This window comes from Amphiprion ocellaris, chromosome 15 (genome assembly GCF_022539595.1).
Source record: "Amphiprion ocellaris isolate individual 3 ecotype Okinawa chromosome 15, ASM2253959v1, whole genome shotgun sequence".
In the NCBI taxonomy this organism is placed as follows: domain Eukaryota; kingdom Metazoa; phylum Chordata; class Actinopteri; family Pomacentridae; genus Amphiprion; species Amphiprion ocellaris.
Genome location: NC_072780.1, coordinates 20,575,513 through 20,819,305, shown reverse-complemented (window position 1 = coordinate 20,819,305; position 243,793 = coordinate 20,575,513). Strand labels below are relative to the sequence as shown.

The 243,793-nt window shown below is 39.0% G+C and overlaps 7 protein-coding genes and 1 long non-coding RNA gene across 15 annotated transcripts; 5 read left to right on the top strand and 3 right to left on the bottom strand.

Moving 5' to 3' along the window:
- Positions 1-1,205: 1,205 nt before the first annotated feature.
- Positions 1,206-35,781, top strand: septin7a (septin 7a). Of its 2 annotated transcripts, XM_023289699.3 has the most exons (13): positions 1,206-1,344; positions 8,937-9,043; positions 17,091-17,191; positions 17,280-17,414; positions 22,293-22,410; positions 24,455-24,547; positions 25,992-26,088; positions 29,924-29,975; positions 30,792-30,917; positions 31,350-31,370; positions 33,668-33,803; positions 33,918-34,063; positions 34,955-35,781. In XM_023289699.3, the coding sequence occupies exons 1-13, from the start codon at positions 1,221-1,223 to the stop codon at positions 34,989-34,991; spliced, it is 1,293 nt and encodes a 430-aa protein (XP_023145467.2). In that variant the 5' UTR covers positions 1,206-1,220; the 3' UTR covers positions 34,992-35,781. The 2 variants fall into 2 exon arrangements, with proteins under 2 accessions (XP_023145467.2, XP_023145468.2); XM_023289700.3 differs by lacking the exon at positions 31,350-31,370.
- A 10,929-nt stretch (positions 35,782-46,710) lies between these two features.
- eepd1 (endonuclease/exonuclease/phosphatase family domain containing 1) lies at positions 46,711-84,693 on the top strand. The gene is given in 8 exon segments (XM_055018149.1): positions 46,711-47,781; positions 47,783-47,892; positions 68,754-68,805; positions 79,843-79,953; positions 81,423-81,557; positions 82,359-82,497; positions 82,651-82,845; positions 84,221-84,693. Coding segments are annotated over 8 exon segments (1,671 nt in total). The 5' UTR covers positions 46,711-47,043; the 3' UTR covers positions 84,412-84,693.
- A 23,687-nt stretch (positions 84,694-108,380) lies between these two features.
- Positions 108,381-124,055, bottom strand: matcap2 (microtubule associated tyrosine carboxypeptidase 2). The gene is made up of 7 exons (XM_023299062.3): positions 123,741-124,055; positions 121,855-122,528; positions 116,160-116,303; positions 113,840-113,972; positions 112,619-112,924; positions 112,330-112,427; positions 108,381-110,772 (listed from the first exon to the last, which is right to left on the bottom strand). The coding sequence occupies exons 1-7, from the start codon at positions 123,763-123,765 to the stop codon at positions 110,614-110,616; spliced, it is 1,539 nt and encodes a 512-aa protein (XP_023154830.2). The 5' UTR covers positions 123,766-124,055; the 3' UTR covers positions 108,381-110,613.
- An 11,466-nt stretch (positions 124,056-135,521) lies between these two features.
- On the bottom strand, positions 135,522-137,351 carry LOC111586926 (uncharacterized). Its single transcript, XM_023296765.3, has 4 exons — positions 137,266-137,351; positions 136,717-136,789; positions 136,232-136,527; positions 135,522-136,102 (listed from the first exon to the last, which is right to left on the bottom strand). The coding sequence occupies exons 2-4, from the start codon at positions 136,761-136,763 to the stop codon at positions 135,585-135,587; spliced, it is 861 nt and encodes a 286-aa protein (XP_023152533.2). The 5' UTR covers positions 136,764-136,789; positions 137,266-137,351; the 3' UTR covers positions 135,522-135,584.
- A 1,099-nt stretch (positions 137,352-138,450) lies between these two features.
- Positions 138,451-153,186, top strand: anln (anillin, actin binding protein). 6 transcript variants are annotated; one of them, XM_035942239.2, is made up of 24 exons: positions 138,451-138,616; positions 140,849-140,999; positions 141,096-141,533; positions 141,635-141,948; positions 142,308-142,665; positions 142,846-143,048; positions 143,130-143,237; positions 143,350-143,461; positions 145,042-145,355; positions 145,440-145,588; positions 145,666-145,807; positions 145,993-146,128; positions 146,461-146,643; positions 146,968-147,094; positions 147,318-147,366; positions 147,671-147,724; positions 148,852-148,884; positions 149,001-149,019; positions 149,582-149,694; positions 149,964-150,017; positions 150,337-150,423; positions 150,534-150,641; positions 151,476-151,648; positions 151,759-153,186. In XM_035942239.2, exons 1-24 carry the CDS (start codon positions 138,599-138,601, stop codon positions 151,871-151,873), a joined length of 3,558 nt encoding a protein of 1,185 aa, XP_035798132.2. In that variant the 5' UTR covers positions 138,451-138,598; the 3' UTR covers positions 151,874-153,186. The 6 variants fall into 6 exon arrangements, with proteins under 6 accessions (XP_035798132.2, XP_035798130.2, XP_054874188.1 ...); XM_035942237.2 differs by having other exon boundaries at positions 142,305-142,665; positions 145,045-145,355; XM_055018213.1 differs by having other exon boundaries at positions 142,305-142,665; positions 149,585-149,694.
- A 3,469-nt stretch (positions 153,187-156,655) lies between these two features.
- Positions 156,656-181,360, top strand: asns (asparagine synthetase). Its single transcript, XM_055017884.1, has 12 exons — positions 156,656-156,755; positions 161,670-161,925; positions 162,667-162,904; positions 163,635-163,814; positions 163,895-163,996; positions 165,345-165,472; positions 167,774-167,900; positions 169,486-169,592; positions 171,798-171,898; positions 172,639-172,720; positions 172,806-172,961; positions 177,684-181,360. The coding sequence occupies exons 2-12, from the start codon at positions 161,677-161,679 to the stop codon at positions 177,888-177,890; spliced, it is 1,677 nt and encodes a 558-aa protein (XP_054873859.1). The 5' UTR covers positions 156,656-156,755; positions 161,670-161,676; the 3' UTR covers positions 177,891-181,360.
- A 130-nt stretch (positions 181,361-181,490) lies between these two features.
- Positions 181,491-186,720, bottom strand: tac1 (tachykinin precursor 1). Of its 2 annotated transcripts, XM_023274334.3 has the most exons (5): positions 186,323-186,715; positions 184,772-184,874; positions 184,659-184,682; positions 182,192-182,248; positions 181,491-182,083 (listed from the first exon to the last, which is right to left on the bottom strand). In XM_023274334.3, exons 1-5 carry the CDS (start codon positions 186,437-186,439, stop codon positions 182,037-182,039), a joined length of 348 nt encoding a protein of 115 aa, XP_023130102.1. In that variant the 5' UTR covers positions 186,440-186,715; the 3' UTR covers positions 181,491-182,036. The 2 variants fall into 2 exon arrangements, with proteins under 2 accessions (XP_023130102.1, XP_054873860.1); XM_055017885.1 differs by having other exon boundaries at positions 181,491-182,248; positions 186,323-186,720.
- A 40,379-nt stretch (positions 186,721-227,099) lies between these two features.
- LOC129350711 (uncharacterized) lies at positions 227,100-229,347 on the top strand. The gene is made up of 2 exons (XR_008604194.1): positions 227,100-227,652; positions 228,843-229,347. It is a non-coding gene; the product is annotated as an uncharacterized LOC129350711 (long non-coding RNA).
- The last annotated feature ends 14,446 nt before the right edge of the window (positions 229,348-243,793 follow it).

Sequence of the window (243,793 nt, the reverse complement as noted above, 5' to 3'; positions counted from 1 at the left end):
TTTAGGGGAAATAAACATATCTTGAACTAGAATTCAGCTGTAGATACCTGAACTAATTCAGCTGCAGATATCTACAATGTGAATTGCGGCTATCTGCAGCTGAACTGCAGATTTTTGTAATGTGAAGCCCTAAACGCGTGAATCGTAAAATTGACTTAGAATGACGTTGTGTATGTCCAAAATGTTCTTTTTGACTCAGAATCAGAATTACAGATATTTGTTAAACATATCCTGCCGAGCTATTTCTTGTAAAAACAGCTGGCCATAGAGTCCATTATGACACAAACACGAATGACTGCAACTCTTGAAGAGTGAGTTTATGTAGCTCAAAGTAAAAACAATATTACATCATCACCTATGCCTGTTAATCTTATCTGATACAGTCTGTGTTTTGTAATGCTAGGTAATAACTAATATTTCTGCATTGAACATCTACTAAAAATTCAACTTCATTGGGTAAGATGGAGTTTAACATATTCCCTGTGGTCCCTGGTAATTTAACTCAAGGTTCTGGATTTTAACCTTGGTAAAATTACAAGAAGTGGTTTGTACTAGATCTGGATATCCAGTAGGACGAACCAAGACAGAAAGCAAATGAACACCCTAAGTTAGCTTAGAAAGCATTGAAACAATGAGGCTTTGGACTTTGCACGAGGACTATCACATTTTTAAGTTTTCTTTAGTATCACAGTCTTAACATCTATAGGTACATTATAAAGAGGAGCTGCTAATAGGTTATTTAGGTACCAACTTTACAAAATGTAAACAAACCTAGGTTAAGCAGGGCTGAATAGCAGAGGCTTCATGAGGCTTTAATTTCCTTCCATCATTGTATTGCCCCACAAATAGGTTGGTGTTAACATGTTTCTATCAGCAAAACTATTTTCCACTTTTTGCATTTTCTCATCTCATCACTGACCAAGCTGTCCTGGTCAGTGATGAGATGATGTATTAATTAATATTATTGAAAACATGACACCTCCCCTAAAGAAACAAATCTGCTCTGAATTGGGGTTTTATTCTGTCTGTCCATAATTATGCTCAAGTATGTATCAGTGATTCATGCAGCCACAGTGTACTTGCTTTGTTTTTATGGCACAACAAAGGATTTAGTGGCTTGAAAGTGTTTGCAGTGTTTCTGAAATCAGGGCGAGGATTGTGCTGCAATCTGTGCTCATTTTCCAGTGTGGTCTTGTTGCCTTTGGAGAAAAGTTTCAGCTATGTTTATTTTTGGTCTACAGCAACAGAAGAACCTGGAGGGCTATGTGGGTTTTGCAAATCTACCCAACCAAGTTTACAGAAAATCTGTGAAGAGAGGTTTCGAGTTCACGCTTATGGTTGTGGGTGAGTAATTCTCTTTTAGCACCTTTTCACATCCTCATGTCTCTTCAGCTGTGCACAATCAGGCTTTCATCTGAACAAACAAACTGAGATGGTTACAGTTTTTCATTCTTTGCCTATTCAAGTGTCGGAAAAAATGTTGGCACCTGCAGAGACTCTGTGTAAAAACTCGTATATCCTTCTGCACATGTTCATATGTTGAGCTGTATTGAATTTCACACAAATGTGATGGCTGAAAGCGCAAGCATATGGCTGCCCAAACACATTAGGGATGCTTGTATTTGAGGAGGATAAGTTACACGTAAAACAAGACTCCAGAAATCCGTATTCAAAACAAATGTTTGCCATTCAGCAGTACATTCAGCCCACTAGTGTTGCTTTGGTGTGTTTGTGCTTGTGTGTGTCTCTTGGATTGCGAAAAGGGAGGAGGTTTCCTGTCATTCCATTCATGCAGCCAAAGTCAAAGCCTGAGCAGCTGATTCGAAGGGAGGCGCACCCATGCAACCCTTCCTTTCTCTACTGCATGTTGTCGAGGGCTACCTGAGCAGGAAGTTGCCTTGAATGCCTGCATGATGTCACATCCCATCCCCAGGGTTCATGGCTCATAGGGCTTACCTGCCTCCACAGGGCTAAAGAGCCCGTTTCCATGGACATGAGAACACCCTCCTCCCTTCTGGCTTCATTCATGTAGTCACGCCCTGGAGTTTCCCCCTGCTGTGCGCTCTCAGGAAAGAGGCTGTTATGTGGCAATTTTATGTGCAGCATGTAATTAGAATAGCAGAGTTATTGGCAAAGTCACACATTTGTCATGCTGGAGTAGGTGAAGAATCAGATAGTGTGTACTTCTCTTTACTTTTTTAGCTGTTGATAGGAGTGTTTTAAAATACATTTACCCTTTTGGGACCCACCAGTTATGGAATTTATGGGATATCATGGAATTTATAGACATATATTCAAGAACGAGACGTATAAAACAGACTACAAACAGGTCACTTGTTTTTTTTATTGCATTTTAGTGCTTACTTTATTAGACATTACAGCATTAGAAAGGAAGTGTGAATGGAAGTAGTCCAGAAAACCAGTCTATTCACAGCCACAGGAAAGGATGAACACATTAGAAATCAATAGAGCTTTCTGGGTGTCTTTATTGTGGGAATATGCCACATATACAGCTCACACCCAGCGCCTACTCGTTACTGAACATTATCCACATTTTAAAACATCTAACTTAAACTGCAATGTTAAGAGACTGACAAAGGAAATGTGTAAATGGGCAAACACTGAAAGTTGCAAATTATACACATCCTTACAAATACAACAACATTGAACTGTACTCAGAACAGTCGTCCACTGAGGTCGGTACCCAGTTTTGCAAATTGGCTCAGCTCTGCACCAGTATTTAACGGGCTCTTCCTGTGCCTGTGCTCCACCTCATTATCAAGTTTTATGAAATTCAGGATGGTAGCTTTTGCTTACTCCTGCTGCGTGACAGACACCGAGACAAACACCGCTGGAAACATACAGTTGCCTCAGCTTGGCCTTGGAAGAGGACTAATAACTGGACTTACAATCAGGTATATAAATGGACAGTTGTCAAGGGAAGGCTCACTGATCCAGAGCAATTAGACAATAAGTAATATCACTGAATCAGGGTTAGACAGGTGGTTCAACATACATTTATTGTTCAACTACCGATAAGTACTCGACAATTGACTGAATCCACACCCTAGTCTGGTGTGAATTAACAGGACAATGATCAGATAGTGAGCAGTACACAGACACTCCTTTGACCAGTGACTATAAAAGGCCACCATAAAATGCAGCTTTATTCAAAGGGTTCACTACCACGAATGACAAGAGAAAGACGAGAACGGGATGTTGGCCTGCTGGATGCTGGCATGTCAGTTCGGACTGTAGCCAGGCACCACAACCCTAACATTTGTCGTTGAAGAAATTGTTTCGGACAGCATGGTATGACAGACAATCCGCCTTTTGTGATGCTCTGGATGTCCAACAATGTGATCCTGTCCCTGAAAATGTCTACCAATTTATTCCCATTAAACATGCTGCAGCCTTTAACTTAATATCACAATGTCTCCACTGCGCTTAAATATTAGCAACAAATACCTCAAACAAGGTCCGAAATGGATCTGAATTGATTCATTTATTAGTCAGTTGACAGAAAATTTAATTGTTTGGATAATCTCTCATTTCACCTCTCTTCAAGCATAAATTATAAATGTGAGGATTCAGTGTCTTTCTTTGTCATATATGATAAAAAGCTTTATAATTTGGTTTTTTTTTTGGCTGCTGGTCAAATTTAATAAGATATTTTAAGTCCTTGGTTGATGGTAAACTCTAAAGAGCAGCTGTTTCAATAGACAAGACAATGAATCAGTCAAGAAAATAGTTTGCGCAGTTATTGATTGTGTAAATATTTTGAAGCCTTTGTCAAAAAGAAATAAAACATGTCATTCCTTTGCTTCTTACAACACTAACATCACATTAACATTTACATAAAATTTTTTCCTCTGCTTTTTAGTCTAACGGTTTTCATATTTTCTGATGTATGTGGAATAAATGAGCTTGAAAGTGTTAATATAAACAGCACGAAGGGATAAATCAAGTGCCAGGGCCATGGTGGGAACCCTGTTTTTAACCTAGTGCTTTTCTGCATGGCTCAATATGAGTGAAAGTGCTAGTGCAGTGCTCGTGTGGATGTACAGGGACATAGCGATTGTTAGTGGACAAGTGAAAGTGGGCCAGAGTCATTTGCTGGTTAAAGTCAATATTTGGCAGTGATTTCCATGTTGGCAGGAACTGACCTTGATGTTTGCCACTGCAGTTAGAGCTCATTGTTTTGGGTCCTGGTTGACAGAGAGGTGAATGAGCTCTGGTGTAATATTTATGGACAGAATGGCCTCACATAAACAGGAGCTTGTAGATGGGGGAGAAGCAGTCTGACATGGGAAAGTGATGGCTTTGTCAACAGATATATGTCTAACATTTTTTGTGCCCTAGACTTGTTAAACTTTTACTGTCTCCTGCCTCTTTGAAGGGAAAGTCCCATTCATAAACACGGAGTGGTGGAGAGAAGATGACTGCTTTCAGGAGATAATGTTGAATGCGCAGAATTTCCCTGAAATTAATCAACAGACTACTTTCCACATCACCTGCACATGAGTAGCCTAGTGTCCAAGAAACCCTGGCAAATGAATGGACCTAATGCAATCTCCCTTTCACAAGTCAAACCTTTCCTGCTTCCCCTCCACCAGCCTCTTGCATGCAGTGGGAAGTGCTTTTGAATAAACCCCCATGGTTTACACAGCTGCTGGAAATTTCCTTTAAAGGAAGTGAGCTGGCTGCAGAGCGAGCCGATGGGCCTCAGCTTGGCAGGCCGGCCCGCTCAGAGTGGCCCTCCTCTGGTGCTGCAACCAGGATGCTCACTTCTAATGACATGAGATGGCATCACTATTTATGCTGGGTCAAGTGTAGCTGGCATTGGGGATGTTAATGCAACTCAGTAGCAAGGGGTAGCTTTTATTGATGTAGCCAGTTGGCCAAATGCATCCATCATCAAATATTAATAATTTAGTAATGACTATAGCAGTTTAATATGCCTTGGCCATACATTAGCATATTACTAAGTTCAGTTAATTTCTCCATGGTTAGGAAGGAGTGCAGCCACATGACACATGCCTTGTTTCTGCACCTCCTTTACCCACCTCTTCAAGCTCTCAGCTCTGTTGGTGAATGCTAGTGAAGTTGGCTAAGCTATTCCTGAACCACAGCAGACTCTGGAACCATGTCCACTATTGTCATCCAGCAGTGTGATCTAGACTTAGCTGACTGGCAAGCATGCAGGATTGGCACTCAACAGCTTGTTAGGATATTATTAATGAAGTATAATTCTAAGCACACTTCTTTTTTTCACTTAAATGTGAGCCATCATGATTGAGTATTGTGAATACCAGAGAAAACATTAAAGTAAAAGTAAACACTTAATATATCAGTGCTCATCAGAGGCACAAAACATAGGTGACCTATGCTCAGCACTGTATGTGAGGTCCTCGTGTGTAGACACACAGACGGTGCACTTGCTGCTGCTCCTACTCTGTCAGAAATGAAAAGGATTCATTCATGCTTTAACAGTATAGTGTTTCTGATTGAAAATTCAGCATAATGAAATCAATGCCAAAAACATTTTTAGCACTTTGTTATGTATAACAAATTTAACATTATAAAACATGCGAGTAGCCACAGTATGAGAAGTAATGTTGAAATAGAGTGAATACAGACAAGCACATATGACTGGAACAGCTTAGCTCACCATGTTTGCAAAAACCTCTGGTGCAAATCAAGTCTAAGCCTACCTTGAAACTTCAACATGTTGATGACAGTCACAAAAACAGAGTTGATGCTGATTCCGATCCTGCTTATAAATCCCAGTTTTTAATGGTTCTCAGTTCCACTCTAAGGCAGGTACGGATTCTTTTTATTGAAATTCCTTCTGCCATCGTAACTTTGATACACATCGATGAATTTTTAAGGCTTTATCCAATGACCAGAGATAGGCCTGAAATTTCTGACCACTGTATGTTTTTTGTTGGATAATGTTTTATTTGAATATTATAAACCAGTGTTATGGGTACAAAGTCAGATGTCATGTATTGTGTTATCCTGACTCTCAGAGCAGCCAGATTATGGAATAATTTTTAGTTAGTCAAAGCCAATTACTGTCTTATAAGATCTCCGTAGCTCATCTTGGCTGTGTTATACAATGGTTTGATCCTGTGGTAGATTTATGGCACACTCCATGCCCCCTCCCATCCAGACAGCCACATCTTTGACCAAACACGATCAGCATCTTCACTCAACGCATCGCCACCATCATAAGTTTGAGTTGAAGAATTTTGGTGTTTGTGTAACCAGAGCCTCTCATCTTCCCTCTACTTACAGTGGCCCTAAACTTGGAACAGAATCTCACCAGCTCTTTCCTGCTGTTCTTGTCATCTCTGAGCTTTCCTAAATCAAGCTGACATTTTTATCACATGCATTTCACCCACAGTTTGCTCAAAACCACAGCCTCCCCGATACCCATCAGCCCCTAGTACACAAGAGTTCTCCATTCCTTTTCAGCCTTGAAGAAATGTTTACAGTGGTCTTACATGTTTCATCACAGACCAGTTATAATCGCTGAAACCTTTCTGTTGAGATTGCGAGATAAATGTGGCTCTACCCTCTTAGGAAAATATTTTTGACTATGAGAGTGTGTTTAGTGAAGGATCCTTTTGTGTGATGTTTTTCATCTTGCCGTCCTCCTCCCTATTCATGGAGTGTTGAGTGGCTGAGTTGTTGGCAGCCTTAGCTCATGTTGGCCCTGGCCACTTGTAAAGGTCAGGAGCAGCTCTTTGGCTTCTGTGCCAACCCAGCGTATGACTGCCTCTTCGCACACACTGAAGCTTTTGTTCAGCAGCTCTTTCTTGCCCTCCACTCATCCCAGTCTTAACAGGCACACTGCTGATGGTTTACTACAGTCATGCCCTCCAGGTTCCTATTTTCTTGTTTGAGATGTTGGTTGTTTGTTGTAGCTCCAAAAGTGCTAAATTGATCTGCACTAAAACTGTTTGAAGACAATTAATTTTAAGGTTCTTGTTGAAAATGTATAAAGACCACTGAGACAAGCTATCTGAAGCTCAAGCTATCCTGGTCCAAGTATCATTCAGCTTCAGACCATACTGTCCAAACTGCATGTTGGATGGTTGGATAGTGTTGAAAATCTTCCTTCCTACACCTTACTGGTGTTAGATAGAGGGAGTCGCTATTATCTGTAACTTTATAAAATTAATGCCACCTCACATCACGCAGCAAAAGCCACATATTTAAGGAGTGACCTGGCTGTTTAGACCATTGTGTAGTAACTGAATCGACGAATAGAAGATTGATCAGATTTTGATTCTCAATCGTGATTGATTGACCACAGTGTATGTTTGCCTTCTATTTATTAATTGAGCAGAATGGGGGCATATGAATGAAGGACTATATTTCATATATGAACTACGCAATAACAGAATTGGTTGTGACACAATTACATTGGTTTTCACTGGACTCAATGCTCATTTTGGAGTTGTAATTTATTCATCGCAGCTTTCAGGACCAACATCCTGAAAAGAGCATCAAAGCCATCCAAACTTGTGCAATAAAGACAGATTGAAAACAGAACGCCAAGCTTTGTGAGATGCATCCTAGCTTTGAGTTAAAGTGACAAGGTTTGTATCCAGGCAGCTATATGCACAACTCATGATTTGATCACGTGGTCAACTAAATCTGTGGGAAGAATCGTGATTCAGATTGGGGACTATCTTTTGGTCACAACCCCCCCAGCTATCGCAGACAGAAAAAAACAACTTCTGAAGACAGTAAGTGTTCCATTACTATGCAATGTCAGAGATTTACATTTCAGCTCAAATGTACCTCCAACCGGCCAAGTATGTGTTAAAGAGTCCCTCTGGTAAAAATGTACTGACTCTCACATGTTGCCATGGTGTTTTTATATGCTAGAAGACACATCATGAGGGAAATAGGCAGTCAACACCATGGCTGAGTATTTCCACCTACAAAATGCAGTGTACTGTTGACAGTCTCAAAAACACGGATTTAGAGTTCCAGGTTTTAATATACCATGTGTATCTGATTCAGACATGCATAGCTTAATTACTCCAATGTTACAAGTTTCCATTGTGTAAAGTAAATTAGTTTTATGGGGTTTGAGCACACCCATAGGTGAGCTGATGTGCTTGAGCTGCTGTAAGCGGGAAGGGGTAGGTGGACGAAGAGGCAGCGACTTCATAGAGAAACCAACATTCTAGAGTAAGCACCAGTGTAGAGCTGTATCTAAGCCATTTAAAAACCGTAAGCAATTGCTTTCATGGAAAAAAAAAAACTTCTGCTTATGTAACTGTGAGACACAGATTAGTTTGTAGGAGTTAAATCACTAATAGGAGAGGGACTTTAAAATCAAGACTGGACTCACATGAGCTGATGAAGTATCCATGAAAATTCCGAAGCAAAATTTTATAATTCTTACAGTTAATCATACTGTCAGTTTATTGTTTTTTTCTTGTGCCTTGGATTTCTTGGAAAACAATTTAATGGAGTCTGTGATTTCATTTTTTTCTCCTTTTTTAGAGTGAAAAATTCACGATGACTGTAGTGGTTTGAAATCTTCCTTCCCCTCTCCTCCCTTCCCACGATTCTCTGATTAGATTCCTGACGTGCAGACGGGGAAAGAATTTGGGAGGACAAAACTTCCACCCTGTCCTTCTCTTCCTTCGTCTCACTGCTTGCCTGGTTAAAAAAAAGGAGGTTAAACTGAGCTATTTCCTGTGCTAAAAAAAGTTTAGAATCTGAAACATGTGAAGAATGTCAAACAGCAAAAGACTGCGTTGGAAATGCAGTTAATAAACATCTCGAGATTGTGTCATGTTGCGCCCCAGTCTGGCATGAAAAAGAGGATTAGAAAACAAGTATAGCATGAAATACATCTCTCAAGTTTTCTCTCACCCACTCACTGTGGCCATGTCTTTGTCTTGCAGGGGAATCTGGGCTGGGGAAGTCGACGCTGATCAACTCACTCTTTCTGACAGACCTGTATTCCCCTGAATATCCGGGTCCTTCTCATAGAATCAAAAAAACAGTACAGGTAAATGTCTTTCTATTCCCAAAAATGCACGCATTGCGGATTCATCCTTTCTGTTGGTATGACTCAGAAACTAATTGAATTTTAATGCCGAAAAGAGTTAAAGTTTTTTCTGTTGATTAAACCATGATAGTTTACTATTACTCAGTCACTGGGCAGTCCAGGTGTCAGAACTTGAGGCTGCTATAATTCAGGTGTGCCTCACCCTCTTCTCTCTGCATTACAGTCACCAACTAAATAGTTGGTGTGTGAGATCTTGTTTTGTGAGGCTACTCCACCTTGCTGTTGCCACATGTGTGTTTGTGTTAGACAGTGGAACCAGTTAATCTGCTTTCACAAATAAATATCTTGATGGCCAAAGGCAAAAATGTTTTACAATTTCAAATTGGACAATAAAATTTTATTTTTTTTAGGTTCTGTATTTTTTACATTGTGCTGCTTTTTTAAATGATTGCCCATTTAAAATAACGGCAACACACAGCAGATTTTTGTTGTTTTTTTTTTTTTTTTACTTTTTATGGTAAAAGTAAAAATGTATTTCTAGTCTGTTCCTGTATTTTATTAACATCATCTTGATCTTTTGAGTTCAGATTAAACTTTAAAGAAACAAAGCTCTTGATGGATTCGTCAAAATTTAATTCCAGGAGCTAATCCTTTTAATGTATAAATACACACACCCTAATGCCAAAGTCCACAGTATCAGTCGCACTTTTCAATAGATTTTAAAGGCCCAGTAAATTCTATTTCTTGACTTCTCAGCTTCTTACTTTCAGTGCTGTGTTCCTGATTGAACACATAGCATTGTGCCATAATTAAAACAAGATTCATGTTTTTTCCACAGAGGAGTTATTTTATTTTATACTTAAAGATGATGCATTGTGGTTTGTGAGGTGCATCTTTGCTGATGTTGTATTGCAGTGGGATAGATAGTAGAAGTCTCAGGTTTCTGTTCTGCTTTTGCATGTTCTAATGAAAGATGTGTATGACTGAGAAAGAATGTGTGTGGTGTTGACTGTATAGCTTGCAGTATTTTACTTCTCCAAACATGTTGAATTTGATGCATCACAGTAAGCAATCCTTCTCATTATTATTATTTATAAAGTGACTGTTCTTGCTAATAGATGTATAGACATGTTTCCTCGATATGTTCCATACTAGATAACCAGGAAAGTAAGTGAAGTGTTACTTGAAAACTGCTTTACATTTTTGTTAAAGTAATACATCAGGAAGATGCTACTATTGATGTTTTTCAATCACCCCAGTCTGTCAAGTATCTTAAATGTAAAGTATGTGAAATGGTATTGCTGTAGGATTGTTTGAATATAAATTCTTGCACATCTTCATCTTGTTTTTCTGCCATTTGTGTTTACTGCAGCTTCTAGTAACCATCTGCTACAGACCACTTTATCTTTGTAACATAGTAGCAATTGGATGTATTCTTTCATGTGTTTGGCAGACTGAGTGGGCCAGAGAGGAGGAAAATTTACTCCTTTCTACCACAATTTCTAACACTGTAGCTACTCATGCCTTCCCAGCGCCGCACCAGATCAACCAAATGATTATCATGCAGTGACATGAATGCTACCATGTGGAATTTGAGCTTGCACACTCTCATAAAATAGTTACATATGAACCATAAGTAAAAAGTTTTGAAATTAATGATTTGTAACAGTCCCTTAAATCTCTTCATCAAACTTCATGTCTGCACCTCGAGCACTCTAGCATCACCAATGGGACAAACTTAGAGGTGTTTTTATGCGCATAACTGTTTCCAATTTTCAAAAATGAGGTACCATTGGATTAGAGTTTAAAGTACCCAATGATGTCAATTTCTGTAATATAAATAAAGTATGGTTAGCGATGAGGATTAGGGTAATCACAGTTTTTTTTTTCCAGTTTTCAACTAAATTGGTACAGATTAAATTATATACCTCACAAAAGTAATATGGATTTTTGATTTTCAAACTTGTTCATCTGTCATAGTCAATCTTTTCCTTTTTTTAAGGAAAGGCGTGTCTGTGCCAGTCGGGACAGTAGAGATTTCGTCTAGCTAGGATGGCCAGTGGCTATGCTTGATTGGATATAAACATACATCTCTGTGGATGCATTATGTTTACCTCTTTCTGCTCTACAAGGCTAGAGTGTAAACACAACCCTTTTTGCTGTGTAAAAGAGAGATGCATGTACTTGACCTGATCTGAAAGACAAATTCTTGTGTATTCAAACTTTCCAAGCAATGTACAGCTTTGAACCATGCATGTAGTGTGGGGTGGGTATTCGAGGATTCAGCTGATACACCTACAGTGACCTAACAATTAGCCATGGCTGGTAACCAAATCTTCTAATTTGTTGGCATGCTGGGTGCAGTACCAACAGAAACTCTTAGTTGCAGTTTTGACATATCTGGCACTCGACTTTTTGGGGCTCATCTTGGCAAATTAGAAAACTTTGAAACTTTCCAAATGCACTGTAGAAAGAGGAAATCCCAGCATTTGAGAAGCAGGAACCAGAGAATGGGCGGTAATCTTTCCTAATAATCAATTGATCAGTTAGCCTCAGAGCTACAACTGCCTTAATTTAACAGATTAGACCTGACTGGCGCTGTATTTCCTGTGTCTCAATGATTGTAGATCTTATACACCTCATTAAAGTGTGTACTGTTTCAAACCTAAACAAGCAGACTACTTCCTGGTATGATGTACTGATAAAAGAAGGCACGTGCCACAGTGAATAGTACACTGCCCCTTCCCATTCCAAGACAAGAAGGTTTCGCCTAATGACATGACAACAGCATGACTCTCCAATTACTCACTATGTATTTATACAGGAATTGGTTATTGATATGGCCTTCATGAGGTGTGCATTACTGACACCAGACCAAAAATCTATCACTGTTTTTATTATACAATGAAACACTACCATCTTCGCTTATCAGTAACCCTAGGACAGAAAGCATTTTTTCATTGACCCTTTATAGTTATATACTAGTTTCAAGGTAGTAAATGTGCCACAACAATGCTAATTATGGAAGATAATTACCAGTGAGTTGTGAACATTTACACTGTTTTTTCTTGAACGTGTCGGTGAAGATTTGTCACGTCTGAAAAGTACGTTGCATCATGTAGTAAAAACTTGTATAGTCTTTAAGCTGCCAGTTTTAGGCGCTTTTATTCATGAAGTTCCTGTATGGCAGCCTGAGTTTAGACAGATTTTTTTTTTTTTTTTTTTTTTGACAACAGAAGAAAAAGCTGTGAACATGATGCAGATGCTTTCTGACATGTTGGCAGACAGTTGCTTTAGGTCTTCACCAGCTTCTGAGAAAATTACTGACTCTTCACTTAGAAATTAGGTGGCTGAGAGCAGGGACAATGCACCAATCCAATAAAGTTGGGAGCTGTAAAACCAGAACAAGGATCTAAATGAGTCTAAAACACTCCATAGAGTTGAAGGGAACTGCATATCTGGGGATAATTCTCTGAGAGTTTATCCCTGCAACACATCTAACATCATGATCATGACATGTCTTTCACATTACATGTTACCATGCAACCCATTTTTTTAATATACAAATGTAAATTACTGAAAAACACGTTTTGTTTGGTGTATGTTTCAAACTCTAGTACTGTTACTGGCATTTATAGTTTCAGTCTGTACCCATTCCTACTACCTACAAAATTCTTTTGTTGATTCCAGACTTATCACTGTCTGACGATTTTTTTCCCGACGAGACGTCTGTTTACAATACCAGATATTACAACTCTCATGAGCCCTCTGTAGGTTCAGTCATTATGTTAAATCAAGCCTTAACTGACATCAAAGCTACAGGTGTGTATGCCAAGACTGATGTTGCCACCAAGAGTGAAACTAAATGTGTGAGGCATCTGGTTTATGCCCCAGGTCTTTAAACTTTGATGCTGTTTGCAATGACAGAGCTGAGGATAAGGGTTTGGCAGTTTCCTCAAATAGAGCTCACAGCTGCATAGTTTTACTTGAGCTTCCTTTTGAAGACTGAAAGATGATACTGTTGGTGTGAAGGAGCTCCAACCGGCTCCTCTCTCCTCTTCATAGCCTATAGTGGGGAATTATAAGTGTTCCGTCTGGGTTGGTGTACAGTAAATCAGCTGCATGTTGAAGATCTTCCCTTCACCTGTTCCTTCTGATCTACTGCTTCGTTTTAAATCTCCTCTAATCCCCGGCAACACACTGAGGGGCTCTGTCTGCCCTCACCCCACTGCTGCTTCCAATTTGTTTATCTGCCCATTACACCTCCTCAGCTCTTATTAAAAGTTTAAAGAGCTTTAGACTGTGAGTCTGTGTGCTTCTGCCTGCTCCCAGACTGAAATTTTGAGGATTCATCAAGGTTTTCACTCCCAGGGCTGAAATGTATGCTTGTGCTGAAACCATGTATTGCTTGTTGTTTATCCTTGCAAAGACTGAGATGATTAATATGGAGAACAGAGAGCTCTTCTTTTTCTCTTTCCAAGAACCACATAATAATTACATTTCAAATAATTGTGGCCACTTTTATTCTGGGCCCTGCCAAAGAATGTGATGAAACCCAGAGGAATGCTGTCTGTAATAGACTCCAGTTCTTTATTTTAAAAAAAGGGAGGGACTTAGCTAGATGACCAGGTGGGCCAACAGAGAGGGTGTTATCTGAAGGTGATAAATGCTGGGATAGACTTTTCTGTTGTTCCTGCTTAATAAGAGCATACAAGGACACTGACTTGGTAATTAGCCAGCAAACTGACATATGCACTGAGCTCAGTCCTGCCGATGCACAGACATGTCTGTTTTTTATGTCGGGAACTCGCTCCAGCTTCAGTGGAATTTTAAGATTAAATAACAAGATAATCTGTTGAATTCATAGAAGGCACAGCCGAAACAGCTTTCAACAGTGTGTTTGAAAGGCATATCTTCGTGTAACTAAGTGTAGCAATACATTACATTTAAAATACATAATCGCATCATTTGCCATTTACTGACATTTTCAATTTGCACATAAAAAAAGCTGAGCTGAAATGTTGAGATAAATTTGTGTATCAGTAAAAGCAAACTGAATCTGTGACAAAACTAAAATCAGTCTGATACATCTGTCAGTGTGGAAAGGTTTCTCTGCCGTTTTGTTTTCAATCCTGTCATGGTGCTGCACTCTCTTCTTCAGTGTTAAATACTACCAGCTGGAGAACTGGCATTCTCAGCTGTTAATCTCAAGATAACAACTTGTAATATTACCATAACAGTACTGGAAGCAAATGGTGTTTGATTCACATTTGGTTTTGTTAATTTTCTCAAAATTCCAATAAAACGTGGCATATATTTGGAAGGAATCCCAGCAAATGTTGCAAATCAGTGAGCATTTTTACTTTACTGAATATTGAATTTTTATCAGATTTTTTGCATCATAGTGAAAAAGTACTTGGATTTGTAAGGTTCACTGTCTCTCTGTTCTTAACTAATCACAGGACAGGAGGTTGGCAAAACAATTTTGACTTGACACCTACTTAACATATTCCACCGGTAACACTGCATTTTACAGTCCCTGGATCTAGCTAGCTGACTTTTCTTGCTTCCATTTCACCATCTTCTTCCTTTTCTGTGTGTACTTGTTTATGCTTGTTTAGGTAAATGAAAGCCTATTCCTTTGATTAGCAGAACAAATAAGTATTGTTATACTTTACTGAGTGTCTCAGCTACAAGAGTTCACTTCCATCTGAATACAGTTGCATATAAAAATGATTTGTTTCATCTATGTATTTCATTTAATTTATTACCTTTCATGTGTATATAAAAAGTACAAAAATGTTTGTCTCTTTAGCTATGATTGCAAAATTTATGTTTTTTTTTTGTTTGTTTATTTCTGTGAGTATATATTACTGACTAAATGTTCCTGTACAGGATCAGATAACGGGAAAAGATTAGATTTAGTTAATAGATCAAACAGTGGCCTCCTCTCAGTACAACAGGAAGTGTTCACATCTAGCCTACATTCATATTAAGCAGATCAAAGGAGAACAGTGTAGTGTAGTGGTTCACCCTAAGTGTCTCATGAGTGGTTTGTTGTCCCACACAACAGTCACAGTATATTACATTAAATAAGCGTGTGGTCCTGTGATCCAGTCAAACAGTGACCGTTATACTTATATTGCTGTCCCAGAATGACATTGTGTATTCAGTGTTCATGTCCGTCTTCCCATGAACTCACTGTCTGTGAGCTGCCTGTCTGTTAGTTAGGCATGTCTGTGGCTTGACTCATCCTGCCATGCAGAAGAAAAAGAGAAACTCTGCTGTATTTTTCCATGCTGTTCATTCAGCATTCCTACACATTCAACTTAAAATTTGTTGTGTTCTACCGTCTCTGACTGTCTCCAGCGTGCAGTGATTTACCTACTTGGTTATTATGTAGATGTAACATACCTGTTGAGATCTGTGTAGACAATGTAGTCCCACAAACATCATTCTTTTACTGTTACACAATGAAAGAGATATTTGAAATATTGTAGATTCCTCTAGGTAGTGCCTTCTCCCTTCCTTTTTAACATTTAAAGTCCTCCTCCACCTAAATGTGCGTTGTGGAGATTGTTGCGTCTACCGACGTTAGGCCTTTACTGTGTGCAGAATTTGTGGCAGACTTCACAGTCCTGTTCCAAAAAGCAACTGGACAAAAGTCTGACAAAGAAACCTGAAGCCTGCGTTGTGCATACACAATGAATGGACTTTCACTTACATAGGAGACATCTTGTAACTAGTAGTTAAACTTTTGAAATGATAAATATTTGCAAATTTGTCAATTTTGGATTTGTCATTGACAGGAGGTGTCGATGTAATTTAACTTTAAAAAAAAAAAAAAAAAAAGAAAAAACAAACCCATCAAACACAAAATGTTTTTTCTAAGCACAGTACTTTCATATTTGATAGTCATTTGTACTATTGTCTGGTAATTTAGCCTCCCAGAAGCTAGATCTCGGAGGTCAAAGATCATTTTGACAAAAGCCAGACTGTACTCTGCAATCTCAAGCCATCATCCAATAAAAATGGATGTTCACATTGGGGCTGCAATCACAGGTTTTGCACGACATCTGTTTTCAAGGGAGTGTAATATCCGTGTGTCACTCACTCACAGTCTGGGAACTCTGAGTGCCTCTGATATAAAAGACTGACAGATGAGGTCTGGTTCAGTTCTGCTGATTAAATCAAAGTTCATCTGCTGATCACGAGTTCTGCCTCGACCCCTGCTGATCAAAGCTCAGCCCCCTTCTGATCTTTCTGATGTCTTCAGAAGCAGCTTTGTTTGCCACGTTCTTTCACTGCAGCCCCACCCCACCATCCTTCTGCTATCTGTCCAAGGCTCTGAACAGATCTTATGTTGTGTAGCTGCAAAACAGCTTTGACTGGCTGTGGTTAATTTGTTTGCGGAGCAGTTTTAGTTCTGGTCTGCTGTCTGTAAATTGATTAAGTATATAAAGAGGTAATCAGTGGTCATGCCTCCATTTGGAAAGTATCTTGTATTCCATGTCTTTTCAGTACGATAGCAAGTTTTCCTCCAAAATATGTTTGTATGACTTTTTTACCAAGATGCTCCTGGGCAGGGTCAGGGTCATCCTTTTGTGCTTGTACACAGAGAGGAGCAGTAAATGTGGCACATGCTAACTGTCAAATATGCTGAATAGCCAAATATGAACAACCTTTGTTTTGTTTGCGAACAGGCAACAAATTGGAAATGTACAGTCATCTATGGACTAGTATTTGGCATGAAACATAAAATGTTGAAGAAGTTGCTATCTGTAGTTCACATATGTGAAGAGATGGTAACCCCTGTTGTAGGTTTAGGCTGCCAACATGTAAAATTAACTTCACATAGTTTTTTTTCTACAAATGGCACCAAAAAATCAAGTATGGTTTTAAAAACAACTTATGAATAATTGAAACCATAATATACATTGCTCCAAAGGGGTAACAAGACCATGCCAAGTAAAAAAGTCAGTCTTCTGCACTGATCTCATAATTATTTGGATATAGCCTGACTGAATTTTGTTTTTGGTGGTTGCAGGTGGAACAGTCAAAGGTCCTGGTAAAGGAAGGAGGAGTGCATCTTCTGCTCACCATTGTTGACACCCCTGGCTTTGGTGATGCTGTTGACAACAGTAACTGGTGAGCTCTGCCATCTGTCATTGGTTAATACAAGTAACTGTCACTAAAACTTCACTTTACAATCGTGTGAATGATATGTTTTCCCCAGCTGGCAGCCAGTCATCGATTACATCGACAGTAAGTTTGAGGATTACCTCAACGCAGAGTCACGGGTCAACAGACGGCAGATGCCGGACAGCAGAGTGCAGTGCTGCCTGTATTTCATTGCTCCATCAGGACATGGGTATGTACTACAGGGATTCTACTCATTACTGAACTCCTGACAAGACATTACGCCACTAAATGTATTTCAAATAGGACAATTTTGTACACATACCTTCAATAGAACATACACCATCAACCACAACATCAAAATCATTGGCAAGAGAAGTGAATAATATTGATTATCTTGTTACAATGGCACACAGCAAGGGGTGGGATAAATTAGACAAGTCAACTGTCAGTTCTTAAAGTTGATGAACTGGAAGAAGAGAAAACTGGGCAGTGTAAAGATCTGACTGACTTTGACAATAAACTAAAGTTATGTAAAAAGTTAGTCTTCAGTCTGTGCAGAATGATCTTCAGTCTGCAATGTAATGAAGAATGTGGGCAGGGTAAGAAAAATAATGCTGCACGCAGGGCTGCGAAATGTGGGTGTAACCAATGGAAATGTTTAGTCACACTCGACAACTTTTTGGTCGCATGGCTCTGGAGCCCTACACTGGGAAGAAGGCAGGCTGGCACAGGCAATGTGATGCTGCATGCAATTTTCTCCTGAGAAACCTTGGATTCTGGTGGATGTTACGTTAAAGGTGTCTATACTCTGTTTGCGACTGTAAGTTAGCATCTTTGATTGACAACAATGAACCGTCTTTGCAGTACTTTCAGCTGAAAATTTAAAAGCACACTGTTGGGCATGTGAGACCTTGATTAATTTGCTGAGAAAGACCGGTTTTATAGATCTACAGCTAACACCTTGGTGCCTCATACTCCAGTCGAGGCCAAATTATCTCATACAGTGTATTGGATTGCAAACAACAGGTTCAGCATAGATGCCTGATACTTAACATTGCAACAAAATTGGTTTCTGTCGTGGAGGCATTCTCACAGTTTTTAAGATCATGGAGATGTGAAAATGAAGTTGCTGGCATGACACCTGTGAGTTAAACTGAAGATACCAGACAGAACTGGAATGCTTGTAATCACTCTGCAGCTGCACTTGAGCAAGTTTGCGTGTAACACATAGCATTTAGGACTGTAAGAGCTGGTAGAAAATGAGACTTATCCCACTGCAGTCTTACAAACACTGACTTATGTTGTCATAGTTAGGTCATGGTGCCAGGCCCCAAAGTATTTCTGAAGAACCAGGACCCTGGAGTTGGTGGGAATGGTGCTAAAATAAGATCATGTAATATAAAATATCTATAGCATGCTGCGGACTGAGAAGGGCACTTAAAACCTGGTTGAGTGATAATTTTTTTGACTCTGTTTCCTTCTCTCTCTGTGTTAGCCACTGTTTACACAAGGGCAAACACACACAGAGCAGAGTGAAAAGATTTAAGAGAAACAGCACCAGCATTTAATCAAACATTGGTTGAACGAGCTCAGCACAAACTTGGAGACATTGAGCCGCTTGGACTGCTGGACTCCCAACCAACACACTCATACAGTGCTTGTTAGAAGGATTTTAGAGAATTGTTGCAAATGAGCTGGAAATGGACCAGAAAACAGTTGGGTTATTCCACTAGAGAGGTTAGCACATATTGTAAAGGTATTTATAGTTGAGTGAAAATGCCTGTTTAGCAGCTTCCAAACCAGCAAAGAAAAATTCAATTGGTTTAGAAATTGATTGTGAGGATGAGTGAATGTTCACCTCATCTATTCATTCACTCGTGTCAGTATAAACGCTGTGTAAGCAGGTAACGTTACACCAAAGACTATTTCTGTATCTGTGGTGGATGTGGTCAGTTGAGGTCATGTGACCTTCTCATTAACATTGAAATGTGTGTAAAATCAGAGGAATTTATAGTGGGTTATTTGAACCACTTACAGCCAAGACTGTAGAGTTGTGTTTGCTATAGACAGAAATAGGGACCAAAAGAGAACATTTTCCTGTATTTGATCTTACGAGAACGTTTAAAAACAATTCAAGTTAGACAATGTGCTGTTTAGTTTCCAAGTCAATGTCAAAATCATAAGAAGAAGTAGGACATGCAGAACACACACAGGGTGACACACTGAATTATACAGATTCAAATTAAAGCGTTGAGAAGCAATTCTTGATTTTTGACATTCTTTGCTGGAAAGTCTAAAAGGAATATTTTGAATATTTTCTTGATTAATACATGAGTAGTTTGGCCTGTGATTGTCAAAAAGTGGTGAAAAATGGCGATACAGCTGGCAAATGTCTTGTTTGGTCCATATCCCGGAGATATTCACTTTAAAGTTTACTGATCAGAAATCCAGTCTAGACACTGTTAATGTGGTAAATGACTATTCTAGCTGGAAACAGCTGATTTTTAATGGAATATCTAAATAGGGGTACAGAGGTCCATATCCAGCAACCATCACTCCTGTGTTCTAATGCTACATTGTGTTAGCTAATTGTGGTGAAAGGCTCATTGATGATTAGAAAACCCTTGTGCAATTATGTTAGCACATTTATTAAAGTGTGAGTTTTCATGGAAAACATGAAATTGCCTGCGTGACACCAAACTTTTGAACAGTAGTGTATATGAAGGTGCAATCAAAGAATTTTAAGGTGTTTTATTTTTTTCAATCTTGATTGTTTAGTCATTTATGACAATAATTGACAGCTTGTTGATTAACTGACTGTTACAGTTCTGTTTGCAACTGGAGGAAACTAGAAACCGCTGAACTGTTGTGCTTCTCAAAACTCAGTTCACAATCAAAAGTGACACCAACATATTTCCATTGCGTTAACTTACTCAGGCAGACTGTTAAAGTTTTTAAATATTGCGATTTTTGGGAATTGAGAACCAAAAATAACTTTCTGGCTTCATTGAGGTGTAAAGAGTTACAGGTTAATATTTTTGATTATGACAGTCACCCTAGTTATTTGGTTTTAGAAGTGAATAGTCAACAATGAAAGGATAAGTTGTATTTGTGAAAGATTTCTCTAAGAGGATGCATGTACAGGAAAAATATACAAAACAGGGCCTTGAATACATCCCAGAGGAAGCCCACAGGAGATATCTGCTGTAGTGCTTGAGGAATGACCTAAAATGACCTAAAACATTTGTAAGAGTTGATTGATTTTTAAGTACTTTAAATAGTTTGGACTGTTAGACTCAGTCACAGGGGAAGAAACAAAGCAGCAAAGCAACAGATTTCAGCTGTGTGTGTGTCAGTGTTGTTCTCCTGCTGCCTGATTCTCTGGCCAGCAGTTAAGTTAGCTGAAGCAGAGCTAGTTCTGCCGGTGGCCTCCAACCAGGTTACCAGGCAGGAATAACATTGGTGTAATCTGCCCTGAGCTCACTGACCTGGAGACCTCATTCCTCCCATCTGTGTCTTGGTTGTGGCTTCTGCCAAACACACACACACACACACACACACACACACACACACACACACACACACACACACACACACACACACACACACACACACACACACACACACACAGCACACACACAGCACACACACAGCACACACAAGCCACACTGTCCTGCCTACCGATGGTGGTTCTGCAGTCCAGTGCTTGTTGAGCCTGTTTGCCCGCAGTGAGCCAGCATGGGATACTGACCGCAGCCTTATTGGTTCTCTTGGCAAATGAAAAGCATCATGTGGATCCATTCATTTTCAACATCTGCTCAAGAACATTGTGCATGTGTTTGTGTGTTTTGATGTGTCTGTTAACCCTTTGAGCCCTCCTAGTAGTTTCTAGTCTATGCTCCTGTCACATTATTACTCACTGTGTGCATATTTTTTGTAATGTACAGTCCTGCACTTTAGTGGAAAACACACAACCATGGCTAAACGTTAAGTATTGAATGTCTTTTGTGCTTTATCTTGACTTTATAATGCCAGAAATCATTTTAAAATGGCAAATTGAAAGTTGACGTTATTAGATTAATGATTAAGTATGTTTTAGTTTCCTTTTAATCTCTCTAATTAATTTCCTTATCAACACATAATACTCTGAGCTATGTTTCCTAATGTACTGCTGGTTCTCTTACACATGTTGAATATATATTTTGTATGAATCAAAATGTGGTCAAAAAGCCCTGAATAACTGAGAAAACTGAAATAGGTAGTGCTGTGTGGACCTCACCTTACTGAAACCCATCCAAGCCAAACACTTGTCCACAGCTCAGCTTCCATAGATGAAAACAATAGTAGCTGATCATACAGTAAGATTAAATAAACAGCCAAGAATAACTTTAAACTCTCTTTGAAATCAGGCAAATGAATATTTCTTAAGCAGGCCTGCAGATCAGTTTGGATAGACATTTTCAAATTAACCACTTGAACCTGAATACTTCACTGAAATAAGTGATATACAGTGTTGTACAAAAGGTTTAGTCTTTACAAGTACAATGAAAATGCTTTCAAAAATAATACTGTGGATAGTTTTTATTGGGTAAGGGAGGCAACGAGAAAAAACTACATTAATATTTGTTGCCTTTAAAACAATACCAGTTCTCCAGTTTTGGGCTTTATACATTTTTGAGGATTTTTTTTTTATACATTATTATTTTAGAGTTTATTTTGATAGCATTGCTTGCACTTTGCTGGGTTTTTTTTGGCAGAGATTCTGAGTCTGATGAATGCCCATAAAATATAGTGCTGGAGTCAGGACATGGTTGAGATATCCTTTCAAATAAAATGGTAGCGATGAACTACTGGCTTTCCAAAACCTTCTGTGTGGGTAACCAACCACAGTGCATACCACATAGAGGCTTATGTACTTGTAATGCCATGACAGCAGCAAACAGTCCAAACAGACAGATTTACAATGGTGTTTGCTCCATCCAGATGTGCAGTTTGAGGTCAACCAGCCCTCCAGCTTAGCTCAAACCAGAGCTATTCACTGTAACCTTTAAACCCTACTGTCTCGCTAACCTTTAAACTGTTGCTTCTGTTTGCTCTTTTTCTCCAGACTGAAGCCCCTTGATATTGAATTCATGAAACGGTTACATGAAAAAGTAAATATCATCCCTCTTATCGCAAAAGCTGACACGATGACTCCTGAGGAGTGCCAGCAGTTCAAGAAACAGGTGTGTGTGTGTCACTTCTGCATGTTTCAGTCCATATGTTTCTGTTTGGTTGCTGTCTTTTATGATTTGTTTAAATTGCATTGTTTGGTGTCAGTACTGTGGCTGAAGGATCCAATGACAGGTTTCCTTTTGGTGCTTATCCACTCTAGTGTTTCTGCTGCCCTATTTCTAGCTATATTGCTCTTCCTTCTTTTTTCTTTTTTTTTGTGCTTATTTTGGTGAATTTTTTTTATCATTAACAACCTAAAATTGAAAGTTGTGATTTGAGTGAGTATTATCAGCGGGGTTATTTAAGCTTGTCACTCTTCTTTCTGCCCTTTATGACTTCCTCTGTAGCATTTAGATATCTTGTACTATAAATGAATTAGATCATTCCTTAAACACCTGTTTTTTTGCCATGTAAATATGTCCATATGGTGTTTTGTATATGCTAAAAGAGAGCGTGAGCAACAGATTAAAAAACACATATTCAGACTTCCAAGGTTTTATTATGTAAGGAACCAGTCTTGAACCAAAGAAAAACATTTTGTTGCACATGACTGCAATGATGTTTCCATCCATTTGTGATGTATAAAAATGCATTTCCTTGCGTTGAACACTAAAGTCACAGACACTAAATAAAACTATGTGACAGTGAGGCGTTAAACTCTCTGACTTAGAAAATATTCAGACCAAAAACAGCACTGCATTTCAGGAATCGCACAAATTTTCATTGGGGCATGTTGTTTCAGGTACCAGTGAGACAACAAAGTACAATCCAGACATTTCAGCTTGAGAAGGAGATTTATGAGTTTGAAAACTTTCCAAACTCCAAACTGAACTGCACATTGGTTGGTCTGGAAGCTTTGGGAACCCGTACAACACTTTTTAGATGCTTGTGTCCTTCATTATCTGTAACTTTCTGAAACTGGCCATGCAGCATTCACACTCACTTCACAGCTGACTGTGTCGAGGTGCCAGGAGTTGTGTAGGTGTTCTAGCTGTATTTTTTATTAGAGCCGGACAATATAGCTAAAAAGATAACCTGTTTGTTTCAGTCAATGATCAGTCAATAATTATTGATCATTTTTGATGACTTATCTTTAATTGATAATTGTAAAGACAAGCAAAAAAAAAAAAGGTTTTTAATTCAACCACCTTAATTAGAATGGGACCACTTTATCAAGGTACACATTTCATATTTTTAACATAAACAAAACAATGAAAAACATGAATAAAGGAGGGGGGAGGCCAGGATAGGTCTGCAGCTACAGACTAGCATGCCTCTGGAAACCTGGGCAAGGACATTGATGGAGGGCAGAGGGGGCTCCATGATCTATTAAGAGCCAGAGAGGGACTTACGACCGGACTTTGTGTTTTCATTATGTATCTTCATGTGTGTGATGCATTTAGTGGATCTACTGAACATTCTATTGAACGATTCACTTATTGCTATTGATGATTTGTTCTTTCACTGGTACATGTCACTGTTGTTTTCACACCCAGGCCTGGTCTTTTATATTGGCATTGTTCATAGGCAGCTGCTTGTGTCAGAACACAACTAAAAGGTCGACTTGTTTTGTGTAGTCAAAATAAGCATTGTGTACAATATGTTTATATTTTTCAAAGTAAGACAAAAAAAATTGCATAAGTGCACTGATATTTTAAACATTACCCAGTTAGCATTTATAAAGCAAATTCAGATTTATTCTTACTGCAGATACCCTCAGCTTTATTATCATATAATGATAGACCGACTCAGTTAAGTCTCATAAACAGGCTAAAGAAATTTAAAATCTGATTTTCCACCAATGCGAAGATCTCCATTTCTTTTTGTGTTGTTGTGCTGTTTTGTTATTCACAAAATGTATTTCAGAAACCAGTGTAAGTTAAGCACATTGTACTGTTTGTGTGTGTTAGATAAACGGGTAAATTCTTCTTCGTATGTGTATTGACTCAACTGTGACCGCTGAGTTTTTGGACATGTTTGTCATACACCTCTCTACATCGCCTCTCACACTGATTTTCCATCCTGTGTCCTTCTGTCCCTCTCTGATCCCTGTAGATCATGAAAGAAATCCAGGAGCATAAAATCAAAATTTACGAGTTCCCAGAGACAGAGGATGAGGAGGAGATGAAGATGGTCAGGAAAATCAAGGTTAGTTCCTTCAAAACAGCTGTCCATGAAGGTACGGAAGTAACGACCCCTCTCTTATATCACTTCAGTGTCCATCCAACCATCCATCCATCCATCCATCCATCCATTCATTCATTATCTATACACCACTTAATCCTCATTAGGGTCATGGGGGGTTGGAGTCTATCCCAGCTGACTTAGGGTGAAGACAGGGGACACCCTGGACAGGTCACCAGTCTATCACAGGACTACATATAGAGACAAACAATCACACTCACATTCACACCTATGGACAATTTAGAGTTACCAAACTCCATGCAGAAAAATCCCAGGAAGGCCGGGATGTGAACCTGGGATCTTCTAGCTGCATGGCGACAGTGCTAACCACCAAGTCACTGTTTAATAGTAGGATATTTATTATGTGAAGTTAAAAACCAAGCATTTAGCATTGCCATATTAAACTCAGTGCAACAATAGTCAGTATACTTTTCATAACTGAGAATCAAATTCTTAGATTTTTCAACATTTGTATGTCCATCTTTATTTTTGACAGACTCAATCCTCCTCTGCATGAGGAATACCGGTGTTGCACAAAGTTCTAGAGAGATTTTTAACCATTCTTTAGAGACAGTCTTTTTTTCAGGAAAATACTTTGTGAGGTCATACATTTGACTTTTTCATTCTTTACAAGCTCTTGTGTGATTCTGACACTGTGCTTTGTATCATTATCATTAACCTTGCTGGAATATTCCTCTTCTGCCAAGCTTCTGCAGACAAATCTCATCTCCCCCAACACCTTTTTTTTACTCATGCAGCTTAATATTGTCACACCAAACATGCTGGACCTCATCGGCCTCACATTGTTTTAATCTCATGAGACCAAAGGATATGCTTTAAATATTTATCAGACTTTTTCAGTTCCTTAAGCAAAGTATGAAGTTGTAGTAGTGTGCCGAAGACCTAAACATAGTTATTGTTGTTTTCCTTGGACGCTGTCCATAGACGTTGATGTTATGTACATTTTTCAGTTTCTCTGACATGATGATACAGACATACAGATAGATCCAGCCCATAGGTCTAAAACTGGGAAAGTTCTGGTGTTCAAAAGCTATTTTATAACCATTTTCATGCATTTATGCTGATTTAGAAATCACAAATATTCTCAGTTTTGTTTCTACTTTGGGGCCTGTACGTTCAATATAATCTTTCTAAAGTATTTGTTTTTGGTTGTGTAGAAGAGGGAATACACTACGGTTCAACTTAGAAATAGTGGGATTAATAAGAGTTGACTCGGTTTAAATATATTAACATTTAAGTGATGTTGCATAGGTTTGTACCCACTTATGTTGTGTACTGTACATACAGTGCTTCTGTGCATGATAGTACACATCCACATCCTCCAGTTTATTTTTAGCCGTTGTGTGTGAGCTATGCAACAGTTGTGCCTCCTCCCTCCTCTCTACAGGATCGTTTACCCTTGGCTGTAGTCGGTAGTAACACCATTATCGAGGTCAACGGAAAGCGAGTTCGTGGGAGGCAGTACCCCTGGGGTGTGGCTGAAGGTAAGAGGTCGAAGATCACCTGATCCCACCCTATAAATTGATCAACTGCTTTGGAATGGCCCCTTCACAGACATGTGCAAACACACTAATATTTCCACAGTTTTATTGGATTATTGAGCAGGCATCATGTGTAGATGATTTGCAAACCAGTAACACAATCCATGTGCTCTCATGCCAAACACAAACACTGTATCACTACTGTATAAACCCAGTGCACATACAAGGAGTGGTTGATGAAACAGGGAATGCTTTGGCATGACCTGTGGCGGACATTACATGTAATAAACTGGCTTACTGCTTATATGCAGCATGAAGGGGGTTACATCAAATATATATTTCACATAGAAGAAATGATTTAAAAGTAGTGTGGTGTGTTTCAGCCCCATGCCATATCATTCCAAATGTTAGCTTACTGCAAAGGCACGATTATCCTGATCTTATATCTAGAGAATAGTAACAGCATTACTCTCTCTCAACCACAACATTTTTCAGCATTGATTAAAAATGATACGAGTCAATGCGACATAACATACAGTAAGTTTACAGGTCATCCAGGGAGTTTTTGACCTTGAGTGGTGCTATAAATACAGCGTTTCAATGAGCATTGTTCTTTGCATCTTGTATTAGCCCATATGTGCACAATTAATGGCAGCTCTGGAATTGTGTAGTTCATACAAGCCATAAAATACCAAGAAGTCTAACAGGGAAAAGAAACAAACAGTCCCACTGTAAAGTCTGGTTAATAACTTTTCTTGATCTTGTATCACATGTTTGTCAGCAGATGCAGTTGTCCATTTGTCATGACAGTGTAGTTGAATGATGTGTATGGAAATAGCTGAAAGAACAAACTTTAAATCTTAAACTTTTAAGTCAATGTAGATAAAGACCTTAAAGAATTATTAAATAGGGACGGTTTGAGAAACTACAAAAATATCTGTCAAGGAAGATGTTTAATACAGTTGAACAGTCCAAACCAGCTTCTGAATGGACTTTGCGCTTTTAAGCTCATGGATGAACTTTCAGTCTCATCAGTATTTACTTCAAAAATGAGCCTTTTTTTAATGCATCTATATGACACAGATTAGTGTGTCATTGTTTCCATGTCGTAACATACAATAGAAGGTGAAAATATAAGATGCAAGTTTTCAAATATTTAAAAAAAATCAACTTTGCAGTGTTTTCTGAGAGTCTGCTCGTAGTTAAATTCTATGAAGGTTATAAATAATCAGCAGAGTTGGGTAATTAGCTGTTTAGTTGATTGACAAGAAGTGTAATCATCAGTTATTCTGGTTGTCAGTTAATTGGTTAAAAAATGTTTCAGCAAAATAACCTTCTTAATTTCTTTGCCATATATGATAGCTCTGTTAATCCTAAACAACTGATCAACATAATGTAGACAGTTTATCTGATTCTGTCATATTGCATAAACTGAACTCAAGACAATAAGAATCGGTTTGTTCTTCTAACCACTCATATTTTAACCCCTGTAACAAAAACACAACTGCAAGCAAGACTGATAATATGAAGAAAAAACAGTGACATTCTGAGCCGCCACTGAGAGACTACACATTTTTCTCTTCAGCACAGGATATGAGAATCCTGTTTGACATGACACAGGAAGCTGCAGTCACATTGTGGCGAGATATATCAAACGTATGCAGCTTGAAGTGATGAGGACAGCATGAATGTGTTTCAGCTCACAGATACTAACTGTAACAGATGAATCTGAGGCAGTGAGGGGAACATTCCAGATCATAAACGTTATGTTGTCTCAGTAAAAAAAAAAAAAAAGAAAGCAACTGGGCACAGCACGTCCAATCAAGTGACTGGTAGGAGTGCTACTATGAAACTGGTTTGCCGCCAGGGTTTGCCGTCCATGGGGAGTGAGTTTTGGAATACCAAAAATGTTTTTGGCTCCATGTCAGCATAAATATGGAGAGAGGGCGGAGGAGAGAGAAAGAGGGCAAGGTCCCTGAGAAGCTATGCAAGTCACTCTACCACAGAAAAACCTCAGAGGACTTGTGGTGAGCTTCACTAAAGGAGGGATGGAAAAAGTAGCATTTGATGCCACACGCTGACAGCTTCTGGTATTGCAGCTGTCCACATTTTCAGCTTTTTACACCTACCAGTAAAGGATTCGGGAATAACAATATACTTTATATTCCTTCATTAGCATCGTTTTATTTATGTATAGACTTGGAATATTCATTCATTTCTTCATTGTAGTTGCCTCATCTGATAACAGTTCTCTGTCTTTTGTCAGTTCCTGGGCTCTGGTACAAGATGAAATTGCCCAAATAGCCAACAAAAGCCAAAGAAAGCTAAACTTCTGTTTCCCTTAGCTGCAAAACTAAAACTCACTGTGTTATTTTAATATGGATTATGCATCACCAAATAAATATACTGCTTTTCTGTAATGCTGTACAATTAGTAAATGTATCATTTAAAAACTGAAGAATCATCATGCATGCTGTTGAAATTTGCTGTGCTCATATAGTTCTCATTGCTATTATTTGATATTTTAGATCTGATGCATGTATTTATTTACCTTCATGGCATGTTTTTATATGTTAAACAATGTTTTTCACTATGAGACGCTCACTGTCTTCTGTCAATTCACTTGAAAGTATGGCTCCAACTAAGGATTGCTTTCAATGTTGATTAACCCAATGAGTACTTTCTTGCTGTTTCTTTGCTTTTGTCACATTTTTATTCACTTTGTGCTCATTTCACTGTTATATAAATGCTGCAGGTCTTTGCAAACAGCACATCCATGACCGGAAATAAAGAGTACTCAAATATGTTTTTTTCAAGCAGAATAACGGTTAAAATGCCACAAATCATTTTTAAGAAACTAAGTTGTTTTTTTTTTTTTTAGAAATTATTTTACAAATTTGTTATGACATACTTATTTCTGCTCTGCCTGCAGTTTAGCCAAAAACTCCCTGAATTTTTTTCAGATGACCGCTGTTCACAGTTGAGTCAGTCATGGCTTCTTGCTTGTGCCAAGGATTCCAATTTCTTTTTTTTTTTTTTTTTTTTTTAAGAATCTAGTGTCAACTGCTTATTTTTTGTGAAGTTTTACAAGTCATATAGAATATAGTGATTTTTCATGAAATGTCAGGTTTAAAGCTTAGATTTAGTCATTTTCCGATCAAAAAATGTGGGTGTCACAGGATTGTTTCAACGACTGCCAATCTGCCAGTCTCGTCAGTTTATACAGTTTCTGGCTAATAAATGGTGCCATTTTGGTGATTAATTTTTATTTTCTCTTTTTTTTTTTTTTTTTTTTTTTTTTACATGCTTTCAAGTCAGCCAGCAGGTTTTGGGGTTCAGATGGCTGATTTGTCTGTTACTTTATTGAGCAATTGTATTCGTCCATAAAATATCAAATAAATAAGTAAGTCTACTACCTAATGGCACCTGACTTGAATAAAGCAAAGAAATCAGTCAAACAGGTTTAAATTATTTATTTCCCAAACTTTACATTTCAGACATGCAACACTGTTTACAGACTGACTGCCTGTTTCAGCGCAGGTGTGAGCACACACAGTTTTTCCCTGAAATAAGCCACGTTATCCTGTGGCTGCTTGTGTTTGTAGCCCCATTCTGACATTTTTGCTATTACTCTGTAGAAAACACCTTTATTATAATTTGTCAAACATCCCCAATTTGGATGTTACGATGAAATTGTTGTCTGCATTGCTTAATAGGATTTGCTGTAATGTCTGTTTTCTGTGCTGTAGTCATAATCCCTGCAGGAATCCTATTATGTAAGTGTCTAGCAGTGTTTGGAGCACTATCTAATCTCTATTCTGTCTGTGTTTTCTTCCAGTGGAAAATGGAGAGCACTGTGATTTTACAATCCTCCGGAACATGCTCATCAGGTAAGTAGAAATGTACACTACCGTTCAAAAGTTTGGGGTCACTTAGAAATGTCCTTATTTTTGAAAGAAAAACATTTTTTCAATGAAGATAACACTAAATGAATCAGAAATACAGACTAGACATTGTTAATGTGGTAAATGACTATTCTAGCTGGAAACAGCTGATTTTTAATGGAATATCTCCATAGAGGTACAGAGGAACATTTCCAGCAACCATCACTCCTGTGCTCTAATGCTACATCGTGTTAGCTAATGGTGTTGAAAGGCTAATTGATGATTAGAAAACCCTTGTGGAATTCTGTTAGCACATGAATAAAAGTGTGAGTTTTCATGGAAAACATGAAATTACCTGGATGACCCCAAACTTTGGAACGGTAGTGTATAATTAGTAGTAACTTACAAAAATAAAAGCTCACGAGTTAGTCGTTTAATGTTCACAGTTACAATCTTTTTGTTTGCATTTAATGTTTCTTTATTTCTCTTGTAGACACCTTTATCCACAAAGAGCAGATTTGGTGTTATTGTAAATGTAAATTAAAACAATGACAGTAATGCTGTTTTGTAGATGTGTATGCGTAGTGATCTGTAGGTCACAGGGACAAATTGAAGCTGGAAACAACCTCACTAGTACACTATAATAAAGGAAAGATGAGCAAAATATTTGATTGGTTTTGTTTAAATTTAAAGCTAGATAGGTTTCTTTTGCAGTTAAAAGTTATCATAAAAAGACTGGAAAGATTCAGTCCTGGAGTGGATGTCATTGACAGCGATTGTTCCTATTTCTAACCACTCTTGTTTATTGATGATGCTTTCCAGGACCCACATGCAGGACCTAAAGGATGTGACTAACAATGTTCACTATGAAAACTACCGCAGCAGGAAACTGGCTGCCGTCACCTACAACGGTGTGGACAACAATAAGAACAAGGGACAGCTAACCAAGTGAGTTCATTATTGCAGTTTGCAAAGCTTCATGTTTTTGAAATGCACATTAATAGTGTGAGCTGATGGGACAGTGTTGCTGATCTGGCTGCTGGTTTTGTGAGGATACTCTGAGCAGCCTAATCACACTCTGAGCACTGGAGGAACCTGCAAGTCACAGGTCAAAGTCTGCATTGACTGACCAACAAAAATAAACTTGGCAAGCTGTCACTAAAGCAGTCCAAACCTATACACCCATTCTCAAGCCTGCTCTAACACCCCCAACTAACTGGCCACCAGAATCAGTGGTGTCTAATCTGACAGCACTAACTGCAGCACCGTCTGACACCTAATCCACTGGCTGCAGCCATAAGTAACCACCAGCACACTCTCACAAGCTAATGCATGGTTTATGGCAGCATGCTAAGTGTCTGTGCATTTGTTTGTTTTTAGACCTGACACGGCTGAAGGCATGTAAGTGTTACTTCACTTCTTCATAAGCTCTCTAAAGAATGCATTTTCACTCCTTTCTCTGACCGTTTTCATTTCCCCTGCCTCATAGGGTTCTTTTTTTTTTCTTATTCACCTGCAATGCTTTACTTTGTTTGAAAAATGGTGTTAATTTGTGATCCTGTTTGACCATAAATTATAATTTTAGAACAGAGACAGTAGTCCATCAAAAATCTCCTAGTGTTTAACTGTGATTCTTCCTTTTGGGAGTACATGGGGTAGTTTTATCCACATAAGGGTTACAAACCACTGATGTAAAAGCTTTTACATGAACTCTGTGTAATATATCCAATCATTGGCATTCTCTCGTCCCTATTTGCAGTCCGACTTAATTACTTGTGTTGTACTTTCATTACACATTTCTTGGCACCCACTGTTGTAGAATTCTCTGTGCAACGACTGCAACTAATGACTAAATACTATAAATCCACTGCTGATTACTCTTCCAGCAAGACTTAAAGGCCTGAAAGCTTAGGAACTGTTGGAAAAGGTGGTTGTGTGGCGAAAGAAACTACAACCTAAAGAAAGTGGGAGCAAAATGGCAACAAAGTCTCTATTACTCATAGCTACAGTGTACAATAATAGTGAATACACACATGTGCAATATTACTAGAATGTCAAATGATTGAAAAATTGTTCATCCTCTCAATAGCGGCATTACTTGTAAGTTGAATAGTAGGGTATTTTCTGTTGTGTAATTAAAACCAGCAGTGTAGATTTGCTATATTAACCCTTTGATGCACAATGTGGGTGAAGAGATATCAATTTTCCATTGAATTTGGGTCACTTTTGACCCATGTTGTGCATCAAAGGGATCATAATACAGGCTCCACAGTAGGAAGTCAGAGCAACAAAAGTCAGTACTTCATATGTCCTGCTTAATTTTAATGACCGATGCAATCTTTATTGGCATGGAGGATATCAGTGTTGCACACAGTTCTGAAGAGAGGTTCTTCCATTCCTCAGAGACATTTTTTTCAGTTGCTAGAGGGGTTGTGTTGCTCTGCCTTTCGCTTTCAGATACCCAACAGTGGTCTAGATGTTTCAGGTCAGGAAATACACTCGGCCAGGTCATAGTTTTTACTTTGTTCTTCTTTAGAAACTCTTGTGGAATGTTCCCCTTCTGCCAAGCTTCTGCAGACTGGGAATCATCTTATCAGTCGCTTTTTTGGATATCCACAGAGATTTATGGTTTCGTCTATGAACGTCATCTCCCCAACACTTTTTGCACTCATTCAGTCCAATATCATCACGCTCTGACCTATGTGCTTCACTGCCAGAACTACGCCTTCACTGTGGTTGTCGTAGCCTGACTCCTGTCTAACATGCTGGACCCCGGCTGAGTGAAACACATTTATCTTGGTCTCATCACACCAAAGAATCCCCTAGTATTTATTAGGCTTTGTCATGTGTCTTAGCAAAGTGTTATGATAACTTTAGTGCTGAAGAGCAATCAAGACTTTTATTCTTCACTGCCAGCTATAAAGACTGAAGATTTCACTCATGCGGTCAGTAACTTTGATTTCCACGAATGACCCCTTTGCCAAGTATGAAGCATCACAATCTGTTTTTCAGAGCTAGACCTCCAAATTAGCAAAAACTAGAAAGGTTCTGGTGTTCATGTTGCATTTTATAATAGTTGTCATGTAATTAGGCTAACTGGAAATCACAGGAGAGATAGGAGTTCATTGATCAGAGGTGTATTTGCTTTTGTTGCATTGAGTTTCTTCTTTGGGGCTAGCATTTTCACTATAGTCTTTCAGAAGTGTTAGTTTTTGAATGTTCATTAAAAGAATTATCCTACTGTCCAGCGTAGATGTAATGCAATTATTAAGAGATGCAGTTTGAAATCCCTTGACTTTTAAGTGACTTTGCATATGGGTGCACTTGCTGCTGTTAATTATGTATCTAAACAACATCTCCTAAAACAGTACTAATACTAACATAGTCAATTGAATCAAATGTAACTGAATTTTATACGAAGTCAATATATTTGTTATTATTGCAACTACCGTCCTCTGTGGGGATGATGCTCTTGGAGATCAGTTTATTCTCCTGTGTCTTTCTAGCTGCAGCCTTCTCTGGAAACCATCTATCCCTGACCCTGCCTCTTGCCCCTGTCAGCACTGTCTAGTCAGAAAAGCCTTTATAAGTGGGAGGAGGGCACATTTCTATGTAGTTCAAATGTCTACCTGGGAGGTTACAGATCCACGTAGCTGCTGCTGCTGTGCTGTCTGTATGACTTTCATTTGTGTCTCCAGGAGTCCTCTAGCCCAGATGGAGGAGGAGCGACGGGAGCATGTGACCAAGATGAAGAAGATGGAACAGGAAATGGAACAAGTGTTTGAGATGAAGGTCAAAGAGAAGCTCCAAAAGCTCAGAGACTCTGAGGTTGAGGTAAACACTATCAGTCTGGTTGGATTTTTGCATGTTGTGTTCCTTTTTTCTTTTTTTCTTTTTTTTTTTGCACATTATTTGCTCATCCCTGACTATACTTTCATGTCCTTACAGCTCCAGAGGCGTCACGAGCAAATGAAGAAGAATCTGGAGGCCCAGCACAAAGAGCTGGAGGAGAAGCGTCGCCAACATGAAGAGGAGAAGGCCAGCTGGGAGGCCCAGCAGAGGATTCTGGAACAGCAGAAACTAGACGCATCCAGGTAAACAACCACACATGTGATCAGTAGTAGACTGAAGATGTTCTATATAACTTTCAGCTTGCTGATGATGAGGAAACCCAACAGTATTTTTGGATTATCAGCAATTTAAAATTAAAAATAGAACCTAGGGGCTTTATTTCGCAGAGACTTGTCGATTAAGAGGTCATCTGTGAACTCGGAGCAAGTCAGAATTTAATGCTGTAAAACTGAAATCAAAGCTGGAGCAGCTCATAGTTAAATACACATATACAGTACATACACATCTTGTTCTTCCTGTTAACCCTCTGAACCCCACAAACCCAGCAGCAGGGTTTTAAAAGTATGTTGTCTTAAAAGAATCACCAAGATGGTGATTTTTATGGTGATACCATTTATCACTGTCAGAAACTGTAAAAACAGAAAGATTCGTAGGATTTTCTACTTTGCTATGATCCTTGAACTACTCATCTGTGATGTGAATTCTAAGCTTGAAACCATGGTATTTATTCAAAATTACAAAATTACTTAATTCAGTGTCTCATTTAAAAAAAAAAAAAAAAACACTAAAAATACACCATTTGGATCATATTCTGTTAAAACAACTGCGCAAATGAGGCCAAGCTTCTGTAACTTTCGGCTCATCTTAGAGTGTTACTTGTGTTTTATTTTAAAAGATGGACTTGTTACTTCAAATTTGTAATGCATATTTCTCTACACTGTGAAGTCGAAATTCAGTTCTCCCTTCCCTTGTCTGCCTGCTGTTGAAATATCACAGATGAAATGCTTTGGGAGCCAATAAATGATTTGCTGATTGTCCAAGTTGAGCCCTGTCACACCCACCACACTGTTTTGATTAAAAGCAGCAGGGTTTTGTTAAATACCTGATTTCTCATTTTTCTCTCATTTGTGCAGGACCTTGGAAAAGAACAAAAAGAAGAAGATATTTTAAGAGCTCTGGAGGATCTTCCCGATGTTGCAGTTGTATTATTATTATCTGCCAATCTGCCAGCTTCGATTGTCAGTACATCTGTCGATCAACTACATCTGCAGTTCGACCATATTACTGTGTAATAATCAAGTGAAAGCCAGGGGGCAGCACTGTCTGGACTCTGAATTTGACCTGCTTAAAGAACTGTTTTTATCTCTCTATTGATTCAGTGTACTTTTGGGTCACTGCTCACATAAGCAGAATTTTCACACAGAAAGCTGGTATTCTTCCTTCCTTTCTGGATAAAAACAAGGACACAGTTCAGAGTCCAGTTGTTCTTTCCTCTCTTCTTCTTCTACATTGGGAATGTTGGATGCTGCACTGTTCTGCATCCTTTTAATGCCAAAACAACCAAACAAAGAGGTCAGCCTTTCCCTCCTGCATATTTGCAGCCAGCGTCAGGCTGAAGCTCACCTCAGGCACTGTTTTTTTTATATATATATATATATAGAGAGAGAGAGAGAGAGATTAATATCTCTCGGTTGGCTTATTTAGGTATCACATTTAATTTCCTCCCAAGACATTACGCTCCTCCGATTCCTCAAATGTAAATCATATAACCATAAACTACAGTGTTTAATTTCAGTTGTGTGTGACATTTTCTTACTTTCTCTTTTGTATTGGTCCTGGTATAGGAATTGTGTTCCATTTTTTTTGTTTGAGTATTAAAGCCGATGTTTTCCAGCCCACCAAACATGTATTCCTGACTTCACTCATGCTGAGTGTAACAAATTAAAGAAACTGCTCATGAGGTGTGTCCACATGAATTTATTTGAACTTCTGTTGAGATTCTGTCTAAAAACAGAAATCTTTGGAGGGGCAGGAAGCAGAGAGTCCTGTTAGATGTTGGTGGATGGGAGAGCTGGAGCTGAGGTGCTTCAGTGAAGCAACAGTTCACTGGATCACTGTAGGAAATTGGTTTTCTTTACATCACATTTAGCACTGGCTGTACTGCAGCTCTATTTTGTAATGTCTTGTTTTTATGTACAAAGTCACATAATAAAATTGTGATGAGGAAAAAAAATCCTAATGATTCTGGCTGTACTTCACATGACAGGAATGCAGTTGCCTAACATGTGATTCCAAAACCGCTGGCGTTCATGGGCTCTTTTAACAGCCTCCACTCCTTTATAACCCACCAGACGCTGGAACCTGGCTGCAGGGATTTACTACAACATAATTAGGGAGTAATTAGTGAGTGTTGGGACCTCACTCGCCATCAGTGTCTGGGTTCATCCTGAATGTGCTGGATGGGGCTGAGGCCAGCTCAGTTCTTCTGCACCAAACTGGGAAAACCATTTAAGCTGAACAAAGGAAAGGTCATCCGCCAAACTACAACTGCATGTTTATGCCCTCACATTAACATTTGTAATTCTGATCAGGGATTGCTCATGTAGTGTGTTCACAGTGGAAAAATGATCAAAAAGTAACATCAGAACTGTCCATGCAGACATCCGCTGAGCGTGCACTATTCCCCCACAATACAAAGCTCAAAGGAATAGTAGGAGTTGCTCACAGCTGGAGAAAATTAAATGTGGAACGTGGTGAAATATATCCAGAAACGCATTCAGGGCAATAAAAAAACACAGTTGGATTGCTGGAATAACCTTTTGCACACCGTTTCCAAATGTACTAAGTGCAAAAATGTGCATTGTATAGAAGTATAGTATAGTATAGAAGAAAATATAGTACTTGTAGTTCAAGGGTAATATGTACAGTTCTGTGAGAAGTGTTTACCCCCTTCTCAGATTCTTATGTTTTTGCATTTTTTCCCCATTTTGATGTTTACAACCATCAAACAAATGTAAATATCAGACAAAGATAAGTAAACACAAAATGCAGTTTTTAAATTATGATTTCATTTAGGGGAAAAAAAATATTCAAAGCTACCAGACCCTGTGTGAAAAGTAATTGCCCACTAATCCTAATAACTGGTATAGCCACCCTCAACAGCAACAACTGAAATCAAGCGTTTTCTATAACTGGAAATGAGTCTTTCACATCTCTGTGGGGATACTTTGGCCCACTCTTCTTTGCAGAATTGTTTTAATTCAACACTGGAGAATTTTCCAGCATGAACGACCTTTTAAAGGTCATGCCACAGCATTTCAATCGGATTCAGGTCCGGACTTTGACTAGGCCACTCCAAAACCTTCATTTTGTGTGTGTGTGTTTTTTTTTATGTCATTCAGAAGTTGACTTGCTGGTGTGTTTTGGATCGTTGTCCTTCTGCAGAACCCAAGTGCGCTTCAGCTTGGGGTCACGAACTGATGGCTGGACATTCCCCTTGAGGATTTTCTGATAGAGAGCAGAATTCATGGTTCCATCAATCACAGCAAGTCGTCCAGGTCCTGAAGCAGCAAAGCAGCCCCAGACCATCACACTTCCACCACCATGTTTGACTGCTGGTATGATGTTCTTTTTCTGACATGCTATGTTACTTTTACACCAGATATAACACACCTTCCAAAAAGTTCAACTTTCGTCTTGTCAGTCCATAGAATATTCTCCCAAAAGTCTTGGGGATCATTCAGATGTTTTTTGCAAAAGTAAGACGAGCTTTTATGTTCTTTTTGGTAGTGGTTTTCACCTTGGAACTCTTTTATAGATCTTTTTCCTTATTGTTGAGTCATGAACACTGACCTTAACTGAGGTAAGGGAGGCCTGCAGTTCTTTAGATACTGTCCTGGGTTCCTTCATGACCTCCTGCATGAATTGTCGCTGTTCTCTTGGGGTAATTTTGGTAGGCCAGCCACTCCTGGGAAGGTTCACCACTGTGCTATGTTTTCTCCATTTGTGGATAATGGCTCTCACCGGGTTTCACCGAGTCCGAAAGCTTTAGAAATGGCTTTGTAACCCTTTCCAGACTGTTCTAGAACTTCGTTGGATCGCAGCATTTTGTTGCAGCTTTTTGAGGTGTTTTGGTTGACTTCATTTTGTCAGACATGTTCTATTTAAGTGATTTCTTGAGTGAACAGGTCTGGAGGTAATCAGAATAATATACTGACAAATAAGAAAGTAGCAATTAGCATCCGTATGAGGACTCTCAGCTGTTACATCCTACCAGTTCTGATGTACGGATGTGAACCTTGGAACATAAATAATAAAATGTCAAACAAAATCACTGCAGCAGAGATGTGGTTTTAAAGACACATGCTGCGTATATCTGACACGGACAGAATAACCAATGAAGATGTTTTAAAAACACTAAACACAAATTATATGCTACTGAACAATATTAGGAAACGGCAAGCAACACTTTTTGGACACATCTTAAGGAAGGATACCCTGGAATATATTGTCACAACTGGAAAAATGAGTGGGAAGAGAGGACGAGGCAGACAGAGAATGAAAATGATAGATGGACTGACATCATGGCCACACATGGAACGGGCAACAGTCCCAATTCAGAGAGCAAAAGATTGGAGGAGCTGAAGAGAAATGATCGCCTACGCTGAATGGCATGACGATTGATTGATTGATTGTGGTCAGTGAAATTGAACTCACTTTTCAAAAAATGTGATTAGCCACAGTTAATTCATGATTTAACACGGGGGGCAATTACTTTTTCACATAGGGTCAGCCAAGTTTGGATAGCTTTTTTCCCTTGAAACATTAAATCATTTAAAAACTACATTTTGTGTTTACTTTGGTTATCTTTGTCTAATATCTAAAGTTGTTTGATGGTCTTAAACATTCAAGTGGGGGGTGGAGGGGGGAAGAGTCCGAGAAGGGGGTAAATACTTCTTCGTGACACTGTAGAATGGATGTGAATACAACACAAATAACAACAGACTAAAAGCGTGGAACCTTTATGTCTTAGAATGTAGCATAGAAGCAATATGTAGCTAGAAGTGTTCTAGTTATCTAACAACATTAAATAGAACATGCATCTGCAGAAGAACACAGAAAATACAGACGAAAATGACAAAAAAGATACTTTGGAACCATGTCTGGGCTTTAAAGTGAGATGTAGAATTATGAAGTTTGTACTGTGACCTGAAGGTGGCAGCACAATACTGCACCAAACTGCCTTCTGTTGACATGGTTGGGGACTTTCTGTGCCCTTGATAAGTCTTATCAGTGTCTCTCTGAACTTTAACCATGACCATACTGTATTGTCATAATGTACTTAAAACCCTTATTGTGTTGAGCAAAGGACTCACCTTCTACTTGTGTTGTCATGCCCTTTGACCTAATGAAAAGACCTTCCTTTCTGACCTTTATCATACATTGATTCTGCGTTAACAGGCCAGATTAAATGCTCTATCAGGAGCACAGTGCACCTTGGTCTGCTAACTGTGAAGATAACTGTGTAAAGTAAGCAAATGGTTTATAACTGTTAGTTTTAAAATAATTTTGATTCCTTGATTATTAAAGGTGACTGTTTAGTCTTTCATGTTCTGAGACCATCGTAGGCTCTTGATAGGCTTCTAGCAGTCATTCAGGAGGTATTTTAGGGAGGAGTGCTAGGAGTAACAGGATGTTCTTCAGGAAACTCCTGGAGTTCTTCTGGGAGTCTGAAGAGCTCTTCAGGGAACACTAAAGGTTCCTGAATTATTACATAACCTCTTTACAGTTCTGGCTCTCCTGTGGTAGGTTCAGTAGTCTCTGAGGTGGTTAAGATGACATTAACAGGTTCTAAGGGTTCCCTTAGGGTCCTCGCTCCAGGGATGGAAGTAAAGAGTGCTCTGAGTGTTCATTAGAGGATTCTAGCTTTATAGCTTCATGTATAGGGATTATAGGGATTCTTTAAATGTTTGCAGGACATCTAATTCTTTATGAAGCTCCTTGAGTCTTTGAGGGAACTGCAGGAGCTCTTAAGTGCAATCTAGATGTTTTTGAAAATTTCATTTTCAAGCCTGTGAGGTGCTATTTTTAAATGGTTCTATGAGTTTCAGTGTTCATTAAGATGGTTTTGCACTTCTTCAGTTCACATTGGTGTACTTAAGAAGATTGCAGGGGTTCTTGAAGTGGTAACTATATTTGGCATGAGGGTCATAGGAGCAACAAAATTGGTGGGACTTGCAAGGGCTTTAGCGGTTTCTGAGAGTGTTAAGTTTGTGAGATACTCTAGAAAGGTAAACAAGATCTGGCAGAACACAACATGATTAAGGTGGCCCCTGTGTTCCTTGTGAGGGTAACAGGGTTGACAAATGATTCTTGAAGAACCTACTTGAGTTATTGGGGGAATCAAAATGTTCTTGACTATTAAGGTTCCAAGGACTCTTGAAAAAGTCAACAGTCAATAAAAATAGTCCCTAAAGGGGTCTGGAAGGCTTTTGGGGTGTTGGGGGGAGTCACGCTTCCTGGGGTTGTTGGAGTCCACAATTATTAAATGATCTGCATCGGTTCTTGACATAAATACTTGTGAACCTCCAGGGTTTCCACACATTCTTAAGTAGGTTTGGGCTTTCACTGAGGGGATTTCAGGGGTCTTGAATGGATTCCAAGAGTACTTACAGGGAGTTCAGGAGTCTTTAAATAGGTTCTGGAGTTGTTGCAATGGATCCTTATTAGGGTAACACATTGATAATAGGATATTGTTTACAGAACATTTTTAGTTCTTGTGGGACTCTAAATGTATTTAAGGTGGATTTTGAGTTCCTGAATGTTTGCAGTCATGAGGAATTTTTCAAGTGACTGTAAAAGATGGTACATTCTCTGGAAAAGATGCAGGGGTTCTTTTCCTGCCCTTAGTAGACTGATTTTTGTTAGTAACTCTATACACATTTGTGTCCTCATCCCATCTCATTCACAAAACCCTCAATGTCACGGCACATAAAGACCAGAGGTCTCAGGTCTCTCACCTCAGTATGTTGTTTGTGTCAAGATAGGGAAACTGGCATATATTTCTGGGACACTTCCTGCTGAAACCTGTATCACAGGAGTTGTGCTGCTAGGAACAGTTTGGATCCAGGTTTATTTCCTATGTACCACTGACATTAGCAAATACTGCATCAGGAAGTTAATGTGGTCACAGTGAGGAATCAGTGAGGAAAGTGCAAATAAATTGAATCAGTGAGAGGTCTTCCTCCAGACAACCAGTATGTTGATCAGGTCCACAATACAGTATCTAATCAATCAAATGAGTCATAATGGTAAGTCTGGTCATGACATTTTTAATTTTTAAAGAAAAACAGTGTTTGAAACGTTCATTGATGTAACCTTACATTCTTTTTTTTCTCTCTAGCTTGTTCAAACAAAACCTGGACCCTTTGGACTCAAAGCTGCTGTGTGCAGTAGAAACAAACACTGCTATAGTCCAGCGTCACATCACAACCCCACCAGTCTGACGGCCTCTCCTCTTTTTGATTGGCCAGCCCACCCCTCATGTCAAATAGGTAAGCACACTCTCAGCCAATTACAAAGATGTACACTTAAATCTGGTGTATCAGCCCACATGACAAGACATGAAGGGGTCACAAATGTTATCCTGCCTCGATCCCTAAGAGGACCAGGCCTTGACTGCATTACAAGGATCAGTCTTTACTGTGGGACATGATCTGTAGGAATCCACTATGCTCCCCTGATTCATCCACTGCACTGTGCATACACTACTGCTGCCAGATTCTCTGTCCTATCAGATGAAACAATGTTGGTTCATGTCTGGTTAATTTCTGTCCTGACATTGACCTGCGTTCACTGAAAGCTACAGTGTTTCTTGATTAACTCCAGCGCTGGGCAAAATGTTATGTATGTGGGTAATAAGTCACTGACACCAACAACACTCACTCTGTCTACCTGTGTTTTATATATTTCAAAAGCGCATGTTATTCTGGCAGTACAGAGCCACAAATACAATCAGGAGACTATTAAACTGTGAGTAGGATTTATAAGCCTAGCAGTGCTTTCAGGCTAAAAACAAAGGATTTTTACATTAAAATGAGTTGTAATTATGTAATTGATCCTTAGTGAAAGATTAACAAAACTAGAAGATGTCACTGTGCTAGTGAAGCATAGTGGTGATGTTTATCAAATTGTCAAGCAGGTGTGGCAACATGCTTGAAATGGCAGTGATCAGCAGGTACTGTTCACCATGTTCAGTCTGTTAGCTTAGCATGTTAACAGATTTGATCATTAGACCTCAACGCAAAGTTAAAATGAGGGAAATTTCTTTATAGATGATCTTAAGGTTAATTGCGAGACAGAGATCAGCTGTTGCCTGGGCTCATCCGCAGTCATGCTACTGGCATCCATATTTACCTGTTTTCAAAACACTAACACTAAACACTACTACTTCTCACTCGGTTGTTTAAAAGTGGTGGTTCTGTGTTTCCACTGTTGATCGTTCTTCACCGTAACCCGTGACGTACTCGGTTCTTAACTCTGGCCCAGCAAAGAGTTGGTGCCTGAAAAGCACCAGTTTTTGGAGCCTGGAGCCGGTACTTAGTTGGTGGAAACACAAAGAGCTGGTGCTAAGTCAGGCACTGGCTCCGAACTAGCAATGGAACCAGCTTGGTCAAAAAGGGGCCTAAGTGAGAGCCTAGGGGAGCATCCTCTGGGGCCCATGAATATCAACAGCAAATTTCACAGAGAGTCTGCCAATGGGTTTGATCTGCTCTATGCAATTTTAGCATTTTAGCACAAGAAGAAAGCTCATTAAATGGCCACACAGTGAAGGGTTCATCCTCTGAGGAACATGGAAATGTTTGGCAAATGTCACTGGGCATTACCATTTCTTTTCTACAACTTTAGTGCTACAGGGAAAGTTGGGGCAAGACTGGTGCTTTTGGACGATGACTATCAATAGTAAATTTGCTTTTCATTCAAATATTGACAGAATTCTTCTAGTGGGGGATAGTCAAGCTTTTTTGATCTTAACTGGGAGATTTTCAGAAATTATTCACTGGTCCATTATTGAACTTATTTTCACCATCTCTTTCTTTGTACTCCTACAAAACACCAGCATTAACAGAGGAAAAAACAAGTCCAAGGTAAACACAAGGTGGCTGACCAGTAGTTACATGTCTCCCTGATGGCCCGTAGCCACAAACTGACACAAGCGCTCTCTTAGCAGGTCAAGTGGAGCCAAGAAGAGCCACTGACAAGATCCACAGGATTAGTAACATTAGACAGCAGGCAGGAGAAGATGCTATCAGACCACACCAATCCATCCTGAGCGGCCATCATGTTCTTTGGATTCATATCACTGTGAAATCTAAATCCTCTTAACTGATTTGGATCATTTAGCTCCATTCGTCTTTTGCATTTGTCCTTTTAAGGGAAGTCGATGCCGTCAGCTTTGAATCCCTTCTTTGATTATTTAATTGGATCATGCCTGCACTGGAGATTTCTGCTAAATCTGTGTTGCATAAGCGGTGAGGTGGGGTCATGCTGACAATGTCCAGTATGTATGTCATGAGGCATCCTGCCTGTAAATAGAGCTGTGATGCGAACAGTGGCTTATCCTTTTAGTAGAGAATCCTGTTACACAGCTGACTGTCTGCACCAAATGTCTCTGTCAGTACTATAGCTCCATGTTAATGGATCCCAATCAAACATGATGCCCATCTGATAAACAGACTGCCATGTGACAGAATTTGCATTTGTCAGCTATGATTTGTTATATATTACATAACTGTCAGTGCAGTGTTGACCATGAAACCTTTAATTAAAATAATGATCCTGCATCCTTCAATCGTGAACATTAACTAAGACAGACAGACAGACAGACAGACAGACAGATAGACAGAGAGACAGACAGACAGACAGACAGAAGGAAACACTTCAACAACCCTTATAATCATCCAAAGAACCACAAATCCACGTGAACAATCCCCAAAGAAAGACCTATGGGAAAGGACCATTGAAAACCCCTCAAGTACTAGATCATGTTAAAAAAAAAAAAAAAAAAAAAAGTTGTCCTTATTTTTGTTGGACTCTATAACACACTTCTAGACCCCCCACAAGTATTTAATTAACCTCTCGAATATTTCTGGAGCTACGTCAACAGCTCAGAGTGCTTCCTTGGAGAAGGGATCTTCACAAGACCCTCGGAACGCCTTAAGAATCCTTGACATTCCCACAAGAGACCCTAGAACTAATTTTAATCTTTAGTTCAACCAATTTAAAGGGCTCCAAAAACTCCTCTTATATCACTGGAAGCCCTTGAGAGCCCTCAAGACTCTACTGAGAAGCCTGTTACCTCTGTCATCTCACACACAGCGCTTTAACCCTTTGATGTGCAACATGGGTCAAAACTGACCCAAGTCCAATGGAAAACGGGAATCTCCTTACCCACACTGTGCATCAAAGGGTTAAGAACCTTTCATTTGGAATCCACCCTTTGGCCCTGGAATATTCTCAAAAAGTTATACATCCTAAAACCAATGTTACAGAAGAATCTTTAAAAAAAAGGAATTAAAAAGATTTAAACTACTCCTCATATTGCTTGAGAATCCCTACAAAATGCTCAAGAATGCCTGTACAAAGATCAACAAGCTCCTGAAAGTTTCCACAAACCAAAACCCATGCCAGGAACATGGTAATCCTTATTTGAACTTGTATGTGCACCCAATGACTTGCAATCTTCATAAGCAACCCTGTAGGAACCCTAAGAACCTGTCTACAGATCTGCAGAATACTTTCAAGGATCTATTGATCTCTTAACATAGTTGGAAACTTCTCATGGACCCCATTTCAGAGCCTCCTCAAGAAGAACTGAAACCTCATCATGAACTGGTTTCTGAATCTCACTTATGCAATGTGCTGGTGTGACGCATTTACGAAACCTGTTACATTAGCACACAGTAGCATGAAATCAACAGCGGTGCACGTCTGTACCAGAATAAGTGCAAATGCAACAATCCCATCATGTTTCTTATTTCCAACTGGAAAGAACTATAGATGAGAGAATCATATGATCAATACATCATCATAGGCTTTGTTGATAGTGAATGAAACCACAGCACAAGTCTTATCTGAAATTATAATGCAATGCTAATTCACTCAGGTAGGATCAGATCAGAGGAAACCAGAGAGATGACGTCCTTCCACTGATCGAGGCCACAAGCAAACACTGAGACCAGCTGCAGTATCCTGGTCAGGTCTGAGGGAGGTTTTCATTTCAAATTTTCATTTTTAAATGTCAATATTTTCTCACTAAAACGTTTCCCACTAATAGCTGATAACAACAAACACATACAATGCATTGAAACTTCAGAAATAGCTGCAGAGCTCACAGCACACACAGGCCAAACCTCAAAGTCTTGACTTATAATTTGCATAAAAATAAATTGATAACTGAACAAGCTGCAGGTTACAACATGTCAGTTCTGCTTCACTTCTCCAGTAATTTTGACACCTTGACGTCATGTCTGAAGCCACGCCCCCTGTCATTCCTGGAGGAAGCATTAATTGACAGGGAGAGTCTCTACGTTCCAAAATAAAAGCTGGGATGACAAATTATAGTTATAGAGACATATTCCCAGGCGCAAAGCAACAACAGCAAAGAGCATAATGATTACATACATTTAAGGAGAGATCACATCTGATGCTTGCAATATTGTATTTGGGAAAGTTGATTATTATCTATATTGGTTATTAAGAACCAAAGGCATGGTAAACAGAGTAAATAAATGTACATGATTAATAGAGCAGCAAAGGGGATAAAATGTAGACATCATGAAAAAATTTAAATCAACTAAAAGATTACATAAGTAAATATGTAACAATGGTAATAAGTTTAATGGGCAGTGATTGCACATAGGTATAGCAGATCATTCCATCTCAAGAAAATATAACTTTTCACATATTTTTTTTTAAAAGAAAATGATGATAATGGAACCCCCTTTTCAATATTGTCATTTTCTTTTCTTTTGTTAAATCTCTGTAAAGTCAATATTTTCTTGTGATGGAATGATCTGCTATAACAATATTTTTCCAAAATTTTCCTGTGTGATAATATTTCCTGTATGCTATGTGTTCTGTACTATTATAAGTCTGGTGTAAACAGCCTGTTCTTTTGATAATACTTGTCTACGCTTTTGAGTACTTAATTTCAATTAAATTTCTTTTCTGTTTTATTGTATACTTTATTTTACACATTTATTTTTTTTTATTTTTTTCTACAGTTTGAATCAATCAGTTTGACATAATCTTAAAAAATGTGTGCACTTTATTGAACTTCTCTACACAGTTTTGATGTACGTATTTAAACAAATTTTATTTTTACTGGTTGCACTTTGTATTTTTCTCTTTGCAGGTTTTTTCACCCGTTATGCTTTAAAGCACTTTGAATAACCTCAGTGTATGACAAAGTGCTGCATAAATAAACTTGCTTTCTTCTTCTATATGTAAATTAAATATTGATATTGCACAGATTATTCAGTGTGTAGGCAAAATGAATGTAGGAGTAGTAATGAATCTTAAAATGAAAAGTGAAATGTGAAAAGAAATGTGTAAATTAGTAAAAAATTGAAATGAAAACTGAAAAAAAAATAATATAAGAATGTATTTTTTGGGCAAAATTGAAAAAAATAAGATTATATGCCGATTTATTTGGTTCCTTTGTTTCTTCCATATTTATGTAGTTGTGTTTTTTGTTGTTTTGTTTTGTTTTTCGTCTGACTGAACCACACTGCGAGATTTAGTCTGACGGTGCTTTTACTTTGAAGACGACCACTCGGCGTTCCGGTGTGAATGTATAACTTGACGCCGTGAGGATGGTTTGTATTGATGTGAGCGTCTCGCCGTCAGATGAGCGTGTCCAGGCCGACCTGTGGCCAGACGCACACGGAGAGTCTGAGGACAAAGTTTGCTGGATCCAGCTCTTATCTGCGCTCAGCTGCACGGAGCTCAGAGCGTTTAGGAGCCGCTGAGGGCAGCATGTATCCGGGCTGAGGACGGCCGCTGTGGTGCGTATGACTGATCCCCGTTAATGAAGCACCACCGGGATGTGTGCGTAACGATCTGACTGTCACCTCTCCGCTCCTCCGTAGTTTGCTTCGTGCCGGTTGTTTCTCTGCCGTGGCCCTCCGTCTGCTCCGAGCCCCGGTGACCCTCTGGAGCCATGGGTGGGAGTCTGGGCTGCCACCGCTCCATCCCCAAGGACCCCACAGACTTCAGCTGCGGAAAGCGCAAATTCAGCGCTGCGTGCAATTTCAGCCACATCCTGGTGAACCAGGAGCGGCTGAACATCAACACGGCCACCGAGGAGGAGCTCATGACTCTGCCGGGGGTCAACCGCACCGTGGCTCAGAACATCGTGGAGTACCGGGACTGTATCGGCGGCTTTAAGAAGGTGGAGGACCTGGCTCTGGTGAGCGGCATCGGAGCCACCAAACTGGAGGTGATCAAACTGGAAATCTGCGTCTCCAGCAGGACCAGCTCGTCCCAGCACTCCCCGTCCTCGCTGCGCAAAGACCTGGAGCACCAGTCCAGCACCGGGATGAACATTAACACCGCCACCCCGGCGCAGCTCATGAGCATCAGGGGCATCACGGAGAAGATCGCCAAGAACATCGTGGCCTACCGGGCAGAGCACGGCCCGTTCAAGAGCATCGAGGACCTGGTGAGGGTGAACCACATCAACAGCTCCCTGCTGGACAAAATCCGCTTCCAGGTGTTCGTGGAGCGCTCCAGGGCTCCATCCACCAACACCAACGGAGGGCTCACCTGCACCACCAAGTCTCACCCCAGCCCCACTTCATTCAGCCTCAGGAGCGACGACCTGGACCTCCCTCCCGGAGGACCGACCCAGATCATCTCTGTGCGGCCGAACGTGGAGCCCCCGCTCGGGCTGCGGGAGGGGCAAGCCCGTGGTGCGGATGGCCACGTGGAGCCTGCAGGGCTGCTCCTGCGACAAAGCCAACAACCCGGGAGTCAAGGAGGTGGTCTGCATGACCCTGCTGGAGAACGAGTGAGTACCTGTAGACCCAGTCAGTTCACACCTGAGGGGGGACGGACAGACAGACAGACGGACAGACAGACAGACAGACAGACAGGTCATTTAACACGATCAGATGATGTCAGATGCGTCATGATGATAATGGTGATGTCAAAAGTAAAACCAAACTTGATCTTGTTTGCAATGGAGAGCAAGATGTACAAAGCCACTGATGGTATAAAACACATTTGAATAGTCTGCTTTATTACTGAATAGAATAAATGTGTGAATAATTTAAACCAAACAACTGAAAAGAGACCAGTGATCAGTGCAGACCATTATCATCCAAATGTATACATCATTTAAGGACTAAGTTTGACTTGGGATTTTCGATTTTCAACAATTTTCTATTAATATTGTTGATCATAAATCTATATTTTTACCACACGCATTAAATAAATAGAGCTTTGGCCACAGATAAATCTGTAAAAATATAAAATAATGTTATTTATACTTCTGACCCATTTTCCCCCTTTGTTAACTTGTAAATTAATACTTTTTCCCCTGTGATTTTCCTTATTAAAATATGCAGTTTGACAAAACAGGAAAATTCTGTAAAAGGGTTAGTACATTACATTGTTTAAAAAATTCCACTTAAAAACTACATTTTTTTCACAGTGTTGACCAACAATAATACAGACACTTGGAGCTGTGTTGATTCAGGTCATAGATAAAACACATTTTACCCCAAAGAGTGGCTCCAAAGTGGCATAAAGCTCTAATTTGATGTTGCAGCTTCACCATCTTTAATATGGGGCCATCAGCTCCACACTAGCTGGCACAGATTCTCTACACCAGCGTGTGCCAACTGTGTCATCTAGAAACCAAAGTGGTCCAAAGCAGCTGATGCAAAGTGAACCTTTTTCTGGAACCATAAAGAAGATTCTTCACACTGTCCTCCACATTTGAAAGAAAGAATGAGACAATATGCTTGTAAAGAATATAAATCCTGACTGTTCTGTGTGGTATCCGTAGAAAAAGCTTCAATATAAAACAGTAAAGTTGCCCTTTGATTGTTTCTAGATTTCCATATGATTTCTGTCCTATTTAAATGGACCTTTATCTCACTAGTGGCTTTTTGATCATGGAACTATCATGACAGGAGTAAACCCTGCAGCAGCAGTCTATACCGCCTGTATATTATGGTCAGATCAGACATACAAAAAGTAATACAACGCTAAAAGCTCAACCACAATGCCAACAATATGGCAGCAGCAGGTATCTGGGTCAGACCTGCTGTGATGAGCTCTGAGTGACGCAACATCTCACATTCTTTGAGTATATTGCCGTCTGACAGGGTCTCACTTGTAAAAAAAACACGAGTGAAGGGCAGTGAGAGCACCACGATCTGGACCCGACCACTTCTAGAGTTCTTCCCCCCTGAGTGCAGCAGATAGCAGGAGAAAAGGTCTCTGTGGATTCATCTGCCACAGTTTCAGTGTCAGGTTCAGTGCTTGAATAATGAGATTAATTGGATGGGATTCTGTGTGTATTTCTGTGAGGACAAGCTGCTCGGGTCACTTTGTGTAAAAGCTCTAAACGGCTCGCCAGATTCTGACTTTATCTGGCCTCTTCTTACATCATGACACACTTTCTTGAGCAGGTTGCGACCTGAGTCTCAGTAACTGTTGCCACCAGGTTACACTGACTGGCTGGTGTGCAAGTTAAAGTGCCAGGAGCTGTTTGGTATCTGCTTGGGTGGTTGAGACCTGACCTGCTTGGGGGAGGAGGGGGTGGTCATGAGAAGGTATTCATGCTGTGCATGTCTACAGCTGCCAGTATAGTTGGTATATAGAGTTAGTTAGTATCTAGGGCTGGAAAGGTTAGGGATTTTCTGACAGATATAGTGATTTGATTTGCAATATATTTTTAAAGCCAAACTGTAGTCCAATAGTCACTGTGTAACAAATTTAAAGCATGAGATGGAACTTTGCTACCTGACTGTCACACAAGGAGGACGACATGCATTTGTAAAACCACTGACACAACTCTGGCTCAGACATGTGTTAAACATACACACTACTGTTCAAAAGTTTGGGGTCACTTAGAAATGTCCTTATTTTTGAAAGAAAAGCATTTTTTTCTTCAATGAAAATAACATTAAATGAATCAGGGATACAGTCTAGACATTGTTAATGTGGTAAATGACTAGCTGGAAATGGCAGATTTTTAACCCTTTGATGCACAACATGGGTCAAAAGTGATCCAAATCCAATGGAAAATGAGTATCTCCTGCCCCACATTGCGCATCAAAGGATTAATGGAATATCTACATCGGGGTACAGAGGAACATTTCCAGCAACCATCACTCCTGTGTTCTAATGCTACATTGTGTTAGCTAATGGTGTTGAAAGGCTAACTGATGAATGATGACTAAAAGTGTGAGTTTTCATGGAAAGCATGAAATTGCCTGAGTGACCCCAAACTTTTGAACAGTAGCTTATATCCTAAATCGCAGTCTTTGTGATTTGTAATTGTATCATTTCAAATTTGGAACCTGAATTTTATTAACCAAACTCCATTCAAGAGTCTGTCATTTTTATAGATGACTTCCCTTTATGGAAAAATGTAACTAAGCATATTTTAACTCCTCTCTGTTTGTTTTTTTCCCCCATACATCTGTGCTACGGAACTGCTCTGTCATGGCCTCTGCACAGCAGTGCTGGCCAAATATATTAAAAAAGGATTCTCTAGAAATCCCCCCAGAACAAACGGCTTTTCTTATCGTGCTTTGGAGATATTGCATGTTATTTCAATAAGTAATCCGTCCAAGATTAAAAATTCACCTTGTCTTTTTTGTTCCTCCTTGGCCCCAGTTCACTGTGGAGTCCTGTACAGCTACTTTTTCAGCCTCAGTTGGGTCTTTATCAGAGGAAACTTAATTTCATTCAGCAGGTGGAATCAGTAGAGGACAGATGTTTAAATCACTCAGCCTTGTAAAGCAGCAATTTTACCTATTTGCTACAATTTATCATTATTTGGGGGCTTCTTCTCTATTGACAAGAAAAATAGTGACAGCAGCAGCGCAAAGCAAAGCAGATCTTTAAATGTTTGCCTTTGACTATCATACATGATAAAGAGAAGGTTACTTGTATTTGAAAAGCTGGAGCCATTGACTTTTCCTTGAAAAACATGACAGAAATGACTGATTGCCTCCTGATAGTTGCCAATAAATCATTTTGCAGATCGATCAACCCTTTCAGTTTCACAGCAAAGTACGCCTCAATCTCGCAAGACTGAACCGTGCATTCCAAGCATTCATTTTTAAATCTGTCACTCTATGAATATATTTCAGGGAAAGACAGTTGTGGGTCAGTATCCATAGTCGTAAGATTTGTTGTGTCTCGCTTCCTCCTGTGACAACAGGCTTTCCATCCAGATTTATAGTGCATCCATGCAGAACAGCTTTGTTTTTACTTTCGGGCACTTGAGTGACAAATCAATTCTCCAAGTCTCGGGAAATCTACAGGGGGTTTGAACACCGTTCCTCCAAAACATATTCCATCAGGATAGAAATGTTTCTTCATAGGTTAAAAGTTGTCACTCAGAACAACTTAATATTGATTTGCAGCGACCCTTCCACAGGATGGCCTCACTGTACGGGTGAAGGGCTCAGGTTTACCCTTTAATTGTTGCCCGTCTGTAAGTGGTGAGATGACCCTCTGTAGGAACTCATTGTTTGGAAGCAGACTGGGACCTCAAGGTGGTGTAGCTGCAGGGTTTATATTGGTGTTAGTTCATCTCGCTGTCTGTCTGACAACACCGGTGTTTGGTGTGTCTTTGTGGTCTCAGTGCCATTAATCTCACAAAAGGTGGTAACACTTTCAGACAGCCTGTTTTTTTTAGGCTTACATGGTGTTATATTTGTGAAAAGCAACTCAAGTAGTTGCACACAAATTTCCATACCCTGACCTCCACATACGCTGCTGTTCAAAAGGTTGGGGTCACTTAGAAATGTCCTTATTTTTGAAAGAAAACTATTTTTTTACAATGAACATAACATTAAAGTAATCACAAATTAAGTCTAGACATTGTTATTGTGCTAAATGACTATTCTAGCTGGAAATGGCTGATTTTTAATGGAATATCTACATAGAGGTACAGAGGAACATTTCCAGCAACCATCACTCCTGTGTTCTAATGCTACATTGTGTTAGCTAATGGTGTTGAAAGGATAATTGATGATTAGAAAACCTTTGTGCAATTATGTTAGTGCATGAATAAAAGTGAGTTTTCATGGAAGACATGAAATTATGTGGGTGACCCCAAACTTTTGAATGGTAGTGTACCTGGTCAATCCCTGCGAGAAGAAAGTTTTTCACCAGATGTTGCTCCTGATATTATGTCATTATAAAGTTGTGGTGGATTCAGACAGTTTCTAATGATCTAACAAGCACTGTCATTGAAACATTTAATTTCATCGTGCTGCTGACCAAGGACAGACTTACTGATAATGATGGACACATAAAATGTTGAGTTTCAAGAGTTTAGTGCACCTCAGAGGAAGAAGGTTCTGTGTTTGAACCTCTTGGCTTCTTCCTTTTGTAGCTGATGGTTGATGACAGAGTTTGGGGTAGCATTTCTTTATGTAACATTAAAATTGTCCATGTTGATCAAGTAATCCATGAAAGTGCACCACACCCAGAGCAAACAGCTTCAGGTACATCACTTGACCGCTCCATTTGAACAAGGAGCGTGTGTGCTATAACAACAACCGTCTGATTACCTTTGGCGCCATCTTCCTCTCTATCTGCTTCCTCTTCATCCTCAGTCCAATCCACCCACCCACCCTCTCCAATGTTTCCTTCAGTAATGCCTCCCTTTTCCTGTGTTCCCAAGCCAAGCTAACAGTCCTAATGGTGACATTGTAAGGATCATTGTTATGGAGGAAAAGTCGGCAGTAGGTGGAGGACGCTGTGGACGAGATACACTGTGTTTGCACAGCGCTCGGCCCCGCTGCGCAAGCAATCACAAGATCCAGGCTGAGTTTACACACTTCCTGGCTTTCCTCCAGGCACAAGCAGAGAGCTACTAGAGTTCAATGAACTCCCACTAACTGAAGGTTACACTGCAAACTGCGCTCAGCCACCACAGCTTCCCAGGCCTGCTGATGTTAGTAATCAGCTGGCTGTTACTCATCCCCACATAGTGGCCTGAAGGGAAGTGAAAGAGCTGCCACTGGCCCTGAAGAGCGGGGTTAATATGGATCAAGGTGTAGATGCGAGCTGACAGGGACTCACTTGACTCAGAAAATGCGGCTCCAGCTGTGTTGCTGTCAGATCTTTCTGCACGACAGGTTGCAGGAGGATGTTTCCTCAGTGTTTGCAATTCTTTTAGGGCTTCATCTTCTTTCACCACACAGTGGAATTCGCCTGTCTGTGTTTTTGAAACATCCACACGGCATCTTCTGTCTTGCAAAACAGCTTGTACAAAATGTGTGACATTTATCCTCTCTGTCCAAACCTTTAAGGGAAAAACAACACTGTGTACAGTGTGACAGCTGGCATTCCTCCAGTTTACATCCCACCATACCTGATGCTTTACCACACACACAGTCTCGCTTGACCAGTCTATTGGCTGCACCTCAACATCATTCTAATATAGGAGGAAAATCGCTCTGACTTGTGTGTATTTCTTTAAACCAGCTGCACTCATCTCGGTTGGAGCTAAGCGAAGGATGCCGCTTTGATGTTCTTCAGAATAGTAAGAGAGGGACTGTCGTGGTGAAGCGTTTGCGTGCGAGGAGATGAGCACTGTGATAAAATGGATAATCCATGGAAAAGAAGTGGAAGGGCTGCCTTACTGCACAATCCAAGTTGCTGCTAGGACGTTGTTGTTTCCTGTAGCAAAGTGGATTTTGTAAGCAGTAATGTGCAAATCCTGGAAATGAGAGACCATTGGTAGGCTTATAGCGTCAGCCGACATCCGGGGAATCAGACTACCAAAGACTAGAGGTAGCCAGTAGAATGAGATGAGATGATCAGAACCACACTCATGGCATACGAGCATGGTTAGCTTAGCTTAGCATTAAGACTGGAGGCAGGGCACCACGGCTTGCCTTGTTTTGTTGAAACTTAAACAACACACTGGCCAAAATCTGTACATTCTGTTGTGTTTTCTGTGAAGAAATGCATGAACACAACTGATGTAACCAGTTCATCTGGAACTCTGAGAAGGTGCTCTGGACTAACTGTCATTTCTAAGCCTTAGCGACAGAAATAGTGGGAGTAAAGTTAACTTTTTATAAGAAGGATACCTGAACCTCCTTTAAAGTGTAAATTATCATCAACAAAATTAGCTCCTGGTGGGTTTTTGTCTGAGGTAAATGAGAATTTGGTTTTTGCATTTCGATCATGTAGCCGGAACATCTGCGTCACGCTTGTGACCAGAACAAGCTGAACCTTAAAGGTTACTCAAGGTTGTTATTACTTGTTTTTTTCACCACAATGAAAGTGGTGAGGGTTTGTTTTCAGTGCTGCTATGTCTGCGTCAACCCCTGACCTTGCCGGCAGGGCTGTTGATGATAGAGGACTGCAGGCTGACATCACACACACCTAGAGGAGAGTTCCTTCTACAAGCTAGCTGTAGATTCTCAGTAGAGCGCAGTGTGAAAAGGGAAGAGATGCCAGACAAAGGTCTACATCCTCCTCTAAGTCGTCAAAGCAGTCTCGCAGCAGACTGTGGTTTCTTTTGGTCTGTGGTGGAGTTTATTCCCTTACTGGAAACTCAGTTGTGTAGCTGACACATTGTCATTTTTCTCAAATCACCTTGTGTTAAAACTGGAAAAAACAGTGCCTACGTGTTTCTCAGTTAGGAAATCAAACCAACAGTATTTTAAAGTTAATATACAAAATCAAGAAATCTATTCAGTGACAGAATTCAAGTATCTTGAGGTTGTATTAGACCCTCAATTTAAATTTGATCTCCATGTATAGAAGATCTCAAAAACAGTGTAAAAAAATCTGAACTGCTTTAAGTTAATCAGAAATGTTCTGTGCTGTTTTTATTGATGTTGTTGGTCCTCTTTGTCTACTTTCTCCAGGAGTTGAAAATTAGCTTAATGCTCTAAATGCAATACTTCAGATCTTTTCTATGTTAATTCCATGGTCCCTGATCAAAATAAATAAATCATGTACACATGCAGAGAAACACATCTGCAGCTAGTATACTGACTAAAAGAAATCCACTGAGGGAAATCTTCAAAATGCCGTCACTGTCCAGCCTCTCCCATCTCATATCTCCACCATTCCTTCATGCTGTTAACAGGAGAGTAACAGATAATAAAACAGACTGCTGTGTTTACACTGCAGCAGTTAAAGCCAATTACATGATAATCAGGTGCTGATGATATTCTTGGTCTTTGAGCAGCTGCTGTCGTCGCTCAGTTGTTAAATTTTATTACCGTCTAATCTGATCTGCCTCTGCTACCTGTTTAGCTCCTCATTGCTCTACAGAGAACTGGAAGCTTCAAACCACCAGAGACAGTTTCTGAACAGCTGCCTTTACCATATTAAATAATCGTACTAATAATATTCATGATCACAACCCGTTTATCGTGTATACACAATTCTGTAGTTCTATGTTTGCTTTTTGTCTCTTCCACATTAGTCCAACTGAATTTGCATACCATGTTTTCCTGATACAGTTTATGTTTTAGTTAATTAAGTAGTTGAAATCAAACTGCCATGGCAGAATTAATATTCTGATTCACCCTGAAAAATGAGTTCTTGGGCCCCTTCCGACCTCCACTGTACATGTTAGTTTTATTATTTCCCCAGATGCACAAATAGCAACCTGTACTATAGAGCTGAAATGTTTAGTTGATTAATAACCTAGTTAATAGATTTGCTGGTTTGGGTCATACCATCCACTGGTGCCACCTTGTCAAATGTCAATTTTATTTTTTTTCTACTTCTTTTCTACCTTACACTATTGTTGGCCCAGTTTAAATATGTTAACAAGTTACACTACCGTTCAAACGTTTGGGGTCACTCAGGCAATTTCATGTTTTCCAAGAAAACTCACACTTTTATTCATGTGCTAACATAATTGCACAAGGATTTTCTAGCCATCAGTTCGCCTTTCAACACAATTAGCTAACAAAATGTACAATTAGAACACAGGAGTGATGGTTGCTGGTAATGTCCCTCTGTACCCCTATGTAGATATTCCATTAAAAATCAGGCGTTTCCAGCTAGAATAGTCATTTACCACATTACAATGTCTAGATTGTATTTCTGATTAATTTAATATTATCTTCATTGAAAAGTCATTTTTGTAGGAACATTTTAACGTAAAATCCATCAGACAGTTTTATGTGTTTTCTTAAAGAAACTACGTCACCACTGGGACGTTGTATCTGAGTGTTTAAAACTGGCGGTCAGTTAAACATGGACACAGAAATGGCCAAATTCCTGAAGAACCTTCATTCATTATTAAGTAACTCCAACTGAGGGAAGACTCAAATTGCAGGATTGGAAAGTGGCCTGATACATCATGGAGTTTCTGAGACACTCTCTTTTGATCAAAGTGTAAACAGTGATGCCTATCGGTGCTAGTCAGGTTTGCCTTCTCTCATCCATGAAAAGCATTTGGCTTGTGTAAACGCCATAAAGCCATTAAACACTGTAGTTCAGGCGTGGCTGCAAAAACAAAACATCACATGGCAATAATGTTTGTACAAGGTACAAGGCATAGTTGTTCTTCTCTGGTTCATTTGTACAGTTTGGTTTAATATTTTACATCCGTGCATATTTTGTCCTGTCGGCCTAATAATAGATGAACCTTTATTTCAATAAAATGTGCGGGGGACATTAATGGTAACTTTTCTGTTAAATAGTTTGTGTTATTGGTAGGTGTATTTTGAGCATTTGAAAGGAGCAGTGCTAAAGCTGTTTCCCCTTGTTTCCAGTCTTTATGCTAAGCGAGGCTAATAACGTCCTGTCTCCAGTTCTCTGTTAAACACATGTAAGATATTCATGAACAGTTCACAGTAATTACATTCAGGAAACAGTTAGTTAAAGAGCTGTGCATATAGTATCTTTGCCTGCAGGTATAAAGTTACAGATCCGCTACCACAGAGTACACAAGTCCAGTGTAGTTGTGCAGCTGAGATGATGCACATCTGCGTTGTTTACAGAAGGCTTGGATTATGGAAGAGACATCACAGAGTTTGGCAGACATGACACACACTCCTTTAATTCTTTCACAGACTGACAGGACTGTCAGAGACACACCGAGAAACACGATGCTCATCGACATTTTCTGTGATGTTACTGAGCTGAGATTCGCCAGCATCCAGAGAGGTTGTGGCTAGCGTGGCTGCAGAGGTCATGAGGACAGGGAGCTGCAAAGAAGCTCTGTGCTGAGCTGATGCAGGCTGTTAGGTGCTCATGTGGAAATTTCCATTGGCGTAGCATTTTATTGTGGGTGGACAGTGAGTTAGGGGCACAGCCCAAACCAACGCTGCCAGCCAGGAGTCACTCGGGCCAATAAAGTGCCCCGAGCCCCATTTCTTCTGCTAAACAAAGCTGATCTGGGCTTGTTTATCTCCTGCAGCAGCACTTTAACACTAAGCAGCAAATCCAACTGACTCACTGTGGTCAATAGTGCAGATCCCTTTTAATCAGCAGAATACAAAACAAAAGATACACTTAAGCTCAAAATGATTCATACCCCTGTTAAATACAAGGAATTTCTACATTTTTTCAGTTACACATCAGTATTTCACCTCAGATTTGACATACTTAGGACATGTGGGCAAGTCTGGAACCATGACCAGTTATGTTATGTCAAGTAACACTGTTAAAGGTGTTTAATTCAACTTTGACAAAAAGTCACCATGTCCAAAAGTATTCATACCCCAGTGATACCAAGACAGATAGCCATAGATGTTCAAACAAGCCATTCTTTCTAAGGGTCTAAAGTATTTAATATTGTTTTCAGTGTTTCTGAGTTTCAGTTTTTGTTTTTTTTAGCCATTTTTATGACTACAAAATCGACTTGCTTGTACATTTCAAGTGTTTTTGACGTGTCATTGAATATTGTTGACAGCATCCTCCTGCAGAATGTAATAATCAGGTATGTGCTTCCTTTTTTAAAAGCAATTTTCTGTTTTGTACCTCATAGTTTAGTTACAATTCCAGTGTGTTGTTTTGCTGCGTATGATAGGGAAATTGTTATGTGGCAGTTATACACAGAGGAACAATCGAAGCCTATAGAGGAACAAAACCCACCTCGAGCCGAAGTTGAACCCTCTTAACAGTGAAGTGTGCTGTACTGATCCTCCCCTTCAGGCTGTATGCTCTTTAAATGCGTTCTGTGCTGAAGTGCACCCTGGAGCCCCTTTTCTCATTCAGGGCCTGAAAATCCTCCGAGGCGTTATTTATGTTCAAGGTCATCCGCGCTGCTGCTGCTGCTCGTCACTTCTGATTATGTAACCTCGCGTCTGCCCTCAGATTTGCCTTAATCTGACAAATGCTGAAGCAGACATTTGGTTTTGCCTTATCGTTTTGTGCTTGTGTCCACACGGCAGCAACAGATATGGAGCCCCGTTCGACACCGCAGACGGTTTCTGTTGTCACGGTGACACTGAAGGATTAGACTCGCTGGTACAAAGTCTCTGTGCAACCTTTGTTTGTGTTTTTGCACTTACGTTCATGCCTTCTTGAGTATTGTCTGCGTCAGGATTATCTGGAGTAGACGCGGATCATTCTGTCGACCTCTGAAGACTTGAAAATCCAGTCAAAGCACTAACTGTATCACTGACTCAGCATTCCCCTCCCTGTCCTGATGACACAGCTGAACCTCAGGTCAGCTGATGTGTGCTGGTTGGAATCCCTTCCAGTGGAAATGGGAGGATCAGGATCTCAACCAGCAGGAGAGTAGCGGGTTCTCTGAGTGATCCGACCTCCAGGAGAGGAAAGGGGTATTGTCTGTGTGACCACAGGCCTGTTTGTTCTCAAAACACAATCTGTACACTCGCCGTTCATGAAGGCGACAAAGTTTCTGCTTGTGATCTCACCAACTGTGAGTTACGTAACGTGAGGTCCAGCCGTCCCGGGTGGGGCAGGGCGGCTGAGCAGGAGAAACAGATGGATTTGCAGGGAAACTCAGATGAGGATTATTGATACTGCTGGTCCACTTCCACACAGAGTATCAGTGGTATTGTTATGTAGCGTGGCCTCCTTCACTGTGTCTGGATAATCTGAATGTATTTTGGGCTGAAATAACAATCGCTTGCAATTTTGCAAAGTTACAGTTGGTCTTGGCTTAATACAATACACATAGTATACAATATTTTGCTACCTGCATGAAAAGTGGCTAAATTTTGTAAACCAATGCTTCAGGTAAGCATGTTTCTTTTTCTTTTTTTTTACTTGAGAGTCAGTAACAGCTGACTTCTACACATACTGTCATGTAGAAAACTAAATTCTTTTAAAAAAAAAAATCTGGCAGCAAGGATGTCAAAAAAAGTACATTAAACTGTATTTTTTATGTTTTTTTTTTAATGTAAACGTGACAACAGAAAAAAAGATATCAAAAAACAGTTTGACCAGCATAACCTTAGAAGCTACAATTTAAATTCCAACATCAAATAAATAGACATCACACTGGGGATGCAATCACAGGAAAATGTGCAACACATTTTAATGCAACATGATGATTGAGACTCGACACTGACTTATGGAGAACACAGCAAAGCAGGGCAGTGGACTGATGCAGTCAGTTGTGGAATATTGTGTGTAATTTTATACTTACACTACCGTTGAAAAGTTTGGCGTCACACAGGCAATTTCATGTTTTCCATGAAAACTCACACTTTTATTAATGTGCTAACATAATTTCACAAAGGTTTTCTAATCATCAATTAGCCTTTCAACACCATTAGCTAACACAATGTAGCATTAGAACACAGGAGTGATGGTTGCTGGAAATGTTCCTCTGTACCTCTATGTAGAGATTCCATTAAAAATCAGCCGTTTCCAGCTAGAATAGTCATTTACCACATTAACAATGTCTAGACTGTATTTCTGATTCATTTAATGTTATCTTCATTGGGGAAAAAAAATACTTTTCTGACCCCAAGTGACCCCAAACATTGAAACAGTAGTGTAAATATTGTAATAAAAGAGCAAATAACTGCTACACATTGTTTTCTAGTCTTGTAAATAAATACTTTTTCTGTGATTTTACTAGTTATTGTCTGTAACTGACAGACTAAGTAGACAAAACAAGGAAAAGCTGTAAAATAATAGTAAATTATTTTAAAAAACATAAATTAAAATCTGTTGATTTTTTGCATTGGCTAATACCAGGAAATGTCCACTGACCAGCTAATCAGTTGATAAAGTTCCACACAGTAGCACTGGTAGCTGCTTTTCCAATGCGGAAATGTATGACTTGTAACCCAGAGCTTCCTATAACCCAAACTTTATGGAAGCATAAAGGGCAACAACTGCTTGTTTCTGCTCACATTTGCTTCTCACTGACCATGAACGCAACAAAGTCAGTAAGTGACAGTTTAGCAAACACAGTTTGCTACAAGCAGTTGAACAAGCAGAACACAAACTTTCAGTAATGTGATGGGTTTACTCCCCTTTTTCACTTTTTGTCTTTACCCACAGAGTCAGTGTGAGATCTGACTAATCATGGGTGACACCCCTGCAATTACCCAAACAAAGCCCTGCTTCCTCATAAAATACTGGCAGGCTTTAAAAATCTGCATATCTGGGTTGTTTATATCCGCGTTAACTTGCCTTCCTCTCCACCCTTGCCGTTGTTGCCACATTAGCATGTCATCGGTTACCAAATGGCATTAGGCCACCAGCAGGAATGTGCATTGCATCACCTGTGTGCTTAAACATGCACCCTCATGCAAACACTGATTCTAGTGAAACCCTTGTGTGGCTCCAGTGATTTAAGCTCACTGAAACAGCGTGATTTCTGTTGTTTTGATTCGTTGTTACAAGCTGCAGAAAACTCACCTTTAATTTGCTCTTAAAGCATCCAGTTTGCTACAGTCTTCACATATTTTGGAGGGCAGCCATCGCTTTGTTATGTGAAAATCCAGTTATTATCTTTTAGTGAAATCTCTATGCTTTCTTGAGGATGCACCCTATTTTCTCCAATTAATAAGAGTTGTTTGGGCAACAGTGCATGTGACATATTACCTCATCTGGTCCCAGGTTACCAGAATTTCAATTTTCTGTACTCAAAGGATGAACTGATTTTAATAACTGCATCTTTTTTACAGTATGAATCTGCACAATCATCCCGACCTCCTTGTAGTGTTAGATGGATAAACATTGCAGCTCCCAGTAGCAGGATGTAGTCTTGATGTATGATGTTGTTTACAAAGCTCATGTGCATCAACTATAACAGATTCAAACAAATTTGAATTCATAATTACTTCAAACACTTTTAAAATCAATATAAAACTGTATTCAGCTTGTTCAGCTTAACACACATCAGCATCTATTTTCACCTCCAAGCCTTTTTGTCTATTGCTGACTGGCTGCTGAATATGTGTCAACGCCTGCTTTAATTGATTCTAATTCCACTAACTATGAATCTGGGATGATTGATGGGTAAAGGATTAAGATTTATAAACCGAGAATCCAAGTAAATTCACTTTTATTTAAACTACTGTTCAAAAGTTTGGCATCACACAAACAATTTCATGTTTTCCATGAAAACTCACACTTTTATTCATGTGCTAAAATAACTGCATAAGGGTTTTCTAATCATCAACTAGCCTTCCAACACCATTAGCTAACACAATGTAGCATTAGGACACAGGAGTGATGGTTGCTGGAAATGTTCCTCTGTACCCCTATGGAGATATTCCATTAAAAATCAGCCATTTCCAGCTAGAATAGTCATTTACCACATTAACAATGTCTTCTGATTCATTTAATGTTATCTTCATTGAAAAAATGCTTTTCTTTTTAAAATAAGGACATTTGTACGTGACCCCAAACTTTTGAACAGTAGTGTATGCAGCACAGATTCACAACATATATCATCTCCCAGCGCTTAGAATAGTAAGGTACAGACCTTATGAATCACAAACAGAACAGAAAACCCAACAATCAAAAGCTGACATTGGATTCCCTATGAGCGAGGATGGGAAGGAACAAAAAAAAAAACCAGAATAGGGAGAGGAAAAAACAACTCTGACAGAACCAGGCTCAGGGAAGGCGGTCATCTGCCTGGACCAGTTGGGTGAGAGTAGGGATGGGTTGGGTGGAGATAACAGGATAGCAGGTGAAGAGCAAATGGCACAAACAGAACAAGAACTCAACCAGAATGTAGCTGTAGTGAGGTAGTTTTCAAGTTCCAACTATACCAGTTAGATACTTCAGCAAAACTGCATCAGCTGAATGATGAGGGGGTTGGGATCACTGTCAATTAGGTCTTTAAAGTATCTGTATCAGTTTATTTTGGTTGGTGTCTAAGAGCTGTCAGTCAAACTCTAACCAGACCAGGTCTCAGTACAGAATCAGAGCGACACATACCAACATGTTCTTCACTGACATGTTTGTAAGTTGATCTGTGTTGACACATCAGGACCCAATACTGTTTTAAAAGCCCTTCTCAGACATGCACCCTTCTCCATTAATCTGACTGCAGTGTAACAAGTTGATCTCATGTCTGGATAAACATCCAGCCCACTTTTTCATCAAAGTTATGACAGCAGTTCTATCACAGCAGGTTGAGCTCAGTAACATAGTCATCAAGTCTGGTGGAATGGAGTCATGTTGATGCGTAGGCACATACAATATGACAAAATGTTTAAATGAGCTTCCCAAACTCAACAGTCGAGGAGGTGGTACTTTAAAACTGCAACCTAATCCCAGATATCATTGAAAAGGTTTGACTGCATACAAAAACTGGATGCAGAAGTGAAGAGATTTAGCTGAGGTATATTCACTCCAAGGGCTGCACAGTGGCATCGTGGTTAGCATTGTCACTTTGCAGCTAGAAGATCTCCGGTTCGCGTCCCGGCCTTACCGGGATCTTTCTGCATGGAGTTTGCATGTTCTTGCTGTGCATGTGTGGGTTTTCTCCAGATACTCCAGCTTCCTCCCACAGTCCAAAAACATGTTGAGGTGAACTGGTAATTCTAAAATGTCCATAAGTGTGAATGCGAGTGTGATTGTTTGTCTCTATGTGTAGCCCTGTGATAGACTGGCGACCTGTCCAGGGTGTCCTCTGCCTTCACCCTACGTCAGCTGGGATAGACTCCAGCCCTCACCTTACAGAGGATTAAGTGGCGTATAGCTAATGGGTAGATGGATGGTCACTCCATGCATCAGCACCTGTTGGCCTGCGTCTCCTCAGTGTGTGTTGAGGTCCTTGTCTGATACACTTTAAATGACACAATGTCACTAATATATTTTCTCCACTTTCTATAAATTAAAACCTACTGAAACCTGGCATACATGATATACTTTGGTAAAGAATTGTTCCGTCTTCTGCAGTAGCCCAGACATAGTGATGTTGTAAGATCACTTTCAACATGGAGCCAGTCTGTTATTGCAGTCACACTGACAAACAAGGACATACAAGGTTTGATCCAGTAAATAGAACATTTTCACAGCTAGTGTGTCAATCAATCACAAGTACAGTGCCAATCACAATTTATTATTATTATTTTGCATTTACTTATTTATTTATTTTTGGACTGTGGAATTGGAATGTATTTTCTCCATCTTTTTGGACTCGAATGGATGACAAAATTTGTTTCAAATGTACCCTTTCAGATGCAGAAAGCATGAACTGGCCTTTACCCTGAGCTCAGACAATGAGACAAGTAGGCTGTTAACAATAAGAGTCTAATAGATCATACATAACCAGGCCTAGTGTCTGCTCTCACACATGAGATACCAAATATCACACACATCAGATGACAACTGGCTCTGTCTGTAAGTTTGTGTCAAGTCTGAATGAAGAAACAAGGAACACAAACATGTCTGAAACCCCTTTCAGAGATTCATTCGTGTCCATTAATGTGGTGACGTATGAACCTGCCAGCTTTATGTCAGAATGAGCCCCCTGGTTACTGCTCTGTAAAGCCTGTGACTGCTATCTTACTAGGTCAGACCCAGTAATGTTTCTGTGTCACTTTCAACAAGTATCAATGTAAAGACTAACACACAAACAGCAATAGTTGTGTGAAGTAATCTAAGGAAGGCTTTTCCTCCTTTTAGCGCTAATATTGTTGCAAAACGTCACAAACACAATTTGTGTGCCAAAATCACAGCACAAACTTCTCTACACATTTCTTATTGTTTAGGCTACCAACAGAAACATCCATAAAAATAAAAGTCTACTCTAATAAAAACAGTCACTAACAGATCAGACTGATGATACTTACTAATAATGGATGGAATCTGTTCTGCTTTTCAACGTGACCTGAACAGGAGCTGAAGTGTACTTTGTTGCCTCCAGCTGTTTGTAGGATTTTTTCCTCTAAAATGAATAAATATTTGCGGCATCAAACAGCAGTTGGATCTATGGGAGAAAAGCAACAGACAGTTTGGTGCATTTGCAAACATGGAACAACAGAATCAGTAACTTTTGAATACATTACGGCTGCTGGGATGTTTTTATTTTACTGCTGGTGTATTTGAAGTCATATTATCATCAAATGAAGACTTTTATTTGGTGAGGAAATGAGGAGTAAATTAGGGACAGTTTGATAAACTGCCATTAGATTGGATTTAGTCTTTTGTCTCATTGTGCATTAATATGTTTTACACATCACTTAGTGTTCTAATTACAAATACTATGCAAATACTGTATGGATCATGTCTGCAGTGTGTTTCATGTCTTAAAGGGGCTTTAGAGCAGCTGTTTGGTATTTTCTTGATCGCCACCAGTCAGTGGTGATATTTGACAAAAATGGCTAGAAGCAGGAAGTTTAACCCTTAGATGCGCAACATGGGTCAACAGTGACCCAAATCCAATGGAAAATGGGTATCTCCTGACCCACACTGTGCATCAAAGGGTTAATGGGACTATATTGGTCTCCTAAACTCTGTCCTGTAGTGTTTGATGCTACATATAACATGCTGCTCCTGCTGCCTGCATGGTGGTCCAGTGTGTGCTGAGCTCCTAATCTGATATGCATCCAGTGATATGTTGCCAATGTTCCGCTTGAGAAATTGTCCCCATTTTTTGCAAATCAGAGATCTTTGCCATCTTTCTGTGCGACCTGAAAGCTGTAGAAGTATTAATTCACGAGTCCAGAAAATGGTCTGACTTTGCCCTTGATGGCTCCACCTGACGTGTGGAGGATTTGTGTTGTAACCCGTCTTATGTTCTCCTTCACAACTGCTGACTGATTACATTACACATGATGCAGGTGCTGGTCCCTGAGCTTCACTGGAGCTGCTGCACTCAGCTAAGTGAGTGTGAGTCAGTCTGGAGTAGTAATAGAGCCCCTGGAATACCCAGCAGCAGCACAGCAGCTCTTCACTAATAGAAAAGACTCTTACGCAATGAGATTTTCTGTGTGGCCGATTTGAGATTAGTGGGTCAGAGGTGTTTGGGATCAAAGTATCGCCACCAACTTCATTTCGTTGTGTTGCACCACAGAGTATCAGTTTAGCTCTGCAGACTGAGCTGCGTGTATTAGAATAATGTCTTGTGTAACTCTGTGCAGCAGCAGTTTTTCTCTAATATAATAACCAGCCCAGATTAAACTCTACAAGAGGGGGGTCAAACATACAGCCCAGAGGGTTAATTCCAGCCAGCGGGATGATGTTGTAAAGTGTAAAAATTACAGAGAAGACATCAACTGCAATTTTCAATAAAAGTCACTGCCATTCTAAATTTGTCCACTGCACTGCCACAACTTATGTTTATTTTTTTATGTATAAATTTTATACATTTACAGGGCAGGGGGACAAATTAAACCTTCTTTCTTAATAGTTCCCATTTAGTTTGTGTGATGTGTCAGTTCAGGTGGACAGGATTACTAAAATAATCTCTAGATCTTGACAAGTTGTTCTGATCACAAAGTAAAATACTATGTTGTTTAGTTCCAGATAACTGTGACTAAATGTTATGTGGCTTTGTAGACACACTGTGATCTGTAAGTTGTAATGTGTAAGTGATAAACTGAGGCATAATATTGTTGAAATTGAACTTATTTTTCTTAAGAAATTTCAGTTTGTTCATTATGTTTCGCAAAAAGACACATACTCTTTTGCACCAAAGCAAAGGGAAAAAAATTGAAATTGTCTTTATTTATAGATTATTATGCTTTGATTTTACTGGTCCTGCCCACTTGAGATCAAATTGGGCTGAATGAGGCCCCTTACCTAAAATGAGTTTGACACCTCTGCTCTAGAAGATTGTGGGTGTCACCTGGCAGGATTTTGAAAACTTATTTAATTCCTTTTACGATGAATTACCATTTTCTTCATGTCAGGACGCCATGAAGTGTAAATCCTAATGAAATGCTGAGGAATGCCTTCCTCACTTCTGTCGCAGATTGCTTTGGAAAGCAGTTCCTCTTCAGAGCCAAATGAAGGCAGAGGGAAAGCGCTGGTGCCTCTCAGAAATTTATCACTTTTTATTGTGCTGACTGTTGGTCTGGAAAATCTTTTTAAAAGTAAACAGATAAATGTTTATTGGGCTGTAAAGGCACCTCCTTCACAGTACAACATTCAGGACAGCAGTCCAAAGGGCCTCAGTAAGAGTTAGTCAGATTTTCTTAGCTCTCTGCCAGTTTTGAACAAAACAGTGAATTTGCCCTGAGGAAGTGTGCGGTTGAGAATCCAGTTTGGGTAGTGCCACTCTTATCTGTTGTGTCAACACTGTTTGACTCTGTCCTCAGCAGTTCAGTGTCTCCTACCATGTACATAGTGACAGCATAAGGCCCTGCTTTTGGCATATTGCAACATTACTGTGTGTGTCAAACACTGTATCAGAAGCCAACATTTCCGCCCCTTTAACTTTAGGTAGGAGTGGTGTGTAAGGCTTGGTTTAAATGTGTTAATGGGCTTCACTGTTTCCTTAAATGTCAGTTAACTGAAATTATGGCACACCGTTTCTTCAGAGGAAAGTAGTTCTCTTCTGGACTCTTCACAGTAAAGTCTGTTTTCATTCAGAGAACCAGGAGGAAGTGCCTAAAAAAACAAGTTCCTTTTGTCTTTTTAAATATACATTTTAATTGCTGTGAGCACCACAGATGAGAGTCACTTCTCCTCTGTTGTATCAGGCTAGCAGCAGATACCTCCAAGACTGATATCTTAACAAATAAGCCTAACTATGAAGTCTGCATAACTAGATAGTGCAATAGTGCAGTATGTGAGAACAAATCTTTCAAAGCTTTTTTTTAAGTTATTTTTTTGGCCTTTTGCTGGGTTTGTTAGACAGTTTAGTCGAAAAGTAGACAGGAAAGTAGGGAGAAGAATGGGGGGAAGAGCTGCAGCAAAGGACCCTAACCCTGGAATCAAACCCAGGCCGCTGCATCGGGGACTATAGCCCCTGTTAATGTGTCGCCCGCTCAACCAGTTGAGCTACCTGGGTGCCCAAAATCTTTTAAAGTTCATTGATTCGATCCACGGGCTACACAGTGGCTTGGTGGTTCACACTTTCACCTCGCAGTGAGAGAGAAGATCCCCGGTTCATGTCCTTGGTTTCCTGGGATCTTTCTGCATGGAGTTTGCATGTTTTTCTTGTGCATGTTTTCTCCAGGTTCACCTGCTTCCTCCTGCAGTCCAAAAGCATCCTGAGATTAATTGGTAACTCCAAATTGTCTGTAAGTGTGAATGTGAGTGTGATTGTTTGTCTCTGTGTGCAGCCCTGTGATAGACTGGTGACCTGTCCAGGTGTCCCCTGCCTTCATCCAAAGTCAGCTGGGATAGACTCCAGCCCCCCCATGACCCTAATGAGGATTAAGTGGTTTATAGATAATGGATGGATACATGATATGATCATCAATATTCCCAGTGTTTATTTTGCTGCTGAAAAGTCACTGTTGTTGTGTCTCAGCTCAGTGTTTCATAGAGACCATGTGTGAGTCGAGCAGCGTGGGTGGTACTGAGACATCTTTCCTCAAAGTTTATGAATTTAAAGATGTACAAATAGAAAGTGGGGTGTTCTGACCAAGTAGTTTGGACCAACATGGCTGTCTGTAAAGGAAATGTTCCTCCTGAAATGAATATCTGCATATCTAATGTGTGACTTGCAGTTCAGTCAGAATAAAATGAACCAAATCAGAGCTTGATATTTAATCAAAATCACTTTAATCTGCCTGTGCCTTTTAAACATTTGCCAAAAAATGAACTGGTTGCGTCATCCTGTAAAAGAACAAAAAATTCTTCACTCCTCGGCACAACTGAGAATCTATCATTTACTCCACGGTGACCAACAGTCACGTAACAAAAATGAATAATAATAATAATAATAATAATAATAATAATAATAATAATAATAATAATAATAATAATAATAATTAATTTTATTTGTAATGCACTTGACATCTCAGCAAAAGTGCTACATTATAGATATGGCAGGAAAATCAGGAACTATTCTGCTGAACTGCAGACAGTGTTTACACAGAGTAGAGAGTAAACAAGTACAAGCAAACAAAATAAAATTTAAGTAATAAAATATCTACTGTATGTAGAGCCAGCAATTTTTGCAATATTGGTAACATTGTTTATGTAAATTGAATACACAAAGACATTAAAGGTTCATTTTAATTAAACTTTGCTGCATGCTTCAAAGACATTTCTGAGTTCTCTCTACTCCTAACCATGGTTGTGCTGTTTCTTTAGAGTGCTGCACTCATCCTCTCTCTCTCTCTCTTGCAGCATCAAGTTACTGGCGGTGCAGGACCTGCTGGATCGGGAGGCTCTCGATAAGGTAAAGTGGAGCCTGGTGGCAGTAGTTGATGGGGGAACTGGTACTGCTGGCACTGATGCTGCTTTGATTTGCAGCATTGCACTGTAAATGAAGTGACGCACCAATCTGGGAAATGCACTCACAAACTTCCCATTAATTTATCGTGTTGCTATTATGCAAATGTGCCCCCCTTCCTTCCTTCTACTGTGTTTGTGTGTGTGTCTGCCTCCCAAGTGTAGATGTCTTCTATTTCTAGGCCCACATTTTGGGTTGAACTGTGTTAGCGCTCTCCTGTGCTTTCATCACTATAAATATGGCAGTAGTTGCTATGGGTTAAAGGGTAGGTGGTGCTGCAGTGTCAGGAATTAGGTCAGAAGAGATTCATGTTTGATTCAGATTCTTTTTTTTTTTTTTTAAACTAAGAAAAAACAATCTAGCAAAAAGGTGGTGGCACAGCTTCCCTGACAACTGGAAGTCATGATGGCCTGATTTCCCAGACGATAAATGCCACAAACATAAATCATCACAGAAGCTGCAGCCTTCACGTGTTAAACCTGCTCAGTCCAGTATTCACACTTGTTTATAAAACTCGAAACAGGGGAAAAAGACGTATTGCACTTAGTTACTGGATATTTAGAACAAGATATGGCTTTCAATATTCAGTTATTACATGATTGTAGCGTATTTTCAGTGAAACCTGTTGAATGATGAATGTAAATGTTTAAATTTGGAGAGGAAACAGTCTTTACGCTACGCTAGGGTAACTAACCACACTAGAACCTGGCTGATGTATTGAGAAAAGCTGGATACCTTGTTTAAAAATGATACTGGAGTACAAGATGGCCCCTCTTTCATTTGAATGAAGACAGCTAAGTTGTGCATACTTCTCTTCCTTCACGGGTACATTTGGACCAGTATGCATTACCTTCTAAACGTGGATGTTGTAGTCACATGGTTAAGCCACTATACCAGAATTGGAATGTAGACTGTAAAAGTCAAGCAAACATAGAAGTCCCTTGAACCTGCATTCTTTTTAACAGCCAGCAGGAGGCGACTCCTCTGGTCGCAAAAAGAAGTCAGATTGAATAGAAATCTATGAGAAAATGAACCTTCTGTCTCCTCAGTATACATTTTCCTAATGAGTTTCTGGTCTCACTGAAGAGAGATGTAGGGCAACTGAATTAATGCACAGACGTCGGTGCATCCATAAAATGTCAGGGTTCGACAGGCCACTCTGAGCAGTATGATGTGTTCCTGTTCAGCCTCCGCAATTCTTTGCACGTGGGCAATGTCACTTTCTGTATTGGCTACGAGATGGATCCTTGGCAGAGAAATGAGAGCTCGGTGGAAAGGGAAGTAGGTCAGCAGCAGAGTATTTTGGACCAAGAGAGGGAGGTGGTGGGAGGATGAGTTACCTCTGGACAAGTGGTAGCCCACATTGCAGAGTTTTCACTGTTGCCAGCCTCCCACACTGATTTTCTGCCCATTTTCCCATTTCTTCTGTCTTATCTTAGTCATTAGCACCCTCTCTTTTCATGCTCTGCCCCTGCAGTGTTTCTTCCTGCTGAGTGAATTAGAAATGTGTTCCATTCTCTTGTAGATCTTTCACTTTCTGCAACTTGGCCTGCCAAAATAGTACTTTAGTTTTACACTTTTAAACTCGGAAGATTCACATTTTTATGGCTTGAAAATGCATATTTTGAATTAATTTACGATGACGGTAAATAATCGATATTAAGTCTTCAAATCCCATGATTTGATTTCTGTTTCTTCATCCACAAACTTAATTTCACAGTAAAGCTTCAGCATTTATCCACCATTATAGAAGGACCTCGCTTAATCCTACATTCAAGAGTGTGGAGGATCATGCCATGAAAAATCATCCAGAGCCTCCAGCCTGACTCCCTCAGAATCAGATGATTTGTTTTGTACAATAACTTTAGTATATTTAATGATACCATGCATAATATGACCTTCATATTTCAGGCCCTTGAAGTACATATGGGTGGATTGAAGTTTTGCACTTTTTAAATCATATCATTTTCTTTCCAGCATTTTTAAGCCATCATAACTTCATCGGTACAGGAGATAGACACCTGAAAAACACATTCCATTCTGTTAAAACCTGTAACCAAATCAATTGTACATTCATTCCAGGTTTCATAATCTGAAGCCAACATGTTGGTTTTGTGGGTGGGGTGGGGTGGGGACAAGGACCATAATGTCCTTCTCTTCAGGGTTAATAGTCTCTATTGAGGGTTGTCAAATTTCTTGTTATGCTAAATGCTTGTTTTGACTTTCATTTCATAATGAAAAACATCAGAGGATTTCATTGCAGTGGACATTGGTTTGTCATCTGTTTCATATACATTTGCATCCAGTGTAATATCATTATCCTTTCTGCCACTTACCCAACACCAGTGGTTTTGTGCTGCAAATTTCACATCATAGATTTTCATTTGCGTCAACACTACAGAAAAGAGGATGTGTTGATTAGTATCCTAGGTAACGAACAGTAAGCTGCTCATTGGTCTTACACTGCTTAGCCTGCCTGTTCCTTCTCTACAATTGAATCAGTTCTCTCTGTGAAGAACACAACAAGACATATGTTACTAATGTGAATGGGCTGCATTACCCTTTACTGCACAGGGTTATGTTAGGCTGTAATTACAGACTGGTATAGTTGGGTAATATTATTATTGGAATGTATCTGTTGCAACAGCTCCTGGGATCTTTCAGATCCCTTAGATTGGACTTCATTCACTTGAAGTTAAACTTAGAATTGCAGTCTCTCCTCCAATGCAGTGTTGTATTCACCATAGAAACACTGATGTAAGCGTGGACAGAAAGTAACAGAGTAGACAACATTTACAGGACAGTTTTGTGGTCCTTGTATCTTACGTGACTAATTACATTTGAACCTACTTGTCTTGAATTTTATCATGTTGTTTTTTTTGCATAATGATGTTTTGGAATGTGATAGAAACACAGTGTGTAGGCCACAGTTGCTACCTTTGTCGTGGTTAACCACATTTGTTATAGCATAGTTACTGCAGCCTGCTTATGCCACATATCCAGGGCCAAACAGACTCATAACTTGATGTACATTGTGATGATTTAGATCATAATTACAAAGTGGTTTAACTAACATCCGCTGAGTATACCCGCTACTGCTTTATGTGGTAAATATACAACCTGTTAGAGCATTTCAGTGCTACATGTTTGCTGTGAATGTGATGTGATCAGTCACAAGGAGAGTATGTGCCTGTTTAGACTGTTGCTCTCACTGTTTTGTCGCTAAGGAACCCTCAGTCTGTGGTTAGGTTTCATCGTTGTTATTAGTCATGCTGAAAAAAGCCCTAGAGGTTACTGCCTAACTGCCTTTGTACAGACAGAATAATTATTGTGCAGTAACTGGAAAAATGGGTGAGTTTTGTGCTTTATAGATATATCAAACATTCACACACCTCTTATTGTTTCATGTTGTGTGGATATTGGCAGCCCCAGACACACTTATCTGGCAGTCCACCGAAGGTTCACTGAGTTCAGCGTTGTTGCTACTTGGCAGTTCACTTGTTTTGTTCATGTTTCAGACAGATTGGCCAAGTGGTCTTCAGATGGGAAAAGGAAAGAGACCTCACTGACATGAATGGATTTTTTAAAAAAAATCTTTTGACTATATAAAATACATCTTATAAAACTTCAGATTTCCTATCAAGAGAAATCTCAGCACAAAACTACTCTGTAGTCCAAGTCCTGTTAGTGGCCTCTAGTGGCTCGAGTTCATTACAGTCACAGACTTAAACATTACAATTGTGTCTGTAGATTCACAGTCATCCATCTCACTGGAGGGAAGTCACCTGGATTAATTTAGGCTCTTGAGAACGTTTGACCTCTCATCCAAGAGGTTTCCTCAGTTCTAACTGTCTGGTAGAGAGTCCCAGGTATTTATTCTCACCCTCAAATCCCATGGCTCATGGCCCATTAATGAAACAAGACTCATGGTGTGAGGTCTGTCAGGTCAGGCATGATTTGAGGTGTCAATGGTGGTGAACCTTTCTGCTGACTGAGGATTACATTATAAGTACCTGACGGGTGACATCATAGACCCCCTTCTCTGTTTACAGATGGTTGTTGCAGTTTCACAGAGAACGAGTGAAGGAACACTCTTTAGATGCAGGTGGACTGCTGAGCGTTGTCCTGGGGAGCTGCTCTCCTTTACTGAGCCATGCTCTTGTGGAGCGGTTGTTCATTGTCGCCTATATCCAACTGTGCAGTCCTTCAGCACAAATCTGCACGTACAATGTTGCTCAGCTTGTGTGTGGGTGATTTATCCTTAGGATGAAGCCGTCTGCCTGATCTGAAATGCACTGGGATGTTGTGTTTGAGAAAATTCTTCTCAGTCTGTTTCTCAGAGGCACTGGCTACATAAGGACAATCTTGTTCTGCCTGCTCTTCTTTTTCTCTTTGTTTGATGTTGTAAAAGTTTTTGCCGACTCCATGAAGGCCCAGAAGAAGTCCATTTCCATTCTACAGCGTGTCCCTGAAGTCTGGACACATAGGAAATCTCATTATCTATAATTTTTTTGCCTCCACACATTAGATATGGCTTAGTCGAAAGAAGAAAGAGTTGAGCTGGTACTTTTCAGTGGACGTGAAGGATGGACATATCTAAAGATAGTGGACTAATTTAATGCATGTCATCCAAGAAGGACTCCACTTGGCTTTTCCACGGTGACGAAGGTGGTTAAAAAGTTTAAAGGAAAAGACAATGTCATGGACAAGCCCTGTTCTGGACAACCAAACGTATCTGCTGAAACTAAAGAATCGATCGTGGCTAAAATTCAGGCTAGCCCCAAAAAAATGATTTTCCTAACCCTAACCCTTAGGGAAGCCATCATCTAACCTAACCCTAACCCTATCTTTTGATATGTCCATCCTTCATGTCCACTGTGAAGTACCAATTCAACTTTTTCTTCTTTCAACAAAGCCATATTTAATTTGTGGAGGCAAAAAAATTATAATTAGTGAAATTTCCTGTGTCCAGACTTTAGGGACACCATGTATTCGAGCACTTAGAAATATAAAATGTCTTGGCTTTTTTTTTTTTTTTTAACTACTCTACCTGTATTGAGAATGTGTTACTCTTAAAATTAATACAAAAAGAAGCAAAATGTAAAGGTGCACAAACCAATATTTTGTGTGAACAATCGCTCAAACACCTAGTTGCAGCGTAAAAATGTTGCTTGAAGTGATTAATCCCGTGGGACTTGGGCTATGTAGTTCACCTCAGTTTTTTTTAGCTTTAGCATTTGAGTGACCTTCAGCTTATTGTTTTAGCGTTACAGCCAACAACGTCACTGTTTTGGTTCACTGTCACCACACCTCTCATCGGCTTTATTTCTGGCTACAGTTGGCTGCTGCTATATACCAGCACCAAACTGCAGTCAGTGACTAGCGGGTTGAAGAAAAGTGAAGTCAGAGAGTCAAATGAGTGAATTCTGGTCTTAGATTCTTATAGGAATTTTGAGATTTCCTCACCTTTAGTCTCATGGCTAAACCAAATTTCAAAAACTGTATAACCGACACCTTTTGTAATAGAGTTCAGTGACATGTTTGTTTAGACTCTATATGGTTAACATCCATTTCCTTTAAACTCAGCACAAAAAGTTGGAAACACGACTTTTTGTTTAAAAAAAAATGACCTTGAACTGCAAACTAGTGATCTGCAAAGGAGACTCACAGCAAGACTTTACATCCTCCATCTGTGCTACCGGTTAATATTAATTCTAGTAATCAGATAATGAAGCAGTTGGCAGTGAGAAATGAGAGGGCTTTTCAGTGGTTTTCCTGTACCTGCTCTGCTAGGTGATTCCTGGGCTTCCTGCCAGGACCTTGACTACATGCTGTGGCTGCACTTTGGTCCTCACACGCTGAATTATGAGAGTGTTTTGTGTTTTGGCAAATTTAATACTTGTGAGCAATTCATCCTCGTATGCCCTACAGGCTCAATAGCCCCGGGGGACAACAAGTGAGAAGTAAATCCTGTGGGAGGTTTTTAACCTCTTGGCATTTTGAAATTGCTCTTTTATTAATATTATGATGTCCTCAATGATGGGCCAGTGAATACAGAATGCAGGTCACTGTAATTAGAGTGCTGTAGACTGAAGTCTGATAGAGCTGTGGTAGCACTGTGACATGACCCGAAGGACTTTGTCACAGTGTTCAGTGTAAGTGTTACTTATCATTGAAATATGAAGTCCCACAGTGTCATTTCTTTGCATATAAATTGATAAAGTGCAAATTAGCTTGGAATTTGCATCTCTAAAATAGAATATTAACCGAGCCAGTGGCTGATGCATGTTTACCTCTTCTTATGGCCCATTGTGACGGGTGGGTGCTGTGTCTATACCTTGTTTTAGTATGTTCAGTATAGCTTACATTGTACTCTTGTTGCTCACATTCCTAAATGAAGTTGTGATCAGTCAGATTGCTATAAACTGCCAGGTAATTTTCCATTGGAGTAAATCAATTTGTGAGCACAAATAATGCCCACTTGGAATAAAATAAAAACTATACACCCATGCAGCAGCTTTGTTCACTTGACTGGGATGCAGCATATTTGTTGACAAGTCAGCAGCTCCACCCTAAATAATGGGCATTCTGAGATGGGTTCAAATTTCAGGGAGAAGAGTAGAATTTTAATACCAGATGTAAACACATAATCCCACAAATCAGGTGTCAGTATCCAGATACAGATTACATGTTAATCCCGGTTGTGAACGGGTCATTAGATTAGACTGCCCCTACAATTTACACAGTTTAAATGTGAACATAACTGAAAACAACACAGTGGACAAGTCCCGCTGAAACAAAACCCAGTGTCATCAACACTGTATAAAAAGACTGTTGAGTGGACAAGGACAAACACATTGCATGCATAACCTGACAACACTATTTTGAAGGTGAATATTTGTATGCACCTCAACACAGCCCGGTATATTCCACCAGACACACTTGTCATGTGGATGAATAGCTTCGGAAACCTGCTCCAACTGTCTGTCAGCACCACTTCACATGCAGACTGTTCGTTCAGTGATATGGGTCAGGTTCTGCTGGTTTGTTTCAGTATGTCCTCAGATGAACTTGTTGGAATATAGCAGTCCTGTGCCCCAAAGGTTTATCTGTCCATGTAGAACAGACTATATCAAGGTAAAACTTAGGTTTGTTTTTCAATGTCCATATGAAAATACAGTTGTACAAGCTTTGTATTTTTTCATTTAGTCCCATCTGAACTTCTGCTTTACTGTAGTCATTTATTATTAAAATGTTGCAGATTGTCATTTTAAATATTAATTGCTGTCACTTTAGACTGGGCCTCACACAGAGAGGTCATGAATGTGTGTGCTTGTAGGTGGGGTCCCTCTGACTCTGTCGGTGTCCTACAGGGAGACCCAGGTTAAAATTAGAGTCAGTGGCAGCCTGGCAGCTTGGCTAGAAAGCAATCTGAACCTTTAGCAGCATGTTCGTCTGTGCAGCTTTTCCTTTCTCCCACTTCTTGTATTTCCACACTGAGGTGCCTTTCCCAGTTCTCCAGAATATTGCACCACCACTGGTTGAGCCTGCTTTCGGGGCTGTCGACATAAGAGGCTTCCTCTTTCTCACCGTATTTCCTCTGTGAGTTGAGGCTCTTTGAGTTCACTGAACTCTGTATTGTTTCTCAGTGACTGCCGATGATCAGTTCATCTGCCCTCAAGAGTTAAAATAAAGTACCACACTCTCTGTGGAATGCATCTTCATCATGCTATTCAGGCAGATTAGAAAGTAATCAAAAGCAGAGATAAAAACCATGACGTATTTTAAGTATCAAATGAAATAGATATTTTGTAATATTAATATTGGACACCTCTATGTTTTAAGACCTGGTGTTTTTAGAGAGAGCTGCTCTGAAAGCCATGATAACTTCTGGGTAAGATTAGTGTGTCGAACCAAATGTTTTACATAACATACCAAGATATACTGGTCCATTGGTACTTTTATAAACCAATTATTCCTCTCAGAAACCTTGATTTTTGCTGAGATATTCCCATCAGTCATGCCAAGAACCACATCATCTGGTTAGTACAGCTGTAAAGTGTTATAGTAATTAGTGACACATATATCTAGAAAATCTGGTGTGTTTATATACACACAATAAAATATACAGAGGCATGAAAAGATCATCAAAACTTCTGTTATTGTGAATAGTTTTGTAGACTTAGATAATGGCTCATGTTCACAAGGCTTAAAGTTTAAAAATATTAATTTAAGTAACATTAATATATAATTTTTGTTATGTACAATGTAGAACAAAAAAATGAAAAGTTTAGAGAGAGAATTTTGAGCTCTCAGATAACTTTGACCAAGCTCTTAGAACTTAATTAGCTTGTTGGGATCATAGCTTGTTCACAGTCTTTGTCAGGAAAGACCATGTGATGCAAATCTCAAACAAACAGCAGCCATGGACTCTTCTAAGCAGCTACCTAGCGCTCTGAAACTAAAATAATGGATACCCACAAAGAATTGGAAGTCTAGAGGATGATCTGTATTTGTATAAATTTGGAACATCTTGATCTTATTGTGTCAAGTGCCTTGAGAAGTGGCACTATATTAATAAAACTGTATTGAACTGATATAAAGATAGCAAAGCATTTTCAGATAGTTGTTTGCCAAGTTCTTTTAAGTAATTAAGAATTGCTGCACTTAACAGGAGGTCAAGTTGTAGTCTGGAAAGTCTTCAAGAGATAAAGTCAAACCTCTGATTGGCTGCAAAAGACCATGAGGAGGATTTAGCTTTCTCTGAAATGGTGGAGATGTGTTCTACTTTGCAGACATCTGCACCAATGTGACCCTCATGAAAGAGTCATTGTAAGAAAATCTTTCTTGTGTCCTCACCACAAATTTCAGTCCCCAAATGAAAGTCAGAAGTCTGTTGCCATGTAAAAAAAAAATCCTGTGTACTGAAGTTAAAGAAGAGTGTTTTGGCAGCAATAAGCATAAGTATTTTTGGAATCTGCTCTCTACCATTTCAGTGGCACAGAGAGGAATGGGTTCGGTTAAACAGAAGCAATTCTAGAAGCAAACACAGCATCTGTAAAAAGCTGTAGATGTAAAGGATGGCCTCTACAACAGGGTCAAGATTCTAAACACACCTGAAAATTTATAATAGACCGCCTCAAAAGTTGCACACTGAAAGCTTTTCACCTGCAGTCCCACTGATCTAAACACCACTGAACATCTGTGGATGCCTCAAAGAGCAGTGCATACAAGACAGTCCAAGAATTTCACAGATCTGGAAGCCTTTAGCAAGGAGAGATAGAGAAAATCCCCCAAACAAGAACTGAAAGGCTCCTGGCTGACTACACAAAGCTGTGATACTTGCCAAAGAAAGAGGAACTACGTGACCCCACAGGGTCTTTTCTTGTTATCTAGAAAGTACAGGAAGATAGAAATAAGAAGTAATTCTGCCAAAAAAAATTACAAAATTAAAGAACTGTATTATCCTTAAGGGCTGCACAGTGGCGTAGTGGTTAGCACTTTCGCCTTGCAGCAAGAAGGTCCCTGGTTCGCGTCCCGGCTTTCCCGGGATCTTTCTGCATGGAGTTTGCATGTTCTCCCTGTGCATGCGTGGGTTTTCTCCGGGTACTCCGGCTTCCTCCCACAGTCCAAAAATATGCTGAGGTTAATTGATTATTCTAAATTGCCCGTAGGTGTGAATGTGAGAGTGATTGTTTGTCTTTGTATGTAGCCCTGCGACAGACTGGCGACCTGTCTAGGGTGTCCCCTGCCTTCGCCCGAGTCAGCTGGGATAGACTCCAGCACCCCCCCCGCGACCCTAGTGAGGAATAAGCGGTGTATAGATAATGGATGGATGGATGGTATTATCCTTAAATTTGTCTGTCCAAACTCATATAATCAATCGTTTACTATATTCAAAAGTCTGACAAAAGATCCACATTCCTGCTCCCTATCAGATTCCGTTAACATAACTAGCTTAATTTAGAATATGTTAGCGACACTGCAGCTACTTTAGTTATTGTCTTTATCTTTGAGTCTGGGGTTTTACTGAAAATATGTGTGATTCAGTAACTCATCATAAATTTTGCTTTTGGCCAGATTTTATGCTCTTAGTCTTTGTCCTTGGCACTGACTGGGATGTCAAATAATGTACAGTTCTTAAATTTAGCTTATCAGCATTGTTCGTTAATGCTTTTCTAATAGTCCCACTGTAGCAGTAATAACATCATTTTGCCAATAATTTGACCTGATTGTCCCCATATTATCCTTTAGCATTTCAGAAAGCTTGGTGAAACGCCCAACATTTGGGCGTTACTTCAGTTCTTCAACTTATGTTACCATGGCTAGCTTAAACTGTAAATTGTAGGCTACACTGTAGGCTATATTTCTGCCACATTTCAATCGCATATTTGCACTGGATAAGCAAAGTCTGTGTTTTACTTGAGTTTTCTGACATTATCAATAGATGTGATGTTAATCTGCTCCCACATAATAACTTTGGAGCCTGTTAAAAGACAGCAAAATATTTCATTTAACAGGCTGGCATGCATGTCATCAGTCTTTTTTTTTAGATTTTACTCTTCAGATGGATTTGGGCTTTCTGTGACTGGGTGTAGTGACTTGAGTCTTCTTTATTTCAGCCTCCATAGTTCTCAGATGGGAAAGAGGCAGTAGAAAGTTGTAGAGAAAACAAAAAACCTTGCAAAAACATAAAAAATAATCCCAAATTAACAAGATGATCATCACACCGGACTAATATTATCACTACGTGACTTCTGTGTTATAGTAAAATACGGTAGATAATGTGCAGTGGAATCATTTCAAACATGGCAGATTCACGTGGGATTAAGATCTCAATATGAAAACCTATTCCAACTTACAAGAGGTTCCAGGTAATATTTGTCCTGTGTAATATGGCTCTTGACTGGCTTTCATGGCTCAGTGTTTTTCAGTTAGCAAAATAATAAAAGACAAAATGTCCTCTCTTTTTTTGTGTTGCAGTTCTGTGTGGAGTTAAACCAAGGAACACTGGCCAGCGTACGGAAGTGGAAATGGCCACGAGGCCTGTGGAAAAGTATCGTGTCTGAAAAACCCACCGGGCACTCCAGCAAGGTACTGCACGAACACATTAATTGATATCTTGCTGTTGTAGTTTCACTCCAAAGGTGTCTTTAACTCTCAAGTACTTCGAGCCTGCTTCACCCTAGATTTTGCCAGTTAGTCTGCAAGAAAATGATGCCATTGAGTGTTTTGTTTTCAGAAGTATCAGCCACCACGAGAAAACCAGTGGGTTCATTGAGCTCCAGCAGTTTGTCTGTCTACAGTATCTGCTGTGACATCAGGAGGACGCTGAGCTCACAGCAGATAGTTGTGTTTGTTCACAGCAGAAGCCAGCCAGTAGATGAAGCCTGGACGTTAACTTGAGCTGGCTCAGCTATGTATCCGTGGCCTCGGTCACGTAAAATAGATGGTTGAAATAACAGCAAGGAGTTTTAAATGCCACCCCCAACTGTGAGTGCAGTGTGACGGCATGATTTTAACCTGAGCACGGTGTCATGAAGGTAACCAAAGTGCAGGGAGATGAGCACTCAACGGGGGAATGAAATAGTGGCCATTTCCATTCAACTTTGATTTCCCTGAGCTGGTCATTTTTTAAAGTTTTTCTTCATTTTGGTTTTTAATGATCAGTCCTCCAGCTCACACTGGAATCCATAACAAGAAATCTACAGAACTATAGCTCCATTCAATAGATTTCCCAAGCTAATGGGATCCTACAAGCCTAAAATAAGGACTGATTTAAAGTAATGACAGTCAGGCATTCAGTTTCCTCCATTCCTAGTAAAGGTTAGCTGAGTGAGCTAGTTCTTGGCTGTATAGATATGAGAGTGATATCAATCTTCTGGTCTAACTCTGTGAGACAGCACATGGGTGTATTTCAATATCTCAATATAGTCCTTGTACTGTTTTTCATTCCATGCATTTTTATAATAAAGTCTTTACTATTACCTTGTCTGTTAGATTGAACATCTGCACATTATGTAACAGTTATTAGTTTTTTTATCCATGCTATTTATATTTATGTTAATCCATTATTGCTTTGCAAAGATGCAGGCCCCCGCAGGGATCACTTATCGTAATGGATCTTAATGGATATATTCAGTTACTACTCTTTTCAATAAGCAGAAAATGTGGCAGTTTCATAACTGTGACTCAGCCTTGTTAGCTGACCTTTCATGTATACTACAGTCCTGTGTGTTAAATTAGTCTGTATGACATAGTGTGCTCAAGTTACCCAACAGTGGATTACCTCGAGGCTAATACTGTACTCCAGAAAAGAATCAAAACAAGTCAAAGAAATCCATGTACACAGCATTTGTATTCAATAAATGACTGCAGTGGGTTTATCTATAGTCAGCCCTACATTCAGTGGATTGTACACACCTATATCCATGCTGTATGGAGAGTCTATATCAATACAGTAAACTATGTATTCATAACTGGTACAGCTAGTCATATGCTGCTCATTAGTACAGTTGTTGAAAAACTGCATGAGATTTTTCAACATAATCCTCTGTTCACAGGGAGTCAGCTACTCAGGCTTTCTGTGGGACAGCTCATCAGGTGTTGACCTGAAGGATGCCGTAGTACTGGAGTCTCCTGTTGTCAACGGCAATGGAAATCATACGTACCCTCGACTCTACCTGGCTCACTTTTTAGTAAGTAATTATTCAGCTTAGTTAGATGAGGTATGTTTGCTAATATGTCAGCGGATATTGACCTTTTTATATAAAAAGCAGACCATATATTGCCCTATAAGTGTGATCTACCTCCATTATGACCATTACACAGTTGTTTTTATTCTTTTCATCTCTATATTTTTTACATGAGAGACACAACAGACTGCTAAAATGAAAAAAAATAATCCCTTGGCCGGAAACAAAGTGCTGAGAGCTTCACAGAGATGTCTCCTACAAGCTTAACATAAACAAATTTCTTAATTATATAATAAAATAAGCGAAGGCAATTCAGGTTCTTCATTGATCATTAGAACAGTAGGTTGATGAAAATATCTTTAACCACTGTCATGTCGCAAGCTTTTCTTAGGATATGATATCCAGATAAGTTTTTTAGCAATTATTATTATTAGCATCTCTGCCATTATGATATTCATCTGCTAATGAAGACCTTGAGATGTGGGTTCACCTCAGAAAAACACACCTTAAAAAACTAAATGAATTCTTAAAATCAATAGGGTTATCTATTTATTGTTTAAATGTAACCTTCACCAAAAAGAAATGCACTATTCTTGAACAAAGTAGCATTCAGTTGGCCACATGTTTCTCTTAATAAGTATGTGTGTTCAGGGATCCAGTTTTTCTCAATATCCCAGAATTAATATGTAGAATGCTGATGTTACAGCGCCAGCAGATAGATACATATCTCTTTCTTGTGTCATTTTATTTAGCATATGTTTGGTTGTTATAAATCTGACAGAATCAAATGACTTTTCCTACTAGATTGGTTCATACGAGCTGACAGTGATGAACATCCACATGCAGGCCGCAGCCTCACCATCAGAGTCCAGCGGCAAAAACCACAGCTCAGATGAAATCAGGTGTCAGCGCCTCTCCCCCAGCATCCAGGAAACACTCAAAGGTCAGTCTGTCAGGCTGGACCAGTCGAGCTCAGCTCATCACACACTTTTCGCTACATAAATAACCTCAGATCTTCATGTCCTGTGCATCACACACCTCTACATAAAAGCAAGCTATGACAAGTTCATCCTATTCTCCATGTCCTTTTCTGCAGGTGAGAAGGAGTTGGTAATATTGGGAGACTTTGGCTCCCCTCCTCAGAGCTCAGAGCTGGACGTACTAAGAAAGGAGAAGCTCTGTGCCCTAATACCATCCTCCCAGTTCACCAACATCAGCACCCGCTCCCCACAGGGAACCCGCTGCCTGGATAACATCTGGATCAGCCGCTCCCTCAAGAAGATTTACTCAGGTAGGGACATAATCCAATTCATTTTTAGATAGTGCACAATGTTAAAATTTGAATTTAAAAATCCAGATTCCTTCATAATCAGTCAAGTCTCAGGTCACTCAAATGTGATGAATACACATGTCCAGTTATTTGAGAAAAGTCCAAGTTGAGTCTTTTAAGACCCATCAAACCTAAGTCAAAAGTCAAAGTCATTAAGGACAAGTCTAAGTTGAGGCTCAAGTTATTTGAGAAAAGTCAGAACTCATGCTATATGTAAGAAATCTAAGTGAAACCTTGACTCATTTGATATATATCAAACACTAGAAAAAGTCAAATCCTTAGCAGTCCAGGTCTTCCTCGAGTTAAAGTTAATTCAGACAAGTTTAATCTCAACTTATTCAGGACAAATACAAATCAAGTATAGAGTCAATTAAGGCAAATTGAATGTAAGTATCAAGTCAGTCATTTGAAACAAGTTGAAGTCAAGACCAAGGCAAGTCTTGAGTCATTTTAAGACAAGTCCAGTCCAAATGATTCTCCAAGTCAAAGTCATACAACACAAGTTTAGGGTTGAGTCTGTAGCTGCTGAGGACTGGGGAGAGAGAAAAACAGCGGCAGTGTCATTTGGTTTCACTAAAACGGTTAATAAATTTAAACCTCCGACTGGCGACGCTCCGAAGAAGAAAGAAGAGAAAGATTATTTGACTGTAGTTCAGTTATCTGACACAAATCCAATTCAAGTTACATGTTACAATCTATTAGAAACTTCTTGGTTAAGGCTAAAGTAAATAAAGACAAGCCCAAGTCAAGTTTTGAGTCATTTTAAACAACTCAACTGTCACGAGATTTGAGTCAGTCAAGACAAGTCTTTATTGAGTTTCAAGTAATTCCATACAAATCCAAGTCTAATTCAACACAAGTCAATTTTTATATCATTCAAGGTATATCAGGACAAGTCAAATAATTTCTCAGTCACAGACCAGCATGCCCAAGTTAAGTGTCAAGTCATTTGTCATGAATGATAATTTCAGTCTAAGTCACTTATTACATCAAAGTCAATCGAGGCGATCCAATGTTGAGTATTGAGTTATTTGAGCCCAAGTCCAAAGCGCCTATTACTTGTGGCTTTAATCTCATCGGGCTCGATTGCTCTGGAGATCTTTACTCCCACAGATACCAGGAGGAGACACCTTCCTTGCGTATCATAAATAAGATCAATTTGCACTTTCAACTCATCCTTGAGCTCATGATGGTTGGATGTGAGCTCCAGCAGCTTTTGTCAGATCAAAGTTTATCTCACTGTGTGACTCATCTGGTACATTGTGTTACAAGTAGTCTCGCCTGTTTGCTGACTGTCCATTTCCTTGTTTCCTGTCCTGTGTCTTATCTCTGACAGGCCACTGTATGGTGGTGCGGGAGGGCCTGACAAACCCCTGGATCCCAGATAATTGGTCGTGGGGCGGTGTGGCTTCGGATCACTGTCCTGTGGTTGCAGAGTTTTATGTAGATCCATCTCCTAAGGAGCTGAGCAGGCCTGGCATGGCAGTGGTGGACAGAGGAGACATTATGCCCAAACATGAACGGTGACAGCAGCCACAATCAGGACAGCAGTGAATGACATGAGAAGGACTTTGAGCCACCTGGATGCTGCTTTATCTTGGTTTGCCATGGAGCAGAGTTTTCTGATGAATGTGAAGAAGTGCCAAGATTGCCTTTTGGGTTTCAAATTATCATTGTATAATAGTAAGTGATAAGCCATCAAGCCATAAAAATTGTTGAGATAAAGATATATATGTGATGTACTTTAAAAAGAAATGTGCCAAACATTTTCTATATGTATATACAATAAAGATAAATTGATAGACGTTCCAGCTGTGTCTGAACTCTCGTTAATGCAAATGTGTGCAGTATCTAATCGGAAGCATCTGAATGACCCAGCCGTTCAGAGGCGCTGCTGTAATGCTCATCTGTTCTGTCAGTGGAGGGGATGATAAGATCTGTGCTGTACAGCTCATGAAGGCTGCTCTTAAATTATGTAAGCAAGGCCTCTGAACGCACGTGTGAGCTGACTGCTTCCTCTGTGATGGAGATGAGCTGTCAGGGCTCGGTGCCATCAGAGGACGCTGCTGCCGCCGCCTCGACTGCTCATTAAGCAGCTCCACAGTGATGCTTTCAGATGAGGGGAAAATGAATGAATCATTCATTCACTGCTTTACATTTCAATCAGTGGTTACGAATCAGGACAACGATATAATGAGCACATTAATAATATTAATAAGAAAACCTATTTGAGAATATTCAGTGTTTGTTGATGTTTGATTGGTGTTTGTTTATTTGTTGTGTATTTGTACTAAGTACTAGCAGTGGGTAACTGCACCTGGCTGATGAGGTATATGGATGACAGCGACAGGAGTTTTCAACTGTGCTAGCTGCTCCTACCCGCACCTTAATTATACTCCCATGCAGATGCGCACCGTGGACACACTGTTGTTATTATACTGCTTGCTAGTCTAGTAGCACTATATTCTGTTCATTTGCAATAGGTCACATCTCCATCACAGACTGTGCAAGAAATATGGACGTAGCTGCCATGACGTCACCCCTTGATTTCTGGCCTGAAGAAGGGTTATGGACAGTTAAATATGTCTGTTGAAAATGTGCTGCTACTCCACTGATAAAAACAACAGTTAATTATATCAGAAGTAAATCCAAATCAAGATGAGACTTATGTTCACTGTGAAGAAGCATTAAGGCTGCTTTGTCCATACAACCTTACTGCTAGTTTGATCACTCTTATAGTGAAAATGTATTCCAATGTGGAGCCTGACGCGGCTGCACCACACACACACACATATATATATATATATATATATATATATATATATATATATATATATATATATATATATATATATATATATATATATATATATATATATATATATATATATATATATATGGCATGCCGTTTAGGAAATTATATATATATATATAAAATTCTGAATATATGGAATGAAACTCTGAATATATTGAATGAAAGTCGGAATATATGGAATGAAACTGTGAATATATGGAATGGAACTCTGAATATATTGAATGAAAGTCGGAATATATGGAATGAAACTGTGAATATATGGAATGAAACTGTGAATATATGGAATGGAACTCTGAATATATTGAATGAAAGTCGGAATATATGGAATGAAAATCTGAATATATTGAATGAAACTCTGAATATATTGAATGAAACTCTGAATATATTGAAAGAAACTCTGAATATATGGAATGAAACTCTGAATATATTGAATGAAACTGAATATATTGAATGAAACTCTGAATATATTGAATGAAACTCTGAATATATTGAATGAAACTCTGAATATATTGAAAGAAACTCTGAATATATGGAATGAAACTCTGAATATATTGAATGAAACTGAATATATTGAATGAAACTCTGAATATATTGAATGAAACTGAATATATTGAATGAAACTCTGAATATATGGAATGAGAATCTGAATATATGGAATGAAAGTCTGAACACTTTCATTCAATATATTCCGACTTTCATTCAATATATTCCGACTTTCATTCAATATATTCCGACTTTCATTCCATATATTCAGACTTTCATTCAATATATTCAAACTTTCATTCAATATATTCCGACTTTCATTCAATATATTCAAACTTTCATTCCATATATTCAGAATTCTAGATTTTATATATATATATAATTTCCTAAACGGCATGCCATATATATATATATATATATATATATATATATATAAATAAAAACTTTATGATTACAATTACACTCACTTATCAGGGACACCACTCAGATATTTTAAGTTGGGGCATCTAAGAGACCCTTGTCAAGAATATTTCAGGTTCAGTAATCATTAATTAATTAATTAGATATACTTATATTGATCAGTCCCATTATCAAAAGTCGTGAACGCTGATTTCATTGACCTCCACTTCCCAAACAAAGAAATACATGGTAGAATCAACGCTAATTATACACAAACATTTATTAGCTAATACTACAAACACGCCATTGTTGTTTATTGCTGAACAACAACAGACAGCAAATAAATGAATGAATGTATAGATGCAGATAAACAAACTAATTGACTGTGATTGTCACTGGAAGCAGTTGGTGGAGTGGTGGTCAATTTAGAACTACTTTAGAATCAGAAGCCAGTTATAATTTGGAAATTTACCCATTTTGCAGAAGGAAAATGATACTCTTGTAGCCTTTGTAGGAGGGAGGGAGGTGTTGCAGCAGGATGTGTAGCTGTGATGATCTGCTGGATGAGTTGGTTCAGGAACGCAGAGACAAGACATCACACTTTTGAGGGGTAGTGTATGTCAAACTGTTTCACTCAAACCCAAAAATGTTAAACTCCTGGTGGAGCTAGTGGAAGTCAGCGGTTGCTGAAGTTACTCAAATTCATGCTCTCGAGAACATGAATTGATAAGCAGAATTTAATGACTTTTTAATGAATTTTTAGACAACAGGCTGAACCCACAGTGGAAATCTTATGATCAGCAGCTTGTTTTGGAGTCTAGATCTTCCAAATAAGGGTTGCTACCTTGGCTATCGCTACCTCTGACCTACATAAATCCTTGTGGAAGAATGGACCAGTTCATGCATGGGCTTACTTTAGATTTACATTCTGCTAATAGGGCAGATATTACAATCACAAGCACAGTAGGCACATGCCGGGACTGTAGATTCACCGATTGTTTTGTGAACGATAGCTCTAAACATCAGAACAGGGGGGAGCTAGATGTAATGAACAGCCACAGAGCAGGCACTGATGTTTTATGTAGGCCTTTAAACCTTACTAAGGGACTTATCATGACCAAAATAACCCCTATCATCGACTAGGCTCAAGTTTAGTCAGGTCAAATCATCTGTATAGTACATCCACAACAAAAGACACTGAGCCAAATTGATTTTTGGTGGAGAAATTAGATTCGGGCTGCACAGTGGCTTGGTGGTTAGCACTTTTGTCTTGCAGCTAGAAGATCCCTGGTTTGCGTCCCGGGCTTCCTGGGATATTTCTGCACGGAGTTTGTATGTTCTTCCTGTGCATACAAGGGCTTTCTCTGGGGTTCAAAAACATGCTGAGGTTAATTGATGATTCTAAATTGTCTGTACGTGTGAATGTGAGTGTGATTGTTTGTCTCTGTGTGTAGCCCTGTGATAGACTGGTTACCTGCTCAGGGTGTCCCCTGTCTTCACCCTAAAGGCTGGGTTATGCTTTCCACATGGATGTGAAGTCAGCTGGGATAAACTCCAGCCCCCCTGTGACTCTAATGACGATTAAGCATTGTATAGACAATGGATGGATGGAATTATATTGGTGATGAAATTTATTGAAGTTTAAATTTTAAGGTTAAGAACCTTCAGTGACATTTATGATGTGAATTTACCAGTGAACAATAACTATTACAGTTAGAAATAGAAACCATAATGACTCATTAAAAAACATTAGCAAGATTTGCAAAGAATCTGACACTTTTTTGGAACCAGCCAACACCTTCACCCCCTCATATACCCTGCTGTCCCTCATTTACCCCAGTACCTGTACATATACCTGCAACAAGCCCTGCTACCTCAGCATTGCTGCCTTGACTCCACATGCTCACCATATGATGGCTTCTGTATGTCGGAGCAGGGGGCCCCCTAGTGGCTAAATGTAACCATGCTTCATCTACTTCAGACAATATTTATGATAATTCCTGATACTCATTAGAATCTACATTTGGCTATAAATGTTCTATTAGTTTAAATAGAAAAACCAACGATAAGGAGCCCACAGAATGTCACTACTTTTGGGGACCATGACAGGGCTAAGGTAGGTTGTGTGTTTGGTGTTTACCTTTACAGCAGCTGCATACTCTTGGAAGTTGGCTTTTTAAAATGGATAATGGGAAATAAATGTATCACTCAGAGCACTACATCTGTCATCTGTCCTTTATCTCTCCACCCTGGAGAGTGTTTCCCTGAACTGACACTGTGTCGTAACTGGACCAGACTAACACACTAACTGCTGGGATGATCAGATCTAATGTAAAGCATAGTTTAAGGTAATGCAGAAGTAGCCCTCAAAAAAATGTTGCCATGACCAATGTTCCCTGTAATTTTTCCTGAGTCTGAGCAAACACACAAACTCCCTGAGCGTCCCTTGGACCACTGTGAGCAACATCAGACGTGTGCACTGTGGTCACACCAGCATCACATCCATTCAAGTTACATGGTTCATTAAAAGAATCAAATTACAGCATTTACATTTCTGTTAAAACACTTTGTCAACAGGAGCCAGTTGAAGGCTGCAGTGATTTTAGTGACACTACAATGTATAAGAGTGAAGTTATTCAATATTTGTCTGTCTTTACTGTTGCAGTGGTTTTGCAAATTGCAGACGGACCCTGTTCACTCCATAGACACCAATGTTATTCCTGTAGCTTGAAAGACAGCTACTTTTGATAAAACTGGGCTTGTAGCACATTGTCTGCCTTGCAACAATGGGAAAGAGGCACCGTTTATGTTTTGACAACCTATATCTAATGAGTTATTGATGCTGGAAGTCTGAATCTGTGAATATCTTTCCAACTTTACTGAACTTGGGGCCACTACCACCTAAGGAGTGATATATTTAATTTTGAAAAAAGCATTTAGCCATACTTAAAGCTTTAAGTGCTTTATTAACACGGAACTAAAAATTTTGCATTGTTTTATTATCACAGGTTCTGTCTGAAAAGAGGTGGCATCATTTTAAACAGTGAAATCAAACTAATAAAATGTAATGACTAACCAGTGAGCAATACTGGATTCTGCAAAAACATAAACAACTTTTTTAAAAATCTAAATCTTATCTTAACACAGTTAATGTATTAACTTATTTTTGTGTGTATGCATGTATTTATTGATTTATTTAGTACTGTTAACATATCAGAGTTCTGAGTGAATTTTTCTTAAGATAGGCAAAGGCCATTTATTGATTACATTTAGGCGATTAAATGTTTATTAAAAACTAAAAAGCATTTAAAAAAAACAACTTAGGCATTTATTGAGTCACTAAAATATTGTAGAGTACAGACCACATCAGCATGATTATAAGCATCCTCTGGTAAATTAACAACCAGATACTGATGTCTCTCACCATATGGACTTCAGGAGATGACTGGGGGATGATAAACTGTGACCTACTGGTTGGGTTCTCTCTGTTCTCATGTTTCTTACATGTTTGTCCCCTGACAGCCGGGTCCTAATGTTTTTGGAGCAACACACCATACTATGACGTTTTTACAATGATGGTTCTACTATGAAACCAGTTTGACATGTTCAGGTGTTCTTTGTGTGAAAACTCAGAGATTTCAGGTATCAGAAGGTGGTTTTCAACTTTCTTTGTTAACTTTCTGCTTCAACTTTAAATTAAATTTCCTTCACTAACCCAGCCCTCTGGACTTCCAGTAAGCTGTGTTCCTATTGGCTGTCCAGGTGGCTGCTTGGTGTTATCAGGAACACCTGAGCAGCTCAGTGTCTTCCTGCTTTATTTAGCTGCAGACAAACATTTCCTCTGCTTCTGTTCACCACTGAACCGGGTTTGGCTCCTTTGCTTTAGTTTGTTATTTAGGCATTGGCTTGCAGCTTCCAGCAGTAAAATCATCTTTAATGTGTTTCTTGGTGTGTTTTAAGGCTTTGTACTGGATAGTTGTCTTGGTAAATGAGGTTCTTTAGCCACAGTTAGCACATGGTGCTAATGTGTGCAGTGATTAGTGGATCTGATGCAGCTGAGTTGTGTCTTTATCTTGGCTGTAGTGAGTCTTTAGAGGTTTTTGCTCAGACACATTCTGTATTCTTGTTTGTGAACCAACGTTGGTTGTCCAGAAGGTAAGAGTTCCTGTCCTGATTCTCTGTTCTCAGAGGTTCTCTGGTAGACTGCAGGAGACTTTAGCGTTTGGGTTGTGCTAGTTTGGTTTTTGTACGGTTTCATTTGGACGACTATCTTGAGGCCCCTCCATGTGGTTTAGTGAGGTTTTCTGGAACAGTTCTACAAAGCAACCTGCAGCAGAAGAGACTTTGAAAGTTTTTAGGAAGTTCTGGAGACCAGACTTTAGAGCAGCAGAAACATTTGTCAGCAGTTTGAGCAGGAGAAGGTGAGCTTCAGAGTAGAAATGAGACAGAAACCTTCTTGACCCGTGTGGTGAGGTCCTGTACCAAGAGTTTGAGCAGGTTGTGAAGAGTCTGTAGTTCTTTGGTCTGAAAGCACAAGAAGAGTCGACTCATTAAAGGAGAAAACAGGAGATAATGTTGGTTCTTCTGTCGCTCTGCAGTTTCCTTAGACTGAATATCAAGTTTATATTTTAAATGATTTACCATGTGAGCCCAAGAAGACTTCAATAAACTCCCTCCATCCCCTGGACACGTTTTATGATGTTAAATCTTCTTTTTTTTCATGTTTTTGAGTTTTAATCATAGTTTTAGCATAGTTTTTTCTCTTTGCTTATTTAGTTTTGTCATCTGTGTAAAAGTTGCTAAACAAATAAAGTTGAATTGATAAACTGAATAATTGACTAACTCATGATTGTGACAACAGAAGTATTTTCATTGTGATTTAAGGGTTTATTTCATTTTTAAGGTTGGAGTTAAAATCTTGATAGAAAAAGAAGATTAAAGAAATAAACTACATAAAAATCAATTAAATCAAAGGAAAAAAAATAATACAATAAGACTTTTAAAAAGTTTTACTATTAAAAAGATTTAAGAAATTTAAGATGTAATTTTCTAATTAAACATTGAATTTTTTCATTAAATGTTTTGCCTTTTTAAAGGTTTAATGATCTAATTAAATGTTTTGCATTTTTTAAAATGTTTAATATTCTTCTTGTTTAATTGTATTTTTTAAATGTTTAATTATGGAAAATATTTTATCTGTAATTTTTAATATTTGTATTTTAAAAATGTTGTTTAATTTCATAATGACATGTATCTTGTTGAATTATCTAATTCAATATTTTGTCTGTTTAATATAATTTAATTGTATTTAATGTTTAACTATTAAACAGACAGCATTTAAAGGAAAAAGAAAAACCTTAAAGATTTAATTGAAACATTAAATATTGGGAAAGAAAAAGAAACTCAAACAAGCCGATAAAACATTTGAAAAAACAATTAAACATTAAAAAGGCAAAACAGTTGGAAATCAAATCAGACATTAGAAAAGAATAAAAGGTGAGAAAAGAGCAAAACTAAACGTTTAAGAAGAATCAAACTAAAGACAAAACATTTGAAAAGACACCAGTTAGACTTTAGAAGATCAAATTAAACAGAAGAGACAATAAAACGATCAAAAAGAGCAAAAACAGATGAAGGTCTTAGAGCGTTTTCTAGTCTGAAACGAAAACATCAAGTTGTTTCTTCAAACATTTCCTCTTTCTATGTTCTTGGTTTGATTGTGGACAGATTTACTAAGAACTCATTTCAGAAAACTGCTTTCCAGATAAAGTCTACTGGTAGTTGAAGGCATTTATCAAACTAATGTTACCTTCTGATCTCCGCAAACTTTACTGTTCAGTGAAAAGAATCAAAGTTTGTTGAGGATTTCTAAAAAACCAACAGGTGAAGGTCTGGGAAGAACTCAGATGGATGGTCTAAATGTGAAATCAAGACTCATGGTCACAAGTTTTAAGGCTTGTGTTAAACAAATTTCAAACTAACAGAAGTATTAAGAAACTTTTAAGATTTCAGTCTTCAGACTGTCTAAAGGTTCAAACTAACAGAGAAGTACTGAGAGTCTTTTAAAATTTCAGCCCTCAGACTGTCTGAAGGTTCAAACTAACAGAGAGCTACTCAGGAACTTAGAAGATATCAGTCCTTGGACTGTCTGGAAGTTCAATCTAACAGAGAACTACTGTGGGACTTAGAAAATTTCAGCCCTCAGACTGTGTGAAAGCTCAGGTCCTGAGGACTCGGAGGGTCTCGAGGCTTTGGAAAGTCTTGGAACTGAGGGTTCAACCCTCCAGCACAAAGGCTGAAGTCCAACCTCCTGACAAAAACGGTTGAGTCGAGACACGAGTTAAAAAAAAACTCGAAAACGACAAAAAATAGATGATAAATGCGCAAAAAAAAGAAGAATTAGTATCTGAGCAAGTAGCTCAGGGAGTAAGAAGACGGACTCCCAAGTGGAAGGTCGCAGGTTCAAGACCCGCCAACGGCAGTTTTCTTTCTTTGTCTTTGTCAGAATTTTGATAAAAATTTAAGAAGTGTCTGGTCTTGAACCAGCGACCTGCAGCTCCATAGGCAAATCCTTAACTCACTGAGCTACAGATCAGATAAAAAGAAATAAATTCGTCGTCCCTTTGGCATCGTAGTTCCTGAAGTGACCACATGGGCAGAGCCAGGGCGGAGTCTGGGTGGAGTCAGGGCGGAGAGTAGGCGGGGAGATGGGTGGCGGCCTCCCCCCTCTACTCCCCCACCACCCACCACACCTTCCCCCGCCCGACGAGTTTTTCGAGTCTCCACGAGTTCTTCGAGTCTCGACAGGTTTTCCCGAGTTTCTGGAGTTTCCACCAGGTCGGAGGCAGAACAAGTTGTCATGAAGAGGTGTTGAAGTCGGTCAGGATGGACTGACTTTTTACAGCGACTAGAAGGAAGATGACTAGAAGAGCAGGTCTTTAACCACCATCCATAAAATCCATGGAGTCGCTCCAGAGAAATGAAAGAAGGTCAACTTTTATCAACCTCCATCCAGATGTTCAACTCAATATCTTTACTTTCAGATTTTTAGCACCACAAACCTTTAGTATCACACTTTATTATCCTTTATTAGGAATTTCATGGAATCCACCAGCAGATTTAGTTTTTGTTGAGAAACTTTATTCTTGTCGTCGTGGGACTGCAGTATTTAAAACTGTTCCTTCTATTTGACCTCATGTTTATTAGTTTTAGTGGAGAAAGCTTGAATTGTCAATTAGTCTCTTAAAAAGTAAATAATAAATTGGATTAGTCAAGAGGTTTAAATTTCTTACTTTGTCATATTTTAAATATGACAAAAAAATATAAAAATAAAGCATCTTGAGACAATTTGACCTGTAATTGGCGTTATATAAATAAAATTGAATTCAAATTGTATGTATCTTTTAATGTTGGAGTAATTCAGCCATATATGTTAGAAAACACATTTTCTTTGTCCATTAATCTGTCATTTTCTCCAGTAATTCATTTCTTGTTTTGGTTTATAAAATGTCAAGCCCAAATATATTCAGTTTACTGTCATAAAAACCAAAAAGATTTACATTCATGATGCAGGAATCAGGCAGTTTTTCACTTTTTATCTTAGTTTAGTCAGAAAGATAGTTAATAATGTGTGAATTGTTGCAGATTGTGAGCCGTAGAAGGTTTTAATCTTTGTGTCAGTGTCAGAAAACATTTAGAAACCAACATCAACAAAACACTCAACAAAGGGAAATCCAACTTTTGCATGACAATGTCTAATTAAAGGACATTTATTTCCAACGTAAATGTGTGATATTCATCCTCTGGAGCTTTCTCTTCACATCGTCTTCCACCTGGACTGGTTTGGTCGGGAGCATGTGCAACAAACATTTGAAAAACTGCACTTTAACATCAATGAATGACACTGAAGTTTAATCTCTACATAAATGAGACTGAGTCTGGATGTGCTGCTCTTTCATTAACTCCTAAGTTTAGGGAAAGTTCAAACAAAAGAGGACAGTTCAGATCAGACTTGAGAATGAGCTTATTCTGAACAAACATCTCAGACTTTCTGAGCTTCAGCACCTCTAGCAAGATATTTTAACAACAAGCAACTCAAGAGATCCAGAAGTTGGAGAGAGTCAGCTTTAGCTGAGCCAAAGAACATGTGGGACGCTAACCTAGCAAACATTTCAGACTTTTCTCTGTGAATTCTGAGAAATAATTTCCTATTTAATGACAGAGCTACACATCTTAACGCAGTCTCATTAAAACAGACTCTAATTCAGTGTCATCCATCCATATTAAAGTGCAGTTACCCAAAATGTTTGTTGCATGTGCTCCAACAAAACCTGTCCAGGTAGAAGGCCACTTTGACAAACAGGAAGTGGAAGATTCCAAGCAGATTTATAGAAGGGGGAACCGGACTGTACTAAGTGTCGTCCAGTATAGAGGGGTGTTTTGTGGGTTTTTAAGGCTGATAATGATTATTAGTGAGACATCTGGAGTATATTCATTTGGATATTCATTTGCAGTAAATGAAAGTATTTAAAATCTTGGAGTTAAACTTACAAGAACACAAACTTTAACAGAAAACGTTGATACGTTTTTGTTTTGTTTACAGATGTTAAGTTAAAGGAGTTTTATTCGTGACGTATAACCAATCAAATCACTCCAGAAGACAGAGCGACCACAGGTAGATAAAGGTTCAGAGCCAAAGTAGCACCATTTTTAAATGTATTTATTACCGTAAATCAGTAAAAAATAAAATACTGATAATCAGTAAATCAGTCAGCCCACAATTATGACGATTCTACAATGTATGTGTCTTTCCTTTGACTTGTTATTTGTACAATATACGATGTATATGATGGCGTTTTTTCATACCAAAGGCTATACTATGATGTTTTCTAAGAGACATACGATGCTACTCTGTTCTGGCTCTGGGCTGCTGCACTCCTCCTCTGTTGTTTTCTGGATTGTACTCAGCTGCATGCCTTTGTCCATCCGGCCTCCGTTGACTCGTCCCGCCTGCCGTCTCTGGAGCTGAAGCTGGATTGGAACAGACCAAAGTACAGTCCAATCACGATGCCAGCTGCCTCTCAAAAGGCTCCTTCATCTGGTGGAACTTCTTCTGAGGGGAAGCTGAGCTGGCCCGGCAGAACTTTGGAGATGTGTTCCAGTGGTTGGTGGATGTGTGGGGAGATAGAGAGGGACCTTTGAATTGTTCAGAAAGGAAAACAGGGAACCCATTGGTAGTTTTAGTTTAGGGTGCTACTGTGGTGTGTTTTGGGGTTTTAAGAGGTGAACATGAAGAGTTTTTTTTCGTATTGATTATCTTTTACTTTGTTCCTGGTTGGAATGCCCATCAATGTCAACATGAAGTTCACGTTTAGTTCTGTTTATTTATTTTTATTTTACTAACACCCATTTGTTTTTAACCCCCTCACATGTTGTGTTGTTGTAAACTTACTCTTTCAAATAAATTCTCGTCTAACCCTCTAGAAACCAGCGTTTGGACTGTTTTTGTGTTGCTCCTCACCTACTGACAGCTGTGGACTTAAGGCTATACTGTGACGTTTTTAGAGCGACATGCTATACTATGATGTTTGTTGGGTGACACACTATACTATAGGCTTTTTTAATTGACATATTACTGTGACTTTTTTTTGTTTTAGTTTTTTTTGTTTTTTTTAGCAACATATAAGAATTCGAACAGTTTTAAAAGTTACTACACTTTTACTTGTGCAATGAAATTATTATTCTATGGTATTTTTTAGATGACACATTATACTCTGATGTTTTCTTGAATTACATACTATTTTTTTTTTTTTGATTAGTGATACAAAAAAGAAAACAATCATATCTCCCACCCCATACTCAATCCCCCCCAACACACACACACACACACACACACACACACACACACACACACACACACACACACACACACACACACACACACACACACACACACACACACACACACACACACACACACACACACACACACAAAACAAAAACCAAAAAACCCAACATAGTCACCATACACACACACGCGCACACACGCGAGCGCGCGCACACACACACACACACACACACTTCTGACTGATGAGAAGTTCAGAAAGAGAGAAAAAAAGGAAAAAAAAGAAAAGGGAATTCATAATAACTCTTGACAAAGGACCCAACAAATATACAATAAGCCTTCCATGGCAATCCTGAAAAATCTTTGTACAGAGAAGCGAGCAATAAAAGAAAAATACTAAAGAATACAAATGTGATTAAGATAATTCCAAGTGTTGCAGAAGGGGATCCCATGTTTTCTCCAGTTTGAGTTGGAATTTAAGACTGCTGTTTCGCAGTTTTTCTAAATGAATAACTGAAACCAATTCATATAACCAATGTTTGAAGCATGGTGGAGTTGGTGTTTTCCAATTTTTTAAAATAATTTTTTTTGCTAGCACCATGCCCATTAAAAGAGCTGCTTGTATGAGTGCAGGGAGCACAGATGAATCCTCTGAGGCTCCAAAAAGAGCAAACTCCCTGTCAGGAGGGAGCTTCCTCTTATAAACCTCAGAGAGAAAAAAACAAAAATTCTCACCCAGAACTGGTAAATTAACGAACAGTCCCAAAATAAATGCAACATTGTACTGACTTTACATTTATCACATTTAAGAGAAATAGAGGGGTAAAACTTATGAAGCTTGTCTTTAGAATAATAAAAACGATGAATTACTTTAAACTGTATCAACCTATGTCCGCTATTTATTGAACAACTATGGATACGAGAAAAAGCAGTTTTCCACAGTTGATCAGAAAGAACAACAGTTTCTCTTTCCCATGCTTTCTTAATACTATCGGCAGATGGTGAGTCTTCTGAAAAATATCTTACAAATTTGGTGATGAGCTTCTTACTGCTGGGTAAAAGAGAAAACAATTCAAAAAGGGCATGTCTCTCAAAGTTTGACTCAAAGTAAGCAATGTTTTCTCACACAAAGTGCCTCAGTTGCATATAACGAAAAAAAACGGAATGAGGTATATCATATTTTGACCTTAACTGCTGAAGTGATTTAAAGTTGTTGTCTACATATAAATCCCCTACACACCTCAGCCCTTTGGCACACCACAAAGAAAATGTATTGTCCAGCAATGCTGGAACAATAGCATGATTATGGCAGACAGGAGTATAAGCCGATATACCAGGAGTTTTAAAAACATTTCTTACTTGATTGAGAATTTTGAGAGAGTTTCTCACAACAGAGCTACGACTAACTGATTTGATACCAGAAGAAAGGTTGGTAAAAAGTAAAGAGGAAAGGGAAGAGTATGGTTTTTCCAAAGATGCAAGCTCCAATTTTAGCCAGAGGGGGGCAGAATTCAGTGATTGGTGGTCTGGAGAACCCCACTGCCAGTAAGCCATTGCCCTAGCATTTGCTGCCCAGTAATAATCCCTAAATACTGGAAGACCAAGACCACCATCCTTAGTCGACCTATATAGATGTTTTTTGGAAAGCCTATGTTTTTTATAGCCCCAAACAAAATCCAAAACAATTGTCTCAAGCTTCTTAAAAAAAAGTCAGACGTGATCCAAATTGGCAAATTTTGAAAGAGGTACAAAAATTTTGGTAGTGATACCATTTTTATAGCATTAACTCTGCCGATCATAGATAGCGGTAGAGTCCTCCAATATTCTATGCTACGTTTTAATTTATCTACCCCCTCTAGTAAATTAAATTTTAACAACTGCTTTGTACTTTTGGAGATTCTAATGCCTAAATAGGTTATATAGTCCTGGACTATCTTGAAGGGACAGTTTTTTACAATCCTATTTTCCTTAGTGAACATAAGTCCACTTTTATCCCAGTTTATTGTGTAACCAGAAATTTTACCAAACATCATTATGTACTGTAAAAGATGGGGAATGCTTTCTTCAGGATTTGTTAAAGTGACAAGTAAATCATCTGCATAAAGCGTCACAAGACATTCTGATCCACCGGCTGCTATACCCTTTATGTGCGGATGATTTCTTATCCCAATTGCCAGAGGTTCCAACGCTATATTAAAAAATAACAGGGGAGACAGGGAATCCCCCTTTCTCACACCCCGATATAAACTGAATGGCTCAGACAAGACATTATTAGTTAAAACAGAGGATTCAGGAGAACAGTAAATCATTTTAATAAGTATGGCCATTCAATGGAATCAAATGCTTTCTGGGCATCCAATGTTATAACAGCTGCTTTGGTATTTTCAGATGTGTCACAGTAAAGTATATTCATCACTCGATGGACATTAAAAAAAAGAAAGCCTACCTGGAATGAAGCCAACTTGATCTGGATGAATAATAGTTTCAATTAATTTATTTAATCTGGTAGCAAGAACTTTAGTTAGAATTTTGTGGTCTAAATTAAGTAGAGAGATAGGCCTGTAATTAGCAGGATCTGTAGGATCTTTTCCACTTTTTGATAAGAGGCATATGTTTGCTTTGTACAAAGACTGTGGACGTCTATTATTACCTACAGAGTCATTTATCATCCTGAGTAAGTAAGGAGTTAAAATGTCCTTAAATGCTTGATAAAATTCAGCTCCAAGCCCGTCTGGTCCGGGACATTTACCAGGAGGGAATGCCTTGATTGCCTCATTTAGCTCAACAACTGAAAAATCCCTTTCCAGAAATTTCGAGTTTCTATCATTTAACTGTGGCAAGTTCAAAGAATCAAAAAATTCAAGGTAATCTCTATTTGTTGCTGTGGAAGTAGAAATGTAAAGGTCAGAATAAAACTCTCTAAAACATCGATTAATATCTTTTTGATCTGTAAGTATTTGCCCATTTTTTGACTGTATTTTGTGAATAGCTGATTTTGCCTGTTCACCTTTAAGTTGTCTTGAAAGTAATTTATGAGGTTTATCATTTGATGCAAAGTGTTTCTGCCAGGTTTTGAATAGAAGATTATGAATTTCACTTTCTATTAGAGAGTTATACTCAGATTTTAATCTCAGAATCATATTGTAGTCAGACTGTAGTAAAGAGGTTTTATGTATTTGTTCAATTTGAGTAATTTCTTGTTCTATTACTTTACGTCTCTTAATTTACGTCTCTGTCTTACCCCCATCACTGTCGGGGGTAAGACAGTGAGAGTGTACGTTACTAATGATAGGGATGCCATAGAGCAGCCCTATTCAATTAGCGGCCCGCGGGCCACATGCGGCCCGAAAGCAACCCTCGAGTGGCCCTAAAGCAACTGCCTGAGTGATTGGGACTTGGGTCCGAGAAAAACAGAAAAACATCTTTCAGTAACACTGACAAGTTCTTACAAAAATTCCAACATTATTGCAAACATTGAATGCAACACTTACAGTAACCTAGCAACTAACCCACAATGCATTGTGTTGAGGAGACGCGTTTGAAAAGTTAACATTAGCAGTTCTATACAGGCGAAAATAGCAGCGTGTCTTTTTCTATCCTGAAACAACAAATCGGCGAGGAAAACCGTCGGTTTAATCCTGCGTGGACTGACAAGTATTTATTTATTTACCACCAAGTCCGAACGCCAAACCAATGCGTTTACTCTGCAACGAGTGCTTTGCAGCGCTGAAAGATTATCATGTCCGAAGACACCACATTGAAAAAACATGCCGCGTTTCGGACAAACTTTCCTGAGGGATGTCATGAGAGAGCGGCTATAATTCAGAGTTTGACTGCATCTTACAACCGGAGCTGTACTACAATGAAGCGGACCTGCACAGCTCAGGAAAGGGCCACGAAAAAGAGGCTGTTCACAGACTCAGAAACTGTGAAGGACTGCATGTTGGCTGTCGTGGATGAAGTTTTAACGGACGATAAAGTTAAGACGAGTGTGGCATCTGCTATCAAACAGGTCTGACACGTCAAACATTCTCGCCAAAGATGTATTCGAGACATGGTAAGTGCAACAAAGCAGCGTGCTGTAGCAGACACTAAAGGTAGTTTTATGTATTTATGTGACTATTTTCTGGTCACTTAGAAGTTTAATATTTAAGAAAGACATTTTGTTTTGACAGTTATTTCACTTAGTTGCACTTTATTATGCACTTTGATGTCAGCTTTATTTCGTTTCAACTATCACTGTGCCTACTGTTTATTTTTTTGATTATATGCACTGAAGATGTGACTGTCTCAGATGAGACCAAATATGGACAGGGACAAACTCTGTTTTTTGTTATTTCAAAAGAAGAAAAATGTCTCAAGTTCTGTAAAGTTACTGTTAAGCAAGTTACTTTTTAATGCACTTTGAGATGTGACCAAAACAAAAGATGGTGTTTCTAATCGGCACTTAGTTTTTATGTTCATATGCACCTTAACCTGTGCTTATATTTACCTATCAAAATGTGTTGAAGCTGTGTGTTTGAAATGTAAAATTTAAAGAAGCAGTATTTCAGCACAGGTTTAGACTAAGTACTGCTCTTCTATTGTGTTTATGTCCTTTTGGATGTGGCAATACGTTTATAAACATCCAGTGTGTTTGTTATCTGATCTGTTTGTGTTTATTTTAAATGGTTAACTTTTCTCACGGTCTGCTAAAAACATCCGGCCCAGCTCATGTTCTTAGTCTGAAAATCCGGCCCGAGTCAATTTTTAATTGAATAGCCCTGCCATAGAGATTCATGTCAAAAATCCCGAACTATCCCTTTACCGTTATCAAATGAAATAATCAGAAATTGTAAGCTTCAAGAATTTTATACATAACGTCAACATGACAAATAATAACAGAATATTTCCTCCCAGAGACTAAACCGAGATCAACATATCTCTCCCCACACAGCCTCGTCACTCGCACACCACCCCCCCAAAAAGAAAAAACCCCATCAGTAATAGGAGAACGCATGGCGAATGGCCAGCAGTCCAGAATCCCTCTGTGAAAACGGACTTAAACACAGACGATGGACAAGAAGAGTCCACAGGCACTCCACAGTGGAGATGAAAAGGAAAATAATAAAGAGTTCATACCATTTAATCTGCCGTCTCTATTTAGGAGATAGACGGTAGGCAGGCGCAACAAAGTTCTCAGTTCAAAGGCCTACATCAAAAAGTTATCTTTTCATGTCATGTTCTATAAACGACATTGCTTCTCCGGGGCTGGTGAAGACTTTTACCTGATCGTTGTAATGAACATGAAGCTTTGCTGGGAAGCGTAAGGTAAATTTCACCTCCCTCTCCTTGAGCGCCTGGGTTACCTGTCGAAATCCCCTCCGTTGTGCCATCACCTCCGCTGTATAATCCGTGTAAATGAACACCCGTCGGCCATTGTAGGTTGTTGCCGACTCAGCCGAAGGATCAGCTCTTTCTCCTGATAAAAATGAATTCTGGCGATGATGCTCCTTGGCTTTTTAACATCTGTAGGTTTTGGCACAGGTATGCGGTGCGCTCTATCCACAGTCACAGGCTTCGCAAAGTTGTTCACCCCGAGTAACCTCGGTATCAGTTCCGTGATGAAGTCCGTGGGCTTGCCCTTTTCCTCACCCTCCGGTATTCCCACAGTCTTAACATTATTCCGTCTGGATCGTCCCTCCAAGTCATCAATTTTGTTAACAGTTTTTCGTTACTTTTTTTCATATCAGAAATACACAGCTCCAAGATTTGAATGCGTCGCTCTTGGTCGATACCGTGCTCCTCTGTGGCAACAATTCTCTCAGTCAGTGCCAACTGAGTGCTCATGACAGATTCAAATTTATGCACTAAGTGGTCAAAACGTTTGTTGATTGATTCCAAAATTTTATCCGAAATCTTCTCCCACAAAGGCAACGACTCTTCACCTGCATCTGGCCCATTATCCGCAGCCGTGTCTGATTGTTTGGCGTGCTTTGTTTGCCGCTTGTCAAGCATCTTCGTGGCTTTCAAAGGTTGCAATGAAATGAATGCAACTTTAGGTTGTTGTTGATGGTGAACCAAGCGAGCGGGTGATGTTTTGCCCGTTTTGTGGGGAACATATGAACCGACTGACGCGGTTTTGTTTTTCGTGTGGTCGGTCTTTAGAGTTTTTAAATGGCGCACATCAGACCGACAGAGTGCATTAGCCGCTCCTCGGTGTCACTTCCGGTTCAACCCCGGAGTTGGGACATTCCCTTTCCGGTTAAATTTAATTTGTAAATTTGTTTTTGGATTTGTAAAAGTGTTTTGTCGCTTGTAAATTTGTCTTGGAGGTTGTAAAAGTGTTTTGCATCTTGTGAAATTGTTTTTCTAAAATGTAAATTTGTTACAGAACTTGTAATTTTGTTTTATTATATGTAAAAATGTTTTGCTAAATGTAAATTTGTCTCAAGCTTTGTAAAAGTGTTTTGCATTTTGTAAATTTGGTTTGCACCTCTCGGCCACCGTAGTGTGGAGACTGTCAGCAGTGTGCAATTGCGCACACGTGCAGCTTAGAGGGAACAGTGGCCATGACCCTTGCAGGCCGCCATAGGGCTTTGTGCAATAGGTGGTCAACATGGAAAGAATTAAGATATTATTTATCAATGTATATTCATCTTTAATGAAAACAGAAATATGCAGACAGTCATGGACACAGTGGCATGCACAGATAGACACCAGGTGGTGCTAGAGCACCTGCCCCTTGCCCTCAGTATCAAGCAGGTGCCCTCCGTGCCTCAACTTTTTTTTTTTTTTAATTTAAACACTAAAACACAAACGCACACACAGAGGCACACACACACACACGACCCGTGCCGTGCCGCGACTCGCCCCGCCTCGCCCCATCTCATAACGTCAACACGAGGAGCGGACACGTGTGTGGCAGCAGCTGCACAGCCTATATAGACTGTAGCCTCCAACCAGATAACACGGAAATGAATCCAGTGTATTGTTCATCAGCCTCAGTTGCCACACAGTGCATTTATTTGTCTCTGTTGTGAAGTAGCCTGTCTCATGCAGCGCTAAATAACCATACCTAAATTAGCCAACTGCCCGCCTGCTTAACAAGCTGGACTACCCATAATAATAATCAATTAATCCACATAACGTGACGACGATGACCACACAGCCAATATTATTTGGTGAACTGGTACAGCATATGATCAGTATACTATAACTGAATATTTAGTTTGTGTAGGTTTATTATTAGCCTACATTAGGTAGAGGCAACACTTGCTGTGACTTATTGGCTAAATGTCAAACAGAAAAAGTAGCTTTCTGCCTTGTTGTAGCCTAATGTCGATCTCTTTTAATTTACCAATTGTTACGGTACAATGTTTTATTGACCCTTTGTGTGTTATTAAGATGTTAAAATAAATGCCATTACAGAAAATGTGTTCCTGATTTTTTTATTTTTTCAGATCTCACACTGTTACATTAAGGCAGCCAGTGGTTCTACATGCCACACAAGGTGCCCTTTTTTTCCCACTGAGCACCTGCCCCCCAAACTGTCTGTGCACACCACTGCATGGACACATGGATAAGGTCTGGCTCGCACTATGGCTTCCAGCTCATTCTGAAGTGGTGGCTGGGGTTGAGGTCTGAGGTGGAAATATGCTGGTGACAAAAGATTTCCTTGAGCACTAAACAAAGTTTTCCGAATCTGAATTCTCTTTGTCCCCCTCTACCAAGTAAGCTAGATATGCATTAATAGATGGATTACTGAACAAACACAAAGTAAAAGAACAAAGTTAATTTACACTACCATTCAAACGTTTGGACACACCTGTTTCCATTGTAGATTCTACACTTTAGGTAGATTCAGGTAACTGCCTCATGAAGTTCACTGAGAGAATGCCAAAAGTGTGCAAAGCAGTAATCCAAGCAAAGGGTGGCTATTTTGAAGAAGTTAAAATATAAAACATGTTTTGACTTATTTCACACTGTTTTGTTTACTACATAATTCCATATGTGTTCATTCATAATTTTGATGCCTTCAGCAAGAATCTACAATGTAAATACTCATGAAAATAAATAAAAAGCATGGAATGGGAGGTGTGTCCAAACTTGTAACTGGTAGTGTGTATCTTTCACCAGTTCACATGCACACTGCCCAGCCAAAAAAAAGGTTGCACGCTCTAATATTTTGTTAGACTGCCTTTAGCTTTGAGTATTCCACTCATTCATTGTGGCATCGTTTCGATAAGCATCTGTAATGTTACAGATGCTTATTTCTGTCCAGAGATGCATTAGATTTTATATTGGTAATTGGCGAGTTGGACCGCTGCGCAAAGTCTTCTCCAGCACATCCCAAAGATTCTCAATGGGGCTGAGGTCTGGACTCTGTGGAGGCCAATCCATGTGTGAAAATGATGTCTCATATTCCCTGAACCACTCATTCTCAGTGTGAGCCCCATGAATCCTGGCATCATCATCTTGGAACATGTCCATGAAATCAGGGAAGAAAAACTCCATTGATGGAAAGACCTGGTCATTCAGTATATTCAGGTAGTCAGCTGACCTCATTCTTTGGGAACATAACGTTGCTGAACCAGACCAACCCCAGGGGTCCGTCTCACAAAGCAGGTTTAGTGAAAACTCTGAGTTTGTTAACCCTGAAATGAGGGAAACTCAGAGTTTTCTATCTCAGAGTAGATCAACTCAGAGTTCAGGGTTACTCTCAGAGTTTGTTGAACCTGCTTCGTGAAACCGACCCCAGATCATAACCCTAAGCCCAGCAGGCTTGTAGGCTCTAGCCGTGATGAGTGCATCATTTCATCCACCTCTCTTCTTAACGTAATGCGGCCATCACTTTGGAACAGGGTAAATATAGACTCATCAGACCACATGACCGACCACATTTCTTCCTGGAAGACGATGGTTCACCACTATCCTTCAGGTTTTAATAATGCATTAGACAGTTCCTAATCTGATTTTAGTAGTTTCAGAAATCTCCTTAGTTGTTTTCTTTGCTTGATGCAGGCCAATAATTTGACCCATCTGAGACAGATTAACATCCTTTTCAGACCACAGGATATGTCTTCCCACATGGTTGTTTAAGAAATGAGATGCTACTCACTGCATCAGCTGGAGTTAAATTAGTTGTTGCAGCTGAAGCATATTCATCACTGCAGTAATTATCCAATGGAAGGCTCTTACCTATTAGCTTAGTTAAATCCAGGTGGCAACATTTTTTTTTTTGGCCAGGCAGTGTATTTGTGCACCTAAATGGTAAATAATCTGCATTTATTTTATATATTTATGTAACAAAATTTTACCTTAGCTAGGTTCACTTTACAACACGTTTCTAAGTTTTTATTTTGCTATACAAAGAAAGAAAAATAGTTATATTATGTACTGTACAGTAATATGTAGATAATACCTAACAAGGTATGAATATGAATAAAATCAAATACATGCAGTGATCATTTTTAATGTCAAATATATACCAATCCGCCACAACATTACAACCACAAACAAGTGAATTGAAAAACATTGATTATCTCGTTACAGTGGCACCTGTCAGCAGGTGGGATATATTACACAACAAGTGAAGGCAGAAAAATAGGCAGCAAAAGGACTATAACCATGCTGACCCCTGATCACTACTGAAAGCCCTAATAGTCATGTGAACCTCAGAACTGGACCATGGAGCAGCGGAACAATGTGATCTGGTAAGCTGGTCTGTTTTCCTTTACATCATGTGGAGGGCTGAATGTGTGCATCGTTTACCTGGGGAAGAGATGGCAGCAGGATGCATTATGGGAAAAAAGTCACCAATCACTGTAAGGCATATGCAGTGATGACAGATGTTATGGTGTCATTGTTACAGGGTCACCTCCTGAAAATGCATGAAGTGTTACTGTCCTCTAGTGGAGATGTGACTCCATGTCAGTAGTGTGTGCAGCTCCAGGAAACCTCTCCTTACTTCAGCAGGACCTCATCTTTAGCTAACACCGGGAGACACTGCAGTTTCCATTCCACTGCATAGTTGTGCACATTGTGTTCATGGTAGTCTGAGCAGGTGGGAGTGTGAGGCCTGTGTGTGTGTGTGAATGGTGAGTAGACTGATACCCATTGTCCAGCATGTCGCTGCTTGTAGCTGTCATATCACTGGTCTGTTGGCTCTCTGTGGTTTCCAGTTTCCCTGCAGTGAAACCAGACGCTGATGAAAGAGATGAATGAAAAGTGTGACACCTGCAGACAGAGAGGCAGCCAGTGTGTTGTGACAGATTTGGTTACTGTGGTCACTCAGATTGTGGGTCAGCACGATTAGTTTTGGAACCTCTCCACACTGATCTCTGACACAGACAGGAGCTTCACATATTTAGCCTATATTCTGTTAACGTAAGCTTTGTAGTCTAGCATTAGGCTGATCGGGTTTTTAAAATCGATTTGGTATTTTTCTTTGTAATCCTCAGGAGAAGGAGTCTGTGCCAACACTCTACAGAGAGAATAGTCTGGATTGAAATTGCTCCGTTTTTGAAAGTCCTAGTTACGCATTTCATCAAATCATTAATAATACAGAAATTATGTGAAAAGCAATAAAAATAAAACTGCACAGTGTAATATTTTTCAGACATTTTCAGATTAGTGCAAAACTGTGCCTGCTTCAAATATCTAGGTGTAGATGACTTCATGTGTATAAAACTGAGTTCTCCAAGTGGAATCTTGTGGTTATAGAAAAGCAAGATAAGAGGAACAACTTTGCATCATTGGCGTCTGCAGTTGTCTGTGTGCACGTCTACATAGAAGAATAGGTCTATATGAGTAGACCTGGAATTTCTGTTCTGTACCTGTACTCAATTTTATTTATATGGTGCCAATTACAATTCAGATGGTCTCAAGATGGTTTACAGAACTCAAGTGGCCTGAATCCCCAGAGCAAGCCCAAGGCAACAGTGGCAAGAGAAAACTCCCTTTTTAACGGGACGAAACCTTGAGCAGAACCCGGCTCATATGGGGGGATCCATCTGCTCCTGGTCTGCCGGGTTGAGAGGTACATATTCATGCATGCTGCTGCTCTGGTAGTGTAGTCAGCAACACCTTCAAGTCTGATACAGAGTTCAAGTTTGTCCACAAGAATAAGTAGAGTTCCTACCTTGGCTGGTCACTACTGTTTTGGCTGCAAGAGGGGAACCGACACAATATTTGCCACATGGTTGTATGAGCTATTCTAGATGTCTTGGCCTTCAGTACTGCTGTTTGAAAAATTGGAGCTATGGGGGACCAGGATGTTTCCTATGAATTTAAAATTCTTCTCCTTACACACAAAACCCTTAATGACCAAGCTCCATTGTTAACTTAAGGCTCTCATTGTGCTTTATTATCCTCACAGAGCTCTTTCCTGTCAGAGTGCAGGTTTACTTGTGACTCCTAGAGTTTCAAAAAGTAGAACGGGGAGTAGAGCCTTCACTTATCAGGCTCCGCTGCTGTGGAATGAGCTCCCAGTTTGGATGTAGAAGTCCTCTCTGCTTTAAAGATTAGGCTTCAATTTTCTATTTTGAAAAGCTTATGCTTAGGACTGGCTTTGGCCACCCTGAACAATCCTTTGGTTTTGTCGCTGTAGCTCCAGAGTGCTTATGGACTTCCCACAATGCACTGAGCACCTCTCTTATTATTGCTGTTACTACCATTATCATTATTGTTATTGTAAGCATCATTGTTAGCTTTATTACTCTGACAACCAGTTCTCACATGCATTTTAGTAAACATTTTATGTACAACCCCTGAAATAAATTACTGATGGTTGTGTGGTACTAATTAAAAATTGCACTCTGCTAATGGTACTGCTAATAATACATTCATGCAAATATGCATGGAAACCCCATGACTTCCAATAAGCAAATAGTGTTGTACTGCAAATTCTCCGCTCTACAAATAGAAAGAAACAACACACACCAAAAAATGTTTATAAAGTATTAAACACACAGCAACTTTTCAAGGGAGTTAACTTTATTCAAAGATTCAATCTATTAATTTCACAAAAAAATTCAAATAGAAAACATCACATAGAAACACCATGTTATTAAACTGTACCATTTAAGGGGTCTTTGAGGAGGCAAAGGGCTCCCTGTTTTAGGTCAATCTAGGTATCAACAACACAAACACTCATCAAGTATTACAGTAAAATCACAAGGCATTTGGTTTGTGTTGTAAAACATAAATGCATCAGTCTGTCTAAATGACACCGACACAGTAACTGCTCATATCAGTGCAGTTTAAAAGGTAGATCAAAGGTAAGAAAGTGCAAATAGTCACATTGGGCTTCAGGTCAGTGCACTTGGACCATTAGGGCTTCACTGAGCGTACTGAGGAGAACACCATCCTAAGGTCACAGTATTACAGAGTATTACAAATGACTTTCACATTTCACATTTTCTTTTCAGCAGATGCAGAACAATGCTGACAGACTCAACTTTAATTATCATTCCTGTGTGATGATGCTGATGAAGCACTGACACAGGTATCAGTTCATCTCTGCAGCGGCAGCAGAACTGAGCATCATTCCACTTCCCTCGTCTTTCTCTCAAGCAGAAGCTCTCTGTTTTAACATCTAACACAAGTACCACAAACGTAGGAACTCTACGTGGTATCTAGAGGAAACAGAGTGCAAGACTGTATTCATCTTCACTAAAGAGACAGTTCTAAACACAAGGTAAGTACACTTAGATCATAGGTGCTTGTAAGAATTAGATCTACAAGTTTCTGGTGGTTTAAGCTAAAACTAATGGATGCTCTGTGTCTAATTCATGCATGAACCTACAAAACACTGGGCATTCAGGTTTTCTTTAAGAACTGAACGATTAAAAGCTTTTAAAAAGCGTGTAGAACAGATTTTAGATCAGATAACAACCCATGTACTGGCACAGCTTTTATTTTCAGTCAACCAATCATTTCTTTAAATAATTAAGTTTGACCAGCATGTCATTTGTTAAAATTCATTTCAGTTTGACCCATTTAGCCTCATCCTAAAACAACCTTACTCAAGAGAGATTTCCACAAACACTTTGCAGACCTAAATTAGAACCATTTCTCAAATTTCCACAAAAATACAAAAAGCAAAAAACAAAAAAGTTGAACCTGAAACCTGAACTGTGACATCATCAGTGGATGTATCTTCATTTAAAAGGGCAAAACGATGGAAAAGACCTCAGAATAAAAACATCTTACACACCACTGGTCCTCTATATACTTGTCTGTGTCTGTGAGTAACTCATTTGGACTGAAGTACATAATTACTATATCCTGGTCTTTCCCTTGAAGGTTGTATGAATTCTGAATACAGTCCTTACTGCATATGTATTGGCTGAAATAGCGAGTACTGGTATCCCAAAAATAACAAAATTACTATTACTAAATTAGAAACAGCATCGCCATTACTGACAACTACTCAGTACACATCTTGATCTCAGATGGGTTTCTTCCTTAGTGCAACTGGTCTGGTGATGCTAGAGAGCTGATATATCTCACCTGGCCTGGGAACAGCTCAGAATCCCAGAGAAGGAGCTTGAAAACATAGCTGCAGTGAGGAAGGACTGGACTACAATGCTTCAAATTATGTGTGCATGTTCTAAATGATCAACTGGACTTGAGCCATCAACTTTTAAAGCTTCAAATATAAGCCTGAGCTTATAAAAATGAATCAGGTTTTAAATTTAATTCTTCATGGAATACCTAACCTTTGTTAGTCATTGATGTAGAAGCTAAATTCCTACAAGCCTAAGAGTGCGAATCAAACCTCAATGCAATATAAATTGGGGGGAAAAAATGTAAAAACAAAAAAGTTGGCACCAAGTATTCTGTAAATGTAACAAGTGTGAAATATGGAAAAAGTCAAATGTTTGTAATGATACAGTAATCCTTGCATTGGCACTGAATATGTTCTAACATCCAGCTCTAAACATAACACACTGCTGTGATTTTTTTTGGGTCATCCCTTCTTTATCTGCGGTGATACTGGGAGTCATAGTAGACTTTTAACTACAGGCCAATATCAGATCGTGCAAATCTACACAACTCTACACAACATGCAATACAGCACGCCGCACATGTCACAAACTCTGCTAGCATGCATGATGTTGGTGTTTGATGCATGGAGGCCAGGCAGGCTGGCAGTGGTGTGACAGCGTTTATTCAGGACTGTGCAGGGGAAGGTGGACTGGGCTCAGATGATGGTCTTCAGCTCCTCGTCGGTCAGCTGGTTGACAGCCATGATTTTTGTCAGCTGCTCAGCATACCTCGCCTGGTCCTGCATGAAGTGTGGGATGCGGACGTTCTCCATCTGAGCCATGGTTTTCAGGCGGTCCACGTCTTCGAATGACACCTGAGCCGCAGAAAACAGAAGAGAGATTTGGCAAACCGATAGACTGCAGAAAAGTGGAAAGTGAAAGTCTAACACTCTCGATCAGGGGTGTCAAACATGCAGCCAAAACGGCCCGCCAAAGGGTGCAATCTGGCCCGTGGGACGACTTTGCAAAGTGTAAAAATTACAGAGAAAACATCAACTGTAAATTGTAAATTTGTAAAACTGTAAAATTTAAAGCAATTTCTAGATCTTGACAAATTGCTTTGATAATAAAGTTAAATACTATATCATTCAGTTCCAGATAACAGACTGAATGTTGTGTGTCTTTGTAGACATACTGATCTGTAAGGTCTAATGTGTAAATGATAAACTGAGTCATAATACGGTTGAAATTTCACTTATTTTTCTTAAGAAATTTTAGGTTGTTCATAATGTTTTGCAAAAAGACAGTTAATTTAATGTGAACATTTTCAGAATTGTACTTTTTTGCACCAGAACAAAGGGGGAAAATGTGGAGTTGTCATTCTTTATAGGATAATATGTTGTGATTTTACTGGTCCGGCCCACTTGAGATCAAATTGGGCTGAATGTGGCCCTTGAGCTAAAATGAGTTTGACAACCCTGCTCTAGATGATAAAACAATACAACACGATGATTTTTACTCTAGACTGTTGGTGATTTTCATCATTTGACTACAGACATTTTCATGTTTTCTGCCCTCAAACCTCTAGTGCTGTAGTGTTGGTTGGTACTACAAGCACCTCACGTCTTACATCATATTTAACATCTACAGCTGGAATGAGCACCTAGATTAATCATGAGCACATTCAGCTCTTCTGAAGCAGAAGAACATGGTATGTTCTCTAGTCTGAGTAGTTATATAAGCTGCATTTCCATGTTACTGACATTTTCTGACATTTTCCTCTGTAGAGGAACTTTTATTTCATATGACTGAATGTACCTAACAATAGTGCTCTGCTGTTACTGTTTTCTTGAGTGGAGTTTTAGAATAGATGGCAGAGAGGAGACAACACTAGAAACCTGACACCAATAACAACGAGAAGCTGCTTTTAAATGGAACATAAATGACTGAGAGATCTGATAAAGAATTAATTTACCTCCGCACAGAAAACTCAGCACAACACTGAAGCCTAATGTGCTACTTTGATGCACAGTAACCATGCTCACTGCAGTGTGTTGGAGCTGTGGGCATTCAAAAGAAAGCTGTACAAATATCCACAGAGGACCGAAGTGCTAATGGAGGATATCACTGGTGAATAATGATGTCCCCATTTGAACTTACAGATCGGGATCACGGACAGTCAGACAGATCTGTATGAGCACGAAGATCCTATGATGTCATGATTCAGTTATTATGTAGTGATTAAAAAGGAAATATTCTTAACAATGGAATGAATTTTAAAAAATACTGATAATGTGTCAACGTCATCAACTGTGTCAATCAATTGTAGCACTCTCATCTGTGGATGATCCAGGAAGCAGTAATTGAACCTGGCTACTGCTTGGTGAATCAGTAAATGGCCTGTCTATTACTTTAAACAGAAGATGCCTCACCTTTCCAAGAGCCATCAGCAGTGGGAAGTTGATCTTGTCTCTATATCGCAGAATCTTCAGGATTCCATCCAGGTAGACTTGGTCTTTACTGAAGCATCCTGCAAAGGAGGTCAAGAAAACAAAACCAATAAAGTTAGTCAAATATGAATTTAAATGACTACTGAATTATTTTGAATGTTAATTTTAACACGAATTACCTCAGGTTAAGACTGCAATCAAGTCTAACATTGGCTGCATATAGCAGCAAACCCACATTTGAATCTTATATGCTATGTAGTTAAATAGTGACCTGGCTGTGCTGTGTCCGTCTGGCCTCTCTTGGCCCGGACGCAGTAGTCCCAGCGAGTGTTGGGGTCCTGGACAAAGCGTCCAAGGCTGTGGAAGAGCTGAGAGAAGGACATGTGGCTGGCCTGATAGACGGTGTAGTAGAGCAGGGCAGCACGCCACAGTGTGGGGTCCTTCCTGAACAAGACGCTGTGGATGCTGGCCAGACCTTCCTCTGTGGGGTTCAGAGGCTTCAGGTTGTGCTTCTTTCTGCCCAAGCTGCTGCTCCACGGCTGGTGGCAATTGTTGATGCCACGGAAGTAATGTGTGCCTGATGGACAAAGAAAGACTAGTTGGATAGTTGTGTCAAAGACAAATTTATTAGTACCAGCGTCAATTATATTCCTCCCATGGTCTCATGATATCATGCTAATAACAGTCATAAAGTGAATCCTCTACAGCAGGGGTGTCAAACATGCGGCCCACGGGCCAAAAGCAGCCTGCCAGAAGGTCCAATCTGGTCCGTGGAATGACTTTGCAAAGTGTAAAAATTACAGAGAAGATATCAAATGCAAATTGTAAATGTGTAAAACTGGAAAATTTAAATAATTTACAGATTTTGACAAGTTGTTTTGATCATAAACTGCTAAATCATTTAGTTCTAGATACCTGTGACTAAATATTTTTGTGCTTTTGTAGATACACTGTGATCTGTGAGTTGTAATGCAGAAGTGTAAATAACAAACTGAGGCATAAAATAGTTGAAATTGCACTTATTTTTCTTAAGGAATTTCAGGTTGTTCATATTTGTTTTGTAAAAAGATAATTCATTAAATGTGAACATTTTCAGAATTGTACTTTTTTTGCACTAAAACAAAGTTATTACTCTCCAAGGACGCAGCAGAGTTATGTAACGATCTCTGTACATTTGTCTGTCCGTCTGTCTGTTTACTCAAAAAATGATACAACGACTGAGCAGCCTTGACGGAGTACTGTGCTTTCTGAGTGCTTTTCTTGTTTATAGGTTATTATGTTGTGATTTTACTGGTACAGCCACTTGAGATCAATTTGGGCTGTATGTGGTCCCTGAACTAAATTGAGTTAGACACCCCTGTTCCGAAGAGTTTAATGTTTTGTGATGAACTATATTAAGGTCAGATTTAGTCAGTATTCATGGTTTCCCATGTTGCTGCAACCCAATATTAAGAATCGAACACAAGCGTTGTGTGAGAACTTCTTCACCCACCAATCTCGTGCCTCAACATGCCCTCCAGCCAGTGCTCTCGGGCACTGGAGATGTTGATGGTCAGAGTGGGCCTGCTGTTCACCACCGTCATGGAGGCTCTGGACAGGAGGTCATCTGTCACCTGGACGACTATCTATCAGCACAACACAGATGGAATCACAGTCGAGGAGTTTGACATCATTCTGTCATTTATTGCATTATTGTGTCATCAAACCATTCATTTGTGAGAATCTATGTGTCAAATGTTACTTGGTGATTTTTAAGATGATGTTGCCAGTGTAATTTCCTTTGACCCGTCTCATTTACCTCTGCTACCCAGACATGACAGCCCAATGTACATTATATATGTGAGACTAACAGCTTATAATGTAATTGCAATATGTCTTTTATTATGTAAATTCTGGTCTTTCTCTTCTGTTCAGTTTGCCTACATGAGATGCAGGCAAGCACCTCGAAACAAAGAGAATACGCCCAACCAGGAAATATCTGCTAGTAGACTAAATAAGTATGTACATTTAGATAATGACATTGATTTTATGACCAATCAATGACCTCAGTAAGGGAAGAATTACAGATTCAGCAAAAAATGGCCCTAAAAGTTAAAGAAACAATCATATTTGCTAAGTGGGATTCAAACCTTCAGCACACAGCATCAACTTCACAAGCAATACTTAAAAGCACCTAATCAACCTTGAGGTGTGACAACGTTTTATTGCAGGTCACAGGGCTGAGGGCCAATACAACAAAAACTGCAGTGATACAAAAGTCAGTGGAGGCTATAAAGCATTACAAATGCTAAGTAGCTGCCCCAAACCTGTGCACATATTTAGATGAATTAAAATAACTTCTTCCCATTAGATGGGATTTTTTGGTCTGTCAACTTTCATACAGAGGTCACTGTATGCACAAGACAACAATAAATTTACCGTCTGTGATATTGTGGCTTCTATAGATCTGCATGTTTGTCACTGAGAAGAAAAACTGAGCCCAATAACATTCCCACAGGTGATATTTATTCCATCCCTGTCATACTTGTTTGCATTAGATGATACAAATATTCTTGTAATGGACCACGACGGATGACTGCAGGCCAGTGCTGGAAGAAAGATGACTGTCTAGGTTTTTGATACAACTTCACCCTGTGCAGTTGAATCTTACTGAAATACCCTCCACTGTTCAGCAAATTTGAGAGGAGTGTGTGATTAAGCTGTTGTTCATGAAGAGATTGTTTTAACTTAAATATACACTACCGTTCAAAAGTTTGGGGTCACTTAGAAATGTCCTTATTTTTGAAAGAAAATCATTTTTTAAAAACGAAGATAACATTAAATGAATCAGAAATACAGTCTAGACATTGTTAATGTGGTAAATGACTATTCTAGCTGGAAACGCTTGATTTTTAATGGAACATCTACATAGAGGTACAGTAGAACATTTCCAGCAACCATCACTCCTGTGTTCTAATTCTACATTGTGTTAGCTAATGGTGTTGAAAGACTAATTGATGATTAGAAAACCTTTGCTCAACTATGTTAGCATACAAATAAAAGTGTGAGTTTTCCTGGAAAACATGAAACTTCATGCCAAAATTGCCTTGGTTTCCCCAAATTTTTGAACAGTACTGCATATACTGCACCTGTACAACAACAGGAGAGGATGCTTTCTTTGTAAATTGGCCAGCTAGTTATTGTACTCAAAAGCTAAATATGTTTTTTCCACTCCTTTTAACATCTAGTTTTCCAACGAAATTGCATTTTAAAAAACATTAAGAACAAACAAATAGACTGACAAATCCAAATGTTTTAGGTGGCGGCTCCTTTAATGCCGTTCACTACTGAGCATTTTCTTTCCACTCACTTGTGTATTTAAGCCCACGAGGACATTGCCAAGCATACACAAGGTAAGTGTATATGTGTTCAGTGGAACATTACTAATTTGGTGATGTAACATGCACTTGTTTGGTTACATAAACACAGCTACACAGGCAAAGTGCAGGACGACTTCAGCGAAGTGGTGGCTTTTTGCGAGACTTTTCCCTGGAGCACACTCGCTTTGACAACCTGCCATCTGCTGTTCTGTAATGATGGTGTTCAAATGCACTGTGACACACACTGCAGAGGGCAGTCAAGGAATAATATCACAGTCCAAGTACAACCTCTTTTTTTTTACTGTATGTAATATGCTCTACAGAGGGAAAGTGTTGTGCCTGAAATAAACTAGAAAAAATAATAAAAAACTGCAACATCATAAGAATGTGCAGATAAAAAGCAATGCATCACCCTCCTCCTTCATCCAAATCCTGAGAAGCCTGTCCTCTTACCTCCCCCATGCAGCCTTCCTTCTCCATGTATTTCTTGACGCCGTGCCAGATGCGACTTTTGGTGAGGAGGTTGCCCCCAGTGATCTGCTCAAACTTCTCATAGCTGCCGTATCTCTGCAGGGCAAGCTCCATGATGTGGACTGCCTGCAAGAGATAAGAAAATCACAATGTTAAATTGCCTGTGACTGATACTGTACTTGCTTTAGACATGCAACACTTGCCAAAGATAGTACAGCAGGGCTCCAGAGTGCCACCATTTTGGTCACACATGCAATCAAAAATCTATCAAATGCGATTGAACATTTTCATTGGTTGCATCGGTGTGCATGTAGCAGGTCTATCTCCGTATGTCTCTAGGCTGTAAAATGTAAGAAACTATGCTTTTGAATGAGCCAATGCCATTCAAATTACAGCAGCAGGATTTTTATTTGTCCTCTATTTGGGCTGGTTAATGCTCAGAGCTTAAATAACTGTAACTAAGATACATAGTGAGCAGACTTTTATGGGTTAAAGTCAGTTTGTTAGAGCTCTCTGGCAAACAATGTAACAAAGACATAATAATTTATCACAAGTTAGGTTAGCATTTCTGTTACTATTTTTGTTAGTGTCACCTATGGGCAAATAGCAATGAAAAAATGTAGCTCGACTAATAAATACGAAATTATTATCTTTAAGACATCAAATCCTGGATGTCTGAGAAATTTCTTCAGCTCAAGCAGCCAATGGCAAAAAACAAAAAAAAAACAAAAAACAATGGCACTACTACCAAACAACAATAAGTTTTGATTTATTATTCCGCCAAAGAGGCGGAGCCTAGGTAGAGTTATGTGACAATCGGCGTTGGTTTGTCTGTTTGTCTGTCCATTAGCAGCACTATTCAATAACGGAAAAACAGATTTGGGTGAAATTTTCAGGGAAGGTCAGAAACAACACAATGACCAAGTGATTAGATTTTGGCAGTGATGCTGCTTATAGTCTGGATCCACAGATTTGTTAAAGATTTCTGTATCATTGCGAGATAGCGGCACCGCATCACTGCAACTATGACTACAAGTGAACATCACGTCAGCTACCTGCTGACGATCACATGATTGCGATGCTACTATAAATCCACCACTGCAGACTAATCGGGACGTATCTGTTGGAAATGATACAAGGAACAATTGATTAAGTTGTGGGGGTGTTTCCGAGTCCCATCAATTCCCGCTGTCCGGTGCATATTTAGGTCACACGATTCGGTATCTGTACATAACACACACACATGCATAACACACACCTGTGCTCAGGACAAGGTCATTTTGTTTGTGGGTACATCTATATTAAATGGCCACCTCTGAATTTCCCTTGGGATTAGTTAAGTATCTATCTATCTATCTATCTATCTATCTATCTATCTATCTATCTATCTATCTATCTATCTATCTATCTATCTATCTATCTATCTATCTATCTATCTATCTATCTATCTATCTATCTATCTATCTATCTATCTATCTATCTATCTATCTATCTATCTATCTATCTATCTATCTATCTATCTATCTATCTATCTATGGTGCTGTGATTTCCGCCACTAATTTTTTCAAGATTTCAGCTGTCGGAAATGATGCAACGACTGAGCAGCCTTGGTGGAGTACTCTGCTCTCTGAGTGCTTTTCTTGTTCCTGCTATACTCTGCTATGTAACTTAGGCTTGAATAATGAAGAGACTTTATAAAGAGTCTCATCTCACAGTACCTTAAACCTTGAAAAGATGTACTTCTATGAAACTCTAGCTTGCATTCCTTTACATTGAAAGAATTCATGCTGAATTATTACTGTAATTTGAGTATTAGTGTACTTTATTTTCCTTGCCAAACACCATCACTGCAATACTGAGGCAAATTTGATACAAGCGGCTACAGTTTACTTTTAAGGAGATCACAGGGAAAGAAAATGACAAACTAGGGCAAACTTCAGGAAAAAAAAACATGAGCATCCTCTGGAGGATTATCTTACTGCATTTCCTGTTGAGCTCCCTCACTTTTTCCTTGTCTGACTATCTGAATACTCGTGTTACTAAAACAGCCTGCAACAGAACACCACAAGGCTGTTTTCCTGTTCACTAGAAATACGTCTAATCTTACAAACACTTCCCTGCATGCCCAAAATCTTGGTTCTGAGGAGACATGCGCTCAGACTGTAGCTGAGGCTGATTTTAGTCAGTTTTAAATTAATCCTTCACTATAAACTCATTTATCCCTGCCACTTTCCACTTTCACTTGAACAACACACCATCAGCACAGATCTGCTCTGACGCTAAACAGCTTTGGCAGCGAGCCTTTGTGATCACAGCATCCAGCTTCCTTGCTGGCATGTGGCATGAGGTTGCTGATCTCCAATTAAACAGCTCGGCACCAACCTTGTGCAGTAGGGATGTCGTTGTAGTTGTGATGAATGACCTGCCACTGCCTCTGGGTTCGAATTAAGGGGACTTTTGCACTTCCATTGACTGCTTGTACTTTGCATGCAAGCAAGCAAGTTTCAAGTTTCTGTAACCCACTTTTACTTGAATATTGTACCTTTCGTACTTGCAGAGAGACCTTAGTTAGGTACGTTTGTAACATTTGCTAACATATAATACCGTATGGTCTTAACCTTAATAATGAAAACAGTTACGTAAATTTGTACCGTTAATCTTATTTCTTTATTGGTAAGCACTGTGACTCAACGTTGGTTGATTTAAATGCGCAACATAAATAACACCGACTTGACTTGACTTGACTGAGATTAGCCTGTGTTGGGTCTGAACAGGCCAAAAGGTGATTTTTACCCTGGCTTTGCAACACTGGTGTCATAGGATTACCATGGGACTATCACTGTTAACTATGACTCAGTAGCAGACACTGGTGAAGACTTTTATGGCCGTAGTTACTGTTTTTAATGATCACAAGCTTCAGAAAGTCCAAGCCTTCCTAGCAGCCCTGTCGCATTCACCTCAGGACAATTTAACTGGACATCTTTAAGTGTCCGATGTCCCAGTCATTGGCATGTGTTTATTTACAGAACCATTTTGGGTATTGTTCCTTGCTATTTGTCTTGTCTTTTCACGAGGAAACATGGAAGTCACAATCTCTGATCTATGGATACTCTGCAATTTGTCGTCCCCAAAGTACAATCTGAACTGGGCAAGGAAGCCTTTAGGTTTTCGGCACCTAATGCTTGGAATTAATTACAATCTCAACTTCAACTTCAAGCCCTTGTTACACTGAATGAGTTTAAAGTTCTGGTGAAATCATTACAGTCTACCTTGTCTGTGTACAAGTGTTATATGTGGGCAAGTTACTAATTTTATCTGTTGTTTATTGTTTTTAATGTGACTACACTGCTTTCCTCTTGGCCAGGACTCCCTTGCAAAGGAGATCTCTTATCTCAGTGGGACTAACCTGTTTAAATAAATGCTAAATAAAACAAAATATGTATCAGAAATTAAGCATAAAATGTATTAAATGATTAAATAATTTTTATTTTTCATGTATTTTCCATCGTGCTATCGGCTCTTCTTTTGTTTTATTTACAGCATTAAGGCTTAAGTGCTATTTCCACACTAATCAGAATTATGCATTTTAAAACTACAACAATCAGTAACAACTCTCCTTACAGCTCTGTTTTGGTCTCCACCATCTCCTGAGAAAAATATCTGGCTCTTTTGCGGGTACATGCTCATCAGCTGGATATTAAGCTTGACTATTTCCTGTTTGGTAGTGGGCAGATAGACACTGAACCAAAAACAGGAAGGTTTGGGGGGATAATTCTCTGTGGGATAATTTATATGAGTAATAATTACTAAAAATGAAATTAGTGAAGAAAATGTAGTGGAGGTCAAAATGGCATAAATAACCTTAGGTACACAATGAAAATTTGTTTGTCCTTAATAAAGTTTGAGATTCTAAGCTGGTGTTTTTTACTGTGGTAGGGTATGTTTTATACATTATATATATTAGAATTCTGTTTCCCTGAAACCTCTGAATATTATAATACACTGGAGAGCACTGACAGACGCACTTCTTCTTCTTGCTAATGCAGTGTGCTTGGTTGTATCAACTGTTAATTAACTCAATTCACAATTTTGTTAAACATAAATTTAATGTTTGGGCAGAGAGTACATCAAGCCTTTTCAAGTAAAAGGGTAAACTCAAGGAGAAGTAACAAGTACTAGTGTGAATGTCCAAGTCAAGTCAACAAATTCAGGACTCAGGTCTGACATGAGAGAGTAATATAATCCACCTTTAATCAACTTGACAGTTTTATTGCCCTAGACCAGACCTACTTCACCACCACCTTCTTCACCTGCGACACATCCGGGAGAAGCCAGATCTATTTCACCACTGCTAGCTTCTTCGCCTGCAGCAACCACAGGAGACACAGCACCTTCCACACCTTCTTCTCCAACTACTTTAACCTGTTCCTCCTCCTCCTCATCTTCTTTGACACCCGGACCATCTGTATCTCCTGTACCGACGGGTAGACTCGAGATGGACAGCCGGCTAACAGATCTTCTTCTGAATATGGTGAAATCTGTGGCGAGTCATCTGTTGAGCACCGTTCTGAACAATTATCGTGAAGAAATCTGTTATGGTTGTTCCCTGTTTTTTCTTCAAAAAAATATTTTATTTTGAACCTTTGTGAGTGACTTATGTTGTGACATTAAAAAAAAACGGACAAACATCTTCTGAGTCATCTCTAAATCTTTTTTTTCTTAGCGTTTAATCAGACCTCCTAAAAGTTCTCCAAAGAGGGTTACGACGGTCGACAACAGAGGTAAAAGGAAACCTCCCGACTGTTTCATCAGAGCCCCTCGTTTGCGTTTTAGATTGGTCTTTTTATCGGCCAACAGTCTGATAATTTTTTTCTGCCATTTCTGCTTTTTATATTGACTGCAAGACAGAGGTATGTTAGCCTTTAACAAGTTTAAAGAGAGCTCGCAAAGAGTCTGAATAAAATCTGAGGAGCTGTGCTTGAGAATATCCTCAGTAAAGAAGCGTTTCTTTTTATACGCGCTGACATATTATTTTTCTGATGAGGTAATACACCTGATCTTAGCCTGTAAGGCTCTGGACAGTTTGGTGTGAGATCCACAATTAAGTACCCATGTGGGTCTTTGGTAGCATCGTCAAAACTTTCTAGAAAAAAACTTTTTTGACTGGGAAATATGACAATATGTTTTTCTGTAATTTGTCTCGATGGTTTTTAAACAATACCAGGTAATTACTGTTCAAACTGATGGTACGACTGTGTTTACCCTGGTGAAAAACATTTTGAGTCTGCAGCATAACGCTCATGTTTCTGTGGTGTCTGTATTGTGTAAAAATTCTGACCACCTTGGGATGGTCAGAGGCCTGAAAAATGATGTTGTCCAAAATAACACTCAAATTGGAACACTCAAATGACTAAAGTAAACAGCTGGTCCTAGGGCAAAAAAACTGTCAAATTGATGACAGGTGGATTATATTACTCTCTGACATGAGTCCAAGCCCTGTGACTCACACACTTATAGATATTTGACACCAAGAATGACCTATTACATGCAAAACTTTATAATTTGAACATCTTATTGGTGTTGGGACCATGTGGCTGCTTAGATGTTCACTGAGGTTATTTAGTGCAGTAGGTACTGCTGTAAGAAACTGCTCCAGACATGGCTGATGCAGTCTTACCTGTGTCAAGAAGCGATCGGAGGCACTGTTATGCCGTGCCAGGACTAGTGGAGAAACAGGGTTGCTGTACTCAAACTGTGGATTGTAGTTGAAGTCAGACTTAAAAAACTTGACCTTCTCCCTCTCAACATTAGATGGTTTGATGGCTGTAAGGATGCAGAGCTTCTTGGCATTTTCCACTTCACGTGAGATTGTCGCTTTGTGCAAAGAAGGAAGTTTAGTGCGAGGTGAGTTAGGGATACACGTCTTCCTGAGCTGTGGAGCTGCACGAGGGTTGAGGCTCATTGTGTTGCCCACGACTGAGATGCTCCGCGCTGGTTTAAGGAGACTGGAGTGGCTGCTTGAGAGGACACGATTTGTCTGGGCAGGTTTACTGCCACTTTCAGGAGCACGTGCCTTTCTAGGAGCCATGCCTGGACGATTTCTTTTACCAAATGTGACGCCACATTTCACTGATGTCTTTGGCCTCTTGTACGGGGACTGCTTGTGGCTCTTCTTCTCCTCTTCCTCAGCCTGCAGCAGGACATTGTAGCTGTTAGAGCCAGCGCTTAAAAGGTCTTTGAGAACAGTGGAGGAGACCTTTTCCAGGTACACTTGGCTTGGACTCACTGCCTTGCCACCGTAGTTTAAGATGTACTTCTTAGACATTTCCTCTTCGGGCCAGTGGAGTCTCTCTGAAAGAAGAAATAGACTAATAAGACAAGATACTGAATGCGTTTGATGCTTACTTTAGAATCACCTTCACGTGCAGAGCTTTTAATAGGTAACTAGATGGACTAATCCTCTTATCAAGGTTGGATAAAATTAACTTGCAATCAGTGTGATTACAACAACCCTGTGCACAACTCTGTAAGCAATATAACAAGCTTTTCCCACTGTAAAGGTTTTTTTTTTGTTGCAATCATAGTCACGGGATCTGACTCAAATGCACTTAATTGGACTTGTATTGGACTGCTATTATGTCAGCAGTCTGTGGCTATGGACCAATGAGTTTCATGAGTCAGTACTCTGCTTTCACAGAGAAAATTATTCTCTTCATGTCTCCAGAGACTGCCAGTACAGAATGCAGGGCTCTGCGATTTCCACTAAGGTGATCTGGACATGATTCCAGTTAGAGCAAGCTCTCTGTTCAGACAGGAGCACTGAGGCAGAATCCACACAGCCACAAACTAGACAGCACCGACAAATGAGCTCAGCTGCACAGTAATGACTGGAAGGGAGAACAGCACAAACTGGAGCTTCATTGGCTTGCTCAGCTACCAAGTCAAATACTATTACCTAACACATGAGCTGAGGATCTCGTCATTCAGTTTCCATTGACAATAAACGCTACAATCGCATCAAACTGTTGGCAAAACAGGAATCAACCCAGACATCCATCTAGTTAGTTCTGGGATGATCAAAGTTTTGCAAAGTTGACTTGTGACATTTTCAAGCCAGATATCAAATAAAATACAATTCAATGAAATGCGGAACAAAATTAATCAAATGCAGACATTTCGATCTAATCCATTACCATTATGCAAAATATGAACGCTCTAATGTTAAAGCACTAGCGATCATCAGGATGGTTCAGCTGTGAGTATTAGCTCATCAATCTGCCTGTCAGACTGCTCTGAGTCTTAAAGCACAAATGCGTGGGATGCAGCAGCGCTATACAACACAGAGTACGGTGTGTGCAACGCAAGGAAATAAATAATACATACAAGCTTTCTGAAAATCTGAGTCGTTTCTTTTTTTGCATGTTCGCTAAGGTTTCTCTGGTAATAATAAGGTAATGTATCAGCCTAAACCTTTATATCGTTATGATAGAAAAGTTGCCGTTACTTCTAAAGGGGTGTTGTGTAAATGTTCCTGATATGTTGTTAAGACAAATATAACATTACCTGTTACTTTGATTGACTCCAGCATCCTCTGGTAAGGTCTCCGTGAATCTAAATTGCCACGGTGCTCCTCGAAGAACACAGACGTTACTTAGCAAAGTTAACCTAGCTAAACTAGCCGGCTAATATTGTCCAAACAAAAAGCCGACGATGACAGCGACCTGTGCTGGTTGTATGTTAAGACACGCACTGACGTTATTTTCATATATTTTTTTAAAGACTTACATTTAAGCTGACATTAGACGTCCGCCTACACTAAACCTCAGCCGAACGACTCAAACTGGCAACAGAGCCGAGCTGTGCGATTCAGACTGCAGTGACTGATCTGTTTCCATGGTTTCGTCGGTGACGGCGCATGGTATGCACGCAAGGCTCATGGGAAACGAAGTCCTGAGATTACACAAGGGTTGCACTCAACTGTTAAGGGGAATTGCAATTGAAAATACGCTTTGGTTTTTTTGTTTTTTTTCAATGCAAAATGAATTGAAATTGTGAACTGCGATTGTATACAGCTGTGAACAAAAGTTTACATAAACTTGTATGTCTATGAGCCATGTATATCATGGCAGTCTTGAGTTTCCAGTGACTTTTATAGCTTTAAATTATCTATGATGGAATGACTGAATCGCATGCGTCTTTGTCACGAAAAACAACAACAAAAACAAAAACAATCGTGCATTCGGTTTAGATCTTCTGAAAATCTGCTGGGTCATACTGCAATGCTAATATTTGGTTAAACATCCTTTGGCCATTTTCACCTCACTTAGGCACATGGTGGCCATAGACAAATGTCTGGTTGTATGTTTGACCAATTCTCTTGACATAATTGGTGCAGTTCAGTTAAATCTGTTGTCTTTCTGACATTAACTTGTGTTTTTCCACAGATTAACAATGAGGTTAAAGTCACGACTCTAGAGAGGCCAGTCTAAAACCTTCATTCTAGCCCAATTTATATACCATTTTTGATGTGTGTTCTAGGTCATTGTCCTGTTGGAACGTACAGCTGCATTCAAGACCTAACCTTAACACCTTAACACTTTGTGTAAAGCACCACTGGCAGCAAAACAGCCTCAAAGCATAATAATACCACCACCATGTTAGATGCAAGGTGGGGTTTTCTTGGGGTTAAGGGGCCTCACTTTGTCTTCTCCATGCATATTTCTTCTCATTGTAGCCAAACAGCTAATTTTTTTTGCTTTATCTGAGCACAGAACTTTCCTTCAGAAGGCCTTTTCTTTGTCCATGTGGTCTGCAGCAAACTTTAGTTAAACCTTAAGGTGCTGCGCCTAGAGGAAGAGCTTTCTTCTTGAACAATTTATGTCAAAATATGCACTATATAAGATGAGCCTGGGATTAAAATGTAGGTAAAAATGAGACCTTTCATGAACTATAACTTGTTTTAACCAACCACCTGCCTACATGGTGATAAAACCCTTGGAAGTTTAGTGTCCTTAAAATGTACTATTAAAAGTTTTCTCCAGTGAATTATCAGAAAACAGGTATCACATCCAGGGTACTAATACTTGTCCCTATGACCCTGTGTCATAGACAATAAACTGCTGCATTTCTTTGGCTTTAGACTCTGACACCTAGAGTGGATGTGATAATAATTTGTTTGCTTTCATGTTTCTATTTCCTGTTTTTATGAACTTATGTGGACTCCAAGTGGACAAAGTAACGCAAATTGAAAAGCATGAAACTGATCCACCGCTATGCAATTCAAGGACCTGTAACTCTGAATATATTCATAATATGAAGTTAAAAGTGTGCATGGCTTCATCAAATATGTCCATAAAAACCAGCTTATTCTCAAGGGGTCAGGTAGTAACTTTTTTAAAAAAATTATTTTACATTGATTGTCCATTTGTTAATATCACTGGGTCTGCTGGCAGTGCTGATCTTGCTTGACAAATTTTGATAAAGCCTGTAGGAGACTTAGTGGCACCTACTGGTACAAAGCTGATATGAATCTCTCAGTAGACAAACTGGCAACATATGGTTAGGAGCAATGTTCCCTCTAATTTTTCATGAGTCTGAGCAAACACACAAACTCCCTGAGCGTCCCTTGGACCACTGTGAGCAACATCAGACGTGTGCACTGTGGTCACACCAGCATCACATCCATTCAAGTTACATGGTTCATTAAAAGAATCAAATTACAGCATTTACATTTCTGTTAAAACACTTTGTCAACAGGAGCCAGTTGAAGGCTGCAGTGATTTTAGTGACACTACAATGTATAAGAGTGAAGTTAGTGAATATTTGTCTCTCTTTACTGTTGCAGTGGTTTTGCAAATTGCAGATGGACCCTGTTCACTCCATAGACACCAATGTTATTCCTGTAGCTTGAAAGACAGCTACTTTTGATAAAACTGGGCTTGTAGCACATTGTCTGCCTTGCAACAATGGGAAAGGGGCACTGCTTATGTTTTGACAACCTATATCAAATGAGTTATTGATGCTGGAAGTCTGAATCTGTGAATATCTTTCCAACTTTACTGAACTTGGGGCCACTACCACCTAAGGAGTGATATATTTAATTTTGAAAAAAGCATTTAGCCATACTTAAAGCTTTAAGTGCTTTATTAACATGGACCTAAAAATTTTGTATTGTTTTATTATCACAGGTTCTGTCTGAAAAGAGGTGGCATCATTTTAAACAGTGAAATCAAACTAACAAAATGTAATGACCAACCAGTGAGTAATACTGGATTCTGCAAAAACATAAACAACTTTTTTAAAAATCTAAATCTTATCTTAACACAGTTAATGTATTGACTTATTTACGTGTGTATGCATGTATTTATTGATCTATTTAGTACTGTTAACATATCAGAGTTCTGAGTGAGTTTTTCTTAAGATAGGCAAAGGCCATTTATTGATTACATATAGGCTGTTAAATGTTTATTAAAAACTAAAAAGCATTTAAAAAAAAAAAACAACTTAGGCATTTATTGAGTCACTAAAATACTGTAGAGTACAGACCACATCAGCATGATTATAAGCATCCTCTGGTAAATTAACAACCAGACACTGATGTCTCTCACCATATGGACTTCAGGAGATGACTGGGGGATGATAAACTGTGACCTACTGGTTGGGTTTTCTCTGTTCTCATGTTTCTTACATGTTTGTCCCCTGACAGCCAGGTCCTAATGTTTTTTGAGCAACACACCATACTATGACGTTTTTACAGTGATGGTTCTACTATGAAACCAGTTTGACATGTTCAGGTGTTCTTTGTGTGAAAACTCAGAGATTTCAGGTATCAGAAGGTGGTTTTCAACTTTCTTTGTTAACTTTCTGCTTCAACTTTAAATTAAATTTCCTTCACTAACCCAGCCCTCTGGACTTCCAGTAAGCTGTGTTCCTATTGGCTGTCCAGGTGTCTGATTGGTGTTATCAGGAACACCTGAGCAGCTCAGTGTCTTCCTGCTTTATTTAGCTGCAGACAAACATTTCCTCTGCTTCTCCACCACTGAACCTGGTTTGGCTCTATTGCTTTAGTTTGTTCTTTAGGCGTTTGCTTGCAGCTTCCAGCAGTAAAATCGTCTTTAATGTGTTTCTTGGTGTGTTTTAGGGCTTTGTACCGGATAGTTGTCTTGGTAAATGTGGTTCTTTAGCCACAGTTAGCACATGGTGCTAATGTGTGCAGTGATTAGTGGATTTTGTACAGCTGAGTTGTGTCTTTATCTTGGCTGTAGTGAGTCTGTAGAGGTTTTTGGTCAGACACATTCTGTATTCCTGTTTGTGAACCAACGTTGGTTGTCCAGAAGGTAAGAGTTCCTGTCCTGATTCTCTGTTCTCAGAGGTTCTCTGGTAGGCTGCAGGAGACTTTAGCGTTTGGGTTGTGCTAGTTTGGTTTTTGTATGGTTTCATTTGGACGACTATCTTGAGGCCCCTCCATGTGGTTTAGTGAGGTTTTCTGGAACAGTTCTACAAAGCAACCTGCAGCAGAAGAGACTTTGAAAGTTTTTAGGAAGTTCTGGAGACCAGACTTTAGAGCAGCAGAAACATTTGTCAGCAGTTTGAGCAGGAGAAGGTGAGCTTCAGAGTAGAAATGAGGAGAAGGAAACCTTCTTGACTCGTGTGGTGAGGTCCTGTACCAAGAGTTTGAGCAGGTTGTGAAGAGTCTGTAGTTCTTTGGTCTGAAAGCACAAGAAGAGTCGACTCATTAAAGGAGAAAACAGGAGATATTGTTGCTTCTTCTGTCGCTCTGCAGTTTCTTTAGACTGAATATCAAGTTTATATATTAAATGATTTCCCATGTGAGCCCAAGAAGACTTCAATAAACTCCCTCCATCCCCTGGACACAACATATTTTATTACCATGTTAAATCTTTTTTTTTTTTTTAATGTTTTTGAGTTTTAATCCTAGTTTTAGCATAGTTTTTTTCTCTTTGCTTGTTTAGTTTTGTCATCTGTGTAAAAGGTGCTAAACAAATAAAATTGAATTGATAAACTGAATAACTGACTAACTCATGATTGTGACAACAGAAGTATTTTCATTATGATTTAAGGGTTTATTTCATTTTTAAGGTTGGGGTTAAAATCTTGACAGAAAAAGAAGATTAAAGTAATAAACTACATAACAAAAAGCAATTAAATCAAAGGGAAAAAAATGAATACAATAAGACTTTTTAAAAGTTTTATTATTAAAAAGATTTAAGAAATTTAAGATGTAATTTTCTAATTAAACATTAAATTTTTTAATGAACTGTTTTGTCATTTTAAAGGTTTAATAATCCAATTAAATGTTTTGCATTTTTTAAAACATTTAACCTTCTTCTTGTTGAATTGTATTTTTTAAATGTTTAATTCTGGAAAATATTTTATCTGTAATTTTGAATATTTGTATTTTAAAATTTTGTTTAATTTCATAATGACATGTATTGTATCTTGTTGAATTATCTAATTCAATATTTTGTCTGTTTAATAGAGTTAAACATTAAATAAAATTAAATTATATATACACATACCACCTTTTAATGTTTAATTTTCTTTTTAAATGCTTCGTTGTATTTTCTGTTTAATTCCTATTTGAAGTTTTATTGTCTTTAAGATTTAATTTTCTAATTAAACATCAAATTTTTTAATGAAATGTTTTGTCATTTTAAAGGTTTAATAATCCAATTAAATGTTTTGCATTTTTTAAAACATTTAACCTTCTTCTTGTTGAATTGTATTTTTTAAATGTTTAATTCTGGAAAATATTTTATCTGTAATTTTGAATATTTGTATTTTAAAATTTTGTTTAATTTCATAATGACATGTATTGTATCTTGTTGAATTATCTAATTCAATATTTTGTCTGTTTAATAGAGTTAAACATTAAATAAAATTAAATTATATATACACATACCACCTTTTAATGTTTAATTTTCTTTTTAAATGCTTCGTTGTATTTTCTGTTTAATTCCTATTTGAAGTTTTATTGTCTTTAAGATTTAATTTTCTAATTAAACATCAAATTTTTTAATGAAATGTTTTGTCATTTTAAAGGTTTAATAATCCAATTAAATGTTTTGCATTTTTTAAAACATTTAACCTTCTTCTTGTTGAATTGTATTTTTTAAATGTTTAATTCTGGAAAATATTTTATCTGTAATTTTGAATATTTGTATTTTAAAATTTTGTTTAATTTCATAATGACATGTATTGTATCTTGTTGAATTATCTAATTCAATATTTTGTCTGTTTAATAGAGTTAAACATTAAATAAAATTAAATTATATATACACATACCACCTTTTAATGTTTAATTTTCTTTTTAAATGCTTCGTTGTATTTTCTGTTTAATTCCTATTTGAAGTTTTATTGTCTTTAAGATTTAATTTTCTAATTAAACATCAAATTTTTTAATGAAATGTTTTGTCATTTTAAAGGTTTAATAATCCAATTAAATGTTTTGCATTTTTTAAAACGTTTAACCTTCTTCTTGTTGAATTGTATTTTTTAGATGTTTAATTCTGGAAAATATGTTATCTGTAATTTTGAATATTTGTATTTTAAAATTTTGTGTAATTTCATAATGACATGTATTGTATATTGCTGAATTATCTCATTCAATATTTTTGTCTGTTTAATAGAGTTAAACATTAAATTACATTAAATTATATTAAACAGACAAAATATTGAATGAGATAATTCAGCAATATACAATACATGTCATTATGAAATTACACAAAATTTTAAAATACAAATATTCAAAATTACAGATAACATATTTTCCAGAATTAAACATCTAAAAAATACAATTCAACAAGAAGAAGGTTAAACGTTTTAAAAAATGCAAAACATTTAATTGGATTATTAAACCTTTAAAATGACACACCATAAGTACCTGTATAGCTCAACGGGTTAAGTGGGTGACCCATGTACAGGGGCTGGTCCCCGACGCAGCGGCCCGGGTTCGATTCCCGCTTGTGGTCCTTTGCTGCATGTCTTCCCCCCTGACTCTTCTCCCCCGTTTCCTGTCTGTCTCTCACTACACCTATCCAATAAAAAGCTGAAAAGGCCAAAAAAAAAAAGACATTAACATTTAATTAAAAAATTAAATGTTTAATTAGAAAATTACATCTTAAAGACAATAAAACTTCAAATAGGAATTAAACAGAAAATACAATGAAGCATTTAAAAAGAAAATTAAACATTAAAAGGTGGTAAAACATTTAAAAAGAAAAACCTTAAAGATTTAATTGAAACATTAAATATTGGGAAAGAAAAAGAAACTCAAACAAGCCGATAAAACATTTGAAAAAACAATTAAACATTAAAAAGACAAAACATTTGGAAATCAAATCAGACATTAGAAAAGAATAAAAGGTGAGAAAAGAGCAAAACTAAACGTTTAAGAAGAATCAAACTAAAGACGAAACATTTCAAAAGACACCAGTTAGACTTTAGAAGATCAAATTAAACAGAAGAGACAATAAAATGATCAAAAAGAGCAAAAACAGATAAAGGTCTGAAAGCATTTTCTAGTCTGAAATGAAAACATCAAGTTGTTTCTTCAAACATTTCCTCTTTCTATGTTCTTGGTTTGATTGTGGACAGATTTACTAAGAACTCATTTCAGAAAACTGCTTTCTAGATAAAGTCTACTAGTAGTTGAAGGCATTTATCAAACTAATGTTACCTTCTGATCTCCATAAACTTTACTGTTCAGTGAAGAGAATCAAAGTTTGTTGAGGATTTCTAAAAAACCCACAGGTGAAGGTCTGAGAAGAACTCAGATGGATGGTCTAAATGTGAAATCAAGACTCATGGTCACAAGTTTTAAGGCTTCTGTTAACCATAAAGTTCAAACTAACAGAGACGTACTGAGAAACATTAAAACTTCAGTCCTCAGACTGTCTGAAGGTTCAAACTAACAGAGAACTACTCAAGAACTTTTAAGATTTCAGTCCTCAGACTGTCTGAAGGTTCAAACTAACAGAGAACTACTCAGGAACTTAGAAAATTTCACCCCTCAGACTGTCTGAAAGTTCAATCTAACAGAGAACTACTGTGGGACTTAGAAAATTTCAGCCCTCACACTGTGTGAAAGCTCAGGTCCTGAGGACTTGGGAGGTGTGGAGACTTTGAAAGTCTTGGAACTGAGGGTTCAACCCTCCAGCACAAAGGCTGAAGTCCAACCGCCTGAGAAAAACGGTCGAGTCGAGACTCAAGTTAAAAAGAAAACTCGAAAATGGCAAAAAAAATAGATGATAAATGTGCAAAAAAAAAAGAAGAATTAGTATCTGAGCGAGTAGCTCAGGGGGAAAGAAGCGAGACTACCAAGTGGAAGGTTGCAGGTTCAAGACCCACCACCGGCCTTTTTCTTTTTGTCAGGATTTTGATAAAATTTAAGAAGGGTCTGATCTTGAACCAGCAACCTGCAGCTCCACAGGTAAACCCTTAAGTCACTGAACTACAGATCAGATAAAAAGAAATAAATTTGTCGTCCCTTTGGCATCGTGGTTAATAAAGTGACCACATGGGTGGAGTCAAGGCGGAGTCTGGGTGGAGTCAGGGCGGAGAGTAGGCAGTGATCTGGGTGGCGGCCTCACCCCTCTACTCCCCCACCTCCCCCCACCACCCACCACACCTTCCCCCGCCCGACGAGTTCTTCGAGTCTCCGTGGGTTTTCCTGAGTTTCTGGAGTTTTCACGAGGTCGGAGGCAGAACAAGCTGTCATGAAGAGGTGTTGAAGTCGGTCAGGATGGAGTGACTTTTTACAGCGACTAGAAGGAAGACGACTAGAAGAGCAGGTCTTTAACCACCATCCATAAAATCCATGGAGTTGCTCCAGAGAAATGAAGGAAGGTCAACTTTTATCAACCTCCATCCAGATGTTCAACTTGAAGTTGAACATCTGAAGTTATTTTAGTTGTCGATTAGTCTCTTAAAAACCATATAATAAATTGGATTAGTCAAGAGGTTTAAATTTCTTACTTTGTCATATTTTAAATATGACAAAAAATATAAAGTGTCTTGAGACAATTTGACCTGTAATTGGTGTTATATAAATAAAATTGAATTCAAATTGTATGTATCTTGTAATGTTGGAGTAATTCAGCCATATATGTTGGAAAACATATTTTCTTTGTCCATTAATCTGTTGATTGTTTTCTCCAGTAATTCATTTCTTGTTTTGGTTTATAAAATGTCAAACCCAAATATATTCAGTTTACTGTCATAAAAACCAAAAAGATTTACATTCATGATGCAGGAATCAGGCAGTTTTTCACTTTTTATCTTAGTTTAGTCAGAAAGATAGTTGATAATGTGTGAATTGTTGCAGCTTATGAGCCATAGAAGGTTTTAATCTTTGGGGCCGAGTGTCAGAAAACATTTAGAAACCAACACAAACAAAACACTCAACAAAGATTTGAACATCATTAAAGGGAAATCCAACTTTTGCATGACAATGTCTAATTAAAGGACATTAATTTCCAATGTAAATGTGTGATATTCATCCTCTGGAGCTTTCTCTTCACATCGTCTTCCACCTGGACTGGTTTGGTCGGGAGCATGTGCAACAAACATTTGAAAAACTGCACTTTAACATCAATGAATGACACTGAAGTTTAATCACTACATAAATGAGACTGAGTCTGGATGTGCTGCTCTGTCATTAACTCCTAAGTTTAGGGAAAGTTCAAACAAAAGAGGACAGTTCAGAGAACACTTGAGAATGAGCTTATTTTGAACAAACATCTCAGACTTTCTGAGCTTCAGCACCTCGAGCAAGATATTTTAACAACAAGCAACTCAAGAGATCCAGAAGTTGGAGAGAGTTAGCTTTAGCTGAGCCAAAGAACATGTGGGACGCTAACCTAGCAAACATTTCAGACTTTTCTCTGTGAATTCTGAGAAATAATTTCCTATTTAATGACAGAGCTACACATCTTAACTCAGTCTCATTAAAACAGACTCTAATTCAGTGTCATCCATCCATATTAAAGTGCAGTTACCCAAAATGTTTGTTGCATGAGCTCCAACAAAACCTGTCCAGGTAGAAGGCCACTTTGACAAACAGGAAGTGGAAGATTCCAAGCAGATTTATAGAAGGGGGAACCGGACTGTACTAAGTGTGGTCGAGTATAGAGGGGTGTTTTGTGGGTTTTTAAGGCTGATGATGATTATTAGTGAGACATTTGGAGTAGATATTCATTTGCAGTAAATGAAAGTATTTAAAATCTTGGAGTTAAACTTAGAAGAACACAAACTCTAACAGAAAACTTTGTTGATACGTTTTTGTTTTGTTTACAGATGTTAAGTTAAAGGAGTTTTATTCGTGACGTATAACCAATCAAATCACTCCAGAAGACAGAGCGACCACAGGTAGATAAAGGTTCAGAGCCAAAGTAGCGCCATTTTTAAATTTATTTATTACTGTAAATCAGTAAAAAATAAAATACTGATAATCAGTAAATCAGTCAGCCCACAATTACTACAATTCTACAACGTATGTCTCTTTCCTTTGACTTATTTGTACAATATACGATGTACATGATGGCGTTTTTTCATACCAAAGGCTATACTATGATGTTTTCTAACAGACATACCATGCTACTCTGGTTGTTCTTCAAAAACTATTCTTACCTATGAAAAGTCATTCCAAGTTTCCTTGTCTCAATCGTACGACGTAGTGTGTAATTGTACGCAGCACAGTGAGACGGCATACTTGTTTCCGTTTTCACGCCGTCTACATCAACGGAATGCACTGAAACTTTGCCCCCACTAGCTTAGCCTCGCCGAAGCACGCAGCTCAAAGGGGCGTGCCCTATCTACTCATTCATATCTATGACAACGCTGGCTGCACATAAGGACGCCTGACATTGATTAGCTGCATAAATACCATTATATACAGTCTATGGTAAATACGTATGTGAATCGCATCATTGGCTGCAGCAGCCAGTCACCGGTCACTCACTGACTCACATTGAAAAATAGCACAGAATGAATTGTTACGTGTTTATTTTATTTACAATTTAGGTTGGATTTTTTTTTGTGCGCAGCGCAGATTTTCTGTGCGCGGAGACCGTGTCAGCAGTGCGCAATTGCGCACGCGCGCAGCTTAGAGGGAACAGTGGTTAGGAGGATGAATGGATGTATGTGATGCTTAGCAATTGAAGTATCTGATCTGATATGAGTTCTGATAGTTGTTGACCATAAAGTGAACTTTTAACTAACAGGAGGTAGTAAGTACTGAGGAATGTGTTTTCGGCTCCAGAAATCCTATGTTGTGTTGACCTTGGGGTCCACTGTTAACCTATAGCTGATTTGTGATCCTTAGGAATGCACAGAAGGGGAGTCTTGTCTGAGGAGTTATCATTTTTTAGTGGGGATGTAAAACAGATGCTGTAATTCTATACGTTACCAGAAGGTATAAAAACTGACCGTTGGTCTTTGTTCGAGGAGGATCATTGGGCGACATCCTTCCAGACAACTTCTGTCTGTATGATACTGTTCTTTCTTTTAATAAAGTTCTTATTAAGAAAGTCAGTGTCAACGGGCGTTTCTTCTCCACCTGCACATCACGGACATCAGAGAAACGACACAATCTATTCATATCAAAGAAAAGTCTCTGTCTACACTATGCACTTGTTTCTGCACATTCTGCGCTCTCTCTTCAAACTTAAAACATGGACCAAAAAATTGTGATTCAGCGTCATTTCTCAATTATTTCAAAACTCCCATGAGGTATGAGTTTGTGGTGCTTTTCCTTGACTCTCTTAGGACTTCTATTCACTGTAATTACAAGTAAGAACTTTTTCATTCATTAAGTTATTTACTGTGCATAAAGACTTTTAATTGGCAACAACCAGTCAGGGAAGATTTGCTCCTGCATTATGTCCACATGACCGGTCATTGTGATAACCTTCAGATTGTACAAGGACTTTTGAGAAAAAACAAACGGAAAAAAACATGGCATCATTCACACATAAACCATCATGTCCCTACGATGGTCACATTGAGTGATTCTGATGAGTATGAAAGTTTCGGTTGCATTTTTTCCACCAATCCAACTGCACGCAGTTGTATCACTAAATACTGTAAAATTATATTTTCTTGTTAATCTGAATTACGCATCTGTGTCTTACAGAGACAAAACCTAAAAGTCTGAAATCTCTGGCAGGATTCTTTGTTTGATTTAGGACTGAGATTCTAACTCTTAGAAGAAAGCTCAGTGATTGACATTTTCAGAAATTTTGAATAAGCGGGGCTGTTTTCAGATGTATGTGATCCAGATTTGTGACACACTGTAGGTCTGCTGATTAATCTATTAAAGCTTTATTGGATATGCACAATGTTTTATTTACTGAGCACTCAACTCCACCGTTCGATGAGTTGAGTCAGTCAGTCCTCATCTTCTAGTCTCTCCCATCTAGAAAAGTTCAGACGATTAAAAAAGTCACTGACAGAAGTCTTCATTTTCTTCACTGCTTTCATGGTTTGCTTCTCTTTTTTCTCTGATACTGGAGGTGTTGTTTCTCCTTGTTCTTCAGTTTCCTCTTTTTCAGCTGGCTCTACGTTGTTCCTCCCATTTAATGCTTGTCCATGCGTTCCTTCCATTGTCTCCAAAGCCTCTTCGTCTGTAGTTCTGTCCCCACAGAGCCTTTCGTCGTCTTCATTGGTTAGGCTGGGGTTGATATAAAAGAGATTCCTTGTGCTTCCCTCTACTATTGAATCCTTCGTGAAATAGCTGTTGTCAGACACAGGGGTGACAGCCGATGAAAAGCTGTGGATTTTCTTGCTGTTAGCATCACTGGAGACATCACTAATCACAGTATCACTTGTGAAACAATCGCTGGAGTCACTGCTACTGGATGGGACCACCAAACTCTTCAACCTTCCGTCTTGTTTACATTTCCCCACTATGAAGCCAGACAGACAGACAGACAGACAGACAGAAAGATAAAGTGCTGTTTTTGATCCTCTGAAGGCAAATTGCACAATGCAGAATTGCAGATCAGACACTGTTAATACTGGAGATTTTTCTTTACCATCTTCATCTTCATCAGTGCTCTCATCATATTCTTCCTCCATTCTGCGTGGCCTCCTTGATAGCATCCCATAATCTTGGTACAGTTTGGCGTAGTGTAGTGGTCTCTCTCTGGCTTGCTCCACCACTAGTCTGGTCAGCTCTTGAAGCTCAGCCTCCATCTCCTCTCTCAGGACACGGTTCATGAGAAGGAACTCTGAACACACCTCTGCGACTCTCTTCTCCACCTGTTTATTCACCAGCCTCTTGATCCACATGATGCAGGACTTCCTGTCATTTGCTGCCTGCTTTGACCTCCTGACCAAAAATAAAAACGTAATATTAAACTACTGAACTGATAAACTTTATAGAAAAGCCACATTACATTATTTATATGCATTTTAGACCTAGTTGCTTGTGTTTCATGTGTGATTTATATTAAAATAAGATGAACTGAAAGGTAAACAGGATAATATCACAATACAAAAACATGTGTAAGAACTGTACCTGACAGGAGAGAAACTGATGCGTGTCTTTCTTTCAGATGCTGCCATCAGGATATCACTTCTTGTTCAAGGTTCTGTGTGGAAAACAAAGGCTTTTAGGTCTTTTTGCTTTATACCCATCATTATAGGTGGCGCAGTCATTTTTGTTTTTTTACCATTCTAAATGAATTTATGAAGTTTTACATAGACAGCTAACTGCAAGTTTTGAACAAGAGTTATTTGTGTAACCATAGTAAAAAAAAGCAAAAAAAGCAAATAGACACTCTTAAAAGTTGTGTAGCAGAATGCAGCATTATTGTTCATTCTTGAGACTGAAATGTGAAAAGCGCTTTCACTCGATTTCAATAATTACTGTATCCACGTTGTACTTATATAATAAAGTCAGATCAACTTTGAAACTTTATAATTTGACTAGTTACATGAACACTTTGTTAGCAAGTAGCCTTACTGGCCTAACTGAAGGCCCCTGTATTCTTGTCCTTCACTGAACTGTTGATCAATAACATTAAACATTATCTTCACTGAATAATATTGCAGAAAATTGACTTACCTCAGTTAACAAGCAATGGAAATGTCTTCCTCTTTTTGTTGTTGCATCAGTACAGTTTGTGTTTTTTCTTGTGTATACTTTTGAAATTCACTGAGGTTTGCAGCATTTTATCTAAAACCGTGTTGACACATAACATTCCAGTGCATTATAAAAATGACTAATCCTTTAACTACCAATTCTGTATTAGCTGATTTGAAATATTTTTGTGGGTGTTTTGTGATATAATGATTCATCTTCTTCTGAAAAGCAGTGGTCATGCTACTGTATTGACCAGTATGTATGTATTTATGCATCTATCTATGAAAACCTAGAAGTCTGAATCTGTGCTTTGAATCTTATTGCTTGTACTATGTAAAAACACACCACTGTGTTCTGCCCAATAGCAGACTAACTGCATATATAAATATTAGAAAGTTGTTGTATTTGTATATATCTATCAATTCATTGTTACAGAGGAAAAAAAATGAATCTACCCATAAGAATGGAATTCAGTATTGATCAAAGCAGTATCCATCAATACCTGAATCCAGCATCATTCCTGTGTTTGTGTTCAAAATGACAACTCATGTAGAAATCTTTTGTTAATTATTTAGGAGTTCATAAGGATGGGTTTTGAGTCAATCTTGGGTGGTTCAAGAAAAAGCCTGGTCTAAAACTTTTGTAGTACCTGTAGCTAATAGCGGCTATAGTAATATTTCCTGGATTTCTGAGGATATGTTTGTTTGTGTTAATTTCTGTTTTTGTATATAACGTGTGGGGTGTGGGTTTAAGTTCCATTTCAATAGCATATAGCGTATATTTAAAAAGCCCACATATATATATATATATATTGCAATCATTCAGTTTAACGAATGAAAAAAATAAATGCTTATGTTTGCTACAATGAACAGAGCTTTCTTGTCCGTTGAACCTGTGTATTGGGTCAGCATACGTTTTTTCCGTTTGTTTTCAGCGTTTGCATACACAGATGACAGATTGATAAAAAATGTGTGGAGGGGGTGTGTTGTTGTGGTTTGTAGCCGTGTCGTTAAGTGACAGCCTTTTTCCACATCCACAGCCTGTGATTGGCTGATAGAGCCTAAAACCCGCCTTTTTGATTCTGACTGGCTCTCACGCGACCCGTTCAGCAGTTGGAGTCTGCGCAGTAAGCACAGCGCTGAAATTCAAATTTGAACGGAGGTTGTTTTGTCCAGAGAAGAAGAGCCGAGAAGAGAGAAGCTGAGAGCCGCTGAGCTCGCCTCGTTACGCCCTGTTTCTTTACACATAGCATCGTCCAAGAGTTTTAAAATACTTAGATTTTGATACATTACGCGAGGTAGTATCAACCGTCCAAATGGATCCATTTACCGAGGTGAGTCGCTGAGCTAACTAGCTACCAAACGTTGTCTCGAAATAGCTGCGTTAATGTTACTGCTAATGCTAACATGACTAGCGTGGCATTTTCTATTTCTACACTTCTATTAGAGACACAACAGGAGACCAGATGTTCACTTCCATTTTACTTTTACATAAGCTAACATTAGCATCCAGAAATGTAACGTTATTGTTATAATAAGACTCATGAAAACATATCACGTGTTGTTTCTTTGTCTGCTCAATCGTCAGCAACAACAGTTCTGGGATATAAAATAACATCTAGCTCGTACTTTAACCTTCTAAAAGCAGGGCTTGTAGTTCACTTGACGTTTGACAAGTTGGCAAGTGATTCAGTCAGACTGCTGATAAACTAGTTCCACATACACGGTATTATAACGTTCACTCTGACAGAAATACGCCACAATCTATTAAATGCAACATTAGTCACATGAAACTACTTCGTCTCCATTTAAGGCAATGGTATGTGTCAGAGCTGGACACTGTCCAGCATTTGGCTTTCTTTGCTTGATTTTTTTCTTCCTTGGCGTACTCATGGTGATTCAAGCTAAAATTCAAAATGAATGTGGATGGAATGACTGTCTGAGAATAGCTCTGGTTCCTCCAGTAAACTGGCCAATAGAGTTTGATATTTCAAATGCAGGAACTACAAGCAGGAGTGGCTTATTCCTGAGGAATGCTCTTAAATGTGACTTCATGTTTTCCACACTGCCTGGAGAAAATGTGCAGGAGGTGCAGCACAGCTGAAGGAATGTGTTTGGGCTTGCAGAGTTAACGCACAGCACAGTAAATCAGACTGTTACAGTCTGTGTGTGAGGATGAGGGAGGGGAATGTCACATGAAGAAAAGAGGAAGGAAGGAGGGCAAGCAAACAGGGGCCTTCTTATCTCTGGTGAAGAAAGACTGTTTTGTGTGTCTTAGGCTGTAAAGTTGCTTGTTGAAAGAGCGGCAATGTTGCATCTCTTGTTCCACATATGTTTGTTCACAGATATTCAGCAGTTATCTGGGAAGATGTAATATATTTGTCCATTTTGTAGAAAAATTACAGACTAATTGCATGTCTCACAGCAAGAGAAATATAATTATAAGGAGATCTGACTTAAACCGAAGTCCCAAGTAGCAGTGCAAAAGCGTTTGAATGGTTAGAGATTGTAAAATTTGCCATTCATTGAGGGTATTTGTAGATTCCTCATAAAAGCAACGTTAAAACTTTAGTAATTTGGACTCTATTTTTTTTCTCTGTTCTCCAGCCTCGAAGATGGGAAGTTGAGTACACAGAAACTGTTAGATAACAAATGTCAGTGGCACTCAGCATTTGGCCTCACTTTACATTCATGTATGTTTAGAAACAAGTGTCCCACTTCTTGAAGTTGATGTGTTGGAAGCAAGAAAAACAGGCAGCCAGAGGATATAAGTGACTTTGACAAGGGCCGAATTGTGGTGGCCAGATGTCAGGCCTTGTGGGGTGTTTCCGGTATGCAGTGGTTAGTCCCTACCAAAAGTGGTTCAAGGAGGGACAGCCAATAAATCAGCGACAGGGTCATGCGTGCCAAAGACTTAATGCTCAGATCCAGTGGAAGAGCTATGCAGCATAAATTGCTGAAAACATTAATTTGGTTATGATAGAAAGCTGTCAGAAAACACTGTGTATTGCAGTGTGACCGTGCCGGCCTCTGTCTGCCCCTGGAATCACCAACAATAGTTAGGTGAGCAAAATAGTGGAATCACTGAAAAAGGAAGAAGGTGGGTTGGTCTGATGAATCATGAATTCTTTTGTGTCATGTGGATGTCCACCTGTATATGCGTGATTTAACTGTGGAAGCGATGATTGCAGAAGAGCACTATGAGAAAAATGCAAGCTGGTGGTGAGCAATGACGTGCTGGGAAACCTTGTGACCTGGCATTCATTGAGATGTTACTTTGACACATGCCAGCTACCTAAACATTGTTACATACCAGGTGTTTGCATTACATTCAGTTCTAGTAGAATAGGTCTGTCAGTTATTCCTGTTGGCAAATCTGTGCTAATGTTGTTTACCCTATGACAAGCTAATGCTGTCCATTCTCAAGGCTTTCACTTATGGTTTTGTTGTAGTCTGATTTACTAAATACAATAAAATACAGTACCAGTGACTTCACTATTTGGTCTGTTCTCTGTATGAATCAAGCAGCCATTGGATTAACATTGTAATTCTGTTTACCGAACTAGAAACTGTTGGAACGGACACGGGCTCGCAGGGAAAACCTGCAGAAGAAAATGGCAGAGAGACCAAATGCAGCAAACAGACAGATGGTCAAAAGACCCAGAGAGCCACTGGCTGAAACCAACAGTGTCATCACTGAATCTGTCATTGATAAAGGTATGACCACATTTGTTTAACTGCTGTTCTGTCATTTCAGCCACTGATTTGCAGCTCCCACATGCTTGCTTATATTTCCACATCACTTCTTCCCAGTTCCACAGGTGTCCTCCAAGCCTTCCCCCTCAAAGCGCCGGTGCTCAGAGGAAAATGCCCAGCCTGCTGCCAACGAGGAAAACCAGGAGCCGATAATGACACGAGCTGGGGCTCCTGTTCGCTCAGATCCTCCTACAGACAAGAAACCCCCGGTGGACCCTGCCAGCATTCGACTTTCCTCCTCGGAGAAGAATTCAACCCGACCCATTGTAAAGTCTCAGCCAGGACAGCTGGAAACTGCACAACCAGAGGCAGAAAGGATGGCTGTCAGCCATGCTCCTGATCCTCCAAAAAGCAGAGAAGCACAAATGGAACCTGCAAGTTCAGCCCCACAAAGGAGCAAGGAGGATCTGGTTGAAGATCCAGCTCCATCTGCTACTGGCATGAGGTCACGCCTACAGAGGCTAGCAGAACAGAGAAAGTGTTGGGATGGCGATGGTAAGTATATTTGATTGTACTGTTCCCACTCGCTCTTTCAAATGGCTGGTAGTCTTCTTATAGTTTCTATGTCCAAATGATGCACATTACAACCTTTACAGACACTTCTGATGCAGTTGAAGACTCCACTCCTCTGTCCCTGATGAGGAGGGAAGGTGATGCCCCACCAGTAGCTGCACCCGCTGTCTCCTCAGGAACTCCACTAGGGAGGAAAGGCAGGCTGGCCAACCTGGCTGCCACTATTGGATCCTGGGAAGATGACCTAAGCCATGCTAGCATCCCCAAAGAGAAGCCTGCTACTGCCTCTGCTCCCAAATTTGCAGTCAGAGACATGCCTGTGGTTGCCAGTACTAAGCAGAGTACTGTAGTGACCACTTCAACTGCAAACAGTAAATCCTCATCCAGCTCTAATCAGGTAGGCCTGATATTGTTTTTGTCTTCAGCATAATTGTTATATCTACCCAACTTGTATTATATGGGGTATTGGTGGTCTAAATGTTAGAGGGGAAAAAAACATATTTGAAATAATCAGTATGGAAAAGTAAGAAAGCACCACTTGCTTCTCCCTCATCAACACATAACTCGAGCTAGGTTTTCAGATACTGCTACAGAAAAATGTTCAAGAGATAATTCTTTACTTTGTTCAGTTCTAGTCTAAACTTTGGGAACTGTGTTTATCTTTTCTAAAAAATATTCTTGTGTGTCCAAACTTGTGTTCCTTTTGAATGTGCTTTTTAAATAAAGCAACTTGCCATTTGTGTGTCTTTTTAGCAGACTGTGTGTTCTCCAATAAAGTCAAGCCGGGTGGTTCTCCCAAGCCCTCAGAAGGCTGATATTCCAGCATCCAAACCCACACTTCAGTCAGTAATCAGTCCTCAGAAGAGCTCCACCCAGGGGATGACCTTCCCCTCCAGTCCTCAGAAGAGCTCCGTCCAAGGAAAAGCCTGTCCATCCATCACGCAGAAGACAGGCCCCTCCTCCTCAGCATCAGTGCCTCAAAGCCCCATTAGGAATCAGGTTGTGTCTAGAGGTCTCAACCTCACCTCTAGCCCCCAAAAGCCAGAGCTTCGTGCTAAGCCAACAATTGCTGGTTCCCTGCCCCCCCAGGATAAGGCCACTCCTGGAGGTCCTGGTGAGTCAGGCTGTAGTTAATTTAGGAATTAAATTTTTTCCATTAATTTATTTGTATTTATTTATTTTTAGGACAAACTAGGATGGCTACAGATACATTTGTTTTGTGTTTGATCTTGCAGTTAGTTTCGCCTACATGTATGAAAGAAAATATGACATTGTCTTCTTTCGATCCAAACAGGTGTTAAATCTTTCCTGGAGCGTTTTGGAGAGAAATGTCAGGAGCGTAACAACCAGGGCTCCCCGTCCGGAGTCACAGCCCACTCTAAGACTCCTATTGTAACCCCATCAGTCACACCAAACACCAGACTGGTGCAGGAGAGACTCAGAGCTGCCCAGGCTGCTAACACAGCTACCGCTGATCTCACGCAGAGACAGAAACTGGTAGGTCGATGTTACAGATTCTGTAGTGAGTTCTCATCTATTGTGATCACTTTAATAACAAAAATATTCCCCTCATTTCAGGAGCGTGAGTCTGAGCTGGCTCAGATTCGCAGTCGCTTCCAGAAGGGGAACAATATGTGGAAAAACAAAGACGAGGAGGCAAAGACCAAGACGAACACAGACAATAAGGTTCAGTCATTTCTGATTCTGAAGTGGAAATGCTATGTCTGACATCTCATAATGGTCACATTTCCCAGCATATACAGAGTGGTGCTTAATAAACAAATGATATGCTTTCTAGGATAAATTTGAGAAGCCTGTGGAGTGTGAAGTTGCCTCATCCGAGCCACAAGATGAACCCACTGGACCATCCAGTGAGAGAGCAGGCACACCCACCAAGTGCACTCTTTCAGGTACTTAGCAGGACACTAAGTCAGCAGGGATCGGCCAGGATGGTTTTTCCAGGGGTGATGCTGGTTATTATTATTAATCAAGTAGATCGATACCCAATATTTGGGACCGATGAACATTTGCACTAAAAATAAAAATCTTGGTCTTAAAATTTGGAAAACAAAAAGCTTTTTGAAATGCTCTTATATTTTACGTATGTTTCATAAAAAGTGAACTTTGCAACATTTATACGATTGCATGAAATTCAAAGGTGTGCATTTTTAAATTAAGGGAAAAAACAATACTGATAATTGAAGAATGCTTAATATCGGATCTGATGATTGGTTAACTTTTACTTTAGATTGGTGACTGAATGTTCTTATTACGAGCAGAGTCCAGAAGCCTGTACTGCAGAGCAAGGTCAACATACACAGGACAGCCTTTTTGTTATCTGACTACCAATTGTGGTTGTTAGTAGTTAATAATAATAATAATAATAATAATAATAATAATAATAATTATTGTTATTATTATTATTATTATTATTATTATTATTATTATTATTATTATTATTATTATTATTATTATTATTATTATTATTAACTACTAACAACCACAATTGGGCTAAGCATTCATGTGAAGCTGGTTATCGACTTGTTAACCCAGTTCAACCCAGGTTTCCCGAGTTTAAACATAAAGGGGGCAATGGTGGCACCGTATAACCAATCATTTCTTACAAGAAGAGCAAACTGATGAGAAGTTAAGATTTAATACAGGCTAAAAGCTGCTGCAGCCAAAGCAGGAAGGAAGGTTGGCAAAAAACTGAAGACTGTGTGAATGTGTAAGCCAAGACTTATCAATATCACTGCCTGATTATTAAAACACAAGTAAATCTGACCCTAATTACCATTCTGAATGCCAGTAAATTGATTTGTTCCTTAGACACAGCCTGTTCTACTGGCATGTGCAATCTATTTAGCCTATTCTTTCAGCTGTAGCCCTGGTGGTGTTAAATGATCTTGGGAGCAAGCCAAAAACGAGTATAAAAACATCCTTCAAACCGGAACTAGGCTTACTGTAAATCTTATAGGGTCACCAAGGAGAAGGCTTTAGTGCTTTACCAGTTCCACAGGATCTTCTAGGAGTGGTGATGCAATTTTGACTGGCTGATTTGTTTTTTTTAATACATGGTCATTTATTATGGGGAAAATGACCTTCTCCAGAGGAGGTGAGATATGCAGAATAAGTTACCATAGCAATGTACCACAGTAAGAAGGGAAACACCATAACCCTGAGTTAAACCTGAAGTAACCTCACTAACCTCAAATCCTGCCTCATAGTACAAGCCTTTAGTAATGAGTGGTACTTTACCAACATTTTTTTCACTATACTTTCTGTCAACAAGTCGAACCTTATAAATTGTTATAAGAGTGAATGTTGACTGCATTTCAATGTCATAGAACTTTACAGAGTTTAAGTGTTGGTAGGGATGCTGAGTCTGCACTTGCCAGTGTCAGCTTCAGTTACAATAGCTAAATGTTCTTCTTGAATGCCAGTAACATGGGAACATATAACAGTTTCTAACCCTGATTTTGTCAAACAGCAGGTCGTGGGTTGATGGTCTCACCTCCAGCCTCAACATCCAGCCCCCTGAAGGTGGTCACCCAGACTGCAGAGACTGATGAAACCCCAGAGGAAGAAGAAAAGGAGGTGGAAAAGGAGATAGAGATGAATGTGGACCAGTCCATCAACTCCGCAGTCATCAACGAGCTCTTTGATGGAGTCCTGGAGCAGAGTGAAGATGAGGATGATGAAGATGAGGAGGAAGATGCTTTGAATATCTCCTCCATGTCCCTCCTCACTCCTCTGGCAGAGACTGTGGCTGCTGTGGTGAAAAGTCCAGAGAGGAGAATGATGGTGAGGACTAACATGACATCTTTTTCATGGAAATATGGCAATAAACAGCTTAATGATGGCATTTTCTTCATGTCCTCTGTGCAGACATCAACTCCAGCCAGCTCATTCATTGTGAAGAACAACACTGCAGACAATGTTTCTAAACCTAGCAAGTTCCAGAGGACCAACATGATACGGACCGCCTCCTCAGATAGTGTCGAGGCTTTAGACGAGGACCACAAACTGCCTTATAGGTAACTGATCAGCCGTGTTAAAGTTGCCTCAGTGGATGTGAGCTTCATTCTGAGTCTGTATTCTGTTGTGGTTTTAGTATCGATGCATACAGGTCAACCAGGGTGAAGGAGACTGAGAGGCCCAGTGTGAAGCAGGTTATTGTAAGAAAAGAGGACGTCTCTCACAGAGCAGAGGAGCCACGAGGATCCAGTCTCTTCAGTATCAAACAGAGGATGAAGGTCTGGAAGAATTACATTTGACTTTCATACATGCCAGAATACAGTATGAGTTTTCATATGTGCTGTTTTCTTCACTTAAGACTTGGTTTAATGCACATAGCTACAGAGGCAGTGTGTGTCAGAGACGTCTCAGTAAAGCATGCCCTCTGTGTGACAAACCATCCCTCTGTTGTATGTTTGTGTAGATCCTGACAAATGAGATGAACCTACAGCAGACAGTTATCCATCAGGCTAGTCAGGCACTCAACTGCTGCACAGATGAAGAGCACGGCAAAGGATCCCAGGTGGAGGCTGAAGCCGAGAGGCTGCTGCTGGTGGCAAGTGAGTTCATCCACATTTGGTTTTAGACATTTGCTGCATTATTTATAGAACATTTTGTGGCTTTTGTGAATGGCTTATTGTCATTTCCTTAACTAAATGTCCAAAACTTAAAACTTCTCATGGTACAAAAAACACCACCAAGCATTTTAAACGTCAAAAATAAAGCTAGTGTGTAAATAAGGTTCAAGACATCTACTTTGCATGAATTTTAGGCCACAATACAACTCCACCACATAGCTTGTCGGTATGCAGTCTAATCCCTTTTATGTAGCACTGGTGACCCCTAGTGGTGGCATCAAATACTTAACTTTCTTTTCTTCTGATGGCCTCAGCTGAAAGGAGGGAAGCGTTGAAAGCAGAATTAGACCGTCTGAAAGGAGACCCAGCAGGACAAAAGAAGACCTCTGCAGCCCCCGAACCTACCAGCATGTCGGCCTCCAAGGGCTCCATCTCCCTACAGGAGTTACGCTTGCCTCTCAAGGCAGACTTTGTTTGCTCCACTGCCAACAAACCAGGTGCACTCAAAATTCTGGAAACAATTTGATAATTTAAAGCAACACTATGCTGTTCCTCAGAGTTTTCCCCAGACATTAGTTACTTCTAATGCAATGTCTCTAATAGTTACTTGAAAATAAACTTTCTCCCTGTTAAGTGTGTGCTTTTAAGAGACTGCTACTGGTATTGGTGTTAAGAATATCAACCCCCCCCCAAAAATGAGTTAATTTTATTTTTAGAGGCTATTTATACATTTAATCATGAGATCAAAGTTCAATAGGAGCTTTTTTGGGATTTCTTATGCCAGTGTTTACCTATATCATTATGTCTTTTGATTATTTCAGAGTCAACCAAACATTCCTTCTTCATAATGATTCGTGCTGGAGCAGAGAACACTGTGGCCACTCCATTAGCCAGCACACACCGCGGCCTCAGTGGAGACACACTCACCTTCCCCACCAAGTTCACTATGTAAGTCAAAGCAATAGCACCCACACTGACCGTGATGCAGTCACTGCGATCCACCGTTGTTGTGATGAAGTTTAGTTTGATTGGTTGAATTTTTACCATCATTTAAATAGGTCAGTTCCATTAGTTAATGCAGGTACAAGGACCTGCAGATGCTTGTAACCACACGTTTTAATCAGGCTGCATGTTGTATATCTTTTGACAACAAATATGTCTTCATTTTCAGATCCGACGTCTCAAGTGACTTTGGAATTGATATAGAAGTCTACTGTTTGGTAAGTGTCTTAGAAAAAAAAATCCAATATCATCTCTTTGAATTAAAAACACTTAATGTATTTGTAACATCATGCAGTGAGTCAACAAAGGCAGTACAGATAAACAGATCTTTGTTAGACCAAAGGAGTTGAAGGGGTAAATCTGATGTGTATATGATTTGGGGTGCATTCAACAACAAATGAAATGAATCAAAATCCCTAATGGATTGTCAACATCTTTAGAAAATTTTTCCAAAGAGTTTTTAATCTGAGAATTTTTTTTATCTATAATTACTGATTTATGATTCATAACAATCACTTTCAGGTTCAGAAACGTGAGGTCTGCGGTGACAAGAAGAAGAAACCCAACAAGTCAAAGGTAAATCCACACATTGTTCAATGTTTTGTGTTTTTTTTTTTTAACCAAATGAAAAGCACATAGTAAGTCGATAAAAGAACGTGCTTTAATGCTAAAAGTGTGTGTCTCTAGATGATCCTGAGACAGGTTCATGAGGCCCATGAAATGTGTATGTCGGTATGAAAAGTTTCTGTTTGGATTTCTCACTTGCGGGTGGGTGTGCACTGCGTGGGAAGACTGACATTAAAGGACCAGTGTGCGATCTATTGGCAGAAAGGAAATATAGAATTCATCAGTCAATAATCACCTGTACCAACAAACTGTTGTTTTTCTCATCTTAGAGTGAGTTCATAGTTTCATATCTACACTGGGGGTGGGTCCTCTTCCACAGAGCCTGTCCTGTGTAGGGCATCAAGTTTCTGCACTAGGTCTGATCAGACTCCCAGATGTAAATTGCAGGGATAAACCTGCCACTGGCTGCACATTTCATGCAGCTAATTGCTTGTTACTGTTTTCAAAATTCACTTCACTACGGGAGACAACAACGGCTGAGCAACCCCTATCACAATAAAAAGTTAAAGTTTTAGTTAAATCATTCGATTTATCACAGTTCTCACTTCATTGCGTGCTGTTGTTCCACTAAAACAGTTCCTGCCACAGATGCATTCTTTATTTATCTTCGCCCCGATGCAACTGATTAGTTTAAAGATATGCAAACAAGCCAGAGTGTTTTTTCTCTTTATAGCAGGCTGATATGTATGTGCAGCAGTCTTGTATGTTATACAGGATGGGCTGGCTAAGGGAGACAGTAGGCCTGAATGGATAAAAAAAATACACAGATTACAGAAAGGGCCTTTTGTATTTTTGGCATTTAACAACACCCACCAGAGTTTTTCTACATGCCTATGAAAAGAGGCATGAGGGAGTTGGTCACAATCTGCAACACCACTAGATGCTGCTAATCCTACAAGGTAGAACTTCACTACTGCTAAATTGTTCCTTGACACAACTTTGGGTGGCTGCCTTACTGAGAGGTATAGAAGAATGTTCACGGACAAGCAACATACATACCCCTCAGGCATGCTGTATTATTACTCACACTTTGTCTTTTGAAGCAAAAATATTTTGTTTTATTTTTATCCTACCAGGCTATCACACCAAAGAGATTCCTTGCCATCACTGTAAGTATTTAAAAAAAAATATTCTGCACAAAATATTTTACTGAAAGAATTTCAGGAACAAATGGAATTCTTTCCTTTCAATCTGTCTAAATTTGGTCTTCATTCTTCTCTTACAGAAAAGTGCACAGACACCAGGTAGGTGACATGATGAAATCACATTTCAAAACAATATTTGTATAATAGCACTACCTTATTATTCATGAGTATTTCAAAATAAGAATTGTCAAAACTAAGTAGCAGGAACAGATTCTTTTTAATCACTAGCCAACTTGCCAATTTTCCCAGTGGATCTGATGGCTTTTAAGACTCATGAAGCAACTTTTTTAAGCACCTCACATCAGATGGTGACTTTGTGGGCCGACTCCTTTTCCTTGAGTAGAGTCACAAATGTTACTCTGTGTTGCTGTGGCTCCCTGCAATGACTGCATTCTGTGTGTGAGGAGAGGACAGCATTACATTCAATCGACTGACCAGCAGCCAGACAGTGTAGAAGTGTAGACAAGCTGTAAATGCTTTGTCAATATCTGTGATAAACCTGTATCAGCTGACAGATATATCGGTCAAGCTTTTGTTCTCATAGGCCAAGTAGTACTCCTTAGAACTAGTAAACTAACTGTATTGTGTGAAATCGGTTCAAATGCAAAATGCTACTCTGATGTGTGTTTCTGTTTAATCATTTCAACCTTTCCTTCTGTAGTAGTGGCCAGTCCAGGAGGTCCCAATGCTGTCCGCACCAGTAACTTTGTCCTGGTTGGGTCACACAAGCTCACTCTGTCTTCTATTGGGAAAAACAAATTCCCTTTGGAAAAGGTGAATAAGCCATTGACACCACTGTTTCATGTTCCTTAATGTCTTTTTCCAACATTCATGCTTTTCTAGTACTTTACCTTGTTCTTCAGTGTGCATTTCATATGTGGCTGACCTTGGCGTGAAGACAAGATATTGAGGCCAGTAAATGGCTGACTTGTCACGTGTCTCTGTACAGGCTTTGTAGAGACTCACAGTAACTCTGTCTGCTCTCATAGGACAGTATATTCTGCCTGTGCGTTCATTCATCTGCCTTGATATCTTTCTTTTAGATCAAATATGAAGGAAGTGAAAGAGAACTTCATAGTGGCATGTTTCATGACAAGGTTATTACTTGCCCTATTGTTTCTTTGCTTCTGTTTGTGTGGTGATGGGTGAGATACACAATAACAAAGAATGTTCCTAACACCATTGTTCAAGTAACATATCAGCTTAGTCTGATCAACACTCTGTTCTCATGAGGGAATTTCTGTGCCTTTCATTTCCTAGTTTATACTGGTGCTATTCAGCAACCAGATTTAGCTGTCTTTATAGAAGCCTTGCACTAAATCTGTCTGTTTAACTACGTCTTTATGCTTCAACATTTCTGGACTGATAGGAATGTGATGTGCAAACTTTTTAATAAGTGACTGCTCTGGATTCCAGGTTCCATTCTTGTGCCCTCTAGAGGGCCACATCTACCTCAAGATGCAGTGTGAAGTGGGCTCAAAGGTGGAAGAGAAAGGCTTCCTGGTGAGTGTACATAGATCATACCATCAGTATAGACCGACTAATGCAGAGGTACACCTTGGTTTACTCATTCTACAGTTTTTTGTAAGTCTAATCACCTTTTTTCACTCTAGACAATGTTTGAAGACGTTAGTGGATTTGGAGCTTGGCACAGAAGATGGTGTGTGCTGTCAGGATACTGCATCTCCTACTGGACCTACCCAGATGATGAGAAGAGAAAGGTAGCCAGGCTCAACAAAACTGTCACCATACAGCTCCCTGCATGGCGTTCCCTGTAACATCTTCAAAACTAGCACATGCTGCCATTCTTCAGGAAACACTTTGAATGTTTGTCAGTAACGTCACACAGCTCCATACAGTGGAGTTAAATAAGGTTGAAACATACCAGCAGTTGACTGTTTCTGTGTTCTGTTCTGTTTTTTTCTTTTTTTGGTTTAGACAGTTATGATGTTTACCTTGAGGCTGTGTGTTTCACATTCAGTTTAACATGATGGATCCTACAACTCAGTCAGGTTGCGATCAGCTGACTGACTTCAAAGATATTCCACCTCTTCACCCTAAAACACTGGTTGCTTTGATTATGAGCAGTGAAATCAATAAAATGCAGGTCTGCCAGTGCCAATCGCAGCCAAAACCATATCAGAAGCACTACCACATTTGACACTTTTTTTCTGTTCGTCACTTTCAAGCTGATTTTGCGCCATTGGTCCAGAGATCTTTGTTTCAAATCTATCTGGGTTTTACTGATTGTTTTTTTTTTTTGTTTGTTTGTTTTTAAAAAACTGCAACCTGACCTTTTTGTTTCTGAGACCTATCTGGGGTTTGCTTCTTTTGTTGAATCCTCTCAAGTCTTATGTTTTCAACTGATTGAATACGTTTTGAGTATATCTGCTAGCTGTATCTTCATAACAAATAGTACATATTTTTTCAGTTGTATCTGAAACCTGAAATATGAGGATTACACTGAGCCTTGGTAATGAGGCTAAAACATTTATACCCCATGGGACAGTGTGTCTCTTTATACGCTGTTTTGTGACAGTTTGTTTCTTTGGCAGAATCCCATTGGTCGCATCAACCTGGCGAACTGTACCAGCAAGATGGTGGAACCAGCCAACAGAGAGTTTTGTGCCAGACCGAACACATTTGAGCTGATCACAGTCAGACCACAAAGAGAGGACGACAAGGAAACACTAGTCAGTCAGTGCAAGAACACCATGTGTGTCACCAAGTAAGCTCTGATCCTGTACACTTGCACACATCAACCCATAAACACACTGCACGTCTGTTAGGTTTTTCTGTGAATGATGGGGAACCTGCATTGCTTGTTTTTCCATGCAGAAACTGGCTGAGTGCTGACACTAAGGATGAGAGGAATTTGTGGATGAAGAAACTGAACCAGATTCTGGTGGATCTGCGAATGTGGCAGCCAGACGCCTGTTACAGGCCCCTGTAATCACTGCACTCTGTCGCAGCCAGCCTTTCTATCTCTTGGACTGTCAATATCAGTGATACATGCAATTACTAAGTGCAATACAGTATGACAATTGTTAGATGTTTTTACTTGTGGGTATTTGACAGGAGGAGAATAATTAAACCCATAATTTATAGACCAGAGGAGGTAAATAAAGCCATACATTTGGGACATTTCAGTACAGTGTTTTAAGTAGGAATTGGGCAATATATTTTCTACATTTCTAGCCTGATTTGTTATGCTAATGTTTTTGGATATTGTTGAGATGCCATCTTTTTATTTTAATGCCAGTATTTAGTGTGCTTGACACATGACGCATGGCTTTAAATAACTTGGTTTCAGTGCTGAAATCAATATTTTAGTGGTTTTGAAACTGCAGATACTAAGTTGAAGCACCACAGTTTTATCCTATTCTATTCTGCATGACAGCACTGGACAGTACTGATACATTTGGTCAGTTTATACTTTATATATATTAGCTTGTAGAACTTGTGGCAGGACTTTAAATTCTTCAATGCTATCCACAGATTTTTGATACCATTTATACGGCAGGTCTTTTTCTCTTTGCAATGTTTCTGTAAATGCTTCAGAGTGGAGAGTTTTGGGTGAAATCTGTAACATATTCTCTACTAAAGTCTGACCAGCACTATTCTGGAATCAATACTGATTTCTGAGTGATTATATGATAAGTACATACTGGTCATTAGTCATTGTTTACGTTCTTTTACCATAAATGCATAACATGAACACTCTATGTCTGATGTAAAAATGTGGCTCATCCACACAAAGGAAGCAGTTTTATTCTTGCATCGTATCGACTTTTGCAGTGTGTGTAGTACTGATGAGCTTTGCCTGCCTAGTGGCTCGAAGCTTTGAAAAGAAAATGTTGGGCTCACGTATCGTGCTTATTAAGTTTTTTTAAAGATTTATTTTTATCTGCGTGTTGAGCAGTGATATATATGGTGTTGCAGCAGATGAAAATTCTAGACCACATATGTGGCTTTTAATGTGTTTCTCTTGTGTTGTGTACAGTGTGTAACAGACTTTACTGCAGGTGTTGGTAAATGTTTTCATTCATGTCTGCATAAAAGATGGTGCCTTTTCATCCTGCTGATAATGAACACAACACAAAGAATGATAGAAGATGTCTTTTTTTTCCAGAACAATAAGCAGAGAATATATGCGTTTTCATGAGATACTTGAACACACTTTTCAGTTTGTCAGGTATCTGTGGATATGTGGAGATGAGAATAAATGTCTGCTTTGACCAAAATGGCCGAGGCTACAAATGCATAGATCCTTTGTTTTCATTTTATTGAAGTGTAATATTAAATGGAATCTAGAATGGTTTTGAAAGCTGTGAACTATTTTAATAACATGGTGTCTTACTATGTATTACAAAATGAAAATAATCATTTGTATTGGTTAGGTGATTCAGACCAGAAGCTGTCCTACATGCTACAGTTGAACCTGTTTCATGCCTGATGATGTGCTGCTTGTGAAGTATACAACAGAAAAGAGTACACCCCTTTGCAGGTTAACCAACATGTTAAATGATCACATTTCAGCAAAAAGTGACTAATATCACCTTTCAGTAATTGCATTACTTTTAAACTGAGCAGTAGAATGTTCACTCTAACATAAAATTTAAAGCAAGCAGGTTTAGATTTACTACATTAACCATACAGACCCCACACTAAGCTCAATGCAATGAAAGTCAGCACACTGTTCATTGCTGAGGTTCAAATTTTCGATTTTAAATGTACTTTGAACCTTCATTTTTGATGGTGGACTCAATCCTCCTCAGCAGTGTTGCACAGACTTCTACAGAGATGTTCCATCATTGTTTCGAGACACTTTTGAGCTGCTCTTAGCTGGAGATGTTGTGTTACTTTACCATTCCGGTCTGCCCTGTAGAATGTCCCAGACTCCTCACCCAGGTTTGTCCCTCTCGCACCTCCTAGTTCCTCTCCAAGCTCTTCATCTGTATCCAGGCTGCCACCAGCAGATCCTTCTCAAAAGCAGACAGGTAAGTGTAATGGGGTCCTCTATGGCTCATTGGGCCACTGTCAAGCCTCATGTGATGGCAGAAGGTCCGGAGTGGGTGAGGAGCCTGTGAACAGGCAGCATGACTGTACAGGAGGTAAAAGAGCTGCTGGGACTCATAAAGGCCAAACTCCAGGTAAGAGATTTTGTAGCAATGAACTTAAATCTATTTTTATTTGATTCAATGTGACTGAATTTGATTTGTTGGCTCTGATCTGATCAATCACATAGCGCCACCTGGTGGATGGACAATAAATGCTATTTCGGTCCTCAGTGCATAACTCCAATTTGCCTGAAACTTTACATTTGTGATCAGTTGGCTCTCATGTCTATGTGCTGAAATACACTCAGTCACAGCGCCACCTGGTGGACATCCTTGGACTCGTTTACCAGCAAGGATGCGAGGACCCAACCAACTCTGCATGCAGCTTTAATTTTCTTTTTTTTTCTTACAAAAACACACTAGACAAGACATGATGCAATGAAATGAATATAGCTATAAAAAGACAAATAGAAAATATCTAATAAAATTACATGTTGCCCAATTCAAAGTTCTTCTTTTGCTAAAGACCAGAGATTTAACAGGTGTAGCAGCTTCTGATCTCTGTGGTCTCAGCTGAAATCAGCAAACATCGGATTCTTTTAGCCTTCCAACAGATTCTGCTTTACGCCTGCTCCACCTTCTCCATCCTGGTTTCTAAATCATCCCAGTTATGATCCACTTGAAGGTGTGAACATGGTGTCCTGTATTCAGTAAACTGTACATATGCAGCTGAATTACAGTCGCTTTCATTTCTTTAGGACAGAGATGAAGCACAAGCAGGTCAGCCATGAGAAAATATAAACGCTAAAGTTTCCAAATTGGGGTCCTTATCTTCAAACACATCAGCTCCACCACTATTAGTTGTGATTTGAAAAACATCTACTGAGAGCTTGGATGTTTGCAGCTCTTTGTTTTTGTCATGGTCAACTATAGCCCTGCGCTGGTACAGATACACTATCACAAAGCAAAACAAGTACTGCATACACAAACACTTCCTCATCAAACTAGAAGCATGAATGAAGTTGCCAGTGTACCCTAGCTCCCATGTTTGTACCCTGGAAGTCTGCTACCCTCGAGCTGAGAAGCACATGTTTTGCTGCATTTCTCTCAGAGATGCATGATAAAAACCTTTTTTTTCCTGATGGGAAGTTGAATTCAGTGAAGTCAGGGATAAAGGCTGGATGAAGAAGAGATCTTATTTCTCCTCCCCAGAGGGAAATGATGGTAAGTTTTTGAATCTTAAATAGTAGCCAAAGAGCAGAATTTTACTCTCAGGGTTGACAGTCATGAATGTTTAATTTTGTAGAGAAATGCTTAAAGGTGTCCTGCGTTATCTACTTTACATTCACTGTGTTACTTACTAAAACACACATGCACTCTTGAGATTTTACAGATATGGTGAATACATTTTCTTCTTTATAAAATACTGGCATGGCTTATTTTATAAAAATGTTTCAAATGCTCCACTATTTAATATTCACCTCCCAGTAGCATTCCTTTTCCCTGTCTTTGTTGGCAGGGATTGCCGTTTCTTGCATGGCATTACTGCCACCTGGAGATCAGTGGAATCTGTAAAACAGCAATCTGTATCATGTGTTACGTCAAAAGGCAGCAGTTCTACTTTTCAAAAATGGCAAAACCAGAACCATATTTTGCCTGTGGAGTTGTCAAATGTCTGTGTGTTCTTGTTTTTCTGATCTTCTGAGCCTCAGTCCTTCTGACCCTCAAGTTCTTGAATCAACTTTTCTTGACAATCCTTTCAAGGCTGTGGTCATCCCTTTTGCTGCACCTTCAACTACCACGTTCAACTTTCCATTAACCAACAGCCAGCCTTTTCAGCAATGACCTTCTGTGGTCTATCCTCCTTGTGGAAGCTGTCCATGATCGGATAGTAATTTACTCAAACTCGAAACATCCATCCATTGTCTATGCATTACTTTATCCTCTGTAGAGTGGTGGGGGTTGGAGTCTATCCCAGCTGACTTAGGGGGAAGGCAGGGGACACCCTGGACAGGTCACCAGTCTATCACAGGACTAACTAAAGAGACAGACAGGCGAGCACAGTCACCTTCACAGAGTCACCAATTAGCGTTTTTGGACTGTGGAAGGAAGGCAGAGAACCCAGTGAGAAGGACAGAACATGCAAACTCAGATGTGAGACAACAGTGCTGACCAGTGAACCACCGTCTCTCATACTGATGTTTTTGTGTGAGGAATTTAAATATCTATGATAATAAAGTTAAAGTGTAGCTTTCCAAATTAGCTAGCAATAACCAAATTGTTTTTAAAAATTAAATAATTTCTGACTGTGTGTCATAATGTTAGTGTTAAAATTGGAGTTTTATTGAGTTTTTATTTCACTACATCAACTTGAACTTAGTTTTTCAGCAAACGAAGAAGCGTGAATTTAAATCACACACAATATCAAGTTGATGCAATTCAGAACATTATTACGCCATCTAGCGCATCAAAATAATGTTTGCAAACTAAAACGGTTATCGATATCAGTAAATTAGATTTCTTTTGTCAACCACGCATTTAATCAGGTGTTGGGAATAGGTCCCTTGAATTACTTTCTGCAGAGTAATAGTCTTCTTTTTAGTATATTCTCTCTATTTTCGTTGCTTGTAGGTTAGTGCTCTCTTATTTTGAAGAGGCAGTGTACAGTGGGTGTGTTTCACTGCAGGCAATTTCATAACGTCGGCGGCTCCGTGATTGCATCAGTTTGGTCGTGTCAGTACAGTCTCCACCTGCTGTCGTTATCTGAACATCACGGTAAGTGGCGACACATTATTCTGATGAAATATCTTTACACCGTGGCAAAGTGGCAGGAAACAATGACTTCCTCTTGAATGGAGTTTCGGCTTGAAAAACTAATTTTGAATTTATTTTAATTTCTAATAATTTTAAAAGTATACACGGACATATGGAACAATTGCTGAGCATTTCCCCAGTTTAATAAGTTGTGAATAAAAATTGGACTTATACATGAGCCACCCAGCATCTAGCCTTCAGCAGCATGTTTGCTTCTCGTTGCTAACCGGCGAGCAGCACCGTGAACTGGAAGATGCTGGAGGGAATAAAGGTTCAACCAGAAACACATGGCTGTCGCCGAGTTACACAATGAAACGTAGTAGTATCAGAAAGCTGCTCATTACCTGTTCGCTGACAGCTGGAGCGAAGCATATTTAGAATCGGTGAAATTTTGAATGGAGCTCGGCGTGGGAGCAGCAATGTGTTGAGCGTAAAAGCTGCTAAATCTTTAGTTCTCAAGCACAGCAGAGCAGCTCAGAAAACTACACATTTTTTTCATCATCTTTCAAAAGTTTTTAGTTTATTATTGGAACTAAAGGCTTTTCTAGAATATGAACAGAAACAATGACCGAAAATGTAAAAGGTTTTTTAAAAAATTAATTTACAGGCACAGGCAGTGTTCATGGGGTCCTCACCTGCAATTCTGCACAATATGTCACTTGTGTGTGTGTGTGCCTGTGTGCGTGCCCATATATATATATATATATATATATATATATATATATATATATATATATATATATATATATATATATATATATATATATATATATATATATATATATATATATATGTATGTATGTATATATATATATTGTGTGTGTGTGTGTGTGTGTGTGTGTGTGTGTGTGTGTGTGTGTGTGTGTGTATGTATGTATTAACTATAATTGCCTCCGCGGATTAAATATGGCTGTTATAATATACACTACCATTCAAAGGTTTGTGGTCACCCAGGCAATTTCATGTTTTCCATGAAAATTCACATTTTTATTCATGTGCTAACATAATTGCACAAGGGTTTTCTAATCATCAATTAGCCTTTCAACACCATTAGCTAACACAATGTAGCATTAGAACACAGGAGTGATGGTTGCTGGAAATGTTCCTCTGTACCCCTATGGAGATATTCCATTAAAAATCAGCCGTTTCCAGCTAGAATTGTTGTTTACCACATTAACAATGTCTAGACTTAATTTCTAATTCATTTAATGTTTCCTTCAATGAAAAAAATGCTTTTCTTTCTTAAAAAAGGACATTTCTAAGTGACCCCAAACTTTTTTTTTACAGTATCTAGTTTTTTTTTTTCGAATTTTTGTACATTGTCCTTGCTTTTATTATTATTATTATTAATGTCTATTATTTGTATATAAGAAAAGAAATCAAATGCCCTTTCATTATCTACTGTATAATGACAATAAAGCTGATACTCAGTTGAGCACATTGGCTGGTATCGGGTCAAACCTTTCTCCAGGCTGTAATCACAGGGAGTCAGGTTTGGTGTTCAGCCCTCATTGCTTCAGCCTTCCTGTGTTCATTAAGAGTTTGGATTTCTCTGACCCTGCTGCAGGTATTTGAATACAAAAAGTGTACAGTGTTGTAGAGCACAGTGTCCTGTGTTGAAATAGTGTAACTTTATCTCAGCAGTTCAACTTGGGCTGGTACATGTTAAGGCCCATTGTAGTGCTGGAGAATAAATCTGCTATCGGGCTACATTCTAACTTGACAGTCATTTTTTTTTTACCGTTCTGCAGGCTTTTCCTGAAATCTAAACTTTAAAACTGTTAAGGATTTGTATTGAATTAGTGTTTTTGGCAAACAAGTGCTTTTTGGCACTTGCACACCACAGAAGTAATGGAGGCAGGTATTTTTTAGCCAGGCTGAGACCATTAATCACATTAGGGTGGCACAATACCTCATTTTCTGCATAAAGCATTTTTGTTACTCCCTTACTCGTCATTTTCATATGCAAACATAAATGTCAAGTAGAAATGCGTGAGAACTCATGTATAGTATAGTAAGCATTTCCGCGTAATCCTTAATTAACTGGAATGGCTAAAGTTATGCTCTTTGTTAGAATTGTTAATGAAGCTCACGGGATAATTACAAATGAAACTGCATAAGACATCTACATGAAAAACTGGTATGGGTGCAGCAGTCATGCTGGAGCTGTTTGAGTGCAAATGGGAAAGCTGGCAGCTTTTCTATATGGCAAACCGTTGTTGAGAAAGATACTGTATCTCAGATCACTTCTGAGTGCAGGCGAGGTGTTTGTGTGTGTGTACATGAAGTGCTTTGTCCAACTTTACTAAGGCTAAAAGGTGCTATACTAAGTGCAGAATATTCACTACTTGTTATTCATGTCAGAAGTGTCCTGGTTCTGCTCAGGACGTCTACCAGTGTGAGACATCACACTGTGTCCATCCTTTAGTGTTGTTCTTTTGGCTGCAGGTTCTGGGTCAGACGTCATTCCTCAGCAATTTGTTTCCAGAGATCTTCAATGTCTGTTTATCACAGCATCCTTTAAAAGTCTGTACAAGAGCTTCAACTACACTACCAATCAAAAGTTTGGACACACTTTCTCATTCTATGGAAAGAGAAGGTGTGTCCAAACTTTTGACTGGCAGTGTAAATCTGAAGCTAAACCTAAATCATGCCCACTTTAACTAATAGAGCATGTACAGACAAATCCTTGATTTGCACATGAAAACAGGTATATTTTCACATTCTCTTTAAACTTTCCAATGACAATCATACAAAATATTAGAGTTGCTACAAAAGCAGTAAAAACATTTTCTGATTGCTTAGAACTACTTGGTTGTGTGCTGAGAAATGGTTTCTCTTTTGTTCTGCTAGAAAAATAGTAGTTACTTTTTTTTCCCTGTTAAAAGGGTGTTTTTCTTATGGAGCCCTGGAAGGGACATGGAGAAAAAAACCCAGGAAGAATCCCGAGAAACTTTCTCGCAAAAGTTTCACTTCAGTAAAGTTGGAAGATATTCACAGATTCGGACTTCCGGCATAAATAACTCTTGAGATATATGTTGTCAAAACATAAACGGTGCCTCTTTCAAATCGTTGTAAGCTAGACAATGTGCTACAAGGCCAGTTTGATCAAAAGTAGCTGTCTTTCAAGCTGCAGAACTTACATTGGTGTCTATGAGCAGCTGGCTGTACAACGAGTGAACAGGGACCGTCTGCAAATAGCAAAACCGCTGCAACAGCGAAGAGAGGCACTACACAAATATTACATTACTGAACTTTTATACACTGTAGTGTCACCAAATTTACTGCAGCCATCAGTTGTCTCCTGCTGGTCATACTACAACTCTTGGTTTGATACGAAATACAAAATCTGAATTTTAAGGAATTTTCATTGTTTTAGTATTGTTTTATTAATAATAAAACTCAATAACTTCACTCTTATATACTGTAGTGTCACCAAAATCACTGGAGCCATCAGTTGTCTCCTGCTGGTCACACTACAACTCTTGGTTTGATACGAAATACAAAATCTGAATTTTAAGGAATTTTCATTGTTTTAGTATTGTTTTATTAATAATAAAACTCAATAACTTCACTCTTATATACTGTAGTGTCACCAAAATCACTGGAGCCATCAGTTGTCTCCTGCTGGTCACACTACAACTCTTGGTTTGATACGAAATACAAAATCTGAATTTTAAGGAATTTTCATTGTTTTAGTATTGTTTTATTAATAATAAAACTCAATAACTTCACTCTTATATACTGTAGTGTCACCAAAATCACTGGAGCCATCAGTTGTCTCCTGCTGGTCACACTACAACTCTTGGTTTGATATTGAATATGTTTTTCATAATTTTAAGGAATTATTATTATTATTATTATTATTATTATTATTATTATTATTATTATTATTATTATTATTATTATTATTATTATTATTATTATTATTGTTATTGTTATTATTATTATTCTATTAGTAATAAAAGTTAACAATTTTGCTCTTGTACACTGTAGTGCCACCGCAATCACTGGAGCCATCAGTTGGCTCCTGTTGATCATACTGAAACTCTTGGTTTGATATTAAGTACAATATCTGAATTTTAAGGAATTTTTATTATTTTATAATTATTTTGTTAGTAATAAAATTCAATAACTTCACTCTTATGTACTGTAGTGTCACCAAAATCATTGGAGCCATCAATTGTCTCCTGCTGGTCATACTACAACTCGTGGTTTGACATTAAAAATGTTTTTCATAATTTTAAGGATTTTTGATTATTTTTTTGTTTTTATTATTATTTTATTAATAATACAATTCAATAGCTTCACTCTTATGTACTGCAGAAAGATTACATTCTGTCTAACTATCAGTTGGCTCCTGCTGATCATACTACAACTCTTGATTTGATATTTGACTATCAACGTGTATCTCATGAGTTATTTATGCCGGAAGTCCAAATCTGTGAATATCTTTCCAACTTTACGGAAGTGAAACTTGTGAGATCCCGAGAAACTTTCTCGGAATTCTTCCTGTTTTTTTTTTTTCTCCATGTCCCTTCCGGGGCCCCGTATTTTCTTGCCACTGTCACCTTAGGGCTTGCTCTGGGGGTTCAGGCATATGGGTTCTGTAAAGCATCTTGAGACAATTTGACTTGTAATTGGCGCTATATAAATAAAATTGAATTGAATTGAATTGGATGTAACTCCAGTTCTGTGACTGTGTAACCCTCTAACAGCCTTCACTATTGTTGTGTGAGTGACCAGAGGAGTGGCCACCCCTTAGCTTCACCCCTGACCACAGTTATTTAACTTTTTTAGATTATTTCATTCTGTAGGTATAAACCGCAAGCTAATCACTAATGTCTGCGTCTTTTTTCTGTCCATCCTCCACAGTGGTGAAATGTGTGGTATCTGGGCCTTGTTTGGCAGTGATGAGTGCCTGTCAGTCCAGTGCACGAATGCCATGAAGATCGCCCACAGGGGTCCTGATGCTTTCCGCTTTGAGAACGTCAACGGCTTCACCAACTGTTGCTTCGGCTTCCACCGGCTGGCTATTGTCGACCAGCTGTATGGCATGCAGCCCTTGCGCATCAAGACGTTTCCTTTCTTGTGGCTCTGCTACAATGGAGAAATTTACAACCATCAGTTGGTAAGTGGCCAGCTGCTGCTGTGAAACATCCAATGTCTGTCTTCAGCACCCTTTGGTTTGTTCTGTAACAACAGACGGTTGTTTCATAACTGAACGCGTTAGTCTGTATTGACAGACACACTTTATCTGACAAATTTATAAATGACACATGTGGGATAAATGGATTTTTAATGAAATATCACAGCTCTGTAGGCTCCGATTTTGGTTCTCACAATGGAACTGCATGTCACAAATGATTTGATCGAAGACTGTCAGAAAGTTGAACATCCGACTTATCTTTCTGTTTCTGGCTTTGATAAATTGTGCAATTTTGGCATTTTTTTCCAGAATCGGAGAGGGGTTTAGAGGGATGAAAACATATTTGCCAGGGATCTCCTGAATTTGGTTAGGAGTTGTGATGAAAATACAGACGTGGACAAAATTGTTGGTACCCCTCAGTTAATGAAAGAATAACCCACAATGGTCACAGAAATTATTTGAATCTGACAAAAGTAGTAATAAATAAAAATTCTATGAAAATTAACCAATGAAAATCAGACATTGCTTTTGAACCGTGGTTTAACAGAATTTTTCTGCAAAGTTGAATGATCTAAGTTGAATTTTACTCTTAGTAGAGAGAAGCCTGCTTGTGCTACCATAGTGTCAGTTTAGTCTATGGCAGTGTTTTTATTGGTGGACAGATATACAGTTTTATGTGACAGAAACTAAAATAACCTTGTTTATGTTTGTTTTTTTTTTCAGCTGAAAAAGCAGTTTGGATTTGATTTCCAGACTAAAATGGACGGTGAGGTTTTGCTCCATCTGTATGACCGCTTTGGCATCGAGAAGATGGCTTCTCTCCTGGATGGTGTCTTTGCTTTCATTCTGCTGGACACTGCCAACAGAAAAGTCCATCTAGGAAGAGATACGTATGGTGTCCGGCCTTTGTTCAAATTACTCACAGACGATGGTTTCCTTGCAGTCTGCTCCGAGGCCAAAGGTAATGGGACAGTTTACACCATGTCCCAAAAGTTCTTTCTCCCCGCTGGACAACATGTTTGATTGTTTGTCACCAAAATGGCTTCCACCTGGTCAATCAGGTACTGTTCGGTTGTTTGTCTGGTCAAATTGTCAGGTCCCAGCATACAAACTTCTTCACAACCAAAATTTGGGAGTGTTGTGTCACCATGGCCTAGTCTAGAAAAGGTACTACTTCCAGTTGTGGCAGGAGGAAAAAATTGGGGCCTGTGACTGAACGGAAAATGTTAAACAAATGTTCGGAATTGGTATTTATGCAAGATGGTGCCCCTGCTCACACTGCCCATGTGACTCAGCAATGATGTTCTGAGCATCTACCTGGCTTTCTGTGTAAGGAGGAATGGCCACCAAACTCCCCTGACCTCATCCCAATTGAGAACTGTTGGGGAATCCTGAACAGTTGCATCTTTACCAGTCCTCCACCAACCACCATGAAACAGCTCAACTATAGGGCTATGTGGGAGTGGGGGAAGATAGAACCATCCACACCTGAAGGACTGAAAGCCTTGGTCAAAGTGAAAAGGGGAAATACTGGTTATTGAATAAATTGATTACATTGCATGTTCAGTCTTTGAACTTTGTTCTTCTGGGGAGGACGAACTTTTGGGACATGATGTATAACCCCTTGTGGAATCTGGCTCTTTCCAAAGCTTGTGATTGCATTGATTAACTCGTTACTATTCTGATCACAGGCCTGACAAACATTACCCATGCCACCCCTGCCAACATTGTTCCCTTTCTCCCCGGGCACTTCGAGGTCTTTGATTTGAAGCCAAATGGGAAAGTTCAGTCCCTTCAGATGGAGCCGTTTCACTGCTGCACACAAGAGCCTGCTCATGCCATCTGTGACACTGTGGAGAGACTGACTACAAGTAGGAAACTGTTCATCACCTAATTTATGTAGTTGGTTAACTTTTTGTGTGATATTTAAAAAAAACTGATGTGTCCACAGGCTTTGATGAGGAAATCGTGAAAAGCAACATCAGAACCCTGTTTGAGAATGCTGTGAGGAAACGTCTCATGTCCCACAGGAGAATCGGTTGTCTTCTGTCAGGTAACTTCCTCCAGAATGGACAACAAACTGCTCCTGTGGCTGTTTCATGAAATTTTCAGTTCCTTTACATACATCAGATTCTTGTGTAAAATAATTGAATCAAACCATTATGCACTTGCTCCCAGCTAGCAACTACGCCTGCATGTTGGTGTGAACATAAACAAAGCTGGTGAGCACACACTAACTGACATTAATTGGTTGATCATTAATAAGATACATTCTGATTTGTTGTTGACGTTTTGGACATCTGCAGTACATTAAGGACCTGTCTGACTGCCCGTGTGAATTGATCTGGCCTTGGTTAGGTGTTATTTAATCTTCAAGCAATTGTTTTCCAAAATGAGACATCACATAGTTGTGCTGACTGATAAGTTGTTTTCATGATCATTATTGTATGAACATGTGCAACCAATAAATTGCAAAAGACTGTCAGAAATACAGTGAATAAAAACAAAATGTTTCATTCACACATCAGCTACCCTCAGGTGAGTTGGTGTTGACTTATTGTTAGTGGTAGCATGATGGCTGAGGAAGGAGAGAAGAGCGAAGAATATATTGTGATGTTTTTGAAGGGAGCAGCAGGGAAATGAAATGTTGATTTCTTATACTGATAATACCATATTTAAACGAATGTTCTGTTTAATTTGGTGGGCAACTATTCAGCATTCAGGGGTTTGTTTTAGCAGTGTACCTACTAAAGAAGGACAGTTAATATGCACACTTAGTCTTATGTTACCACACACATCACAGATTTTCCTCAACATGCAGATTTAATACGGAGTCAGAATGTACCATACATGTACCAGTTAGATCTAAGCATCTTAATAATCATCAGCTATTTGTACTCAGTTGTGGTGTGAAAAATCTGTATGTATGGAAAAGTGTAGAATATCGAAATGAAAAATGCGTAGGAACTGTTTTCATTTTTCATTTCTTTAGTTGGACGGTACAGTGCATATTAATGAACAAACGATCTCATAAAGTTGACACAAGGTTGCAGTAAATAAGCTGGATGTAGCACAAGACTGATTTCCATCCGGTGTCGCACGCATAAAAGAAAAACAGAGTTACAGATGTTAAGTGCCTGTTTTTAAAGTGCCTGATTTTCTCAATGTTCACAAGTTTGATTGCTTATCAGCTATGCCTTGTACTGTCTCTTAAAAATGACAAAGGTGGAGCATTCTCTGATAGCTATAGGTAAAGTATTCCAGTTTGTACACCCTTTAATAGAAGGACTTTCTAAATTTTACCTCACAATCACCCCTAGTGGCTGACCTTGTATTAGTAAGACCATTTCTCTTTTTGAAGTGTGTGTCAGTGGTGCAGATTCATGTTGTCTGTTGTTCAGGTGGTCTGGACTCCAGTTTGGTTGCTGCTACGCTGGTGAAACTGGCCAAAGAGGAGAAGCTGCAGTATCCCATCCAGACATTTTCAATCGGATCAGATGACAGCCCAGATATCCTCGCTGCTCGCAAGGTTGGTTCTTATGGTCATGTAACACGTTCCCTCATGCCAGTGCTGCTCACATGTTTTTATGGCTTGACAGTGCCATGGTTACATACTGTTCTCAGTTTTTCCGTCCATGTTGTTCTTGTGAATGCAATACTTCAGGAATGCCTTGAGGGAATTTATTCAAAATCTGCACAAAATTCACTTGGATACAAAGATGAACTGATGAGATTTTTCTGAAAGATCACAGTGACCCCATGTCTGTTTCATGCTTGTAAACACCTGGAGGAAACTTTTTTACATGTGGCGAAACATCCACGTTGACTAAAGGGTGAACTGTTGGGATTTTGATGGTCAAAGGTCCTTGCAAGTGTTTGAACACATCCAAGAACGTTACACCCTAGAAAGGCTTCACTATACACTGATCAGACATAACTTAATGACCACCTGCCTAATATCATGTTGGTCCATCTTATGCAGTCAAAAATGGTCTGAACCATTGGGCCTGGACCAGAATATCTCACAGGGTGTCCTACAGGTTCTGGCACCAGGATGTTGGCAATGGATCCTTTGGGTACTCTGGGTTGTGCAGTTTTGCGTCTGTGAATTAAACTTGTTCCACTGCATCCTGTTGATGCTTGATCAGAATGGGGTCTTGGAAGTTTGGAGGTCAAATCAACATCTTGGGTGAATGTCATTTGCCTCAAGATGTTTCTGCTTGTTTGGTGTTTTTGTGATCTGGTGGGGTGCATTTTCCTGTCGGGGTAGGCCAGTGAGATATAAGATTTCCATTTGCTTGTTCTGGGACGTTTATGTTGGTTTCTAAGTCTCATCAACACAGATGTTAATATCCAAGATTTTCCAGCAGAGCACCATATAGTACCAATATGATCAATGTTATTCACTTCACCTATCAGTGGTCATAATATACAATTGCAAGAAAAAGTATGTGAACCCTTTGGGATTACGTGAATCTCTGCATAAATTGGTCATAAAATGTGTTCTGATCTTTATCTAAGTCACAACAATAGACAAACACAGTCTGCTTAAACTAATATTGCACAAAAAATTATATGTTGACAACATTCACAGTGCAGGGTGGAAAAGTGTGTGAACCTTTGGATTTAATAACTGCTTGACCCTCCTTTGGCAGCAGTAACCTCAACCAAACGTTTCCTGTAGTTGCAGATCAGAGATGCGCAACCATTAGGAGGAATTTTGGACCATTCCTCTTTACAAAACTGTTTCAGTTCAGCAATGTTCTTGGGATGTTTGCTGTGAATTTTTTTCCGTTGAAGACAGGCCCCTGAGACAGCAAAGCAGCACCAAACCGTGATGTCCCTTCCTCCATATTTCACAATTGGGATGAGGTTTTGATGTTGAAGTGCTGTGTCTTTTTCACATGAACATCACGGCTTTTAGAGATACTTTTGTAATCCTTTCCAGCTTCATGCAAGTCAACAATTCTTGATCGTAGGTCTTCTATCGTGGGTAGAAAGAGTAACCAATGAAGAAGTGCTTACCAGAGCAAAATGCGAAAAGAACAATGCTGGCAACCATCAAATTGAGAAAAAATTAAATTCCTAGGACATGTGATGAGGAGGAATAGCATAGAGAATCTTGCAATAACAGGTAACATCAAGGACTGGACAAATACATCGAAGGCCAACACTGTACTACATGCAACGTATGACAGAGAAAAGTGGAAAGGCATGGTCGTCAACACGAAAGAAGAAGAAGAAGAAGTTTTGTGCGAGGCATGATGTGAACCATGCCTTGCACCAAAGATCTTCTTAAAACGGGTGTGTTTGTTTTTATAGGGCACGGCAGCTTTAACCAACGCCTCCAATCTATTCACATTGATTGAACTCCACATTGGCTCCTGGCTCCAATTAGCTCTTGGAGAAGTTATTAGCCTTGGGGTTCACATACTTTTTCCACCCTGCACTGTGAATGTTTACATGTCGTGTTCAATAAAAACATGGAAACATGTATTTTTTTGTGTGGTATTTGTTTAAGACTGTGTTTGTCTATTGTTGTGACTTAGATGAAGATCACAACACATGTTAAGACCAATTTATGCAGAAATCCAAGTAATCCCAAAGAGTTTGCATACTTTTTCTTGAAACTGTGTAATGAGTCTGGACGGACATAAGTGTAAACTGCAGCTTGGCTGTTTTTCAGAGGCAAACAATTGGTTGGCTGTAATACTATTTTTTCAATTACGTTTTTTCTTACAGTTTGTGATGTGAAGCATTTATTGTCACTTCTGGAGAAAAAACACAGATTTTCTTTGTTTTTAGTCACCATTTGGTTCGTATTTGTCAGGTGGCAGCTCACATTGGCAGTGAACACCACGAGGTGAGCTTCACGGCAGAAGAAGGCATCCAAGCTGTGGAGGAAGTCATCTTCCACCTGGAGACCTACGACATCACCACGATACGTGCCTCTGTTGGTGAGTGCAACGTGTAGCACTACATGAAATCTACAGAATACCGAAAATACTAAGTTTATACACTGAGTCCATTTAAAGGCTTTAACATTTTTGCAAAGTAGATATTTTCTGGCTTTGACTCATTGATCACATAGGAAGGTACAACTCTAACGTCTCTTGCCTTGCCGGGTTCTGTATTTGTGAAGTAGCTCTCCTCAACCTGCTGGACTTAGCAACACTACTGAGAGTTGAATGACTTTACAGTTGTGCAGACTGATGTGACAAAAATGTGGCTGAATATGCTGCATCACCACATTCCTTTTCCTCCTGATTGACTTGTTTGAATTAGAGGTGAGCTTAGTAAAATGGTCAAAGAGGCCACTAGGAGCAGCATATGGGATTTTAATCGTGCCACAATCCAACAGCAACAACACTGCTCTTATCTATCTGCAAAAATGTCAATCAATCAAGTGCCATGCCATTCAGTGTAGGCGATCATTTCTCTCCATCTAATCCGATCTTTTGCTCTCTGAATTGTGATTGTTGCCCGTTCCATGTGTAGCCATGATGTCAGTCCGTCTATCATTTTCATTCTCTGTCTGCCTTGTCCTCTCTTCCCATTCATTTTTCCAGCTGTGCCGATATATTCCACGATCTGCTTCCTTAAGATGTGTCCAAAAAATTTTGCTCGTCGTTTCCTAATTTTGTTCAGTAGCGTATAATTTGCGTTTAGTGTTTTTAAAACATCTTCATTGGTTATTCTGTCCGCAAAAATGTCAAATCTTCAAATAAGAGTTAATCACAGGACAACTGACTGTCTGATGAAACAGATATCTTACCCCAGTCTGAGTAAGTGCATCTAGAAGAGACTGAGATATACAGCAGATGGAGGTGTGCAGATCCAAAAAAAAAAAACAACAAAAAAAAAAATACAGTCACAGCTGCAGAAAGTGACACACAGCTAAAAATGAAATTAGGGTTACGCATTAACATTACATTTGTTTTGTATGCATATTTAGTGTTTTTCTCCATGATATCTGATATGATCATATGTTGATTTGAAGGTTTTAAGTGGATATCACTTCATTTTATGATTTGTTGCAATTTTTGCAGAAAATTCGACTTTATTTATTCTCATATTAAAAGAACCTCCGATAGTATTTTTCAACCCTTTATCAGTAGTTGTCAGAAATTGCATAGCAGAGCTTTAATAATAATTTATCATAAAATAAAAAAATACTATACAGTGGTCCCTCGTCATATCGCGGTCCATGTGTTGCGGTCTCATTGTATCGCAGACTTTTAAATTGTGTTTGGTGTCGTGCATTTTTCGCTATATTCCGGGATTTTGCGGTATGTAAGTATTTTTATATATTAGTTTAATTATTTTTGCCATAATATAAGCATCTTCTAGCATAAAAAATTGAAAACAATAGAAAAAATAACCTCCTTGAAAACCTCCTTTTCAGTTGTAGCCACGTTTCTGAGAAACTTCCTTGAATAGCAGCGTTGGGGACTTACTGTTGTGTTGACAGTGGGGTGTAGTCTTTATTCAGTTAGATGAACTGGGATTAAGGAATTAATTTCAGTTTTTTTTCCACTGCAGGGATGTACTTGGTTTCAAAGTACATCAGGGAGAAGACAGACAGTGTGGTGATCTTCTCTGGAGAGGGATCTGATGAACTGACTCAGGGATACATTTACTTTCACAAGGCAAGTCCTCCAGCAGTCACTCACTGTCTATGAATCAGTCGAACTACACAGTGTCCCTAAAGTCTGGACATATATGCAAAAATACATATGATCAAGAAATGAAATTTTTAACATTTTATTCAATGTATTATTTTTTTAATATATTGAATTTTATTTATATTTGATAATTAATCAAACGTACACTACGGTTCAAAGGTTTGGAGTCACTTAGAAGTGTCCTTATTTTTGAAAGAAAAGCATTTCCAGCAACCATCATTCCTGTATTCTACTGGTACATTGTGTTAGCTAATGGTGTTGAAAGGCTAATTGATGATTAGAAAATCCTCGTGCAATCATGTTAGCACATAAATAAAAGAGTAAGTTTTCATGGAAAATATGAAATTGCCGGGGTGACTCCAAACTTTTCTAGTAGTAGTGGATATTTAATATAATAGCCATATTTAATCTGTGGAGGCCAAAAAAAATATACAGTTAATAAGATTTCCTATGTGTCCAGACTTTAGAGACTCCCTGTACAGTTGGGGTAGATTTATTCTATTTATTTTTTTCACCTGACAACTCTATTTCAGTAAAATTTCAAATACAACATTATCATTGTATATTCAAATAATCAATTGGTAGTTAGATGAAATGCAGTGGTGGAACAGTACACACAATTCACAGTTTGGTGTCTACCTCAGTCAGAAAAGACAAGAAGTTCACAAAAACAGGTTCTGGCTGCAGGAAGGCAGATTGAAACTTTTAGTAAGTTATTACATCATGCAAGACTTGTACAAATAACACAGTCTGTAACTTTAAAGACTAACCCTTCTGCTGGCATGTTGTAGCTGATAGACAGCTTGTTGAAACTTGAGACAAATGCGTCAACATGAATACCTCTCTTCTGACAGCCTTCTTCAGTTCAGAACTGAAGATGCTGGAGGCCAAAACAATGACTTCCAACTGTTTCAAAGTCTAGAAGCAAAAGAAACCCATAGTAATCAAGTTCGGTTTTTATCACACTGACGTCAGCTCTGTGGCAATGATATCGTGGTGTAAAATGGATTTAATTTGGGGATTAACAAGCAATACAAAATGTGTTTTAGCTGAGTAGAGGAGGCACTGATTCAACAAAGGAAAATAACTGAAAGTAACTAAACTTCCTGAGGGAAGTATGTTTAAGGCATGCAAAGCAACAGTTGAAAAGCTTGTGTTTGCTGACCCCCAGTGGATAAAGGTCCTACTTGCAATGCTGTACAAGTATATTCTTTTGAAGTGTATTTTGTTGTTGCATACCTGGTCTTTGGTGAATATATTCTGAGATGCAGTTAAAGTAGGAGTCCTTAGATTGATGGAGCACCAGCACAGACCTTGAATTTGTTGTTATTAAAAGATTTATTCGATCTTCCAGACCCAAGTCACTGGTTTTCAGTTCTCTGTCATGGAATATGTAATGTTGCTAAAATCATCAGCAATCAGTCATTTAAACAGAGAAAACAGCTGTCATGCTGTGTGTAGCCTTTAACCCTCGTAATAGCCTCCCAGTTGCCATGCACCATTTGTCCTCTGGGGTCAAAATGACCCCGCCTGGATTGACTGTTATTTCAAGTATGTTGTATAACTTGTCAATCAATCTGTGTTATACCTTTAGTCTGACTTCAGTCCAACCCATTACCACACTTTTTTCCCTTGATTTTGGAATTTATGGAAAATAGACCTTGTTTACATAAAAGTATATGATGGCAACAGATTTTATTTGGGGTCAGAATGACCTGAGGACAACACAAGTGTCAAGTTAATCTGACTTTCTGTTCAGAAAGTGATGGAAATGTAACCAAGTCAAACATGTTGGGACTACCATAATAAGGTGTTTATTACTCCACCAAGGAAGGCGGCAGAGTTATATGACGATTGACGTACATTTGCCTGTCTGTTCGCAACATTACTCAAAGACAGACTAACAGATTTCGATGAAACTTTCAGGGAAGGTCAAAAAGGAAACAAATACCAAGTGATTAGATTTTGGCAGTGATGTGGCTTGTAGTCTGGATCTACGGATTTGTTGAAGAATTCTGTATCATTGCAAGATAGCGGCATGGCTTATAAATAAGATGTATTATTATTATTATTTATTCAGACATATAGCTAATATAGCATATAGCTAATTGTTCTGAAAGGAGCAGTTTATAAACTACAAGAGTTGACAGAACAGGTTTTCTCTTTCAGGCTCCAAATGCCAAAGCAGGAGCAGAGGACAGCGTTCGTCTGCTGAAGGAGCTCTATCTGTTTGATGTTCTCCGAGCCGATCGGACCACTGCTGCACACGGGTAACTCTTCACTCACAGCCTCTGCCTTTTCTAAAGAACTCCTCCTGAAGCAAAACTACCCTCCATAATGTTCTTGTAACATAAACAGGCAAAAGACATGCAGTAAATTTTCTGAGCGAACTTGAAAAGCTGTAACCACTAATTAGCATTTTGTCTGATTTAACAACTTAAATGGCTTAAAATTGTCGATCATTAAATTTCTGTTACTGAAAATGCCATCCATCCTGCCTGCATCCTTGTAATCACAAACAAGCATTTTTTAAAAACTTTTATTCAGTAAGTGAGTTAATTAATTGGGCAGAAAACCACTTACATACTGACCCGAGATCAGAAGTTGCACTAATTAATATTGTGCAGCAGCTTTTAGGGAAGCTGGTTTCAGTGGTCTTGATAAAACATCACAAAAAGATCCTTTATGAGGGGAAAAATAAAGTGGTCAACAGCAGAATGATGGAAAGGTATTGCAGCTTCAATAATGTATCATTAACACCAGCATTAATAATGTGTTTCAATTAGAAGAAAATTAAATAATGTAAATCTTAATAATAATGGAATCTCACTAAGTTAATACTGACTATAGTGTAAATAAATACATTAAAATAAATGAAAGACTGACGATTGATAGCAGTGGACATAATATTGTTGTATTTTTTACCCTTATGTCTCACAATCATCCAAACGCGGTGGTCTTATGATGAACTGTGCACTTTGTAATGTATATTTTGCTTTTTATTTTTCAGTCTGGAGCTCAGAGTGCCTTTCCTGGACCACAGGTTCACAGCATACTACCTTTCCCTGCCTGAGGAGATGAGGGTTCCTAAGGTCAGTGCTCATTTCACTGTCCAAGGTATCCAGTAATTGTTGGAAGCAGCGTTCTAGCTTTGCTTTGCATGTCCTCTGAAAGCAGCATGGAGTGGAGAAGTACCTGCTGAGGGACTCCTTTAAAGGTCTCAACCTGATCCCTGAAGAGATCCTGTGGAGACGCAAAGAAGCCTTCAGTGATGGCATGATGTCACTGAAGAAGTCCTGGTACCTCTGCCTGCAGGAGCATCTGGAGTCTATGGTGAGTACGACTGCAGGAACAAAAGAAATAACACTGAAGCTGGGTTAGGGCCGTTTCTCGTGCTAAACTGAGCCCTCTCTAGGGAGGCTGTAATGGTACGTAAAAATGGCAATTTGGCATGTAGCTCAGTTTTGTGGTCATAGTTTAGTACATTGTTCATTCAGCAAATACAAGAAATAGAAAACATTACACTGCTTCTGGCTGCACAGTGGCTTGATGGTTAGCACTTTTGCCTTGCAGCTAGAAGATCTGTGGTTCATGTCCCGGCCTTCCTGGGAATCTCCGCATGATTCACAAGTTGTGCTCAGCTGAGTGGTTGTGTGTTGCTGAGAAGAGAACATAGATTCCTCTTCAATGTTTGATGAATATTAACAAAGTGACTGATGACCAAACACATGAAAAACTGCATAGTTTGCACAAACAGATGGCATCCTCATTGAAGGGGCTGTTTTAGAAGACTCTGGTGGCAGCAACCTAACAAGTGTATAGTAGGCTTTAAAAAGTCCACTGACAGTGCTGCAGATACACCAAAACAACATTCATGGCCTTAATGAATCTCTACTTACACTGAGCTTTGTACAGCAGTCATGACTGGAAGCTCAATAAATTCACACAATTTGTTATTTTTGACATATTTTCTGCATAGAGTTATTGCATAAATAATTTCATTCAGAACCAATACAAATGCTAGATAAGATATGCAGGTACAAGCATCTTCCCTCCATTAAATAACCTTGTTTATTTTCACTGAGTAAAGGTGCATTCTTATTTCCAGTAAAACAATATATTCACCATCATTGTGATGAAAAGGTATCAATAAATAGAAAATAAATAATAAATAAGATGAAATTATTCTTACTTATATGAGTTCTGATCACTCAGTAGGTGGGATTTTATATATTAATAGCTGTTTACAGATTGTGTTTGCTAAAATGCACAAGAACTTTTTATAATAATCCGCTACATGTTTACAAATGGGTAGTCAAACATTTAAAATATGCAGTAATTAAGATGTATGTGATGGAAGAGTGGCATTAGGATGCCAGATGCCCCCATATTTGAGCTTTTATGGCTTAAACATTTTTCCCAACTGTCCTGCTGGGTGGTACTTCATGTCCCTGTGTGTAGCATTTGCTGTGCTTCTATTCTGTTGCATCCACTTTGGTAGAGTTGCAGTTGAGAATTTTTAGAACACACTCCATGACATCAGTGTTACTGACTCATTGCCATAAAGTTGTTATGTACCCTCGAATTGAGAGTTTTCATTAAGCAGGAGTCAGTACTTCAGATGTAATTGTGGCCTGGTGATGGGGACAGACTGGCTTATTGTATTTCAACATTCTCCTTAGTGTTCCTTTTTTCCGTAGGGTCTGTGGAGTTCAGGCTGGGTTTACAGTTGTGAAACTGTTGGTGACTGAGTTTAGGGATATTTTTCAGGAGAATAAAAGGTTAAACAATGTAGGAACATCCATGAATGGGAGGGCATGATGAAAAATGAACTCCTTGAACCGTGTAATATCATTCATGACTAGTGTGATGGACAAATCAAATCACTGAGTTACTTCATATTGCAGAAAGGTAGAGGTGCATAGTTGTAAATGAATCCGTTTACATTGTTACCTTTATATTGCTGTGGGTATTATGGGTAATCTGAGTAAAATGTGAAGTCTGCATCCCAAGCAGATTCCCAGAAACACACTCTGGAGAGAGGTCCATCAACGAGGCTGCTTGCTTTGCTATGAGGGAATAACATGCACTATGAGACAGTTACTATGGATCTAAACTGTACTCAGGTGTTGAACCAGTAATCAATCATGTACACTACCACTACCAAAAGTTTGGACACACCTTTTCATTTAATGGTTTTTCTTTATTTTCATGATTCGTTACATAGATTCTCATTGAAGGCATCAAATCTATGAATGAACACATATGGAATTATGTAGTAAACAAAAAAGTGTGAAATAAGTCAAAACATGTTTTATATTTTAGATTCTTCTAAAATAGTAAACCCTTTGCTTAGATTGCTGCTTTGCACACTCTTGACATTCTCTGGATGAGCTTCATGAGGTAGTCACCTGAAATGGTTTTCTAACAGTCTTGAAGGAGTTCCCAGAGATGTTGAGCACTTGTTGGCCCTTTTGCCTTCACTCTGCAGTCCATCTCATCCCAAACCATCTGGATTGGTTTTAGGTCAGGTGACTGTGGAGGCCAGGTCATCTGACACAGCACTCCATCACTCTCCTTCTTGGTCAAATAGTCCTTACACAGCCTGGAGGTGTGTTTGGGGTCATTGTCCTGTTGAAAAATAAATGATGGTCCAACTAAACGCAAACCGGATGGGATGGCACGTTGCTGCAGGATGCTGTGGTAGCCATGCTGGTTCAATGTGTCTTCAATTTTGAATAAATCCCCAACAGTGTCACCAGCAAAGCACTCCTACACCATCACACCTCCTCCCCCATGCTTCATGGTGGGAACCATGCATGTAGAGACCATCCATTCACCTTTTCTGCATCACACAAAGACATGGCTGGTGGAACCAAAGATCTCAAATTTGGACTCATCAGACCAAAGCACAGATTTCCACTGGTCTAATTTCCATTCCTTGTGTTTCTTGGCCCAAACAAATCTCTTCTGCTTGTTGCTTTTCCTTAGTAGTGGTTTCTTAGCAGCTATTTGATCATGAAGGCCTGATTGGTGCAGTCTCCTCTGAACAGTTGGTGTGGAGATGTGTCTGCTACTAGAACTCTGAGGCTGGTGACTCCGATGAACTTATCCTCAGCAGCAGAGGTGACTCTTGGTCTTCCTTTCCTGGGGCGGTCCTCATGTGAGCCAGTTTTGTCGTAGCGCTTGATGGCTTTTGTGACTGCACCTGGGGATACATTCAAAGTTTTTGTAATTTTCCAGACTCGCTGACCTTCAGTTCTTAAAGTCATGCTGGACTGGAGTTTCTCTTTACTTAGCTGATTGGTTCTTGCCATAATATGGATTCTAACAGTTGTTAAATAGGACTGTCAACTGTGTACCAACCTGACTTCTCACAACACAACTGATGGTCCCAATTCCATTAAGAAGGCCAGAAATTCCACAAATTAACCTTGACCAAGCATGCCTGTGAAGTGAAAACTATTTCAGGTGGCTCACAAACTCGTGACTGGTAGTGTATATTACCCTGAAAAGATTCACTTTGGTTTAATATGAAGCCTGACTACACAAATAAACCGAAACAACAAGAAGGTTAATTTATTTTAACAATGTCAGGGCTCAGGACAGACTTTTTACGTTGGCTGCTCTGATGTGTCTAACTCTTTTAGTTAGGTGCACCCTAAATTGTTTAGCTGGCTGAATATGGTAACTAGGAGGACTCTGCTATAGAAGATGCTGTGACACACCATGAGGTGATATCAGTGTATTGTGATTAAAAACAAATGCTAGTTTCAGCTTCTTTCACACATGTGGACAGGACAGAAGGGCCGATGGTGTGTATGATCACGGGGTGTGCAGCTGCAGCAGGAACTACTGATGACTTTATTGCTGACTGGTTAACAGTTCCTTCACAGTTACTGGGGGCCACTGGCCTACTCCTCCCTAATGAAACAATCCCCTGACCTGACGCCAGACATGATTGTTCTCACATATAGTATCAATATCACCAGTGTTTACAACTGAAATATCAAATGTAACTGTGTGACATCAGGAAACAGCCACAGTGCTGCATGTTAGCAAATAAACGCACCATTACCAGAATGTCATTACACCCAAAAGTGCATTAAGGACATTAAAACCTCCGAAGAGACACATTTTGTAAATAACTGTTGTCTCTAATAAGGCAAATAGTATAAATATAAAACACTGCTGAACAAGCATGAACAAACATCACTGATGTATGCAATGCTCAGCTTATACACAAAATATTATGAAGGTGAAACACAGCAGCACACAGCAGGAAGACAAACTTAGTGGCCAGGGAGCAGAGGAGGGGAGGAAAAAGCCACAGCAGCTTATAACAGATGATCACCGACCTGCCATGTAATGCTGCATGGATGCGTGAAAAGAATTACTATGGGATTTTTTTTAAATACCTACATCCACCAAACCCCTTGTCAAAGTCAGTCTGTGAATACATGCATTATTTAATCATCCAAATGGTAATGAGTAAATACACCTTGAAAGTATACACAGCAAGCCGACTTTACTCTCAGCACACAAATATATGCGTTGGTTGCCAATTAGGTCTATATTGGTGTTAATGTTTCCATCAGATTTGCAAAAGCATTTTCAACTATGTCCATTTACACATGGATATTGAATTTTACACTGAGCTGATTAAACAGAGAGGTAAAGAAAAAGGTAAGAAATGTCTCTCTGTGGAAAAAAAAGAACTGCTTTAAAATACAAGGACGTGGGATTTAATTTAGAGTAAGAGCAGCGAGTTCACTGGAAAACAGTCATTTGAATTACTCACATATTCTCCAGACAGGTAATGCTATAATCACTCCACTTCCCTCAGACATAATTGGTGAAAAAGTGTTCGTTTACAGCAATTACTTTGTCAGCATGTAATGCAGAAAATGAGAAAAATCATTTGCATTCTATGTAATTCCCCACCTAGCGATGGAAAATAGTTTCAAACAGGACAAATGTTTTCTGTCCAGCACTCAGAAGTCATGGCTTGGATGTTTAAACTCCGTGTGTCTCCTGTCCTTTGTGTCCTCTCAGGTGAACGACAACCAGATGGAGAAGGCTCACAAGACGTTCCCTCACAACCCCCCACGCACCAAAGAGGCCTACTACTTCAGACAGGTGTTTGAGAAGCACTTCCCTGGCCGAGCTGAGTGGCTTTCCCATTTCTGGATGCCACGCTGGATCAACGCCACCGACCCGTCTGCCCGGACCCTGTCCATCTATAAACCTGATAAAGAGTAGTGACTGGCTGACCAGCTGAGTGCCTCTGTCTGTAAGCAGAATGCTGCCCATTTGGACATGTGTCATGCTTAACTTTACCTTGTTAAACTCCTAAGTTGACAATTTATGTGGAATTAGTGGCTCAAAAATGAACACTCAGTCAGTGAAGTTAGGCAGGCAGATTGGAAGAAATTAGAGTTTAAGAGTAAAAGTAGACCTTTGGTTGTGTGGTGGTGGCAACAGATATGTTGCTTAAACTTCAGGCAATTCTGTTTCATTAGATGATCATAAGAAAGAGCTCTGAAAAGCACACCTGAAAGCTCATCGAATGTCGATATCCTGGAAATACGTTCCGAGTTAAGTCCCTCACAGTATGTAGAGGCACTTCATAAGCACAGGAGACAGCAACAGGAAATTTTCAGCACTGAAAAATACATTTGAGCTGTCTGAAAAAACAAATACATTTTACATCCTCTCCAGGTGTCCTAATCTAAAGCCAAAGTCTTGTTTTTTAACCTTGATTTTGTCTTTAGATTTTGACACCTGGAGTGGATGTAAAAGTGATTTGGTTTTAACAAAGCTCAAATGTGTTTTTCAGCTAAACTAAAGATTTCATGTGTCTATCTCCTTTACATATGAAGTAAAAGACACTGGAAAAAATCGTGAATTGAAAAGAGAGAACTTTTGACCAATTCCTGTGAATTTTGTGGTCTTGTAAGTGGAAAAATATTTACAGTATGAAGGTAAAGTTATTGATCAGACCAATAATAAGGCTGTAATGGACAAATCAAAACTCCATATGACAGCTCTCGTGAGACTTGCAGTTTATCGGTGCCAGATTCGGTGAAGATTGGAAAAAAAATTGTGGCCTGTGAGACATTTGCAGCTTTTTCATATTAATTTTAATGTGGACCTTAGTGGACTTTTTGGTGCTTTTAACTAGACTTCATTACCATTGGATTTCTTGGATCAAGTGAGCATATGGCCCAAAAGTTACACCTCCTGCTTGAGGCACAGTCATGAAACTTTGAGGACAGAATCAGGGGACTGACCCCAATCAGTGTGCCAAATTTCTGAGCTTTTCGCTGCACAGTTCTAGGGGTCCGTTATAGAAACACAACAGGTGCCTATACAACTCTGCCCCGGCTCCTAACTTAATGCCACTTGTCATTGATTTACAATAGTACCCACAAACCTGTGACCAGAACTGTGGGAGCTGCATTTCATTGTTTTACAGTTAAGTCTAGCCAGTAATTCCACAGCACAGCTAGATGGCAACTAATTAGACAAATGGAAATTGGATATGGAAGCTTTTGTGGTGCAGTAAATCTTTGCTTTTTTCTACAGCTAACTCTAACAAACTCCATCAACGGCCAAATTAACTGGTCAGCTAAGGTCAGAATTATTTGTCAGATCTTAAGATGCATTTTGTTGATTTATTTTAAAGGACCATGCATCTGTTTGTGTGATTTCCCACCTATTTTCTACATATTTGAGATATGAGTGAGTGATCACTCACGATAAACACCTCATCTCATCATCTTTTGGGACCTTTGAGATCCATCATGGTGCCACGGCTGCAGCGGAGTTGCTCACATTTTGGTTTCCTGTCATGATGGTCAGCGGTGGTGCACATTCTTTTCTGCCGTGTCATGAATCTATTCATTTTTCCATTTCATTTTTTTAAGGCACCGAATGATTCCTCGCTTCTCTATCATCCGCTTCAATCCAAAAACAATGGATCTCATAAATGCTCCACTTGGTCAGCGTGGAGTTTTCTTTGAAGATGTTTTGTCTTTACATTGTAACTGACTAAATTCTGTTGTACTATCCTGCTGCTACTACTTAGATAATGTGGACACACATTACCACAGACAACAGTAAACAACAGATGTGAATATACTGTTGTGAAGTGTTACTTCCATGTCAGATAATTCAAAGCTGCACCACTTTCCATTGATTGCATTACTTCTAAGTTGAACAGTAGCGTGTTTGCTCTTACGTGAAACAGCATGGAGGACACCAAATGTCTGCAGAGATGTTCTGTTGTTCTTCAGAGACTTTAACATGCTGGAATATTCCTCTTATAACAAGCTTCTGCAGACTGGAAGTCATCTTCTTAGATGTTGCTCATGCAGCCTCATATCATCCCCTGATCTCCATGCTTCACTGTGAGGACTATGTATTCACTGTGGCAGTCCACGGCAAGTTCACCCCAAACATGTTGAATCCCATCTGAGCAGAACAAATTTATACTGGTCTCATCTGAACAAAGAATGTGCTCCCAATGGGCTTCTTTTGGGACTCTGATTTTCAATGATAACCCCTGTGCCAAATATAAAACATTTCCTGAGATAAAGTGACCAAGTAGTGCGATCGATAGCATTATTTTGGGAGGACAACCACTGCAGCAGAATTAGTAGCACTGTGGCTCATTCTGTACCTCCTGATTAATGCTGTGATTGTTTGTTGACGGATATTTTATCTTCCTTCATCCTTTTTAGTCTTTGCGGAGTATCACAATCTGATTTTTAAGTTCCTCGGGCAATTCTTTTCTGTGACAAGCCATGATGCAGACATGCACATAGACACAGCACATAGGTCCAAAAGTCATTTTATGACCATGTTCATCTAACTAGGTTGACTGGAAAATGCAGATGGACTCTCCTTTGTTTTAGTCATCACAGGTTCATTAACCTGTGTTGCAGAGTTTCTACTTTGTGGCTTGTATTTTGAATATAATCTTTCTAAAATACTTGTTTTTGATTGTTCATAAGAGGAAACACTCTACTGGTAAACTTGGAAGCAATGCAGTTATTGACAGGTAACACCATGTGGAATCATTTGATATTTCAGTGACAGTGCACAGAAGTGTAGTCATTTCTGTTGTATACTGTGTATGTCTATTTGGGGGGGTTAACTCAAATTCATCGTTTAGAGCTACTAACAAAAAAAAGGCTGATGCATCTTGTTGACTAGTGTATTATGCAATTTGTGTGAATGACATCTTTACAGTTTGTCATAGGTGAGTCATGTGTGAACCTGGTCCAAGTAGTGACTTCACACTAATTAGTCTCTCCAGGGTTTTCTCTGGTTATTAGATCTTAGACTACAACTGGCTATGCAAACAGTTTATCATTGGGAACTGGTTATTAACGGATTAAAGTGAAGAATATACTACTTTATTCATCTTCATAGCCCATCCCTGATTCAAGTGTTGGGAGACAAAACTGCAGAAACACAGCAGTAATGCCTGATAATGTGCTACAATTCAGTAACCATTCATTTCAGCATGAAACAGTAACAGAACAGGTTGCACTCTACACTCATCAGAATTTACTGCAAGGCTCTTGTTTTCTGAGCTGCATTCTATTTTCACTTCTGCAGTCGTGTCCTCTTCCTAGCATAGCTGTTAACTGGCTCTTGCTATCTAGTAACTGTCTACGTTCCATGCGAACTGCTGCTAAAATAAATGTACCTCTTGGCACTGACGTTTTGTGTTGCATTTGTGCTCCGTGCAGTACCTCCATTTAACACCAGAGTCCGCTCTCCACACACCCTGAACAGGTGCTTTTTTTTCTCACTTCACATCACAAGGAATTCACGACTTTGAAGCTGAGGTTCAACCAGTAAAGAAAATAATTTTAATATTTGTCAGATTACTATAACACACAGGTATCCTGTCATATCACACCACATGTGCAGGTGGACAACATGACAGCTTTTCTAAAAGTCATTTGAAAGCCAAAATGAGAACCTTTCCCAGTGTGTTGTATTTATAGAACAATCAGTTGCAATTAAACAGTTATGAGGCACTATGCAGTGACTTTGGCAGTGCAATTTTCAGCATACCCAGGAGTATAGCCTTGCTTTGATGGTCCACAACAACATTTAGTCTTTGCGGCATGGCAGGTGGTGGAGAACGCTCACAGAAACCGTTTAACATTGAGAATGACACCGTTTCCCTCTCCTCTGGTCCCGGTCTACCTTCTGCTGGGACAAATGAAACTGGCACAGGTACAGCACTGCTACGTCACTACAATGTGGAAACAATCATTTTATTCAACTAACAACTATACACAGTTTGGAGAAAACAAAACCAGCGTCAGGTACCCCTCCCACAGGTGTGGAATGGTTAGATGAGAAGCAGGCAGGTGATTGGACTGTTTAGCGGCGCTTGTCGTACGTCTGTATTGTGCTCCACTCGTAAGACTCTGCGGAGGGAGAAACATGGTTAACTTTGCAACACATTCACTATCTGGAAAATAATGTCAAAATTGGCAACTTAAAACATGAGCAGTGTTTTCTTGAAATAAACTGACCTGGCTCCTCTTGGCTCCTTTTTCCCATCAGTCCAACAAAAGAGTTGACTTTATGTCCTTCAAAGTAAACACATTTACATCAGAGACTGTTCAACAAACAGCTTAAAGTATAATTTAGCTAACTGTAACAGGAGTTCTACCCAGAATTTTAAATATACAAATCTCCATCATCAGTTCACATGCTGTTTCACGTACATTTCAGGACATTTAGTCCAGTACTTTTGACATTTTTGGTTTGTGACCCCGTAAAAACTCTCGTTTGCTTAATGACCCTGCTTACAAGTGGTTATTCTTTCTTACACTTATTCTTTGAGGCTTGAAGTGAAGTAAATCACATGAAAACAGTAAGAAAGTCAGAAACCATAAATCTCAAATGTTTGTCATGCTGTCTAACATTTCATGAACTTAGGTGGGAGGTGTTCCCCAGGTTAAGAGTCAGTGATTTGTATAAGTGTCATTTGTGTGTAATTCTAGGATGTAAACTCCTCTTTAGATTTCCACATAGTTCCAGATATGATACATGGATATGAACTTAATGTGTTCAGTGGTCTTCCTGTTTGTAACATGTGGACTGGGACCCAAACTGAGCTCCAGTCAGACACTGGGACATGTCAGGATGGCAGGGAGGTAAATGTGACGGACAACTGCATCACAGACTGACTGGGGTCCCTGTCAATCACAGTAATGGACTCTAATATGATCACGAGGAAGGAGGTTGGGGGGTGGAGTGGGGGTGTATTAGATTGGGGTGTTATAAACTACAGAAAGCCCTGAGGGAAAATCTTACATTACACAAACATCAATATTTGCATTACACTGATGAGTTAACTGTAAACAATGTCCTTGTCGGTCAGCAGTGCAGAAATAACTGAGCACTGTTATGTCTCTCTTTTTTTTTTTTACCCTCTCTAGTATTCTAAGTTTAGAAGGCATCCTTAATGCAAGTGAAGGATGAAATGTGTCGCTCCTTCTATCCATCACAAGCGTAAACAATCCAATTTAACTCTCACATGTCCTTGGGGCATTGATCCCAGCACTCTCCCTCTCGCTAATGATGAGTGACTTATAGCCATGCCTGCATGAGTTGAATAAATTAGACATATACTTACTTATGCTGCACTGTGTTGCATCACTGAGTGGGTGACTAATGTAGACTAAATAAAAAGAGAAAAAGGGAAAATCCCCTCCTCCTCATTTCTTTTGCCTCTGTGCTCTTTATCTCTACCCTTTTTGTCACACACAGACGTCTGCTCTGGACCACCTCCCTTACTGACAAATTAATGTTCAAAAGAACAGAAAAAAACTGACATGCAGTAATCTGTGGTGGCTGTCAATTAATTAAACCCTGCAAAATTGTTTGCTTCCTCTGTCCCCATTCCTTTTTAACCAATGACATAAAGATTTTGCTCAATTAGTTAGACTTGGGGGCGAAATATGAGAGGATTTATCTTTTTTTCTGCTGCTATCTTTTTGGAACAGAGCATCTGGATCTAAACTCCCAAATGGCTGATCTAGTCCACTTTCAGTGGGGGTGAGGTGATGGTCTGTAGAGCGTCCAGACCATCTGGACGCTCTACAGACAGTAGAGCATCCAGAGTCATCCAGTGTTCGGAGAGGAATGCACACACCTCACACAACACCTGCTGGATCCATTCTTATTTTTTAATGCATTTACTGACTGTCAAAATTCTAATGAAAACCGACAACTTTACTTGATCTTCATAAATACGGCTCTGCTTATGCATTTACTGTTATACAACTATTTTGTAACAAAGCTGAAATAAGTCAGTGGATCTGTAAATGGTATATCTGAAGTTAATTGAGATTACTGAGTTCAGTGATGCCATATTTTTTTAGGAAATTTTTGAGGTTTTGGCAACTTTGGAGGAGTTTACATTCTACAGTTCTTATAAATTACACAGAGTGTATTTCTACAGGCCAGTTCCAGTATGTTTTAAGGTGCTTGATTGAATTTTTGTCCTTTTAAGCCAGAGAAAGAGATAACATGTGGAGAGGACTGGGTAACAATATTTCTAGAAAATATGACTGAATTACTGACAGTAAAGGAAAACCACTTTAGAGATGGTCTTTTTGGCCTCAGAATCGTAAAACCCTGGCTGCGGCTATGCACAGACAGAATTTCTGAAACTGCTGAAGAGGCTTCAGTTTATCAGAACACCTACAAACGTGTAAATCCAGAGACCGCTGGGGCACTGATGAAAGATGAAGACCAGATCATTTAAAATGAGATATGAGGACAACTGTCTCCCGCTGAACGGAGCCGAGACACTTACTATCGTGTATCATTAGTTCTCTTTATGTTCCATTAAATTCAAATGATTTTATCCAGGTTTGATTGACATGCATGATGCATGGACACCGATAGCTACGGGGAAATGGAGTTTTATGGAGTTTTAGGGCATTAAAAGGAAAATTAGCAAACAATTGACATGATTAATGTACTTACTTTTGCGGGTGATCTGTGCATTTGCTGTAAGAAGACAAAATCAAGGTGATCGTTAGGACACAAAGTCCACAGAAGAAAAAAAAACCTGTAAAGTATTGAGAAGGAGCTCTTACCCATAGAGCGCTTTCCCATCAGACCAATGAACTGATGCGGTCGCGGCTTTCTCGTCATCCTCAGGAGGATTTCTCTGAATGGGTCGTTGGGAAGCCAGCCATCCTGAGGGGGAAAATCTCAATAAATGTTCACAGAGACACCAGGAGGGGGTTTGGAGACCCAGGCTGGCAACATGTTTAACGGTGTAATCCCAGTATCTGTTGTCACTTTCTACCAAAATGATGGAGCTGCTTTATAAATCTCTATAAATTTTCTCTTGTCAGAAATACAAAACTGTACCTGTTATATATTTATATTGCTACTTGCTGTCCTGATAATAACAGAAGAAAAAGATCAAAATCTGCTCAAACCAGTGCACGTATCTTAAAAAAATCTTATCAAAAACCTCATCTACCCACCTGCACTGAGTAATAATTCATACATGGCTTCAATTTGAAAGTTTCACTAAGTGTTTCTATTTCCATCTCAGGATATATTTCTACAGTATGCATTAGTCTGAGATGTGAACCTCAGGCCACTAATGTCTCGCACACTAAGTTGTAATGATTTATTGTCGGCTCATTCATCTGCAGAATGGCCCCAGCCTACAGTTTAGGCTACTGGAGGAGCAGCTTGGCACATCTCCAACTCGCAATGTCAAAAACTGGACGTGCGTTTCATGTCAATGGAGCAGCTTTGGGCTTCAGCTCCTATGCAGTGTGCTGTGCACTTAAGGCTTTATTTAATTTCCTATTGGCTGGCTGCTCTGCAACAATATCCATCTTCATGCTGAGTGTTACTGAGCCTGAACATCTTATTTTCTCTAAGTGCGGTGAGATGCTTTCAGATCAGCTTGTTCTAGGACTTTTTCTCAGCATTCATTTACTGCATTCTGTGCATCTCAAGATGCCGATTTGGAAAAATTAATGAAACATGAGAAACTGTACTGGGAACAGATGGAATCATCTCAAACTGGTAGATTTTTTTTCAAGTTTTACAAAAAGCCCACAGTCCTGGAACCTTGACCCTGATAATTAGAAGAGTGGACCGTTTTTGTTTTTTGCTTTTTTTACAGTCAAGGAACTGGATCAAGTCATTGCAGTGATTGTGCACCGTTAGCAGTCCACTCTTAAATTAATTAGAACAAATGAGTCATGTTCTAAACCAAATTATGGCTAATGGAGGGTGTGAGAAGAATGAGAAAAAAATTACATCTTGAAAACAATGTGAAATTAAAACCTACATTTTATCTTATTGACTAAATCTGCAGAACTCCATTACAGTTATTGTACATGGGTAGGTTTTTGTTGTAAATAGCCCATTCTATAATTCTATAATACGATTTAATTTATTTCACTAAATTCCGACCAAAATTCAGTTTAACCACGCTGACTTCCCTTATTATATTTGGGTTAAACAAACTTAAACAATGGATAAACAATTCTCCTAGTTTCATGTAAAACTGAAGGAACAATTCCTCCCCCCTCTTTGCTTTAACCTCATAACAGTTTCAGAAATAAGTGACATTTATGAATACTTCCTCTCTCAAAACAAACATGTACAGGAGCTACCTGAATCTGATTATTGCTCGCCCAGTAGTCAGCGTCTCCTTTTGGCTCGTTGTCGTCGCAAAAAACTTGGGCGACGGCGAAAAAAGCCATTAAAACAGGTAAAAGCTGGAACTTCATGGTGCGGAGCGGCTTTTTGACGCGCTGAAATTCGCTCAAACTGGCTTTTAGTCGCAAAACGAGCGTCGACAACAGAAACTAGAAAAAGCAGAAAGTAAACCAAGTGCGTTAGCGGCACGAGCTGGAGGTGTTCTGTGCGCGCGCTGCTTCTCTCCTCACAGCTCAACAGTTTAGTCCATAGCGCGTGCGTGCGTCAGGATGCTCAACTCCCGCCACTGGATCCGGAGCTGTCCGCGCGCTCTGCCTCTGCACCAACTTCCCTCCTGTCCGCCCCGCGTGCGCTCCTATATAGCAGTGTGAGCTGTGTTGCTTAGTAACGCCATTACAGTAGTGAGATTACTCTGTCCGTGTCACGAGTACACAAGAAGAGAAGTTTTGTCGTCAGCAGCTGGACACCGTGTGCGTCACCGGACATCTGCACTGTAACTGTGGTTTGGTTTTATTCATAAAAACACTGAAGTGAATTATAGCAACCTGACTTCATGTTCAGCAGTTTTTACTGAGTAGTTGTCTAGTAAGTAATGATTAATGGGCCCTATGGGAGCTGTTATTTTAACTTGGAGACTCCAGACATTGGAAAATTCAGAGAAGAGAGCTTATAAATGTTGCGTTCATGTTCTGATAATGACGTTACACCCAATTGAGGATGAATTTAATATGTTGTTGTTTGATTGAGATTTTTTTGTCTGTTTTTTACATTTTGCCTTATTTTGTTAGCTGACAGTGTAGAGAAAAATTAGAAGATAACTTGTTTTGTTTAAGTCCACACTTCTTTTTTTTTGGCCTTTTGTTGGCTTTCTTAGACAGGTTAGTAAAGAGGCAGACAGCAAAGTAGAGAGAAGAACAGGAGGGGAGGACTTGCAGCAAAGGGCCGTGAGCTGGACTCGAACCCAGACCGCTGCGTCGTGGAACACAGCCCAGATAGCTCAGCTGGCTAAGCGAGCGGCCTTAGTCTACACTCCTATGAGAGCATTTTGACTGAAAATCAGGCCACATTCAGTGCGTGATTTCGTCATACTCTTCTTACAGAACCCACACAGCTTTCCTGTGAGGACACGTGTGATGCAGATGCTCACATCTAGACACATACGAACGTAACAGTCACGTCAGCTCAGGATGACGCACTTGGCTCTGCCTCCTTTTACAGCACTGAAGTTGTCAAATCTATATTTTTTATTTTTGGCCCTCAACTGTATCATTTTGCTATTGAACTGAGCGACTACTCATGCACCAAGTGCCCTATTTATATATTACATTTATATTTATTTGCTATATAATCTGTTGGTAGAGTTCAGAGAAGACTATGCAAAGCTCTCATAACAAAGCCTGGATGAAAAGGAGAAGGACGTGTGACCCTAAGGTGCCACTGATTTCCATTAGAAAAGCTTTATTAAAGAGTAGGCCGTTCAGGATGAATAGGGAGACTGCACTGCCTCAATAAGTTCACTGTTCACTCACCTCACGAAGGGCTTGATTTGCACAAGTGCCTTTATTCCATTAACAATAAGTATATTTTATTTACCCATGTGCTATTTGGCAAATGCAAATGTTTGCTCTGTACTCTCATAATCTAGGATGCAACACCATTCTACATGAACACAAGTATATTTGAAGGTTGTTTTGCATTGATTGACTCGACCTTGATGTGTATATTTTGTTATTTTGAAACCATGGATGGGGTCAGATTTCTCATCAGGCCCCCTTTTTGTAGGATCTACACTGCTGTTCAAAGGTTTGGGGTCACCCCGACAATTTCACGTTTTCAATGAAAACTCACTTTTATTCATGTGCTAACATAATTGCACAAAGGATTTTCTAATCATCAATTAGCCTTTCAACACAGTTAGTTAACATACTGTACCATTAGAACAGAGAAGTGATGGTTGGTGGAAGTGGGCTTCTGTACCCCTATGTAGGTATTCCATGAAGAATTTCCAGCTAGAATAGTCATTTACCACATGAACAATGTCTAGACTGTATTTTTGATTAATCTAATGTTAACTTCATTGAAAAAAATGCTTTTCTTTCAAAAATAAGGACATTTCTTAGTGACCCCAAATTTTTTGAACGGTAGTGTATGTGCCACATAAAGTGAAAAAATCCTAGTGAACATTGTGGAGCAGGCACAGGGTCTGTGAATAGGTTTACAGTAATATTCATTACCTCTCTACACCGAGGGGCTCTCCGTGGTCATAGAGCTGCTCCGGACTGAGATTTAATCATCCTCACAACTGTGACAGCTCATCCAATTAACAGACGGAAGAGGGAGGTGAGGAGAGAGAGCTGGAGAGAGAGAGAGGTGATGGAGCTGTTGGAACCATGGGAGGGAGTTACCACAGAGGGGAGGATTAAGAAGCAATACATAGGAGGTAAAGAGAGCAGGGAGCCACTGAAGTTGTGGCAGACTGATGAACAGATATGCAGATTACACGGAGAGATGTGAACAAACAGGGCGTCAGTCCGCTGAGACTGAGCAGCATCTGCAGCTGTTATTACTGCCTCGACCAGCTGGATGGCGTAGCAGGTCGCTGAGGACGCCCCTCTAACTTTGATAAGACGTCCAGCAACAAATGGGACTGTGACATGCTGATGTGATGCATGAATATATTAGAGCATAAGTTGATTTTGTGCATGGAATGAATCCAAACCGCATCATTTGTTGGAAACGACGACTGAGTCAAAGCAACCCCGTGCCAATAGTTAATGCATGAGCAACTTGAATTAGAAAATCCCTGCTGTAAACAGAGATCCCACCAAACATTCCATTTATATTTTAATTAAGGTAGCCTGGAAGAGGCTAAATCAGACAGGAGCTGTTAAAATATTAACTATCTTATGATCTTCCATGAAAATTTACACAGACGATAAAACCATTTCTGGATTTTTCGGGGTTTTAGCTATAAAACCTGCCTTGTATGTAACAAAATATAAAACACTATCAAAGAAGGAAAAAACAAATGGATCTCACTGTCATTGCATAGTCTGCTAATTAATGAGGTAATCATTAACGTTACAATGATACATATTTCAACTCTACAACTTCATGCAAACAACTCTCAAAGATCACCCTTCGTTTTCATTCTTTTCTAATTAAAGATGCTGTGAAAATTTAAATGGGGCTGCCACATGTCAATTTTCTCTGTGTGTATATCATGCTCAGCAGATAATTCTCAACAGGAGCTTATGTAGTTTCTTTGTTCAGCATGACACTCTGATGGCAGCGACAGATATGAGCTGAAACAAGAGCTTATGTTCATATCCAAGACCTGCTGCATATGAGATTTCAACATGGACAAAACAGATTTTTTGTGACTGCCTCCAAATATGACCTAAATGAACATCTTCAGTAACTTCCAAATTGCGTTTGCATTTCAAGAATTATTCATATGATTGCTGTGAAATCTGCCATCTGGATAGTTAAGCCAAAAGAAAACATTGTTATGAAAACCAGTTCCAGTTACTTGAGGTACTTTTACGTTACTTGAGTATTTCCTTTTTAATTAAGCATAAAAAAAAAGACTTTTAACATACATTCAACACATTGGTAAGAACAAGAAAAGCGCTCAGAGAGCGTAGTACTCCGCCAAGGCTGCCTAGTCGTATCATTTCCGATGGATGAAATCTTCAATAAAAAATTACTTTAGGCTTAGCACAGGCATGTGTTATGCATGTGTACATTATGTATGGATGCCGAGTCACGTGACCTAAATATGTAGTGGGCGGCGGGAACTGATGTGACTCAGAAACACCCCCACAACTTAATCAATTGTTCCTTGTATGATTTCCGACAGGTAAATCCTGATAAGTATGCAGCGGTCGATTTGTAGTAGGATTGCAATCATGTGATCATCATCAGGCAGCTGATGTAGTGTTCACTTGTAGTCATAGTTACAGTGATACAGAAATCTTTAACAAATCTGTGGATCCAGACTATAAGCCGCATCGCTGCCAAAATCTAATCACTGGGTCCTTGTGTCATTTCTGACCTTCACTGAAAATTTCATCCAAATCCATTGCTTCGTTTCTGAGTAATGTTGCTAACAGAAAGACAAACAGACAAATGTACACCGATCGTCACATAACTCCGCCGTCCCGTGGCAGAGTAATAAACCCGTAAAACAAAAAGGCGTGTTGTCTCGTGTCAGATGTTTATGTAGATAGTAGTTCCACTAAAGACACATTTCCTCTCTAAACTTTTCTCATGGTTCCATTAAAATGACCGTTTGAGGCCCATATTGTCCATTTTTTAAAGCAAATATTAAAAAATCTCAACAGTAAATATAAGTTTGTGTAGCGGAACTTTTTCTTTCTGTTTGTTCTTTCTTTCATTTCCCATAAGTCATCTTAGGATCCATCTGATTCATTTTGGGACTCTTGATGGGACTGGCTGGACAAAAATACTTAATAGTATAACAACAGTAAGATTCTGCATACACTGTCGTATAGAATAATTTATCAGTTACAGAGACATTTTTCTGCAGAATGAGAAATGTCCTCTAAGTATAGTTTGATGATAATATTTCTGTACTTGAACTTAAACAAGACTTTTTATTTTTACTTGCTAGAATTTTGACGTTGTTTTGTTGTAATGAGTTAATTGTTGTACTTTCCACCACTTGGAGAAACCAGTGTTTAATGTTGGAATGCTATAAAGAATGCTGCAATAACAAAATTTTCCTTTCATTGTACAGATTTTCTCCATTTTTGGGGAAAAAAATCAATAAAAATATACTCTGAATTTACATGTATAATGTCAAATATTTAAAAAATCAATAAAACATACAATATTTTTTTAATGTCAAATTACATGTCAGAACTCACTTGATGTGATCTGCAATAAACAGTATATTATTTCCATTTGAAACTGAATTTGGATATTTTTACAAGATTTTTTATATAAAATTATATGATGAAACACAACACATATTGGTGGTAGTCTACAGTATCAAACCTGATTTATTTAATTTTTGGTCGTTATTATACAGGACAGTGGAGAGAGAGACAGGAAATGTGGGTAGAAGAGTGGGGGAATAACATGCAGTAAATGGCCATGAACTGGATTAGAACCCACGACCACTGCGGCAGGGACTATAAGCCCCTGTTTATGGGTCACCTGTCAGCCAGCTGAACTATCTAGGTGCCCAAACCTGGTTATTTTTTGTGTAATTTTATGTAACCATATTTCAAACACACATTATGTAAAATTAAAGCTAGAAACTGTATATTAATTATGAAAAAAGATTGCTGTTTATCAAATGACTGTCACCCGTTATTCTACATTAGATTTTGGTGTCCAGGTGCTGAAATATTTCAGCCAGAACATTGCTGTTTTCTAAATGCCCAATGGCGATTTTCATTAGTATAAAAATGCAACCATAAATTGGACACTGTGTCCTGCTGATTGAGACACCCACTATATAGAATCCTGTCACTGCAATGTTCCTGCTTTGATTCCTTTTTGGTCTGTTTGCTGCGTCTCACCTCGTATTTCTCTCTCTTCCATTCCTGCCACCTCCCTGTTGGTCACCTTGGGATAAAAGCAAAAATGCCGTGACCAGCACTGGCATCCGCCTTTGCTTCTCAGAGTGGTCACTTATTATCTGCACTGAAACAAGAGGTCACCTGCAGTGCTTAAAAAGCGCCTGCTGCACAGCATGTCGCTTTTATCTTAGATAAAATATTCACATGTGACTGCTGTCCATTTTCTTTATGAAAATACACATTAATGTGATTTCCTTTGTCTATTCATATTAAGCTTTCATATGAAAATAATGAAATACAGTTATTTCCTTTCCTGTTTCACTAACTCTAGTGCCTTTTGTCATCTGAAGGGAGTAATTCCATTTATATTTAGCCAGAAATGTGTTTATTCACCTGCAGGTACAGTACCTGTATACAGTAACAAACTGTACTGACTAATTAAATAGAAAATCCATACATTTATTTAGTTAAAACTCCACATGCAGACTGCATGTGCACTAGAAATGTAAAGCGAATGCTTGTTTCATACACTCTGTATATTCACAGTGCTCCACATGCTTGGTTCTCTTCTCATCAAACATTTGCACACACAATTTTCTTTTCACTTGTCTTCTTTTCTTGTTGTTGCCTTTTAACATTGTCCAGCCAAATACAATAGATCATTAAGCCCCTGGATGTTAAACAGTACAGTATTTCTTAAATGAATGGTCAAAAACAAATACTTTAGAAAGACTTATTTAAAACACAGGTCCCAAAGTGGAAACTTGATGCAACAAAAGTAAATACACTTGTGGTCACTTTCAAGCCAGTTAGAAAATCTGTGATCAGGCACACCTGTAGCTCAAGAGGTTGATAAACAAGGGCTATAGTCCCCATGCAGTAGTCATGGGTTCAAGTCTGACCTATGGCCATTTACTGCATGTCTTTCCCCCACTCTTCTCCCCACGTTTCCTGTCTCCTTCTCCACTGTGCACTATGATAAAGGCAAAAAAACAAAAACAATACTTTGAAAAAAGAGAAGAAAATCTGTGATCGCTGAAACTAATTTGAGCATATCTGTGATTTACAAATCAGCCTATTTCCATGGACATTGTTATAAGATGACCTGTGAACACCAGAACTCTCCAAGTTTTAACTTATTGGCTGGATTTATCTGCATGTCTGCATCATGGCTCCAATTATTAATAAATGTAATAGTGAGATCTCACAAAGATGGAAATGGACACACGGAGATTAGTGACAAACTGAAAACCATTCAAAACACAGTTGCAGCAGTAATCAGGAGGTATAGAATGAACCATGCTGCCACTAGTCAGAGCTGCAGTAAGGGACCTTACATAAGATGAACCTCTATGGACAGCATCTACAAAAAAAAGAAACCTTGCTTGCTCTTTGGCACTAGACTGCAAGAACAGCTTTTTTTTTTTTTAATTAAGGAACATTAACTGAAGCCTGATTAATAATTTAACTAAGCAACTAGGTAAAAGCCTTCCATTGGATAATTACTACAATGATGAATATGTTTCAGCTGAAACAACTTATTTAACCCTAGCTGATGCAGTGAGGAGCTTCTCAACAACTATGTTGGAAGACATATCCTGTGGTCATGGAAAGGATGTTAATCTGTCTCAGAAGGGTCAAATTATTGGCCTGCATCAAGCAAAGCAAACAACTAAGGAGATTCCTGAAACTACTAAAGAACTGTCCAGTGCATTATTAAAGCCTGGTAGGACAGTGGTGAACCATCATCTCTGAGGAACAAATTTAGTTGGAACAAACTCTTAGATGATCGTGGGAAATCAACAGTAGAACTCAAGGCTATGTCTAATAGTCAAAGTAAGAGCATTTCCACATGCATAATGCAAAGGGAACTCAAAAGATTGGGACTAAACAGCTGTGTAGCCCTAAGAAAACCACTGATCAGTGAGGCTAATCAGAAAAAAAAAGGTTTCAGTTTGCTAGGTAGCATAAAGATTGGACTCTGGAGCAATGAAAGAAGGTCATGGGGTCTGATGAGTCCAGATTTACCCTGTTCCAAAGTGATGGGTGCATCAGAGTAAGAAGAGAGGTGGATGAAGTGATGCATTCATCATGGCTAGTGCCTACCAGCCTGTGGGGGGGTTAGGGTTACGATCTGGGGTTGGTCAGGCAACGTTATGTTCCCAAAGAATGAGGTCAATTGACTACTTGAATATACTGAATGACCAGGCCTTTCCATCAATGGAGGTTTCTTCCCTGATAGCATGGGCATGTTCCAAGATGACAATGCCATGATTCGCGGGGTTCACATTGTGAATGAGAGCACAAGGCATCATTTTCACACATGGATTGTCCTCCACAGAGTCCAGACCTCAGTCCCACTGAGAATCTTTGGGATGTACTGGAGAAGACTTTGCGCAGCGCTCTGACTCTCCCATCATCAATATAAGATCTTGGCAGAAAATTAATGAAACTCTGGACAAAAATAAATGCTGTGACATTGTAGAAACCTACTGAAACAATGCCATGGCGAATGTGTGTCATTCTCTGAGCTAAAGGCAGTCCAATGAAATATTAGAGTGTGCAACTTTTTTTTGGACAGGCAGTGTATGTTCCCTGACTTAAATTGAACAGAACACCTGAAGAAAAAGGTAGAGCAACACAACCCCTCCAGCAAAGAGCAGATGAAAAACTGTAATGTAAGTAATGAGTGTACTGAGGTCTGTGAAAATAATGAGCCAGCTTACTTTAACAGTGTAACTTTTCTTGCCTTCTCTCAATCGCTCCTTGATTGAGGGAACATAACTGCACCAAACACAACAAATATTTGATTTTGTAGTCATTTGTTCTCTTTGATTCAGTCCAAAGAGCCCTGCGAAAGCTCCCAATCAAAGAAACCAAAAATTATTATTTCTACCACTTAGAGGACTTGAATGAAACCTCCAACTAAAGGAAAACTATTTCTCTGCTCATAAAGTGGCCTTGCTTTTATTTACAATCTCATGCCTATTCATGCAGGTCAATGTGCTGACCGCTTGTACTAATGCATTTTGCTGCTACCTTTGATGCATTTAAATTTCAGCACAAAACACTATATGTAGATTATTTCAGGCAAAGGGTACTTCAGTTGAGTTTGATTTATTGCTAACTAAATCTACCTCAAAGTCTCAGTGGGCACATATTGTTGTCTTGATTTTATAGGTTTGCTGTGCATGTTCAGTTCCAACATCATGTTCTGCATTTTACATTCATTAAACTATTCACATTTTGGTGTTGCACAGTATAATCAGTCTCCTGCTGTTGGCCTCTGAGGACTTTGATTAAAACAACTAGTGAAGTGCTTTACTCCTGTGGTTCGCACACCGGGTTCCAGAGGGCAACAGAAGCCATTAATAAGCCTCCCAGTATAAGATTATATTTCACCACTATTTCATTTCCTTGATGTATGATTGAATTCCATCCCAAGGAACACGTATATCAGATAAATGTCAGGTATGATCTGGTCCAGGAGTGTGGACGTGTTTGGTTTACTGGACTGGACTGATCAAATTTGTACCCTGTTATTGGTGGGGCTAAAGTTGGTCAGTCTGTTTGTCTGTCTTTCCAACACTTGTCCAGATAGCTAGATAACTGCCAGCCAGATTTCCATGAAGCACAATGGACCCTGGAGGCTGGTTCATTTTATATCTTGTGACCCACTGGCTAAAGGGTCTTTTGTTCTGAAATATCATGTTAATATAAGCAATCCCCATAAAGCACAGGGCGAGAGTACAGCTGAAATATAAAAGTAAAACTAACAAATGAGAGCTAAGTAGAAGTCTACAATCTGAAATTGACCTGTGGAAAACCTCAAAGTCCACATGTCTGTTTTCAGAGTGATCCAGAATGGACCAAGGGCAGTCAGACCCATTCCATGAGAATAATTACAACAATGAGCCAAAACCATAGACTGTATTTAAAAGATGGATGTAGTTAAAGTGATGTCATTGGATCGTTTAGTACCATTTTGAAGTCTTTAGTTTGAAGTTTGGTTGTTGCCAAATGTAAGGGGTGATCCTGATCCATCTTAGAACTCAAGGACACAACATACTGGGATCCAGTAGTGACCTACTTTATTATCCATTTTCCCGTAAATGGGACCATAATTCACAAAACAAACATCATGCGGTATTCAAAAAGTTATGAAACTAGCGTCTAAATCCATAAATTCAGTAGAAAATTGTTGACTGAGGTAACAGATCAAGGTAGAAGTGCAATTTGGCTTTTTACTTTCATCTTTTTTTTACAGTCTGTGTAAAAACCTCTGGACCACTCATGGACTGAATATAAAGACGAACATCTGTGACGTCACCCACAGTTTTCCTGAAAAACATTTTAGAAGTTCACTGTGGTGCCATCACAATCTTGGCACTGCCTGACTATTTGTACAGCTGTCAAGAACTGGGATTTTTAGCAAAAGAGATCAAACTGTTTTTTGTTTGTAGATGTTTATTTCTGTTGTAAAGTTGAGCATTTTACTATTGAGGTCTATAGGGACTGACTTGCTCTTAGAGCCAGTCTCAAGTGGACAGTTGAGGAACTGCATCTTTGGCAGTTCTAGGTTGATTATGTTCACTTTGTCATCTTTTTCATTAGATTAGTGTTTCTTTTTGACCGACAAATTAGTAAGGATTATTAAGGATGTATTTACAAAGAAAAAAATAACATTTTGCCACAAAATATATACAGAAATCGTTTAGGGATCAAGAAGATGGATATCAATTAAGAGGAAAATACAACTTCAAAATGAACAAAATCAGCATAAACAGAAAAAGATTCTGCATTTAATACTATGGGGTAAATCTCTGGAACAGTTGGAGTGAGGAAATCAAGCAATGTCCAAACAACAAAATATAAAGTTAATGTTTTCACATGATACAGGAATGAAGTGGGGTATGATAGTCACAAGGCGTGCACAAGTTTTCGTTATTAACTATTTATTTATTGAATGATTTGTTTTCTTTCTTTATTTATGTGTATTATTAGTTGGGTCTTTTCTTTTCTTTCTGTTGTGTTTTGCTATTGTTAGCTCCTTTTGTCTTTGTCAGTTTGTATAAATGTAATTGAACATATTGGTGTTTATTTATTATAAATCATGTTCACTATTATTGTTATTATTTTTATTAATATTATATTATAATATTACAAATGGTTTCTTTTAATGTTGAAATGTTCAAAATAAACTTAAATCCATCCTTGACATGTTTTAACTGCAGATGCATTAATAATCCTGACTAATTTGTCGGTTTAAAAGAAATACTAATTTAATTTGGCAGTTCCACTCATGATGACCACTCACAAATGGAGAGACAAGTCATTATGGCCAAAAAAATCATTATAGCATCTCCAAAACGGTAGGGCTTGTGTGCTGCTCCTGGACTGTAGTGGTGAATACCTACATGTATCAATGAAGGACAAACCGTGAACATGGGATCAGAATCCAGATACCACTGGGTTCAGAGCTCTTGTAGAGTCCATGACTTGACAGGTCAGAACTGCCTCAAGGTCTGTCCGTTTTCCTACTACTAAGTACATTTTACAATGCTGTGAATACAAACAGCAGCTTCACTTCTGTGAGACAAAGATTTTTGCAGTTTTTAATTTTTTTTAATAAAAACATTTGTTAGACTCACTGCTTCCAGTCTGGTTTTTAATTGTACTTTTGAGAAACAACCTGCGATCAACTTCAGATTCTGACCAAAACCTACTCTCTTTGTGGCTGAGTTGCTTTCGGTGCTGACAGTTTGGTTGCATGAACAAAGCTGTGACCTTCTGATGGAGTTGGTCCCCTGGGCTCCATCTAGATAATGGATACTCACTTGTGGGCGGGTGGCTGATGTGAAAGGAATATTGATAACTGACTGTCTGAGATAAGGTGGAAACTAGCCTCACCATGCACACTGATGTTGGATTTGCTGCACAGGACAGATAGGTAGCAGTTTTTCATGAAATGTGACTGCGACACTTCAACACTTTATATCTTTAAAACCAAGACTAGCAAAAAGGTGGTGAAAGAAAAAAAAAGAAGAATAAATATTTTGCAGCAGAGCACGATAATCATGATCCTGCATTGAAGAAACAATAAAAAGTGGTGAGTGACAGGAAAAATGATTGAACAGTATATACAACAAAACAGGAATATCAAGGATTGGCGAGTAGAGAAGCATGCAGATGAGCAGGTTTCTACAATTCCAGAATGTCATTCAGCAGACATTTTTATCCAATGCAATGGACATTTGAGACTAGAAACAACACAAGTAAGAATGTAGTCAGAAGAAAACAACTTGGATAACTGCCATAAAACAAGTTCAAGAATGATAATAGGACCCTGGTACCTACAGGCAGTGCAGACGTAGTAGAAATTTTAAAAAATAATGATAAAATAATTTTTACATTTTTTGGAGTTTGCCAAGTGCAGAGGTATTCAGTGAAGAGCCATGATTTTAGTCTTTTCTTAAATACTGAGTGAGTCTCTGCAGATTGACCAGAGGTTGGTAACTCATTCCACCACCGCGGAACCACAGAGGAGAAGAGTCTAGCTATGGACTGGCCCTGTTGTGGTGGTTGTATCAGGTGCATTTTGTTGGCCGAGCATAGAGAGCAGAAGAAAGTGTAGACCTGAATGAGAGAGTTCAGGTAGGGGAGAGCTGTTTTCATTGTAGTTTTGAAGTGCCAGTGCCAGAGTTCTGAATTTTATGCGGGCAGCAACTGGAAGCCAGTGAAGTGATCTGAACAGCAGGGTGACATGCTGTTTTTGGCTGGCTGACAACCAGATATGCTGCTGCATTCTGGACCATCTACAGAGGTTTGATTGCGCATATGGGGAGGCCTGCCAGTAAGGAGTTGAAGTAGTCGATGACTTGGGAAGACTTTACCCTGATCTTTACCCTGATTTCAACTTTTCAGATAGACTATTTCTTGGGTAGGCACCAAGTTACACATTCTCAATTAACAATGGCCCATCAACTTCCAGAATCTAAATAACATGATCAACAAATTGTGCAGTTGGAGTGTAGTCACATGCACCAGATGACCAAACATCTGGTGCTCACATCTGCATATTTCTCCCAACATGAACAAACTACAGTCCTAAACCAAAATCAGGGATTTAAAATATTATAGATATAGATTTAAAATATAACACAGGCTAAAAGCAACACCGCTGCTGTCCAAAACGGGAAATAAAGCTGGCAAAAAATATCAACTGTGTGAAAGCACAAGTTAATAGACTAATTAATATCACTGCTCGCCTATTCAGGAATGATCTGAGTAATTATAACTGTGTACTCCATTAAACGTGTTGCTTAGACGTCGGACTCTTTAAATTACTTTAATTATCACAATGCATCACAAGATTGTATATTAAAATTACAGATCTTGTCTATTGAATGCTCTTTTATTAAATGTTAAATAAGTACTACATAATTATTCCTATGAAAGAAATACATTTAATATTTCAAAATAGAAATACCCTGAAATAATTGAAAATAGTCAACTTAAAATTTTCTTTCAATGGACTTTGCAATAAAAACATATTTATTTAGTTTTTACATGTATTCATATATTTATAGCCTTCTTTCCCAATTTCAAGATTTGTGTTTTATTCATTTATTTCAGAGGAACATAAGACAGTCTATAGTAGTCTCTTTATATTGCTCATAAAAAAAGAACAAATAAAGTAATTGAAAAAATAATTTTTTTGGTGGAGTGCGGAGGATGTATTCAATAATCTCCCCTATTCTTTCAGCTGCAGCCCTGTTGATGCTTAACAGTTTGGGGAGCAAGTAAAGGACAAAATAAAACATCATTCAAACCGGTAAGCAGACTTACAGTCATTAACAAAGGTTTGCATATACTTACAAACACCATGTACTATCATGGCAGTCTTGAGTTTCCGATGACTACTATAACTCTGAATTTTCTCAGATTATCTCTTTTTTCCTATCCCTCCATTATCTATACACTGCTTAATCCTCATTAGGGTCATAGGGGGGCTGGCATCTATCCCAGCTGACTTAGGATGAAGTCAGGGGACACCCTGGACAGGTCTATCACAGGTCTACATATAGAGACAAACAATCACACTCACATTCACACCTACTTATAATTTAAAGTTACCAATTAATCTCAGCATGTTTTTGGACTGTAGCCACAGTACCTGGAGAAAACCCACACATACAGGGAGAACATGCAAACTCTGTTCAGAAAGATCCCAGGAAGGTTGGGACACGAACCAGAGATCTTCTAGCTTTAAGGCGAAAGTGCGAACCTCCAAGCCACTGTGCAGCTCCATTACAAAAGAATTTTAAATAATGTTGCATTTCTTTGATAATTTATTTTACAAAAAAACAAATCATATATCATATATCATATTTATATAAGGGCTGCACAGTGGCTCTGTGATTAGCACCATTGCCTTGCAGCTAGAAGATCCCCGGTTCATATCCCAGCCTGCGTTTAAAATTCTTGTTCTCCTCAGAGAACCTTTCACTGTCTGCAGACTGAACTACACTAATGATGAAGCCAATTTCAGAGAGAACTCATTGGTCAGTAGACAGTGTTTTTATACATATTGATATGTTATCTGGAACATAACCTACTCAAAGGTGAAAGTGAAGTGGACTCTGAAAGCCTGATATATCTATATCTTTGTAGTACAGGTCTCCGGTCATCTGCCTTTTCTACTTGAACTCTGTTGTCATCTCACATCTTCTACTCCCACCTTCCACTTCCATCTCCGGATATTCCCTGACCTGCATTTACCTTCTTCCACAGCGTTCCTCAGGGTATAAACTACCAGTCCACCAGCTACACTTTGAAAGACTGCCTCAGTTTGTATTCTGCCTATTTTTGATGTCATCTAAAACTTTGTTTTTGCCTGCGTCCCCTTTCTGCTTTGTTTGGTTCTCTGAAGTCTGCAAGGTAAATCTTTTGGTCTTAGAAAATCGCTTTGTACTTTTACATGCTTCTTTTTGTGCCATGTTTTTGGGTTCTTTTAATCTGGGGCATGACAGCTGTGTTATTCCTTGGGTCCATGCAGTCTCTGCTGAGGACACAGAACAGCCATACTTATTTACAGATGTTGTAAATGGCAAGAGTGCAGCTAAGTCAAAAGAAAGCTTTCTTGCAATTGAACCGAGGTTGTCTCTTTGTCAGCTGCTGGAGACACTTTGTATCATTTGTCTGTCCATATTTCAATGTGTCCATCCATTTTCCACCACTTATCTGGGTATGGATCACAGTGGCAGCAGGCAAAGTGAGGCAGTTCTGCCATCTCTGTTTTCTGCCTTATGTTTCAGTTCTTCCTGTGGGACTCCAAGGCTCCCAGCTCAGATAATGCAGAGTCCATCCAGCACATTGTGGGTCTGATCCAGGGCCTTCTCCCGGATGTGGAAAAGCTCCACGGGGAGGTGGCCAAGGGGCATCCCAATCAGGGAACGCAGTGTGGGTGAGAGGGGTTGCATGTCCCAAACTTCAGTAATACTGTAACTCATCTTGCCTTCTCTCATTTGATCCCAATTTAGAGAAGCCTGGTTGTCCTGGGGGAAATTGTAGGGTTATTCCATTAGCCCAAGTTGGCCCATTTTAGCTGAGCCATTCTTGGTCAGTCCATGAGAACACACATTTCCACTGCAGCCTCACATCAGGAGATGACACACTGAGCTGCACTGCTGTGATTCTGTAGCTTAGCAGAATCAGAATATGAAGCATCCAGAGCCCTCAGGTCATCAGGGACAGGTTTACTGTGTGTTCCCAGAAACAGAACCAAAAACAGTTCAGCAGCATTCAGCTATAATGCTCTTCACCTGTGGAACAAACTTCCCGAACACCTGAGGCCTGCTCAAACTATCGGCTCTTTTAAATCAGGCCCGAAAAATATATGGTTTACTGCAGCTTTCTCTGAGATGTTTAAACTATTTTCTTGTATTTTAATCCACTTTTATAATCCTAATGTCTACTTTTATGTTATATTTCTTTGATTTCAATGTATGTCTGACCTTTGATAATGGTAATCAATAATAGATTGTTTTTATTTCTTGTCCAGAAAAATTTAATAATTAGTTTAGTTCACCATCATTCAGAACAAGAGAGACAACACACCGGAAAAATCCTGCCTTCACCTAACCTATTAACTTATAGATGTAATTATTATTATTATTTTCTTTTTCGAGTTTAAAAGAAAACAAGAGGGTGCCAGTGATGCGGCAGCCTGTTACAGCAGCTTTTTAGTCCCATGTTTTTCAGTTTAGTGTGTTTTTTTTCTTGACGCCAAATGTTTTTTGGAGGAGTGGAAAGCGAGAATGGAGTGGAAAGGTCCGTTGCTACCGTTGCTCAGTGGAGTTCTCTGTGTGGAGCAATGAAGCCAGCCAGCTGTTGTTTACAGGAGCTTCTTGATCTCCCAGAGCTCTCCAAAACTGCCTGGATGAGACATGATATTCTGACGGAATTATTACCAAAGAGACGTAGAGGGAGATGAGCTGGAGTAAATAGGAACAGGAAGAAGGGGAGAGAGTTTGGAGAGAGGCTTATAGACCGGCTCTTCCATCTGTTATTTATGGGAAATATTTGCTCCATGACAAACGAGATGGAAGACTCAAGAGGTGGAGGACTTGCTCTGCTTGTGAATGACAGATAGTGTAATCCTGCACACGCTACCATCAAAGAACAGTTCTGTAGCAGGGACATTGAACTGTTAGCAGTTAGTCTGAGACCATACTATGTGCCAGGGGAGTTCACTGCGATCGTCGCCATTGTTGTTTACATTCCTCCTATTGCACACGCTGAGACTGGAGAGAGCAGGTCGACCATCTCCTCCCACCCTCCTCCTCAAACTTCTCCTTCAACCCAAACGTCTATCTTCATCCTCTCATGCTTGCCCCTCTTCCCTCCTCCACCAGCTCTGGAGACCTCCATCAGCTCAGTCTCACTCCTCCTTGTCTGTTGTCTCAGTTGTCTATGTTATTATGCTGCTGTTACAAATAATTTTCATCTAAGGATCAATAAAGTATATTTCATCTTATCTTATTATGGCCTACATTGGCTTTTTGTTTTTACTATCCACAGATTAACCACTGCATTAAACATTTGACGTGGAGGTGACAAAAACAAAAATACAGAAGAAAACAGACCTGCTTTGGGTCTAAGTTTTACCACAAACATGTCCATCCAAATACTGGTATCACTGATAAAAGGCTGACCATAAGTGTGCATCAGAATCCCCAGCTGCACAGTTCATTACACCTCAGCCCACTTTATGATGGCAGGCGATTGTGTTCCACCTTCTGCATGACCATCAAAACAGGACCAAACTTTTTTACCTATAGATTTGATCAGAAAGAATATTGCACCGAATACTTAAAGACTATTTCTAAAGCAGATTTTCACCTTGTTAACATGTCTGGCAGAATATTTCCACCTTGAAGCTACAGGAAACAGAAGACAGTCTCAAAACACAGATTCTGGGTTTCGTATCTAACAAATCTAAGGAACCAATCTGCAGATGGATTGGAGGAGATAAAAGTGGGAAAGCAACAGTGTACAGTTACATTATCCCAGGAAGAGATCTTTCAGCCTGAACACTGGCAGCAATACAAAGTTCTGGGGATGTGGGCAGGACTAATTTATACATTATCAAAATTCTAGTACATATTTAAATGTTTTGCAATGCAGAAACTAAATACTTTTTTTTTTTAAACGGATACCACACCAGTGCAGGTGTGGACTCACAGCTGTCCACATTTGCTGACCATTTAGCCACAATTGAACATTGTTCCCCCCAAAAACACCCACAAGCCATGACTTTAGTGACAGTGAAGTGATGAAAAGTGAAGTGGCTGTGTTTGGCAATCAAGACCCAGGTGTGAGGTTTATTTCCAGAGTGAGAGGCGTTGGAACAAATGGATCCCCAACTGTCATTTGTGCTTCACATCGTCATCTCCAGTCAGCCATTGTTACCTGCTGAATGTTAAGTACACCTGTAGAACAGTAGGCTGAATACAGCAGTGGGGGGATGAAGTCATGCAGGTCCTGTCGGAGTGGAGAAAAACAATAACAGGCCTTTTTTTTTTTTTAACTGCTCTCACAAGTGGAAACACACGTACACACCTACACGCACACACCAACACACACACACCAACACACACACACCTACACACACACACACACACACACACGTAAATCACAAAATACAATTTAATGCTTGAAGGTTGTGCGGACATTTTAATTTTCTTGGATGGTCCAAGAATGAGTCATACAATGTGATATCTGCAGGAATCCAGTTTACCACAGCATTTGCAGCCGTCATCTGCGCTTCTACACGACACACACATACGTGCACACACATACACACACTTAAAACCCATATGGGAACAAAAAGATGAGTCATCTTTTGGAACTGTCTTTCAGTAGCATTGGATTCTGAGTTTTGAGGAATTTCAATCAGGATGCTCCAGATGGGACATGTCAGCTGTAATTGGTGGCTCTACAGGTCACTCTCATGGCCACCCATGCGTTACAGGATGCAGTTCTCTCCTTGCACTTCTCTGCTCCTGCTCCTGTGCTTCTCTTCCAGTCTGTTGACACAAGGCCAGAGAAATGTTCCTGGGTTTGCCCCATTGACCACTGCAGCTACAGGCCTTCATAAAACTGTATATGTGCAGCTTTCTGTTTCCAGGGATTCAATGAGGCTTATCAAAAGAATGCTTGCAAAGCAGAAATCTCTGTATATTGATCTCATAGGTTTTACTGCTCTGTATATTTAATTAGGGGTCTTTGCACCGTTCGGTTCTCTGTCCAGAATGTGGACACTGCTGTCCTCGGGGGAATGTCCCCCGTCACAGTTGTTGTGAAATCAGGTGGTCCGCCAACAACGACAGCGATCATGGTGATGGGACACGCCAGTCTACACAACAGAGGATGTGAATCTGCCATGACAGGAGTGACTCAAGATGGCAATGATGCAAAACTGGCTGAGGGAGAGATCCAGTCACTGCATTATAAATAATGTGTCACAGCTGTGATGAAGTCGCACTATTATGATGGTGTCATCACAATTGTGATGATGTCACACAATTGTGATAATGTTGCAATATTGATGATGATGATGTGGCAATATTGATGGTAATGATAATGATGGTTGCAAAATTTTGATGATGATGTCAAATGAGCCAATATTTATGTGCATGTGTATACATACGTGTATGTTTATACATGTATGTATACACGTATGAGGAAACGTACATATATATATATATATATATATATATATATATATATATATATATATATATATATATATAGATAGCCTGTTTCACCTACATGCATGGTATTTGATAGGCATGTGTAGCATATCAGGGTGAACAAAAAAGTCCAGGGAGCCGAAAACCTAAACCCAACAGGGAGTCCACCATCTTGGATTAATTGTGAGATTTTTGGTAATTTTCGCCATGTTCAGTGGTTAACTACTCAAAGGGGATAACTCCAAGAGACCAGAAATTTGACCAGTACATATAACAGGTCATAAGGATGACAACTTCTCAAAATCATCTGCATCAGTCAAAGGGCGTGACCATGGCAACCCCCTGAACTTTGACGCTTCGCCATGAAACATCAACTACTGTTGGCCCCCACAGCAACTTTCACCGATGTCTACGAAATTTGGCATGCATATGTAGCACATTAGGATAAATAAAAAAGCCTCTGAAAGAGTGCTGTGTAAATCCCCTGTACATGCTGCAGTCTGCCTCAAACTTTACATGTTTAATCACAGTCCTGCCCTGATGACATCCATATGCCAATATCCACTCACACTGATAGCGCCACCTGCTGGAGAGGAAATTACTTGTTTTCCACTTTGATGTACTGTTGTTAGTCGATTGCCCATATTCATGTTCATTATTCTTTCATCCTCTTTATACCAGCTTCCAGTTTTACTTTGTATTGTTTCCCAGTGTGTTTCAACCTTGACAAACTGCTTCCTGGTATGTTTTGTCCTCTTTCTATTGGCTAGCAGTATGTTTAAACTGACTCCCAGTATGTTTTAGTGTTGTTATATTGGCTCCCAATATGTTTCAGTCTCTTTACAATGGCTTCAGTATATTTTCTCTTCCGTTTTATACACCAGTTTGAGAGTTACTATTTCTCAAACTCTTGTCTGTGTCACATTACTTCCTTGTAAAGCACACTGTAACTCCGGCAAATGCTTTATTTTCGCACATACCATTTCTACAAACTTTGTGAAAAAATCTCTGAAATTGGTCAGCTACGTCTCAACACCTTCACTTTTGTGTCACACCCTGACGTACGCCACGCATCGACGTGCGTCACTTCCCTACGTGTGTGGGTGTGCAAGGACCCGTTCAACACTGCCTACAGCTTTAATGTTTTATTATTAAGGATTGGTAGTTGCAATTCAGCATTCTCTGCACACAGGCCTGAAGAAACAGCAGCGTTCAAAGGTAATAAAATGTGTCCTTTACACAAATGCTGTCAATATACTGAACCGCTCAAGGATCACGTCTCTGGAGTAAAACTGTCATATTGACAATAGCATCGTATATAAACTGCAGTATTTTTAAAGATCTTAATCAATTTATGCCCAAGGCTTTTACTAAACTGCCAACACAGAACACAGTAAAATTAGGAACTTTTTGAGAAAATCAAAAACAATTTAAGGCTTAATTGTTGTTGTATGTACACTACTGTTCAAAAGTTTGGGGTCACTTAGAAATGTCCTTATTTTAAAAAAATAAACAGTTTATTTTTCAATGAAGATAACATTAATTTAATCAGAAACACAGTTTAGACATTGTTAATGTGGTAAATGACTATTATAGCTGGAAATGGCTGATTTTTAATGGAATATCTCCATAGGGGTACAGAGGAACATTTCCAGCAACCATCACTCCTGTGTTCTAATGCTACATTGTGTTAGCTAATGGTGTTGAAAGGCTAACTGATGATTAGAAAACCCTTGTGCAATTATGTTAGCACATGAATAAAAGAGTGAGTTTTCATGGAAAACATGAAATTGCCTGGGTGACCCCAAACTTTTGAACAGCAGTGCATACTTCTCCAGTTACTAATGGTCTTTGTTTCAGTTGTTTTAACTGTTCGTGGAGCAAAAATATATCATCAATAATAGATTGATAGATTGTCGTATATTTAAGGTGCCAATCAGCCTTTATTGTTAATACCTCACCAGAATCTGTGTAACTTGTTATTTACTTTGCCGAGAAATGTGGCAGAGTTATTTGACGTATGTTTGTCTGTCAGCAACATTAGTCAAACACAGACCAACGGATTTGGATAAAATTTTCAGGGAAGGTGAGAAATGAGGGCTGCACAGTGGTGTAGTGGTTAGCACTTTCGCCTTGCAGCAAGAAGGTCCCTGGTTCGCGTCCCGGCTTTCCCGGGATCTTTCTGCATGGAGTTTGCATGTTCTCCCTGTGCATGCGTGGGTTTTCTCCGGGTACTCCGGCTTCCTCCCACAGTCCAAAAATATGCTGAGGTTAATTGATTATTCTAAATTGCCCGTAGGTGTGAATGTGTGAGTGCTTGTTTGTCTTTGTATGTAGCCCTGCGACAGACTGGTGACCTGTCTAGGGTGTCCCCTGCCTTCGCCCGAGTCAGCTGGGATAGACTCCAGCCCCCCCCGCGACCCTAGTAAGGATTAAGCGGTGTATAGATAATGGATGGATGGATGGATGGGTGAGAAATGACACAGGGACCAAATGATTAGATTTTTTTCACTGATAGATCCACGGATTTGTTAAAGATTTCTATGTCATTGTGAGAGAGTGGCATGGCGTCACTGTAATTATGACAAGTGAACGCTACATCAGCTGCCTGCTGATGATCACATGATTGTGATCCAACTACAAATTGACTGCTGCAGACTTACCGGGACTTATCCATCAGAAATGATACAAGGAACAACTGATTAAATTGTGGCAGAGTCCCATCAATTCCCGCCGTCCGCTACATATTTAGGTCACGTGATTCGGTATAGGTGTGTAACATACACATGCATAACACACGTCTGTGCTCAGCACAAGGTCATTTTGTTTGTGGGTACATCTATATTATGTGGCCACATTCTATGGTGCCGTGAATTCTGATCATCAATAACTAATAAACAAATGCTGCATTTCTGCAAAAAATACTGCATTTCTGACAATGCCATAAGGAGGAAGGAACAGCCTTGGTGGAGTACTCCACTCTCTGAATGCTTTTCTTGTTTTTGTTTGAGTTTATTCAGGGCAGTTTTCTCGTGTGCCTCACAATTCAGTACAAACAAGGCCATTTCAACTTCCATGATCCACACAACCTCTTGGAGTTTTTCATATTTAAAATTCCTGAAGGACACAATTAACACTGTGCAAAATTGAAGTGAGGCCTTATAGCCTAAAATAACCAGAATAAGTCAGAAAAACTCATTTCAGAAAAAAAGAACATTACTAAAAATAATGTGAAATATTTGCAACCTTGAAATAACCAGAAAAGAGAGCAAAATGTATGAAGAGAGGACAAGTTTGTGTTTGCTGTGTGTGAAACATGACCACTTATAGGGCTGCAGGAGTTTCATATAGGCCCAGCTAAATCTTGATATCATGACTGTGACTATAAATTAAGGTTACAGGTTACACCAAACTTCTATAATAAATAGTGCATCTGTACTACTGTGTCTGTTAAAGTCGCCTTATGTAGTGATAGCTTGGTTAAGGATGTACTGATGTACAGTCAGCAGTAGTGAGTCTCTGTGATCCTCCTGTCATTTTAATCATATATTGGCTATAATATAGTGTATGAATAAGTGTTTATTACTCCGTCAAGGAACATGGCGGAGTTATGTGACAACCGGTGTGCGTTGTCTGTCTATCTGTCTGTCTGTCTGTTAGCAACATTACTCAAAAACGGACTAATGGATTTGGATGAAATTTTCAGGGAAGGTCAGAAATGACACAAGGACCAAGTGGTTAGATTTTGGCAGTGATGCTGCTTATAGTCTGGATCCATGGATTTGTTAAAGATTTCTGTATCATTGCAAGATAGCGGCATGGTGTCACTGTAACTACGACTGCAAATGAATGCTTTGTCAGCTGCCTGCTGATGATCACATGATTGCTATCCTACTACAAATTGACCGCTGCGGGCTTACCGGGATTTATCCGTTGGAAATCATACAAGGAACAATTGATTAAATTGTGGTGGTGTTTCTGAGTCCCTTTATTTCCCATGGCCCGCTACAAATTTAGGTCATGCGATTTGGTATCCGTACATCATGTACACATGCATAACACACGCCTGTGCTCAGGCAAGGACATTTTGTTTGTGGGTACATCTACAAATATTAAATGGCCATATTCTACGGTGCCGTGATTTCTGCCACAAATTTTTTCAAGATTTCACCCTTCGGAAATTACACGATGACTGAGCAGCCTTGGTGGAGTACTGTGTCTCTGAGTGCTTTTTTTGTTGTTTATAATTTAGGGGATGTTACAGATCCAAGATGCAACTGGCAGGAGGGAGAGAAAACCGTGCAATTCTAAATCCCTCTACTCCTTCAGCACCATGGATTTACCAACTCACAGCACATTTAAACTGCTGGTATTTCAGAGCCACAGTTGGAGCCATAGTGTCTCATTTCACAAACCTCAGTCAGATAAAGGATCAATGACTCAGGAAGATGAGGCTAAACAACCCCTCTGCCCCTGCACTCTCTCTGCAACCAGAGGGTGGAGAGGAGGGTGGGAGGTTAACAAGAGTGATGCATTTTTCATTTTGTCATTTTGCTAATAAGGAGGATAGTACCCCCTCTCAACCCCCCTCAGGTTACTACTGATTATATTTACATTTAAATGACTGTTAGGGAATCCAGAGGAGCAGCACATTGTGAGCTTCCCACATAGTATGTATTCTAACAGGCAAAATCAGTCATTCCAATTCAATACACTTTTTGTGAAATTCGGAGAAAATCTCCTGAAATCCTGCCGTGGCTCTGTAAATGTGGAACAAAGTGCCTCAGACTAATCAACACAATAATGTGGCAGTAGGAACTGGCATACTATCCAAATATGCTAACCAGCTAAATATCATCAATCCCTCTCCAGAATCACAGCCATCTTTAACTACCAACACTACAATCCAGTCTGTGTCTTTGTTTGTCCAGCTGGTGTTGATGGTCTCTGTTTTCATACCTACTGGACTGTACATATTCGCAACATGTAATGTTCGGTCTTATGCTTGTTATCTTGTTAGCTGATGTAAAGTATCTTCCTGCACATCTGTTTCTGAGCTACTGACTACCTGCACAATAAAATCCATATGATTATGCAGAAGATTCAATCAGTTCAGTGTTGAAGTATTGTCAGAAAGATTTACAAGTCAAAACAATAAAGACAGACAAAACCAAGAATGAAATAATAGTTTTCTTCATTCATATCATGACAAGATGTCATTACATTACTTACTTTTTATTTGAGCATAGGATTTTTTTCAGCTACAACTAATTTCATTTCCATTGAAGCTTTTAGTTTTTCTGCTAAGGAGGCAGAGCCTTTGTGAAGGTTGTGTTTGTTTCTCTGTCTGTCAGCAAGATTGCACAAAAACTACCATGCTGAATTTTATGAAACTTGATATAAAGATGGAAAACAGAAGAATCAATTTCATTTTGGTGCAGATGTGGACTACTTTAAAATCACTTTAAAACAGTGAAATAGGCCAATGACCTGGGCAGAAGTCTGTCCTCTCCAAGTGACCTGAGTTTTATGAAGCTGCATTTGAACACAAGGTCTTTGTTCATTAGTCAGGTCAAACAGAGTCAGTAATGTGATTTGCTGTTAGTTTTGTCCAAATGACAGCAAAGAAATGCCAGAGAGTATGGCATTACAACATGGAAAATACCTCATTGTAAGGAAACTGGGATTTTTTTTTTTAATATAATGAGGAAAATATGAAAATGCATTCATTTTTTATGGTGATAGCATTGTGCTGCCATGATATAGACTTTAATAAAATGACGAATATGTATTTATGGCACAAATACATATTTATTTGTGAAACACTCTATGTCTCCATGTTCTTTCATTTGCATGTTATTTAGCCAAATAAAATCCTTTCTGGTTTTCAGAACTGACAATGAACATATTTTCTTTGGTTTTAAGGTTTTATTGTTGTTGATCATTGTTGTTCTGCACATTTTTGCATATTTCAAAGCTAGAGCTCAAGCCTACACCAGCTTGTTTTGTTGATTTCTATGTTGGTTTTTGAAATATTAATAATGTACTGCTGTCTTTTTGAATCACAAATGCTAATATTAAAGGACAGGCACAGCACAGGTAGTGGTGGAGACTAATCTAATTCTACTGAGGAACCCAGGGGGCTTGGACCAGCCCTGACAAGCCTACACTGTTATTTTTAGTCCTGTGTATATTATGATGGAGCTCCTCTGTTAACTCCTGATAGACTGTAGCTTTCACATTCACAGCAACTGAATGATTCCTTTAATCAGACAGGTTACATGGTGATATTAAATATCTAAAATATAGAAAATTTAAAAAAATAAAGTGATTTGATTTTGACCAAACATGGATTCTTGGAAACTTTCCAAATGTGCAATAAACATATACAACTGGTTACTAATGACTAAACATGTTACTGATCTTGGATCATGAATAAAGTCTAAGTTGAAGCCATAGTTTAGAAAACCGATACAGTAGCAGTCAAAAGTTTAGACACCCCTACTCGTTCCATGATTCATCTTTATGTTTACTTTTTCCCTACATTTTAGAAAAAAAAGAAAAGATGAAAACTATGAAACAATACAAATGGAATAATGTCGTCAAAGTGTAAATAAAGCGAAACTCATCAAAGTCCAGATATCTGGTCTGACGTCTGTTCCGTGTTTCTTTGTCCAACCAGTTCTCTTCTTCTTCTTGGTCTCCCTCAGTAGTGGTTTCTTTGCAGCAGTTCCACCATGAAGGCCTGATTCACACAGTCTGATGTTGACGTGTGTTTTGAATTTGGGAAGCCTGATGTGGGCTCTAATCTGAACTGCAGCTAATCATTGATCTGAGGCTGCTAACTCTAATGAACTTCTCTCTGAAGCACAGCTGGGATCATTCCTGGGACGGTCTACAGAGGAGTCAAAGATCTTGAAATTCTCTGGACCGGCTGACTTTGATGTCTTTAAGAACGATAACTCTCTTTTTTTTAATCTAGTTAAATGGTTCTTGCCATAATATGGATTACTAAAGTCGATAAACTGGACCTTTTACTGTATATAAATACCACCAGAACCTAGCACAAATGTTGCTCTCAGACACACAAAGTAGACAAGAAATCTTGGTGAAAGTTTGACAAATATCACCTTTAAATTGGAAACTGTTTCAGTGTTTGTAATCTCGCTATGAAGCTGGTTAGCATATTACTGACAGTCTGCAGAATTATCATCAAGATGAACAATGGCTACTAAAAATCTAAAATAAGACACAGATTTGGTTTTGTTCACGACATAATTCCATATCTGTTATTTCAGAATTTACTGCTATTGTGTACCAGCCTGCACATAGTAATCAAAACTGCACATCAAGTGAACAAATGATTTTATGCAGCGTGACTCAAACCTCGCCTCTGTATTCCTGGTCAGTCTGAATGATTGCACCGTGAAGTGAAGTCACTGTGTTGTTTCTACGTGCAATGATGTAAAGGACACAGTCCAGACATTATCAATCAGACTCAGACAGGGAAATACGCAGGAGCTCTGCTGGCACTACTACCACCAGAGTGAGGAGGGAGAGGGTGTGGCCCTCATTCACCACCCAGTTCCTGTAACAGTATCTGACAACCCCCGTTTTGCATTTAAGTTCTTTATCCTTCAGTGAAAGAAGCTCCTGGCATTTTCTCAGTATTGAACCCTGTCAGGTCAGCATGAAATACAGGCAGCATATCAAGAAGACTGTGTCCAATCTGGCTAATGAATTCAATAATACTGCTGCTGTTGGCTACAAGCCTCTCCAGGATGAATGGTTTTCCTCTACGATGCCAGTGCATTTTCTAAAATTGTCATCTACAGCAGGATCTGAATGAGCTTTTAGATGTGGAAGTGGCTGCTTACTCACATTTCATCCATTCATTTTTATATTCATTCACAAGTTTCCTGACTTAGTGCAGTTGCTCCGTAGTTGCTGTGAAGAGGCATTGGGGGATAAAAGAAAAATTAAAAGAAAATGTTCTCATCTTCAGTGCACTACTGGTGAACTTGATATACTTTGAGTCTATAAAGAATGTTCACAGAATTAGTGATAAATTTATAGGCAGTACAGAAACCAGAAAGTATGAGAATATAGGAAAAAATTGGAGGACATGGTGAAGCGGAAGTGTTAAGGATGTGTTGACAAGCGTCAAGACCATCACCTGGTTCCTCACTGATCAGCCACAAGACTGAAGAGGTCAAACGCAAGCCACTGAGCTGAACAGGTTCTTCAGCAGGTTTAACAGGGACTCCATCCTCCATCACACATTCCTCAACTGCCACACCACTTAACACCTCATGGCTCCCATCTGTTCAACTGCTCTCTCCACCTTCCATTCTGCCCTGATGCTTTCACACCTTTCTCATCATCCATTGACTCCAGACTCCCCATCTCCACACATCCATCCATTAGCTATAACTTACACTTTGGATAGGTCACCAGTCCATCACATGGCTAACACAAAGAGACAAGCAATGCACACTGACACTTACACCTACAGATAATGTACAATCACCAGTTTGCCAGCTATACATGTCTGTGGACTGTGGGAGGAAGCCAGAGTACCTTACAAAAGAGTAGTAGAGAGTAACAGTGAAGAACGTTGTGCAGGCCTCCAAGCCATGGTGAAGGAGTGAATGGAGCCTCTACAGCCAATACTATGGTCACCTGCACCCCACTACCCTAAGCTATAGATAAAAAAAGAGCTCTGCCTTGTTTGTGTTTCTTTAAATTAATCACAGTACTGGACAGGACTAAGAACAGGATGTTATAACTGTGATTCCACAAAGAGTGATTGGAGATAGTTGTTTTGGTGGAACAGTCTGACATGCGGAGACTAAAACATTATCATTACTTTGGCTAAAATCTGCAAAATAAAACATCACAAAAAACAATAAAAGAATTTCTCGACTTTTAACAGGTGAAACCTGATTATACTTTAGCTCTGGAGGAATTCACTGAACTCGTCACTAGCTGCTCTCTGGCCTACCTAGAGGACATTAGTAGCTCTCGTTATCACAGCAGAGCTAGCAACATCACCAATGGTTCTTCCCACTCTGGACACCACATGTTTGACCTGTTGCCCCCTGGCAGGCACTACAGGTCACTCAAAGCATGAACAAACAGACTCAGGTACAGTTTCTTTCTGAGATCTGTCACCACACTGAACAATCACAAATGGAACACACCCCACTACTGATCCTCACAAATGTGAACACTACAAATGTATGTACAATTCTGTACCTCTGGAGACCATACATGTTTGTACGACATTTGAATGGGAATCCATCTGATAGCTGTTGCAGTGTCTGTGTCTCGAGTGAAATATCTGTGCAATAACTTTATCAATGTGCAATATCCATCATATCAAGTGCAATATCATATTGCTAAAAAAGAACAAATGCATCTCCTGATATTTATATTTTTTGTATATATAGATGTATATGCATATTTTGTAAATAAAAAAAGTTTTCTTCCTAAGTCTGTTATTATTTGTATGTTCTTGCTTTTGTACTTTTAAACTGTTCACACACACCAACTGGAGCAGCGCTCCTAATTTTGCTGTTTAGAATACAGTGACAATAAAAGCATTCTGATTCTGATTCTGAACTCATTGAAACCAAAAGTGATTTGCCAGCACTATGTGGTTCTTGCAGAACTATGTCAGACCCATATCACTGTATGTACTTTGAAATGTGGACATTTTGCAGAACAGCCTTCCATCTATCATCGCCAACCGATATTCAGGAGTACAATAGACTGTAGGGTTTTTACCTGGTTCTTCAGTAGCACTAGCAATGGGGATATGACAAGAACCATGGCTTTTTCACACTATCTGCCTCTGTCTACCCCCACTAGTTCACTGCAGACAACCAGCCATGGTCAGAAAATGAAACTTTTTCCATAACTAGTAAGCAAACCCAGGAGAACATCCCTGTAGACAGTAAATGTTGTAAACATAATATTTGTAGATCTTTTTTCACTGAAGGAGCCAAGCAGGTCTGCCTCATTGCATGATCAAAATCTTCTGCAAAACTTGTAATTTCCGGTGGGATAGATTGCTGCTGTGAGGCTGTTGTTGGTTCCAGTACTGAGGGGGACTTTGAAAATGTTAACACATAGAAAGCAGAAGGAAAGGAGAAAGCTGTCTGAAATGAACAGACTCATAATCACCATCTGCATCTGAAAAATGACTATCTCACTGGTTGACCACAGTACACGAGGCTACAGGGCAGTGTGTCATACCTGGGGTCAATAACACTGAAACTTCTCAGCAAACTGTCCTATTCTCATCCTGTAAATATCACACAAGCATATTCCATCTGCAGATGTATTCAGATGACAGCATTGTTGATGACAGGAAGTATTCACAACTTGACACCTTTTAGAGGTGGTGGTGGACCTCAGGAGGAAGGGCTGGGATGTTAACACAGTACCGATCTATACGTAGGACTGTGTCTGAATAATAAATCACATCAACTGTACCTTCTTATGTGGTTCAGGTCATTCAATGTATCCAGATCAATAATAAACATTTTATCAGACGCTGATAGCCTGTGCTTTGTCCTATTGAGGAGGTGCTGGAGAAACAATGTTTTAGCTGCTGATCCTCACAGGAATAATGAGATGGTGAGGACTGAAGGGTCTGTCCTGGATGGTTACTTGGTTCCACTGATGGTGGCTACTAAGAGGAGGATTCTGCCCACACTTTGGCATGTCTTGAGAAACCCTATTCAGCTACTCCATCAAACTTTGAATAAAAGCACATTCATTCCTCATGTCCTGATGTAACATCAAAAGACACAAAAAAAAAAAACCCCGTGTCCACTGCTAACAGTCTCTACAACATCACATGTTCCTCACATTGGTGATACAGAATGTACATATTGTAGATTTACTCAGTCACTCACTATGATATCAATTTAGGCCAACATTTACTCACTTTCTCTCTGAAGGCTGTGCAAAGTCTATTCAAGCCACTTGTGGTAATTATATTTTGTTAGTTATTCTGTATGTGTCACTGCACAAGGTTGTTGAATTTTATCAGTCTGCAGCCCTCATTTAAATAAGTGTTGCCACTGTAACATATACATGTTTTCCTATGGGAATAAAATGAAGGACCTTTGAAAAGAAAGTACCTTCTAACACTCACACAGTAAAGTGTTCATTTCCTCTTTGCAATGTGTTCACTAAAAACTGTTGAAAAAGTACAAGCATGTATTATATATTTGATTGTATCAAGGCCACAGGAGAGGTTAGAAGGAAAAGGTATGTGAGAAGAAACACTACAATTAATCCCAGATGACATGAATGCATGTATCCATTTCTATGGTGTTCTGTCTGCCAGTTATGAGACATTTAAGTCAAAAGATCATCAAAGTCATAAGAATACACTATGAATGTCTAGTGAACATTTTGTGTCCATCCATGAGTGACAACTTAAAGTTCCTGCTGATGCTAGCAGAAGCTTGGAGGCATCCTCAAAAAGACTGTGATTCATCTTCTGGAGACCATAAATGTTTGTACAGTGTTTGTAAGGGAACCCATCTGATAGCTGTTGAGGTGTCTCAGTGTCTCAGATGAATAATATCATGTATAATTCTATCATTATGAAGATGTGAAACAGTCATCCTTGTAGGACTGTATCGATGTGGGGCGGGGCAATACATACACCACATGACATTTTTTTCAACTGTGCCTCATTTCAAAACCAATGAGAAGAAACCAAGAAAGAAAAACAGAAACAGAGAAAATCTGTAATGTGAAATCCCTGAAACTGTCTGTGTAGTGTTCATATTTGGCTGCAGTGTTCACAGGAAGGTTGAGATAATATGCATCTGGGACCAATAAATTAATTTCATGGATGGTTCACTCCAAACACCGTTATTATCTGTTAAACCTTTTTGTCCTATAAGAAACATACATACACAAAAACATTCCTTTGTAGTGTAGGAATACTTTGATAAAAGTTGTATCATGAAAATGTAACCACTCTACTGTGGGAGACATCACGCATCAGTGGTTATAATCTGCTCATCAGAGACCTATGTGGGAATTTAGTTAAGAAAATGCCTAAGTAATAATCTGGGGATGTTTCATCATGATGTCTATTACTAGCATGTTCCCTGTAGATAGTTTCCAATTAAATTGTCTGTAACTTTACAAAATCATTTTTTTTCTCTTACTCTAGCACTTACATACACTAGACTTTCCAGTTTTATTTCTGTCTATGCTCTCAGGGTTTCTTCACATTAGTCAAAGCCTGGTTTGAAGACCACTTTATCATGAAAAACATTGAGAAAATTCCTGTTTTGCCAATTGTGACAGTATTTTCAGATTTATAGAGCAATGAAAAAAGATACAAAATCACCTCTGCTAAAATCTTTCACTGTAATACATCAACTAAAACGAAACAAGAATTTTGAATCTGACTTTATCCAGAAATGTGTGCAAATGTTTGGTGCTGAAGTGAACTATCACGCTTGGAGATAGTTTTCAGAGATAGAGATCTTGTCTTGTATGTGTATTATCTGACCAGAGATATATGTTACTTATACAATAGTTTTGTAATGTTTATGTAACTCCTGTAAATCTTTAGGCAGGAGAGGTCCCCGTGCCTGCGCCTGGGACATCGTGGAACTTGTGCACCTTAAATGGAGAAAATGGGGACCTGTTACTGAAGAAAAAAATCTTAAGAGCACTTTCCACACACAAACCTATATAAGTGAGTTATTTCTGTGATTCAAGCAGAGAAATTCATATTGACTGAGAATTCTCAGAACGTATTTTATTGCAAACAAGCCGATGTCAGCGGACGTTTCTTCATCATGTTGGCTGCATCAGCAACAGTGATGAGCAGATGTACACTGGGGAGGCTGAAAGCCTTTCACAGTGGTGCCAGGACAACTACCTGCTTCTGAACATCAGCAAAACCAAGGAGCTGATTGTGGACTCTTGGAGGAGACAGCAGAGGAACTACACCCCACTGAGGATCAACGGGACACTTGTTGAGAGGCTGTGCAGTTTTAATTACCTGGCAGTGCATATCTCTGAGGATCTCTCATGGGCAGCACACTCTGACAGCTGAGGAAGTTCAGAGTGTTGAAGAAAGTTCTCTCTTGGTCCTTTGAAGTTTGCTGTAGTGCTGTGTTTTATTGGTATTACCAGTGATGCGGTGGATTGACTGACAAAGTATGGGTCTGCAAAGGTAAGTCGGCCCAGAGCATTTTCAGGGTACACATTTCAAAGGAATGTCAGATCAAAGGGTATGGAGGATGCTGTATGTAACTATCAAGGTAAATAGTGGTTAATTTGCGTATGGTTGCTAATCAGTGACTGAGGATAAGACAACAGAACAAAAGGGTAATTGGGCACAGTTAACTCAACAGGTTGAGTGGGCGACCCATGAACAGGGGATATAGTCCCCAACGCAGTGGCCTGGGTTCGATTCCAGCTCACGACCCTTTGCTACATGTCTTCTCCCCAATTCTTCTCCCTACTTTCTTGTCTGCCTCTCAACAATACTTATCTAATAAAGCCAACAACAAGTCCAAAAAAATAACTTAAAAAAACAGGGTAACTAAATCAAGCTGTCTGGTAAGCAATTGCAAATAGCAAAGGTGTGACAATAAAAGTTAAGAGGGAGATCTGGCAGACAGTAGCACATAATTAAAGATAAAGGAATCGTGGATAACTGTGGGAAATGGAATGACACGTGGCGGTAAGTATCTCTAGCAAAAGGTCTGGTATTTTCTTCTTCAAGAGTCTCTCTGAACATCATGAGGACTTCTTACTCTCGAGTGGTGGACGGTGTACTGATTGAAAACATCACCCAGGGGACCATCACTGCTTGTGACCAGCGAGCCCTGCAGAGGATGCTGAGGTCAGCAGAGTGTACCATGTCGGCAACACTCCCCACCCTCCAGGATATCCACACCAGGAGGGGTGTGGCCAGGGCAAACAGGATCATGAAGGATCCTCAACACCTTCACAATGAACTGTTCGAGTGGCTGCGCTCCGGCCGACGCCTTCGCCTCATCAAGGCGAAAACAGAGAGACTCAGGAGGAGCTTTTTCCCTCAAACTGTTAGGACTGTCAACTCAGCACCTCACAAACAACGACCATAAACACAAAACTGTAAATATTGCAACATCGCACATGCACATCACAATGCCTGCAATGCATATCAACACTTTTGCATATCCACTACATTTTGCACTGCGTACATTTGATAAATATGTCCATTTTACCTGTTTGTATTTCTTGTATATTATAGTTTTACCTATTTGTTTTTTTTTTTTAGATTATTTATATTTTTCTTTTGTATTGTATATTTTTAACCTATTTTAACATTTTGTATTTATAAAGTCTGGTGGGCAGTCACTGCATTTCAGGGCCATACTGTACATACGTACATCCATTTTGAAGTGTAGAAGTGAGTGAACCACTCCCTGCATGGTAATATTTAGACCAATATGTGATATCTTGATCAATTATAAACAAATTACAAATGATTATTCTGCACCTAATTGGAATTACACACATTATGTGCATCAGGTTAGCATATAGCCTGCTGCCCTTGGTCTTCAAGGACATTCACCTAATCATCACTGCAAGTACTGCATGGTTTTCTATTTTTTTATTTCTTTTTTTTAACACATGAGGATATGTGCTATCTTCAACTTGCCCTTTTCTTTATGCGTCAACAGGCCAAGGTTCCCCTCTGGGGTATTTTGCTCTGAATAATGAAGAGATTTCTGTCAATATCTCATTAAAGATGCGATCAGTCTCTGGTTCCAAAACAGTTTCATCTTTGAGTTCGTCTGTCAAGGCCTCATGTTCACATTCAGTGAAAAACACCACAAAACGCCACAGCATGACTGAGTTCCAAAGGTGCCGTTCCACTGGTTATTTTGAAGTTGGAAATTTATCTCTAGCTATTTCAGTCAATGGCTGATATGTGTACAGTTATGATGTTCATACCCGAGTGGTTTAAGCTCTTATCATACTGTGTGTTTTTAAAATAATAAATCTGGAATGTTTCTCGATATTTTATTGTTGCTTTTGAACTTTTCAGCACAGATTAAAAACATTCCCTCGCCAGACCTTTACATTTTTATATGAAAACACTTGCTAGAGCAGATCTGGCCCTTTTTAGGTATCCAGACAATAACAAGCTACTCAAAGATATTAAACAGAAATTCATTATTCAATACTTTTCAATCCTCAATATACACATTTTTATATTTTCTTCTTTAAAATAGCAGTAAATATCTGTGAAACATGTAATTTTATAATCAAACCGTGCAGAAACATGCATAAATATAAATGTATTTATTCACATTGCATTATTATTATTATTATTATTGTTGTTGTTGTTGTTGTTGTTGTTATTGTTATTATTATTTTAATATTATAAATACCCCATTCATATACAAACATTATAAAAGAAAATAATTAAAATACAGATTCTGATGTTTTTTGGAAACTATTGACTATTTTTCAAGCTTAATATACCTAATTTTTCCTGAAGCAAAAAAAAATCTGTAAATTTTTTTTAATATATTTTTTTAAATATATAAAGCAAAAATACTATCAATACAAATTATATTGACACTATAGTGCCTGTTAATAGAGTGAAGGATTATATCAAATATTATGAATATTTCATTCATGTATTTTGAACACTGTAAAAAAATTACATTATTAAAACACAGATTTTGATATTGACAGCATGCACAGTTTTGGTCGGAAACTATTAATCTTTTCCCCGAAACTCTTAATATACATGTTTCTTTCTTTTAAACATCAGCAAAATAAATAAATAAATAAAATTAAATCTGTAAAATAATATATTTTTCTGAAATCTATAAAGTGAAGATAGTGTTATTTTATGGTCAAATCTTGTGAAAGAGTAAACCATTTTACCATGTATAAAAACACAGATTTTGGAAATTGTGAATGGATATTTACAGAGATTCTACTTGTTATTATGTCTAATTTAAGCAAATCTGTTAAAAAAAACAGTAAATTATAGTTTTAAAAAAACATTAAAAAACTTAAACTTGGTCTTCTTCTTTGTGAGACTTTCTGTACCATCCATTTTAAGCTGGCATCAGTGAAAATGCTTTTGAATTGTTCTTGCAAATTAAATGTTTGCCTATAAAAAGGATGTCATCAACATAGTTATTGTAAAAAATGTCCATGCTTGCTTTTATTTCTGGCTACTTATTGTCTAAGAAAAAAGCAAAAGTGGAGTGCATGACATGACTAGCTGTTCTGATTAATTTCACACAATGAAAAGATTTTTTTCTGAAAACAATCATGGAGAACAGATTCATAGTTGACATTAACAGTGGAACAAGGTAATATAGAAATGACATCTTATCTCTAATTGAAGCCTGTCCAAAATTAAGGCCTTTTTCATAGAACAAAAAACTCTACACTTCATAAAGTAGTAATTTCGGACAACCTCAGCACTGAAAACAGCACCAAGATCAGTCCAACTTGTTCCTGCAGCAGGAATGAATTTTTAAGGGCAGCACAGTTTGTTTTTCAGGACCTGTACCTTTGTGGATAGCTTCTTCCATTCCAACTCCATTAACACTTTTTGGAGAAACTCAAACGTGTATGTTGGTTTAAAACTGCTGGATTTATTAGCCTTAAAATGTCACACTTCTATTTAATTGCAACAAAACCTGCTTCTGCTGACTGTCAAAAACCAGTAAGTAGAACTAATTCCACCATTAAAAGTTATATAGTCCAAACAACACCAATGTTTGCTACTTCAGAGTTTCCATGCACCATGAGCACTCCCATGTTTACTCCGTCCAGGAACGCGGCAGACTTATGTGACAATGGGCGTACATTTGTCTGTCTGTTTGTCTGTCTGTTTGCAACATTCGTCAAAAACAGACTAACATATTTGGATGAAATTTTCAGAGAAGGTCAGGAATATGTACAATATTTTGTTTACCCTTACACTTGCTGTTGTTCTGTTTCTGATAGTGTCAGCAGTGCCTGCTGTTCGCCAGACACAGTGTTTGGAATTCTGCCCAAAGGCTGCTCTCACAATCCTTTAAATGCAGTTTGGCAAACTCCAAGCAGCCTGTCGTGTCTTTTACTCTTAGTGGTTTCTGTCCGGCCACGGCCTGATTGATGAAGTGCTGCTGAGATGGTCATTCCTCCGGTGTTCTTCCTTGATCTCTGAGGACTTAGCTTGATAAGCTCTGTAAGAGTGGCTGTTGGGTCTGTGGTCGCATCCGTCTTCAAGGCCCTTATTACTCAGAGTGATCCTGACATTGCAGTGTGGACTGTGGGAACTTATGGACGCAGGCATGTGCTGTTCTAAACTCTGTTCTGTAAATTCAGTTTGTTACAGGTGGACTCCAATCAAATTCCTGACACAAGGATAAAAGCAAACATGTGGACAAAATGTGGTGACTAACGTGCTAGGTATGTTCAGTGAAAGTATGATTAAGTTTAATTTCACTAAATTGTTTTGTGTTTTTAAAGTTGTTAACACTGACCCAGAGGAAAGGGCCTTTCTGGGTGTTGATGATGTCACTTCCCACCGCTCCTTCAGTTAGTATCAGTCAGTGTCACAGTGGGCGGCCTATGTGATAATGGATGAGCCCAACAAACCTGTTTGCAGCCCTAGATGTCCTAGTGTGTAGCTCATGTTGTGCTCAAACTAGATGTGCAGTGGTTATGCTAATTAGATGTACACTGAGTATGATATGCTCATGCTAGTTTATTTTAGCACTGCAACAGATGCACAAATATTTCTGCAAGTATGTCAATGGTTAGAGTACATAACAGTACATTTTGCTTCAGTACAATACACAAAACATACACAACTAGTTGAAATGTGTTTTTTCATTTGACATGTCAAATCCAACCGTGGCATGCTACTGACAGCATAAAGTGGCCATTTCTACCAGAGACACTTCCCCAAGAAGGAGTGTGGGGTGGTAGAGCTGGAGGCATGAAGATCCATCACTGATGGTGAAGCCTGAACACAACATGTGATGGCAGTCAGTGAATTCATGTGCATCTTTGGGAATCACCTTCAGTTAAAGCTGCGAGGTCTTTACAAATGTAAGCAGGTTGTCGGAGCAGATTTGAAATTGCTCTGTAACTATACTGGTGTCAGTGGGTTTCAGTCGTAATTAATTGATTGTCGATTTTACCTATATAAGGTAGGAACATTTGTGGCTAGGTAGGGTTTCCAGCCGGAAGGGACAAATCAGTTTTTGACCGCGGAATGCTGTATGCCAAACGGCAACTTGTGAATGGGAATTTGTGCACTTTGGAGTTTTTTGGGAAACCAATAAAGACACTGTGTTCAAGGCAAGTTAAAACGAGTTGGACTTTCATTCATTAGTACGGTTAGTAAGCGCGTCAATTACGTTTTTATGGTTCCCGGTTAGATGCTCTCAGCGGGTTAAAGCATTGGCTTAGCCTCTTTAACACAGGTGTTAAGACCACAATCAGGGACCTGTTATGTAAGCAAATCAAACTCATCAGATTCTGAATTTTAAAAGCTGCTGAATTTCTTACTTTTTTTAATTTAATTTTTAATTTTTTTGCATTAAAATTACATATGTGAATTTTTTATGCCTGAATTTAGCTCATCAAATTTCTAAAAACCAGTTAAAAATTCATTGTCTTCAAAATTCGCCATCAAAAAAATTCAATGTTCAAAATTCGCTGTCAAAAAATTCGCTGTTCACATCCAGGGGACTCAGGCGTAAACAATCGATTCTGGCCAAAATCGAACCAACGCCCAGCCAATCACGTGGCGCTCCTCCGGTCATGTGACGCAGACGGTTCACTTCACAATACCGGGGTCAACCACGGCTACCAGCATGAACGACGGCGCTTCAGTGAGTGTATTAATCCTTTTTGTCCTGTATGTGGTTTGTTTTTGTGAGTGTCCGTAAGCTGTAATGCATGCCGTTAGCAGTGCTAGCACAGCGCTAGCAGCGCTAATACAGCGCTAGACAGCGTTAGCCGCGCTAATACAACGCTAGCCACGCTAATACAGCGTTAGCCGCGCTAATACAGCGCTAGCCACGCTAATACAGTGTTAGCCGCGCTAGCCGCGCTAGCACAGTAATAAGGTCACACAGACAGCACGTTCTGCAGCTGGGTAGTTGAGTAACAATTTTATAAACGCACAAATGGGTGGAAGTGTGATTTATGTGCACGAAAATGCAGTTAAGTCACAGAGCAGTGTAAAGAAACTGGTCACCTAGCAAACTGAATTAGTCTAGGGAACACTTTGTTTATTATGTGTGTTTTCTGCTCAAGTTAATGTCCTGGTTTGATTCATTTTAAATTACTCCTGATCTTGAAAGGTTTTAAACTGTGCAGTCAAAGTAGTTCCAACTGTGAGCGAATAGCTTGAAATGAACTGCCGTAGACTACTCTGTTCATAACCGACCATTCTTTCACAGCAGCTATATCAAGAGTTATTGTGCAATGATAGTGATAAATGCAGCCCATTTTTTCAGCTGTTTCCTGTTTAGTATGCGTACTCTAGATTGTTTTTGATAATTTGTTGTAGCCATTTATTTAATCAATTTTAATCCACTCCATAGCAACACCGTCTGAACTGACCAGTCTGGTGAAATTCTGGACTGGATGAGAGACTCTACCAAGAACTCTCTCTACAAAAGTAGTAAATGGCAGATACCTGACAGCCTCCACCTGCTATGAGACCTTACATTCCCAGGACATAACAAGGACCACACATCATTTAAGACTGACATCCTGGCCTGTATTTGCACCAGCCAGTCAAGATGTTATGTGTTGTTCTCCAGTTAGTTTTACTTGACTGACAAAACTAAGTGCACTGTTGGATTCCCTCCCCTACATGTTCTCCCAACTCACCTGACAGGTTATCTGGCTCAAGTATGCGTGTTTCTGCCATACATTTAAAGTATCTGAAGTTAAGAATATTTTTGGTGAACAATACATACAATCACGGCATTAAAGCAGGAGTAAAAAATGAACTGGACTGTACTGATTTTATTTTCTCACTGGTGAATGGGATGAAAATCCGTTGCAATATTACAAAACAGCAGCCTATAAATATATATATATATATATATATATATATATATATATATATATATATATATACACACATATATATATAGTATTCCAAATACTGTCAGAGCAAAAAATATTTTTAAATTGACTGTCACTGTCAACCTACTTCAACAGGCATTTTTTTGCACATTGAAATTTGAGGTTGTTTGAATGACACTATCTCAGAACAATGATGAAAAATCTATAATACTGAACAAGTAGATCAATAATCTCAGATTATGGTTGAGTTGAAATATGAAAAAAATGAAGTGGTCTATGAAAAGTCCAATCTTTGAAACCTGACATGTTGTTTTGTGTAATTTCTTTGTAAATTAGCCCTGCATCCAGTCATTACCATGACATTGGCATAATGGAACTATGACCACATATATCTTTCTGGAGATAGTGGCATTTTTTCAATGGCAAATTTTCATGCTTTGACAGATACAGTGGTGGAAAAAAGTTTTCAGGCACCTTTAAAATTTTCCACAATCTCAAATATTATCGTGAAATATTAGATGGAAAATCTTCTGTGTTTCAAAAGGTGTGACTGCATTAGACAGAAACAAATGATGCTTTTTTTGTTAATTGTTTACATGAATAACAAAACTAAATACTACCAAAATGACCCAATACTCAAAATTTCTTATTTTAAAGGAACCAATCAATTTCAAGTTTTTATTGACTTTTTTAGGATTTGTTTCGTATTATGGCTGTGACTGAACCAATAGAAATTACATTTGAAGACCTCAGATGGATTATTAATGCAATATTTCACAAATGTATAAGGTGTCCAAAAACTTTTTTCCACTGCTGTATTTAATAGCAATCTAATATGCTTATGTTAGCAAGACAAATAAATGAAAATTTCAGGCTTTTATCTTGAATTATTCTTGAGATATTATATATATATATATATATATATATATATATATATATATATATATATATATATATATATATATATATATATATATATAGCCTCAAATTTCAATGTGAGAAAAAAAATGCTGAAACTAGGTCTACGGTCCACTTAAAAAAACCATTATCTATACATGGGACAGACATATTAAGTTCCAGTAAGTTGTACAGGTGCTCTGGGATGTGACCATTCTTTGCTGCCCAGCTGGTCCTCAGAGTGCACAGTTGCAATGTACTGATTCCTGTTTTCTTTTTCTGAGCTGATAAGATGGTGTAGCTGTGTCAGTGCATTTAAAATAGCTGGGCAAACTTCTACTTGGTTGGATAAAGCATTTAAAAACACAAGTTCTTGTGTGCAAGTGAACTCTAAGAAGTCCAGATCCAGAGGCATGCGTCTGAGAATATGCTCCAAACGAGAACAAAGTCTCACATAAAGATGATTTAACAATAGTTCCTAGAACAGAGAAAAACAAAGTTATATAATGCAAAATACCAATGGGAAAAATGACTTAACCTGACTGAAAGACTAGACTGCCTCATTAGACATTTCTTTTAGAACAAATTAAGAGGAGGTTACACATACTAAACAGGAAACAGTTGAAAAATGGGCTGCATTTATCTATCATTGCACAATACCTCTTGATATAGCATGCTGTGAAAGAATGGTCGGTTATGAACAGAGCAGTCTAGGGCAGTTCATTTCAAGCTATTCGCTCACAGTTGGAACTACTTTGACTGCACAGTTTAAAACCTTTCAAGATCAGGAGTAATTTAAAATGAATCAAACCAGGACATTAACTTGAGCAGAAAACACACATAATAAAGTGTTCCCTAGACTAATTCAGTTTGCTAGGTGACCAGTTTCTTTACACTGCTCTGTATGGTTGCCACCCGTCCCTTAAAATACGGAAACGTCCTTTATTTGACAATTAATTGTTGCGTCCCGTATTGAATCAATACGGGACGCAAGTTGTTCCGTATTTTCATAAATGCCCCGTACACGTCTGTCACACACTCATCAAAACTGCATAATGAATAAAATAAAACACAGGAAATATTAAGGGCAGCCAATTTCATCTTCGTAGGACCTTTGTAGCGAGGACCCGATGCCAGGTCCAGTGGACAGACTTCAGACGTCTCTGTGTGTCCGGTCCTGTCCGGTCCTGTCTCTGGTTGCCAGGTTACAGACGCTGCTGCACCTGCACGTTTAAAAATGTCTACACCTGAAACTCCACAACGTCTAAAGAAGCAAAAACGTTTGCAAATGTACAGACTGGAGTGGGAAGAGTGGAACCCCTGGCAATGGATGGTTTTCTGTTGCTCATGGACTGGCTGAAGTAAGGCAGCATCAGGAGACAAACATGGAGGAAATATGAGAACAGAGAGAACCCAACCAGCAGGTCACAGTTTATCATCATCTAATCATCTCCTGAAGTCCATATGGTAAGTGGACATCATGATGAGATCAGCTAGATTTCCTACAGTATATGGCTGTGAATTTACCAGAGGATCCTTATAATAATGCTGATGTGGCCGTAGACTCTACACTATTTTAGTGACTCAGTAAATGCCTAAGTTGGTTATTATTTTTTAATGCTTTTTAGTTTTTAATAGACATTTATTTAATACCCTATATGTAATCAAACATGGCCTTTGCCTAAAAAGAATAATATTTCATTGCACAAGTAAAAGTATTGTAATTTTTAAAACTGTTCAAATTATTATATGTTGCTAAAAAACAAAAAAACACAAACAAAAAACACATCATAGTAATATGTCAATTAAAAAAGCCTATAGTATAGCATGTCGCCCAACAAACGTCATAGTATAGCATGTCACTCTAAAATTGTCATAGTTTAGCATGTTGCTCTTAAAACGTCATAGTATAGCATGTCGTCCAACAAACGTCATAGTATAGAATGTCACTCAAAAAATGTCAGAGTGTAGCCTTTGGTCTAAAAATGTCATACTATACATGTCGCTTCAAAAACGTCAGAGTATAGTCTTTGGTCCAACAAACGTCATAGTATAGCATGTCATTCAGAAAACGTCATAGTATAGCATGTCGCTCTAAAAATCTCGTAGTGTAGCATGTCGCTCTAAAAACGTCATCGTATAGCATGTCGTCCAACAAATGTCATGGTATAGCCTTTGGTCTAAAAACGTCATAGTATAACATGTCGCCCAAAAAACGTCATATTATAGCCTTTGGTCTAAAAACATCATAATATAGCATGTCACTCTAAAAACGTCATAGAAAAGCCTTTAGTCCACAAAACGTTGTTGTGTCCCGGCTGTCTGAAGTAGATGAGGAGCAACACAAAAACAGTACAAACGCTGGTTTCCAGAGGGTTAGACGAGTATTTATTTGAAAGAGTAAGTTTACAACAACACAACATGTGAGGGGGTTAAAAGCAAATGGGTGTTAGTAAAATAAAAATAAGTAAACAGAACTAAAAGTGAACTTCATGTTGACATTGATGGGCATTCCAACCAGGAACAAAGTAAAAGATAATCAATACGAAAAAAAACCTCTTCCTGTTCACCTCTTATAACCCCAAAACACACCGCAGTAGCACCCTAAACTAAAACTACCAATGGGTTCCCTGTTTTCCTTTCTGAACAAGTCAAAGGTCCCTCTCTATCTCCCCACACATCCACCAACCACTGGAACACATCTCCAAAGTTCTGCTGGACCAGCTCAGCTTCCCCTCAGAAGAAGTGCTGCCACCTGCCAGATGAAGGAGCCTTTTGAGAGACAGCTGGCATCGTGATTGGACTGTACTTTGGTCTGTTCCAATCCAGCTTCAGCTCCAGAGACGGCAGGCGGGACGAGTCAACGGAGGCCTGGTGGACGAAGTCATGAAGCTGAGTACAATCCAGAAAACAACAGAGGAAGAGTGCAGTGACTCAGAGCCAGAACAAACAGAGTAGCATCGTATGTCTCTTAGAAAACATCATAGTTTAGCCTTTGGTATGAAAAAACACCATCATATACATCGTATATTGTACAAATAACAAGTCAAAGGAAAGAGACATACATTGTAGAATTGTAGTAATTGTGGGCTGACTGATTTACTGATTATCAGTATTTTATTGTTTTTGCTGATTTATGGTAATAAATACATTTAAAAATGGCGCTACTTTTGCTCTGAACCTTTATCTACCTGTGGTCGCTCTGTCTTCTGAAGTGATTTGATTGGTTATCTGTCACGAATAAAACTCTTTTAACTTAACATCTGTAAACAAAACAAAAACGTATCAACAAAGTTTTCTGTTAGAGTTTGTGTTCTTCTAAGTTTAACTCCAAGATTTTAAATATTTTCATTTACTGCAAATGAATATATACTCCAAATGTTTCACTAATAATCATTATCAGCCTTAAAAACCCACAAAACACCCCTCTATACTCAACCACACTTAGTACAGTCCGGTTCCCCCTTCTATAAATCTGCTTGGAATCTTCCACTTCCTGTTTGTCAAAGTGGCCTTCTACCTGGACAGGTTTTGTTGGAGCTCATGCAACAAACATTTTGGGTAACTGCACTTTAATATGGATGGATGACACTGAATTAGAGTCTGTTTTAATGAGACTGAGTTAAAATGTGTAGCTCTGTCATTAAATAGGAAATTATTTCTCAGAATTCACAGAGAAAAGTCTGAAATGTTTGCTAGGTTAGCGTCCCACATGTTCTTTGGCTCAGCTTAAAGCTAACTCTCTCCAACTTCTGGATCTCTTGAGTTGCTTGTTGTTAAAATATCTTGCTAGAGGTGCTGAAGCTCAGAAAGTCTGAGATGTTTGTTCAAAATAAGCTCATTCTCAAGTCTTATCTGAACTGTCCTCTTTTGTTTGAACTTTCCCTAAACTTAGGAGTTAATGACAGAGCAGCACATCCAGACTCAGTCTCATTTATGTAGAGATTAAACTTCAGTGTCATTCATTGATGTTAAAGTGCAGTTTTTCAAATGTTTGTTGCACATGCTCCCGACCAAACCAGTCCAGGTGGAAGACGATGTGAAGAGAAAGCTCCAGAGGATGAATATCACACATTTACGTTGGAAATAAATGTCCTTTAATTAGACATTGTCATGCAAAAGTTGGATTTCCCTTTAATGATGTTCAAATCTTTGTTGAGTGTTTTGTTGATGTTGGTTTCTAAATGTTTTTTGACACTCGGCCCCAAAGATTAAAACCTTCTACGGCTCACAAGCTGCAACAATTCACACATTATCAACTATCTTTCTGACTAAACTAAGATAAAAAGTGAAAAACTGCCTGATTCCTGCATCATGAATGTAAATCTTTTTGGTTTTTATGACAGTAAACTGAATATATTTGGGTTTGACATTTTATAAACCAAAACAAGAAATGAATTACTGGAGAAAACAATCAACAGATTAATGGACAAAGAAAATGTGTTTTCCAACATGTATAGCTGAATTACTCCAACATTACAAGATACATACAATTTTAATTCAATTTTATTCATATAACGCCAATTACAGGTGAAATTGTCTCAAGACACTTTATTTTTCCATTTTCTGTCACATTTAAAATATGACAAAGTAAGAAATTTAAACCGCTTGACTAATCCAATTTATTATTTGGTTTTTAAGAGACTAATCGACAACTAAAATAACTTTCTCCACTAAAACTAATAAACATGAGGTCAAATAGAAGGAACAGTTTTAAATACTGCAGTCCCACAATGACAAGAATAAAGTTTCTCAACAAAAACTAAATCTGCTGGTGGATTCCGATAAAGTCCTAATAAATGATAAAGTGTGATACTAAAGGTTTGTGGTGCTAAAAATGTCAAAGTAAAGATATGAGGTTGAACATCTGGATGGAGGTTGATAAAAAATTGACCTCCCTTCATTTCTCTGGAGCCGACTCCATGGATTTTATGGATGCTGGTTAAAGACCTGCTCTTCTAGTCATCTTCCTTCTAGTCGCTGTAAAAAGTCAGTCCATCCTGGCCGACATCAACATCTCTTCATGACAACTTGTTCTGCCTCCGACCTGGTGGAAACTCCAGAAACTCGGGAAAACCCATGGAGACTCGAAAAACTCGTCGGGCGGGGGAAGGTGTGGTGGGCGGTGGGGGAGTCTGGGTGGAGTCAGGGCGGAGAGTAGGCGGGGAGGTGGGTGGCGGCCTCCCCCCCCTCTACTCCCCCCACCTCCCCGCCTACTCTCCGCCCTGACTCCGCCTTGGCTCCACCCATGTGGTCACTTGAGGAACTACGATGCCAAAGGGACGACGAAATTATTTCATTTCATCTGATCTGTAGCTCAGTGAGTTAAGGATTTGCCTATGGAGCTGCAGGTCGCTGGTTCAAGACCAGACACTTCTTAAATTTTGATCAAATCGTGACAAAGACAAACAAAGAAAATTGCCAGTGGTGGGTCTCGAACCTGCGACCTACCACTTGGTAGTCTATCGTCTTATCCCCCTGAGCTACTCGCTCAGATACTAATTCTTCTTTTTTTTGCGCATTTATCATCTATTTTTTTGTCGTGTTCGAGTTTTTTTTTAACTCGTGTCTCGACTCGACCGTTTTTCTCAGGAGGTTGGACTTCAACCTTTGTGCTGGAGGGTGGAACCCTCAGTTCCAAGACTTTCCAAAGCCTCCACACCTCCCGAGTCCTCAGGACCTGAGCTTTCACACAGTCTGAGGGCTGAAATTTTCTAAGTCCCACAGTCGCTCTCTGTTAGATTTAACTTTCAGACAGTCCAAGGACTGATATCTTCTAAGCCCCACAGTAGTTCTCTGTTAGATTTGACTTTCAGACAGTCCAAGGACTGATATCTTCTAAGTTCCTGAGTAGTTCTCTGTTAGTTTGAACCTTTAGACAGTCTGAGGACTGAAATTTTAAAAGTTTCTCAGTGCTTCTCTGTTAGTTTGAACTTTATGGTTAACAGAAGCCTTAAAACTTGTGACCATGAGTCTTGATTTCACATTTAGATCATCCGAGTTCTTCTCAGACCTTCACCTGTGGGTTTTTTAGAAATCCTCAACAAACTTTGATTCTCTTCACTGAACAGTAAAGTTTGTGGAGATCAGAAGGTAACATTAGTTTGATCAATGCCTTCAACTACTAGTAGACTTTATCTGGAAAGCAGTTTTCTGAAATGAGTTCTTAGTAAATCTGTCCACAATGAAACCAAGAACATAGAAAGAGGAAATGTTTGAAGAAACAACTTGATGTTTTCATTTCAGACTAGAAAACGCTTTCAGACCTTTATCTGTTTTTGCTCTTTTGATCATTTTATTGTTTCTTCTGTTTAATTTGTTCTTCTAAAGTTTAACTGGTGTCTTTTCAAATGTTTTGTCTTTAGTTTGATTCTTCTTAAATGTTTAGTTTTGCTCTTTTCTCACCTTTTATTCTTTTCTAATATCTGATTTGATTTCCAAATGTTTTGTCTTTTTGATGTTTAATTGTTTTTTCAAATGTTTTATCGGCTTGTTTGAAAAATTTCCTTTTCTTTCCCCGTGTTTAATTTTTTGATTAAATCTTTAACGTTTTTCTTTTTAAATGTTTTACCACCTTTTAATGTTTAATTTTCTTTTTAAATGCTTCATTGTATTTTCTGTTTAATTCCGATTTAAAGTTTTATTGTCTTTAAGATTTAATTTTCCAATTAAATATTTAATTTTTAATTCAATGTTTTGTATTTTTAAAGGTTTAATAATCTAATTTGATGTTTTGTATTTTTAAAAAAATATGTAATATTCTTGTTTAATTTTATTTTTTAAATGTTTAATTATCTAAAATATTTAATCTTCAATGTTTCATATTTTTGTTTAATAAATTTTGTTTAATTTCATAATTACGTTTTGTATCTTCTGTTTATTTAATTATTTTGTCTGTTTAATATAATTTAATTGTATTTAATGTTTAATTTTCTTTTTAAAAGTTTTGTTGTATTAAAGGTTTTTTCCTTTGATTTAATTGCTTTTTTAAAATGTAGTTTATTTCTTTAATCTTTTTTTCTGTCAAGATTTTAACCTCAACCTTAGAAATGAAACAAACCCTTAAATCACAATGAAAATACTTCTGTTGTCACAATCATGAGTTAGTCAATTATTCAGTTTATCAATTGAGCTTTATTTGTTCAGCACCTTTTACACAGATGACAAAACTGTGAAAAAAGAGAAAAAACTACGCTAAAACTATGATTAAAACAAAAAACATATTTAAAAAAGAAAAAGATTTAACATCATAATAAAATCTGTTGTGTCCAGGGGATGGAGGGACTTTATTGAAGTCTGCTTGGGCTCACATGGCAAATCATTTAAAATAGAAACTTTATATTCAGTCTAAGGAAACTGGAAACTGCAGAGTGACAGAAGAACCAACAATATCTCCTGTTTTCTCCTTTAATGAGTCGACTCTTCTTGTGCTTTCAGACCAAAGAACTACAGACTCTTCACAACCTGCTCAAACTCTTGGTACAGGACCTCACCACACGGGTCAAGAAGGTTTCCTTCACATTTCTACTCTGAAGCTCACCTTCTCCTGCTCAAACTGCTGACAAATGTTTCTGCTGCTCTAAAGCCTGGTCTCCAGAACTTCCTAAAAACGCTCAAAGTCTCTTCTGCTGCAGGTTGCTTTGTAGAACTGTTACAGAAAACCTCACTAAACCACATGGAGGGGCCTCAAGATAGTCGTTCAAATGAAACCGTACAAAAACCAAACTAACAACTCAAATGCTAAAGTCTCCTGCAGCCTACCAGAGAACCTCTGAGAACAGAGAATCAGGACAGGAACTCTTACCTTCTGGACAACCAGCCTTGGTTCACAAACAAGAATACAGAATGTGTCTGACCAAAAACCTCTAAAGACTCACTACAGCCAAGATAAAGACACGACTCACCTGCACCAAATCCACTAATCACTGCACACATTAGCACCATGTGCTAACTGTGGCTAAAGAACCACATTTACCAAGACAACTATCCAGTACAAAGCCCTAAAACACACCAAGAAACACATTAAAGATGATTTTACTGCTGGAAGCTGCAAGTCAACGCCTATGAACAAACTAAAGCAACGGAGCCAAACCCAGTTCACTGGTGAAGAGAAGCAGAGGAAATGTTTGTCTTCAGCCACATAAAGCAGGAAGATAGTGAGCTGCTCAGGTGTTCCTGATAACACCAAGCAGCCACCTGGACAGCCAATAGGAACACAGCTTACTGGAAGTCCAGAGGGTTGGGTTAGTGAAGGAAATTCAATTTAAAGTTGAAGCAGAAAGTTAACAAAGAAAGTTGAAAACCACCTTCTGATACCTGAAATCCTGAACATGTCAAATTGGTTCCATAGTAGAACCATCATTGTAAAAACGTCATAGTATGGTGTGTTGCTCAAAAAACATTACGACCTGGCTGTCTAGGGTCGCCGAGGAGCAACACAAAAACAGGTGGTATATTCCACCCAACATCCTTGAACATAAACATAAAAAGTTAATTCAAAGGAATATTCCACCCAAAATCCTTCAATGTAGACCAAAAAATCTTGGTGTAAAGGAGTATTCCACCTTAAATGTAGAGCTAAAGGATGGTTTGGAGTAATATTCTACTCTAAAATCTTCCAATGTAGACCTAAAAGGTTTATCTGATGGTATATTCTACCCAACATCTTGGAACATTTACCTAAAAGGTTGGTTTAATGGTATATTCCCAGAAGAACCCTTGAACATTGGGCTTAATGGTATATTCCACCCAAAATACTTGTACATATACCAAGAAGTCAGTGTAAAGGAAATGTAGACCTAAAAGGATTGTTTAAAGGAATATTTAAACGATTACTTTCATTATTTAATAATCTGTTATCAGTCAGAACCCTGGCAAACTTATTTTCATCAGTTTTTTTTAGTGGAAGTCACAAATAAAGGAGCTCTTGGTTTTTCCCGGCGTTACTGAGTCCAAAGCTGCTGTTTCAACACAGATACGTTCACATGCATCCACAAACCTCTCAGCACTCAAACACCCACAGACAGGAGGCCAGCTGGGCCGAGGCTCGACGGCGTCCTCAGACCCACGAGTCGGGGAGTCGCTGAACTTGTTGGTCCGGTTTGAAGGCCTCCATGTGGTCCAGTAGAAGTCCATGTAGTCGGTGTTGGCTTTGAACCACAGCGACTGGCCGCCATCAGGTGGACCGGCTCGTCCTCGTAGGGCTCCTCCTGTAGCCTTGAGGGGACCACAGGAACATTCAGTAGCTGTTGAGTTCTTCCTGTCAGGCTCATGGTAGAACGGCTCTGAAGAATCTTGTACTTATCCGGAACAATCTAACAGCGTAAACTGTTAACAGCAGTGTAAAGAAGCAAACAGACATAGGTTAGGACTCAAACTATATTTATTTTAGAAAACAAATCAACTTAGAGGCATTTGTTCACACATGTGGCTGAATAGGAGGCCGTCCAATCAGATTGGAGGTCTTCACTCTGTAGGTTGTTTGGTGAGACTCTTGGACCTCCATCAGCTCACGTGGATGTTTGATGGTCTTCTTCTCTAGTGCCAGATGATTCATCCATGAATTCAGCAGCTACAGACTGAAATGAAGCTCATGCTGCTGTTATTGAATTCCTGTTCCAGATCAAATGTTCAGAGCTCACCTTGAATGCAGCCGTCTGCTGTCTGATAGTTTTTCTCATACTAGTCTTCAATAAAGTCTTTTTCCTCATGTCAGGATGTGGTGAGACTCTTTCTCAGTCTCTGCAGACGTCCCTCATTGTGCATCTCCAGAGAAGAAACAGAAAAACTGGTCACTGCTTCAGCATCACAAACGCTCTCCAGCATTGAGAGTGTTTTAGGAATTCATTCATTGTGTTGTGAACTTTGAAGGAGCAGAAAATTTACAGCTGCCAAAGATATGAGCTCCAATTCTGGATGTTTTAGGAAATGAAGTTCATCAAATGAACACTTGACTATTGCTGATAATGCTCATTAAATTACTGAAGAAATCTAACATAAAAACCTGTAAACTCTCAGGAAGCTTTTGTTAAAGTTTGTCTCTAATTCTATCATCATGTTCTGGAACCAGGACTCTGCAGAAGTTCCTTCAATCAGATACTTGTGTGTTTCTATTTAAGGCCTCAGGTTTGAACGTACAGCAGAGGATTAGAAAGAAGTGATTTTAATATTTAAATCAGTCCAGTAAATGTTCGGAGTAAAAATGATTAAAATTTTGATTTAGATAGATTTGTGTCAAATAATATTGTAGAGTCTCACTTAAATATATCCAAATGAGTTCAGTGTATTTACATTTTATAGAATATTTGATTTCTTAATCTTAATACTGTAGAGTCTGACCCTAAATATTATAATGATGTAAATCTAAATAATAAATAATATTGCAGTGCAGAGTCATAAACTTTAATCAGTTAAACTTACATAATAAATATCACTGTACAATCTTAACCTGAACATTCATATTATTGAGGTAAATTTACATAAATCATGATATTCTAGAGTCTTAACTGGAATATGTCTAACATGAATCTTTTTGTATTGTGCTGATAAACAACAATAACCTGACTTTCAGATAATATTTATTCACTGTGTATTGGCTAGTACAGAAGTATTAGTACAGAATATTATTTCTTGTTTTATGTGTGATAATTGGCAGTAAACATTTTAAGAAGTGGAAATTGACAGGGTTGTAATAGTGCTGTTCTTGCACAATATTTGTCACTTAATTGCCCTCAGGATGCTGTCGTTGAGCTACCAGTTTTACAGAACAGGCAGATGTTGCAGCTAATGATGTTGTAATTCAAATAAACAAGGAAACAAGTTCATCATAATTTGAATGTTAACAGTCCAAAATGAAAAGGCCACATACAGCTTTCCTATTGGGTTAAAGAGCCAAAAAAAAAAAAAAAACCCACCCCATGAAAAAAAACTTTGTAAAAGCGAGAGGTCGGTAGCAGCTTTAATTTTTTTTACAACCCCCCCGCAAAATATCTGTTGTACCCCCTGTGCCCCCCGGCCCCCACTAAAGTTAATCTAGATCCGCCCCTGTCTGACATGAACGCTCGGATCGTTCTGCAGTTACTGTCCTCAACGAGCAGCAGGTGGCGCTGTGAGCTCCTCCCCTTCCAAAGCACAGGAGGTCAGTCTAGTGACCTGCAGCATCCCACTGTCTGATTAGAGGAGACCCACATCACTCCATGTCCAGACGGCAGATGAATCAAAGTCTCTGCAGATCCCGTCCTGCTTACAGAGCGGGATGGAAATGAAAATGTTTCTTCACTGACACACTAAAATAAATCACTGCATTTAGCCTTTAGTTCAGAAACATATTTTGGGTATTTTAAACTCACTTTTTGTCTCTCCTACAACGTTGATTACAATTACATGCAAACGGGAAATTATGCCAATTAGGCGATGACATCATTTAGCGACTTCTCGCGACTTTTAGGACAGCCAATAGCTACCTTCCTTACTGAGGAGTTGGCAACACTGGTCAAAACATAAACGATGCCTCTTTCCTATCGTTGTAAGGTAGACAATATGCTACAAGCCCAGTTTTATCAACAGTAGCTGTATTTCAAGCTGCACGAATAGCATTGATGTCTATGGAGTGAACAGGGACCGTCTGCAAATTGCAAAACTGCTGCAACAGCAAAGAGAGACACAAATATTCAATAGCTTCTCTCTGATACACTGTAGTGTCACCAGAATCGCTGCAGCCTTCAACTGGCTCCTGTTGACACCAATGTTATTTCTGCAGCTTGAAAGACAGCTACTGTTGATAAAACTAGGCTTGTAGCACATTATCTACCTTACAACGATGGAAAAGAGGCATCGTTTATAATGAGTTATTGATGGTGGAATTCTGAATCTGTGAATATCTTTCCGATTTTACTGAACTGTGGCCCCAAGGAGCCGTGGTGGGCGTCCTTTATTTTCATTTCTGAAAGGTGGCAACCCTACTGCTCTGTGACTGAGCAGTCTAGGGCAGTTCATTTCAAACTATTCACTCACAGTTGGAACTACTTTGACTGCACAGTTTAAAACCTTTCAAGATCAGGAGTAATTTAAAATGAATCAAACCAGGACATTAACTTGAGCAGAAAACACACATAATAAACAAAGTGTTCCCTAGACTAATTCAGTTTGCTAGGTGACCAGTTTCTTTACACTGCTCTGTGACTTAACTGCATTTTCGGGCGCATAAATCACACTTCCGCCCATTTGTGCGTTTATGAAATTGTTACTCAACTACCCAGCTGCAGAACGTGCTGTCTGTGTGACCTTATTACTGTGCTAGCGCGGCTAACGCTGTATTAGCGTGGCTAGCGCTGTATTAGCGCGGCTAGCGCGGCTAACGCTGTATTAGCGCGGCTAGCGCTGTATTAGCGCGGCTAACGCTGTGCTAGCGCTGTGCTAGCGTTGTATTAGCGCGGCTAACGCTGTGCTAGCGCTGTATTAGCGCTGCTAACGCTGTGCTAGCGCTGTATTAGCGCTGCTAACGGCATGCATTACAGCTTACTGACTCTGACAAAAACAAACCACATACAGGACAAAAAGGATTAATACACTCACTGAAGCGCCGTTGTTCATGCTGGTAGCCGTGGTTGACCCCAGTATTGTGAGGTGAACCGTCTGCATCACATGACCGGAGGAGCGCCACGTGATTGGCTGGGCGTTGGTTCGATTTTGGCCAGGATCGATTGTTTACGCCTGAGTCCCCCGGATGAACAGCGAATTTTTTGACAGCGAATTTTTTAACATTGAATTTTTTGATGGCGAATTTTGAACACTGAATTTTTTGATGGTGAATTTTGAACACATCAAATTTTTTTGATGGCGAATTTTGAAGACATTGAATTTTTTTGATGGCGAATTTTGAAGACATTGAATTTTTAACTGTTTTTTAGAATTTTGATGAGCTAAATTCAGGCATAAAAAATTCACATATGTAATTTTGATGCAAAAAAAATTCAAAGTAAGATATTCAGCAGCTTTTAAAATTCAGAATCTGATGAGTCTGATTTGCTTCCATACCTGTTCCATAAAGAGAACTAACATAAGTGGGGATTAAAATCCAACATCTGACTTAAATGAACCGAACAAATCAGTAGAGGCCAGTTCAACTTCATGCAATCAAGCTATCAGTCACATTCAACAAAAACTGAAATAGTCAAAACAATTACATGTGCATGCAACTCTTAAGCTGATTTATGTTACTATTACTGATACTGATGGATGGATGTTCAGGTGGCAACTGGTCACCGAGGCAGTTTCTGGAGGCCACTTTCATAATTTATAGCAGCCATGTGTTTGATAAGGTGAGCTCCATGTGACAGTATCAATAGGAAATAGGTTTTCAGTAGGTAAACTGATTGTTGAGCGTGAGTGTAGTAAACAGTGGCACTTCAGCAGAGGCTCCAGACATACAGCTGTTACATGTAGTGCTGTTGGCTCCTGGGGCATTTCCCTTCTGTATGTTGACATAAAAAAGTTCATTTCCTGGTTGGATGGGGCAGAAGGTAGCTGCTCAGGTCTACTAATCAAACACAGGCAGAGTTTATAGGTTAGTTTGGAACCTGTAAAATGCTGTCAGAACAGATGAATCAGGCTGAGGAGTGAGTGGAGAAGTTGAATAAAAGTTAAAGTTAAAAGTAAAATGCTGGCAATAATGCTCAGATAATAAGTAGTATCACACATGATATTCTGGGTGTAATCAACTTCAGTTACCCATAAAAGTTTATCACTTACCATCGGAAATTACTGTTGTTGTTAATCATGTATTCATAATTTGATAAGCTATTATGAAGATGATTAGATCAAAGATTGTTTTTCCATGGATGTAAACTCTCACCTGGTCAACGTGAGTCTGAGTTCCATTTACTGTATCTAAGCAGCAACTATGAAACAAGACAAACACACCAAACTGTTTGGGGAGATGTCATGATATTCAGCCAGGATTATGTGCAGTTTGGAAAAAAATCATGTACAATTAAAAATAAAGGAAATATAAAACAATTGTGCATTCATTACAACAGTTCCTGAATCTTTTATACAGAGATCATGAGCCAAGATCATGATCGCATTAATCACAAGCGGTCATTTTTAACTTGGAACTAAAAATTGCACGTTGTTTACACCTATAGCCCATTTACAAGCTGATAGTCATGTAAGTGATGTACAGAAAAGAGTTTACAGAGTGAAGTAAAGGGATCATGTCTCCATTTGGCAAACTGAAGCTTAAAATTCAGCACATGAAATCCTGGGCAGTAACTAACTAGATGCATGTAAAATGTTCGGTGGGGGAAAAAAAGGAGCAGCGTGAGATAAAAAGTACTTGACAGGGAGTGAAATTGTACCTCTGGAAATCTCATTGATCTTGTGACCTTTGGGAGTCCAGTCTAGATCAGTCCACACCACACCACATGTATATTCATGATAACAGCAGGTTAGTGTGATGTCAAACAAATGATCTCATTGTGGCCTCTTCTCTTTCACTAATGAAAGACTTTAGTGCTTTTATTCTGGAGAGACCAGGATATGAAAAACTCCTTAAAACACCTTCCCACAGGATGGAGTTCATGCAGAAATACTTTTTACCTGTTTATGTGACCAGATTTGATATTTCTTGAAAAGATAGAAATTTGAAAACAGCTAACATCAGTTTATGTACACTACTGTTCAAAAGTTTGGGGCCACCCAGACAATTTCATGTTTTCCATGAAAACTCACACTTTTATTCATGTGCTAACATAATTGCACAAGGATTATCTACCCATCAAATAGCCTTGCAACACAATTAGCTAACACAATGTAGCATTAGAACACAGGAGTGATGGTTGCTGGAACATTTCTAGCAACCGTTGAAGTCAGCCGTTTCCAGCTAGAATAGTCTTTTACCACGTTAACAATATCTAGACTATATTTCTGATTCATTTAATGTTATCTTCATTGAAAAAAATGCTTTTCTTTCAAAAATAAGGACATGTCTAAGTGTCCAAAAACTTTTGAATGGTAGTGTATTTGCTGTTATCAGCAGGGTCGGAACAATCTAACAGTGGGAAAAACCTGGCTTTGGCTCTAGTTGGTGTCTGCATTGTTCCCATTTTTATAACTAATACACTGACTAAAATAATAAAGGCATTAACCCCTTAACCCAGAGTACAGCCAGTAGCTGTTATTAAAACACAACCTCGTTAGACAATTTTCAAAAATTGTCCAGAATGGCACATTGAGTGAAGAGACTTCCTGATACTGCTGTGACTAACACATATGTAGCATTGTTGTGTTTCATTTGTGCTGCATCGGATATGTTAAGAATTTCCTTCCAGATTAAAAAATCTTGTCTCATCTTGGTAGGGCTGTGCAGTCAAGTCTGTTGGCTTTGTCAGGCTTTATTTACTGGCTAATTTAAGCTTGGTGATGAGAACAAAACAATGTCTCAAAATGATCCCCAATGCCTCTCATCCTCAGAGCCCATGGTTGTTCATTTTGGCTCTGGGAGAGTTTTGACATACAAAAAGTCTCCTTTTTCTTATCACCAGATCAAAATGAGATCTCAAAAACTTTCAAGATTTTCCTGTTTATTTCCAAAGAGTAAATATCAGTCTTATGGAAAACCACTGATAACTGTGGTGATATTAAACGACGGCCGCACGCTGATATTCACATCATCATCATCAGTATCATCTATCTCTGACAGAGGCTTTAAAATGAAATATCAGCATTAACCCAAAATGAACAGCGACAGACAGGAAACACGTCAGACCTCATTTGCAAATGTTGCATATAATTAAACTCTTGTTTTACATGTGAGCTGAAGTAGATTTCTAATTTTGCTCAGTTAATGTGAACATTTGAAAAGAATTGTTTGCACTTGCTATCACAACAAGAATAGGTAAAATTATATGTTAAATCCATGACAGGAGAAACCTGATGTCTGCATATAGGTGGAAAAAGTATGTGCGTGTATTAGTCATTGGCAATTAACAACAACAAAATGAGTTGTGAGAAAATGAGTTTTAAAATACTGGGTCTAGACAAAGGGCTGCACAGTGGCTCGGTGGTTAGCACTTTCACTTTGCAGTTAGAACATCTTGTCCCAGCCTTCACGGGATCTTTCTGTGTGGAATTTACATGTTCTCCCTGTTCATGCATGGGTAATATCCCAGGTTCTCCAGCTTCCTCCCACAGTCCAAAAACATGTTCAGATTAACTCTAAATTGTCCATAGGTGTGAATGTGAGTGTGATTGCTTGTCTCTATGATAGACTGGTGACCTGTCCTGGGTGTCCCCTGTCTTCACCTAAGTCAGCCGGGATAGACTCCAGCCCCCTGCGACCCTAATGAGGATTAAGCTGTGATCATGGATGGATGGATCTAGACAGCAATCCAGTATCATGCATTCCTATATTGAACCTGTTGAATTCTCAGCTGCAACCCCATCCACTTGAATCACAGTGCTGCTAGGTGGCCTCTTCACTGAATGTAACAGATAAAGTCCTGATCCTTTTACAGGAACGTCCAGGGTAAAATGTTCATTGTAGTAATTTAGTGACTTTGACAGTTTGTGTTTGTGGTCCATTTTCCATTTACCCAGATCTCTCCTACCTTGAAACATTTCACACGTGTTTCGTACCTTCCACATTATGTCTGAAATGAATCCTGACCTTATTAATCACAACTTCTGGGTAAGATCCCATAATCCCAGCCATTACTTAATACACACTGTGCCTCCTCATCCCTCTGCACACAAGCTAAATGACTCACTGCTCTCTCAAGTGCACCTCAGTGTCTGCTGTAAATCACATACTGAGAGGCTTATTACATGCAAATATTTACGCTGATTTTTCTGCAACAGGAAGATATGAAGCCCTTGTTACAGACAGAACTGATCTCTGAGCACATTTTCACAGCTGTTGTAAAGACAGGTTATTTGTACCATTGTGTTCTTGTCTCAGAGGTGAAATTTTGATTGTAGATACGGTATCTTGTGCTGCTGAGCTGCACTAAATTCATTACAATTACAGCCCTTATATAGCGTTATATTGTGTGCTGACAGTAAAAGAGCTGTTAAAAGCTGTGCTCTCTCTACAACAGGATAATTAGTCTGACAAGAAAACATACAGGAGTCTTCTGCTATCTTTGGCTCCTTTATATGCAAAAACAATTAAAGGAACATCACTAAGCTTAGTACTAACATTATATTGTATCAAATTGGAACATTACTTAGCAACAAAGCGCTTAACAATCAGCTAGTTTTGCAGACTACTGTTACAATAAAAATGTCTCGATTGCACCACTACTAGACAATTTCTGATGTGTACACAAACCTGTGAGGGATAAAAAGTGACACACCTACATCTTTGAACTGAAAAAATACTTAATAATTATAGTTCTAATTAAAACAGAACAATATCTTTCCTGCCTTTGCAACTGTGTCATTCATTATAAAATGCCTCTTTAATCCAGTTACTGTTTGCTGCTGCAATGACTCACTTTTCCTCCAAAGACCATTATGGGCTGATGTAATTTAATCTGAGTAATCCTTTTATCAAAGTGTAAGACTGAAAGAAAATGTTTTACTTAAAGGATCAGCTCATTCATATCGC

Bases quoted from the DNA above. Each gene is read 5' to 3' on its own strand.
- septin7a (XM_023289699.3), top strand. From the start codon at position 1,221: ATGTTTATTTTTGGTCTACAGCAACAGAAGAACCTGGAGGGCTATGTG. The intron at 17,192-17,279 runs GTGAGCTCTGCC...TGTTTTCCCCAG, and splicing joins GCTGTTGACAACAGTAACTG to CTGGCAGCCAGTCATCGATT. The intron at 30,918-31,349 runs GTGAGTTCATTA...GTTTGTTTTTAG, and splicing joins AACAAGGGACAGCTAACCAA to ACCTGACACGGCTGAAGGCA.
- matcap2 (XM_023299062.3), bottom strand. From the start codon at position 123,765: ATGCTGGAGTCAATCAAAGTAACAG. The intron at 113,973-116,159 runs GTAAGAGGACAG...TTGTGCTGATAG, and splicing joins AGGAAGGCTGCATGGGGGAG to ATAGTCGTCCAGGTGACAGA. The intron at 110,773-112,329 runs GTGAGGCATCTT...TCTGCGGCTCAG, and splicing joins TGCTGATGGCTCTTGGAAAG to GTGTCATTCGAAGACGTGGA.
- LOC111586926 (XM_023296765.3), bottom strand. From the start codon at position 136,763: ATGGCAGCATCTGAAAGAAAGACACGCATCAGTTTCTCTCCTGTCAG. The intron at 136,528-136,716 runs GTACAGTTCTTA...ATTTTTGGTCAG, and splicing joins ATCAGTTTCTCTCCTGTCAG to GAGGTCAAAGCAGGCAGCAA. The intron at 136,103-136,231 runs GTAAAGAAAAAT...CTGGCTTCATAG, and splicing joins CACTGATGAAGATGAAGATG to TGGGGAAATGTAAACAAGAC.
- anln (XM_023296762.3), top strand. The intron at 143,049-143,129 runs GTAGGTCGATGT...CCCTCATTTCAG, and splicing joins TCACGCAGAGACAGAAACTG to GAGCGTGAGTCTGAGCTGGC. The intron at 145,356-145,439 runs GTGAGGACTAAC...TCCTCTGTGCAG, and splicing joins GTCCAGAGAGGAGAATGATG to ACATCAACTCCAGCCAGCTC.
- asns (XM_055017884.1), top strand. From the start codon at position 161,677: ATGTGTGGTATCTGGGCCTTGTTTGGCAGTGATGAGTGCCTGTCAGTC. The intron at 162,905-163,634 runs GTAATGGGACAG...TTCTGATCACAG, and splicing joins AGTCTGCTCCGAGGCCAAAG to GCCTGACAAACATTACCCAT. The intron at 172,962-177,683 runs GTGAGTACGACT...GTGTCCTCTCAG, and splicing joins AGGAGCATCTGGAGTCTATG to GTGAACGACAACCAGATGGA.
- tac1 (XM_055017885.1), bottom strand. From the start codon at position 186,439: ATGAAGTTCCAGCTTTTACCTGTTTTAATGGCTTTTTTCGCCGTCGCC. The intron at 184,875-186,322 runs GTAGCTCCTGTA...TTTCCCCCTCAG, and splicing joins CGAGCAATAATCAGATTCAG to GATGGCTGGCTTCCCAACGA. The intron at 182,249-184,658 runs GTAAGTACATTA...TTTACTTTGAAG, and splicing joins TGCACAGATCACCCGCAAAA to GACATAAAGTCAACTCTTTT.